Genomic DNA, 288,358 nt, shown 5'->3' with positions numbered 1-288,358 from the left:
CAAAAATTAGCTGGGTGTGGTGGTGGGTGCCTGTAATCTCAGCTACTTGGGAGGCTGAGGGAGAAGAATTGCTCGAACCTGGAGGCAGAGGTTGTAGTGAGCCAAGATAATGCCATTATACTCCAGCCTGGGCAACGAGCAAAGCTCTGTCTCAAAAATAAATAAATAAATAAATAAATTAAGTTTAAAAAATGATTTCCACTATGAGCCTGTCTCACCAATCTCTTTTTTTCCTTCGGAAAGAATATAGACAGCTTTTTGTATATAAATATATTTGAATTCTCCTCTATTATATCCCCCCAAGGCAAGGAATCATATGTTACTCATGCTTGCATTATGAGCACTTAACATATAGGAAGTGATGGGAAGGGCTGGTTGGATAAATTAGCGAATTAATGAAAAGGGTGGCCTACTTTGCCACATACGAAATTGGGGAACATACTTGATCCCAAATATCCCTTAAACATTAGGTTCTTCTGGTCTCTGCTATTCTAAGTCCCGTTCTTTTCTCATTTTGCCCTGTTTCTCCAGATGATCTCAGTTACTGCCATGACTTGAGTTACCATCTGCCATATGTGAGTCCATCCTGAGTCTATATTTTTAGTCCAGATTGTCTCCGGAAAGCTAGACCCATAATTCTAATTACTTATCAGGAAGCACCAGCAGGTGCTTCTGCAGGCACCTCAGACTCAGTTTAGTCTGCCAAATCCACCCACTTCATTCCATCCTCCCTCTCTTCCTTCTTTTTCTCCTTCTTCTCTGATGTTCCCTAAACAATGAATGGCAGCATTACTCTGTCAATTGCACAAACACCGGTGGATGGTTAACACAGAGCACATTGCCTGATGCCTAGTAAACACTCAATTAATATTTATTGAGTAAATAAATGCCACACACTAAAATGGTCAAATCAGTTGAAAATGATAGATTTGATGATTACATTCAGAAATAATCTTAGACTTAATAGTAAGAAGCTAGAATGAGAATAAGCCCTGGGAATTTCCTGTGTTTCACTTTTGCTGCCTTTGAAACATTAAGCAAATCAACATCGCTCATGAGGTCTGACTTGAAGATCAGACCTAGAGGCTTATTATTTGTGATCCTCCATGAAATGTCTGCAATGGTTTCCTTTAGACAAATGGGACTTTGTCATTATGCCCGATCATGGACAGTCTTTATACACACGCCAAGGTAAATTTTTCTGAGGTAAGCTTATAGGGATTGAGGATATACTGTGTATTATTCTATTGGGAATAAGGCTGATAACTAAATGTTCATTCTTCTATCCCAGGCTAATATTTGAGGCATCAGTGGCAGGGGAAACAGCATGAGCTTTGGACGTCACACTGGTTTGAGTCTGAATTCCAGCTCCTCCATTTACCAGCTTTGTGACTTTGAACAAGTTACTTAAGTTTCCTGAATCTCACTTTCATCTATAATATGGAGAAAATATTATGCATAGCATAGGGTTATTTGGAAGTAGATATGTAATAAGTTAAGCATAGTCTCTGAAACAAGGGTGCTCACTAAATGTGAGCTTTCTTCCCTTGCCTTGTTAGATGTGTGGTGATCTCTAATTTGGTTACTCAACTCACCTTGATTGTCAGTTTCCTCGTCAGTGAATGAAATAATTACACTATCCACAGAGTTGATGTGAGGACTGAGTGATAGTGTTTTAAAGTGACTATCACATGATACATAGTGATTAATCACTACTAGATCCCTTTCTTTCTTCCTTCTCAGCAGGGCATGGGAAATGCCTGACCGTATTTTAAGTTTGTTGGAACTTCTAGGTGATCTAGCAAGATATGAACATGGAATATTGTTGCTTTGCTTGTGTGTATAATACAATACTGCTCAACAGAAATGATAAATAGAGGAATCTTGCCATCTTCTGTATGTGACAGTTGCATGCCCCAGCCGACATCATCAGATTTGCCTTGGGGTTTTTCATCAGGGTGCATGTAACCAATGGAAAAGGATGAATGCCTGAGAAGTCTTATTGGTTACTTGGGGGTGCCACGTCCTCTGACTGGTGTAAGCATCAGCCAATCCTCATCCACGTATTAACAGCACTTCCATTATTAATCAGGCAGCTGCTGACTTCAGCTAAATCAAGGTATCTTGCTCGACCCTGTGGACTACTCTCTATTCCTTCCTCCCTTCATTCTGCACAATAACCACCTCCCTACACCCCAACTATACGAATACCATTTTGTCAAGAACTGAGTCCATTCCCTTCAAACCCTTAGGACGTTGAGCTTTCTGCTGCTAGCAACTACAATAGTTACAGAAATGACTTATTTGTTTAGAAACACATGACTCTAGTAATGAGGAAGCCAGTATAACTTCAGTGAGTATGCCTTTATAATGATGTGAGTTGGGGAATAGGCATGTATGGAGGCCGGTTTCTGTAGCAGGTGCCACACATTGAGATGATAACCATCGTAAAAAGCTATTTTCCAGGACGGGTGGGGTAACAGATGAATCTCACCAAATCTCATTGGCTTTACTATTATAGAACCTGTCACTAATCAGCTTACCTTTAACCGGTTGCCTCAGAAGCCTTCCTGTTTGAAATGCTGTGGGTGTGGAAAGCATGGGGGCTGGTAGATGGAGTTTGACTAGTAAGAAGAGGGAGTGGAGCGGAGCCCATGGCAGCGGAGGCCATAGGGGGAGTTGCCATGTAAGAAACTTCTCGTATCTAGGAGCAAACGATTTATTACCCAAACCTCCCACTCGCTTGATAGATTGCTGTTGGCATCTGCGTTATTGGGGGAAAAAAAAAAAAAAAAAAAAAAAAAAAAAAAAGACCTTGCTTCTTAGAAAAAAAAATTGGTGAGACAAATACAGGACATTCAAATACAGCAGTGGGAAGGAAAAGAAAAGGGAAAATGCTTGGCAAGAATTCAGAGAGAGCGAGAGCCAATTGTCTTTATTGGAACGGCATTGAATTGCAAACTCAAAGGAGGTAGTGGCGTCTCTTTTAGTAGAGAAATAAAAAACCATGCCATCCCTACCCAGTAAACTGTGTAGGGAAAACATTAACAACAACCCTAGGCGAGGTCGTTTTGTTTCGTTTTTTTCTTTTCTTATCTCCAAACAAAGAGATCTGTGCTTGCTACCGAAACAGCCTAAATATACTGCCCACTACCCTGGTGGTTAAATCCCCTTCAAGAGGGTGACTGGACCAGGCCAACCCTCTGCCCCCAACCCCCTTCTGTTGCAGGCTCTCAGTCTGATATGTCCCGCCTCCCTGCCCCAGCAGAGCGCGTTCCCCAAAGCTCCGCAGATGCAGCACGTTTCCAGAACGTGCACTTTCGCCATGGGCGGCATCTCTCGCTCTCTGATGAACGGTCAAAAATGAGATTCTGGATGAGAACAATTAGAAACTTTAATTACCCTCCAGGCATCTCACAATTATAAGCCACATTCTTATTTTTATAAGGAATTAGCTACAGATTGGATAGTGCTTGTCATGCTTTGAAACATTTCCTGTGTCTTTCTGGCATCACTCTGTTCTTGTTAGAATGCTGGCGCTTCTCACATCCCCACTACCGCGCGCCCCCCCGCTGCCCACCTCTCTCTGTCTCTCTGTATGTGTATGTATATGTATACGTATACGTATATGTATATGTATATGTATATATGTATATGTATATTTTTGGGGGGCTTGCCAATTCCCGCACCTTCACATACATTACCCGTCCTTTCATCTCCAAGATGACCTGAAATGACCTTTTGCTTGGCACGAGACGTGATTCAACTGATAATAAAAGAGTTTGGGGGGAGGGTAGGGGCGGTGTCTGTCTGCGCCCGGCTGAGGAAGAGCCAGGAGGGGGGCGGAGAAGGGGGGGACCATATCCATTTAAAGACGAATGCTGCTGCTGCCTTTCGCTGTGCTATTTCCTGTAATTAATTTTCCACATATCACCTATTACACGAAAATAAAAGTTTTTTTTATTTTTATTTATTTATTTATTTTTTTTTAGGGCATACCACTCTCTTTGTTTAACCGGAGATCCTGGGCTGTTTAGACGCGGCGGCGGTGGGAGCGGAGGAGGGAGAGTGGGGTGGGGGGCAGGCCGGAGGAGGCTGGGTGTCCCCCCGCAGAGAGGCCCGAGCTCTCCGCCGGAATGTGGGGTCGGAACCCCGTAGCTTGCTTTCTTTCTGCCTGGGTGTTTGCTGCTGGGAGCTTCTTTTCAAAGCGACGGCGCCTGCTAAGGTTCCCGCACACAGTTCCCTTCCATTTTCCATCTGCAGCCTTTGAGGGGTGTGGGCTTTTCCCAAAGCCTTTATTTCTTTGTCGTTTTAGGAAACCTCAATTTTTTGCACTGACTCCAGAACTCCAAATGGATGCCGATAGCAAGTCTCATCGATCGTCCCCCTCCCCCTTCTTACATAGGGAGGAAAAAAAAGAACAAACTATTTATTTGGATACTCAGCGAGGTTGTGGGAGTTGCCACAGCAACAGCTCTGAACCTTGCACAGCAAAAGGCTCTTACTGTAGAGTGTCCTGCCTTCCAAAAGATCTCCTCTTTAAAGAAACACTGCTAGCGATACTATATCAGTTTGGTGTGTGTGTACATAGACAGATCATCGACACCATTTGAAGAGACAAAGGCAAGGGTTTACTTGGGTGGTTCATAAGATAATTTTAGTCAAGCTTGACCAGATGAGATGTGAGAAGAGAAAAATGGACTGTGAATTCACGTGGGGACCTGAGATTAGAGAACTTCCTGCCCAGAGTCTTGTGAAATGGTAGAAAGTATTCTAAAGGTGTCCTGTCCCTTCTGGAGGTCATAGCTTGCGTGTGAACTGGTGGGGGTGATTATGCAGGCTTCCTGTCACCCTCTTCTGCCCTTGTGGAAGGGATCTGAGACATGAGATAGATGCTGTGAGCTCAGAGACGTGAGGAACTCAGCTTCCTGGGTTCCAGGAAGAACTTCTTTTCCCTGAAGTGCCTCATAGGCTGGAAGTTCCATGAAAAGCAAGAGGTTGCTCCACAGTCCCAGTTTCATACCTTCTGGCTTTCCTCGGAAACCATGAAGTCATTAATGCCTCATAGATATTAATATTTGCTAGTCACTACAGACATAAAGGTACAATTAAAGACTGGTCCTTAGCCCCTGCCCTCAAGGAGCTTTCAGTCAAGATGTGGAATAGGCAAACAGATAAATACAGGGGAGAAGGAGTGACTACGGGGCTGCCAGATTCATTAAAGCCACAAGCATGATCCCCATTCATTTCTTAGTTCATGGGATGCCTGACAGAACGCCAATCAACATCCCTTTCCTTTCCTTCTTCGAAAGTGCCTCCTTATAGGAAAAATTGTCATTCTGGGCAGATGGGCGCCAGGAAGTTGGCCTTGAGAGTCCCACTGTGGAAGGGCACTGCTATCATCTTCAGTGAAAACCTCAGCCCAATTTCCAACCTGCTGTAGAAAAGGAAAAATACTAATATTACTGAGTACCTTCCATGTGCCATACATGATGCTATTTATTATACTTATAATAAATAGCACCTATAATAAATGCTATTTATTAAACCTATAGTAGTAAATGCTATTTTACACCTACAATAAACACTATTTATTATCCTGTTGAATCCTCATGCAGTCTTTCACATGTAGTACCTGGTTTTTTTCTGAGCCACAGAACATAGGAAATGGTTTGAGTGACTTGTTTTGTCAATTACCCCAAGGATGGTGCATAACTAATACCATTCTATATGATAGAAGAGAAATTGATTCCCTTTACACAATGAATGCTTGAAGGCATTAATTTTAATTCCCTCTCAGAGTCCCTCTTGAGAAAGTTATGAAGTATCCTAACTTAATAGACAAGAAAACAGAGACTCAGGGAAATTGCTCAAGATCACACAGCCAACAATGCCAACAATAATGGAAATTTCCTTTTTGACTCAAAAATGTATAATCTTTTGAGATAGCATGAATAGATGGCTCTATACTTCCATTTGACTATTTAAAAAAAAATAGAGGCTGGGTGTGGTGGCACTTTGGGAGGTTGAGGCAGGTAGATCATGAGGTCAGGAGTTCGAGACCAGCCAGGCCAACATGTGGAAACCCTGTCTCTACTAAAAATACAAAAATTAGCTGGTCATGGTGGCACATGCCTGTAATCCCAGCTACTTGGGAGGCTGAGGCAGGAAAATCACTTGAACCTGGGAGGTAGAGGTTGCAGTGAGCCAAGATCACACCACTGCACTCCATCATGGGCCACAGAGTGAGACTCTGTCTCAGTAAGTAAATAAATAGAAAGTTAAGGTTAGAATTTTCAGTGACTGACAGTCATACTGACTTAAAGAGTTAGTTTGATTAGAAGCTCTACAAAGACAAGAACTGAGTCTTTTTTTCTTCAATAATATCTTTCTTGGAATTATCTGTCCAATTAGGCAAATATTATCACTAAGAAAGCCATCATTCATAGCAAAGGGAACCCCTTGCTTTTAATAACTCAAACCATTGCCACTCAGCCTGACCACTTACCAGACTTAACCTCACATGACTTTTAAAATCAAACATATCTTCAAAGACTGGAGACATTTGTCACTGAAATCAAAGAACAAGCCTTTAGCTCTAGGGCCATTGCAAAAGAAGAGCTAGTTAACTCTTGCTCGCAATAGTGACCTGTTTGGCAAAGGTGAGCGCTTTTAAAAGCATCAGAGTCATTTGTGAGAGTTTTTCTATGACCTCTTCTTTTGTACAGTAAGTTCTCAGTTCAGACCCTGCATCCTTGGGCAAATTACTCAACCTCTCTATTCCTCTCCCTCCCTTTCTTCCTTCCTTCCTTCCTTCCTTCCTTCCTTCCTTCCTTCCTTCCTTCCTTCCTTCCTTCCTTCCTTCCTTCCTTCCTTCCTTCCTTTCGATAGGGGCTTGCTCTGTCACCCAGGCTGGAGTATAGTGGCACAATCACGGCTCACTTCAACCTTGAACTCTTGGGCTCAAGTGATCCTCCCGCTTCAGCCTCCTGAGTATGTGGAGCTACAGGCATGCACCACCATACCTTGCTAATTTTTAGAAGTTTTTTGTAGAGATGGGTCTCACTGTGTTGCCAAGGCTGGTCCCAAACTCCTAGCCCGAAGCAATCTTCCCATCTCAGCCTCCCAAAGTGTTGAGATTACTGGCATGGGCCACCTCGCCCATCTGACCCCATTATTCCTTAATTTCACATGAAAAGTGGAGGAATAGTAGCATTTATGACATAGGATTGTGGTAAGGATTACCCTGAGATTAAGCATGTACAGCATTTAGCACAGTACCTGGCTCATATGAAATACTATTTATTATGCTATGATTATGCTAATTATTATCATCACTTTTATTTATATTAGAATTGATTGATTAAAATGGATAGTTGACATTTTCTTTCCCATGCCATGGGTGGACCCTAAGCTATATTGTGAAGCTGGTAAGTCTTTTCTTTTTCAACTCTCTGTTTTTCTCTCACCATGTCACTCCTCTTATTTTTAAACATCCATTTATCCTGGCATTCCCTTTCTTCCTTCCCTAGCCTGCTCAAACAAAACAAAAAAATCTTGTTCTGAAAATGGCTCTGTGATTAATCATTTACACTAGGGATCAGCAAGATATTTCTAGAAAGAGGCAGATAGTAAGTATTTCAGGCTTTGCAGGCTGTACAGTCTCTGTTGCAACGGCTCATCTCTGATGTTGCAGTGCAAAACCAGTCATGGCCAATATATACATGAAAGAGGGGGACATGTTCTGATAAAACTTTATCTATGGACACTGAAATTAGTTGAATTTCTTGGAATGTTTACATGTCACAAAATATTATTCTTTTATTTTTTTCAAGCATTTGTAAATATAAAAAACATCCCTGCCTGTATTGATGCATATATTGCCGACCCCCAATGTATACTTGACCATGAGTTCAATCACTATGACATGCTCAGGAATATTGCATTTTATATTTTCAAGTTCCGTAAGAATATACAGGAAACTCTACTTCGGGGGCAGTGGCATGAATAGTGTATGTGCTAATGGCAGCCTCCTCCCTTGGCTCTCTTTGGAAAGGAAACCTGGCAGAGTGTGACCCAGGTTGGCCAACTGAAGATATTCATTTACTGGAAAACATCCAGGCATTTGGGAAGAGGCAGCAAAAAGAGCACTATTTGTGATGTCGAACTTGGCTTCAATCAAATTTGGATTCTAACCCCTTAGTGGTTTTTTGATTTGTGCAAGTCACTTAAAGTCCTTACACTTCAATTTTCCTAACTATAAAAGTAGAAATAATAATGCCTGTCTCGAAGAGTATGAGACTGAATTATATGTAGTCACTCTATGTGACAATGTATATTAAGAGGATGACAATTACAACATGGTGGACATTTCATAAATGCTTGAAGAGAATTAACAGGCACTCAGCTCATGTTTCCTTCAATCATTTATTGGTGGGGGAAGGAGGGTTCAATCTTTGCTGTTGTGAAATACAAGAATAGGAAGGTTGGACATGATGGTACTTCTGGTATTTAAAAAAAGGTTCTCTGACCTTTTGTGGGGGGGGCAGGTGCAGGGACTAGTGAGAAGACAGGACATTTTTGGCACAGAAAAAAATAGACCTTTAACCCAAGTGAAATGCAATCTTGTACTGCAGAAGCAGTGGCTCTGCCATCAGGTTAGGGCTCAGATCAAGATGACACTGATTTATGAAAGGACAATCAAAGTGTCAGTGCTATTTCTGGACTGGTGTCTTCAGGTAGGCGTCCATTATTACTCATGTAGGCACCAAGGGAAGACTTTCTCTTCACCTTCTGAAGGTTCACCGAAAAATCAACCGAAAACATGCAGATTAATACGAGAAAAGACATCCAAATTTATTACTGTGCACATGGAGGAGAACAATGGAGTGATTACTTCAGTAGGGTAGAGAAGCTTATATATGATACCATCTTGAGATTACAGAAAGAATGGGGGCTTGGATCATGGCAAGACAGGTTATGGGAGGGGGAAAAGAGGAGGCCTGGCTAGCAAAGGTGGTCTTGTTATGTAGATGAAATCTCACAGGTAGCAACCCTTAGAGAAAAATAGATGGTGAATGTTTCTTTCAGACCTTTAAAGGTATTAGACTCTCTGTTAACTTTTCTCAGATCAGGCAAGGGAAGACCATCAGAGAAAGACTGCCTGCATCAGTGGAGATTTTCTCTACAAGTGTAAATCTCACTCACAAAAGGCAACTTTGCAGGGCTACTCCTATTTGCAGGCCCTCTGAACAGCCATCTCAAAATATGTTAAAGAAATATATTTTGGGGTGAAATACTTTAATTTTCTTCACTTGGTTCCCACATGAATCAGGGCTTTAGAAAGTGAATCAGGACTCCTTGAGAAGGTCTGTTTGTGTAGATGAGGGAGCTGTTTCCACATGTGCGTGTGTGTGTGTGTGTGTGAGAGAGAGAGAGAAAGAGAGAGAGAGAGGGAAAAGCATACTTTTCTACTCACTGATAAATCTTACGGATGAAGAAAAACAGAAGCAGTGTGGCCTGGAAGTTTAGAAATACAGTGGAGGCAGCCCATTCTAAAGATGGTACTCTTTCACAGTACCAGGTCCTGAACTGAGGAAAAAAGACTCCTTGTGTCTTGAGGGAGCTTACAGGTGCACATTTTAAAATATATGACAATTGAGGTTAATTTGTATTAAAATAATTTATGTAATATTTCTGATAAATAGATGATTTTTAATATAATTAAAGAAATTGACCTTGAGCATACAAAAAACGTTTTTTCTTTCTGATTTTATCGACATGTAAATATGATGTAAGCACAATTTTTATTGAAGATAAGATCTGGGTTTAGTTTCTCATGATTTAAGATTTTCTTAAAGTTAAAAAATTTCTACATAAATTATATGAGTTCAGTAAGTTATTTCTACAAATTGGTTAAGAAGTAAAAGAATAGTGAATAATATTTAACTATATGAACTTGTATGAATGCATATCTTTCAAAAAGGGTTAAGCTTGTGAATTCTTGTAATGCTGCAAATTGTATGGACATAATATATTAGCTTACGTTGTAATTTCCAGATCTTTAGCCAACCTTAGACTAATATTCAATTGAATTAATATATAAACTTTGGATATATGGGCAATTTATAACTGAGACAAATATGCAAATATTAGTTACTAAATATAGTTTTAATTTCCCCTGCTCTTTATTTTATATATGTAAATGACTCTAGCTTAACAGGGTATGCAAATGTCTTTAAGTGATACAATATATATGCTTATTTCTTCACTTTAAAATTTGTTAAAATAATATAAATGCTTGTGGGAAAAATTAACTGGATTGTTTTTGTTTCCTGTCTCAGGTCTAGAAAAACAAAAGCTGCTTACAATTTGAATTGTTGAGACAATATTAGGTACAATAATTTTGGAGAAATATGAATGTGTATACCAGATAATAAATGTGGTTTATTTGCTTTTTAAGAAAATTGTTACAGTTTATTAGTATGGTAAATTCAATTATATATATATTCACACACCCTTACATACATACATGTATCGTTTTTTTTGATATGCTAAGAAAGTTAAAAAGTTTAATGAAATAATCTATTTTCACAGTTAAGTATTTGCATAAGTCTAAATACATACATATAAAGGTGTATTAAGATTAATTCAGAATATTGAAAATTAAAAAAATGTAATTTTAAGGCAAACCCTAAATGTAAAAGGTCTGAGGAAGGCAAAATTTGTTTGCTCAAGTTGGTAATGCTAGCGTGAGTTTGAAGGAAACAATGATTTAAAAAAGAAAATTATATACAAAATTGACTCCATGCTAATGGATTTATTCCAAAAATAAAAAGAAAGGAAAGGCTCATGAATCCTCTACTGCAAGTCGTTGTATGGATGACTGTCTCTGTCTGTTTGGGCTGCTATAGCAAAATATCATAGACAGAGGGACTTTATAGTCCTGGAGTCCTAATTCAGTGTCTGGTGAGGGCCCTCTTCTCTCTGTATTCCCATGTATCAAAAAGAGATCATCCCTCTTATGTCTCTTCTTATAAAGGCACTAATCCAATCATGAGACTTCTACTCTCATGACCTAATTATGTCCCAAAGACCTCCAAATACCATTACCCTGGGAATTAGGGCTTAAACATATGCATCTTAGGGGAACATGAACATCCAGTTCATGGCAATAATAATATATATACAAAGTGTAAAATGAGGATTTGGGCTTTCTTTAGAAAAAATGACCAAATTATTCTGCGTCTAGATAACAGAGGTTTTATAAGTCACAAAAAAGATTCTATTAAATCTTGAAACTTTTGGAATATTTTGAATTGCTTTGACAGAAAGTTCCCTTTTTTGTTGACACAAATTAAGTTTTTAGTAATCATTGTTACTTTTTCTTGTGAGTTAAAAACATTTCTTTATAACTATTTTTTTGTCTTTGAATATCCTGACATATTTCTATTTTGTTGCCTTTGATACCTCTTCTTGACTTTCCATTTCTAAGGTAAAATCACCAAATCAAAGCAATTAAACTGTTGAGATACAGTTTAAACAAAATTTATCTTTGGGTTTCATGGTACGACCACTAAGTAGCACAAAGACTGACTCCTTCACCTTATGAAAGAAAGGGTGTTAGAAAAAGAGCTTGCCTTTATAACCAAGCTTTTTAAGAAATAGAGCATGGGAAAGATTTAGGCAACGATAGTGTATATTTGGAGACCGTTTCCCTTTTTTTCAGACCTTACAAATAAAGGTCACTGCATTCCCTCATGCCTACATTCTTTTGCTCTGCCCTAACCTGATTATCTCTACATTGCAAATTCCTGTACTATTTGATAACCTCATTGGAGTATTTTACTTGAAAACAAGGCATTGGATGACCCCTAACGTCTGTTATTAAATTTGTAGTGTAAAAGTGTATTGGTGACTACCTACAAATTGGACCTAGATTGTTTTCTTCCTAAACTGATGTTTGCATTCAGGATAGCCCCTGATATCATCCAGAGTCTATCTTGAAGCATAACTTTCTCTTCTTAGAAAAAAAGATCTTTAAATAATTTAATTCAAGAAGGAGAAAAACTGGGCCTCATTTAGCATTCAAAGTCTTTAACAGCTCAAGTGGAACTCTCAACTGCCTTCTTTTGTCTTTAAGCCCCTTTATTTCATGTTTTATAGGAGACTCACAAGGTGGGAGAATCATACATGCTATGGTTCAGAAAAGAATAGGAGAGCTAGAAAATATCAACAGGACCATAGGACTTCTTGCCCTAAAGGCTCATGAAATTTGACATACAGTGGTTCATGATCTATATAACACTGGCTCTTCGAGGTAGAATGTGTGCTAGGGGGATTATTGTACTTATGTCTCCTCAGACTTCTCTAGAGTCTTTAATATTACTAACAAGATCTAGGACACACCCACACAATCATGAAATTATGTAAATAGGCTAATCCCTGCATATCTGGTTCTTTAGTGTCTTTGGATTGGGGTTGGGAGCTATTTTCTTGATTTCATTTGTGCATGCTAGGATTCTAGCTTGAAAGTGTACTATAAACACTAATTGTACAATTTCTTCTGTCATAGTCTATTTCTGCTGCTGTAACGGAATACTTGAGATTGGATAATTTACAAAGCAAATAAATTCACTTGGCTCATGCTTCTTGAGACTTGGAAGTCCAAGATCAAGGGGCTGCATCTGGTGCAAGTATTCTTGCTATGTCATCCCATGGTGGAAGGCAGACGGGCAAGAGAGCATGAGATATAAGGGAAGGCTGAACTCTCCTTATAACAACCTACTCTCGTGATAATGAGCCCACTCTCATAACAACAAGATTAATTCATTCATGAGGGAGGAGCCCTCATGGCCTAATTACCTCTTAACACCATCACAATTATAAATTTCAACATGAGTTTTGAAGGGAACATTCAAGCAATAGCATTCCACCCCTAGACCCCCCAAACTTATGTCCTTCTCACTTACAAATACATTCATTTTATCCCAATAGTCCCAAAATCTTAACTTGTTCCAAGTCAACTCAAAAGTTCAAAGCCCAGAGTCTCATCTAAGTCAGATATAGATGAGACTCAAGGTGGGATTCAAACCAAGTGGCAAATTTCTCTCCCTCTATGAGCTTGTGAAATCAAACTGAATTACATCCTTCCAAAACACAATGGTGGGACAGGCTTAGGATAGAGATTCCCATTCCAAAAGAGAAAAATAGGCAAGAAGAAAGGGGTAACTTGTCACGAGTCCAAACCTCAACAGGAAAAACAACATTAAGTCTTAAAGCTCCAAAATAATCTCCTTTGACTCCATGTCCCACCTCCAGGATGCACCAGATCAGGAGTTGGGCCCCCGAAGTCTCAGGCAGCCCACGCTGTGACATTGCTGAGCTCACTCTACCCAGCAGCTCTCACAAGTTGGAGTCTTGTGCTTGCAGCTCACCCCGGCTGATCTTGCAAGCTGGTAGTCTACAGTTATGGGGTCTTGGAAGTGGCCCTACTCCCATGGCTCCACTGGACATTGCCCCAGTGGAGACTGTGCAGTGGCTTTGACCCCATTTCCATTCAGCATTGCCCTAGTAGGGATTCGCTGCCGTGGATTTGCTGATGTAGCAAGTCTCTGCCTGGACCCCCAGGCTGTCTATGACAACCTTTGAAGTCTAGATGGAGGAAGCCATACCCTCACAGCTCTTGCATTCTCTGTGCCTGCAGGATTAGTGCCATGTGGATGCTGCCAAAGTTCACAGTTTATGCCTTTGGAACAGTGGATTGAGCAACTCGTGGGCCTGCCTGAGCCAGGGCTGGGTGGTTGAGGAGCACTGTGCTGAAATGCAGAGAGCAGAGACCTGAGGTGACCCTGAGCAGCAAACCCTGGGCCCATCCCTTGAAACCATTCTGCCCTCCGAGAGGTCTGGGCCTGTAATGGGAGAAGCAGCTTTGAAGATCTCTGAAATGCCTTCAGGGTTATTCTTCCATTGTCTTCAATTCCTTCCAATCTGAACCAACCTCTTTAACAAATTGTCACTTGGCCACAAGTGACCATTTGCTCTCCTAAACATGCCTTTTCTTTCTTTTCATAAACAGGCTAAAAAAATTCTCAAAGTCTTTTTTTTTTTTTCTTCTTTTGAGAACAGGTCTTGCTCTGTTGCCCAGTTTGGAGTGCAGTAGTGTGATCACAGCTCACTGCAGCCTCAACCTCCTGCACTCAATACTCCCTCTTCAGCCCCTGAGTAGCTGAGATTATAGATGTGCACCACCACGCTCGGCTAATTCTTTTTATTTTTTAGTATTTATTTGTTTATTTATTTATTTATTTATTTTGAGGCAGAGTCTTGCTCTATCACCTAGGCTGGAGTGCAGTGGCGCGATCTCGGCTCACTGCAAGTTCCGCCTCCCGGGTTCATGCCATTCTCCTGCCTCAGACTCCCAAGCAGCTGGGACTACAGGCGCCCGCCACCACGCCCGGCTAATTTTTTTTTTTTTTTAGTATTTTTAGTAGAGACGGGGTTTCACCGTGTTAGCCAGGATGGTCTCGATCTCCTGACCTCGTGATCCACCCGCCTTGGCCTCCCAAAGTGCTGGGATTATGGGTGTGAGTCACCACGCCTGGCCTTATTTTTTATAAAGATGGGGCCTCACTCTGTTGCCAAGGCTGGTCTCAAACTCCTGGGCTCAAGTGATTCTCCCACCTTAGCCTCCCAAAATGCTGGGATCACAGGTGTGAGCCACTGTGCCTGGCTCAAAATCTTTTAGTTCTGGTTCTCTTTTAATTATAAATTTCGTCTTTAAGACATTTGTTTCACCTTGCATCTTACTGCATGTGGCTAAAGTAGCTACTCAGTTCCTTAGGTATTTTACTTAGAAATTTCTTCTGCCAGATACCCTCATTCATTGTTCTTAAATTTTGCCTCCCATAAGCACATGGGAGTGCATGAACACAATTCAACCAAGTTCTTTGACAATTTATTACAAGGGTGGCCTTTACTCCAGTTTCCAATGAGATGTTTCTTGCTTGTGTTTAGGTCCTCATCAGAATGGCTGTTAGTGGCCATGTTTCTATGAATATTCTGATCAGAATTACTTAAGTAATCTCCAGCTAGATTCAGATTTTTCCTATAGCTATTCTCTTCTTCTGAGACCTCACCAGGATTGCCCTGAATGCTCAGTTTAGACTTTTTCTAACCTGCTCCTCCAAATTCTTTCAACCTCTATTCATTAACCAGTTCCAAAGCTGCTTCCACATTTTCAGTTATTTGTTATAGCAACAGCCCCACTTAACAATATCCACTTCTCAGTATTTTCTATTAGTCTGTTTCCTGCTAGAATACCTGAGACTGGATACTTTATAAAGAAAAAACTTCGATTTTGCTCACAGTTCTGGAGGCTTGCAAGTCCAAGATGAAGGGGCTGCATCTGGTGAGGACCTTCTTGCTGCGGCATCCCATGGTGAAAGGTAGAAGGGCAAGAGAGCACAAGAGAAGAGGGCCAAGCTTGGTTTTATAGCAATCCACTCTCATGATAGCAAACCCACTCCCACAATAACAACATTAATTCATTTGTAAGGGCTTTGCCCTCATGGCCTAAACACCTCTGAATGGTCCCAACTCTTATACTATCATAAAAGCAATTAAATTTCAATGCGAGTTTTGGAGAGGCATTCAGATCATAGTGCCTTCTCTTAGCATTTGTTCTACTTGCGGTGCTCAGATGTTTGGTTTCTAGAGTCTTAAATGCTACTGTACACTGGTCAAATGATCCAAGACATTAGATTCCCAAACAACAACAACAACAAAAGAAATGCTGAGAGTTGGACTAACTACCATCGAAACTCCATCCAACACCTATGCAGATCTGAGTTCATCATTCCATAAACATGAAGAATGACAAATATGGGGAAATTAGAAATAAAATGAATATACTTTCCTGTTCCTGTGCTAAATAATTCTGTGATTGAGCATATCTTCCCGTTTTTGTGCTAAACAATAGTGGGACCAGGAGAGAAATAACTTAGCTAGGTAATACTTGCCCCTGGGATATAAGACCGTTGACCGACTAAAAGGGTTTATTTATCAGAACTAATAGGTTGCATCGAACACAAAGGGTCACATATTGCATGATTCCATTCATAGGAAATATTCAGAGTACATAAAACCCATAGGAAAACCCCAGAGGATATGGGAATGAGAAGTAGCTGCTGTGGGTAAGGCTTTTCCTATTAGTTTTGGAATTGGACAGAGGTGGTGGTTGTTCAACATTGTGAATGTACTAGTTGCCACTGAGTCGTTTACTTTATTTTTTTAAAATTTTTTGTTTGTTTGAGATGGAGTCTCACTCAGTCACCCAGGCTGGAGTGCAGTGGCATGATATCAGCTCACCACAACCTCCACCTCCCGGGTTCAGGCGATTCTCTTGCCTCAGCCTCCCGAGTAGCTGGGATTGCAGGTGCCCGCCATCACACCCGGCTAATTTTTGTATACTTAATAGAGACAGGGTTTCCCCATTTTGGCCAGGCTGGTCTTGAACTCCTAACCTTGTGATCCACCTGCCTCGGCCTCCCAAAGTGCTGGAATTACAGGCATGAGCCACCGTGCCTGGCCAAGTCATTTACTTTAAAATGGTAAATTCTACGTTATGTGACTTTCACCTAAAAAAAAAAAAATTACAAGATGCTTATCCAGGCTCGTTTTAAGGTCATTGACTTATCGTGCCCACCACTGCAAAGCTACTGTGTCATAAACTTTGCCCAATTTCAACCAGTTTCATGCCTTGTAAGACCTACTTTAAAACCATGCAACCCAGACCCTTTAACCCCATAAGTATGTTCCCTGAATTACTCCGTCTGAGACACATCTTGTCTCTCTTACTACAGTAGTCCCAGTAAACTTAGATTTGCTTTTTCTGTAGATTTTTTGGTGGTCTTTTGGAAGGTCAAAATAATTACTAAAATCCCTTCTGGGGTTAAAAAAAAAATATATATATATATATATATATATTTGATTCTCTTTTCTATCCTCAATATTAGATAGGCATCAGTCTTCTGATTATAGATGGACACATGATTGGCTCAGGTTTTCACATAGTAGCTAGAAGTGGAGATGTCAGCTCTAGTTCTCTAAGAGAGGGGTTAGGCAAAGATTAGGCATAGCCAAGTGGCCAGCAGGTAATGCAAATCTTCAGCTATTTTGGAAGCCAAATAACAAGTCAATAATTCTTGTTTCAGGAATTACACAAAGTCAGCAGTAAGAGAAAAGCCCAGAAAAGCTAGTGTCTGGGGCTCACTCTGGATATGAGACCAGGGTTATAGAGAAATCAGTTTTAGCCTGAAGCAGTGGCTCGCACCTGTAATCCCAGCTCCTCAGGAGGCTGAGGCAGGGGGATTGTTTGAGACTAGAAGTTTGAGACCAGGCTGGGTAATTCCTGTCTCTGTAAAAAATAAAAATATTAGCCAGGTGTGGTGGCAGACCCCTGTAGTCCCAACTACTCAGGAGGCTAAGGTGGGAGGATCAATTGAGCCCAGGAGGTCAAGTCTGCATGAGCTATGATCATGCCACTGCATTCCAGCCTGAACAACAAAGCGAGACTCCCCCACCTGCTGCCCTATCTCTTAAAAAAAAGAGAAAAGGAAAAGAAAAAAAAAACACAATCAGTTTAGATCAATTTCGTTACAAGAGAAGGATGTAAAACTACCAGTATATTATTATTGCCTTGATCTGATCTAATCTTGATCTTAAAAAATAGTCAGTGCTGATCCCATATATGAAGAGTCTTACTACCTATAGATGACTAGGATTGACTGATTTTTAAAAAATGTGTGCAAGTAGAGAGAGAGAGAGAGAGAGAGTTGTCTAGGATGATGTATTTGGTATCTATTCTGGCATTTTTTAATTCCCCTAAAACTTAGTGGTTTAAAATTACACACATGTATTACTGTCTATAATAAGTTTCTGTGGGTTAAGAATCCAGGCACATCTTACCTGGTATTCTACTTTAAGGCCTCTCCAGGCTGCTATCAAGATGTTTGCCGGGCTGTAGTCACCTCCAGGATTAACTTGGGAAGCTCAGCTTCCAAACTCACATGTCTCTTGATAGGATTCAGTTTCTCATGGGCTGTCGGATTGAAGGTCTCAGTTCCTCACTGGATGTTGTTGAGAGACCACCCTCAGTTTCTTGCCATGTGAGTTTCTTCTACATGGCAGGTTGTTTCATTAAAGGATGGAGACTGAGAAGTTGACAGAGTCTAGCAAGACAGAAGTCACTGTCTCTTGTAATCTGACCAAGAAAGCACATTCTATCATTTTTGATGTATTCTATTTAGTAGACATATGTCATTAGCTCTTTCCTACATGTAAGGGGAGGGGATTACACATGGTATGAATACCAGTGGGGGTCTTTAAATTCCATATTTGAAAACTGCTTACCACAAATGATTATCACACCTAAATAAAATAATGCATCCATCCTATTAAGCATAGAAATTTGAAAATTACAGTGAAACTGTTTTTCTTTGGTTTACAGTTATCTCTAAAATATCACAAGTAAAGAGGACTCCTAAAAGTTTTATCTGGAAGTTCTACAAGAGGTCAAATACTAATACATCGGTTTTCAAGATTCCAGACTTGTCTGAAAGTAGTATTGTCTTTTTCTCAGAGAAGTATCAAATAGTTTTAAAACAGAAGTGTCTGAAAAGTTGTGTTACTCAGTATTTACTGTTTCTCTTGAACACTATAAGGTGTGTGCTCTTATCAGCATCCTTCCAATTAATTAACTGGGTTTACAGATCTCTCCTTGAAGCAGCTTTACCGCATGAGTCAAGTGGTTTACAATTAGTGAAGCATCTCAGAACATAGGAAGTCGTCTTGTTTGCTTCATAAACAGGAGGGATTATTATATTTTCTTACCATCTGAACTTATCTAAGTATAGAAATAGACACTCAGCTTGTCCCTATCTGTTAGACTGTTAACAGGTATTAAATTCATTCTCTCTTGGAGATGAGATCTTTGGTGAGTACAATGTGTGTTCTAGTGGATCAACAATTAGATAAGCGATTAAGAGACAAAAGCCCAGGTAGAACAATTGTATAACATATCTGAGAGGGCCCTTAAAATATCCTTCTCATTTTACCTTTGAAGCAATCAAGGCACGTAGAGCTAAAGTTGTTTATCCAAGAAGATAAAGCTAGTTAAAGGCATTTTTTTTTGTTGATATCCAGTCAATTCTTGGTCTATTTCAGCTTCATACTACAAGCACCATAGTGGAAAGTGCACTGGGCTCAGACCAATATTCAAATCCCACACATTTTGTCCATTGTGTTCCTGACTATATCCTGTAACTAAAACTGGGCTGACTGACTTGGCTGGTTACTGTTCAGTAGTACTTGTTGAATATATGAATGAATGAATGAATGAATGAATGAATGAATGAATGAAATCCTAGCTTCGTGATGTACTGATTGAGTAACCATGGACAATTTGTTCCCTTCTCTCAGCTTTAGTTTTCTCATATTTAAAATGAGAGTTTTGATCTGGTTTTTAAAATTCCTTTCAGTTGTAATTTTCTATTATTTAATAATAATAATTATAATCAGAAGAGGAAGAAGAAACATCTGTTAAGCCTTTGTATCATGTACTGTGATTTACATAATAATGCCATTTAATCCTCATAACCACCCTAAGATACAACAAACCTATGAAAAAAATAGTTAATAGCTAATAGTTATTTTGATTTTACTCTGAGCCAGACACTGTTATTAACTCATCTTAATCCTCATCTCCATCCTATGCGATATGGAGAGGTTTAATTTATCCAAGGTTATGTAAGTATTAAAGGGTAGAGCCAGAATTTGAACTCAAATGGTTCAATTTTAGAGTCCACCTTTTTAATCACATTGTTAAACTAAGTAGTAATGTAAGGTAAAGATCAGGGTAGTGGTGGGGGGTGGGAGTGGGTTCTGTTCAGTTAAACCTCATTTCAAGCTTCTTTTTAAAATTTCCTGTTTATAAAAATTATATCTACCCAAATACATTAGTCCTTACATTTCCTTCTATTTTATAGTCTCAAGCAAGCCTTAAATTACTAAATATGTTTCTGATTTGATAAATCTTCTGTAATACTACCCAGTCATTTAAATGGTGGGTGGAAGCTACTATAATCAGCATCAGGTTGTTTTAAAGACTGGGAATGGAAAAAAATAATGTTCTGAAGTCATGTCTGGAGTATGGTGGGTGGATGCTTGGCTTGCTCTGAGAAATTTAGCTGCAAACTCCAGAATTACTCAAATGTTTGGACTGGTAAGCTTTAATGTTCTAGTCAACTGGCACCAGAAAGTCATTAATCAAACCCAGGAAGAAAGAGGAAGATGAGGTTTGGGTGGTGTGGTCCATATCTGTTTTATTTTTTGTTTAAATTTCCTTAGTTTCCAACTCAAGAAATCTGAGTTTTCATTTCTGACTGTGTATTATGACTACGAATACATTAGTGGCATATATGTACAGAAAATCTGAAGTGAAATTAGAGGCAATTTTCTAAATAGTTTAACATTTGTCTTCAAGAAAATTGGGACCCACTCTGCCTGAATCCACTGAGTATCTTATCAGTGCTTGCTTCAGTTCAGCTCGGCTGCGCATTCTTCTCCGTACGGCATTGTGTAGGGTAGTGTTAAAGAGAAATAACGTACTACAAGGCCAAAGATTAAGCGCCTAGTGGAAAAGTTTATTCTCAAGCGGGGAACCCAGTATGATGGAGTCTAGACTCCAGGGAAGAAGATTTGGGAGAGAAGTATGAAACAGGCCTTTTAAAGCTAGAAGGTGTCCATTTTCTCTGTCTCATGTTAAGACAGCCTTGTCTCTGGGTGATGGTTATTGACTGGTGATACTGCACATTTCCCTTTAGGTAAGTCTCAGCTGGCTGGTCGAGGGTGGCCTGCTGTGTGTATGGGGTGCCAGCCTCAGGATTATGGCAGTTGCCTGACTGCCCTGAAAGTGATGCACTGATCTCATACTATGCCATCTGCCAATGTCCACAGGCTATGTGGCCAGTCTGAACTTACCAGGAGTGAGCCTGCAGAACCTCACCTGGGATTAAGGAGTCCTGGGTTCTAGTTTTGGCAATGCCACTGACTTAGCTGTGTGGCTTTGGGCTTACATGAAACTTCTCTAGGCCTTAGTTTCCTAATTTGGAAAATGAGATTGTGGGCATAGATCTGTTGTTTCTTGTACTGCCAGGTATTTCAAGGGTTACTGCAAACTGCCATCCAAAAAGAGCATCTCTGCATTTCACCGATTTTGCAAATGGGGCTTACCCTGTGGAGTTCCTTCAAAGAACAGCTCAGGTTAAAAAAAAAAAAAAAGGATCTTTAAGGTTACATTCTATAAAGGATTTTAGGATACATTATATAAAATCTAGTTTGAAAGCATTTAACCTAATTATTATTATTTTTTTAAATCCAGTATATTCTCACTGGGAACATCATTTATGATGATTCCAAATGGAGGAGGAGATGAATTTCGGTGTCACTTTTTTCTTCCATCTCTTAAAGACTGATTTGCTGATATGCCACTGTTCATAATTGGAAGCCTGAATTTCATGTAAATTCATGTTGTGAAACCTGATTCAAAAGTCTGGGAAATGTGACTGTATGGAAGACGTAGTGTTCACACAAAGTATCCTTGCCCTATGTTTTTCTTTGGTAAATATCTCATACAGAAAGATGCCATCATTTTCTCTAAAAGTTTTCTCTCCTCTTCAGTCCTCAGAGAGCATTTTTAGTGAGTTCTTGGGAAAAATTGTTTTAAAAGTTAAAGAAAACCACAAACTGTATATCCATTCAAAGTACCTAGTGTCCCATCAGAGCTCTTAGGGAAGAGTAAACTCTCCTAGACAGCCCAAGTGATGCTGGGGTAGCCTGTAGCCCCAAGATCTCTTGTAGCCCTGAGACCTCTGCCTGTAGTCCCAAGATCGTTGGTGCTGTTAGCCTATCTGCATTTTATCAAGGCAACTAAATGGAATTTGCTGTGCTTCAGTCTACTAGCGATTTGGCAAGAAATAATATGTATGCTGCAAAACTCATTGAGTATAAGGGTTCATTTTTTAGTTCCCAAGTGCGTCATTCTTGCGTAGGCAAATTCCATTAAGGTGAGTGCTCTCCTTGTGTGTTCTCTTGATGTTTTAATCCTGCCAGAAGTTTCCATGAGGTTTTTTTCAGTGGGATTATTTGTGTCCCTGTGGCTCTTCAGGGAGCTTGCAGAATTCTAGCTAAAGATAAGAAGGGCATCGCTTCAAATGGGAGGTCAATCAATGGAACATTAGGAAGGCTTCATTCAGCTCGGCAACACCTGGGGTAAGTGCAAAATTGAGCTTTCAGCCACTGTCTACTGACAGGCACAACATTTCTTTGGCAATGAAGAGTAAACAGACACCTGTCTGGATTTGACATTCCTGGGGAATATAAAGATGAATTAGTAGCTGCCTCTCCCTTGAGGATCTTATGTGGGTGCTCTTGTTATCTCTTGTTATATAACAAACCATCCCAAAATTCAGTGACTTGAAATAATGACAATCATTTATTTTGCTTATGAATCTACAATTTGGGCAGAATTTGGTGGGATCCTCTAGGTCTAGTCTCTGCTCCCCGTGGTGTTTAAATGTTTCCCCTGGGATGACATACATATCTGGAGGCTGGAATAGCTCAGGGTAAGACAGGAATGTCTTCTTCTCTATGTCATTTTAAGGTATCTTTACCTGGTCCCTCCAGCATGGTGATTTCAAAGCTGTTGAACTTCTTACATGGTAGCTTAGGTTTTCAGAAGCCCAGGTTGAATCTAAAAGGCTTCTTATGACCTGGCCTCAGAGGTCTATCGTTCAGGCAAATCATTAAGGCCAGACCATATTCAGGGGGAGGGAGTTATCCTCCAGGTCTCCATGGGAGTAGCAAAGAATTGGCACAGCACGTTTTTCCTAATGTTCCCAACCACCCTGGGATGAGAATGTTACAAATGAAAAAATTGAGCCATGGTGGCTCAACTAATTTGCCTATGCCACTCACGTCCCAAGTGGCAGAGTCAAGATTCAAACCTAGTACTCTGGTCTTGCTAGAAGAGAAGTTGTGGGTCTTTGGTTCAATTTCCTTAATTTTCAAATAGGAAAAACAGACCAACGAAAAACAACTGAACACAAAGAACGAAAAGAAAAACCTGTTTGGTGTAAAATTTGACTTTAGGTCACTTATTAGTTTCCAAGGAGGAGCTGTGAAATAGTTCAGGCAGCCAGATCTTTCAAGTCTGGGCATGGTTATGTTGAATGTTTTTAGATGAGGTAATGCTGTAGATAGTTAACAGACAGCATGTTACTGTACTCTCCAATGGCTGTCAATTTCAGGAAACTATCGGAATACTAGGAACAGATGCCTGAATGACTTTGACCTCAAGTGCAAGTACTTAGGGTCAAATTATCTCACACTGTGATATAAATTTCCACTATGCTCTGTTTAATTGTATTTTATTTTCAGATTTCATCAGGTTTGACATAAATGTATTTATAATGATTGCATTAAATGGGATTTGAAGCTCAAAATGAATATCTTTTTTTTTTTTTTTTTGAGATAGGGTTTTGCTCTGTCACCCAGGCTGATAATATACCTATAAAAGAAGGAAGTTTTAAAATGTCTTGTGTTGGAGAGGGTTGCTAGGGATGCCATTGTTTTTAGATTCACCAGCACTTAGCCACTGGAAGTCTTAGATGGTTAGGTAAGAAGAAATGAGTCTTCATTGTAAAGGAAATTAAGCTTTTCTGATTGCAAAATATGGACTTGTGTCATACTGTTGATATGGATACACACTATGGATTTATGGTCTCTCTTTTTTTTGCAATTGAATGGTGAAGAAAAGCAATTTCTTTTTTCAAAGAAAGAAGGTAGAAGTGTAGATAGTGTGCTAAGCACTGCAGGGAAAGAGATAAAGAGAGAAAGAGCAAGAGAGAGAGCCAGTCCTGGCTATCAAATTACTTCCTTTTACAGGAATCAAATCTATAATGGAAGAGATATTGCCAGGGTTTTTATGCCTGGTGAAGTTGTTGAAATCCTCAAAAAACAGAGACCATTGAGGAAGTCTAGTCTCAAATTAAGAGATCCAGTTGTAATTACTATATAAGCTTGGAGAATATCTGGCATAGATTAATCAGTGACTGCGATAGCTAAGAATTTGTGTATACAATGTTTCAATGTACAAAGGGGTTGTGTGATGAGTGCTCTATATGTGTGAAAGTGTATTTCAGTGGGTGCATTTCTTTGTATTTGCCTACAAGTGTTGTTAGCAATTAATGATATTAGGGTTTTTGTTCCTGTTTTTCAACAAAATACTCTTTTTTTTTTTTTTTTTGAGACAGAATCTTGCTCTGTCGCCCAGGCCAGAGTGCCATGGTGCGACCTCGGCTCATTGCAACCTCCACCGCCCAGGTTCAAGCGATTCTCATGCCTCAGCCTCCCTAGCAGCTGGGACTACAGGCATGCGCCACCATGCCCAGGTAATTTTTGTATTTTTTAGTAGACATGGGTTTCACCATGTTGGCCAGGTTGGTCTTGAACTCCTGTCCTCAAGTGATCTACCTGCCCCAGCCTCCCAAAGTGCTGGGATTACAGGTGTGAGCCACTGCACCTGGCCAGAATACTCATTTTTTAAAAAGGATAAATGAGGAGGAAAGTAATCTGTTTGCCTCTAATTATAATGGGAAACAGCATAATTTGAACAAGACCAAAGCTCACATTGAGAGCTGTGATCTCTGCTTTTCAAGAAACCCAGAATATCCATCAGAAAGTTTCCATCTAGATTATTATAGGTATATTTGTTTTGGCCCTGAGGACAGCATACTTGTTTTCCATGTCGTACTCATTTGTAATTTTAAAGTTCTAGAATTTGATTCCTTTCTCTTCTGACACCAAGAGCAGTGCCTTGAGCATAGGTGTTATGAAGGGTGTGCTTCAGGGAAGAGGTAATAGGATTTTTGTACATTTCAAACAGTTGCTACTCTTGTGCTAATACAGTTGAAATTGTCTGTTGACCTAAATTGTCTACCGAGAGCCAGTTAAAGAAATGTTTGTGCTCTGGGAGCTAGGAAGAAGGCCCTGTGATGCTCTTCTAAAGGGGGCAAGGAAAAACTTCCCCTTTGCCCTCTGCAGGTTCACTGCAAATAAACTGACAAAAGGCAGATTAATAGAAAAAAAATGCATACAAAATGTATTAAGAGGCACACACGTGCATTGGAGTCACACAAAATATGAAAAGTCAAAGAAAGGACCAGATGGTTGATTCTTTCGTTAAATCAAGTTTAGTTCAAAGCTGCCTTCTTACATATTCGAAGTTTGACCTAAAGATTTCTCTTGTGCCAATCACAGAGGTTTGGCCAATCAAAGGAGGCCAACTCTTCAAACCACGTTTAAATAAGGCAGATGCCAGGCTGTAACCAACTCTGCTGTTTCTGTATCTCACTTTTATTTTTCTGTACATCGCTTCCCTTTTTTTTTTTTTTTTTTTTGAGACAGGGTCTTGCTCTGTCACCTAAGCTGGAGTGCAGTGGAGCAATCTTGGCTCACCACACCCTCTGCTCACCACAACCTCTGCTTCCCAGGTTCAAGAGATTCTCGTGCCTCAGCTTCCCAAGTAGCTGGGATTATCGACATGTACTACCACACCCGGCTAGTTTTTCTACTTTTAGTAGAGATTGGGTTTCACCATGTTGACCAAGCTGGCTTGAACTCCTGGCCTCATGTGATCCACTGGCCTTGGCCTCCCAAAGTGCTGGGATTACAGGCACGAGCCACCATGCCCGCCCCATCACTTTCCTTTTTCTGTCCACAAATCTTCTTCCACTATGTGGTTGTGCTGGAGTCTCCGAGTCTATGCTGCCTCAGGAGGCTGCCTGATTCATGAATCATTCTTTGCTCAATTAAACTCTGTTAAATTTAATTTGGCTAAGGTTTTTCTTTTAACACTTTTATACCATCTTGAGGTTACAGAAAGAATAGATGCATGGAGCATGGCAAGACAGGTACTGGGAGAGAGAGAAGAGGAAAGGCAAGGCTGGCAAAGGTAGGCTTGTTATTGTAGATGATACCTCACAAGTAGCAGCTCTCAAAAAGAATAAGTTACTGTCAAACCCCCAATGGTGTGAGACTTTCAGTAACTTTATCTGGTGAGCCGGTCCTTCCTGGATCTAGACAAGGGGTGAGCACAGAAAGCCTGCCTGCTGATTTCACCGTTGGATAGCTTCTCTAGAGATGCAAATCTCCACAAAAGGCAGCTTTTCAGGGCTATTCTGTCTGCAGGCCCTCTAAATAGCCATCTCAAAATATGTCAAGGAAGTATTTTGGGGTGAATATTTTTGTTTTCCTTTAGTCCTCCATTTGAAACTTTAATTTTTAGAGTGTCACATATTAAAGCCCAAGTTGGTAGGTTTGGGGAGATTTGGGTTAGAGATCATGAGATATGAAGTTGGCAAAAGGGGAAAAGAAATCCCTATTGGAACAAGCATCCCACATCTTCTTGAATCAGTCTCTTAGTCATGAGAATAGGTCAGTTCAGTTAAACAGTTGTGTTCCCTATGATGGCATTGCAGATGGGCTCTTGTAAGGGCCAAGGAAAAAACTCCCCCTTTGTGCTCTGAAGGATCGCTGAAAAATCACTGACTAATGGCAGGTTAATAGAAGAAAAAGCATATACATTTATTGCGTCATAGTTTTAGGTGACACAGGAGCTTTCTGAATGAAGACCCAAAGATGCAGGGAAAGTTGTCCATTTTTATGCTTAGGGTTAACAATGTAGGGACAGCCATGTAGAAATATGATTGAACAAAAAAGGTGTAATATAATGGTAATAGACTGAGTGGGGAAATGCAGCAAGGCCTGTCTGGTTAGATTCTTCTTGGCCTTTCTGTGCAGCATTCCTTCCTTCTGAGTATCGGGCAGGGCCCTCTCTGGAATGGAGGTCTTGGGACCTACAAGCAAACAAGATGGGTCAGGTAATTTCTTTTCGGTCAGTTTTTACACAGAAAGGTGTGTGTTGTGGAGGGTTGGGGGAGTTAGAGTAATAGTTTTACATTTTATGGTTGGCTTTGGGGAAAAGGTATTCTGGTTTCTATGAACCACCTCAGGGAAAAAGGATTCTGGTTTCTATGGCTAACCTTGGGAAAGAAGGAGAGGCCGGAGACAGAAGGGTGGGAGAAGGTCAGAGAGAGCAGGTTTTGGGGCCTTTATTTTGGGGTGTCATTTTCTGAGCTCCTACTTTTTCAAATCTAGGTCTCTATATGTGATGCAGGAAAACAGATCTTTAATAAGAGGCATGTCTATGGAAACAGAAGGAAAACAAAAGTTAATGTCTGGAGCCGTCTGTAAGCTAGTTCTTCTAGAAGCATCTTCAGTTGGAGTAGGCAGGCAGTGGAAGGCTGGCAGATTTTTCTGGATTGCAGTTTGAATCAGATGTTCCAATGAACTGTCTGGATAGTTCATATATCAGCAGGCACAAAAGCCATTTACATGTAAATTGCTATAGTGATTTCTTTCCAAGTTTATATCAAGTAATCTAGCTTTACTAGGTAGGCCTTTTGAAAAAGCACAGTTTTAATTTCTGTCATTTAAAGTGATTGGGTGGGAGAAAAATGGGGATCATCAGTCTGAAGGGTCACAGCCAGATATTTGAAGGAACTAACGTCTTAGAATTTTGTTTGGATAGTAGGTAAATAATGCAACCTCAAACAAACAAACGAACGAACAAATGAGGCGTTGTTATCTAATATTGGGTGTATTATAGGTTTTCTTCCAGAACATATTTTTTTCTCTTTTCAGTCTCCCATTTCTACCAAGAATAAGTAATAGTAAGACCTTTATTAGCCTAATAAGTGTTTGTCTCATTATTATACTTGGCCTGATTGTTTGCATAAAGTGCACCAAGAATAGTGATGTGCCATACAGGATCTTTTGAAGCTGGCTTTGCTGGAACATTGTGATAAAGAATTTGTGATTTGACTTTTGAAAACCTGTTGATGCTTGGGAGCCAAGTCAAAGGTTCTGTAATACCTGTACAAACAGGATGAGTTCCTCTTCTTTGAAGTTCCCTAAATATCCCAAGATTCCTGGACCTGTCAGAAAGTGACATTCTTTACTTGCCACAAGGAACCTTGTTAGAGATCCACATAAACAAGATACCAGGCTTGTGTTTTCCCAAGTCTATTGGTCTTATAAAGTCATCCTCAGTTCCTCAAAGCAATCTGGTCATGTTTGAGAATATTACATTCCAGTCAGAGACGTGGTAAAATAACCAATGTCTCCAATTGTGTTCTGTTACAAAAGAAAACAGATTCTTACTGAATTTATACAAACACTTATGTTGCCATACAAAAAGAATGCTCATGAATAGTTTTCAAATTCTGGAAGGATCAGGTAGAGAGAAAAGTAAATAAGTTTTGCTCACAAACAGATACTTTTTACCCAATTGCTACAAGCTATAGATAACTTTGAAAGAAAAAAAGTTTTCTTGACTCTGGAAAACAAAATATAAAAAGAATCAGTAATGTTTTAAACAAAAAAAGGCAAAAAGGTCATTTTAGTTTTCCGTAAGTTTCATCCCATGTAATTCATTCTTATTCTGGTTGATGTTATGTAAGAAATTTTATAAGTCCATTTTTTTTCCCTTGGAGTTTTTGAAATTGTTACCCAGTTCAATTATATGATCTCAAAGTTGTCAGAAATCTGTATTTAAGAGTACTTGTTGGTCAGGCGTGGTGGCTCACACCTGCAATCCCAGCACTTTGGGAGGCCAAGGCAGGTGGATCACTTGAGGTCAGGAGTTTGAGACCAGCCTGGCCAACATAGTGAAACCCAGTCACTACTAAAAATACAAAAATTAGCCAGGCACGGTGGCGGGTGCCTGTAATCTCAGCTACTCAGGAGGCTGATGCAGAAGAATCACTTAAACCCAGGAGGCAGAGATTGCAGTGAGCTGTGATCATGCCACTACACTCCAGCCTGGGTGACAGAGTGAAACTCCGTCTCAAAAGAGTACTTACTGCAGTCTTTTCCATAAACGTCCTTGAAGGCACAATACTAAGATTTGCAACAAGCTTTTAGAAGAAAAGGCATCAAAATAAAACAATTAACTGTGGATGACAAGACTTAAAATGGCCATGATTAAAGACATAATTGACAAGGAAATTTGGTTATTTTCTACAAAAATTTAACCAAATAGTCATAGTTATGACATAAAATATACCAAGGCATATCAACATTTTAGGAATCATATAATTTTGGAACACCTGTTAATAATATGTATATACAAGATAAAGAAGGTTGAACATCATTTCTTTACTGCTACAGTTTTTGCTTCCTATTAATACCACACAAACATCTTTTTCAAAAGAGAAAACCAAATTTTACACATGTGTTTATGTATTCACACTAAACCTAATTTTAATAAAACCTTATAAACAAATTTATCCAATCTCAATAAGCTTTGACCACACAAGATTTCCACGAATCTTTTATAACCTCTTATATTTTTCTATTCTCTTTTTATATCTGTTGAGTTTTGTCCATATCATTTTTTATTCCTTCAGTTTGAAATAACCTTTAAATTACTTCTAAACTAGGCAAAATCATTTTTCTTTAATAATAAACCACATTTTCCTGCCCTTTTTAATAACTTTCTCACCAAAAACATATCTTGTCCCCCTCTTTTTGGTGCAATTTGCATATAGAATTATTATTCTCACATTAGTGGTCTTAATTACATATGCTAATATAAATTTTAACACTTATTTACCGTAATTTCTAGTGAAAATCTAGGAAGTTTGTGCTTTTGAACTGTTTTATATGAGAATTTGTAGTTAAAAACTATTTCATAATATCTTAGAAAGATATGTTTTCTCAATTTTTTGTTTATTGACAAATCTAAATATATTTAGCTTTTCTATATCATAAAAAACAAGATATCAAAGTATATAAACTTAACTTTTGTTTAGTAATTAATGTTTCAGTGTTTTACTTGGAAATGACTCAGACATTTTTATGATAATCTATTACATAATTTAATATAACATGACCAAGATTTTAAATTCTAAAAATAAATTTGAAATTATGACACAGATACCTATCCTAATTCATTTCCCCAGTGGCCACATGGCACCCAGGATGGCTATGAAGTGCAGGGTCTGTCTGGGTCCTGAATTCCCATACCAGATATACAGCCCAGGATGGAGGACAGAGCTGTGATGATAATGCCTGGAGGATTCGCCCCTTCGCAGCATTGCCAAGAGGCATAGCTGGACCTGGGAGGATGGGGCCAGACTGAGCTTGGTTTTTCCTTGCAGCTAATTGTCAAGGCACTCTGGACACTCATGTCCCCAGTCACTGCCATGGCCACCTGTTCAGACTCCAGAATTCAGAGGCTCAAAATAAAATAAGCTTATAGCAAGATGCGTGCAAAGATTTGGGAAAGCCTAGCAGTCAGAGTTTACAGCTTTAGCTTACAGATAAACCAGGCATGTATATGAAGTATTACAGAAGTAGTTTCATGAACTTAAAGCATGTATCCGAGACAGCATAAACCTATTTGACCAGTAGACCCAGGCAAAAATACCTGAATTATATTTAAACCAACAATTCTGAAAACGTTTCTATTTTATTTTACCAACCATCTTAAAACTAGCTTTATTTACCTAAGATTATTTCAGATCACATGAACTATCACATATACATATAGATCTACAAACAGAAGCAGATCTTAAAGCTTTCATTAAGTTTTTGCATTTGCCAGCTTCTAGTTAGTTTTTGTTTTCCCCCATTCAGATCATTACACCTCTAATTATCTGTTCAATTGCCCTAAGCAATTGTTAACTAGGTGACTCTAAATTCACACTCCCGAAAGGATAACTCTGAGGTGAAACAAGAAGAAAATTTATATCTCAAAGGTGCAAAACTTAGATATAAACATCATTATTTACCAAGACAAAGAATGGTATGGGTAGAGGCCCAGTTAAGTCAAGATAGTCAGGAAAAGGACTTTAAATAAAGGTAAGGTTTTCTATGCAAGCTTTTAAGTAAATAGCTTTCCCATTGTAACAGTTTCTAGTGGTTTATGTAGAGGAAGATGCCCTTACAAATGGAGATTTTATTTATAGATACAAATTCCTTTTACAAAGAGTTTAAAAAATAGCCAGCTAAATGCCAGAAAGTTGTACTTTGGAAACTGATTTAGTTGGATAGGTGGCTTTTTAACTTAGTTTCTGTTTATAACTGGATTACTGAGTTCAGGGCAGAACTCATTAAAAAATAGTGCTGACTCATGACTCTTGGGGCTCCATGAGGAAGACAGGGACCCTAAAAGGTCAGTGGTGCTTTGGCTGTGTTCCTCATAGGAACTTAGAGTCTCTACAAGCCTCTTTCAGATCTCTTTATGCAACAACTAAACCCGTCATGTTTCCTTTCTGTACTTTTTAAAACTACTGACTATCAAATGGAGGAAGTTGGGACTGACAAAGGTGGCAAAAGGACGGGCAAAAGCAAATGGGCAAATTAGTCCAAGGAGAGCCAATTTGGGAAGATCTTAGGCGTCTCACAAAGGCCAATACAATTTTATATTTTTCTTTAAAGAAAAATCTTGTCAACAAGAAAGGAAGCTAACAGAAGGGCTCAAACATAAAATTAAAAAGGGATTTTACTTGACTGAAAAAAATACACATGAGAGAAATAGGATCCAAAAGAGAACAGAGGAGTTTTTTTTTTTTTAATCAGTCTGAATATCAGCTTTTAATTAAGCTGACTTTTGACCATAGCGCTCTTAAAATATATGTATTTAATCTTTCGTTACCAGATTTTAGTCAGGACAAGTAGCCAATATTCCTGGCCTTTGAACTTCTTTCTCTCTCTCTCTCTTTTGTTTTTTAATCAAAGGTCACTATCAAGTGACTCAGAACCAAAACCAGCATGCTTTTTATAGTTTCACCATGGATGCACTAGCCATCTCCGAATAGGAGCGAAAAACCAGTGCCCACAAGATCCAGAGCCACTCCAAAGAAAGCTAGAAGGAAAAAGAGACTTGGAGATGAACAGGAAAACAATAGCCGCCCGCAGAAGGGAAAAGGATCACTAACAAATGAATATCTTAAAACGTTGAGTCACACAAATACAAATTCAAAACAAATAATTCAAACTAATTCTTACAGATGTTTCTTTCTTTCTTTTTTTTTTTTCTCACGAGCTAAAGGATTTGTATTCCGAAGGGACTGACTCTCTAACTGGAAATTAAACTCAGGCCTCAGCAGTGAATGTGTGGAATCCTTGGCACTAGACTGCAGACTGGAGAGCTTTCCTTGAAGATCGTGTGGGGGATCCAAAGCAGGCATTTTGAACGTATGAAGGATTTTAACTTAGTTTTAAATCTGATTTCTGCTTTTTTCAAATCATGCCAAGGAACTTTTTAAGGCTATATTTCTTTTTTATTTCTTTCATAGGTACTGATAAGATAGCTATTTAGGACAAGAGCTCTCTTAAGAGTTCTCTTTTAAATCTAGCCAATTTATTTATTCCATCAGTGACTCAAGCCAGTAAGCCTTTTCCATGGAAAGTCCCATGGGTAATTTTCCAGGTTTACAATACCATGGTCATAAGTGGCATTTTAAAAATGGATGCAAAAGTTGCACTTCCCCAATGATACCCGTCTCGCAAATTTAGTCCCAGAAATAAGCTAAGATAGCAAAAGACTCTTGTTATAGACAGTTATGGCTGCTGTTTATGCCTATAGTGTCTCCAGTATCTCACAAATTTGTGAGGGTCCACCAGTCACAGACCTGTTAATCTGTGACACTGGGTAGGCCCTCCTGGAATTGGACTGTCCTAGTTCTAACCAGGCAACAAGAGTTAAGGCAATAAAAGCTCCTTATAGAAGAAACTCCTTAAGTCAAATTCCCCTAAAAGCTTGGCACACTTAGAACACAGAGTCTGCTGCTTAACATTTCAGGTTCCCAGTCCTTTCAGGCTGGCCACCACATGTGACCCCATGGAGATCAGAGAACGAGAGAGTTACTTGGTTACCAGTCAAGCTCTCAAGGACGTACAATGAGAGGGACTCTTTATGACAAATATCATAGAAAGATAGAGACAAAGGAAAAAAATACATTTGGAAAAGAGAAAAGAAAGAACAGTAATTTTTAGCATCTACTTCACTGGATTTCACAGACACCCAGGAATCTCACTGTAAGAAATTTGTGCCCTTCTGCTGGCTTGTCAGGTTCTGGGTAACATTGACTTCAGCTTTCAGAACAGCAGGACAGTTCTGGTTATCCTGCTCCCAGTACCAAAAACTGTAGGGGCCAAGGAAAACCTTCCCCTTCGCCCTTTGAAAGTTCATTGAGAATAAATGGACAAAAGGCAGATTAATAGAAAAGGCATACAAAATGTATTAACATGCACACATGTGCATGGAAGTCATACAGAATATAAAATCTCAAAGAAAGGCCCAGATAGTTGATTCTTTTATACCATCTTGAGGTTATAGAAAAAGTAGAGGCATAGAACATGGCAAACCAGGTTTTGGGACAGAGAGAAGAGGAAAGGCAAGGCTAGCAAAGGTGGTCTTGTTATGTAGATGAAGCCTCACAGGTAACAGTTCTCAGAAAGAATAGGTTTCTGTCAGACCTCCAAAGGTGGTGTCAGGCTGTCAGTCTCTCTCTCCCATGAGACAACTCTTTCTAGATCCAGATGCGGGACAAGGGGCAGAGAAAGCCTGGCTATTTATTTCACCAATGTGGATTTTCTCTACAGATGCAAATCTCCTCCACAAAAGGCAGCTTTTCTAGGCTATTCCTGTTTGCAGGCCCTCTGAATGGCCATCTCAAAATATGTTAAAGAAGTATATTTTGGGGTAAAATATTTTTGGATTCCTTTATTCCTTTTAGCACATATGCCAGGCAGTTTGTTGTCAGCTGTCTTTTCATTCTGTTCTAAGAAGCCAGGTTTCCTTACACAGTGTCCCCAGAGGATGGCAGGGGAGGAAGACACAGGGAATGTGGATATTTTTTGCCTCTCTTCGGCTTCAACCAGAGAAGACCCCTTGCAATGGTTTGGATGTTTGTTTTCTTGAAACCTTATGTTGAAATTTGATCCCCAGTGTTGGAGATTGGGTCTAATAGAAGGTGTTTGGGTCACGGGGGTGGAGACCTCAAGCATAGGTTAATGCCTTCCCTTGCGGGTGAGTGAGTTGTTGCTCTATTAGTTCTCCTGAGAACTGCTTGTTAAAACGAGCCTGGCACTTCCCTACTCTCTCTCTTGCTCCCCCTCTTGCCATGTTATTTCTGCACAGGCTGGCTCCCCTTTGTCCTATGCCATGAATGAAAGCAGCCTGAGGCCTTCACCAGATGCCTATCTTAAACTTTCCAGCCAGCAGAATCGTATGCCAAATGGACCCCTTTTTTAAATAAATTACCCAACCTCCAGCATTTCTGTATAGCTACACAAAATGGACTAAGACACACCTTTTACCTTTTTATTTATATATTTGTATAAAAGGCCTTTAGGTTTTGTTTTATTTAAAGTTTGAAAATGACTAGAATATGATATAAGTGTGGAACTTACTGCCCATAGCCCAAAGACTGTGAGACAGGCATGTCCTCGTGATGCAAGATGAAGGGAAAGTGATGACCATTTACTGAGGGTCCAGCCCCAGATTCCTCTGCCAGCTTGGCAGGTCCTAGCAGATGGGCAGCTGAGCTAGTGATCGTGGGAGCTCTAAGTGTTGGGTGGTTTGGGTGGGGGTAGTAGTGATTGTTTTGTTCTGAGAGAAACAGCTTATGAGGAAGCTTATGAGTAGCTTATCTGCTACTGATCACATTATTTTTGCTCCTCTTATTCTCTTGTGACCACATGTCTATCTTTGTTGCTTCTGCTTTTCCTCCACTTGTGATGAGCAAATGTGTTGACCAGGCTCTGAGACTTTCTGGAACAGCCAAAAGGTGATTATGATGGATTTTACCAACATAAAGTAATCTCGTAAAAAGAATTCTCCAAAATAGGGTTAAATTCTCCAAATCGGGTTAAATGATGCCCTTCTGCCCTTGGGCCTACAAATCTATTCAATCATTGTTGCTTTAAGAAAACAGTAAGAAGAACCAGTTAATTGAATTACATTTTTTGTAAAACCTTTAATCCCATAATATTATTTAAAGGCATCCAGGATGGAAGAGCACTTTGATCTAATTCCCTTCTTGCTAGACATTCTGGGTCAGGCTGTTCCTGGTTGACTTGACTAGGACACAGTGAGCAGTGCTAGATTCAGAGAAATGGAGCACCTCTATTCACTCTGCTGAGTAGTCGGCCAGCTAGATGACAAAACTTCCATCTCTGAGACTTTTTTCCCTCCAAATGTATAATGCTAAGTGGCAATTTAATGGAAAAAGCTTCTTTAAATTTCACATTTAGACCTCGCCAAGGAATTTAGCATCAAGATGAATGGATTTTCTGAAGATGACATGAATTAAGAATGTCCTTTCTTGCAATATTTTCCCATCTCTAGCCTCCCTAGTCTAATGACATCTTTGGCTCCAGCCTACTTTTTTATTTTTCTAATCCCATTAGGTTTTCTTCCTTTCACCTACACCCCCATCAAGGAACTGGCTAATGATCAGGTGGCAGGTTTCTGTGGTCATGGCAACATTAACCTGCAGGTGATAGGGAAACTCTGAGTACCCTCAGGATGAGCTATGTCCTAGTGCTATTCTTTCCTTGATGGTTTCGGGCCAAACATTTGGCTGTATAAGGATGAAAAATGCTTCTGAATACAAGTGCTGGCTTTTAGATTCCAAAAGAGATTTATGTAGTTTAACCTGAAGCTTTTTTGATGTCTTAACTAAATCCATACTTAGTTTGAAGGAGGCTAAGAGTCTGACTCGAGGTCAAATAAAAAAAAAAAATTATTTCACTCATTGATGATTTGGTATCTTTGCTTTTATACCTGATGTATTTGGTAGTTTTCTTAACAAATGGATATATAGTAGAAACTCTCTCATCCAACCTCCAATTAACTGACTAGACAGATGAAATAAGGTGCCCCATTCTCTCTGTAAAACATAAGTGGGTGCTATAGATGCAAACCTAATGCAGTGCAGTCCGTACACCAGCTTGCCTCTCCATCAGTTGAGTTCCCCAAAGCCACTAATGTTTGTTCCTGTTTCTGCCAGTTTTATTTGCTAAGTAGATATAACTTAATTACATGATACATGAAATGTTGTTTCTACAAAAACTATGCTGAATGCTGGAAAAACAGTCACTAAAAGTTTGTTTTTGAATTAAGTATGGTAAAGACAACTCTGAAGGTAAAGGACATGTTCTAAATATTTAGAATTATTCTAGTTACTTTCAGTAATTACTCCAGGGCAACAGCTTCAAAGTAGGACTGTTCTCAGCAAATTAGTACTTGTCAAAGAGATATGGTTTACCAAACCAGCATATGGAGAATAATGAATATTTCAATAAGGGGAAACTATATGAATAAAGATGTGAAGGAGGGCGTGTGTGTGTGTGTGTGTGTGTGTGTGTGTGTGTGTGTGTGAGAAAATGAACCTTGGTTTGGTAGATCCTGGAAAGCCACGCAAATTATTAATAGGAGGAAAATGCGTATGTTGTTTTAACTTTTTTACTAAAGTATAAGTTATATATGGGAAGAGGCACAAATCCTAAGTGTAGAACCTGATGAATTTTCACCAAGTAATTTTCACCATGCATCCAGCATCAAGATGAAGAAACAGAACATTACCAGAATCTCGAAAGCTATTCTTCTCACCCTGACCAGTCAATATCTCCTGTAAGGGAAATCACTTATCTTGAATCCGTGCATTATAGATTCATTTTGTCTGGTTTAGTCTTTTACATAAATTAAATTTTACAGAATGTATTCTTTGTGTTCCTGGCTACTTTCATTCAGTATTTTTCTGAGATTCATTCATGTTAGGAGATTCAGCACATAGTAATACTTCAGTCACATTTGTTGCTGATTAGTATTTCATGATATAATTACAGCACAATGTATTTATTCACTCTATTTTCATAGACATATGGGTTGCTTTCTGGATTTGGATATCACAAATAAAGTTAAATGAATGGATATTCTTGTATATGTACTTCGTCGAATATGTATACAAATCTCTTTAGATGCATACCTAGGGATAGAAGTCTGGGTATAGGTTATGTATATGAGCGAGGTTAGTTGATATTGGCAAATAGTTTTCCCTAAATGGCTGCACTAATTTACATGCCCATCAGTGGGTTTCGGAGTTCCAGTTACTCCACTTTCACACCATCACTTGGTATTGTCTTTTATATTTAGCCTTTCTGGTGACATGTGCAATAGCAATTTATTGTGGTTTTAATGTTTATTTTCTTAATGAATAATGAAGTTAAATATGTTTTCACAGATTTACTGTTCATTTGGATATTTTCCTTCATAAAACACCTATTTTCTACTGAATAAATTATTTATTGTTTGAGGAATTTGCTATATATTCTGATTATTATTCTGTCATTTTTGTGTGTTATATACATAAGCCAGTCTATGATTGCCTTTTCATTGTTTTATTTTATTTTGAGATGGAGTCTCGCTCTGTCGCCCAGGCTGGAGTACAGTGGCACAATCTCGGCTCACTGCAAGCTCTGCCTCCCAGGTTCACACCATTCTCCTGCCTCAGCCTCCCGAGTAGCTGGGACTACAGGTGCCCACCACATGCCAGGCTAATTTTTTGTATTTTTAGTAGAGACAGGGTTTCACCATGTTAGTCAGTATGGTCTCGATCTCCCGACCTTGTGATCCACCTGCCTCGGCCTCCCAAAGTGCTGGGATTACAGGCGTGAGCCACCAGGCCCGGCCCTTCGTTCTTTTAATGCTTCTTTTGAGGGACAGAAGTTCTTGATTTTAATATAGGTCAATTTATTTATCATTTTTTTCTTTTTGGTCTTTGTCTAAAAATATTTGCCTGTCCCTCAGTCATGAGAATATTCTCTTGTTTCTTATGTTTCCTTTCTTCCGTTTTGGAAGCATATTGAGGAAAAAAACAGTATTTTAAGAAGATAAAGGGGGCATACACACGCAGGATCGATCTGGGGAGAGGTTGGAAACAGGAAAAATAGCCCGGAGGCTGTAGCATTCACCTAAATACCAGGCATAATGTCATCCGAGACTAGGAGATTTGAATGGCAAGAGAAGAAGAATAGATGGTGTAGGGCAAATTTTCCTGCTTGATTGAAGGTGAGAGAAATGGCTGTAAAAAGCCTACAATAACTGAGATTTGCTTGGAAATCAAAGAAGGTTTCCAAGCAAACATTTTTTATTGCAGAATCCAGCCTTTTAATAAATATACTTTGTGAGATAATGTGGCCTCTGTTACTAAAAAGATGACGTTGAGCAAGTATTTGCCATGTGTGAAGGGCAGAAGACGCGGTAATATCTTGATACAGAAAGTATGTTTGGAACAAGAAAAGACTGAAGAAATCTACTGGGAAAGAGCATAGGTCTTTATCTGAGAGATATTTAAAGTGGAACTGACCAGCCATTTATGGTGGGGAGTAGATAGATAGCTGACTGGGGCAGGGAGTTGACTTAAATAACCCTGTGGGCTCTCTGACAGGTTTAGAGGCTTCTCATCTGCCTTGCAACTGCAGGCTGAGTCATGGAGACCATTTACTGCTATGAAGATGGTATCTGTTTAATGCCAAGAAGGGATGGATTTGCCAAGTTTACTTTTTTGAAGTAGTAATTGATAAATTCCACCAAAAGTCCTTCTCCTGTCCCTCTCCCCTAAAATACACATGTCACATTGAAATTGCTTATGCTTCGAGACTGTCTAATTACACAAACTTTAACGTAATAACGTCACGAGGAAAAGATCTGTGTAAACTTTTCAGAGAATAAAGGCTAGAGTTTAGATATTTTTGTTACTACTGCATTTTCACAGTGTTCCAGCAAAATATGTGTTTCTATGATTCAAGTAAACAATTTTCTTCATCAGATTGGAGATTGATGTAAGAGTGCCCCTAACTTTTGCTAGGTCAGGATGTTGTGGCAGACTAAAATTTCTGCTAGTTTCTACTGGCAATTGTGTTTAATTCAGAGGAAGCAAAGGAATTAGCAGAGTATGAGACATGCAGAGTATGAGGCATGCAAAAAAAAATCTAATATCATTTCTGAATTTTAATCCTAACTATTTGTATGTGTTTATTTGCTTTTGTTCGTGATCTGTCCTCATGGGACCGAAGAGGAGTCAGTTTCCTTCTGCAAAAGACTCTAGTCCCATTGAAGATACAACTTTATCTACAGAATCATTTCTCTGTTCAATGTCATATCCCAAACCATCCCATCTGGATTTTAACCTTCTGGACAGCCAAGTCCTTTCTAGTTTTGCCTTTCCTAAATATTCTATAATAGTGTCTGTTATGGTTTGGAAATGGTTTGTTTATCCCATTATCAAATGTCATGTTAAAACTTGATGCCCAATGTAGTGGCATTGGGAGGTGGGGCCTGGTGGGAGGTGTCTGGGACATGGGACTGGATCCCTCATGAATGGCTTGGTGCCATTCTTGCTGTAGTAAGTTCTTGTTCTAAATTAGTGAACTAAATTAATTCCCACAGGAATGGACTAACTCCCACAAGAGTGAGTTGTTTTGAAACCAGCATGTTCTTTGAGTTTTGTCTCTTCACAGGTGTCTGTTTTCCCCTTTGACCTTCTCTACCATGTTATGATGCAGCATAAAAGCCCTCACTAGAAGCCAGGGCCATGCTCTTAAACTTCCCAGCTTGCAGAACCATGAGTTAAATAAACCTCTTTTATTAATAAAATCTCCACTTTTAGGTATTCTGTTATAACAACACAAATGGACTAAGACAGTGCCTTATACGTAGAAAATAATTAATAAATAGTATTGAATAAAAATTGGTTGAGTAAAACAGGGACACGGAAGTGAGAGATCTAGACACTGAATCTTTTGTGATATGGCCCAAGCTTGTGTGTACACCCTTATCTCTGACCACAGCTCCTCATACAGTCTATGCAATAGTCACAATTGCCTCATTATCATTTCTTTAACATTGCTCACTTGTGCATCTGTAATGTACACCTGTAACTATATCAGATAGTAGAGAAATATTGAGGCAGAAAAAATATTTGAAGTAATAATGGCCAAAACTGTTCAAATTTGATGAAAAATTACTTAAACCAAAGCACCAAAAGGGTCAGTGAGCCTCAAGATAAATGAATGGAGAGAAAATCACATTTCTCACTTTGGTGGTGACTTGGACATTTCTGTTCCTTTAGCTTGAATGGCCTTCTTTCTTCAAGGCAAAGCCTCCGTAGGCACTTCACTCAAAAAAATATCCAAATGCTAAGCAGATGAAAATGTCCTCTGCCTCAGTCCTTATTGAGAAATTAAAATTAAAACCACAAGGAGACACCATTACATCTCCATAAAATGGCTAAAAGTGAAAAGACTAACAGTACTAAATGCTGATGAGGATGCAAAGCAAATGGAACTCTACTACAGGACTTGTTAGTAAATTGGCACAACTACTTCAAAAAAACTGTTTGACAGTATCTAATAAAGCTAAACACACATATTCTATGATTAATTAGTGAATATGTTTCCCCAAAACTTGAGTACTTATGTCTATCAACAAACAGTCATAAGAATGTTGGTGCCAGGCGCAGTGGCTCACATCTGTAATCCCAGCACTTTGGGATGCTGAGGCGGGTGGATTATGAGGTCAGGAGTTCGAAACCAGCCTGACTAACATGGTGAAACCCCTGACCAACATGGTGAAAAATTAGCCAGGTGTTGTGGCGCGCACCTGTAGTCCCAGCTACTCAGGAGACTGAGGCAGGAGAATCGCTTGAACCTGGGAGGCAGAGGTTGCAGTGAGTCGAGATTGTTCCATTGCACTCCAGCTTGGGAGACAGAGTGAGACTCTGTCTCTTTATATACCATATATATATATATAGTAGTGAGCACCCAAACCAGTAAACACAAATTTATTATATAAGTGCCATTATAAAATGAAATATAATATAAACAATTAGAAAATATATAGTAAGAACAAATTTATAGCAAGAAGACAGCTTTTTAATCTAGATTATATTGACAATATTTGGAAGCAAGGGTGGGAAGTGGGAAAATGAAAGCAAAATAAATCAGTCGTCTTATATAAAAAGAAAAAAATACTGATTTTAAGGGTAGAAAGTGTGGGCTGTAGAAAATAAATTTAAAAATTAAAAGAACATTTGATTGCCTGATTTGAATTTTCTCTGTCAAAACACAGAATTAAAAAAACTGCCTCTTGGCTGGGCATGGTGGCTTGTGCCTGTAATCCCAGCACTTTGGAAGGCTGAGGCTGGCGGATCACTCGAGGCCAGGAGTTCAAGACTAGCCTGGCCAACACGGTGAAACCTTGTCTCTACTAAAAATACAAAAATTAGCTGGGCCTGGTGGTGGGCACTTGTAATCCCAGCTACTCAGGAGACTGAAACCTGAGAATTGCTTGAGCCCAGGAGGCGGAGGTTGCAGTGAGCCGAGATCATGCCACTGCACTCTAGCCTGGGCAACACAGCAGGACTCTGTCTCAAAAAGCAAAAAACAAATAGTTTCTTTGTTTTATTTTTTGAAGTTTTATATTAGATAGTAACAAATGCTATTTTTTAATTGCAATCTTTGAACTTGGACTCCTCTGTGATTTCTCTCCCTCAGCAATAGGTCTAAGAGATGTAACCATTGTCCAGTGTTTCCCCGCCTGGCCTCTCTGCCTCACTGCAGCATGAAATAATAAACTGGTATTGGGGACAGAGAAAATATGATCCCTGCTGCTGCACTGCTCCCCAGCGAGTTGCATTTTACAAAGGGAGTGGGGTAGCAATTATATTTGATTTATAAAGCCTAAGGTAGAAGTTTTAGAAGGAAATCTCAGGAATCAAGTTTCCTTCAATTCTTTCTCCAACTTATGTCACAAGGGCTTCCTATATTTTTCCCTTCTTTACGCTAACCTAAGTGTGAAGCAGTAGCTTTTGCAATTCTACAGAGTACACGATGCTCTGGCTTCCCATGATCTTAGAGCAGGGGCCACAGGCAGAAAGAAATTCTCTTAATAAAGCTGTTCCTTTCTATTTCAAATCCAGCTAGTTTGGACCAATGCTTGTCTCTAACGTGGCACCACATAAGCAGTGGCAAGCCTCCTAAAACAGCAGCTTTGGAGGAAGCATTGCTTAATTAAGCCTCAAGACACAAAAGGGCACACATGAAGTCAGCAGCTTTGCTGCATAACATGGATTGCTATTATAAAGCTAAAAGCAAAAACTTTTAAAAAAATTTATCTTTTTATTTTCTTCAACTTTAAGTTCCGGGGTATATCTGCAGAATGTGCAGGTTTGTTACATAGCTAAACATGTGCCATGGTGGTTTACTGAACAGATCAACCCATCACGTAGGTATTAAGCCCAGCATCCATTAGCTAGTCTTCCTGATGCTCTCCCTCTCTCTGCCCCATGACAGGCACCAGCGTGTGTTATTCCCCACTGTGTGTCCATGTGATCTCATTGTTTGGCTCCCACTTATAAGTGAGAACATGCCATGTTTGGTTTTCTGTTCCTGAGTTAGTTTGCTGAGAAAAACGACTACAGCTTCATCCATGTCCCTGCAAAGGACGTGATCTTTTTCCTTCTTATGGTTGCATAGTATTCCATGGTGTATATGTATCACATTTTCAAATTGGGGTTCATTCCATGTCTTTGTTATTGTGAATAGTCCTGCAATGAACATACGTGTGCATATAGCTTTATAATAAAATGATTTATATTCCTTAGGTTATATACCGGGTAATGGGATTGCTGGATCGAAGGGTATTTTTGGTTCTAGGTCTTTGAGGAGTCACCACACTGTCTTCCACTGTGGTTGAAATAACTTACACTCCCACCAACAGTGGAAGTGGAAGAACAGCGTTCCTTTTTCTCCACAACCTTGCCGGCATCTGTTGTTACTTGACATTTTAATAATCACCATTCTGACTAGTGTGAGATGGTATCTCATTGTGGTTTTGATTTGCATTTCTCTAATGACCAGTGATGATGAGGTTTTTTTCCGTATGATTGTTGGCCAACATGTCTTCTTTAGAGACATGTTGGACATGAACATTTACAGCCCTACTTTTTAATAGGGCTTTTTTTTTTTTTTTCTTGTGAATTTGTTTAAGTTCCTTATGGACTCTGGATATTAGACCTTTATCAGGTGGATAGTTTGCAAAAATTTTCTCCCATTCTGTAGGTTGTCTGTTCTCTCCTATGATAATTTCTATTGCTGTGCAGAAGCTCTTTAGTTTAATTAGATCCCATTTGTCAATTTTTGCTCTTATTACATTTGCTTTTGGTGTTTTTGTCATGAAGTCTTTGCCAATGCCTATGTCCTGAATGGTATTGCTTAGGATTTTTATGGTTTTAGGTTTTACATTTAAGTCTTCTATGGTTTTTATGGTTTTAGGTTTTACATTTAAGTCTTTAATCCATCTTGAGTTAACTTTTGTATAAGGTGTAAGGAAGGGGTCCAGTTTCTGTTTTCCATATATGGCTAGCCAGTTTTCCCAGCACCATTTATTAAATAGAGAATCCTTTCCCCATTGCTTGTTTCTGTCAGGTTTGTCAAAGATCAGATGGTTGTAGATGTGTGGTGTTATTTCTGAGGTCTCTGCTCTGTTCCATTGGTCTATATATCTGTTTTGGTATGAGTACCATGCTGTTTTGGTTACTGTAACCTTGTAGTATAGTTTGAAGTCGGGTAGCATGATGACTCCAGCTTTGTTCTTTTTGGTTAGGATTGTTTTGGCTGTTTGGGCACTTTTTGGTTCCATATGAATTTTAAAATATATTTTTTAAAATTCTGTGAAGAATGTCAATGGTAGTTTAATGAAAGTAGCATTGAACCTATAAATTACTTTGGGCAGTATGGCCATTTTCACAATATTGATTCTTCCTATCCATGAGCATGGAATGTTTTCCATTTGTTTGTGTACTTTGATTTCTTGGAGCAATGGTTTGTAGTTCTCCTTGAAGAGGTCCTTCACGTCCCATTTTAGCTGTATTTCTAAGTATTTTATTCTCTTCATAGCAATTATAAATGGGAGTTTATTCATAATTTGTCTCTCTGCTTGCCTGTTTTTGGTGTACAGGAATGCTAGCAATTTTTGCACGTTGATTTTGTATCCTGAGACTTTGGTGAAGTTGCTTATCAGCTTAAGAAGCTTTTGGGCTGAGATGATGGGGTTTTCTTAGGATTACATCATCTGCAAACAGAGACAATTTGACTTCTTCTCTTCTTATGTGAATACCCTTTATTTCTTTCTCTTAAGGCAAATTTTAAAAATCAGAAATAGATTATATTGATATTATTTGAAAGTAGAGTTGAAAAGTGAGAAAACAACAAAATACATCAATCCTTTTATATAAAAATATACTGACTACTTAATTTTGACTTAGGCAATTCCACGTTGTAGGGTCTATCACTTGCAGTATCTCATGCTTGTAGCAATTCTCTATGAGGTAGTTTTCCATTGAAAGAACTCAATATTGAGGAAATTTGTCACCAACTTTAGTAGGAACAGATTCATTAGAGATAATCTTTTTCAAGGTGCACAATTTCCTCAACATTGCTAATTCCCCTTAATCCTTCTTCCTTTTTTCATGGAAGATGGGATGTTGCCTTTCCTATGCAATATTGCATCTTCTGCAGAATATTTCAATTCAGTGTCAATGGGAAGATTTTCATATTCATGGCATTCTTCCGATGATAGAGTTTCTTCCTTTCACTTTCCCCCATGCCAACCTCTTGACCTTTGTGATTGGTCTCTGTTTTCTTAAACTCTTTCTATCTGACTCCAGCATTTCAGCATGTCCAGAAATTCTTTAACTGTTTGATAAACAAAGGTAAAGAAAGATGTTCAGCTTTAACAGAAAAAATATACACCATTATTAGTAGCGTAAATAATTGGAGACCCACCTAGGAGGAAGGGTAGTGATAATGAACTCTGCAGTCACTGGCAGAGTGCCCTTGGCTAAATAGAGGCTAAGGCAAAAGCTTCTGAACTACCACTTGATTAAGGTATACAATGTCAAGGAAGAAGGAGTGGTGAGGCAGGTTAAGATGGTGAGTCAATATGAGGATATGTTGCCAAGGTATCTGCTGCTTACAATTAAGTGAACTGAAACTCAGAGTATTTGTTGTTGCAGTGGGAACTGGGGTGGAACAAGTGGTTAGAAGTATCCAAAACTGAAGAGGCTGAGAGGATCTGAGATGGTGCAAAATAAGTGACTAGTAGTGTAACCCTTGCACCATTAAAATCTGTTTGGGGCCTCCTATTATATCTGGCTCACCATTACAATTTAGTTCCTCAATTTTTGTGAAAGCAAAATGTCCTCACTCATGTTCTGATAGGGGAGGGACAAGCCCAACCAATGATAAAGACCCCTTCAGGAGAGTGGCTAGCAGCAATTTGGGAGAGGACTGACAGCAAGAAGGATATGGAAACAAGCTGCATCTGGTCCCAAAGCCATCCTTAATCATCATCATCTCTCCTCTCCTCCATTCATTTTAGATTTTTCTTCCCATCAGCCAACACTTTAGCCACTGAGTTTTCTCTGTGGTGGGGAAATCTAGAGTTCTACTCCTGAGGGGTATGCAGCCTAAATTGCCTTGCCTTTTGAGTTATGGTTGCTACATTGCTCATTTGCTCTCCTTTTTCTTTTTTTTGAGACAGAGTTTCATTCTTGTCACCCAAGCTGGAGTGCAATGATGGTGTGATCTCAGCTCACTGCAACATCTGATTCCCAGGTTCAAGCGATTCTCCTGCCTCAGCCTGCCGGGTAGCTGGGATCACAGGCACGTGCCACCACTCCTGGCTTATTTTTGTATTTTTAGTAGAGACGGGGTTTCATCATGTTGGCCAGGCTAGTCTCCAACTCCTGACCTCAGGTGATCTGCCTGCCTCTGCCTCCCAAACTGCTGGGATTCCAGGCATGAGCCATTGCATCTGGCTGCTCATTTGCTCTTATAATTGGGCATGGAAGCACAGAGAGAAGTCTCAGTGGATCTCTGGATTCTGGGAATTCCTTAGACTTCCTGCCCTTATTGTAGGGTAGCCATTCCTAACTTTTCAGTCATCAGGTTCAATTATCACTAGGAATACAGTAATTCTTCTCTTTGACATTTGTCCACTGGGATGAGGAGTAAAGTGTGGCTTAGCTGGTTGTCTCTGTCTTCAATTCAGTAAAACTCCTGGTGGGAACGTTCCCTCCCAGGAGTCAAGACCTCTAATCTGTCAGAGTCTAATGATGTAGGAAGGAGAAGCACAAATTCTGCAAGTAGGTCACTGGGAGTGACATAGAGAGGTTTCAATCTTACTGCTACCCTTTTCTTTCAAGATTCATGAGTTCCAGTTTTTAGAGACACAGGCAGTTTCATCTTTGTATTTGGCTGGCTGCCTTGGGTGAGGGGTACATGGCAACACCCACAAGTCCCATGGTTATATGTCCATGGTTGTACCTCTTTGGCTATAAAATATTTCCCTTGGCTTGAGGCAATGTTGAGTGTCATACCATGTCCATTGATGAGGCACTTAGACCGTGGTGCTGGTGAAAGCCACATGGTCAGGAGTGGGGGAGGAGAATCCATTTTCGGAATAGATATAGCCTTGGATAAAGAGGAATCACTGCCCCTTTCAGGCTGGAAAGGATCTGATGTATCTGATCTGCCAATAGGTGCTGGATAATTTTCTAGGGCAGTACATTCAAAACATAATCCATGGATCTGGGCCAGTGTGCATGCTGTTAACAATCTGTGATATGCATATAAATTGTAAGTGTATAAATTGTAAATGTTTAGGAACATTTTTAAAGTAATTTGACATTGCTACAGTGTCTAAGCTCTGATAATTTTTCTGATTATTTCCATGATGATTTCATTGAATTATATAAAAGTGTTTTCCATAGTGTTTGGTTATTTATTTATTGATATATATATTTGAGACAGGGTCTTCCCCTGTTGCCCAGCCTGGAGTGCAGTTGCAGAATCACAGCTCACTGCAGCCTCAACCTCCCCAGGCTCAAGCAATTCTCCCACCTCAGTCTCCTGAATAGCTGGGAATACACGTATGTACCACTATGCCTAGCTAATTTTTGTATTATTATTATTTTTTTTTGTAGAGATGGGGCTTTGCCATGTTATCCAGGCTGATCTTGAACTCCTGGGCTCAAGCAATCCCCCGACCTTGGCCTTCCAAAGTGCTGGAAGCAAGCAATTTGCCCACCTCAGCCTCCCAAAGTGTGCCTGGCCAGTATTTGGAAGTTTTTATAAACAGCAAATATAAAACCTGTTTACTCAATAAGGATTAAGATGCTCTGCCCGAGAGGAATGGAACCATGTCAAGTGATTATAATTAGTCTCTGATGCTGGCAGATTGAGCAGTATCAAGAGCCTTGGTGAGAGGGAGCCCAGGGTGTTGCAGCCATGCAATTCTCCATCTTTGCCATCATAGCCACTCACTCAATGGCCCAAGACAGTATTAAACCATGAAGAGAGGCTGGTTGATGTCCGCAGAAGATTATGCCACCTCCTTGGGGACTGAGAACCTTTTCTGAGGTGAATACATCTTGGTGGGCAGCAACACAAGACACAAGGATCCTTGTACTTTGTGCTTCTGTTTCCATAGGTTCAACTACAAATGTCTTCCTAAAATCTACCAGTCCCAGACCATGGTAGGCTGCCCCCAACAAATGTCTTCCTAAAACCTACCTGTCCCAGATCATGGTAGGTTGGTAATGCACCCCAGACCCCAAAGATATCAGATCCTTATCCCTGGAACCTGTAAATACTACCTTATATGAAAAAGTAGTCTTCGCAGATGTGACTAAGTTAAGGATCTTGAAATAGGGAGATTATCCTGAATTATCCAGGAGGGCCTTAAATAAAATCACAAGTGTCCTTAGAAGGAGGAGGCAGTGGGAGGTTCCACACACACCGAGGAGCAGGTGATATGAAGATGGAGACAGAGACTGGAGTGATATGGCCACAAGACCAACAAATGCCAGCCGCCAAGCAGAAGCTGGAAGAGGTGCAGACAACTTATTTCAACCCAGTGATACCGATTTCCAACTTCTGGACTCTAGACTGTGAGACAATAAATTTCTGCTGATTTAAGTCATCAAGCTTTTGGTAGTTTTTGACAGCGGCCACAGGAAACTAATACACAAACATTCCAGTCTTGTTTTCTTGAGCCAAGTAAGTTGTCACTTCTCAGGAGTTATATATACATACACACACGTCTCAAATTTTCTTCCATAGGAAGTGAACAGCCCAGAGTAGTGCTTAAAGCTCTGACCTCTGGGAGAATTTTCCTTCACTAGGATCGCTTAATGTCACTCCTGAGTGATGCTGTAATGTGTCAGCAGTTCATTTTTTACTAGCACCCAATATAGTGTAGTCCCAGTCTTTTAATTGGACTTGAACTATTTTTTACTCTTTATAGATGTGAGTTGAGAGAGAAACAGAGCAAGGGGAGGTAGAAGTCTGGCCATTGCTCATATCATTTACTTGTACCTTCTGGAGTTCTGTAGGCCTGGTGCACGATTTCTATTACACAGGTATTACTTCCTTGACACCCGATCTTATGAATCAGTTGACCAGGCAATCTCCAACTTGATGAGCAGCCCTGGTCACATAGTCACTTGGTATCCTACTCTCATTCAGTTACTTATGAGCTTCTTTCCATATGAGAGTCATTTTCTGCTGCAGAAGGCATGGTTTTCCTCCACAATCATAGATCTGTGCTTTGAGTCTCCAAGTGGGGTTTGCAATTCTACATATCTTCTTTGTCTACCTCCAACACTTCTATACCATTGGATCTAGGCCTGAGTGGCCAGACAGTTTGAACTGCAGCCTGAACTTGCAGCAGAACCTTATTTTAGTCTGGACCCCACTTGAAACTCCACTTAATATCAAGAGGTTCAATTTTATGGTTACATCTCCTGTCAGTCCTGTTCTACAGAAGACAGTCACCACTGAACTCCTCAGAGATGCAAGTGACCCCTGTAACTGTGCATTTCTTTTTGCCTTAATGGAGAGTATGTTCTGGACCCTCCCAGAATTATGGCTTCCAAAATCTTATATTCCAGTACCTTCACTGCTAAGGCAGAAATATTCAGAGGGTATACAGGTGGACCCACTGGGTTTTGCTGAGTCAGGAAAGAAAGTTGGAAAGCCTTTGACCTCCTGCCTGTCATTATTTGGGTCAGGTGATAAATAGCGTATCACATTGGGAAGAAAGTAGAAGGGGTCAGGACCTGAAGTAGGAATCCAGACAGATAATTAAAGCAATGTTATCTGGGTGGACTTGGATGCAATTTTGGCAATCAATAAAAAGTTATAATATTCTCCATGTATTTCTTACCACATCTATTTGGCTGCCATGACAGAGAACTCACAAAAATGGCATTACATCTCTGAAAGCACTCACCCTCCTAACGCTTATGAGGCAATGGTCTCCTTTGCTCTCCCACCATCTTTGAGGACTCAGAGGCACTTTTGGTTACCTGTGGGCTCACTGTGTGGAGAAAGTCACGTGGCCTTGAGTCTGCACAGAGCAGAGAATCTTCTTTGCCTGTATGTCCATTCTGTCTCTTTTGCCTGGGATCACCTTACAGCGTGGTTCTGGCAAGACTGTTTCTCCACAGTCTGCAGAATTCCAGGGGAGTGAGGCCTGAATTCTATTCTAAGAAAGAAAGAAGAAAGACAGGTAGATTACCTTACACATCCTGAGGATTTAATAAATCATTCTACCTTCTGACTGGCTAAGTTAGTTCTGAGAAGGAACGATCTTCTATTGCCTAGCTAGGCATGGGAAACAGTTGTTCCCAGCACCGGTTGTCAGCATTTCGCTCGCAGCTAACTCCGAGGTGGAAAAATTCTCGTGACTTGGAATAATTAGCTTCTGAGACAAGGAATGATGGCCAAATGCAAAATAATTAAGAAGACAAAGTCTATGCATTTCAATAACTTACTTTCCCTTTCCTTTTGCCCCTCCCTGCAATGGGCCAGAGCTGGAATCCTTTCCAACTGGAATGAGAACCTGTCTCTACTCTGAGCCAAGGCAGAATTAAATAAGCCATTGTGCCATGTGCTCATGGGTAATTAGGCATGAAAAGAATCTGCAGTCGGCTCCCTCCATTGTTTCTCTCAAGCTGTCCTTTTGCCATGTGCCCGAGCCCCCAGGTCTCAGTGCTGGCACTTGTACAGGGATATGGGTGCCGTCGTCATGGCAACTCCTCATGCTAAGCAACTTTATAGTCTAATATTATTAAGGGGGCAGGGGTCAAAAGCCAGAGAGGGACTTTGTCTGTGAAGCCCAGGGTAATTGTGTCAGGGTTGGGGTAGGATGGGGAACTCATAGAAGAGGGGACCTTAGGAAGCACAAGGTTGACCCCTCCAATGAACACCTTTGAGGCAGAGAGATGGCCACACTGAGAGGTCAATAAAATGTGTCTCTGAGGGTCCCAGTTTCTACTCTCCCATGTCACTTCCTCGGTGCTTCACTCTCTCCTTTTAGGTGCTTGGTTCCCTGCTACTCCCTCTTGGGAAAGGATCTACTTTCAGTAGTTTCCATCTGAAAGCGAATTTTATTTGCTGCCCAATTCTAATTTGTATTTTTATGTCCAATCCTATTTCCAACTGTGAAACAAAAAGCATTGTCCAGGAAAATGATGGAAAAAATTTAGGGAAGAAAGATCTTTTTCTCCAAAACCCTTAGTTTTTATAGTGAAGAGGTTGCCTTTTCTATTTTAGCATTTCTCATGAAAAATTTCATTCACCAAAGTAGGGAGAATCGTATAACAACCCCTGTGAACCTATCACTTCATCTGCCTTCTTTAGAGATGTTCACCTTGCTTGACAGGTAAATTCAGAGCCGAAAGGAGCACTCTTACCCTTCTGTTCTCCACCTCAGCCTCAGCCAGGGTGAGTTGCTCAACAGCCCAAGGGTGAAGATTTCTCTAAGGGTGACACAGATTAGAGTCCTGGGCACTGCTGAGGCACTTCTAGAGCATTGGATTGCGGACTGTATGTTAGCGCTTTCCTCTCCCCATCCCCGGGCAGTCAGGAGACCTGAGAATGCATAGAGAACCCACCTGCCCAGTCAGTGAGGGGCCCATGGTGGCTATCTTCTTAGCCATTCTGCTGTTACTCCTATTTCCCTGGTTTGAATGGGACTAGCCTCACAGATTACATCACCTAGTAATCTTTTCTGAACCAGCCAACTGACTTCCTGTGTTGACCAAGAGGATGGCTCCAAAAATTGCTCTTGATCTTTGAATAAAGCAATACGTTTCCACATGAAGTAACAAAATGTACCCATGTTCTAATAGTATCCCAAAATGATGCTACTGCTGTAAAAGTTTTCACAGCATCCTAAATCTCCTCTGAATTAGCTCTTGGCCTCCATGGACATGGAATTGGGGTCTATGCGTTCTTGAGACTGTGTTATAACAGTGTTATTCTCATCTGTCTGCTAATGACTTAGATTTTTGATGATCTCAAATTATACTAAATTTGGTATAATGACATGAAAAAATTCTGGTCTAAAATATATGGCCAAAGGGTCAACATAGGACTCTCTGTAAGGTACAAAGATATAAGAGCTAAACTCAATTTCAGATTAATACATATAATTTCCTATAGTGTAGAAAACTATTACTACACCACCAGTACTTACTATTGTCACTACTATGGCCACTACCACAGAACATTTTCTGTTTCTAAAGTGCTCTGTTATAGCTGGAATACTTTTTTTGAAGGTAAACAAACATGTTAGAGCTTTTCCAGGTGAAGTTTGTTCATTATTCAGTTATTGGACATTAGTAAAAAACCAAAGTGAAAGATAGCAATGGCAGAGTAAGCAAAGAGCTTCAAGCACTCATGAAAGAGAGAGAAAGAAGTGGGAGAGGCAGGTGGGTGAGATGGGGTGGGCGCAGCACTGTTCAGTAAATATAAATCATTACTCTTATACCTGATATGACTCAAAATTATTAACATCTCACATTTTCACTTTTCAGTGTGATAACTCATCTTTCAATATAACCATCCATCCTATAAGTAGATAAATGTTTACATTTCCACATTTTAGGGAAGAAAACTAAGACTTACTGAACAAACAATTGTTAGTCAAGCATTACACCTCTTGTCTTGCAAGTCCAGAGCTCTTTAGAAACAAATCAATAAGACAAATAAGCTGGTCAAGTTAGTCAAAGTAGCTCATTAACATTTTCTCCTTTCATTCCATTATATATAGCTCAAATGGGCCTCGTTCTAATATCTGAGCTTTTTCCTTTATTTCATAGGTAAGCTCCCTTTTCAAAAAGTGTGTTTTATTTTAGAAATTGTTATTATTATTTCAACTAACAAAATTGCATATATTTATGGTATACAGCATGAAGTTTTGATATACATCTACAATTTGAAATGGCAACATCAAGCTAATTGACATACACATTACCTGATATACTTATCTTTTTTTTTGTAGTGAGAACATGTAAACTCTACCATCTTAGCAATTTTCAAGTATACAATACATTGTTATTAACTACAGTCACCACAGAGTACAGTGGATCTCCTGAGCTTATTCCTCCTGTCTAGCTGAACGTTTGTGTTCTTTGATAGCATCTCCGCAATCACTATTCTACTCTTTGCTTCTGTTAGTTCAACTTTTTTAGATTCCATTTGTAAGTGAGATCATGGAGTATTTGTCTTTGTGGGCCTGGCTTATTTCACTTAGCAGACTGTCCTCCAGGTTCACAAGTGACAACATTTCCTTCTCTTTTAAAGGCTGAATAGTATACAGTGTGTATATATACCACATTTTCTTTATCTATTTATCTGTTGATGGACACAGGTTGCATCCTCATCTTGGCTATTGTAAGTAATGCTCCAATGAACATAAGGCTGAGATATCTCTTCGACAAACTGATTTTATTTTCTTTGAATGTGTACTCAGAAGTAGAATTGCTAGATCATATGGTAACTGTATTTGTAATTCTTTGAGAAATTAAACACACACTCGCTGACTTTGCTTCTTCCATATGTTTTCCGTAATGTCTGTGCTAGTTTATATTCCCACCAAGAGTGTCTAAGGGTTTCCTTTTCTCCACATCCTCACCAACGCTTGTTATGTCTTGTCTTTTTGATAAAAGCCACCCTAACCGATGTGTGGTGATATCCCACTGTGGTTTGGATTTACCTTTCCCTGATGGTTGTTGATGTTGAGTATTTTTTCATATTCTTGGCTATTTGTATGTCTTCTTCAGAGAAATGCCTTTTCAGGTCTTTTGTCCATTTTAAAATCAAGTTGTGTGTTTTTTTGTTATTGAGTTGAGTTTCTTATATATTTTGGATACTGACCCCTTATCAAATGTCAGACTCATCAATATTTTCTCTCATTCCATAGGTTGCCTTTTCATGTGGTTGAGAATTTTCTATACTATGCATAAGCTTTTTAGTTTTATGGAATCCCACTTGTCTATTTTTGCTTGTTGCTCTGACTAGTTTCCTTTAAAAATAACTTTACTTAGGCTTTTCCAGTGGCAAGGAAGAAACATTCAACTCAAAGTAACTTGAGTGAAAAAAAGCTTAATGTGAAAGCATTTCAAGAGGACACAAAAAGCTCTCTGGAGCTGACGGGGTTATAGAAATTGGTGATTCCTTATGCCTCTTGTACTGCCTCACGTCTCTCTCCTACTGGATTCCTTTTTTTTTTTTTTTCCTTTTTTGAGGTGGAGTCTCACTCCATCTCCCAGGCTGGAGTGCAATGGTACGATCTCAGCTCACTGCAACTTCTACCTCCTGGGTTCAAGCGATTCTCCTGCCTCAGCCTTTCAAGTAGCTGGGATTATAAGTGCCTACCACCATGTGAGGCTAATTTTTGTATTTTTTGTAGAGATGAAGTTTCATCATGTTGGCCAGGCTGGTCTCAAACTCCTGACCTCAAGTGATCTGCCTGCCTCAGTCTCCCAAAGTGCTGGGATTGCAGGAGTGAGCTACCATGCCTGGCCTGGATTCCATTTTCTTTCTAGCAAAGGATTCGCTATTTCAGAGCTCAGTCTTTGCATAACTTTGGCATATGTGTGGCCCATTATGGCTATTCCAGCCTCTAAAAGATAAGCTTTCTTCAGTTTTTTTCTACTGCCAAATATTAATTCTTATGGTATTCTCTTGCTCAAAATCTCAGGAGAGAAAATAGGATTGCCTGCATACTGAGAGTTTAAAATGAACTGTCCTTGGGTCACATGTACATACCTGGGTCAGTCAAATGAGGCCTAAGTTGACGTACATATAAGACAAAATATGGTGGCTTCAAAAACATATGGAACCAAAAAAGACCCCGCATAGCCAAGACAATCCTAAGCAAAAGGAACAACGTTGGAGGCATCATGCTACCTGACTTCAAACTATACTGCAAGGCTACAGTAACCAGAACAGCATGGTACTGATACCAAAACAGATATATAGACCAATGGAACAGAACAGAGGCCTCAGAAATAATACCACACATCTGCAACCATCTGATCTTTGACAAACCTGACAAAAACCAGCAATGGGGAAATAATTCCCTACTTAATAAATGGTGCTGGGAAAACTGGCTAGCCATATGCAGAAAGCTGAAACTGGAAACCTTCCTTATACTGTATACAAAAATTAACTCAAGATGGATTAAAGACTTGAATGTAAGACCTAACACCATAAAAACCCTAGAAGAAAACCTAGGGAATACCATTCAGGACATAGGTATGGACAAAGACTTCATGACTAAAACACCAAAAACAATGGTAACAAAAGCCAAAATAGAAAAATGAGATCTAATTGAACTAAAGAGCTTCTGCACAGCAAAAGAAACTATCATCAGAGTGAACAGGCAACCTAGAGAATGGGAGAAAATCTTTGCAATCTACCCATCTGACAAAGGGCTAATTTCCAGAATCTACAAAGAACTTAAACATACTACAAGAAAAAAACAACCCCATCAAAAAGTGGGCAAAGGATATAAACAGACACTTCTCAAAAGAAGACATTTATGTAGCCAACAGACATATGAAGAAATGCTCGTCATCACTGGTCATCAAAGAAATGCAAATCAAAACCACAATGAGATACCATCTCATGCCCAGTTAGAATGATGATCATTAAAAAGTCAGGAAATAACAGATGCTGGAGAGGATGTGGTGAAATAGGAATGCTTTTACACTGTTGGTGGGAATGTAAATTAGTTCAACCATTGTGAAAGACAGTGTGGCGATTCCTCAAGGATCTAGAACTAGAAATACGATTTGATCCAGCAATCTCATTACTGGGTATATACCCAAAGGATTATAAATCATGTTACTATAAAGACATATGCACACATATATTGTGGCACTGTTCACAATAGCAAAGACTTTGAACTAACCCAAATATCCATCAATGATAGACTGGATTAAGCAAATGTGGCACATAGACACCATGGAATACTATGCAGCCATAAAAAAGGATGAGCTCATGTCCTTTGCAGGGACATGGATGAAGCTGGAAACCATCATTCTCAGCAAACTATCACAAGGACAGAAAACCAAACACTGCATGTTCTCACTTGTAGGTGGGAGCTGAACAATGAGAACACATGGACACAGGGCGGGGATCATCATACATCAGGGCCTGTCGGATGGTGAGGGGCTGAGGAAGGGATAGCACTAGGAGAAATACCAAATGTAAACGACAAGTTGATGGGTGCAGCAAACCAACACGCCACATGAATACCTATCTAACAAACCTGCATGTTGTGCACATGTACCCTAGAACTTAAAGTATAATAATTAAAAAAAAAAAGACAAAATATGGTAGCTTAAGCCTACTTTTTCAGGCTGATTTACAGGAAAAAGGAGTGAAAGGCCTGAGTCAGTGCAGTCAAAGTACACTTGTTAACTTTATTTCTTCCCCTCTCATTTAATCCTCAGCCTGCATGGGACTAGGGTGAGGCCAGTAAGGCACTTTGGGTGCCAGATTTAAGGCTGCCCTCACTCTCAGGTGCTGACCCCACCTTTGCACAACTTTGAGAGTGAGTGCCACCTTAAATTTTCCTCCTTGGGTGCCTCACTTGACTCACTTAGCCCTATCACTTCATTAAATGTATTCTTAGCAAGGTCACAGTGATCTCTATATTGTTAAATTCAATGAACATGTTCAGGCTTTGAAAATCTTCTTGGTCTCTTTATGTGTTTGACATTCCTTCATTGAAACTCTCTTCCTTTATCTTTATGGTCACTCTGTTCTCCTCTTCTGTCTCCCAATACTCTTGGTCTCTTGCGTAGGTTTCGTTTTTCAACCCATCTTCACATTTGGGCATAGCGTATCTTCTTGTCTCTTAACATACTCTCTTAGGACAATTTATCTCTACCCATGGTTTCCACATAACTTTATATGCTAATGTGGTTCTGAAGTTCATACCTTCCAAATAGATCTGTCTCCTGCTTGACTGTCCATATTCCGTTTGCCTTGAAACTTCTCCCTTGGTCTCATGCAACATCTAACTTAATAAAACCCAGCACAGATTTATAACAGTCCCACAATAACTTGGTCAGTAAAAAGAATTCTGTATTATCCATATCAGCAAATCCACTAGAGCATCAAAACAGTTGACTATGCCATCCATGACTCCTCCCCATCATAGCCAATTGGTCATGAAGGCTTTTTCTATTTCCTATACATATCTTGTATCTATTTATTTCTATCCATCTTTACTATTGTTGCCTAACTTAGACTCTCTTTCACCTTCATTTGCATAACACACCTGTCAACAAATTGGTCCTTCTGAGTTCAGTCTTACTCATCTCCCAATCCATTCTCTGTATTACATCTAGAATCCTCTTTCAAAAATAAAATTCTGAACATGTTAGTCCCTTGCTTAAAATTCTAAAATTATCATTGCCTAAAAAGACAAAATCTGAGCTTTCTAGCACGGCATTTGAGATCCTTCATAACCTGATCTCTTACTATCTGTGAATCTCATCTATCATCACACATCCTCTCCAACCCTACGATTTAGCCATATCCCGTTACTAATAGTTTTCCCCAACTCAGGCTGCTTTGTGACCCTATCCTTTTTATATGCCCTTCTTTCTACCATTTCCCATTCATCCAGAAAACTATTCATCCTTTAAGACCCACCTCAAATATTACAGTATGACACCGTCTCATTTAGCCAGCACTACCTAACCAGAGCTGGGTGCTGCCTCTGTACTGTGATGTGTTCATAATTCTATTATCGAGTACTTGTCCTACTTGTTGGCATTGATTTTTCCCTTATTAGATTTTAAGTTCCTTTCAGATTAGAGATTTGTTTTCCTCATCTTTGTAGCCCTGGTACTTAATTCTTTCACAGAGCTACTGTTCAATATGCAATATGTGCTTGGACTTGCTTTTACTTCTCTGGGCTCAGTGAATGTTGAAGAATGGTGTATTCTAGTCTCCAAAGCATTTTTACATGATTCATATTGTGTGACCTCTTCTATTCACTTAGCCTTTTCTGTATTGGATTACCTGGATCATGGATCATGCTTTTACCTAGGACTGATCCTTGTGAAGGGCAATATGGAGTGGCTGGAAGGGAACCAAGTCTTTCCCCAAAACTGTCTTTGGTGATGGTGTCACCCTGACGCCCATTTCATTCCTTTAGTGGAGCTTCCTCTTCTCAGGCATCCAGTATATCCATGCCCTTCTCCTTGATTCTCTTCTTAAGAAATCCTCTTTCTAGTCTCAGGAAGTAATCTGATAAATTAATTCACCCTGAGGTCAAAACCTTCTATATCACAGCAATTAGGCAACCACTAAACAGTACTTTCTGCTTGGATTTCCTACCCTTAAATTTTCTTCCCACAGCATGATGTTACTTAGTTGCCTGAATTGAAAAATATGTAGTAACTTAAAATTTAATATTCAATCATCAATCCATTAACTTTTACTGGAATCTTGGCACAAATTAATTGGCTATATTATCTTTCTTAGCAAATGCCTGAGGGAATAATTGTCTGACCAGGAGGAGGAGAGTATGGAGGCAGAATCTGGGACCAGGAAACAGACACTGCCAATAAAGTCTGGTCAGCAGGAGGCTCATGGATAATTTTGGAGTGGAAGAGTTAGCTGTCATTTTTGGGTAGTGGTAAGGGTTGATGAAAAGGGGAAGGAGGGAGCTGAAGGAAGACAGGATGTGTTTGGTGATTCCTTCAACACTTTTATTGAATTTTATGATGGGCCAGGCACTAGGGATGATAAAAAATAATAATATGATGATTTTGCATTGCAGTAACTCATTATCTTATGGAAAATTCGATACCATAAGTCACAAAGCAATATTATAAGCAACAGCAGAGGTTAAATGTAATGTGATCTTGGAGCATAGAGTGGGAAGCAACAAACTCTATAGAAGAAGTAACTACAGAGAGAAAGAAGAGAAAGCAGAGAAAACAAAGAAAAACAAGAAGCTACAGAGAGAAAGTAATATTTATTTGCATCTGAATGGGTAAACATATTTTGCAGATGGAGAACAGGAGGAATAATATTCTAGGGAGAGAAGATTGTAGAGGAATTCATTCACCAAGTGTGTATTTATTGGACACCTACTATCCATTACGTGCTTTTCTAGTTGCTTGGAATATATCAATGAACAAACAGACAAAAGTCCACACTTAGGGAGTTCACATTCTAGTTAGAGAGACAGAAAATAAATAAGATTGATGATTAAAATATACAGAATGTTACATGTAGGTGGTAATGAGAAGGAATCAAGCAGGCATGAGAGATATGAAATGCTGGGAGGGGAACTACTATTTTTGGTAGAATAACCTGGAAAGCCTCCCTGAGAAGGTGATTTCAGAATAACGATATGAAGAAAGTAAGGGAACTCATCATATGGCCATCAGGGATCAGGATGCTTTGAGCAGAGCAGACAGCAAGTGCAGAGGCCTGAGCCAGGTGAAGATGTGGGGTCTTTGGGAGACAGTAAGGAGGTCAGGATGAGAGAAATGGAAAGACTGAGGGGTGGGGACTAGGAGGAAGTAAGATAAGAAAGGTAAAGAGAGGGGAGAACCTGGGGCCTTGTAGGCCACAGTAAGGACTTTGGCTTTTCTGTGGAGCAGATTGAAGAGCCATTACGGTGTACTGAGCAGAGGAGAAATACGTTCTTTTTTTTTGGATATGGAGTTTTGCTCTTGTTGTCCAGGCTGGAGTGCAGTGGCGTAATCTCAGCTCACTCCAACCTCTGCCTCCCTGGTTCAAGCGATTCTCCTGCCTCAGACTCCCGAGTAGCTGGAGTTACAGGTGTCTGCCACCACTCCTGGCTAACTTTTTGCATTTTTAGTAGAGACAGGGTGTCACCATGTTGGTCAGGCTGGTCTCGAACTCCTGACTTCAGGTAATCCACCCGCCTAGGCCGCCCAAAGTGCTGGGATTACAGCTGTGAGCCACCACACCCGACCGAGAAATATATTCTAAGATTTTAATAGCGTCATTCTGGTGGTTATGTTGAGAAATGACTGCCGGGCGTCAAAGGCAGAAACAGGAGGATCATTTATGAGGCTAGTTTTACAATCCAGGTCAGAAATTATGTTAACTCGAACCAGAGAAATGGGGATGCTGAGAACGGTTCAAACTCTAAATGTATTTTGAAGGTGACTGACATAAATTAATAATATTTTGAACATGAGGTATGAGAGGAAGAAGAGTCAAGAATAGCTCAAAGGTCTTTCAAATTTTAAACTTTTGTGGGTATGTAGTAGGTATATATATTTATGGGGTGCAGGAGATTTTTTTTGATACAAGCATCCATTATATACAGGCATAATAATCACATAATGGAAAATGGGGTATCCATCCCCTCAAGCATTTATTCTTTATGTTAGAAACAATCCAATTATGCTCTTTTAGTTATTTTTAAATGTACAATCAAATTGTTATTGACTATAGTCACCCTGTTGTGCTAGCAAATACTTGGTCTTATTCATTCTTTCTATGTTTTTTTTTTTTTTTTTTTTTTTGAGATGGAGTCTTGCTCTGTTGCCCAGCTGGAGTGCAGTGGCATGATCTCAGATCACTGCAACCTCTGCCTCCCAGGTTCAAGTAATTCTCCTGCTTCAGCCTCCCAAGTAGTTGGGATTACAAGCACTCACCACCACGCCAGGCTAATTTTTGTATTTTTAGTGGAGATGTGGTTTTGCCTTGTTGGCCAGGCTGATCTCAAACTTCTGACCTCAGGGGATCCACCTGCCTCGGCCTCCCAACGTTCTGGAATTACAGGTGTGAGACACCGCGCCCGACCACTTTCTATGTTTTTTGTACCCATTAACCATCTCTACTACCCCTGCCCCCCAAGCCCGTACTACTCTTCCAAGCTTCTGGTGACCATCCTTGTACTCTCTATCTCCATGAGTTTAATTGTTTTGATTTTTAGATATCAGAAATAAGTGAGAACATGCCATATTTGTCTTTCTGTGCCTGGTTTATTTCACTTAACATAATGACCTCTATTTCCATCTGTGTTGTGGCAAATGATAGAATCTCATTCTTTTCATGGCTGAATACTACTCCATTGTGTATAAGTACCATGTTTTTAAAAAATCCACTCTTCTGTTAATGAACACTTAAGTTGCTTCCAAATCTTGGCTATTGGGAACAGTGCTTCTGCAATAGACATAGGAGTGCAGAGATCTCTTTGATATACTGATTTCCTTTCTTTTGGGTATATACCCAGCAGTGGGATTGCTGGATAATATGGTAACTCTATTTTTAGTTTTTTAGGTTTTTGAGGAAGCTCCAAACTGTTCTCCATATGGTTGTAGTAGTTTACTTTCCCAACGACAGTGTGCAAGGGTTCCCTTCTCTCTACATCCTTGCCAGCATTTGTTATTACCTGTCTTTTGCGTAAAAACCATTTTAATTGGGGTGAGATGATATCTCATTGTAGTTTTGATTTACATTTCTCTGGTCATCAGTGATGTTGAGCACCTTTTCATATGCCTATTTGTCATTTGTATGTCTTCTTTGGAGAAATGTTTTTTCAAACCTCTTGCCCAGGCTGGGCATGGTGGCTCATGCTTGTAATACCAGCACTTTGTGGGGCTGAGGCAGGTGGATCAGTTGAGCCCAGTAGTTTGAGATCAGTCTGGGCAACATGGCCGAAACTCGTCTCTACAACATACAAAAATTAGCTGAGTGTGTAGCTCCTGAAGTTCCAGTTACTGGGGAGGCTGATGTGGGAGAACCAGCTGAGCCCAGGAAGTCAAGGTTGCACTGAGTCATGATTGCACCATAGCACTCCAGCCTGGGTGTCAGAGGGAGACCTTGTCACAAAAATAAATAGATAAATAAACAAATCTCTTGCCCATTTAAAAACTGGATTATTAAATTTTTAAAAATAGAGTTGTTTCAGCTCCTTATGTATTCTGGTTATTAATCCCTTGTCAGATGGGTAGTTTGCAACTATTTTCTCCCATTCTGTGGGTTGTCTCTTCACTTTGCTGATTGTTTCCTTTGCTGTGAAGAAGATTTTTAACTTGATCCCATTTGTCCATTTTTGATTTGGTTGCCTAGGCTTGTGGGTGTTACTCAAGAAATCTTTGCTCAGTCCAATGTCCTGGAGAGATTCCTCAATATTTTCTTTCAGTAGTTTCACAGTTTAAGATCTTAGATTTAGGTCTTAAATCCATTTTGATTTGCATTTTGTATATAGTGAGAGATAAGGATCTGGTTTCATTCTTTCGCATGTAGATATCCAGTTTTCCCAGGATTATTTATTGAAGAGACTGTCTTTCCTTCAGTGTATGCTCTTGGCACCTTTTTTGTAAATGAGTTCACTGTAGGTGTGTGGATTTATTTCTGGATTCTCTATTCTGTTTCATTGGTCTATGTGTTTGTTTTTATGCCAGTACAATACTATTTTAATTACTATAGCTCTGTAGTATAATTTGAACTCACGTAAAGTGATTCCTCCTTCCTTCTTTTTTATTTTAAATTTTTTTTGGCTTAGGATATCTTTGGCTATTCTGGGTCTTTTGTAGTTCCATAGAAATTTTAGGATTGTTTTTTCTATTTCTGTGAAGAGTGTCATTGGTATTTTGATAGGGATTGTATTGAATCTGTAGATTGCTTTGGGCAGTATGAGTATTTTAACAATATTGATTCTTCCAATCCATGAACATAGAATATCTTTCCATGTTTTGGTGCCCTCTTCCATTTCTTTTATCAGTGTTTAATAGTTTTGATTGTAGAGATTTTTCACTTGTTTGGTTAAGTTAATTCATAGATATTTAATTTTACTTGTGGCAACTATGAATGGGATTACTTTTTAAATTTGTTGTTCAGATTGTTCACTGTTTGTGTACACAAATGCTATTCATTTTCGTATGTTGACTTGGTATCCTGCAACTTTACTAATTTTTTTATTAGTTCAAATAGTTTTTTGGTGAAGTCTTTAGGTTTTTACAAATGTAAGAGCATGTCCTCCACAAACAAGAATAATTTAATTTCTTCCTTTCCAATTTGGATGCCCTTTATTTCTTTCTCTTGTTTGATTGCTCTAGCTAGGGTTTCCAGTACTATGTTGAATAAACAGTGGTGAAAGTGGGCATCCTTGTCATGTTTCTGATCTTAGAGGAAAGGCTTTCAGTTTTTCCCCATTCAGTATGATACTAGCTGTGGGTCTGTTTCATATGGCTTTTGTTATGTTGAAGTGTGTTCCTTCTATACCCAGTTTTTTTGAGGGCTTTTTATCATGAAGGGATGTTGAATTTCATCAGATGTTTTTTCAGCATCAATTGAAATGATCTCATGATTTTTGTTCTTCATTCAGTTAATATGACATATCAAATTGATTTACTTGAATATGTTGAGCCATCCTTGCATCCCTGGGATACATCTCACTTGGTCATGATGAATGGTCTTTGTAATGTGTTATTGAATTCAATTTGCTAGTATTTTGTTGAGGATTTTTGCATCAATATTTATCAGAAGTATTGGCCTGTAGTTTTCTTTATTTGATGTGTCTTTGTCTGGTTTTGGTATCAGGGTTAATACTGACCTCATAGAATGAGTTTGGAAGTACTCCCTCCTTTCTTTTTCAGAACAGTTTGAGTAGAATTGGTATTAGTGCTTCTTTAAATGTTTGGCAGTGAAGCAGTGAAGGCATTGGGTCCCAGGCTACTCTTTACTGCGAGACCTTTTGTTACAACTTTGACCTCATTACTTGTTATTGGTCTGTTCAGGTTTGGATTATTTTTATAGTTAATCCTGTTATACTATATATGTGTAGGAATTCATCCTTTTCTTCCAGATTTTCCAATGTATTGGTTTATAGTTGCTCATAGTAGCCACTAATGATTCTTTGAATTTCTGTGGTATCAGTCGTAATGTCTCCTTTTTTATTTCTAATTTTATTTATTTGGGTTTTCTCTTTTTTTTTCTTAGTCTGGCTGTTTGTCAATTTTGTATAACTTTTCAAAACAGCAACTTTTTGCTTCACTAATCTTTTTTATTGTTTTCTTTATTTCAATTGTATTTGTTTCTGTTCTGATCTTTGTTTTTTATTTTCTTCTACTAGTTTTGGGTTTGGTTTTATTTTATTTTTTTTAGTTCTTTATGATGAAGCATTAGTTTTGCTTCTTTTTTGATGTAGGCACTTATAGCTATAAACTTCTCTCTTGGTTCCATTTTTGCTGTATCCCATAGGTTTTAATATGTTTTGTTTCATTTATCATCTGTTTCAAAATATTTTTGAATTTCCTTTTTTAATTTCTTCATTGACCCACTGGTCATTCAGGAGCATATTATTTAATTTCCATGTATTTATTTAGTTAACAAAATTCCTCTTGTTATTGATTTCTAGTTTTACTCCATTGTGGTCAGAGAAGATGATTGATATTATTTCCATTTTGAAAAAATGTTTTAAGACTTGTTTCATGACCTCACATATAATCTATCCTTGAAAATGATTCGTGTGCTGAGCAGAAGAATGTGTATTTGGCAGTCACTGGATGAAATTTTCTGTAAATATATATTATTAATAGATCTATTTGGTCTATAGTGTAGATTAAATCCAGTGTTTCTTTGTTGATTTTTCTGTCTGGAAGAGCTGTCCAATGCTGAAAGTGGAGTGTTGAAGTCTCTAGCTATTATTGTATTGCACTCTCTTTTTCTTTAGGTCTAATGATATTTGTTTTATATATCTGGGTGCTCCAGTGTTGGGTGCACATGTATTTATAATTGTTATAAACTCTTGCTGAATTGACCCCTTTATCATTATACAGTGACCTTCTTTGTCTTTTATAGTTTTTGTCTTAAAATCTATTTTGTCTGAGGTAAGTGTCACTACTCTTCCTCTTTACTGGCTTCCATTGGCATGAAATGTCCTTTTCTTTATTGATTTATTTTTAGTATATGAGTGTTTTTATAGGTGAAGTGTGTTTCTTATAGGCAACAGATCATTGGGTCTTGTTTTTAAATCCATTCAGCTGTTCTATGACTTGATTGGAAAGTTTGGTCCGTTTACATTCAATATTATTATTCATAAGTAAAGACTTACTTTTTCCAATTTGTTATTTGTTTTCTGGTTGTTTTGTAGACTTCTCTTACTTCTTTTGTTTCTTTTACTGAAAGTAATTTTCTCTGGTGATATGATTTAGTTTCTTGCTTTTTAATTTTTTTGTGTATCTGTTATATTGTTTTGGTTTGAGATTACCATGAGGCTTGTAAGTACTATATTATAACTCATTATTTTAAGCTGATAACAACTTAACACTTTCTCCATAAACATATAAGCAAAAAGGAAGTTAATAAAAACTCTATGCCTTAACTTTGTTCCCCCAACTTTTAAATTTTTTGTTGTTTCTATTTATACCTTATCGTACTATGTTTTGAAAAGTTGTAGTTACTATTATTTAATCATCTTTGATGTTGCTTTTATATATCTTTATTTTTTATTTTATTTATTTATTTCATTTATATTTTCCATAGGTTATTGGGGTACAAGTGGTGTTTGGTTACATGAGTAAGTTCTTTAGTGGTGATTTGTGAGATTGTTGTGCACCCATCACCTGAGCAGTAAACACTGCACCCTATTTGTAGTCTTTTATTCCTCACCTTTTAACCACACTTACCCCCAAGTCCCCAGAGTTCATTGAGTCATTCTCATGTCTTTGTGTCCTTGTAGCTTAGCTCCCACATATCAGTGAGAACATACGATGTTTGGTTTTCCATTCTTGAGTTATTTCATTTAGAGTAATAGTCTCCAATCTCATCCAGGTAACCGCAAATGCCGTTAATTCATTCCTTTTTATGGCTGAATAGTATTATGTTGTATGTATGTATATACTATGCTTTCTTTACTCGTTGATTTATGGGCATTTGGGTTGGTTCCATGATTTTGCAATTATGAGTTGTGCTGCTATAAACACTTGTGTACAAGTTCTTTTTTTGTGTAATAACTTCTTTTCCTCTGGGTAGATACCTGGTAGTGGGATTGCTGGATCAAATGGTAGTTCTACTTTTAGTTCTTTGAGGAATCTCCACACTGTTTTCCATAGTGGCTGTACTAGTTTACGTTCCCGCCAGCAGTGTAGAAGTGTTGCCTGATCACTGCATCCATGTCAACATCCAATGTTTTTTGATGGTTTGATTATGGTCATTCTTGCAAGAGTGAGGTGGTATCACATTGTGGTTTTGATTTGCATTTCTCTGATCATTAGTGATGCTGATAATTTTTCATATGTTTTTTGGCCATTTGTATATTTTCTTTTGATAATTATCTAGACATTCATGTCCTTAGCCCACTTTTTGAAGGGATTTTTTTTTTTTACTGATTTTTTTGAGTTCATTGTAGATTCTAGATGTTAGTCCTTTGTCAGATGTATAGATAGTGAACATTTTCTCCCACTCTGTGGGTTGTCAGTTTACTCTGCTGACTGTTCCTTTCACTGTGCAAAAGCTCTTTAGTTTAACTAAGTCCCAATTATTTATCTTTGTTTTTATTGCATTTTCTTTTGGGTTCTTGGTCATGAAATCCTTGCCTAAGCCAATGTCTAGAAGGGTTTTTCCAATATTATCTTCTAGAATTTTTATAGTTTCAAGTCTTAGACTTAAGTCCATAATCCATCTTGAGCTGATTTTTGCATAAGGTGAGATATGAAAATACAGTTTCATTCTCCTACATGTGGCTACCCAATTATCCTAGTACTATTTGTGGAAAAGGATGTCCTTTCCCCAATTTATGTTTTTGCTTGCCTTGTCAAAGATCAGTTGGCTGTAAATATTTGGGTTTATTTCCAGATTCTGTATTCTGTTCCATTGGTCTAGGTGCCTATTTTTATACCAGTATCATGCTGTTTTGGTGACTATGGCCTTATAGTATAGTTTGAAATCAGGTAGTGTGATGCCTCCAGATTTGTTCTTTGTGCTTAGTCTTGCTTTGACTATGTGGGCTCTTTTTTGGTTCCATATGAATTTTATAATTCTTTTTTCTAATTCTGTGAAGAATGATGGTGGTATTTTGATGGAGATTGTGTTCCTCCTGTGGCATTTTCCTCCATGCCTCTGGCCACTGTCCTGAAGGGTCCCTGTGGTGCCAGGCAGGAATGGCCTGCTTGGGGACCCAGTGAGCTCCCAGGGCCTTTCTTGCTGCTTCCTCTACCCCTATATTTTGCTTGGCTTTCTAAATTGACTCAGCCCCAGGTAAGGTCAGAAACTTCTTCTGCAAACTAGACCTTCATTTTCCTCAGTGGTGGTGTGTGTTCAGGAGTGGAGGGTCTCTGTTTCCCAGTTCCACAGTTTGGGCACTCATAGTATTTGAGGTGTCTCCCAGGTCTTGCAGGAGCAGTCTGCTTCCTTCAGAGGGTGTGTAGGTTCTCTTGGGATTCCTGGTTTGTTCTTGCAGTTGTTCTAGAGCTAAAATTCATCACATGAGCCTCCGCACTCTGCTCTGTCCATCCAAGTCGGGGTTGCAATCTAATCCTGCCTCCCATCTGCCATGATGATCTGTAATTATTATTTTTGATTGGTTTATTGATTAGTCTTTCTACTTAAGATAAGAATAGTTTACACACCACAGTTACAGTGTTATAATATTCTGTGGGTTTTTTTTTTTTGTATACTTGCTATTACCAGTGAGTTTTATGCCTTCAGATGATGTCTTATTGCTCATTAATGTCTTTTTCTTTCTGATTGAACTACTCCCTTTAGTATTTCTTGCAGGGCAGATCTAGTATTAATTCATCACATTTTGTTCGTCTGGAAGTCTATTTCTCCTTCATGTTTCAAGGATATTTTTTCCAGATATACTATTCTAGCGTAAAAGCATTGTTTTTTCTTTTCTTCTCTCTCTCTCTCTTTTTTTTTTTTCCTTCAGCACTTCAGCACTTTAAAAATGTCATGCACTCTCTCCTGGCCTATAAGGTTCCCACTGAAAAGTCTGCTGCCACATGCTTTGGAGCTCCATTGTATGTTATTTGTTTTTCTCTTGCTGCTCTTAGGATAGTTTCTTTATCCTTTGGGAGTTTGATTATTAAATGCCTTCAGGTAGTCTTTATGTCAATTCTACTTGGTTTTCTATAACCTTCTTTTGCTTGAATGCTGTTATCTTTCTCTAAGTTTGGGAAGTTCCTTGGTATTATCCCTTTGAATAAACTTGCTACCCCTATCTCTTTCTCTAACTTCCCTGTAAGGTCAATATCTCTTATATTTGACCTGTTGAGGTTATTTTTTAGATCCTGTAGGCATGCTTCATTGTTTTTTATTCTTTTTTCTTTTGTCTTCTCTGACTGCCTATTTTCAAGTAGCCTGTTCCAAGCTCACTAATTTTTTTCTTCTGCTTGATCAGTTCTGCTATTAAAAGACTCGGATGTATTCTTCAGGAGGCCAATTGCATTTTTCAGGTCCAGAATTTCTGCTTGGTCCTTTAAAATTATTTCAATATCTTTGTTACATTTATCTGGGAGAATTCTGAAATTTTTCTCTGCATTATCTTGACTTTATTTGAGTTTCCTCAAGACTGCTCTTTTGAATTCTCTTCTGAAAAGTCACATATCTCTGTTTCTCCAGGACTGGTCTCTGGTACCTTATTGAGTTCATCTGATGAGGTCACGTTTTTCTGGATCATCTTAGTACCTGTAGATGTTCATCTGTATCTGTGCATTGAAGAGTTACATGTTTAGTGTAGTCTTGGCAGTCTGAGTTTGTTTGTACCTGTCCTTCTTGGGAAGGCTTTCCAGATATTCAAGTGGAGTCGGTTATCATGATCTAAGCTGTATGTACTTTAGGGAACACCCAAAGCTCAGTAACACTGTGGCTTTTACAGACTCAGAGAGGTACTGCCTTGATGGTCTTGGACAAGTCCGGGTGATTTCTCTAGATTACCTGGTAGAGACTCTTGCTCTCTTCTTTTACCTTCTCCCAAGCAAATGAGTCTCTCTCTCTTTTTTGAGCCACATGGAGCTAGGGGTAGAGTGACACAAGTACCCTGTGGTTACCATCACTAGGACTGTGATGAGTCAGACCCAATGCCAGCACATCACTGGGTCTCGCCCAAGGCCTGCTGTAACCTCTCCCTGGCTACTGGCTATGTCTGCTCAATGCCCTGGTCTCTACGACTAGCAGGTAGCAAAGCCAGCCAGGCCTGTGTTCTTCCCTTCAGGCCAGCGAGGTCTCCCAGGCCCTGAGGTGCCACCTGGAAGCCAGGAACTAGAGTAAAAAATCTTAACAGTCTATCTGGTATTCTATTGCACTGTGGCTGAGCTGGCACTCAAACCACAAGACTCAGTCCTTCTCACTCTTCCCTCATCTTTCCAAAGGCAGAGCAGTCTCACACCATGGCCACCACCACCACAGGCCCATAGGGAGTACTACCAGACTACTGCCGATGTTCCCTTCAGACCCAAGGGCTCTACAGTCAGCTTGTGGTGAATGCTTCCTGGCCTGGGATTCACCCTTCAGGGCAGTGGGGTCCCCTCTGGCCCAGAACAGGTCCGGAAATGCCATCCAAAAACCAAGGCTTGGAACTAGGGACGCCAAGAGCCTACTTGGTGCTCTACCTGCTGTGGCTGAGTTGGTACCTAAGGTGCAAGACAAAGTCCCCTTTACTTTTCCCTCCACTTTTCTCAAGCAGAAGTCTCACCCCACAGTCACTAGATATGGGGATGTGCTGAGTCTCACCTGAAGCCAGCAAAACTGAGTCTCACCCAAGGCCCTCAAAGTAGTACCTCGGTATCACTGCTGGTTATTCAGGGCCCAAGGGCTCTTCAGTTAGCAGGTGATGAATGCTGCCAGGACCGAATCCTTTTCTTCAAGGCAGCAGGTTTCTTTCTGGCCTAGAGTGTGTTTAGAGATGTTGTCTTGGAGCTAAGGACTAGAATGGGGACCTCAAAACTCTGACTGATGCTCTATCCTCCTGTAGCTCAGTTGATATCCAAGATGGAAGACAAAGTCCTCCCCGCTCTTCCATTTTTTCTCCTCATGCAGAAGGAAGGGATTTCTTTTGGAGCCACTAGCTGCGCAGCCTAGGTTTAGGGAAAGGGTGATGCTGACACTTCCTTAGTTGCCCTGGCTGGTGTCTCAGTAGGTCACTGCCCCCGCAGTCCTCTGCCTGTTAGCTCAGCTCAGCACTAGGACTCACCTAGGAGTTGCAATACTTGTGGCCTAGACTGGTTTTCAAGGCTTTTTAGGGCTCCAGAGAACTTTAACCCATGATGACAAGGCTTGCAGGAACTCAAGTTCCAACTGCTGGAATCTGTAATTCCCGTCTTTCTTGGGGAAATGATCCCTCTTTGGGCAAGCATCAGCTGAGCTTGGTCTTGTTTATCTTTCTGCTCTAACAGGGCAGCACTGAGTTCAATGCCTCACAATCACTGACTTCTACCTCTCCCCAGTGCACAGAAACACTGTCCACCTCATGCCACCCTTACCAGGAGATGGAAGACGAGTGGGTAGGCTATTGAAGACTGTTTTTCCTACCTCTTCTGCGCCTTTTTCAGTGATATGAAGTTAAAGCCAGGTACTATGAGTGCTGATGTAATTTTTGAGTCTTATGAAGGTTTTTTTTTTTGTGGGTAGATAGTTGTTAAATTGGTAATCTGTTTGAAGAATGATTGGTTCAGCCATCTATTCTGCGATCTTGCTCTACTTCTGTCTTAGCTTCAAATTTTAAGTTGCCACAAATTGAGAAAGGAAAGGAACTAGTTTGGGAAAAAACAATAGGAGCTCAGTTTGGGGCATGTTTAATTTTGCCTCTTAGACATCCAAGTGATGATGTTAAATAGTTAGTTTTAAATATACGGAGCGATCCAGGTTGAGGATATAATATTGAAAGTCATCATAACCATATAGATGGCACTTAAAGTCATGATTCTAGGAGAGGTTATGTAGATCCTAGATGAGATTGTGTAGGGAATGAGTGTAGATTGTGTAGGGAATGAGTGTAAGAAAGAATATATTCTAGAATTGAGTCTTGGGGAAATCTAACATTTGGAGGTGAGAGAGATGAGAAAACAAACAAACAAACAAACAGGAAAAGGAGCTAAACAGGTGCAACCAGAAGTGAAGGACAAAAACAAAGACAATGTGGTGTTCTGGAAGCCAAGAATACAGTGTTTTATTGAGAGAATTTTTACCCATGTCAGAAACTACTGATAGGTAAAGAAAAATAAGGACTGAGAAATGGTCTTAGAATGCAACAAGGTGGTTATTGGTAGACTTGCAAAGAGTCATTTCAGTGGAGTGATGGAGAAAAAAGCTTAATTGGAGTGTGTTTAAGAAAGAACGGGAGCACATAAAAAGATAAATGTCCAACATAATGGAACACAAAGGAAACATCAAAATCACAATGAACTACCACTGCATATCCACCCAGGATGGCTATGATAAACACCGTAGGTGATAACATGAGTTGAGAAGGACACGGAGACATTGGGACTCTCCTGCCCTGCTTGAAGGAATGTAAAATGGTTCAACAACTTAGAAAATAGTCTGACAGTTCCTTAAAAAGTTAAACACAGAGTTATCATATGACCCCAAAATTTCATTCCTAGTATATACTCAAGAGAAATAAAAACTTGCATCCACACAAAAACTTGTACATGAATGCTCAGGACAGCATTATTTATAAGAGTTAACAAGGAAAGACAGCCTAAATGCCCATCAACTCATGTATAGATAAATAAAATGTGGTATATTCTTATAATGGAATATTATTTGGGAATTTAAATGAATGAAAACCGATACATGCTACATTGGTGAGCCTTGAAAACACGATGCTAAGTGAAAGAAGCCAGTCATAAATGACCACATATTGTATGCTTTTCATTTATATGAAAAGACCAGAATAGGAAAAATCTGTAGAAATAGAAAGTATATTTCTGATTTCCTGGGCCTGGGGGATAGAGGATAGAGATAAATAGGAAATTACTGCTAATTGGCAGGTTTTTTGGGGGTAATAAAAATATTCTAATCTTAGATTGTGCTAATGCTTATACAACTCTGTGCATGTTAAAAGTTTGAATTTTGTATAATTTTATGGTATGAAAATTATATCTCATGAAAACATTTTTTAAAAGAAGAAAGAATGGGAAGACAGATATTAGAAAGATCTAGTATAGAATGCTTTCAAGAGTGCTATAAGAAAGGGATAATAATAAATCATTAGTTGAAGAGGAAATCTGGATTAAAGAAAGGTTATTGTTTTTAAGATGAGAGAAATACCAGTGTATTTTATGATGTTGCAATCGATATAATAAAAAAGGAAAGTCTGATAAAACAAGAAAGAGAGAAGACTTCGTGGAGCAATATTTTCAAGTAGGAAAGAGAAAATGGAGATATAGTGCATAGGTGGAGGGATTTGCTCTGCGGGAGGATGGACAGCTCATCCATAGTAATATAAGGGGAGGTGAAGTATATTCACTCTGATTCTGGCAGGTGTGTAGATTTCACATTGAGATTTTTGAAACTTCTCTTTTAATTGCTTCATTTTTCTCATCATAGTAGAAAGCAAGATTGACTACTGAGAATGGGGGTGAGGAACGAGTGTTGGAAATTAGAGGAGAAAATTTGAAATACTTGTTCTGGAGAGTGAAAGTAAAAATGGATTAGGGAAGAAAAAGATGGTTTCTGGGGTGAACCCTTGTGAAGTTTAGTGAGCATGAGTATAATGTGAAAAGAGTTGACATGCTTGTGTATTTTTCTCCAGCTATCTTCAGCTGCATGAGTTCAGGCATGGAGTAAGTGAAGGGTTGAATTTAGCCAGGGTTTTTATTTTGCTGGATTATATTGGGTTTCCAGACAACATACTGTGAGATCGAGATTTGTATGTAGGAGTTTACCGAGGGGTGTTTTCAGAAGCAACATCTATAAGGGATGGAGGGCAGGAGGAGTGAGCAGAGGAGGGGTTAAACAGAAGTGCAGTTGTAACAGGTCTCAGGCAATCCTACAGGGAGCTGTGGAGCTGGAGCAACCCTCTGATTTGTCCAAAATTGGAGCAAGGAGGCTTGGCATTTTTGCCCCTTTGTAGACATTTAGACATGGGATTCCTGTGGGCACGGAGGCTCCCAAGAAGTGAGGGTAATTCCTCAAGAGGGACTTGGCTGTGAGATGACAGAAATTAACACTACTAGTAGGTGCAGTAGTGAGTTTCTTAGTCCTGAAGGGAAGGTAATAGATGGCATGCCACAGAATCTGCTACACTTCGCCATTTGCACTGCTTGCTTGTATACTAAGCTTACCCCTTCTAAGAAGACCTCCTCCCGCATTCTGATAAGTTTCCTTACCTAGACAGTCTTACATGAGGGAGGTTAGTGGGACTAATCCTGCCTCTGTGACTGCTCTAGAGAGTGCCACTGATACTCCTCATTTGTGCTACCTCAGTGTATTAATCATTCTAGATTCTCCTCTTTCTTGGCTCGCACCTCTGCTTGCCTTGGTAGCTGACCTGGTGGTATGACCCAGATTCTTATATAAGAGGTGTCTGAGCCCCTGGTCTCCTGGCTACCCAACCATTTTCTAGACTTGACTTCTACATTTGTCCATTTACTCAAAATTAGGCATAGTCCACAATGGACCATAAGGCAAAACTGAAGATGGACACCTTGCATTAAGAATGGGAAACCAAAAAGATAGAAGGATTTGGGTCCCTGGTAGTCATGTTTTGAACCTTCAATCTCTGATTTTTTTTTTTTTTAAATGAGAGAAAAATGTACCCTTAGGTGTTTGACTATTATCAGGTCCCTATTAACAGCTAAATAAAATTCCCAACTAAAATAATAGTGTAGGATGAAAATCCCCCTAGCCCTCAAACTCTATATACCATACATCCAGTAAATATTTGGGCTCACCATGTGCCAGACATTGCTTTCCCTAGATTCTCCATTTCTGCTTAAGACACCATCATTCCCCATTCTCACCATCTGCTTAAGAACCCATGCGAGGTTTAGTGAGCAAGAGTGTAATGTGAGAACAGTTGACGTGCTTGTAAATTTTTGTCCAGCTATCTTCAGCTGCATGGGTTCAGGCATGAAGTAAGTGAAGAGATGTCTGAGCCCCTGATCTACTGAGAGCTACTGAGACCAAAAATCTTAGCATTCCCCTTAAATGCCTTCTCATCCTCATCTGCACATCCAGTTGGTTGTCAAAAGCTGTCTTTCTGCCTCAATAATACCTCTCGGCCTGGCGCGGTAACTCACGCCTGTAATCCCAGCACTTTGGAAGGCCGAGGCCAGTGTGTCACCTGAGGTTAGAAGTTTAAGACCAGGCCGGCCAACATGGTGGGACCCTGTCTTTACAAAAAAAGACAAAAATTAGCTGAGCATGGTAGTGGGCACCAGTAATCCCAGCTACTCAGAGGCTGAGGCAGGAGAATTGCTTGAACCTGGGAGGCAGAGGTTGCAGTGAGCCAAGATGGCACCATTGCACTCCAGCCTGGGTGACAGAGTGAGACTCCATCTCAAAAAATAAATAAATAAATTGAAAAATAATAGTAATACCTCTCATTGCTGTCTTCTCCCCTCCATCACTGTTTGCATTTTCCTAGATTAGGTGTTCTCCCCACCTCTGCCAATCTTGGCTCTTCTAAAAGCTTTGTCTTTTCATGCTCATCCCCAGTGTTCCTACAAACTGCTACAAAAAATAGTCATAGTCAAAATAGTAATAATAATTCTTCTCAGAAGCCCTCAATAGCTTCCCATTATACACCATATGAAATCCAAATGCATTAGTGTTGCATTCAAGGCTTTAATCCAGCCACGCCACATATTTTTTTCATTTTAACTTATATTGGATTGGTTACTAATGATTTTCCGAAATATTTATTCCATTTTCCTGATGCTCTGTCCCTCAGCCCCCAACACACATGGCTTGTTTCTTTCTCATCATTTCCCTTTTAGTTCTTTCTTAGACTTATCACAATTTGTAAATGTATACACTATTTACTTATTTACATCTTGAATTTTTTTTTTTTTTTTTTTTTAAACGGAGTTTTGCTCTTGCTGCCCAGGCTGGAGTGCAATGGCATAATCTCAGCTCACTACAACTTCTGTCTCACGGGTTCAAGTGATTCTTCTGTCTCAGCCTCCCGAGTAGCTGGGATTACAGGCATGCACCACCTAGTTTTGTATTTTTAGTAGAGACGGTGTTTCTCTATGTTGGTCAGGCTGGTCGCAAACTCCCGACCTCAGGTGATCCACCTGCCTCGGCCTCCCAAAGTGCTGGGATTACAGGCGTGAGCCACCGCACCCGGCCTACATCTTGAATTTTTAAAATGTTTTCCATTACACATCTAATTGCCAGAATGTAAACTCCCTGAGTGCAGGAACGTTGTCTTAGTCATGTCACAATTTCCAGCGCCCAAATGAGCGTCAGTGTAGGGGCTCGATGAATATTTGCTAATTGAATTAATGAATGTGATGGCACTGTAAAGACTATCTCAGCTTTGCGGAGTGGTTTTAACATTCAAGCTGGAAACAGCATGGTTCTACTCAAGCTCCTGTGTTCCCTGCACGGGCTTCTGTGTCTCCCCTTAGCTCCAGGGGAGAGAGTCAAACTCACGGAAGGAGACAAAAGAAACTGCACCCGGGTAGCAGGGAGGCAAGCTGTCTACAGGGAAGGGTCCCTGTCCTCTGTGCCATGAGACCTGCCTGAGAAACAGCGCACTCCAATGGCAGGGAGGTAAGCTGTCTACAGGGAAGTGTCCCTGTTCTCTGTGTTGGGGGACCTTGTCTCTAGGCAATCCCTTTGAGTCAAATGAATAAATGTCCTTCCTATTTTACACTTACCTTATGTGTGGTCATGAGGGTTACTTAGCCTTTCAAAGCCTGATTTCTCTTGGGCTTCGTCTAACTGCTGAAAACTTAGTTTGCTCTTGTAATATAAGTAAACACACTTGGGGCAGGGGGCTACATTTTATTCTTCCCTTAGGCAAAGCATAAAAGCAAACAAAACAACCACCATGCCTAAAGTCTCGAAAAAACTCATAGTTACCAGGAGGAAAATACGTCTGCAGAGATTTTATTTATTGAATAGTGGGCAAAGACGTATTTTATGCTACAAAGACCTTCCATAGGGAAACCATATCATGGCAGCTCAGCAGTGGGCTGTGTAAAGTGTTACAGGCATGGAGAGGCAACGCATTTACGTATCAGGCTCATGGATGCATCCTTTATTAATCCAAAGAATCAATGCTAGCCAGGCAGGCTTTGTATTAGAAGCTGGGCACACCATATTTCTTGGAGACTTAGAAAATTTCTATTGCCTTTTGATGTTTTGTGACATCATTTTTTTTCAAACCACAAATTGGGGTGTGTGTTTGTGTGTGCACGTGTGTGTGTGTGTGTCTAGGGAAATAAGCATTACAGTTCAAATGAGTATTTAATAATATTTATAATTTGTAATTTGATACATATAAATGGCACCCTAGAAATATCAAATGGACAACAAAAAAGATACTTTATTATTAATTTTAAAATATAAAATGCCCTTCCTTTACTATGCTGTCTATATCAGGCCCTCACCTGCTAAACCTGCTAATTCTCCCCTTCCCCCCTCCCCCCGATTTTTTGGCAGACCAAGAATCTTGCCTTCTCAGACTGTCAGAAAAGTAATCTATTTTTAAATTTCCAGAATTTCAGGTCTCCTGTCATTAAACATGACAGAGAGATTTAGGGAAAGATAAAGCATTGTTTGAAAAAGAAAGTCAGTTTTTAGTGTGACCTAAATGTATACGAGTCCAATGTTTAGACAGCATAGGAGGTTAAAGCTGGATTTTGAACATATTTTCAGAGTGTGCTTTGGCATGCAGCGTTTTTGAGAGAGGTGTTATGTAAGTTATCAAAAAGCATACATTTGGGGTAGGACTTTTATTTTATCCAGAAGCTAAAAATCATCGAATGTTGTGTTTTAATATGCAGATAACCCTTATTCTGATTTCGGTTTGGAAGCTTGATCAGGAAAGGTCTTTACTGTGGTGTTTAGGACGTCATGTTCTTTAGAAAGAAAGCTCTCTGTTTTTCTTTTCTCCAGAGGAACTGCAGTTTAGGACAGGCATAAAGCTGGGAACATAACCAAGGGCAGAAAAAAAATTCACCCCTATGTTCTATTTGTCAAACTGACCTGCAGGTCACAACCTGAAAGTTTATGGATCGGTGAGGCCTTGTCTCCGCATAAGCATGTTTTCTGGACTTTGGCTGAAGCTAAATTCCTGACTTCTGAAAGAGGGGTGGGTGTGGACTTCCAGCAGGAATAGCCAGTGGGAAGGAAGTAATATTCATTAAGAGTGTCTCATGCAAGCAGTGCGGGGCTAAGCATGCTCAGTGTAAATTCTCCTGGAGCCTGTCAAGCTATGTTTGAACTCGTTCCAGAATAGTGGATTTACTTTTTTTTCCCCACCAGGAAGAATACTCGAGTAGACTGTATTTTGCCTTGCTTTTCTTTTTTCCCTTTCTCTCTTTCTTTCTCTTTCTTTCTTTTCTTCTTTCTTTCTTTCTTTCTTTCTTTCTTTCTTTCTTTCTTTCTTTCTTTCTTTCTTTCTTTCTTTCTTTCTTTCTTTCTTTCTCTTTCTTTCTTTCCTTTCTTTTTCTTTCTTTTCTTCCTTTCCTTTTCTCTCTTTCCTTCTTTCTTTTTCTTCTTTCTTCTTTCTTCCCTTCCTTCCTTCTTTCTTTACATTTTTTTTCCTCCAGAAGAATGGAAACAATATTCATTTCTCATCAGTTCAGTAATACAATGCCCTTCAGTGTCCATATGAGCATTTCAGTGGAGAAGAAAAGAAACTTTGCTACCTGGGAACTGAAGACTACTTAGGTCAGTAAATGCTAATAAAGCTCTTAAAGACTTTCGGAGCTAGGAGTTAACTTTTCTTAACTGTTAAGGTAATCTACAGCTAATGTAATTGCCTTTTCAACTGGTGGGTGTACACTGATTTTTTTTTTTTCCACACAAAAACTATGTTTTTCATGTGTTGGAGTGATTTCCCAAACACAGGGAAAATATGTCTTTTGGTTAATTTGCATTTGAAAGAACCTCTTTTTGTATGAAAGATTCTTTCTCTCTACCACAAATTATGTGTTTTTTAAACAAATACTGTGGTGAGCTGATGTAGCCGTAATGGTCTGAACGTGGATGTGTTCTGTGTTATATTAATTCTTGGCTTGGGTAGGTTTGGTGAAAGTTATTGCTTTTGTTGCTGCCAGAGATGAAAGAGAGTTTGTTTTGTTGTGGATGTTGTTTTGGAACTTTTGGTGAGCTCTGAGGCTGCCTTGGGAGCCCCTTATAGAGAGGAGAGCCATCTCTTTCCATATTTAATGTGCATTTTTCGAAATATTCAACTTTAAGACAGGAGTACAGCTTTTTAAGAATCTGTGTAGGAATAGAGTTTTCTTTAAAATGTAGTCTTGGAGGGAAATGGTTTATAGAAAGGTTTGTAATGAAGAATTTAAATCAAGACCGCCATGGTGAATATAAGCAAAAGAATGCAAAAAAATACTGCATGCTATGTACGCACTGATTCAGTTTAGGTTAATAATTTTACTTTTTAATTAAAAAAAAGTATACCAGACCTTAAAGGGTTGTCTTATGATATCAACTGATAACACAGAGGACTCATTAGAGAGATGTTAGGATCTCAGAAAATATCAAGTAAGCAAAGGCGGCCCCTTTAAAACCATCTGAGGACTGAGGTTATGAAACCACATGGTTTCATGTAGGAGCAGTGCATCCTAGGCTAAAGCAGTTTAATTTTATTCAAGAATTTTAAGAGTAAAAGGGGATTTATTTCTTTTCAAAAAAGAACAGCCAGGCGAGGATTATTGATCAGTCAGGGATTAAATATTTGCTGGAATACAAAGCATCACATATTATCAATGTGTAAATCAGACTCGCCAGCTATTCAGGGGATGTAAATGAAACGACCATAGTTTCAGCCGGAATCAAATGCAGCAGCACCCCTGCCCTGCTTTCTTCATCTTTATGTCCCAGAAAGGGATGATAGAGGTGGGGCAGGGTGTGAAATGAGACTTAGCCGATGAGCTGACCTTGCTCTTTTAACTTCTGTCCATCTGTTCTTACCGGGCAGCTGAAGCAGTGAGCAGAGTGGGGTGGGACCTCAGGGGGGACCAGGAAGCAGAGGCCAGACCCAGCCAAGGCTGTGATCTGTTCCCCACCCTGAGAGTTAGATATCAGGAGGAGCTAAGTGGATGCATCTAAATCCACTTCCTTCTGCTCCCAGAGCTTTGATTTAGTACCAAATGCTGCTCTTCTGCACCTGCCTCTGTTTTTCATAAGTAAAAGCTTCTCCCCATGTGTAGACGGTGGTTTATTCGATACAGATCAATCCCTAAGGAGATAGCTGAAGTAATTTAGTCTTGTTTTGTTTTTTCTTTCTTCTCTGACATGTGGCATTGATGAGGTTTAATTGAAACAACAAACCTTTTCTGGGATGCGAGAGCACAGTTTTCCATGGGAGTGTGTGTGTGAACGTGTGTGTGTGTGCGTGTGTGCATGCGCAAGTCACTTGCAGTCTGGGCTCTGGGACGCTGCCTCTTGGAAGGCTTTGCAAGGCTGAGGGCATTTGTCTGGAGCCAGGGATCTTTTCATCACCTTGTCTCTGCGTTGGCAAAGAGGAGGTGCACGTTCTGAGGCATGCTGTAATTCTTTACCCTGAGTCCTCGTTCCTAATACTGCACTCTCCCCACAACACCCCAACTGTTTCCCCTTCATGACCTGTGTCTTGAAGCATAGCACCAAAACCTTTTGAGGCACAAAAGAAAACCAAAGGGCATGTAAAGAAGCAGAGAATGAACAAAGACAGGCTTCTTCATGTTCACATCTGGATAACATTTAGATTGAGACAAGGGAAAATGAGTGGGAGAAAAAAATCTGACACCACATTAAAAAAATGCATATAATTGACTTTCTAGAGTTTTTCTCGTCTCAAGCTTTCTGGATGTTTTTGTCTCCTGCCCACACTCTACCCATAGTACTCCGGAGAAGGCAGGTATCACATCCATGTTTTGTAGTGAAGTGCGGTGATTTGCCCAAAGCAGTGCCTAGGCAGGAGCAAGCATACAGATACCTGGAGCTCCAGTCCAAGCCTCTACTTACACAAGAATAGAAATAATCTGGGTTCCATTTTTGTATCTTGAACTCAGTTTCCCCATTCATTTTAAGGTTTTGGACAAAGACGTTCCGTGCGGTAAGTTCTCAAACTGAATCCATTACTGTAATAATTTGAGAAGTATTTGAAGCTTTTCAGGAGACTTTGACATATTTCCTTTGATCTTATCTTCAACATTACCTATGAAAATAGATTGGGCCAGTGTTGCCATTTTCTTTTGACAAACGATGAAACTGAAAGATTGAATGACTTGCTGCCTAAGGTCAGGATAGAGGCTACATGGGAATTCGGATTGCCCAACTCGGGATTTGAAATTCTAGACTATCCTGAATCCCTGGGTTACTGAGGTAGAGAGGATATAAAAGAGGAGTTCCGTGATTCATGAAGGTGGAAAGTGTGGCAGCACCAGGGGCTTTGGATATTGTCCCGCTATGAAGGTGAAAACTCTGGCTGGAGAAGGTATGTTACTGCACCCACTGTCACACTAAGGAGTTGGACTTGAATTTAAATCCTATCCGTAGAATCCCCAAGTGTGTGTTCCATGGTATTTTGCTAAATTCCTCTGTGTCTCTTTTTCATCATGTGTAGAATGGGGATACCAAGGGGTTGCTATGAGGATTATATGAGACGATGCATGTAAATTACTTAGCACGGTGCCTCACACAGCAGACTAAACCCTAAAATGTTTTGATTGGCATGTGCTCTCATTTGTTGCTTGTGTTGTATCACCCAAAGTAAGCATGAACTATTCTTACTGTGAATCCCAGTCAGCTCTTAGCTCAACCCACAGATCCTCAGGGCACTTGTGTTGGTAAATGAACACCACAAGATGAGTAGTGCTTAAGGCATATTTATTGAAAATACAAAAATGTGCTAAATGGCACAGAGAGTTAACTGAGGCAGAACGCTTATTCTTCTTGCTCTTAGTCCGCGGAGAGACCAGAGGGAGGCTATCCAGGCAGATGTGTCCAAGATAAGCGCACATTTGTTGAGTCAAATCTAGTTATCTTCGGTGACTTTCCAATGCGGCTAAGCAGGCTTCTCGGAAGTGAGGAATCTCTCTGAAGGGAAAGAAGTCAATTACAGGCTCGTAGGTTCAGTGGGAGTCAAAAAAGAAGTAAAGGCACATGTGCAGACAGGCTTTAGAACCGTCAAGATTTCAGGTTTTGCTGGGGGCCTTCTGACCAGTGCTGACCGGGCTCTTGAGGTGCACTAAGTGTCTGGGCCCCGATGTGCCTGGCATTACGTTAGAGAAATCCCTTTACACATAGCATTATGTTAGAGAAATCCCTTTAGAGAGATAAATCTCAAGGACCTGCTTCTGACCAAATCAGTGATCCTTAACGGACTGCTCTCTGTAGAGAACCGGGAACTGTAAGTGCACAGTCACAGGGCTGCGAGACCAGACAGAAGGAGGGGCCACTCCCTCAGAGCACGTGCAGTCTAAATGAATAAATGGTACACAGAAGTGCATGGAGCACTCACATGCAGACCAGTAAAACAAGTCTGTTGGTGCAGAAGTGTGAGGCAGACTTCAGGGACAGCAGTTGATGGTTAAATATTCTAAGTGTCTATTCTTAATGTTTTTTTTTTTTTTTTTTTTGAGAAGATGTCTTGCTCTGTCACCCAGGCTGGAATGCAGTAGTGTGATCTTGGCTCACTGCGACCTCTGCCTCCTGGGTTTGAGCGAGTCTCCTGCCTCAGCCTCCCAAGTAGCTGGGACCACAGGCATGTGCCACCATACCTGGCTAATTTTTGTAATTTTGGTAGAGGCAGGGTTTTGCCATGTTGGCCAGGCTGGTCTCAAACTCCTGACCTCAGGTGATCTGTTTGCGTCAGCCTCCAAAAGTGCTGGGATTACAGGTGTGAGTCAGCTCACTTGGCCTAAAATTCTTAAATTCTTTACCACTCAGTACAGAGTTCCCTTTCAGATGCCTCTTCATGGCCTTCACCCACTTGTCCCTGCTGGGAATGAAAAGCTACTCGGGGGATACGGCAGGGAGATGGCAATGAGTTTTGGTTTATTGGTCTATTACACACCGGATGCTAGGTTTCATGCTTTATCAGCACTGTATTTAAAGTTCACAATACCCCTGGGAAGTTTAAAGAGGAGGAAACCTATCCCCATAGGGGAAGAATATATGGCCCCCAGGCAAAGAGGTGAATCACATGATTCACCAGCTGAGCATAGGATGTCATGTGTCACACAAGGCCTTCAAGAAACATGCTAGGTGGAAAGGACTGCCGCTGTCCTATAGACTACGTTCCTTTCATGGGCGATGCCTATGTCTTGCCTCATTTTGGGTCTATTAACATGTGTTGTCCAGAGTTGAGCAAGTCACGTCCCATGAAGTTAGTGCTTGGTGAAGTCTATGTACTGCCTGCCTTTAGGGAACCGTTCCTCTTCAACAGCAAGCTCAAACCACATTTCTTTTTTGTTTGTTTTTTCACAAATAGGTCCTTAAAAGTTTTGCAGTTTCAGAAGTAAAGAGCTTAGTAATCATTAGGTAGTATTGTATGATGAAAAACACATGGGATTTGCAGTGATATGACTGGGTTTTGGGTCCTGAACCTGGAAAATTTGTTAACTTTGGGTAAATGATTTCACATCACTGTGCCTCAGTTTCCACATCTGAAATTGTCAATGGGAATTTTCTCAGGTGAGATGCTCAGATCTGCTATTCAACATTGTGCCTATAGTCAACAATACTGTATTGTACACAAAAAATTTGTTAAGAGGGTAGACCTCATGTTAAGTGTTCTCACATACAATAAAACAAAATTAATTAAGTAAAAAAATTAAACGATTTTTAATTTTTAAAAATTTGGCCTGCTATATGAGAGCTGTTACTTTTATTCTCCAAGCTGTCTCAGTGTTTTCTAGTAGGTTCTAGTGCTTTCACTTTTTCTGTTCTGAACAGGCTCTCCTGTTCAGGCGCAGTGCCTCACGCCTGTACTCCCAGAACCTTGGGAGGCAAAGGCAAGCGGATCACCTGAGGTCAGGAGTTCGAGACCAGCTTGGCCAACATGGCAAAACTCGTCTCTACTAAAAATACAAAATCCCTTTAGCCAGGTGTGATGGCGTGCACCTGTAATCCCAGCTACTTGGGCGGCTGAGGCAGGAGAAGCGGGAGGCAGAGGTTGCAGTGAGCTGAGATTACACCACTGCACTCCAGCCTGGATCACAGACTGAGACTCCATCTAAAAACAAAAACAAAACAAAACGAAAAGGCTTTCTCCTTCTTTTACTGAGATTGGGGGTAGCATGAGTAACTGGGCTAGGCAAACTGCTTTATATCAGAGTACTGAAAACTCTTGAATTGTTCAACTTAAATTTACATTTCCTGAATTAATGAAAGATAGAAGACTTGGAAAAGACAGAGACATTAGACAGAAACTGTAGCCAGAGCAGAATCTGGTTGACCTTAAGAATTTCCTGTATGCAAGGAGAAATGAACAAGTCAGGCTACCAAACAAATGGTTACTCCTCATATACAGCCCCCATTTTCCCAGAGAAGATACAAACCATGGAAAGACGTTAGAATGATTACTTTCAAAAAAACAGAAAATAACAAGTGCTGACAAGGATGTGGAGAAGTCAGAACCTTTATGCACTGTCGGTGGGAATATAAAATGGTGCAGCTGCTATAGAGAACAGTATGATGGCTCCTCAAAAATTAACAAATAAAATTGCCATTTGATCCAGCACTTCCACTCCCGGGTATATCCCCAAGGAATTGAAAATGGGGTCTTGAAGGGATAGTTGCACACCCATATTCATAACAGCATTGTTCACAATAGTCACGAGGTGGAGACAACCCAAGTGCCCATCAAAGGAGGTATGGATAAACAAAACATGGTATATCCATTCAATGGAAAATTATTCAGTGTTAAAAAGGAAGGAATCTTGACACGTGCTACCACATGGATGAAACTTGAGGTCATTACGGTAAGTGAAATAAGACAGGCCTAAAAAGACAAATATCATTTGATTCCACTTAGAGGAGGTTCCTAGAATAGTAAAATTATAGCAACAGAAAGTAGAACGGTGGGCTCCAGGGGCTGTGAAAAGGGATAAATGGAGAGTTATGATTAGCAGGTACAGCGTTGTGGCTGAGGAAGGTGAAAACGTTCTGGAGATGGATAATGGTGATGGTAACACAACAATTAGAATGTACCTACTGTCACTGAGCATACACTTAAAAATGGTTAAGCTGGTAAACTTTATGCTATCTACATTTACCACAATTAAACGTTTTAGGATTGAGATTATTTAAATGTTTATTTTCTAGATAATTTATAATGGCTTCTCACTGTAAGTATTTGTTTTATTACCGAAATTCAGGTGTGTGTGAGGAAGAAATCGGGCTCAAACCGAGGAGGAAAAGATAAGAAAAATGCAGTTTTCAGAAAAAAAAGCAAGAGCAAGAGAAGACAGGAAAAAAAACAGGTTCTTGGTATATAGCAATGGAAATTTCAGGATTTCTAGATAGGAGGAATCCTGCTCAGGGCAGGATTGTATTTCATCCCTGCATTTGCATGGGATGCTGCTTTAACTTAGGTGGCTTTTTGGAGTGGCATTTGGCAGCTGATCGAGACTGTAGGGCACCGAAAGTCCTGCTGAACAACTGTTTTTGCTAGATATTGCTTTTGCCATCAGAGAACAATTTTACGAGGGCCTGCCTTTGTGAAGGCTCTGTGTGGGAGAAGTTGTAGAACTCCAGAGACATGACGAAGCCACTTATAATCAGGCAGGGGAATGGAAGGGACAGCAACTAGCATTTATTGAGTGCCTATTTTGTACTAGGTGTTTATATGTATTATTCATTTAATCCGCACGATTGCCTCTAAGGTAGACCTCCTATTGCCACTTTATAAATGCAACTTGCCCATTTTTGCTACCTGGTGGTGAAGTCAGGACTGGAACCCAGGTCTGTCAGAGCCTCAAGCCTAGGTGTTTCCAACACATCACCCGAAATGACTTTAGGAATCACACTTCTTCAGTTAACTATCCAGCCAACCCCTCTCTGGCTTTTGCTGTCAGCAGCCCTGGCTGTGGAGGTCTTCATCCAGATATGTGTCTCACACACTCAGCTTAGTGTTCTCCAGGGGTTTCCTGGGGGCTCCAGCTTTAACATCCACGATCTGGACATAATTTTTCATTTTCACCAACGCTGGCCCAGCAACGTTGAGCCTTCCTGAGGAAAAAAGCGCAGGTATCTGCAGCGTGTCTTTTTCTGCGGTGCCGTCTCGGGTTCAGGTGTTAGAATAAATGAAGCCCAGAGCGCGGGCCCCTCCCCGGAAGGCTGTGCTCAGACTCCTTTGTTTGGTTTATGTATAGCCATCAATGCATCATTCCTTCTGCTTCGGCTGTTTGAGAATCCCATCTTCTCTATTGATTTCCCACAGAACGTTTACTGCTCTCCAAGGTGTGACCTGTACCTCTAGCTAATTTATTTCTGTCATGGCTGCAGGATTTAGGAATGAAGGGGAGGTGGGGAGAGGGGACTGGAGGGAGGGAGGAGAGAGAGCGACGACGTGTCCAAGATGTGGGAAATAAATTCGGCATTGAGCCCCCTGACCGGCATGCCTGCAGCTCCGGAGGGCGGTTCTGTGCACACAGCACGGGGACTTTGTTTGGAAATCTGCTCAGTAAGATGGAAGTTGCAGCCACGGGGTTTCAGGAGGCCAGGAATTAGAGCAGGGCCCCATGGGGATGGAAAAGCAAGGAAAGAATATGTTTGAAAATAACATCTTGACTGTTCAGGAGCCAGTCACCCTATTGAGCAGTATGTGGTGGGTTTTTTCTCTTTTAATGAAATGATGGAAGCCCTTCTAGGGGCAAGAAGGAGACTGGTGAAGTCATAGTCTCTTCTTCATTATGGGATTTTCAACAACAGGACATTCATGGGTCAGTCTCTGCGACTGCGTTTGCAATGAGTGACATGTGAGATATTAAATCGAACCACCTGAACATAAACCTCCCTACCCTCTGTGCCTAGAACATACCAAGTTAGCCCTTTCATGGTCTGGTTTTACTTGAATGTTCACTTAATTTTATCCTGTGAAAATGACTAAGAAAATCTGGCAATAAACTCACATGAGGAAGGACGTAGATTATTATCTTCACCTGAATAGTGACTTGCATTTGTTTAGTGGGTAGATAAATCATATTCGAATGATATTTTAAAGCTTTCAAGTTTTTAAAATATACATTATTTTATTTCATTTCCTTAACAGTGCCGAGAAGTAGGTGTATTATTTTCTGTCCACAGTTGAAGGAATGCAGGCTCATTAGCCTGCTTGCTGCCTAGGTAAGGTCACATGACTAATAAATGACAAACGCAAGATTCAAGTCTAGGGCACCTGATTCCGGATTCAGGTTGCATTGCCAGACACCATGGTAGTGCAAGGGCCGTAATGTTTCACCAAGGTCACCCAGTGCTGAGCAGCAGAAGCTAGAGAGTGGGAGATGCGAGAGGTCGAAATTTGCCTAACTACTTAGACAATAATGAAACGAATCAGAGCTCAACCAAACACACAGATGCCTAAGTTTCCACATACCTGATTTATGTCCAAGGTCAGTCCACCTGAGGTCTGATAAGCTTTTAGAAAGAAGGGCAAAACATTCACTAGTGACCATTTTCTCCCTCCTTCCCACACACTGGCCCTCCACTCCACCCCAGCAAACACTCAGATATTATTCTATTTTTTAGAGAGATTTATTAAAGTAAATCATTGCTCCTCATGTATTACCATCAATTATAATTTACCCCGTGCTGAGTGTTAGAATAGCAATTAGTTGTGAGGCCGGCTAATGGAATTTATGCCTATAAATCCCAGATACTGTAAGATCCTCTCCCATTTCCACAGCATGTATACGGAGCTTCCGAGATGTTAGTAACAGGACAAAATGATAGTGATGGTGAGCTGGTGGGCCTTCCACAACTGGGTCCTCTTCTATCTGGACCCCTCTAACTGGGGAAGAGCAGACCATTTCTTCTTAACTGAGGGCCAAGCCGGCACCTCAGAACCCTACAGCCCAATAAAGAGGCCCCAGATTTGAGTCATTCTATTTTTATTTTATTTTATTTTATTTTATTTTATTTTATTTTATTTTATGTATGTATGTATGTATGTCACCCAGGCAGGAGTTCAGTGGTGTGATCTTGGCTCACCGCAACCTCTGCCTCCCGGGTTCTAACAATTCTCATGCCTCAGCCTCCTGAGTAGCAGGGATTACAGGTGTGCACCACCACACCCAGCTACATTTTTGAATTTTTAGTAGAGATGGGGCTCTTACTATGTTGCCCAGACTGGTCTCAAACTCCTGACCTCAAGTGATCTGCTCGCCTCGGCCTCCCACAGTGCTGGGATTACAGGTGTGAGCCATCACACCCAGCCTCATTCTATTTTTAGAAAAATAACATGACAGTGTCATAGAAAGGCTTCTTTCCTGAGTAAATGCTTGTAATTAAAGAAGAAGGGGTAACCTTATAGACAAAATAAAATGCCCAGTGTTTAGGAATAAAATGTAACTGTGCATATCCCCGGGTTAACTGAAGCTATTTTGATTGGAAGAAATCTGAACTTTGGAAAAACCTTAAACTCCTCCTTTAGAGGTGGCAGGCTACATTCCTACTGTCTCAGAGGTAACCTTTAACTCAAGATTTACGATGTTGCGATGGGATGCGTGTAAACTACAAAATTAGAAACGCTCAAGACGAAGTCATATTCTCTTCCCCATCAACAGTGTGAGATGCTGTGTTTTGCTATTTCTCCTGCCTGGAGCAATTTTTATTTTTCAGCTCTTTTCCTTTTTGCAAACTGATTTAGGATAATTGTTTTTCCCTTGAGGTTGGCCTGAGGTGGCGTGGTGTTGCAGAGAGAATTCAAAACTTACAGGCTTAAGAAACTTTCATTTGAGTCCTGGATTCATGACTTCTTAGCTGTGTGGCTACAGGATTTAACTGTCCTTGTCAACTTCTGCATCAAGAAAATGGGTATAACAATATGTATCCTAATGGTCTTGTTATGAGGACCTCAGGAGATAATGGATGTGAAAGTGTTACATAAACTCTAAAGCACTGTGCCTATGGCGAGAACTTATGCTGTATCATTTGAGTTTTTGAAATGCATATACAATTATTGTCATCTCAATTGTCTATGCTGTCATAATGGTCAGCCTTCTGGATTGTCTCTATTTAACACTGGAATTTATGTCAAGCTATGACTTGGACCAACCAACCCACCACTAAACATCAAACAAACCTCATCCCTGCTCCATTCTGTCTCTCTCCTTACTTCTGAAATATTCTGCAGCTTTACTCAGAGTTTTCTCAACCCTCATATCCACTCCTGTCCCTCTTTGGGGGTTTCTCTGGGAATGTATTTAATTCAAGCGCCTCATCTGCAGGACTCCATCTCACTGCTCCTGGAATTTCCTCAATTACTGGAGCAAAGTAGAGTGAGTGGGGCTGGGTAATGTGCAGTGAGTCCCTCAGAGTTTCAGATCTCTTCACTCTGAAAATGAAACATGTTTTGAGCTTGGACCCTGGGCAGTGGATGGAAAGGGAAGGGGTCCAGTCCTAGTCTTGCCATTTACCAGCTGTGACACTGACTGGCTACTTTAGCTCACTACAACAAAGTCTTCTCATCTCCAAAAAAAAAGATAATATATAATGGTACTCATTTCCTTGGGTTGTTGTCGTTAGAAAAGCTCTGTAGAATATAACAGATTTTACAAAGAGAGTCCTTATGTTGACTTAGCGCAATATTAAAACAGCTTTCCGTTTTTTTGAACAATGACTGGTGTCTGAGTGAAGACTCTTAAGGGTATGTTAATTGATGGCAGGGAGTTCAGTGAGTACTGAAAATCAAAAGTTACCACACATAAGTTACATATGGATAAGAAAGAGTTGACTAAATGGTGGTATATACATACAATGGAATATTATTCAGCCATGAAAAGGAATAAAGTACTGATACATGCTACGGCATGAATGAACCTCGAAAACATCAGACTAAGTGAAAGGAACCAGATACAAAACACTGCATATTGTGTGATTCCACCTGTATGAAATCTCCAGAATAGGTGAATCAATAGAAACAAAACAGATTAGTGGTTTCCAGGGGTTATGGAAGAGGAAAATGGGGAGCTTAATGGGTATGGAGTTTTCTTTGGGGATGATAAAAATGTTTTGGAACTAGTTAGAGGTGGTGGTTGCACAATGTTGTAAATTTACTAAATCCTACTAAATTATTTCCTTAAAAATAGCTAATTTTATGTGATGTGCATTTCACCTCAATTAAAAAAATACTATCAAAACAAAACACTGGGCCAGGCGCAGTGGCTCCTACTTGTAATCTCAGCACTTTGGAAGGCTAAGATGAGAGGATTGCTTGAGCCCAGGATCTTGAGACCAGCTTGGGCAACATGGGGAGACCCCGTCTCTACAAAAAAATAAAGAAGAAATTAGCCAGGCCTGGAGGTGCACAACTGTAGTCCTAGATGCTTAGGAGACTGAGGTGGGAGGACTGCTTGAGCTTGGAAGTTCAAGGCTTCAGTGAGCTATGATCGCACCACTGTGCTCCAGCCTATGACAGAGTGACACCCTGTCTCAAAAAATACAAAATAAAATAAACATAAATTTACCAAAACAAAACAAAACAAAACAAAACAAAAAAACACTGAAGAAGTTGACTGTATAGGAAGCCTTCCTGGCTCTTTATATCGTCTTGGTCATTTGTGAGTTTGGTGAAGAAAGTCTCCCATATTTCTTTATGTTTTTTTCCTACCTTCCGTAGCCCCATCTTAACACCTTGGTATTATATACCTCCAAGAGTACTCAAGTTCTGTTTGAGTCATTTCTTTTCTTTCTTTCATTCATTTATCCTCTTGTTCACTCACTGAGTGCTAAGGTGAGTGATAACGTGTGATCCAGGACAGAGGACAGGGAGCCAGCCCTGCTGTGTAGCTTCAGTGGTGCCTTACCCTTCTGGTTTCAGAGGGACATTAACTAGATTATTTCTTGGGATTCTTTCAGTTATAAAGTTCTCAACTAAACAATAAATGAGGAACGCATTATTAGGTTTCCTTTAAATATTCTGCCAGCTAATTTCTCAGATTCTTTTACTTTGAATTCATTTATCAAACCTAGCTAGACAGACAGAAAAAATAAATTACACTTTGAATTAGCCTCCTCTTTTTTTTTATTGGACCTCACTAATGAGGAGAAAATTCATCTCCCTGCCTGTGGTGAAACTTCTTTGACCACAGGAAACCTTTCTTCATGTTTTTCAAGATGAAAAAATATCCAAAGCATGAGACTGATATACTTGTAGTTTGCAAAGCACCAAAAAAGATTTTATCTTTAATTATAATACGTTAAAGAAAATAGACACTGCAATAACTTAATAGTCCATTAAAACACTATATTCAAGGATCATTTAGCATTTCCATGATAAATTACTATTTTTAGAAGCTTATGTAACCAAACAAAGAATGTGTTCTTGGCTATGACCATGAAGACAAGTTATTACCGTGGGAGGGACAAAGGAATCTGAGCGGCTCATGAGAGACGGAGCCAATTGCCGAGGACATTTTATAGAGCGCCCTTTCTCTTTAGTCTCCATTTTCTGCAATCAAGATAATGCAGTTCATTTTAGAGCCATTTTCATTTTTGAAGTGCCCTTTCATCATTAGCTAATAAATACTCATCAATGAATTTCCCTCCCTGTCTTGGAAGTTGGAGGAAAAAGAAAGGTAATTACTTTCTATTTTGTAAGTATCATCCCCCTCTGGGCTTCCCCTCTTATGCTTCTAATAGAAACATATGAAATAAATTATACTTGTCCATTTGAAAGGACCAAAGACTACCATCCTTTCCATAAAGAACACCTGGAAATTTGCATCAGATATTAGTGACCTTCAGTAACTATCCATCCATAGTAGCAGAAGGAGTGTCTGTCTCTCATTACCAAGCTCTGTACTGTTTAGTGTCTCCTGAGGACAGTTAATGGGAGGAGTGGCCTGGTGGGTCTTCACCAGGGAGCTGGATATGAAGGAGTTGAGGTGGGAGAAGGTAGTGTCTCAGTATATGTCTCCAGTAGAGGAGTGCATACGCTATTTTCTAGGATCAAAAATTACGGTTTGGAATTTTCTGTTCTTTTGTAGTTTCCTTGTTTCTTCCTCCTGTTAGTTCCATTTAAATTTGGCTACAAGTTTTATGGTTTCCGCTGTGTGAATTTCACTACATATCCTTAAAGCTGATCCCAGACTGTCTTACCTGCACTTAGATTTTGAGGAAAGCAGTGTGAATCATAGCATAAGCCATGTTTTACTGGGTTTCTGCTGCCATGTCATCTCTAGTAGTATTACCGAATAGAAATAAAATGCAGGCCACATATGTAATTTAAAATTTTATGGTAACTACATCAAAAAAGTAAAAATAAACAATAAAATTAATTTTAATAATATATTTTATTTAAGCCATTATATCTAAAGTATGTCATAAAATTCATATAAAAACTGTTTTTTTTTTTTTTTTTTTGAGACGGAGTCTCGCTCTGTCGCCCAGGCTGGAGTGCAGTGGCGCGATCGCGGCTCACTGCAAGCTCCGCCTCCCGGGTTCACGCCATTCTCCTGCCTCAGCCTCCCGAGTAGCTGGGACTACAGGTGCCCACAACCGCGCCCGGCTAATTTTTTGTATTTTTAGTAGAGACGGGGTTTCACCGTGGTCTCGATCTCCTGACCTTGTGATCCGCCCGCCTCGGCCTCCCAAAGTGCTGGGATTACAGGCGTGAGCCACCGCGCCCGGCATAAAAACTGTTAATGATACATTTTACATGTTTTTACTAAGTCTACGCATTTTCAAGTGTATTTTATACTTCCCATACATCTCCATTTGGACTAGCACATTTCAAGCGTTCAATAGCCATATTTTGTATGACTAGTGGCTAGTGTCTTGGGCAGTGCAGGTGTATAGTTGTCTATAGACAATTTTTTTTGTTGTTATACTTTAAGTTCTAGGGTACATGTGCACAGCGTGCAGGTTTGATACATAGGTATACATGTGCCATGCTGGTTTGCTGCACCCATCAACTCATCATTTACATTAGGTATTTCTCCTAATGCTATCCCTCCCCCAGCCCCCCACCTCCTGACAGGCCCTGGTGTGTGATGTTCCCCGCCCTGTGTCCAGGTGATCTCATTATCAGTTCCCACCGATGAGTGGGAACATGTGGTGTTTTGTTTTCTGTCCTTGTGATAGTTTGCTGAGAATGATGGTTTCCAGCTTCATCCATGTCCCTGCAAAGGACATGAACTCATCCTTTTTTATGGCTGTATAATATTCCATGGTGTATATGTGCCACATTTTCCTTAATCCAGTCTATCATTGATGGACATTTGGGTGGGTTCCAAGTCTTTGCTATTGTGAATAGTGCTGCAATGAATATACGTGTGCATGTGTCTTGATAGTAGCATGATTTATAATCCTTTGGGTATATACCCAGTAATGGGATTGCTGGGTCAAATGGTAATTCTAGTTCTAGATCCTTGAGGAATCGCCACACGGTCTTCCACAATGGTTGAACTAATTTACACTCCAACCAACAGTGTAGAAGCAATCCTATTTCTCCACATCCTTTCCGGCATATGTTGTTTCCTGACTTTTTAATGATCGCCATTCTAACTGGTGTGAGATGGTATCTCACTGTGGTTTTGATTTGCATTTCTCTGATGGCTAGTGATGATGAGCATTTTTTCACGTGTCTGTTGGCTGCATAGATGTCTTCTTTCGAGAATTGTCTCTTCATATCCTTTGCTCACTTTTTGATGGGATTGTTTGTTTTTTTTCTTGTAAATTTGTTTGAGTTCTTTGTAGATTCTGGATATTAGCCCTTTGTCAGACGGGTAGATTGCAAAAATTTTCTCCCATTCTGTAGGTTGCCTGTTGACTCTGATGGTAGTTTGTTTTGCCATACAGAAGCTCTTTAGTTTAATTAGATTCCATTTGTCTTTTTTGGCTTTTGTTGCCATTGGTTTTGGTGTTTCAGTCATGAAGTCCTTGCCCATGCCTATGTCCAGAATGGTATTGCCTAGGTTTTCTTCTAGGGTTTTTAAGGTTTTAGGTCTAATATTTAAGTCTTTAATCCATCTTGAATTAATTTTTTTAAAGGTGTAAGGAAGGGATCCAGTTTCAGCTTTCTACATATGGCTAGCCAGTTTTCTCAGGACCATTTATTAAATAGGGAATCCTTTCCCCATTTCTTGTTTCTGTCAGGTTTGTCAAAGATCAGATGGTTGTAGATGTGTGCTGTTATTTCTGAAGACTCTGTTCTGTTCCACTGGTCTATATATCTGTTTTGGTACCAGTACCATGCTGTTTTGGTTACTGTAGCCTTGTAGTACAGTTTGAAGTCAGATAGCATGATGCCTCCAGCTTTGTTGTTTTTGCTTACTATTGTCTTGGCAATGTGGGCTCTTTTTTGGTTCCATATGAACTTTAAACTAGTTTTTTTTTCAATTCTGTGAAGAAAGTCATTGGTAGCTTGATGGGGATGGCATTGAATCTATAAATTACTTTGGGCAGTATGGCCATTTTCACTTTATTGATTCTTCCTATCCATGAGCATGGTATATTCTTCCATTTGTTTGTGTCCTCTCTTATTTCCTTGAGCAGTGGTTTGTAGTTCTCCTTGAAGACGTCCTTCACATCCCTTGTAAGTTGGATTCTTAGGTATTTTATTCTCTTTGTAGCAATTGTGAATAGGAGTTTACTCATGATTTGGCTTTCTGTTTGGTAAATAGAAAATGATGTAATGAATATTCTTAAATTAAAAGTATTTCTGAATTATTTATCACAAAGTCACCATCTGATATAAATTACCATTCATTTTCTCTTCAAGTCTTTCTTTTTATCAAGAAAATTGTCCCCTACTTTTTTAGGAATGGGGGAATGTTAGAGGATTCTAATGTTTACCAGCAGGAAGGGGTTAATATATGTTTTGTCAAACTTACCATTCACTTTGGTGGTTACCAGTTAGTAATAAAATTAACCATAGCATGAGTGAATTTTAACTTTCATTTTGCTCCATGCTTTGCTGTATCTTGAGCTCATGGTTATCTAAGAACCAAGAAATGACAAGACTGTTGATCTCAGGTAGTGGTTGGAATTTGACCATGTTGATTTGAACCCGATACTTGTAGTCATTGCACTTTACATGGCTTCCACACATTCCTAATTTTTGCTGCCATCATCTTTCATATTAATGTTTTGTGCTTATTTTTACGTGGTTGTGCTTTCATGAAGAAAAAGGATGCCTTTTATACTTGCGGTTTCTCACCTCAGCTCAGCCAAAGGAGGTCTGATGAGCAGGGGCTATGACTAAAAGGGCAGTCAAGTGTCATGAATACCTGCAAAAGTTTGGCATCATGTTCTTGGACTAAAGACCTAATTCTGCCTGGGAACAATATCGCAAATATCTATCTGGGACTTCAGTTATTGGCAGTTACATACCTCTATAGGAGAATGATAATTACTGTTGATAATTATTTATCTTTGAACACCAACCACGAGCAAAGCACTGTGGTAGGTGCTGTGAGAGTTCCAGAAAAAAATGCCACCCTCCTGCCTCCCAAGAAGCTTAGTTTGATGGTAAAGATAAACACAAGACATAGAGTCCTAGCTAAGACACTAAAGTGCTAACACAAAGGTATCAGCAGGTACTCAGATGACCCCATGGTACTGTAAGATGCAGTGAACAAATCCTACCAGGGACTGCTACATGCCAGATTTAGCAGGTAGTAAAGGCAATTATAATGAAGGCATAGTTTATCTTCCTGAGGATCTCGTGACTTACTGTGAGAGGTGGGTAAAAAAAAAACAAAAACAAAAACAAAAAAAACCACAACCAACTGATTACAATGCCATGTGAGATATGATAGAATGGAGACAAAAACTCCAGAAACACAGAGGAAGGCGACACGCCATCCTCTAGTCCAAGTTCAAAACACATCTTCAGAGGCAAAGATGATGGGGCTAGTTTTAAAAATAGGATTCACTTGCAGAAAAATGGGAGGAAGGCAGTTTGGAGAGAAATAGGAGTAGGAGTGAAGGCAAAGGTGGTTCTGGAGCTGGTGAACCCTGAGGAAAACCATCCCTCTGTAAATTGCATTCTTCCAGGATCATCTGCTACTGTCTTAAGACATTTGATTTAAATTATCTGACCATGTTGTTTTTTCTTCAGTTTGTGGACGTTCATGATGAAGAATGGATAATTAAAATCTTCACTATTTTTTTTTTTAAAGTGCCACATCAATGACAATTTTAGTTTAGTCATTATTATAGAGAGGGCCAGCTTGTGGTGGTGAGAAAGTTATTAATTGACAGAGGAAAGAAGGTGAGCTGAGAGCATCTCCCTGGCCTGGGATGCTTAAAATCCTTTTTGAAATAGAATTTTTCAACAGAAATGAAGAAAGAATCGGATTCGTTTTAGCTGTGATGGAGGTGGTATTGCGAGCACACATGTGTGCATTGTGGGGCTCAGAAGGTTGTACAGGAGATGAATTTAGGAAGAGACAAAGTGGCTCAAGATTCCCTTGAACAAGTAATAGGAACCTCTGACTTCTGACTGTGATATAGTCATGAAAGTTTCTCATGACTGGGCAGACGTGAGAAATTGCTGTAGAAGGAAGAGCGTGGCTGCCTCCAGGTCAGTCCAAGGACGGTGCAGCAGGGTCCTGCTTATGGCCGTTCTTTACTGTGTCAGAATGCATCAGACAACTGAGAGTGCTACTGCTTTTATAGCCCAGTTGGAAAGGTGCCTAGTGATGCCTAGTAATTAGAGACAGGAGATTCTGAGGTCTGTCCTCTATCCCTAACACCCTCTCCATTAGTGACATGCTGTCTGATATTCCATCCCTTGGTGAGGAGAAACTGTGTTGGGCCTCCACAAATGTGCCAAGCCTGGATAATATTTGCGAAATAGTTAATATCTCCAAGGAAGCTGCATTTTAAAGAAAGCACGCATACAAAAGTACCCCTACAATTTCTCCCTGAGTTTTTTGCTTTAGATATCTTTTTCCTCCTAATTTAGAAAGAGTTCCTGAAGGCAGTGAGTTCACGAGGAAAAAAGAAGAAAGTGTTGTGTTCAGGAATGTGTGTTTTGAAGACAGCATGTTCTGAACACCGACTGGGGACAAGAAAATGTGGCAAGAAGATTATGGGGGAAGGCTGTGGACTGAGACTTAAAGAGACCCAGTTGCATCCCAGGCTCTTCACTTAGTATCTATTTCAACTGGAGCAAGTCATTAAACTTGCTTGAGACTAGTTTTGTTATCTGTAAAGTGGGCATAATAGTGCCTTTTAATATGATTTTAACAAAGGTAAAATAATAGAGGATACTTTTGAAACTCTCCAGGTTTTGCAGCGCCCCCTTACAGATAGATAGGAAAGGAATATGATTATTGCTGCCATTAGGAAGAGAAAATCTGTCTGAATTCTTTGGAATAACAAATAGTTATGAGAGTGCTGTGTGGATTGGACAACAGTCAGCCAAGGTCTTTGGAACCTAGAATGGAGAATAGTTTGACCATTTATTTGTTTTGTTTCCCAAATAAAGAATGATTGGAATGCTGAAGAATTATTTTAAAATAATGTAACTTAATATCTATCAGTAGAAAGAATAATACTAACCTTCCAGACATTGAGTTAGGCCAAGTGCAGTGGCAATGTTAATGAGAAGAGTTTTGCTTCTCATTAGAAGCAAAATGGTGTTGTAAGGCTTGGTGCAGGGGCTCACACCTGTGATCCCAGCACTTTGGGAGGCCGAGGTGGGTGGATCACTTGAGGTTAGGCGTTCGAGACCAGCCTGGCCAACATAGTGAAACCCCGTATCTACCAAAAAATAGAAAAATTAGCTGGGCGTGGTGGCACGTACCTGTAATCCCAGCTACTTGGGAGGCTGAGAGATGAGAATCACTTGAACCTGGGAGGTGGAGGTTGCAGTGAGCTGAGATCTCACCACTGCACTCCAGCCTGGGAAGACAGAGTGAGACTCTGTCTCAAAAAAAAAAAAAAAAGGTGTTGTAATAATGGAAAATTGGCTTTTTGAATATATTATGAATTGCATAGATTACTGGCTCTTTTCTAAAGTAGAGAGGGCAGTGAACTTGTGGCTACACAGCATATTGATTATTTGCATAGAAATCATGACTCAATTGCTAGTGAGAGAGAGGGGCAGATTAGGCTATTTGACCCTCACACAAGTGGGAGTTGGAAAATGTCAGGAGTTTGTGACAGGAAGATAGATTCCAGAACCAGAGGAGGGTGAAAAAGAATAAATGCAATAATCAGATCTCCTGTGGGGCCTTAAAACTGAACTGGCAACCAATTTTGTTTTTGTTAGCATTTTGTGTACTCAGTCGATGACATATTACATACAATACATGGTGGCTTATATTGATGCCACCTCTCTTCTATGTCCTAGGCATTCCTAGGTGTTTGTTAAGTGAACCAAGCATGTGCTGATGTGCTCAGTTGAGCACTTTTGGAATCTCCAATCTCCATTGAATTACCCTCCATGAAGGTGGAGGGTAAAGGAGTATGGAATATGTAGAGCAATAAAATTCACAAGGAAAAAGGACTGCTTATGAAATCGCATGTAATATTCATTTATTTTAATAGTGTTAACTGTACTATGAAAACTAAATGATAATTTAAAAAATTGAATGTATTGGCTGGGCGCAGTGGCTCATGCCTGTAATCCCAGCACTTTGGGAGGCTGAGATGGGCAGATCACAAGGTCAGGAGTTCGAGACCAGCCTGACCAACATGGTGAAATCCCATCTCTACTAAAAAAATACAAAGATTAGCTGGGCATGGTGGTACATGCCTGTAATCCCAGCTACTCAGGAGGCTGAGGCAGGAGAATTGCTTAAACCTGGGAGGTGGAAGTTGCAGTGAGCCAAGATTGCGCCACTGTACTCCAGCCTGGGAGACAGAGCAAGACTCCATCTCAAAAAAAAAAAAAAAAAAAAATTGAATGTATTATGACTATGTTACATCTCTATGATAAAGAGTACCATTTCTTTTTTTTTTTTGTATTACCTATTTTTTAATCATACATCGTATTAATTGAGTATCTACTATGTGGAGTCCTGGGTATATATATAGGAATAATCTTCATTACAAATGTCAGAGTGAGGTCAAGCAACATCATAACTGAACAGTAACCAGGCGCTTGGTAATTGCTAAAGCATTAGGGGCAAGGGTAGGTTCAAATCAACAGGAAGAATCACCCCAGGAGTTTTTGTTGTGTCTCTTCTCTGGCAGTGTGGTGTCACAGACACCCTCGGACCTTGCAAGGATTCCAAGTTGTAAGTGTTGAGGTTATCTAGAGAATTAGAGATGCGAATGAGTTAGCTGCTCCCTGCCATGTCTCTAGGACTTGGGCACTCTCTTTAGATCTCATTGCTACATGTGTAACAAGTTGTCCTAAAGATGTGTTTAAGACTTGCTTGATAGAATAAAATCTAAATGTGGGCAGGAGTTGGTCTATCCTGGTCACAACTGCATCTCCAGTTTCTCACTTTGTATCTGAAACAGACTGGGAATTTCATAAATTAAAAAAACTGTATTTGTTGGGAAAAGGTCTTCCCTAAAGTGGAAAGATCCTTTGAAGTTTAAATGTACATCACACAACTCTGAGGCCACTAGTTGAAATCGGGAAAGACTTGGCAATGAACACTTTTAGGATCACTGCATTTCTTCCAATAAACAATGCATCCCACGATCGCAGGAGCACTTGTGCATGTGTGTTCCCAAACACATGCGTATCCACATAGACTCATTTCTGTCCACTTTTTGGCCCACTGATCTTTGCTATCTAATTAGAAACAGAAGTTTGGAAAAGTGACATGAACGGAAAGTTGTACTTTGCAGGTTACAGGCCTTAAAAGATAGTGTATCATTAAAGAAAGAAACCCTTTCTCATGAGACTGCCTGCATTTTTCTTTTTTGGCAAGTTTTCCTTCTCTTTTTGCAACTTTCCTTCTTCCTTAGAGGATTCTTTAAGTCCTATCCGTCATCTCATTTACTGAAATGTACCTCATTTGGGAATGAAACATTTTTGGCATAGCTGGGAGCTTTTAATGGAAATATGAAAGAAGGTATCTGACATGTATAATACCTTCAATATGTTTCCATAGATTGAATGATCTCTGATGCGTTACTCGAGATTCATAACAACAGATGGGCTGAGGGGAAGGAGGCACACCCCGTAAGTGGGGATTTCTTTAGAAACCAGCACTCCTTCCAAGGTGATTTGAGCTATTCTTAGCAATTGGGGTTCAGCACATTCACCCCCAACAGAAGTAGATTTCTGCCAAAAGGCTGCCCGTGGGGGCTTTGTTGCCTAGCATTTTGCTCCAAACAAGAGGCAAGCCAGGCAGTGTAGTCTAAGACTTAGAGAAACCTGCATCCCAGACGACTACCTTCCTGTTTTCAGCTGTGTGGCCTTGGTCAAGTTACTTGACTTCTTTGAACCTATGTATCTTCAGTCATGTAATGGGAGTGAGAAATAGTTGGTGTGTACCTTCAAATTCTGAAATAAGTTATGAGCAAATTTTTAGATAATGGTGAAGATGATGAAAGTTTTGGTGTTCTTTGAAACTATCTTTTTAAAACATTTTTAAAAATTTGACTTTTTTTTTTTTTGAGATGGAGTCTCACTCTGTTGCCCAGGCTGCAGTGGCGCGATCTCGGCTCACTGCAAGCTCTGCCTCCGGGGTTCACGCCATTCTCCTGCCTCAGCCTCCCCCGAGTAGCTGGGACCACAGGCGCCCACCACCATGCCCGGCTAAAGTTTTGTATTTTTAGTAGAGACGGGGTTTCACAGTGTTAGTCAGGATGGTCTCAATCTCCTGACCTCGTGATCCTCCTGCCTCGGCCTCCCAAAGTTCTGGGATTACAGGCGTGAGCCATAGCACCTGGCCTTAAATTTTACTTTAAGTTCTGGGATACATGTGCATAACGTGCAGGGTCGTTACATAGGAAGCAACTATCTTCTTTTTAAGAAAAATATCTAGAGTGGAAATAATTAGAAGGGATGTTTCTTTTCCATTTTTGTTTTCCTCACACCTAACCTAACGTTTGAAAAACTCAAAATTTTTTCAAATGCAAATCACACATTTCAGGATAATGCAGAATTTCATTTTGGGGTGAGAGGGGTGAGCAGTGGTATGATTTGACCACAAATTATGGGGTTAAGAAAGTTTAAAAACCACCTAAATGAAAATGTAGGCTTAGTATCAATAACTGAACAGTAATTAGCAATGTTTCACTGTATTGTCACCCTAAAAGCATCTTTTCCCTTCTCTTGTTTTGTTTTTACTACCCTCTCTGACTTGTGATATTCTGAATCAATGGACTATTTTATATGCTGTCTTTCTTAGCTACATTCCAAGAGCTTGAGCTGTTTATCAGAATCTGCCTTTTTCTAATCATGTTTTTGACTCACACACAATCTAGTTGCCTGTCTTCGCCACACCCATGCATTATGCTGACAGAGCCTTGGGTTTTTTCCAGCATAGTTTTCTCATCTGGGGCATGTGGTTGTTGTTGCAGTAAGATAGATAAAATATCTACGTAAAGATGTACTCGAGCCAAACCCAGAATATATTCCAAGATTTATGGCTTGTTAGAGTAGGAGAGAATGGAGAGGTCTTTGGAACTGATGCCTTAATTTTGCAGATGATGCAAGAGGGCCTTGGAGAGGTAAAGTGATTGGGCATCACAGAGCTTGTGGTTCATCAGGGCCACCACTACCTTTGGCAAGAAATACAATGAAAGAAACCCTACAATGTCTTCCTGGATTAATTTAGAATTCTTTGCTGGAAATTACTAGGGCCATTGAAAGTATAGAATCAAACATATGATTTTGTTTCTCTGAACTAACAAGAATATTCATCAAATTGGGAAAATATTATCCGATTGCAGATTACAACTGAAAAGGCATCTATCCATAGCAGTTAGCCTAAATGGATGTTCTAATATCTTTTGAAAACATAGAATAGAATGATTATAAATAGGCCAGGCATGGTAGCTCATGCCTGCAATCCCAGCACTTTGGGAGGCCGAGGCGGGTGGATCACCTGAGGAATTCGAGAGGTGATCTCGAACCTGAGGGTGGATCAGGAGTTCGAGATCAGCCTGACCAACAAGGTGAAACCCTGTCTCTACAAAAAATACAAAAATTAGCTGGGCGTGGTGGCAGGCGACTGTAGTCCCAGCTACTCGGGAGGCTGAGACAGGAGAATTGCTTGAACCCGGGAGGCAGAGGTTTCAGTGAACTGAGATTGTGCCTCTGCACTCCAGCCTGGGCAATGGAGCGAGACTCTGTCTCAAAAAAAAAAAAAAAAAAAAAAGATTATAAATAAAAATTTTCTCTTTTTGTGTCTTTTGCATGCCAATCATGCCAGCTACACTCAGCCAGCCACTGCATATATTCCCCTCCTCTGTCCCCTGATTCTAGCCTAAACACTCACTGCAAACATAGCCTTATTAATTTTTTTCAGTGGCTTTTTTGCTTGTCTAATCTCAGCCCATCTCCAAATGCCTGGCTTGGCAACCTTAAACTCCATTCTGCCTGTGGTTCTTAGATTTAGTGTTTGGCCTTGGTCTCACTGGTGTTTGGCTATTAATCTTTTCAGTAGATGAGGAGATGAGGGCTAAATGAAAACCACGGCAAGTCTGAAACTGCAACTGGAAGCAGGAGCCCTTCCAGTTGGGATTTGATGCAGGGATCACAGAATCACAGTGATGAGATGTGAACACAGATGGAGGTTCCTCTATGTCAGGGACAAATGAGTATGTTCTGGCCAGATTGCCTCCTTTAAGAAATCCTGTTCTCCACCAATACCAGTGAGATGCATGGAACGTTCGTCAAGGGAACATTCTATCTCATGTCCAGAGTTTTCGGATTCGTGACCCCTCTACATTTCCCAGCCATTGTTTAAGTCTTCCTCACTGATTTTACTGGCCATACTCGTGGTACACAACCTTATTCTTCTGAGTGAACACACTATTTACTTTCTATGACCAGGGCTTCCTTTCTGGCTGTACATTTGTTTCTTCTCTTTAGTTTAATTACAAAGTTTTTAGAGAACAGTCTCCTTTTTTGCTTCTAGAAACTTCTTCCACTACACTTTCCATTCAGCCTATACTTCATTCCTTCTGGGTGGACTCGGGAATGTGTGCAAATTGTTCCTTAATCAAGCAAACTGTAGATAGTTGATATAGTTTAGCTCTGCGTCCCCACCCAAATCTCATGTAAAATTGTTAATTCCCAATGTTAAGGAAGGCAGTTGGTGGAAGGTGATTGATTGTAGAGGTGAATTTCCCCCTTGCTGTTCTCCTGGTAATTAATGAGTTCTCACAAGAGCTGATAGTTTAAAAGTGTCTAGCACTTCCTCCTTTACTCTCAGTCTTCTGCTCTGACATGTGAAGACATGCTCTCTTCCCCTTTGCCTTCCGCTATGATGGTAAGTTTCCTGAGACCTCCCAGCCATGCTGCCTGTACAGCCTGTGAAACTGTGAGTTAATTAAACCCCTTTTCTTCATAAATCACCCAGTCTCAGGTAGTTTGTTATAGCATTGTGAGAATGGAGTAATACAGTGCTCTTTAAAGGGGGGTGTGTGTTCACACATGTGCACATGTGCATGCTTTAACACAGCTTCAGAACAGTGAGTTACTCTTGCCTCATGGGAAGGAGGCTTTGAAGACTTGAGATGGGGCAGTTGACAGCCCTGGGCAAGGGTCAGGAGACCTGCATTCTAGACTTGACTCTATGAATAACTTGTTTATGAATAACTTCTATGAATAACCCCCTGTAATGTAACAGGGGACAAGTAATGTTAGCTGCAAAATGACTGAGTTGAATCATTTGACCACCAGAGTCTTTTACACATTATGTCTATATGAGATAGATCAATTTAGCATGGATTTAGGGTACCATGTGGGAATTTACTGTAAAACATATTAGATAAGACTTTTTATCTATCAACTGCGGTGATTTCGGAGTACCTACAGATTGGCTCAATTTGAAGGAATTGTACAGGCTTATAGCCAGTGAGTAAAGGGAGAAAGAGAATCCCCAGAGAAAACATTAATACATTATTAACTATTATTTAAGATATTCTGCTTCCATGTATCTGATATTGTCAATGTGGTTTTCTGAGAAAATAATCTTCCCTAGCATTTGACTGGCATGGGCTATATTTTTGTTTAAGATATATTACTCTTCTCACATAAACCAATTAACTGTCATATTTTATCTTTCCAGGAGTATCCAAATATAAGGCTGGCTGACAGCCAGTTTGCTAAGTCCTAGAGGATAATAGCTTATTGCCTATAAACAGCCTTGTTTTAAAGTCTCTCTATTCAATTCTGGCACCACTTGTGATGTGAAAGATATTAATAAGGCTGTGAAAAAAGGTCATATGTTGGGTATTAGCTTCACTGAGCAGCCCAGGTAATTTTATTTTTCCATTCAACAGCTCTTTGTGGCTTTAGATGACCAAAACATTTAATGTCCTTTCACTATTTGCTGGAAAATGTCTGAAGGTTTTGATAGCTGACTTGCTGAGTAGTTTTGAATGGCCCACTGCAATCTTAGGTACATCTTGAAAATGTAGAAACATAATAGGAACATGTATTTAGTCAAATTTGGTACTTTAAATGGTACAAATTAGGAAGCAACAGTATCTTGGTATATTTCGGTTTCTCTTATGTAAAAAATGACCTCCATATTTAACAGAAAAAGCTGCTTTAAACAACTATGAAAGGGTGATTTTTTTCATCTTTAAAAGCTCATTCAAACCATCATATTAATGATTTATAAACAAATGAAGGAATAACATAAGGGATTACATTTCTTTTGAACTGAGAAAAGTTGTAAAAAGCTTAGAAAAAAAGGACTTGGTTCAAGATAAATATTTGTTGAACTGACTTATTGAACCTTTCTAAATGCTCTCAGATGAAAAATATTCAGATCTAAACAAATTTTTTTTTAGTGTTGCTAAACTTTCTGGAAGATGGCTTTGAAACGTGAATGAGCGCAGCAGGTTTAAGTATAATTTCTAGCACTTGTTAATTCTAGTTGAGAATGTGGATGCTACATCTTCAGCACAAGAAAGAATGACAATCAGTTCAGCATCACAGTACCTTAGGAGAAAAAGGAAGAATCACATGACTGGTCTCCTGGAATCCACTTTTACTTTTTCATGATGCAATGAATATTACTGAATTCCTTTCATGTGTTGGCCCTGGGCTACAGGTCACAGCTACAATGGTAAGGAGGAAGTATATTTTCTACTTTTCAGGAGTTTGTGGTTCAGTGTCAGGGTCTGGACAAGAACACTGAATATTGCAAGGCAGTGTTATGGCCAGAGACAAATAAGGCAGTGTGAGATACATAGAAGTCAGTCAAGAAAGGCAGGGAAGACTTTCTGGGAGAAGGGTTGAGCCCTGAATGAAAAGTATGTGATTTTAAGTGAAGGATGGCAAGAGAAGAAGGTTGCTCAAGGCAGAGGAAATAGTACATGTGAAAGTCTTTAGATGGCAGAGAACAAATGTGTCTACAGCAGACAGTGCAAAGGGTAGGGAGTTTTACCTCTATGGGTCTCCATCATCACAGAAAGAAAACACTCACTCAGGGTCAGCTACGCATGGCTCTGTGTAAGTGATCACAGAATAATTGCTTAGCAATCATAGCCTCCTTGGAAAGGTACCTTCATTTAAAAAATTCTTGCGCACATGTTATCTCACTTAATTCTCACATTAAACCCATGAAATAGATAATATTCCCCAATCTTATAGATGAGGCCCAGAGACATGATGACTTCCCCAAGATTATTTAATGAGTAACTGCTAAAGTTGAGTCTTGAAGGAGTCTCCTTCCTCCTCCTCCACCTCCTCCTTCTCTTCATCATCTTCTTTTTGATCTTCATCTTCATCATAATGACCACCATTTTTTGAGCCCCTACCATGGGTTAGAGCCTACCAGGAGCTTACAAATATGGTGTCATTTAATCCTTACAACAATCAAGGTTATCTGTAGAGGAAGGAACCCATAATCTGTGCACTCCATCTTGTCTCCCTTCTTGTGCAGAATGAAGCTCAGCCCTCTTCTGCCTTTTATCAATTGGAAAGGACTTCTTTGTGGGGAGCTAGAATATCATTTAATAACACTTCCTTTTATATGAACACAAGAGACATATTTTATCTCCCAGACACTGAATAATGTAACTGATTAGGTTTCCTTTTTTGATTGGCTGGCAGCCAGTTTAGAGCTAAATTTTTACCCCCTCAACACCTCCTGCAAATATTTAGGTTTTGATGGCCTGTATTTCTGTATTAGCTCCATTCCTGTTTCCATTCTATAGTGCTAGCCATATTTTTCTCCTTTCTTTTTGCCTTCTACATCTTGTTTATCTTATCGTTTCTGGAATAAAGCAAGATATAAATAATTAAAATGTAATTAAATTGCCTGAGCATAGCATGGAATTTGAGAGTTTTGCCTTGTTCTCTGCTGTTAAGGGGTGTATTTTCATGTCAGCCCACATAGTTTCACTCACTCTTTCCTAGGACCCCAGCTCTTGTTTGTGAGTTGGCAGTCCAGGCTTTGTGAAACTCAGGGAGCAGAGGACACGTTCAGATTCTAGTCCTCACAAATCTTTGCCGATAACCTTAGTTTAATCAGCCTTGTGTTTCTTTTCTCTTGAACTTGTTCTTCAGTCACACTGCAGATTTGCCTTATCTTGCCTTCATAAATTACAACAGCTTTTTTGTTTAAATGCAGAAACTTAAGAATGCTCAAAGTTATGGAATACTGCGTACTTTCTGCCATGAAAGACACACATGCAATTTAGTGTAATTTAGAGCAAAGCGATCAGATTAAACTTAGTAAATCCCTCCAGAAGTGGAACATCAAAAATATGTTCTATCTTCTGGAAAATAAGGTATTCCTTATATTTCTTGGAGATATTTATTTAAATCTGTTGAATATCAATATTGGGCTTGTGGCAAAGGGCAGTTTAGTGTCGAGAGCCTGGGGCCTGAGTCACATCCAACTCTACCACTAGGTTTGTGACATCAGACCAATAACTTCATTGTGCTGTTTCCTTATTTTTATGGGTTAAAAGAGAACACTACCTCCTCCCTAGGGGATTCATGGGATAACACATGGAATTTATGGGTTATTGTGATGATTCATGGCATAACATATGGAATTGCTTGTCCGAGTGCCTGTTGATCAATATATTATCATTAGCCTAATTATCATTAGTCCAATTTCTGCCTATTCTTATATGTCAGCCTAGTTAGTGTATTTTCTGGAAAGATTATTAATATATAATAATAATTACTATTATTATAACCACTATAGGGTGAACATATGCATAGACATTCAGTGTCTTTGTTATGTTTTTCTGTAATCTTGACGTTTACAAGACCTGACTCCCCTCCGTTCTCTTGAAGCTTCTTCCCTACTTTCTTTTTCTCTGAGCACTTCTCGCTATCAGATTTACTATATTATATTTACCTTCTTTGTTTACTGTTTGTCACTCCGATGCTAGAATGTAGACTACAAGAGAGCAGGTGTGTGTTGTGGGGGGTGGGGAAGGGAGTGGGAGATGCTCTGTTTATACTACTAATGCTAATAAGCACCAGCATCTAGAACACTGTCTATCATGTAGTAGTTATGCAAATCTCTATTAAGTCAATGAACGATCTTCAAACATCATCAAAATTTCCATTAATATGAATTTTGATGATACTTGAAAAAGAAAGGGTACTCGTTTGGCTGAGGGCAAAAGCTCTTCCCCATGGAAGTGGGTGCTTGAAAGGCCAAGAGAATGAACATGTGGGTTTCGTGACTCCTTAAAGTGTTGGTTGCTAAGAATTCTATAACAAATTAGTACCAGTCTTTTTGTCACCAGTGAATGGAATCACTATGATCTAGGAAGAAACTTAAATAGGAAACCTCTGACATGCCTTCAGAATACTAACCTTTCTTTCTACTTAGAGATAAGGGTATTTTGACAGAACCAGGAAACATGAATATCTTAGTTGGAATTCACAGATGTCAAGTGTTTTTCTTGTGCAGTCTCTGATCTGCTGACCCATCTGGGGTCATGAAAGTTGACTGTTTTGTATCCAAATACCATATGAGTTAAAAACAATCTGTCTTGATGGACAGAAGAATTTTGAGATAAATTTGGCTCAACAAATATTCGCGTTGCACATACTCCATGTGAGGATTCTGCAAGGCTTGGCAGGGGACGCCAAGATAAGCCCCTGTGCCTGCCCTTTAGGAGACAACAATTAAGTTGGGAGCCAGGGAGGGGGAGTGAAACCAATACCAACAGCCAGGGCTAAAAACAGTCAAGAAACTTGTTTTCTTGTCTCTGTGTTTTATAGATTATTTTAAATTCTTCTGATTATATTAATGGAAAACCTTCAGAAAATGACTTTCTCTTTATAAAAAGTCTTAAGTGAGAATTGTCTGTCTATCATAGGTAAAGATGAATACTTTTGCATTCTCTGGGCTTACAAATATCTACATGAAAGGGAAATACAAAGTATTTACAAATACTTCCTCTGCGGCAGATAACGGGCAAGGCACTATCTCATCCCTTATCTCATGTAGTCATTTAGTTTCATTATGAATTAAGAATAATTATGCCCACTTCATGGGTAAAGAAGCTGAAGCATGGAGAGGTTAGGTAACTTGCCCAAAGCCACATAGTTAATAAATCCAGTTCAGTAAATAGCAATTAGATTCTAAAACCATTTTTGTGACTTACATCCCATACTTTGTTTTCTTCCCTTTTTTCTTGTTTACATCATAATTCGTTAGATGTTGAGGCTCTCGTCTCTGAGAAATAACAGTCATGTTATGGTATCAATTTTCAAGTGAGAATATCACCATATACTACTATATATACAGTGTATTTTGACTTCAAGGTCTCTTTTGAATTAGTCGTATAACCCGAACTGGGTTATGAAGAAGTTTCTTAGTAAACTACAAGTTGGCTATGAAATAGCAAAGAGACAGATATTAAGCAGCACGGATTGCCATTCCATGGCTGTTTTGTTCCATGATCATTAGGCTCCAAAAGGCAGAGACTGCTACAGAAATGAACAAGATGAGAAGAAAGTGCATCATCACCATCATCATCCATTGTTTGGTTTGCTGTTCTGTTTGTGCTCAGAGCAGCATTGAAGATAAATATATTCCTTTGGTCAACATATGTTTCAGATTGTAGCCTGAAAGATGTGTGTTGTGCAACAAAATATTGTTCATTTGAATTAATTTATGGGTGGATCAGTTTAAACTTATGAAGAAATTTGAACTAAAGAGATCTAAAAGAAAAACAGTTGGTATTTACATGAAAGTTGTAACAGAGACCCAAAAGCTGGAGGGCTCAAGAAGCCCTCTGGTTCTGGAGTGACGTATTACTAAACTAACTGTCCTTTTACAGAGAAACCACGGAGACCCAGGGAGATCACGTGGTTTTCCCCAAGCTCCCACAGCTAGAAAATGGCCTGGAAAATGCGGAAATCAGGTCTTTCCAGGGAAGACTTGGCTGCTCCCTTCTGTGCTGTGTTCAGAATTAACAAAGTATTGCCATTTAGAAGTTTCATGTAACTTTTCATGTATGCATAAAAAATTATAATATTATATTTATTTGTATGTAAGTTGATGTTTGTAAAGTGCTAAGACATTTTTGTGTCTTTTCCTGTTGGCACTGAGTGTTTAAAGAGAATTGGCAGTAACTTACAAAAGTAAGTTTAGCTGTCTGGTTTGAATTATCCTGAATTCTGAAATAGTGTGGCTCAAATTAATGAGATTTTGTGTTGATTCTTTTTAAAGAGAGATTCGTATCACCATGAAGGAGATATTCTGTTGAATATTACAATAAATTTAAGAAAGCTTTCAAATAATGCTTTGACAATCAATTTCCCATGCCATTATTCTGTTTCTTAAAACATTTTTCTCTTCTTTATTACTTACATGTCCCATGACCTTCTAAAGAACATTCCCTTAGTATTTTCTTATAGAATTAGGGATTCATTTACAGCAAATGTGTTTTCATTTTTATTTTATTTTATCTTTTAAAGCCATTCTGTTTGGGTACCCGCTTGCCCTGTTCTGTTTGATATCAAGAAAAAAGATTTAATAGCCATAAATGGAACTTTGTAACAAGGCTGGTTCTGTGGTTTGAACAATCCGAATTGTGTGAACTTTTCCAAGCAATGCTTATCTAAGAAAAGATACACACTGTGCCTAAGAGTACAGCAAAGAAAGTGACTTTCTCTTACCTTCACCCTGCAAAAGACTGTTATGATTAGACCAATACTCATCTCTTGGGCAACACTTAGACCCTATTTTTGCAAATGCTGGTGCTGACCTGAGTCATTTCTTAAAGACTGTACCAGTTCTAGAATTCTGTTTCTATGATTTTTTTGCTCCTTGGTTTCAAGGATTCTACCATTTCAGCTGGCAAAGTTGTTTGTACTTTAAACCGTCTGTTGTAGGGATGTCATTTTTGGGATTTGGACTGATGGAGACCCTGTGCCAATGAAAGCACACTAAATTACCATCATTTTGAATGTGAGGAGTGCCTAAAACTCTCAGGTGTTCCTATCTGAGTTGGTAGCCAAATCGTGGCTTGAGAAAATCTGATTAACTTTCCCTGGACCCTTCTAAGGCAGATGTCAATATACAGTCTGGGTCCCTGGGACTCTGTGAACACACACTTCCCCCTGATATGGAGTACAGTGATGAAAAGCAGTCCTCTGGAGGTGATCATTTTCTCCGTCTGTGTTTTCCTTGGCATGGGAACGGAACATGGAGGTCCCTGAGCCCTTGGAAGATGAGCCCTTTGCACGTACTGCTCGGCTCCCAGGCCTGCGTTTATGGAAAAAAGTTCCTAAAGAAACAAATGGAAATTGAGCAAGATCAAGTACTCACTTGTGGGTTTCTGCAAAAGTTGCTTTTTAAAAAATTTTCTCCATCACTAGCTTGTGGAAATGTTTTAGGGCTGCCTCATCTGGAGAGATTTGTGCATTAAGTATAAACAGTTTTATAATTTATATCTTTTTCTGTTCTCCTGGGGCTTCAACACACAGGCCATCTTATTTGCATTCTCTAGCAAATTCATCTCTGTTTTTTTGCATGTTTCAGGCTGTCTCGGGGAATACAGTTCTCCTTCTCTCCAGCTTTGCAGCCTGCGTCTTTTGTAAGTTAATGGTATTTGATTGTGGTCAGAGTGTGAGGAAACTGCCCTGCTTCACAAGGAAGTTTTTCTGTGCACCCACCAGCCTCTTCCCCCGCATTTCCAATTCTGAACTTGACAGCTAGAAGCAGTGGTAGGAGGCTGAAGGATTCAATGGCAAAGCCTTAATCAAGGACCAAGTGCCATCCTCTTTGTTTTCTTCTCTGGGAGTTTTAATGAGCTTGATGATTTGCCATAAACATTGGCCCAAGTATGGGGACAGATTCCCCCATTGTTAAAGTTGTTCTTCTAGAGAAAGTTAGCTTCCTTTAGAAGCAATGCTATTTTTTCAGACTAAAGAGAGTACTTAACCATTCTTAAACTTCATAACTTATAAGTGGAAACCTGTTACTCTGAATACTTTTGAAGCATTTAGAGATATTTGCAGGAATAATTTATGTCTTAGGACAGTCTAGATAATTAAATGTTTTGATCAGAACTGTTCCCCTTTGCCTCTTTGTCTCCAAGTCAGCAAAGAGCCAAACATGAAGCCCTCCTCTGCTGTTGCCTGTAACAAGTCTCTTACTAAGTCTGACCAGGAAAATCAGACCCAATGTCATTTAGTTTAGACTTCAGGGGCAGAAGGAAAGAGGCCAACACAGTCAGTGCACTGGCCCTTCTGCCTCCAGGTTCCTGCTATATTCCAGAGGAAGTATGGTATAGTACAATCCTGAATTTCATTCATTAATTCACTCACACAAAATGTCTAGGTGCCCACACACAGTGTGTTGTGTTGGGTGTTGATCTAAGTCTTAATGTTCAGGAGCTAGTAGTTTAGCTGTTCAAGATAAACAGATATATAAATAAATGGATTGAAGTGTTGTGCATATTATAATAGATATATAGAGAGACAATGGGGAGAAATAAAGGATCTCCGGCTTGATGAGGGATGCTGGAGACAGGAGGGTACTTAGCACTTCCTATGGTTGGTCCTACCAATGGATTAGGATAGACATGGAAAGTCTGCACTTTTTCAGACATTCGTTTCCTACTTCTTAGTAACTGTTATGAAAAGTCCCACCTAACTGACTTCTCCGTGCTGGGAAGGAGCACCTGGCGCTGGTGAGGCCCTCTGGTACAGAACTCTGGCATGCACGAAGTCTGGCTCCCCGTAAGCATCTGTAATGAATTTTACAGTGCTGAACTCAATATGAATAAATGAATGAATGGATAAACAAATGAGTGGCATGGCTCCTTTTCCTGGCTTTGTTACTAACTCACTGTGTAACCTCCTTTTCAGTAATTTTAGAAATGGCTGCTCTGCTTCATTTCGTGGGGGCTGGTGTGAAGGATCAAGTGAGAAGACAAAGGAAATAGTTGAAATGGATAAAGGACAGTACTTGAAAAAACTATACAAATGTAAGGAAATGCTATTAATCATTGTCCTTTCAGGCAAGACATGACTGTTATGGCAGGCAGGTGGGAAAAACAGAAGGAAGAAAGGAGGAAAGGGAGAGAAGGAGGGAGAAAGGAAGGTAGGAAGGAAGGAAAGGAGGGAGGGAGAAAGAAAGAAATGAAAAAAGTGAAAAACTGAGAGAGAGTGAGGTGGGAAAGGAAAGAGAAGGGAAAGAAACAGAACAGAAGAGAAGAAAAGAATAAAATGAAACACATCACATGGACACTCCACTCGAATCACACTACCTTCTCTGCATAGTGCAGAAGGGCGCAGGTGACACTGGGAATAATGAGGAATCTGGTAAAGAAGGATTGCGTTAGCCTAGAAGACTGTAAATTACTGCATTGGGCTGGACATACTGTTCAATGATCAGAACTTGCTTTTGATGGTTCTACTGAATTTGTAGCAGCTGAGGGGAACTTTTTGGCTACACAAATGACATGGAACCAGCCTCACCTGCTTTTAAGATTGTTGTCTATGCCTCTTTTATAGCTTTAGACCCGAGGCAGTGTATTGTTTAATAGAACACTGCTAGCCAGAACACAGGGAAAATAAAATGCTGCACTCAGGAATACGTCCACTGTTTTCATCACAGACACAAATATGACATTAGACATATTCACACATATATAAAGATTCCTTATGATAAGACTTCAAAGGACAAATGTTAAAATGTTAAAGAAGGTCATTTTCATACTTGAGCACATCCTGTGCACTGAGAACTGTAGCAGGTCTTTGGCAGGTATGTGCGAGAGGATTTAGTATATGAACAGGGACACAGAAGCACTTCAAAGGTAAAGAAGACATACATGCATCCAACAAGCATATGAAGAAAAGCTCAATATCACTGATCATTAGAGAAATACAAATCAAAACCACAATGAGATGCCATCTCACATCAGTCAGAATGGATGTCATTAAAAAGTCAAAAAATAATAGATGCTGGCAAGGTTGCAGAGAAAAGGGCATGCATACACACTGTTGGTGGTAGTGCAAATTAGTTCAACCATTGTAGAAAGCAGTATGGAGATTCCTCAAAGACCTAAAAGCAGAACTGCCATTCAACCCAGCAATCCCATTACTGGATGTCTATACCCAGAGGAATATAAATTATTTTACCGTAAAGACACATGCATACAAATGTTCATTGCAGCACTATTCATAATAGCAAAGACATGGAATCAACCTAAATGCCTGTCAATGACAGACTGAATACAGAAAATGTGGTATATATACACCATGGAATACTATGCAGCTATAAAAAGAACAAGGTCATGTCTTTTGTGGGAACATGGATAGAGCTGGAGGGTATTATCCTTAGCAAACTCACACAGGAACAGAAAACCAAAGACTGCATGTTCTCACTTATAAGTGGGAGCTAAATGATAAGAACTTAAGAACATAAGGAAGGAAATAACAGGCCAGGCATGGTGGCTCATGCCTATAATGCCAGCACTTTGGGAGGCCGAGGCAGTGGATCACCTGAGGTCAGGAGTTCAAGACTAGCCTGACCAACATGGAAAACCCAGTCTCTACTAAACATACAAAAATTAGCTGGGCGTGGTGGTGCGTGCCTATAACCCCAGCTACTAGGGAGGCTGAGGCACAAGAATCTCTTGAACCCAGGAGGTGGAGGCTGCAGTATGCTGAGATGGTGCACTTGAGTCTGGGTGACAGAGTAAGTGAGACTCCATCTCAAAAACAAAAATACACAAAAAAGGAAAGAACAGACGCTGGGGTCTACTTGAACGGGGAGGGTGGGAGGAGGGAGAGGAGCAGAAAAGATAACTATCGGGTACTGGGCTTAATACCTGGGTGACAAAATAATATGTACAACAAACCCTCGTAACACATGTATATCTATGTATTAAACCTTTACATGTACCCCAAACTTACAATAAAAGTTACAAGTAAAGAAAGAAAGAGTTCTAGTTTGTGTGCACTGTGCTCTTTAGAAGGGTTTGCACAGTACACAGAGGAGAACAAAGACAAACTGTGCCATGCCATGAGATGTGGTGGGAAGAAGGTCTGGGAGTCAGCAGGACTGAGTTCTAGTTCTACTCACCATATGGAAGTGCAGCCTTGCCAAGTCATGTCAACTTTCTATTAGACAGGTCCCTGTGCAAATGAAGAGATCGAAGTCAACAGCCTCTGAGGTTTCTGACAGTCTGGGCATTTTAGAAAATCAATACAAGTTCATTTAGTATGTGGACAGTATCGAGTTATAATAACAATAATTGTAATAATTAATGCAATTTATTGATTGCTCTATGCTAAAATCTTTGACATGATCTCATTTCATCTTAATGTAAACTCATAAAATATGTATTTTCCATCCATATTTTAAATAAAGAAACTGAAATTCAGAGAGGTCCAACACCCTGCTCTTAACCACTGCACTATAGCAGTAATAATACTAGAAACGTTTATAGCCAGTCGTGTGCCTGGCACTTTTCCAGGCACTTTGCATATGTTAACTCATTCAATTTTCACAACAAATCAATGAGGTGGATACTCTACTATTATGATCTACATTATACAGATGAGGAAACTGAATCACAGCAATTGTAAATAACTCACTCAATGAAGGGCAGATCTAGGATTATAACCCAGGCCATCTGACTCCAGATGTCAAGCTTTTAACCATTAAGTGATCCTGTTCTTTATTCTCTGCATAACTATGAAAGAGGTGTGGCTTTGATAATGCAACAGCATTACATTACACTTTGTGTGTGTGTGTGTGTGTGTGTGTGTGTTGACTGGGGATGTCATAGAAGAAAGTCTTTCCCAGAAAAATAAATCTTGAATATTAGCTTGGAAATAGGGGAAGGATGTGATATTACAGACAGGAAGCTGGAGGGAAAATTCTAGCTGAGGTTAGCTAGCCCCATAGTAGGCCATGATCACGTGTGGTAAGCACAAAGAGACCAGAGGCTACTAGCAATATGATCAGGCCGCAAGGAGATAGAGGGCTTTCATGGTCAGACCATTGTCAGTGTGGAGCAGGACAGAGGGCACAGGGCACGGACTGTGATCACAGTTATTCTCATAGACTTAGGAAGAAAGGAAGGATTCAGGGTGAACGGCTGGGGAGACATCTGACTGGTTAGCAGCAGCTGTAATCTTCCAAGAAAGCTGTGACAAAGAAGAATAAGGCTCTGAAGGAAAGACTCAGTAGATGAGAATTATTCCTTATGGAAAAGAGGTCTGAGGGAAGAAGAGTTTTCAGAGACTAAGCTTTTCTTTTAACAATCAGGATTGTGAGGCCCTGCAATGCTTTTTATGATAAAACATGTGTTTCTCGTATAGAGGTCCTTAAAAGAAATCTGAATTGTGTTAATGTATCTTGTTTTAGGTTAATCTTGCTCCAAAGGAGAGTGGCTTGGCAGTCACTCTGTCAATCACCACTCCTCCCTGACACGCCCATGGCAAATGGTGTTAGTCAATGGCCATGGCCCCCTCTGAGGCCAGGTCTGGCTGCAGATAGTCAAGGCGATATTTTAGGAAATTCCAAGAAACTTCAGATGATTGAAGTGGGCAGACAAGTTAAAAGGTGTTTGTCTTCCGTGGTTAGCAGATTTTGCAATGTTCCTTAAGGAGTGTATGATTCTTCCTCCTAAATATCACTCTCAGTCACTGCTTCTTCTACAGCCCTACCTTCTCATTTGCTCTTATCTGGATGACTGATAAATTTCCCCTAATCAACTCCCTGCCTCCGGCCTTGATCTCCTGTTTTCCATTCTTCACTCTCCTATTGGAATTATCTTTCTGAGACATTTCTCTGAGCATGCTATTGTCCTGCTAAAGATCCTAAAATGGCCTCGCTTCCTTTCCCAAAACAAGTCCCAACATTTCAGTGTTGACAATATGGCCCCTTCTCGCTATCCTACCGGGCGTCTTCTCATTTCTTCAAATCCACCTCAGGAAACATCAGTTGAATGAATGTTGAATCATTTCAGTCCTACCAAGTTACTTGGAATTCTTAAAATGCACTATGCCATTTTGTTTTAACATCTTTCCATATTATCTCTTTTTCCCTGCATACCTCCACCCTCTTCCCTCTTTGCAAAGTACACTAACTCCTTATATTCTGCCTCAGAAACTTCCTACTTGTAGTGTCAGCTTGGGCTTCCATAACAAACACCATAGACTGGGCAGCTTAAACAACAGGAATTTATTTCTCACAGTTCTGAGGGCTAGAAAGTCCAAGATCAAGAACTGCCAGGGTTGGTTTCTGGTTGAGACCTCTCTTTCTGGTTTGTAGACTTCTGCCTTTTTGCTATGACTTCACATGGCCTTTCCTTGGTGTGTGTGTTTGGCGATCTCTCTCCTCCCACCCCTATTCTCTTCCTCTTCTTATAAGGCCTAATAATCCTATTGAATTAGGGCCCCACCTTTATGGCTTTATTTAACCTTAATCATTCTCCTAAAAGCCCTATCTCCAAGGACAGTCACATTAGCAGTTAGGATTTCAAAATATTATAGTGATTTTTGGGGGGACACAATTTTATCCATAGCACTACTCATGCTTCATGAATCAGTTCAAGCATCTATCCTTCTATGAAGACTTCCCTGACTCTCCCAGGACATCTGATTACTCTTTCTTTCTCATTCTCATGGTCCTTTCAAAGGTAAGGACTGATCTTCACCTTGGTATCTTGGTGCTTAATATAGTATCTGGCATGTAGTGAATTCTAATATTTGATTAGTTAAAATATGCATCGAAAAGTGGGTCAGCATTCATTTTCCACTGTCCATTTGGAAATGGAGAAGGTAGAAGAGAATTGAAACCAGGTTTTCTGACATCAACTCCCTTCTATTTTTCTTCATTTCCATCACTAAGTCAGGATCTTGTTACTTAGACGCCTGAAATGGCCTCATAACAAGTTTTCTTTGATTCAGAATAGTATCTCTCCACCAAACCACACTGCATCCAATGTATTAGCAGATTAATCTTTCTAAAATTAACATTTGTACCACTTTTCTATGTAAAAATTTAATCTCTTTTTTCTCTATCCAATAAAGTCCAACCTCCTTAGCTTGATATGTAAGGCTTCCCAGTCTCTCCATGACATTATTTTACTGCTTTGTCTAACACCACTTCCCAAGTCAAACTTTGTGCTGTAGTTATCTGATTGCTGACTATCCCGAGAGGCACCTGGTGATTGCCTACCTCTACACTTTGCCTGGGACAGTCCCCTTGCGTAGAAATGTCTACCTTCTTCCTTTCTATCCTCCCCGCTACCACTCTTTCTCCACATTCTTTTGCCTGGCCTTGCTCTTTTTTTCACACCCACTTTGTAATTCCTTTTTGTACCACACCATTAAAAAATAATCCTACCATTTCTAATCTACACTTAGGTGATTTATCCTACTCATTTCAAACTTGTCATCTACTGCCTTATATCGAAGAAGACATAGCATTAGTTATGAGGTAGCTCTAGTGTCACCATTTTTGGAGCGATTTCTCCATTTTTGAAATGAGGGTGTGGATGCCTAGCTAACCCTTGTTAGAGTAGGATAAAGATCAAGTGTAAAAATGATATTTATGTGAAAGTGTTATACACTGCAAAGAGGCTCTTGTTATATTTTACCTTTTCTATTAGTTTGCAAGTCTTAGGAACTCCAGGGCTGCATTTTGCACACCAACACTTTTCCTTTGTGTCCTGAATAGTTTGAAGCATGATGCCTTGCCTATAACAAGAGCTCAGGAAACATCAGTTGAATGAATGTTGAATCATCTCCACAGGAAGGAGAGTGGGCTAGCAAATTGTTCTTGTAGGGTCGTGTTTGTTTACAAATGAGACAAGGTATCCTTTAGAAATGTGAGATCATAGGAGTTCTCTGATACCCTCCCTTTAAACTTTTCCTCCCACTAGCCTCCCCGACATACTGATTCTCACACTTACTTACTCCCTGTTCGTGCCTGTTTTCATCATGTTTTAGGAAGTAAAGAGAAGAACCATGAACTTCTGCCATTCATTTAATTTCAGTACTCGTGTTTAGGTAAGCCACTGACCAAGCCACTGACTAGGTCCAAGTCAAAGACCTAGAATATATTATGAATCTGAGTACAAGTGTCTTGGTTATAAGAAAATTAAGAGGGCCAATAAACTATTCCACAGTATTATGGGAGGAGAGTAAGAGCTGGAGTTAGAAATTGGAGACAGTTAGTTTCATGGCTTTTGGGTTTTAGCGTTTTATTAAAATCACCCTCTGAAACATGTCTTCTAATGGACAACACTGAAAAGTTAAAGAATAATTCTGGACCTTATTAGGAAGTGTCTGGTCTTCAAAAGAAAGTGCCAGTAATTCGTCTAGTACCACCAACGCACCTGAATAAGAGCTATTTAATCTTTACCTTAGTGAAATATCTGAGGCAGGTGCCTTGGTGCCGTTTTAGTGCTGGACCAAGCCATGTTGAAAACTAAGTCAAAGGGAAATAATTAGTTATTTTGGTTCTGTATTAAAAAAATATATTGTATTCATCATGAATTTTTTGCACAAATCATGTTTTTTATAATACATATCACATTAAATGTAATAATGTATTTTTACATGTTTTTATAAAGTAATAAAAATGTTTTAATGTAATACATTGTTTATCTGGATTTACTGAGATTTTTGGTTACACCTTTATTTGTACTTGATGCAAGTACCTCGCTCATCTCACTAATCCTAGCCCTAATTCTTTTATATGTGTGTGGTGTGTCTAGGTGTGTACCAGTGACAAGCGAATTCATTTAAAACTATTATCTTAATTATTTTAAAAAGACATGCTTCCTGAAGAAGCTTAGATTAAGAAGATAGTGCATGTATACAATCTAGCCTGCAAAATTATGACAGAATCATTATCCTCATAATATGAACATTTCGTGACTGATTGTTTTTAGAATTCTGCTAGGTGTTTTCTAGAATGCTCTGGTCATATGTGATGCCTTCCTTCTTGGAATTTACAATCCAACAGGCTATATAGAGGGAACATTTAGATTCAGTCGACATTTAGTGAGCACACACAATGTTCTAGATGCTCTGTGAGCAAGTTTACGTGTATTTTGTAAAAAATAGACTATTTTTTAGAGTACTTTTAAATTCACAGAAAAATTAAGTGGAAAGTACAGAGAGCTCTCACATACCCACTCTCCCCACATATACACAGACTCCCCTCATCAACAACCCCCTCTAAAATGGTACATTTGTTACAACCAATAAATCTACATTGACACATCGTTATCACCCAAAGTTCATAGTTTACATGAGAGTTCACTCCTGGTGTTGTACATTCTATGGGTTTTGACAAATGTATAATGACAGGTACCCACCATTATAGTTTCATAAAGAATAGATTCACTGCCTTAAAAATCTTCCATGCTCTGCCTATTCATCCCTCCCTCCCCCGAACCCCTGGCAACCACTGATCTTTTACTGTCTCTATAGTTTTGTCTATTCCAGAATGTCACATAGCTGGACTCATACAGTATGTAGCCTTTTCAGATTGACTTCTTTCACTTAGCATTATGCATTTACGATTGCATGCCTTTTTCTGGCTTGATAGATCATTTCTTTTTAGAGCTGAATATATTCCATTACATGGATGTTATTATATACATTTTCACATCAGGATGATGAAGCTCAGTGAGATAAAGCACCTCCACCAAAGTTAAAGTGAGCAGAGAGCGAGGTTTGAACTTCAAATCTCCTGATGCCAATTTGAGTGCTGGTTTCACAAATCTACAGCTGCTTCAGATAGGAAGTAGTAGGCATTGTCTAAATATGTATGGTTACAAAAGGAAACTGCATTGATGGGGCCTTGAATCAATGGAGTAGTCTTTAGAACTTCATTATTAAATTAGGCATCATTGGAACAGATTGCCATCTTTCCCTGGTGATTCCAGGAATGTTTCATAGAGTCGAGGAGTCGGTGTCATTAGGTCATATTTTAAAGGCTTCATAATAGATGAAGGTAGACTAGGATTAGATGATGGAATTCGAGAAACGTGGAAGAACATCTGAACAAGGGTACCTTCTTGAGAAATTCCTCATACAAAGCACTCTATAGTATTTTATACCAACTAACAAATTGGCAGAACTAAAGGATAACAAAAACAGAGCTATTTCAATAAAATTAGGTTTATATTTCTTTTATTTTAATGTTTTCTTTCCCCACTTAACAATGCATCTAAAGTAAGTATTGACAACAGCTTGCATTTATTAAGCTCTTGCAACGTGTCAGGGCTTGTGCTAATTCCTTCACATCCATTAATTTAATTCTCCTCCTGTCTATAAAGTAGGTTCTATTATTCTGCCCATTCTACAGATAAGAAAATTCCACAACTAAATAGAAATAACTTGCCCAAGACCAGACAGCTAGTATATACTGGAGTGAAATTTGAACCCACGTTGGTTTGATTTCAGAGCCCAGACTCTTATTCACTACCTGCAGTAGGATATGGCACGAAAGTATATTAAACTGGTGTTAATTTTTCTTCACCACATTTGATCATTCTTTTTAGACTTCTGAGAGTCACGCAGGAGAACTTAGCATCACTAAACCACACACTAAATCTATCATTCAATAAGGATGTTCTTGGCACTCATGTTGGCTGAATGTAGACTTGATATTTGTGACAAGAAAAAGGAGAAACATATTTAATGCCTTTGAGGTGTCTACATTTATATGTAGTTATACCAGACAAACACTGTCACTTCCTAAAAGTAAAAAAATGAAATTATACTGTGGCTTTACAAATTGGCCAAGGCTCATGGATTGTATCAACACACCTTAATGAATAGAAGAGAAGCCAAAACATACTGAACACAATGGCAAATATTTTATTCCCTCAATAAAGGGGTGTCATTTTGTTCATTTTAGAGGTGAGAAAGTCAAAGTTCAGAAAAGTGGTTTGCTCAATTACCAAACAGCCAGTAAGTGGTAGAGTTAGGATTTCCACCCACATCTCTTGGTTCAAAAGTCTTTACTTTTTCTGTTACATCCTAATGCTTTTCATTAAACTCAATTTCCTGGATACATGTCGTTTCTGTTTTTTATATGTTGGGGCTGTTGGATGTGGTACTAGTTGGATGCCTGGTAAGGACAGATGTGTTCATTCACAACGTCTGGGAGGAGAGACGTCAGGAGCATGTATTGAGCTCAATGTTGGCTCTGAAATACTCGGGCGCTCTCTCACTTGGACACTCAGCTCTATCAGTCCCACTCTCTGAACCTCATATTCTATTTCTACTGGGACAAATAGTGTGGTTTTTGACTAAGGAGTCCTGGGTTTCTACAGATGAGCTGTGTGGCTTCTGGGTGTGGCTTTTTCTCCATTGCAAAATGAGAAGGGTTTGGACACATTGAGTTCCCACGCCTATGTTTTGACAATATATCTCTGATTTGGGGGTTCATTTCAGCTGAGCCTTCTGAATTCAGGTGTGCAAGATGATGGATCTTAATATCTTTTTAACATCTTTATATCTTTTTATTTTTAGACAGGGTCTCGCTCTGTCTCAAATCTTTATTTATTTTTAGACAAGGTCTAAGAAAAAGTTTCTCTCTCTTTCTTTCTTTCTTTCTTTCTTTCTTTCTTTCTTTCTTTCTTTCTTTCTTTCTTTCTTTCTTTCTTTCTTCCTTTCTTCCTTTCTTTCTTTCTTTCTTTCTTTTTTTGTTTTTAAGACAAGGTGTTGCTCTGTCACCCTGGCTGGAGTGCGGTGATGTCATCTCAGCTCACTGCAGCCTCAACCTCCCAGGCTCAAGCAATCCTTCCACCTCAGCCTCCCAGGTAGCTGGGACTACAGGTGCAGGCCACCACACCCAGCTAATTTGTGTATGCTTTGTAGAGATGGAATTTTGCCATGTTGCCTAGGCTGGTCTTGAACTCTTAGGGTCAAGTGATGTGCCCCTCTCAGTCTCCCAAAGTGCTGGAATCACAAGCATGAGCCACTGTGCCTGGCTTCAATCTTTACATCTTATTTTTCACTGTAATCACAAAACTTCAATCACACTTGGACAATCTTCGTTGCTTTCTATAATTATGGTGACTTACGTTTCTGTAGATCTCTATAGCTTACAGAGCTGTGTTACACACCAAGTCTCATTTGATCTCTCTGTAACCCAGATTAAGGGAGATGGCATCAAACATGAGTTTGAGTTACTTAAATTCATCATCTGTAAAATGTGCATGATATTAACATCTGTTGCCTCAGGTAGCTGTGAGGAAAAAAGATCATGCATGTCGCATGCTTAGCAGGGAATCTGTCACATAATCAATGTTGAACATATGTTGGCTGTTTATTTGGTGCTTTGCTCCAGATCTCACACATTCCTGATGACAAACCTGGCCTAGAACCTAGGTGTTCTAACTCAGGGTAGTGCTCAAAGTCATACACTGTACTGTTTTCCAAGATCTGGGTGGGAGACCAGAAAGAGAATTTCTTCGAGGGGAGAATGGAACATTGGCTTTAACCCTGGGTCTATATATGAGAAGTATTTTCATTTACTATGTTCTTATAGGCACCTACTCTGGGCTAAGCACTCTGTTAGACATGAGGGAAACTGGAATATGAGTGGTATAGTGTTTACACTTGGAGAGCTCACATGTAGTGGCTAAGTCAGATGTATAAAAAATAAACAATGTACAGGCATTTAATAATTTTGTTTTCTGGTGAATAATGAAAGCAAGGTGCTTTGGTGTGCACAAGGAAGGAAGCACTCAAGTGCCAGGGGAGTTTGGCAAAGTCATCCTTGAACTGGGCTCTGACTGATGAGCTGGCATTGCTTAGACAAAAGGCCAGAGGACGGAAGGACAGGACGAAAAGAGGGAATGGTGCACAGAGTATAAAGAATTGTCAGAGAACATCCAGGGAATGAAAGTGTCTCCACATAGCTAAAGCACAGTGAGAATCTAAGGCTTTGGCAGAGGTTGAGTTGAAGGAAGTGAGCTGGAGTCAGATTGTGAAGAAATCTGTATGCCACGCCAAAGGGATGAACATTTATTTGTCTTGAAAGCAACATAGTAACATTGCATGATTTCAAACATAAAATGACATGTTCTTTTTTTTTTTTTTTTTTTAAAGAGAGCACTTTGTTGTTTATGTAGAAAAGGGTTGGAGAGTGTGATTACTGGAAGCTGGTTTTAGGTGCTACCATCATCTAGGCAAGAGAAACTGAAGACACACATTAAGACTACAGCAAAGGCACTGGAAAAGTGACTCAGATTGGTGAGATCTTTTGGATATATTTGGGAGGACTGGTTATTGGGAGGGGAGAGCCATTTAGAAGGAAGGAGTTGGGGTGACTCCCAGGTTTCTGGCTTTGGTGACTGGGTGAATGGTCGGCTATCATCAACACCAGCCATATAGAGTTAAGTACTGATGAGGAGTTCTGTTTAGCTATGTTGAATTTTAGTTTCCTGGGCGCCACTGGCAAAAGTCTAGCAGGGCTTTGGAAGTATTTGGTATTCTGGAGAGAGACTTGGGATGGCAAAGAGAATATAAATGAGCAATATTGGTAAAGTGGAGAGTTGAACCTTCAGCTGTGGAAAAGATGTCCCAGGGAGAATGGGCAGTGAGAAATTGCTTAGTTTTGTCTGTGTCTGAAGAGACCAGAGGATTTTACTGCACAATGGTAATTGTTGGATAACGTTCCTCTAAGAACCACAGTTTCGGGCATTTCACTGGGGCTGCACATTTCTCTTCCTGGCAACTCCAGAGTGTGTAGAGAGGGATGGGGCCGCCGGTAGGTAGTTGAGTTTCTTTCTCCTACTGCGTATTTTCTGCGATGCCATTGCTCATCTGAGGCTGATGGAATGGAGGTGAGGAGAGGGAAACCAACAGGGCCCACTCAGCTTCCTGTGAGAGACCCCTAGTCTATTAGGCTTGGAGATAGTCCCATTCAACTGTTGGCTGTCACGATGTTTTAGTTCTTTTGAATTTTTGTTGCCATTCCCAGATGCTGTTATGGATTGTAATAAACTGGTGATCTCAATGATAATCAATATTCTCCTTTGTGTGAAACATTTTTATTTTATTTTATTTTTTAACATTTTTATGAATACCCTCCCCACCTCAGGTCTTTTCTCAAGAAGTTGCTCCAGAGTGAGCAGCTCTGTAATATTTTTTCTTAGAAGAACTTTTCTTTTCAGTTCAGAATTTTATCAGCAATTCTTATGCTAAAAGAGGTCAGGAGATGAGGCATTTCTCACGTTACCCTTGAAGCTACTCATGAATAATGGCCTATATCACCTCTATTGTCTGCCCCAAAACATAAGCAACCAGACATAAAGGCAGAGGAGAAATTAAAGATCACTGAATGAGCCAGCAGAGCAGGCTAAGGCTGGGATAGTGTGAAGAGGTAAAAAATTCAAGGTAGAACAGATGGTGATGTAGGGGGAAATGTCTGAGTAGATTACTCCACAGATAGAGAATAAGCCATAGTCCTGGGTATAAAGGCAAGAAGAACAACTGAAAAATATTCTGAAATCTTCAGACTGAGATTAGGGGATCCCTCCCAAAGAGCAACGTAGCTAAAATAAATTAGAGGTCATTATTCCAGGCTGAATGCATAATGGACTAAGCTCACTGGGTTTTCGCTGCCCCTTCCTATAGTTTCCTGTGATTTATGCTGCCAGTGACTGCTGCGTGGGGGAACTCTGTGTCTCTAAACACTTTCTTCCTTCATCGGTGAATTGATTTCACTGAACTCCAGTGGGGTTTTAGAGTTGAGGGGACCAGACAGACTGGAGAAGGTGCCAAGTGAGACTAGAAAAGCCAAAGTGAGCAAAATGATTCCAAGCAGTTCTACAGGTAGACAATACTTATGAAAACAATGCCTGCTTGTAGCTTTAAAGCATGGCACCTGCCTAGCAGCAAACTCACCCAAGGCTTTCAAGAGAGGGGCAACTTTTAAATTAAAAACTTGGCTGGGCTTCAATCCTATGCCAGCTGAGTCATTTTGAAATGAGAGCAGGAAACAAAGACCACACCAACCGAGGAGGTCATAGAGTGTGACAAGGGGTCTGTAAGAGGGCATACCGTGCTCCCTAATGGGAGAAAACCGAGTCCTTTGTGCTGGGGTGAGTCCAGGGAGTGATGGATGCTTTAATGCGTGGAGCCTCAGACCTTCCTGTCCGGCGGTCTTGCTGCTGCTGGGCTGTGTGAGATGCCTGGCTTGGCAGAGACTGGCCTTTTGTTTCAGTGTCTTCTGAGCCAGTGACATCAGATTTGATGGGCTATTGGCGCCTTTAGAGAGGCAAGTTTTATGTTCCTATGTTTTATATTAAAGCTTGTTAGAAGTAAATAGAAAGGAGCCCTTTAATCCCAGCTGGGAATAAAAGAGCCGAGTCTTCTAAATGAGAATAATAATAAAAGTACAATAAAATTACTCCAACCCGTTAAGACTTTCTTAAAAGATTACCTCATGCAGTACCTCCATTAAAACAGGAAGAAAGTAAAGCAGCACTGCGCTCTGGGCTGAATCTTCCTTGTTTCATTTTTAGACAAATAGTTTAATGCAACAATCCTCTTTCTTCCCCACTCTTTCATAGAAGCCCAGCGTTAATGAGGCTAAACCAATGGCTGCACTCTGGTGGTCCTTGGAATATGCTTTGATTTAGTGGGGGCTGGGGTGTATCTTCCATTCCAGAGCTCAGAGAGGGGTCTGGAGTTTCCAGAGCATCTTTGCCAGAGATGGTTCAGGGACTGTTGTAAGGACTGGCTCACATTCACACCATGTACTCTCTGGACTGAGATGGTAACACATCCGAATCTACAGAATCAGAATTAGAAATGGAAAGGGCTTTGAAAGGTCTTCCTAGACCATCACTTATTGCCAGGCAGAGGTGCCCTTCAATTACCCTAGACAGATGAAAATCTCCAGATATAGGACCCTAAGCCCTCTGTTTAAATAAGAACCAATATACAGTATTAAACGCTCTCCTAGAGATAACTATCCAGCCCCAGCCAGGGATGGCTCAATCTTGTTATATTCAGAGCCACTTCTTTTTATTTTCCCCACCTACTGAAATCTTACAGATATATGGATTAATTAAACCATTCATTTACCCAACAGGCATTGATATGTTAAGTGCCTAGAGTGGGGCACAATAGTAAGCACAGCACTGTGGGGAATACAAAAGAAGTAAGGGAATAGTCCTAGTCCTTGAGGAGTATATCATCTTATTGAGTGGGCAAGAAAATAATTCACTGAGTGACTCGACAACAATGCAGCACAGTGCGGTGGAAGGATGATACTGTGGGGGCAGACGACATGCTCTGGGATGTAGGGAAGTTTCATGGAATGAGGCCAGTCTTGAATTGGCTTCTGAGGAATGTGCTGTATTTAAACTGGTAGAAAATAGAGGGTTTGGGAGAAACATCTTCATGTCTGTGTAGCTTATATAGGAATTGAGATTTCATTCCTTTCTCCCCCTGGAGACTGCTCCTATGCAAGTTGTAGGGACCATCCTGCCCACCTTATAACCCATATCCTCCATCTTCAGCAACCATTGAAACTTCTGTGATTTATATTGACAAAGCTTTGTGCTAGTCATTCTCCAAAAAGCACCCTTTTTATGAGATACACATATCAGGTGCTGAAGGAGGAACAGGCTCACGGAAAAGGATTCATGACTACACACTGTGCCTTCCTTCCTCATGGTAGGCAGGACTAAACTGGTATTTGTCTTCACCTTTGCCTCCTTCAATGAAGAACTGGGAAGCTCAGATACCCAGGGGTCTCTGGTTGGCTGGCGTGGGGCTCACCAGTGGCGGGGTAACTTCCGGTGTGCAGTATCGGTAATTTCTTCAACCTGGTGGTAGCTTTCTCCAAGCCAATGTTTGTGAAGATTTTATACTCAAAGCTGGTGGTGCTTCTTATATCTCATGCTTCATATTTGTTTGTTTATTTATTTATTTGTTTGAGACCAGAGTATTGCTCTATTGCCCAGGCTGGAGTGCAATGGTGAGATGTGGGCTCACTGCAACCTCCACCTCCTGGGTTCAAGCGAGTCTCATGCCTCAGCCTCCCAAGTACCAGGGACTACAGGCGCCTGCCACCACACCTGGCTAATTTTTGTATTTTTGGTGGAGACAGGTTTTGCTATGTTGGCCAGGCTGGTCTTGAACTCTTGGCCTCAGATGATCCTCCTGCCTTGGTCCCCCAACATGCTGGAATTACAAGGCGTGAGTCACCACAGTTGGCTTCATGCTTCATATAAGCTTAAATGCCCCTTCTTCAGGGAAGTCTTCACCTACAGATAGACCTAATCAATCCCCTTCTTTTCAGTTGCAGTACTTATATCACGATTTGCAATTATATGTTAACCTGTGTGCTTACCTGATTCATGTTTGACTCTCCCACTGGAATGTAAGTTCTATGAGTCAGGGACCTCATTTGTTTTTTGTTTTGTTTTGCTTTTTGAGACAGAATCTCACTCTGTCGCCCAGGCCGGACTACAGTGGTGTGATCTTGGCTCACTGAAATCTCCGCCTCCTGGGTTCAAGTGATTCTCATGCCTCTGCCTTCCTAGTAGCTGGGATTACTGGCATTCCCCCACCACACCTGGCTAATTTTTGTATTTTTAGTAGAGATAGGGTTTTGACATGTTGCCCAGGTTGGTCTCAAACTCCTAGCCTCAAGTAATCTGCCCACCTCGGCCTCCCAAAGTGCTGGGATTACAAGCATGAGCCACCACACCCGGCCCCTAATTTGTTTTGTTCACCACTCTACACTTAGCCCCTAGCCTAGATACTAAAAAATAAATGCTTGATGGATGGATGAAAGGATTTAAAAGTAAAATCTTGAGTGGGTAGAGATGCATGGCCCTAGGAATCAGGACACCTAAGGTCTCCTTGGGATTCTTATCATAGCCAGAGATGTTTCCTGGCTGCTAGCTCTGAAATCACCCACAGGATTCCCAAGAAAGCATTGAGAGAGAATGCCTGCTGTCACAGTCTGGAGAAAAGACATCCTGTGCCCTCTGAATGAACTCAGCAGAGCCTTGCAAGTGTCATCCCAGCTGTTTTAAAGGTGCTGCCTTGTCTGTGATTACATGCTGGATGCCTCTAGCATTGCCACAGGAATCTATTTTATTGCAATGTGGATTTTCCATTAGAGAGGGGAAAACCAACTCAGAAAATCAGCTTTAGTTATAGTAGATTTCCAAAGGAAAAGAAATTTTCCCTTATTTCATGTTTTCAGTTTCTTACTGACTTTTGACCTGAGGATTTTTAGCTTTACATTCTGGATACTAAAATGATAGCAATAACTGTAGCCAGTCTTTACAGAGATAGGCACTATCAAGTGCCTGTGCATATTATTTCACTTAATCTTCACAACAGTCTTATGGAATAGTTGTCACTATATTAATATGGACATTTTCTAGAGGAGGCATAGAGGGATGAAGCCATAGAGTAAACAAGTAGTAGAACTGGTGTTTGAGTCCAGGTTTAGTTCTACTGCTTGCATTCACTATACTGCCTCTGAACACAGTCTAATATTTAATTGAGTTCCACATATGAATCAGGCCTATATATAGTGCATACACATTTTCTTATTTAGTTGTTGCAACAACCTTATGAAGTGAATACAATTATTATGCCCATGTTACAGGTGATGACACTGAAGCTCAGAGAGTTTAGGGAAACCACTCAAGATCACACAGATAGCTAGTTATTGGCATTGCTAGACTCAAGCTTTGATCAGCTTACACCAAAGACTGCATTTCCAGCCACTACCCATTACTCCCTATCACTCCCAGAAATGCTCTTGCGTGGACAGTGCAGCGTGGTGGCCTTGTGGGACTAGTTGTGTGCCATGCCAGTGACTCATCAAAACCGCAGCAGGAAGTAGACACTGGCAAGTTTCTCTGTCATTGTGTTACAGCCCCTTCCTCACTGTACTTTGGATAGGGGAAGTGATCTTCTTTTGACAAGACTGTTTAGTTAAATTGACTTGTTTTTCAGAATTGGAAACTCTCTTATTTTCAATAACTAGCACACTCCTGGTAAATGAGCTGCTTCAGTTTTTATTCTTTCCATTTGAATCAGTTTCTGGCACTGCCAAAGAAGGTGAACTGAGACAGATATCCTCCTCTGTTTATTTCAGTCAAAACTCTGTCTTTGTATCAACCAAAGAAAGGGGCGGAGGGGCATTTAAATTATCCAGGTCCGCTTTCTGTAATAAATTCACCGTATCTTGAGGAATTATAAACTGGTGTTAAGTTTCTGCAAACAAGATGCCCAAATAAATTGGTGCTCCTTGCCCTGGACCCATTCTCTCCATCCATGCATTGTCCCTATGCTAGCCTAGAAGATGAGCCTGAATCCCTGCTCCTCCCCACCCCATATTCTATCTTCTGCTCTTTGAGATGCCTTGGCTCCTGTTGTCACCTGGTTGTGTGAAGATGAGCTCAGGTTTGGTCTGATCTCTTCAAACTTTAATTTATAAGTGTTCTTGTCAGTACCTGGGCCTTGGCTTTCTTCTGCAGATTTTTATTTGATTGACCCCTTTGACTTCTAGCTCCTCTGGTTGCTTTAAGGTGGAATCTCCCATCCTAATCTCAACTCTTCTGAATTAAATTTCAGCCGCTTGGCCACCAAGGCCATTTCTGAGACCCAGCAAGTTTTTGCAGTTGTCTTATCACATCCATAATCAGCAATACAACTTGGCCCAATCCTTAAACAATAGGATACTTTTTGTCTCTCACACTGGTAGTCCTAGTGTTGACAAAACAGAAATAAGTTTTGACAGTTTCATTTACTAGAAAGAATTTAAATATGAACATCTGAATGGAATAGGTGGTGGCCCCAAGACAGTTTTGAATATATAAACAATTTTGTCACACTTAAAATATCAATATAAGTAGGACTGGATCCTAGGAAAATTACCTGTTGAAGGGGAAACAAAACCCTCAAGTTATATTCTCACCTCATAGAAAGCACCAAAATTAATTTCAGGTAGATTACATGCAAAAATCGTACACATAAATAACTTGAAGACAATATAAGTGAGTATTTGATTTTGAGTAAAAAATACTTCAAGATATAAAAGCATGTGATGGTGTCCTCAAAGGAAACATCAATACATCTGCGTATATAGAACGTAAAAGTTCTGTAAACTGAAAAAAAGTAGAAAACACATTTGCAATAATTGAAAAAGAGTTCAAATACATGTATACATAGAGGTATGTCTGTGCATGTGTGTGTATATATACACAAGCACACATATACACAAACATGTGTGTGTCTTACAAATCAATCAGAAAAATAACAGCAGCAGCACTGAGAAAATGACAAAGAACACAAACAGGTAATTAACAAAATTTTAAAAAAGAGACGTGATCAATGAACTCTTGAAATATCAATCCAGTCTCACTAGAATTCAATAAAAAAAATTAAAAACACTGCTAAATAAAACTCAAACCTACTGAAATTTCAACTCCCTTCAAATTGGCAAAACTTTCTAGAAAGCTATTTAGCAATACTTAAAAAAAAAAAGACAGAAAGCACTTTCATCCGATAATGTCACTCCTAATCTCTACTAAGGATAGCAGTCAAATATTCATGTAAAAAGCTGTCTCTTAAAACCTTATGCATAGTGCAAAAAAATGAAAGTATCCTAAATGTTCAATATTGGAGGAATGGTCAAGAACTTATATCTATAAAATGGAATATTATATTGTCCTTTAAACTGTTTTTGAAAGATTCTTAAACATCAAAAATGTTCCTGATACAATGTTAAACTAAGAGAATAGGAAGAATAAATATTTATATTATGATCCAAACATTGTAAAAAATACATAAATAAGAATAAACATTCACATATATAAAAGACTAGAAATAAGTTTATTAAAATACCAAGGAAAATATCAGGAAAATCAGAAAATATCAGGAAAAATAATAATATTATTAAAATGTGTGTACCTGCATTCCTTGAATTATTACAGAGCTTTCTTTTTAAATTTCTGTAAAGCATCAGGGGTGAGAGGTAAAAACGCAGGTGTCTTTCTTCCCTTTGTAGTGACTGGGCTAGAGTAAGTTGTTTCAGAAGCAGAGAACACGCATCTCCAGGGAACTCAAAAGGGCAGCCTGGTTGAGTTGCACATGCCACACAGTGCCAAAAAAAATCCCCTCCCCAGACACTTTCCAAAGCCCCAGATTAGAAGGAATGATTGTGGTTAGCAATGAAACCAAATGAAAATACTACAGATAACTGTTCCTGTCTGGGAAATCTGGATCCAGCCAGTTTTGATCTCCTGAACCTGCTCTCTTAACAGTTATCCCATATGGAAAAATACTACTCTGAGTTTTCAGCTCTGGTTTTTCTACTACAGCACTTGCTCCCTGTATCGTGATTGCTTGTGGGCTTTTATTTGTTAGTTTTTCTAACAGTGCACTTACTCCCTATATTGGGATTACTTGTGGGTTTTTGTTTGTTTGTTTGTTTTTGAGACAGGGTCTTTCTCTGTCATCCAGCCTGGAGCGCAGTGGCAGGATCGTAGCTCATTGCAGCCTCAAAATCCTGAGCTTAAGCGCTCCTCCCACCTCAGCCTCCTGAATGCTAGGACCACAGGTGCACCCTACCATGCCCAGCTAAGTTGTGTAGAGACAGGGTCTCGCTATGTGCCCAGGGTGGTCTGGAATTCCCAGGCTCAAGCAATCCTCCGGCCTCGTCTCCCAGAATGCTGGTATTACAGTTGTGAGTCACCACACCTGGCCCAATTGCTTCTTTTAGTGGCAGTCTCATATACTAGCCTGTGAGCTTTGATGGGGTGGAGATCTGCTCAGTATAGTAGAGTCATGCTCAGTAATATTTGTTGAATGAATGAATGCATTCAAGGAATGAATAAATTTACACTGCTATATTTTGCTTCTGACCATAAGTTATACTTGACCGAGTGCGTTCTCTCTCTCTTTTTCTTAGAGTTTACCCACAGTAAACTTAGCTTATTGGCCATTTGGTCCCACTTTTACTGAAAATCAGATTAATGAGGTTCTAAGGAGGAAAAAATGATGAGAGTGGTCAAGAGCATGGGCTCAGGCATCAAATTGCTTGGGTGGGAAATTGACTCTATTATGTGCTAGCTCTGTGATCTTGAGCAAGTCACTTGCCCTCTTTGTGCTTTGGTTTCTTGATCTGTAAAGCTGTGATGATAACAGTAGTACACATCTCTTAGGGATATTTTGAAGATTAAGTGCGTTGTTAGACATAAAACACTTAGCACGTTTGTCTGGCATCGTATAAGTAGTCTGTAAGTGGTAGATATTGTTATTATTATTTTCCCCTAAAAGCAGCAGACATCCTCTTCAGTTAATTATACCTATTGAATGGGTTTTCTAGTTTCTGCAAGCCTTCCAATATTTTCTATCCAGACCATGCATAGGTAATGAACTTGATGTCTTAATAAAGCTTGATATTTTGCAGCAATTATTTTAAGCTCTCGTCTATTGTCTGATTTCATTAGTTAATGATTGTCATGACAAAGTAATAAAAGAGGGCCTTTTAAAATACTTCTGATATTGCAGATGTCAAACATCAATTACCACCAAACTTTATTCCAAGACTACTAGTAGTTTTCTCACTTCAGGTTTTGTAATTATTTTCATTTTATGACGTAAATATTTTTACTTTAGACTTAAAGCTCTTTGAGGGCAATTTATCTTCCTTACAGCTCCCACCTATACTGTTTTATGAATATTCTACTGATAGACAAAAACTTATTAAATGAATAATCAGATCTTTTCCTCTTTCATTGCAAACACAGGGAACACTTAGCCGTGCTATTCTTACTTCTCAGCAAAGGTGTTTCCGCCAACTCACTGCTAGATTTCTTCTTGTAGTTTCAACTTGGAATTTTAAGTACTTTTTTTTTTTTTTTTTTTACCTTCAAAAGATGGTGCTACCATTGGCAACTGAGATTGGCGTGCACTGAAAGACTGGTTGCTGTTGGCCAACTCACTTGATACAGCTCTTCCAGTAGCAATATTTCCCCTTGGATTTAAACACATAATTGCAAAAAAGGGAGGTTCCAGACCATACTACTTTTTTATGTCTTACATGAAATAACATATTCAATTTTTAAGGCATTATTGTTATTTTTGTCAACAATAATACCTTCAGTTGTGCATTGCTGAACAGTTTATTGAGAGTTCTATATACATTATGCCATTTAATTCGTACAAGAAGGTTGCATTTTTTCCTTTTTTATTTATTTATTTTTTTGAGACAGGATTTTACTCTGTTGCCCAGGCTGCAGTGCAGTAGTGTGATCATAGCTTACTGCAGCCTCAACCTCCTTGGGCTCAAGCTATCTTCCCACCTTGGCCTCCTAAGTAGCTAGAACTACAGGCACATCCACCACATCTGGCTAACTTAAAAAAAATTTATTTTGTAGAGGCAGAGCCTCACTATGTGGCCTAGGCTGGTCTTGTACTCCTGGGCTCAAGCGATCCACCCACCTGGGCCTCTCAAAGTGCTGGAATTACAGGCCTGAGCCGCTGTGCCCAGCCAAGATTGTATTTTTACTGCTAGTTTATATTTGGAAACACAAGGATTGGGAGGGGAAAGGGTTAGCTGTCATGTGCCACATAGTTTACATATGTTATCTCACTCAACTCTTATAGTAGCCCTTCAAGTAAGCAATAATATTTCTATTTCACTAATAAAAATTTGAGGTTCAGAGGTGCTAACTAGTATTTGATAGAATTGAAATTCAAACTCTGGTTTGTCTGGCAACAAAACCTATGTTCTTTCTGCTACACTAGTGGTTGATTGAACTACATTATAACCCTAATTTAGTAGAAAGAGTCTACTTTTATGACTAAAGTTACTGTTTATGAACCTCCAGTGACATTAAAATCTAGACACACACATGATAATACAGGACATCTCAGGCCAGCCTTTCTTTGCCTCATCCTTCCCACGGAGAGCTCATCCTGTGTGTTCCTGGTTCTCTGTCTCTGGTGATAAATATGGAGTATCCAGACATCGTGTTGCATTGTTATGTCTGTCGCTGTTTGCATAGACCCAAACCAATGCAATAATTTGGAATGGGGCTGAGCTCAATTAGCATTCCCACGATTCCTTCCCTGCCTCACCCTTTCTAAACCCAATTCCTCAGTGCAGAACATCACAGAAAACCAAGATCAGAAATATGGTAGTTCAGGGTGGCCTAGGAAGTGAAGAACAATGCCTTTCCTTTCAGATACTCTAACCTGCACTCCAAAGATGTTTGTTCCAAAATTCTAAAAAATGGCCAATTTGACTAGACCTCTTGTGGTGTGAGTGTATTGCAGAGAATCTTGTGAAAAAAGAATAAGCTCACTCTTGACAAGGCAATCTGATCTTTAGATCTTAATAACCATGGTTGGAAGATAGAAACTCTAGTGTTCATATTTGGGTCAGGGAATCATTGCTCAATATGCTAAGAGAATTCATTTTCCTTGAGTGTTTTTCCTTTCAGGTCACGTTTTACTGCTGGAGTTACTCAGCGAATTAATAGGTATAGAAATGCAAAGCTCTTTTCTTATTACATTCTATCGATCTGATTGCAGTGTCATTAATTGAAAGACTAGGGAAATGTGATGGATAGTTCAGCTCAAGATTCTACATTTGTTTTGGCCCAGATCTGTTGGAAGAAAGCTGCATGAAACTGACTGAAAGAAGCCTTTTGGTCTGACATGAATTATTCTTTCTTTGTCAATCCATGTGAGAGCATTATTCAGTCCTAGTGAGATTTACAATGTGAAATTGTAAACTGTTTCAATCGTTAAAGGAAAATCAAAACTCAGAATGCTTATTTGTAGAGTTAGAAATAATCCATCCTGTAACTCTCTTTTATAGATTACTTACATATGATATTTTTTAAAAAACTAATTCTGACACAAACAAATTCTGACTCAAAAATATGGAAGGTGGGCTGTTTGTTCTTCATTTTAAGTAATTTTGTTTTGCAATATAGTGGTTGTGAAAAATTAGTTTCATTCATTTCCATTCAGTCCATTTGTATTCCAGAAGTGCATGAAACTTCTAATTGGTAGGTGGTTAAAAATTGCTTTTATGGTTATTTTTCTTTTCTGATGGTTTGACCTACTATTCCTTGGATTTCTCTCATAAGTTTAAGTTAACTTGAGAATTTTTTCTGTGTATAAATATGTCCACATACATATTTGATTACTACTTTAATATGAAAAATTTTAAAGAGTCTTTAAAAATTTTTAAATCCTCCACAAGAAGGGAAAATTCCCCAGATCAGATAAGAATATACCAGACTATGGTTAATTTGCTTGCAAAGGCTGAGTTGTTCCTTTCTAGTTTATCACATTTTAAAGAGCTGAGCTATTTTTTGTGTGTGTTTATTATTTTAAATATTTGAAGCTTGAAGTGAATGCGAGGAATATCCAATTCTAAAGCACATTTAAATCTGACATAAAACATTATCCATCTCTTGCTTTTAACAGACATGTTAAAAAGTTTAGTACATGTTATTAATAATAGATATCCTGTCAAATATTTTTATCCTTCGTCTACAGTGTTTGAATTGTCTTTGTCAAGGTGTGATTTCTTTTTCTGGTTATGCTTTTGGGTGATAGAATAAGTCATTTGTGGAAACATAGGAAGTGAACGAATTGCCACGCGGCATGACCTCATACTGGAACACATCTTGACAATGTATTTAATGCTTTCTGAGCACAGAGACAATGGATTGTGGTTTGGGGTCCTCCTTCCTGACCTTTGGCTTGGTGAGAAATGTGGATTGCTTCCTCTGCTCATCAGCTACTCTCAGAGTGAAAAAGAGGCTGCACCCACGTTAGGAAGCAAATGCTGTTGATGAGTGCACAGGCTGCCTTCCCCATGATATTATGTCTAAAAATACATCCACAGAGAGGCAGGCATATGCTCGCGTCTTGGTGTGAAGGAGCTCTCGCCTGTGTTTCTTGCTATACCCATCTAAATTCTGGAGTGAGGAATTAAATTATTCCAGAAACCCTGCCAGTTTTTGATTTGCCATTGTCTCTGGTTCTTCGTTGCCTTTGAATGGGACCCTTGATCCGAGGCTTTCATAGACCAGCCGGTGCTGATGGGGTCCGGGACTTGACGATGGCGCCTGCTCGTTCCTGTTGTGTTCTATCTGAGGCATGATTTTCTTTCCTTTTTGGGAGGTAGAGAGCACGGGGCAGAGGTTGCACCTGACACATTAGAACTCCGTTGTCACTGCTGTGGCTGTTATTCCCCTCGGCAAGAGCCAAGGAGCAAACAGGACGGTGGGTCACCTCGCCAGCTATTTAGCACCATTTCCTTTCTCTTCCTCAACCTTGTTAGAATTTTCTCTTTCTTAAGTGACAGGGTTTGATGGGGGTTCCTGTGCCCCCCTGTCTATCCTTGCTTTATCTTGATAAGGACTTGCTTTATCCTGATTTCTAACACCTCTCCTCATTATAAAAGCTTGCTAGACTCTCATTCCCGGTCCCTGCAACTCAGTTTTTCTGCTCTATTGTTTGGGTTTTCTCTTTGAGTGTTAGTTCCAAATTTCTCAGCTTGTGTGGTTACCTCACAAGTTAACAGGGGTAAAATTATTGTCTGAGCTATTTTCTTTAGGAAGAAAACAATTTGCTCTTTGGAGTGATAGTCCCAAGAAAAGGAATGAATAGCAGAGGGAAATGAGGTGATATTGTTTTGCAGCTTCTGCTACGGCTTGGCTGTGAATACCTGTGCTCAGGTGAGACTTTCTGTCGTGTTTATGGAGTTAGAGAAAAATGTTAACCTTCATGATATTTTCCATATCTTGCTTGAAAATTATTTCAATTCTAACAAGAAGTGCAGAGGAAAGAAGCATTGCTTTTCATGCACCAGAAAAGAGGGACAAAATCACAGATAGCATCAGATGCAAAGGACATCATTCCATTTGAAATGATTTATATTTAAAAGTGAGTGAGATCAGCTGTTACTTATACCACCCTCTTTCTTCTTGTGTTTTCAAGTTAGCAATATTTTAATGTCCTTGAAAACTGAAAGGCAGAGCATTGTTTTTCAGAAGAGTTGATTTTTTTTGAGGTTTCTGTAAAATAAGATAAAAGAAGTCTTTATTTGTTTCAGGTGGTTAGCCCAGAATCTATTCAATACAAGTTAACACAGACATATCCAATGTAAGCCGGTACTCACAACACGTGCAACTAAACACACACAGCCCCCAACACAAACCCACTCAACATTAACCAAAATCCAGGCTTGCGTTTAAACCAAAATGATTTCATTTATGGAGGAAAATTAATCTTATTATATGCTTTTCTACAGCTAAATATTTAGCTTTCCTTTTTTAATCACTATTTTCTTAGCTTCTTTTCATAAAAACCACTGAAATGAACAAAGAACTGTACCGTATAGTTAATTTCAGTTCTAGTGGGTGTTGATTAAAATGGAATGTAGATTACATATATGATAAACTCTTTTTTGTCAGCAGGCACTTCCTTTTAGTTCACCTTAATGCATTTTATTCCCAATAATGCCAAAGAAACATATATGTCTTAGAACGCTCCATACCTAATTATGTGGCTGGATACATTAATAACCCATAGCATTACATAGATTTGAGGACTAAACACAGATAAAAGCCGGAGAAGGTGCCGTTATTTGTAGCCAGCAAGTTGCATGATCCAGATGCTGGAGTATTTGCATGTCTTTCCACCTTTGTTCCTTCAGAAGCATTGAAGGTCTCAGCTATTGCTGACTAATTGATAGTTGTAGAAACTGCTATAGGCTTCTTAGATTAGAAATGCATGCAGACGTGTGTCTTGATTCAAACATTAAGGAATGCACACTCACTTACTTACACAGGCAGAAAGTCTTCATAGTAACAGAGGCATGATGGAGATAGCAGGACATAAAACAGAAAGAGAGAGAGAGAGATAGCTGGTAGCAAGTTGACTTCTGCAAATAGTTCTAAAATTCGTTTGCAAATTCAGAAGCCTTCAGAACCATCCAACAACTCAAACACTCTTTTTATTTCTTCTCTGCGGGAAGACTCCATCCAGGCTTTTTTTTTTTTTTTTTTTTTTGGCAAAAAAAAAAAAAAAAAAAAAAAAAAAACCAAAACCAAGAAACAAAAAAATCCCCCAAAATGGAAAAGGTGAGAGCCCTGCCATCTTAGCTCAGAATTCATCTGATTTCCTTTTTTCCCCCCTGCCTTGTATTCCTCATTCCATTGTCCATGCATCGGATGGCAGACGTCCTTGCTCTTGAATGCGAGTGTCACAGCAGGAGCAGAAAGGGGGTTGAGGGACGGCATTGTCAAAGCCACGGTTGTCTATTGTTTCTTCGCTTTCACTGCTCTTTTTTTTGAGGCTTTCCCTTCCTAGTGGCCTCTGTCCAGGAGGAGGGAGAAAATTGCAAGTTAGTAGAACGGTGGAGGCTTTTTTATTGCACACTGTTTTGATAAAGAGCTCAGCAATAGAGTCTACGAAATTAGGAAACACAGCAAAAGTGGAGGATTCTGATGCAAGATCGAGGGCAGGCTTTGGAGTCTTTGCTCCAGCCTACATACCAAAGGCAGTTTCTTCGGAAGAACTTCGGTGGTGATATTTGCTTTCCTGTTGCATTTTCATTTTTTAAAAATCATGAGAAAAGTCTTATTCATCTGTCAAGCTTTCCATTTGTTTATTTTTGTTCAGTGAAACAACTAGATGGAAATTGTGAGGAAGGCCAGGTCTGCTGTTTGTAATTTGCTCAAATGTTGAAATCAGTTCAGCCTAAATTGGTGATTGTCTTTTTCAGATCATTTATGCTTGCATGTGAAATTTCTGTGGTAACTCTCTGCTCTGTAGGAAAAAAAAAAGGGTTGACTATCATTTGTGTGGCTGTTAAGTCTTGGTACTATGTTATTTTGTACCTTAAACATAGCTGTTCTTTTGAATGACATTTATGCATGAGTGATTGTCTTCTATGAACAGGCCAACTCCTGACAACTCCCAAAGTTTTCAAAGGTTACAGAGTTACACCCTCAAAACAGATTTTTAGGAAAGTATTTCAAATGGGAATTTGACATAACATGAAAATGTGAAGATCTCTTCCAGCAACTTTAACTTTATGCTATTTATATTTCTTCAAATCAATACAAGTGATTAAAACTGATTCTACCTAGAAAAAACAGAGAAGCAGACTAAATTTGAACTCCACCTTTAAACGATTTTGCTAAAAAACAAATTTACACATTTTACAAACTTAGTTTTAGCCTAGAAATATCGCATACCTATAAATGGTCCTCCATAGTTTTCTTCCTTCTAAATATTGTACTATCTATAAGTATCTAGACAAAATTATTCTAAATTGATCACTTTTCCCTTAAGCCATGTAACATTTGGCTTCAGTCCAGAACTCTTCACTATTTTCAGAATTTGCTAAGCATTCAGCTTTTCAATTCTAAAATATATTTTTAAGTCAGGGGGGATATGTCTGCACGCAGAGGAGGAAATATTTTCTTTCAAGGAGCCATTCCATTTTATAACACATGCTGGTGGGTTGATGTTCGATGAGAACTCATGATTTCTTTCTTTTTCAAATAATAATTGTGGTCTGTCTGTGAAGGTGTGGATAGAATTACCTTTGGGTTCCAGAAGAAAACACCCTAAATTAGAAGCCTGAGATCTTCCTGTATATGAACATCTAGTTTGGCATGCTGCAAATACATCTCTGCCTCTTCGTTCTCATTGCCTTGATTTAGGGGACTTGGGTCCAGCCACCCTGCCTCTTTCTTTTGTGAAGAGACGTTCTGAAATGTCTTTAGAAAGCAAACTTCTCCAAGAAATGCAGAGCGGGCCATGGTTTGAATGCAAGTCTGAATTTAATTGCGGCCACCCTGGTAGTACACTGTTTAATTTCCAGCATGTGTCTAGATGATCCTTACAGCAACTCCAGGCCAGGAATTGTGAGCAAGGAAAATTTATCTGTGATAAAATTACATATTTTGTTGCCAAGGAACAGTCACTTGGGGCTGATTCAAAAGTCAAATTTAAACAAATGATTCCAAAGCTTTTGTGAAAGGAGAAGTTGGCACTGCTAACTTCTTCAGTGTATTTTGGATGGAGAAAAATGGATGGTCCCATCTTCTGATCAGTTATATTTTAATAAGGTGTGAAATGAAGGGGGAAGGAAGGAAATGGCTGAAATATTACAAGGCTGGGTAGTATTTCCACCTAAAATGCTAGAAGAGACAAAGAGGTTAATGAAAAGCTGAGTCTCTACGGTTGAAGCAGTCGAAACAAGTTCTTTTTGCACTCACAAATAGCGTAGTTCTCCAAGGAGCTGGAAGGAATGCTGAAACCCTCGGGAGAACAGATTTGGAGGGAACCCCATCTCTTAGCCTGTGTCCTCTGCAGATATTTAACTTCTGGAACAACTTGAAAGGAACAACTCATCTTGTGGCCAAGGTCCATCCCAAGACGTTTTGAAAGCATACGTTCAAGTTCAACCATTAATCCAGATATTTCAACAAGTGTCTGTAATTGCTCCAATAGATAGAAAACTTGTAAATCAGACTGAAGACTTAAATTTGGCATTTCTTAAAAATGACCACCTCCAATATTTAACATACCGAACATAATACAGTCAAAATATTGTTTGTAATGTATATCTTCTGAGCCCTAAAAATACAAATGTCTTTTAAAAAGAAAGGGAAATATAGCACACATTCTGAAATTTTGGAAGAACATGAAGCAGAAGATCACACATATAGGTAGACAGAAGATGAAATAGGACGAAACCATTCTCCTTCTCTTTACCCATAATGCTCTCAGTCTGATTTAAAATAATCACTAAGATGGCAGCACATGACCAAAAATACTAAATTTATTTTCAATGGCCCCATTAATTGAAAAAGTTTTCTTTTTCAAAAGCATGTCACTGAGACTCTACAGTGAAGTAGCAGACACAGCTTTCAGAGCTCCCACTTTTTAAACTTTGTTGGATTTCTTTTTTTCACTCTGAATTGGGAGGACAAAGTTGAGCTTCCCCTTTCTGAATGCCTTCCACTTCCTAACTGTACCAGGCCGTCAGAGATAACATGCTCATTTCATTTACTTTGAGGCCGGTTTCCTGGTAGTACTCATACAACACGTGAAAAGTATCAGCAAAACAAAGACTTTCTACCGTGCTAATCAACCGACTTAACAAACAATACTTGTGATATTTGGGCAAAGAAACAGAAACCTTCTCATGGTTTGTTAAAGTGAGCAAATGGGGAGCATTTGGATATCATATTTGATATTCAAGGAGTTGGGGTTAAAAATAAGCAAATACGCAAAATGAAGACCCTGGTATAGAGAATGCTCTGATAAAGTTCTGTTTTCCTCCCTGGTATTTTTTTAGTGTGTGGCAGGGATAGGTATTATTTCATTCATATAGACTGACATTTGGAATTTCCTTGAAAAATAACTCTATTATTTTTACAGGTGGTGTGTTAAGTAGATTATAAAACTTCCAAGCATATTCTAAGAGAAGTTATGTTGTAATGCACGGCTGGTATTTATTTTATTGATATGTATTTTTAAATATTCATATTCATTTATATCTATTCATTCCTATTAAGTGAATATATATTCATTTAATGTGAAAGTCTATGTAAAAGAAACAGTGATGACTTGGAGAAAATGCCCCCTCTACTCTTCTCTGAGTGTAAATCTGGAAGAATGAGAAGAATATATGCAAAATACCTACTCCACAAGTGCTAAAAAGAAAGTTTGTGGGCAGGTATTAAGAGGAATATCTCAGATTAGCAATTCTTTAAAAAGCTAGCAATGCTTCTCTAGCCTTCTTCAATCCCTTTTATTATCCCCCATTCCTTTGGGTCCTCTCGTTCTACCCTTGCCCCAACCACTGGCAAGGTAGAGCGAAAATAAAAGCTGGCAAGGAACACCAGTGCCCTTACCCAGTAAGATCAGAGTATCTAACTATAAATCAAGAACTGGCAGAGTAAATGTGATATATTCATATTATTCAGTTTTTTGAAGAAAACAGGTTATTGTTATTGTACAAAGCCTTTTTTCCCCAAGAAATTAAAGTTATTTGACTCTCAATATGTATTTCATCATCGTACTCTTGGAAGGATGATTTTTTTTTTCCCTGCCATGCATAAGAGGAAACTAAAGATCGAAGACAGTTTTGGGCCAGGCACAGTGGCTCACGCCTATAATCCCAGCACTTTGGGAGGCCGAGGCAGGTGGATCACCTGAGGTCAGGAGTTTGAGACCAGCTTGGTTAACATGGTGAAACCCCGTCTCTACTGAAAATACAAAAATCAGCCGGGTGTGGTGGCATGCGCCTGTGATCCCATCTACTTGCTTGGGAGACTGAGGCAGGAGAATTGCTTGAACCTGGGAGGTGGAGGTTACAGTGAGCCGAGACTGCACCACTGTACTCCAGCCTAGGCGACGAGTGAGACTCCATCACAACAACAACAACAACAACAACAACAACAAAACAAAGACCGTTTTGGCTTACCTAAGATTAAGAAACATGTGGTGCTGGAGCATGTACTCAGACTAAGACCTATGCTCCCTGGTCCAGATCCCTATTCTAGCGTGCATTACTTTTCAAGGTTGTATTTGAGATTTTATAGGAATTCAGTTGCTGCTCTGGGCTGGTTAATAGGACCTGAGACCTGGACTGCCCTTTAAGAAACTCACAACCAAATAAGAAAGTTATTTCAATATGATGCCCTTTGCTGGTTTCAGGCACCTATTTCCTGGTAGAGAAAATCAACATTTTTGCACATTTGAGACATTTTAAATATTTGTGAATTTTTATTTCTTTTATGTAAAACTGACAGAAGTCAAACGTAGGGATATTAGAATGAATAATATGAGAAGTGCCAAAACTCCTTAAAATGTTTTGTTTTGTTTTTTTTCCCCGCTATTTACTAACCTGAGAAATGACTTGAAATGGCAACTCAGGCCTACGGGGTGTTGACCTTTACTGGGGCCTGCCCTTCTCTGACTAGGACTAGTGATTTTGGATATTCCATATCATCCTATTTTATATCAGTGAATTTTGGTTGTATAGGTAGTCAGTTGGGACCATTCAAGTCCAAAGCAACTTTTTTTTTTTTTTTTTTTCTCATCTAGTATCAGATTTTATAAGACTAATCTGGACGAGTGCCTTAGTTCTTGACTTTATTCCGTTCCTCTCAATGGAGTCTTAAAATACTGCATTGCAGCTAATCACATCAATGACCTCACTGCAGAGAGAAAATCATCAATCCTAGATCACAGAATTTTGAAGTAATCAGGACTCTGGGGACTTTTAAATAAAATCATAAGATGTGAGTTAAAGTTCACTGATATCCCATGAGTTTTACTTTAAGTAAGAAGTGCAGCGTCATTATTTTTTGCCTCCAAGTAATTTCATACTAGACCTATCTGGAAAAACCCTTAAAATTTTTTGACATCTCTGCAATTGTGATATATTATCATGGCAACCGTGCTTCCATTCCTCCTCCCAGCTGATATGCTGTGATCAATGTTGAGCTTGTTCTTTTTATTTACATCAAGTTAATGTGATTTTCCAACTTCCAGAAAAACTACCTTCTCATTGGTTGCTCAGTAGCTAGCTTAATGTTTGGATATGGTGTCAGCTAAGTTATGCCCAGGCATTTAACAATGGTTGATTAATTTATAAACTTGTAAAAGGAGATTTATGTTATTTTATTTAAACAATGGAGAAAAAGGGAGCTTCTTTTCATGTTTATGCTTTTAAAAAACATAATAGTAAAACATGCTTTATTTTATGCTTAAAATAAAACGTATCACACAGTAGCATTGTAACTTTTATTTTAATAATGATGATGTGAGATTGGGTTTATTTCCACAAATATCCTGATATTTTCATTCACATAAAAAATTCCAAAACATTTCAGTTTTAGATAATGTTGTAAGTTTTCATCACCCAGCAGGTCTATGTATCATGAATGCATTGAGCAATGACCCAACCCTCAGTTTTGCTGGAACGGCACTCGTCTCATGAGTAGGCATTATTTTGAATTTTCCCGAAAATTTTATTTCCATGTCCCTTTTAATTTTTTTCTTTTTTCTTTTTCCTTTTTTTGAGATGCAGTATCTCTCTGTCACCCAGGCTAGAGTGCAATGGCGTGATCTCAGCTCACTGCAACCTCCGCCTCCCGGGTTCAAGCGATTCTCCTGCCTCAGCCTCCTGAGTAGCTGGGATTTACAGGTGTGCGCCACCACAACAGGCTAATTTTTGTATTTTTAGTAGAGATAGGGTTTCACCACATTGGTCAGGCTGGTCTCGAACTCCTGACCTCGTGATCTGCCCGCTTTGGCCTCCCAAAGTGCTGGGATTACAGGTGTGAGCCACTGTGCCCGGCCTTTAATTTAAAAATATTCCTAGACAAGGTTAATATGCCAATCTGGTGTATATATTGGAACCACAGGAGAGGAGGAAAGTGGCTAGTATGGAACCAGGTCAATAAGCTGAGATTGAATCAGTGACAGATCAATCTACTAGAGACTTGACTAATCATTGCTGAAATATCAGGATATATATACATGACAACAAACAGAATTGGGGTATGGCCATTAAAAGACTAAATCCTTCCTTTCCTGGGAACACATCTAAGTGGGACACTCCATCCTCTCACATGCAGGCCTAAATTTATTCAGGAACATTTAATAATAATTTGTCAATTGACAAATATTGTTTGAATGTTTGCTCTCAATTCAGGGTTGGAGGAAGATGCTGTCAAAAATTTGAGAGTGGTAAAAGATGCCATAAGTGCACTCAGAGTGTTTATCATCTGCAAGGAAATGACAGTAAATTCAGCGTAGTTGTTCCAGAACACTGAAGAGTACAACCGTCTGCCAGGCGGTGTGCAATGTGCCATGGTAGGAGAGAGAGAAAAATACTGTTGCTGCCCAGAAGGAACTTGCAGTCTAGTGAATGATATAGACTCATAAGGAGGTAATTTCAATAGAATGTGCCACATGTAGGGTGCTGATGTGACAGATGCTGCTCACTACCACTTGTTAGGACTTGGAAAGGCTTCCTGAGAAGATGATGTCTAATCTGAATCTTGCCTAAAGAATTATTTATTTAGTGTCCATTAAAACAGTAGAATCTTTGCTTCATGCTGGGAAGCTAAAGGAGAAGGCAGTGTCTATCTTTGAGGGGGATTTTTGTCTAATTTAAGAGACAAACAGGTTATAAAACACACCACGTACACACAGAGTGGAATAGGGTATAGACTATAACAGAGGTCTAAAATTTGTTTTAGGAGACCAAAGGGGGAACCCAGCTCCTTTTGGAGGGAGTTAAGAAAGGTGACCTACCCAAGCTGCTATTCAGTGTACTAGCACCGTGAATAGAGTGATATGAAGATACATAGAGGAAGGAGTGACTAATTTTGCCTGGAAGAGGGTAGAAATTTCTTAAGACTTCGTGGAGGAGGTGGCATTTGATCTGAGCACTGAAAATTAAGTGGAATGCTCCCAGGTAGGAAGAGTGAAATGAGAAAAGAAGAAAATCCCAAGAAGATGAGACAGCATGAACCAATGCTTGGGGTTGTGAACAGCTCTGGTGTATTTAGAGAAACAAGGCCTACTTTCGTTTGGCTGGAACTTGAGGGGCACTTATAATGGTTTGGATGTGTGTCCCCTCCAAACCTCACATTAAAATGTGATCCCCAGTTTTGGAGGTTGGGCCTAGTGGGGGATATTGGGTCATGGCGGCAGATCCCTCATGAATGGCTTATCACCATCTCCTTGGTGATGAATGCACTCTTGTTCAGTTATTTCACATGTGCTCTGGCTGTTTAAAAGAGTCTGAGACATCCCCCTTCTTGCTCTTGCCATATGAGGCACCCGTTCTTCCTTTACTCTCCACCATGATTGGAAGCTTCCTGAGGCCCTCACTAGAAGCAGATGCTAGCACCATGTTTGTATAGCCTGCAGAACGCTGAGCCAATTAAATCTCTTTTCTTTATAAATTACCCAGACTCAGATATTTCTTAATGACAACACAAATGGACTGACATAGAAAATCGGTACTGGGAGCAGGATATTACTATAAAGATACCTGCAGATGCGGAAGTGACTTTGGAAGTGGGTAGTGAGCAGAGTTTGGAGAGCTCAGAAGAAAACAGGAAGATGTGGGAAAGTTTGGAATATATTAGACACTAGTTAAATGATTGTGACCAAGGTGCTAATAGAAATATAACTAGTGAAGGCTAGGCTGACAAGGTCTCAGATGGAAATGGGGAAGTTACTGGGAATTAGAGTAAAGGTCACCTGTGTTATGCTCTAGCAAAGAACTTGGCTGCATTGTGTTTATGCCCGAGAGATCTGAGGAAGCTTGAACTTAAGAGTGATGACCTAGAATATCTGGTGAGCAGCAAAGCATTCAAGATATGACCTGGCTGCTTCTAACAGCTATGATCATATACAGGATCACATACAGGAGCATATAAATGACTTAAATTTGGAACTTTAAGTTTAAAAATTTGGAAAATTTGCAGCTTAGTCATGTGGTAAAGAAGGAAAAAACCATTTTCAGGAGAGAAATACAAGTGGTCTGTGGAACAATCCCTTGCAAGAGAGACTTGCATGACTAAAGTGGAGCCAGGTGCTAATATCCAAGACAATGGGGAAAAAGGCCTTGAAGGCGTTTCAGAGATTTTCTAGGCAACCCCTTCCATCACAGGCCCAGAGGCCTACCCTGCCACTCTGGGAAGTTGTTGCTCCTTGCATCCTAATCACACTGGCTCCAGCCTCAGCCCAAAGGGCCACAGGTACAGTTCAGGTCAAAGCTCCAGCAGGTGCAAGCCTCTGTAAGCCTTGGCAGCTTCCATGTGGTGTTAGGCCTGCAGGTGCACAGAATGCAAGAGTGAAGGCTAGGCAGCTTCCATCTAGATTTCAAAGGATGTATGAGAAAGCCTGGGTACCCAGGCAGACGCCTGCTACAGAGGCAGAGCCCCCATAGAGAACATCTGCTAGGAAAGTACAGAGGAAAAATGTGGGGTTGGAGCATCTACATAGAATTTCCATTGAGGCACTGCCTAGTGGAGCTGTGGGAACAAGGCTGCTACCCTCCAGACCCAAGAAAGGCAGCTTACATTCTGAGCCTGGAAAACCTGCAGGCACTCAACTCCATACCATGAGAGCAGCCATGAGGGCTGCACCCTGCAAAGCCACAGAAGCAGAGCTGCCTAAGGCTTTGGGAGCCCACCCCTTGCACCAGTGTGCCCTGGATGCAGGACATGGAGTCAAAGTAGATTATTTTAGAACTTTAAGATTCAATGACTGCCCTGCTGGGTTTCAAATTTGCAGAGGGCCGATTGCCCCTTTCTTTTGGCCAACTTCTCCCTCTTGCAATGGGAATGTCCACAAAATGCCTCTACCATTATTGTATCTGGGAAATAAATAATTTGTTTTTGATCACAAAGGCTCATAGGTTGAAGGATCTCATCTTCAGATGAGATTTTGGACTTGGGACATTTGAGTTGGCACTAGAAGATGTTAAGACTTTGAAGGACTATTGAAAAGTGATGATTGAATTTTGCAGTATGAGAAGGACATGAGATTTCAGGGGTCAGGGGAAAATGATATGGTTTGGATGTTTGTCCTTTCCAAATCTCATGTTGAAAGGTCATCCCCAATATTGGAGATGGGGCTTAGTAGGGGATATTGGGTCATGGGGATGGATTCCTATTGAATGGCTTAGTGCAATCCCTTTGATGATGGGTGAGTTCATGCTCAGTTAGTTTACACGAGATCTGGGTGTTTAAAAGAATCTGAGACCTCTCCCTTCTCTCTTTGAGTCCTATTCTAGCCATGTGATATGCCTGTACCCCCTCCACCTTCTGACATGATTGGAGACTTCCTGAGGTCTTTACCAGAAGCAAATGCCAGTGCCATGCTTCTTGTACAGCCTGCGGAACCAAGAGACAAAGAAATCTCTTTTCTTTAATAATTACCCAGCCTCAGGTATTTCTTTATGGCAATACAAATGAACTAATATAGGCATGGAAGAAATTGAAGAAAACAAGGTCAAGAGAGTGGCCTGGGGCAGAATGTGAAAGCCAACCTGAAGAAAGGCAATGAGGAGCCTTTACTGATTCACTGGAAGTTTTGAAAAGTAACTTTGGCAGGAGGGGTAGGAAGGATTGGAAGGAGAAAGATTAAGACAGTGATTCTCAACAGGAATGGGAAATCTATAAGAATAACCTGAAAAGCTTTTGCAAAATACATAAGGCTGTTTTATCCTCCACTCTTCTGTCTCCTTCAACCACACTTCTGATGCGATATGGAGTTGTGGGAAGGTAAGCATTTTGAAAAATGCTTGCTAGGTGATACTGATAAATCCTTCCCTCTACTACTGCTTTAATTTAGCCAAGAGTTACTTAAGTAAGGCTGTGACAACAGAAATGATAAAGAATGGATTTGAGAGGCACATGAGTTGGAATTATATAGGATGGATTGGATGAGGGTGTAATGGAGAGGAAACATGACAAACAGGTGTTTAGTTTGAGTGACTGAGATACTATAAACTGAAATGAGCCCAAGAAGAGGAGTAGGCTTTCTGAACATAATTGTGGATTCTACTTGATACAGGTAGAATTTGAAGTCACTATAGGCAGTTGATAATATAAAGAACTGGAATTCAGGAGAGCTTAAAACCACAGATACCCAAGTCAATTGTGAAGCAATAGACAGTACCGTAGAAGTATTAAACAATGGCAACAGAAAACCAGAGGCAAGGGAGATCTGTATTGTCTGGAGCAGACAGATAAGTCTTCTTGAATAAGTGAAACTTGAGTTGCATCTGAAAGTATTAATAGCTTATTCAACTTTGAGAGATTAAAATTGGAGATCATTTGCCAAAAGGTATGGGCGAGAAAGAAAAATGCTGTTTCAAGAGGGCAGGATAGTAATATGAACGACTTAATAATAAAAACTAATATACTTCCCTTTATTCTTCACTCTCAGCGGGAGCTATTATTATTCACAATTTATAGATGAAGAAATAGGTTCAGAGAGGTTAGATAAATGGTCTGAGTCATTCCAAGTAGAGCAGTGTCCTTGAATCTATAACCTTTAACTCCGGACTCTTGTTGTAATCCATAGATTGTAGGTCATTAAAGGCAGGGTTTATTTCTTAATTATTTTAATATCCCTCGTGGCTAGTAGATAGCCTGAAAATAGACTCTAAGTCTCTAAGTACATATTTTTTGACGTAAACTGAAAATTATCAGTTCTTTTGTGCATCAATTTAAGTATTTATCATTTACACTTAAGACTAAACACAGAAGTGAAACATTGTAGGACTAGAAATTACCTTAAAGATCTTCAGATCCAACTGACTCACTTTATAGAGGAGGAAATTAAGGCCCAGATAAAGGAAGAGACTTACCTAAAATCTCACATGCAGTTATCAGCAAATCTGGAGAAAAACCTATGCCTCAACTTCTCAACCAGGACTTTTTTTGCATACCATTCAATCTAAGAGCACCACATTTACAAAGTGTGAGACTGTCCTCCCTCTTCTGAGCTCTCCAAAGTTAGATGGACACAAAAAACATAGAGAGGCATAAGAGGCAATTTGATAGATAAGAACTCTTGGACTATTTTTTTCAATCAGCAGTCTAATCATTGGATTGAATAAGAGAAGGCTGATATAAGAATCAGACACAGGAATTCTCGAGCAAGTCATCTGAGAAAAGAACAACAACAATGGTTTGAAGGGAGGTAGTATATTTTTCAATGGATTCTAACGGCATACTATGGAGTTACCTTTGTTTGTCTTGCTATCTTTTAAACGTAAAACACAGTCTCAGCTACCTAAGGCAGATGAGAAGAAATACCATCCCTGGTCCCTGGTCCAGGGCCAACATACAGAACCCTGAAGGGCACTCACAAGCTGTGCAATTTGGAGGACTCCCACTACTCTGCTCTCCTAGGCTCCTCATCTGTAAATGAGAGAATTAGATTAGATTTATCTAGCTTTTGTTTCTCACTTCCTCTCTCAAATAAACCCCTGCCCAAAGATAATGAGCCTATTCCTACCAGCGAGTGAGGTGAAGAATTAACTTGAGGCTGTCTACACTGTCATGGATGATGGCTCCTAGAATTAACTTGATTCTTTTCTACACCAGCATAGTTGCTGGCTCCTAGGGTGGGCAGATTCTGGTCCTGCACCAACCCTGACTGGTGATCTTCTTGCTCTATCACCACCATGTGGATCTAGGTGGCTTCTTTGGTCCCTTCAGCTCAAGATGCTGGTTGATACTCAGTGAAACACCACTGTTCACAACAACAAATTGAGTGTGAGGAACCTGATCTTCTCACCAATTTCCTGCTAACTTGTCCTCCAAGTCTCAACTCAACTCTGTCTTTTATAATTTACCATTCAATCTAAGAGCACCACATTTACAAAGTGTGAGACTGTCCTCCCTCTTCTGAGCTCTCCAAAGTTAGATGGACACAAAAAACATAGAGAGGCATAAGAGGCAATCTGCTTATCCTGTTCTGCCCTCGGTCTCCATCTTTTTTTAATGTCTTTTTTCTTCTTTTAAAAATTTTTAAAATGTAGCATACCATTAATGAAACAATTTTACATTAAGTTGAAACACTGACATTCATTTTTGGTGTACAGTTTCTATAAATTTAACGCATGTATAGATTGATGTAATCATCACCACTAACAAAATACAGAACATATCCAAAACTCCAAAGAATTCTTTCATGCTATTTTTTTTTATAGTTATACCTTCTATTCAGCCCCAATCTCTGGCAACTGGTGATCTGTTGAGAATGTCATCTAAATGGAATCATATGCGTGTAACTTTTGTTTTAAGAATGGCTTCCACCACTCAACATAATGCCTTTGAGTTCATCCCTGTTACTGTATGTATTCATAATTTCTTCTTTTTTACCCCTGAGTAGTATTCCATTGTATGGATATACCATACTTGGTTTCTTCATTCACTGATTAAAAGACATCTGGATCGTTCCCAGTTTGGGGTGATTATAAATAGAACTGTTATTAATATTCACATACAGGTATTCAAAAAGTTTTTCTAGGGTGAATACCTAGAAATGGCTGACCCCTTAGTTTTGATTCCTTCTCACTTTTGAATCTAGGTTTGCCTCACCCCGGGACTAGTGATACTGAACCTATGCTGCTGCCTTGCCTTTTCCTCTGATGAGCAGTCCCTGTCTACCAGTTTTGGTTCCATCTCTTTCATACCATCACCCTCTTCTTTCTGGCTGGGAGCTCCAAGCACATAGTAAAACCAAAGCCCATTTTAATTAGTCTAAATCTTTTTCAGCTGTAAATTTGCTATGATTTGGATTATTGCACCGGTATTGTAGTACCCTCTGCTGGCCGATTCGCAAAGATGGCTTTATGCCTGTGCTAGAGGAGAAACTGTAGGTACAATAGAAAAAAGAAAAATATGATGGGAGTGAGGAGGAAGAGCGGTGGCGAACTACCATTGTAGTGACAGCCTGACTGGGACACTCCATGTATTTGGTGCTACACATATAGATAAATGCTGCAATATTTTTGTGGAACCCTACAATATTGTGCTTGTCTTCTCAATTGTAGGCAAAGATGGGCTGTCTGGAAAGCTGGACTCAGCCTGGAGCATGTTCCCCAGATTGCTATTTTGTGAAGGCTTCCGCATACAAATGACTCAGATCCAAACATTCAAAAATGATCTTGGAGGGCCATCTGGTTCTTGCTGGTTCTAAAAGCTTCATTCAGCCTGGAATATGGATCCAGTACAAAAGATAGTGAGAGCTGTTCATTGAGGTTTAACATGTTCCACTGACCGAGGCTAGAAGCTGGCTTTTAAAAATAGCCAACACCGACGCTCCAAGGGCCAATTGCTGATGCTTGTCACAGGTCAGAGGAACTCTGATAAATATTTAATTGATGATGATGTGGTTGTATGGAGGTTTACACACACGCACGCACACACACACACACACAGAGCAACACAATTTTATATCATTAGAAAACACGTTAATTTGTTTGGGTGTCTGAAACAGTCTGGGAATTAGGCTGAACCAGCATGTCAGGCAGTGGGAAACCATGTAATTGTTGTGATGTGTCATTTTTAATTCGTGACGACAATACTGCCAACCTTACCGTTTGGATCATGGTGCTGATGGATTTGCCATTTGCACTAGCTGGCTGCTGGCTTTTCTGATCAAATGGCTGCCTGTTCTGTGGCCAAGGGACAGGGAGTGTTTTCTATTTGGGAGGCTCATGAGCTGCATGCGGATGGGAGACTACAATCTCAGTCTTAGTTTCTGGCTCCAACCAAGTTCAGACAGAGATGGGACATCTCATGAGGGCAAGTTCAGACAGAGATGGGACATCTCATGAGGGGGACACCGGGCATCAAGAGAATATGGATTGAAGACAGTCACCTCATTGGACAAAATGCATGAAGTGGCATTACTTGATTCACTTTTTGTTGCTATGGGCTTTGGCTGTCTCGCTGGAAAGTGGTGTGAGAAGAGGTGTGTGTGCTTTCTTCAGCTTATGCAGACGAAACCAAAATATATCCTGTATAATGACATTGTCATTCATTCTTTATGCTTTGTCATACTCTAGGATGTAAGATTATCAAATACAGGGATTGTATCTTGTTTATACACACCCCTAACCTCGCACAGTATCCAGCAAAGAGAAGACATAAAAGGAGAGCTTGTTAAATGCTCTGAGTAAAGGTGTGGCTTTTTAAAGGCACTGATAGATTGGATGACATCTATGAATGTTGGGGTCATGGGAAATTATTTTACCTGCATCTTAGATAATTGATCTTTCTGTATTCACTCCCAGTGAAGATCCTGGTGTTACACATCCAATTGTTCACCTCCTTCCAAGACTGTGACATTCCAGGAAACCTTCAGTGCTAAGAGGAACTGATATCTACAGTATCTCCTCGAGGAAGTATAACCGGTAAGTCCTTACCAGTGAGTTTAACGTTTGTTTCTAAAATGTACCAAATAACAACAAAGATCCCCCATGCCTGGCAAAGAGTACCCATGCCCCTGCCACATACCATGAAGAACAGCCTCTCAATGGTCAATGGCAAAAACTAATGTTTGTCTGTCCTAATGTGTATATTCTATAGAGATGGAAATGGCATTTAAAATGATTTTTGTTAATGGAAACATTTAGCACTATTGGTTTTATAAAGTTCTAGTGAGCTTTATGGTCTCCAAAAAAGACTAGCTAGGGCTCTGCAGTTTACCAGCTTCTTTCGACAAAGCTTCTTCTCTTCTTCTCTCAGTATATCATATTATACTTTCAATGGAATCTGAAGATTTCTTTTTGAGTAGATTTCTATAGGGGTTCCACCTAATATCGTCCCTGGAGACCTATGCTGGCATCTGGTGAGTTTAATAATGGTGATTGTAGTACTTGTATATTTTTAAAATTTTGGTAAAAAAATACATAACATAAAAATTACCATCTTAACCATTTTTAAGTGTATGTACAGTAGTTGTAAACTAATTCACACTGTTGTGCTAGCATCACCACTATCCATCCACAAAACTCTTTTCATCTTGCAAAACTGAAATTCTGTACCTTTTAAAAATGTTTATCCATTACTCCATCATCTCAGCTCCTGGAAACCACCGTTCTATTTTCTATCTCTACGAATTTGAACTCTAGATACTTCATATAAGTGGATTCATACAATATTTGTTGTTTTGTGATTGGCTTATATAACTTAGCATAATGTCCTTTATGTTCATCCATGTTATAGCTTGTGTCCAAACTTCCTTCTTGTTTAAGGTTGAATAATATTCCATTGTATATGTATACCACATTTTATTTATCCATTCATCCATCCATGGATACTTGGTTTGCTTCCATTTTTTAACTATTAAGAATAATACTGCTACAGATCTTTCTTTGAGTCCCTGCTTTCGATTCCTTTGGGTACAAACTCAGAATTGGAATTGAGAGATCAAATGGTAAATATATTTTCAGTTTTTTGAAGTACCACTACACTAGTTTTCACAGCAGTGGCACATTTTACATTCCAGTAAGAATTTTAATTTTTCCATATCCTCACCAATATGTATTAGTTTCTGTGTTTTTTTTTTTTTTAATGGTAGCCATCCTAGTAGGGGTTATAATAGGGGTAAAGTGATAACTCATTATGGTTTTGATTTGCACTTCTTTAATAGTTATGCTGTTTTTTTTTCTGTGCTTATTGGTTACTTGTGTATCTTTGGAGAAGTATCTATTCAAGTCTTTACTCATTTTTGAATCAGGTTGTCTGGTTTTTTGTTGTTGAGTTTTGGTAGTGTTTTATATATTCTGGCTCCTTTATCAGATCTATGATTTGCAAATGTTCTCTTTCATCCAGTGAGTTGTCTTTTCACTCTGTTAATTTTGCCCTTTAGTCCACAAAAGCTTTGAACTTCGATGTAGTTTATCTACTTTTTCTTTTATTGCATGTGCTATTGATGTTATATCCAAGAAATCATTGCAAAATCCAGTGTCATGAAATTTTTCTCCTGTGTTTTCTTCTAAGAGTTTTATAGTTTTAGATCTTACATTTAGGTCTTGATCTGTTTTGTTTTACCCCACCCTAGACTGTGAATTTCTTGAGCAGAGAGACTGTGGCTTTTCATCATTGTATTCTAAGCACTTAGCATCTACCTGGCAGATAGTAAGTGCTCAGTTAATTTTAGTTGTATGAAACAACTTCATCAGATATAATGGAAATAAACCAAAGATTATATTTTTAGTGATTCACTAGCTTATTAATAATTAATTATAGCAGTTTCAAAATTTTAAGTGCTTTGACAATCCACAAAGAAAGGTCTGAATTAAAAAGGCAATGCTGCTTTCAAAGCTTTGAAGAATTTTTTGGCATTTTATTTATTTACTTTTTCCTGAGGATGTTTAATGAAATATTTGGATATTTGTCATAATAATTGTGCTTTTTTGGACTTAAGTGCCTTTATCATGGGCTCTGTGCACAGTTAGCTCTGTGGGGAAAATAAAGATTTTTGCCAAAGAAGATTGTTTCTTTTATCCACACGTGGGTCCCTGAAACTCTGGGCAAAGCATGAGGTGAAGAGCCGGCCATATTTGTTTCCTGTCTTTGGGTGAGTTATTCCACATCTCTGAGTCTCCCTTAATTTCTTCATTTAGAAAGCAAGAGGGGAAAATTAGAACCTGTGCATGATTCCTTCTAGTTCTAAAATTATGAAATTTTAGCTGTTGGTGACAAGACAATTCTAACAGGAGTAGAAATTCAACTATTTCTGGGAACAAACAAAGACAAGGTTTACCGCAATCTGATCTCTCACAGAGAAACTTCCTACCACAAAAATAATCGGGATAGGTAGAGGGAAGGCTGTGGATCAGTCCTCAGAGTTTTATTCCTGCTTTTGCCATAAGTGCTCGTGAAGAAGGGGGTTTTGAAAATAAAATAAAATTACTATTATTGTTGTTGTTGTTCTTGAATCAGGGACAGCTCCACATTTTCAACCTCTCCCGAGTGAATTGTCTTATACATATATACACACACACATACATATATATATACACACACACATATATACACATATATATACACACATATATACATATATATACACACACATATATATATATACACACACACACATATATACATAGATATACACACACATATATATACACACACACATATATACATATATATACACACACATACACACACACACACACACACACACACACACACACACACACATATGTGGCACGACCAGTTTAAAAAATAAAAGAGCTCTTGGTATCATTACTCGTTAAAACTATTGAGGCCGGGCACGGTGGTTCATGCCTGTAATCCCAGCATTTTGAGAGGACGAAGCAGGTGGATCACTTGAGGTCAGGAGTTCGAGTCAGCCTGGCCACCATGGCCAAATCTCATCTATACTAAAAATACAAAAAAATTAGTTGGGTGTGGTGGTGTGTCCCTGTAATCCCGCTACTCGGGAGGCTGAGGCAGGAGAATCGCTTGAGCCTGGGAGGCAGGGGTTGTGGTGAGCTGAGATCGCACCACTGCACTCCAGTCTGGGCAACAGAGTGAGACCCTGTCTCAAAACAAACAACAACAACAAAAATGAGTACCACCCCCTACCAGTCCCACCCATACTCCATATGCCCCACATGTTTTGTGAGCCAGTTTCAACCATGTTTGAGAGACAGTTACAACTACCATCTCCCTGACGGACACCTCTGCAAGGAGCGGCCTGTGGGATACTGGTATCTGATTCTGGGGTCTCTCTTCTACTATGGCCATTATTGGATCATTCTGAGACTGGGGATTAGGCCATCTTTACGGTGCCAATTAAACAGCAAGTTTTAGCAGGGGCATCAGGGAGATCTGTGTTCTGACCTCTGCTCTTTCTGTCTATGTGAAGTTTGGGTACGTGACTTATCCTGCTGAGAATGGGTTTCTACAAGTCCAAAATTGCAAGAATTTTATCTCTTGTTTTATATGACAGAGCTATATAAAATATTATAGATATATATTATATATATAATATATAAAAATTATATATAATTATATATAAAATATAGTATATATGTAAAATATATGTATTATATATATCTATAATATATAATTGATATCTATGACATATGATATATAGGATATGTAATTGATACCTGTGATTTATGATATAAATGATATTAATTGATATGTATCAATTATATATCATACAATACATCTCTTATATATCATATAATATAATTATATATCATATATAACTTTCAATCTGTTTCATCATTGAATGTAATAGCAACACTGATATATATCAGTTATATATCATATAATATATATCAATTATATATATAGTAGATATATAAAATATGTAATACATCATTTTATGTAATATATAGTAGATATATAATATCTGTCTGTATTGATTATATATATGGTTGGATTGCTGAAAGAAGGGGAAAAGCAGAAGGTACTAATTTTTCTTTAGCGTCTTCTATGTGCTAGTTACTATGCCAGGTGTTTACATAAGTTATCCTGTTAATGCTCAAACTGCTCTGTGAAGGAGCCATTGCTGGGCTCATCTTAGGGTGGGATGATTGATGCTCAGAGAGGTTAAGTGACTGATTTAAAGTAACACAGCAGATACATAGAAGAATCAGAATTTCAATGCATATTTGATTGGCCGGATGTAACACCACTGATCTTTCTTGCACATCCATATACTTTGACACAGTACAAAGCTGATATATTCTACACTCATGGGGACCTACTTCCCCCTCCTCCCACGGCTGAAATTGCTAATTTGCTTTCTTCTTTTGGAGTTTCTGAGAAAGAGAGCTCTCAACCTTCGAGTCTTCTGGTTTTTACCTTTGCTGAAGAACAAATAACACCTATTTTTCCCAGAAGTTATGTTTTCTAGAGAAAAATGCAGCTTTTGGTCTAATATGGGAGGCAGACAATTGCTCCAAAGACAAATATTCAAGCATAAGGAAAGCTTCATTTGTGATCTTGCCTTGAAGTCATTTTTCTCCCTCTTTTCCTTTTTTAAAATTTACTCTCTAAAAACTTATTCTCTTTGGGGCCCTGGTAAGTATGATAGTGTCCAGATTCCCAGTCTGGGGCCCTGGATTCACAAAAGGCCAAGTTGACGTTCGTTCTGCATCTGGCTGATTTGATGCCAGAGGAGCACCGAGGTCTCCTGAGAGAACCAGGAGAGATTTGCCTCCTGCAGAGGTTCGGATAAGCCCCAGCTAATCTCCGTGGCTTCTTAAGGGCACACCTGCTTGTCTGCCAGCCAGCAGCCTCCTCGTTCATTTCCCGTGGGATGGCTGGGGTCAGAGGGCCTCCAGAAAGCCTTTTATCTTCCCCCACCCTACCAGGCCCCCCTCAGCAGCACCTGGGTCCACACTTAAGACTTCCTTTGAGGAGAGGTCGAGACGTTGTCCCTCCCAGAATGGGGGCCGGTGCCCTTTTCCTTCCCTTTGAGGCGGCTCGCTTGTTCCTTCTTTCTAAATCAGAGTTTGATTCAAACTTTATCATGCATGGCTCAAACTTCATCCCGTGGGGGCTAAGCTGATCTGAATTAGTTTCTGGGCTGCTGAGCTTGGGACATGTAGTAGGTGTTCAGTAAATAAACATGACGTCTGATTATGATCTGCTTGAGAGTTCAGGAACAATACACTGTCAACTTTCAATCTGTTTCATCACTGGAATGTAATAGTAACACTGATAATATTGAAATGTCAGAGAATTGAAAAGTCACTTTTGTTTAGCTGTGGGAGGCAGCAGTTCTCCCTCCCTCTTTTCCCAAATCATATCTTCCTTCTAAATTATCTCTAGAAGTGGTTAGTAATTAATTGTAATTATTAGTAGTAATAATACTAGTTCTACTAGTATTTAGTAGTATTGCTACTAAACTAGTGGTAATACTAATATTACTACTGCTAGTTATCTTTACTAATAAAGAGAATTAATAGTAAATCAGAGTTTGATTCAAACTTTATCATGCTTGCAACAAACAGTAGTAAAGTAGTCATTTGGCTTTACAATATCTTTACTAATAAAGGTAATTACTAGTAATTATCCTTAGAAGTGATTGGTTTGTTTTCTGTGAGCATTCTGGTTAATATGGGTGGTCAGAGACTGCTATTTGGCATAGGAAATTTCTAAGGATTGTCTTCTTTCTCTGTTTCTCTTTCTCTCTGTCTCTCCTTCCTTCCTTCCTTCCTTCCTTCCTTCCTTCCTTCCTTCCTTCCTTTCTTTCTTTTTCTTTCTTTCTTTCTTTCTTTCTTTCTATCTTTCTTTCTCTCTCTCTCTCTCTCTCATTTTCTGTACATAAAATAGAGAAGGAATATTTTTTGAAAGGGGTACTACTAATGATAATTTGTATGAGAATGAGGCTAAAAAATCAAATTAAGAAAACTATAATCTTCTCTTCCCTTGAACTCATCAGTTGTTGTACAGGTTTATCATCCCAGTCTCTCCTAAATCCACTAATATTTGTTGAGCTTTTAGTCTAAGTCCCTGGGCTGAGTAAAATGCAATGATTCCAGACCCATGGAAACTTCATTTTAGCTGGTAAGATAGGCCATTGGAGTTATGTGAGAATTAATTGCTTGTAGATTGATGGCGTGATGATGAATTTGAGTGTTAAACAAGGAAGGGGGATGAGTAAAGAGATATCAGTTGCTCTGATTATGGATCAGACATGAAATCAGAACTCATATATATTTCATTTATCTTTCCTAAAACCATGCAAGATAGACAGTATTATTCCCACTTTATAGAGGAGGAAATGAAGGCTCAATGACATTGAGTAATCTGGCAGACTCATTGCAGAACTAAGACTATAATCCAGATGACACAATTAATACCTGAAACTCAAGCTGTAATTTGAACCTGGCACTGGATCCGAACAACTCTTGAATTCCATCCTGTTCAATCTATACGCAAACATGGCTGTAACTGAGGCAGAGAACTTGCGTAGGCGGTCATTCTTGATATTAATACTCCAAAGTGATTTTTTAAAAAGGAGAACGAATGTAAAAATAATTTACCAGCTAATTGCTAACTTTCCCTTCTGTCTGGATTGTTTATGTATCAGGATGTGTGGTGACTTTAAACTATGGGTTTTAATTCTTTTAGCTGGCGTGCTCTACCTCTCCCTCTGCCTGCAGCGTCACCAGTAGCATGCTCCTGCTCCCCGGAACGCTTTGGCGTTGTCTCTCCTCTGATAATGTATATACAAATGGAGCCTCCGCACCACCCTTTTCCCCAGCGAAGTACGCAAACAGTGCGCAGACAGACACTATCTAGGAGGCTGCAACTCAGGACCATAATATTGTAGCAGAAAGTAGAAAATAAAACAGCCAGTGCTGGGTACAGGATAATAGCATAATAGGGTAAGTGCGAGAGAGTCAGGAGGCGGTAATGGCCCTGGAAATGGAGAAATTCTGGGAAAGTAGGACAGCATAAAAGCGGAGACACCATCTGTGGGATCCAGGCAGTTGTGAGTGACTCTGAATGACACAATATGGAGATCTGTTCTACAACACAACAAATAGGAGTAAAGTAATCATCTGGCCCTACAATTGTTAGACATTCTTTGTTTGAAATGCCACCTTCCCAGCCATGAATACCAGTGTAGCCATGGTTATAAACGGCAAGGCTATAAATGGCCTCTTCCTCCAACCAATTCAGTTTGCAGAAAGTGAGAATAAGAAACAATTTCCTCCCTAGATGGACTCTCCCCCGGACTACAGTGGACACTGCACATGCCCTCAATCCATCTTATCCAAGTATAATAAACAGATACACAGTTTACTAAATCTCTCTGTCCTCCTTCCCCTACCCGTCTTAGCCTCTAGTAACCTCTGTTCTACTCTGCTTCTATGAGAGCAACTTCTTCAGTTTCCGCATATGAGTGAGAACATGTGGTGTTTAACTTTCCGTTCCTGGCTTATTTAACTTAACATATTGTTCTCTAGGCTCTCATCCATGTTGCCGCAAATGACAGGATTTTATTCTTTTTTTATGGCTGAATAGTATTCCATTGGGCATATAGACCACATTTGCTTTATCCGTTCATTTGCTGTTGGACACTTGGGTTGATTCCATATCTTGGCCATTGTGAATAGTGATGCAATGAACATCAAGGTGTAGACACCTCTTTGACATATCAATTTCCTTTTCTTTGGATAAATACCCAGTAGTGTGCCAGGTATGGTGGCTCACGCCTGTAATCCCAGCACATTGGGAGGCTGAGGCAGGTGGATCACTTGAGGTCAGGAGTTTGAGACCAGCCTGGCCAACATGGTGAAACCCCGTCTCTACGAAAAATACAAAAACTACCTGGGCATGGTGGCGGGCGCCTGTAGTCTCAGCTACTTGGGAGGCTGAGGCAGGAGAATTGCTTGAACCTGGGAGGCGGAGGTCACAGTGAGCTGAGACTGTACCACTGCACTTCAGCAGTGCAACAGACAGAAACTCCATCTCAAAAAGAAAGAAAGAAAAAAAAACAACAAAAACCCAGTAGTGGGATTGCTGGATATGTTTTTGAAGAAACTGCCATACTGTTCTTCATAGTGACTGTACCAACCAGATGGGAGAGATAACTTCTAGTGCTTTAGAACACTGTAAGATGACTGTAGTTAACAATAATATATATTTTCAAATAGCTAGAAGAGAGGATAGTGAATTTCTCAATACATAGAAATGGCAAACATTTGAGATGATGGATATGCTAATTCATCTGATCTGATCACTATACATGACATGTATCAAAATACCATGATGGAACCCCCCAAAATGTACAAATATTTTAAAAATCTCAAAAATTTAAAAATAAATTTAAAAAATCTATATTAATGAAAAGCTATATCAGAAGAGATTAGGAAAGAAACTAAGCTTTACTGAAGGTGTCTATGTGCCAGGCAGAATGCTTGGCATTTTGTATATATCATCTCATTTGGCCCTCATAACAACACTCTAAGGTTGGTGGCACCATTGAGATTATAAAGATGAAGAGAAGGAGGCTCAGAGAAATAAAATAACTTGCTCCACTTCACCCAGTGGTGGATCCAGCATTCTCATTTGGGACTGGATGACTTTCAGGTCAAGCTCTTTCCTCTACATCCATGGTTCTCCGAGGTTGGAGATGCATTATATCTCCTCCTCTCACATTCTTTGCCAATTATTCATTATCCAATAGAGGGTTTATTTTTTTTTAATTTTATTTTTTATTTTTTTGACGTGAGATGCTTATCTTTAAGTCTCTGGAAATCTGGAATCAGCTAAACCAAACTTTCAAGTAATTAAAATGATTTTTCTATATTCCAACTTTAGTTGAAAGAGATAAAGAGAGATAAACCAATTAGCTTAAGAGTTTAGACAAAGCATTAACTTCAAGAATATACATTTATTTCAGTATACTTTTTCAGCTTTATCTTCTATAAGCTTGTGTAACCCATGATCCATGGGGCACATGTGACCCAGGATGGCTTTGAAAGTGGCCCAACACAAATTTGTAAACTTTCTTAAAGCATTATGAGATTTTTGTTTTGCAATTAAAAATAATCTCATCAGCTATTGTTAGTGTTAGTGTGTTTTATGTGTGGCCTTAGACAATTATTCTTCTTCCACTGTGGCCCAGGGAAGCCAAAAGATTGGACACCTCTGATCTATACCTTCTTCTATGTTGAACTATGACTGTTGAAATTTAAAATGATAACCCAAGAGGTGTGACAAGGACCTAAATCATTAAAGAGGACCAAGGAAGAAAGTAGAAGAAAGAGTACTGACTGGAAAGTCCCAAGAACATGGACTCGAATTCATATGCAGCCACATAGATTGTTGCTCCAGGCAAATTGATCACTCTAACTCCAGTTCCATCAGCTAGAAGGTAGGTATATGTAGTATCTCAAAAGACAGTTGTGAGAAGTCAGTGAGATAATTTGTGTATAAATCACCCAGAATAAGAAATGTTATTGTACCTGCTCAATAAATCTTAGTTTCCTTCATAAAGCAGAAAAATAATTTTCAACCACAAGTAAAACAAAATGGATGTTGGTCATTTAGAGTTTTTCCTTTATTATCGCTAGGGTAGCATCTGTGAAGTGAGTCAAGAGGGTTGGGAATACTGAGGCCACTTTGCCTATAGAAAAGGCAGAAGTGCACTCCCAATATGGAATTCTTTTCTTGGCAAGCAGTTCTCTGTCTCCTATACTATTCTTGCTTCCATCAGTGAAGGTTCATATATTGAACAACAACAATAAAAACACACAAGATTAATGACCAACAGTAGAATTCACCAGTTTATTGCTTTAATTCAACAGCACAATTTTCTCTGAACAGATTCAGCCAAGGAAAGCAAATGGTATAGTACTAGGCTTAAATCTCTATGCTGACTGTATTTCCCTACAATCCATTGTTTTATGGCTCTATGCTATACCCAGATAGCACAATCACCTTTAGAGACACTTTTCTCCTTATTTCATCAGGGGCTATGAATCCAGATAGATCACGTGCACACTAATGACCTCTACCTGTTGAAGACCACGAGAACAAGAAATGCTTTGAGAAAGATATTTAATTATATTTACAAATGAACCTTGAGAGAGGTAACATTGGGGTTAAGACCACTATCTGGCTTTTTAGTGAAGCAGACCTTGGTCTTGGATCTACCATTTATAATCTTATGATATTGGGAAGGTGATTTAATTTCTCTGAGCTTCCTTCCTTCCTTCCTTCCTTCCTTCCTTCCTTCCTTCCTTCCTTCCTTCCTTCCTTCCTTCCTTCCTTCCTTCCTTCTTTCTTTTCTCTTTTCTTTTCTTTTCTTTTCTTTTCTTTTATTTTCTCTTTTCTTTTCTTTTCTTTCCCTCCCTCCCTCTCTCTCTCTCTTTCTTTTTTTTTTTTTCCGAGACAGAGTCTTACTCTGTCGCCAGGCTGGAGTGCAGTGGCGCACTCTGCTCACTGCAAGCTCCGCCTCCCAGGTTCACGCCATTCTCCTGCCTCAGCCTCCCCAGTAGCTGGGACTACAGGCGCCTGCCACCACACCCGACTAATTTTTTTGTATTTTTGGTAGAGACGGGGTTTCACCGTGTTAGCCAGAATGGTCTTGATCTCCTGACCTCGTGATCTGCCTGTCTCGGCCTCCCAAAGTGCTGGGATTACAGGTGTGAGCCACTGCGCTTGGCCTTTTAAAAAAATTAATTAATTAATTAAGTTTTTGGAGACTGAGTCTCAATCTGTTGTTGTCCAGGCTGGAGTGCAGTGGCATAATCTCGGCTCACTGCAACCTCCGCCTCCTAGGTTCAAGAGATTCTCGTGCCTCAACCTCCCAAGTAGCTGGGACTACAGGTATAAGCCACCACACCTGCCTAATTTTTTGGAGTTTTAGTAGAGACGGGGTTTCACCATGTTGGCCAGGCTGGTCTTAATCTCCTGATCTCAGGTGATCCACCTGCCTTGGCCTCCCAAAGTTCTGGGATTACAGGCGTGCGCCACTGAGCCCAGCCTATATTTCTTATTAGTAAAATGCATGGTTTATGTTATGAGCACTTAAAAAATATAAGTCATTAAATACAATTAGCTTTCTGTTCATCCTTCTGTTGACTTCACTAAGCTACCTTATGACCTCTGGAAACTGATGTATAGTTTATCCCCAGTGATTCTAAAAATAGTTTACAACCTCAATGATTTCTCCTTGAATTGGCCAGATGGACACAGCTATTTGGGGCTTCTCAGTTGAAGACAACACAATCCTGTGATATCACCCCTGGCTCCTGCTATTTATTTTCCTATCTCTCTTGCTTATTCCCCTCTCCTATGGAGGGGGTGTCACTAGGCTAACGTCAAATGGCAGATGTGGGGCTTTCATCAGGCGCCCTGAGCACAGAGACCATTTTATCTATTTGCAATGATTTGTTTCTTACTGCAGACACTACTCTTTAGCATTATTGATCTCCTCTGCCTTTGACCCTGGTTTGCAGCAGGAGCAGTCAAGGGGGTGGGGGCGCTGGAGACTGTCTGGTATTATACTGAATTTAATTCCTCTTTACGTTTGCATATGCCTTCCTGTTTTACATTAAAATGCTTCATACTGTTGCAGTGGAGCTGAGGGTCTGCATCCTTTGTGTCTTACTTCTCAATATAGTAACGACTTCTTCCAGGGTCAGAATCTCTTCCCTGCATGGCTCCTGCTGTCCCAGTTAGGGAAGGGGCTCTCAAAGCTTGGGTTTCTTCTCCAAGAAGTTGGGTCAACACAGTTTCCGAAGGAAGCAAGAAGGGGGCTGGAGAAGCAATTACTTAATCAGCACATGTAAACAGAAATGACACAATGAGATGGGGAGAAAAGGGGGACTCTGGGCTAAAAGTGGAGATGTCATGTTTCTTCCCCTGCCACCTGCCAAGAGTTGAAGGTTTTCCTGAATTACTTTCTAGGGCTTCAGTGAGAAAAGAAATCTGAAAATAAAATTTTTTTTCTTATTTTATTTTACTCATTCAAAGAACGGTTAGGAATATTAGTTACCCCAAATCACCCTTACTTGCCAAACTATGCTACTCTAGCTGACCACATGCTTATTCTGGCTCCTGCATGATAATCCAAGTCACCTGTCTTTTTTGTTGTCTCAAGACAAGTGTCAGTGCCTAGAGGCTGACACTTTGAAGCCTAGGGTCGCTTGGAGAGGAGAATAATATCTCTGGGGGAAGGTAGGATAGCACTGCTTGAATTGTTTAATTTTCTGTAAGGTAACGATGATCATTTGAATGAGTAGCAAATATGTGGCAGAAAAATAGGCTTCTGGTCCACAGAGAAGGGATCAATAAAGACCCTGTCTGTGTGGTAAAGTAAATCAGAGAGTTGGGGTAATTATTTTAAAAATTTGCTCCCAAACCCCTCATGAATAGATATATAAATGGATATGAGAGAGAATCATGCATCATAATAGTCATGCTTTACTTAACAATGAAGATATAGTCTGAGAACCGCATCATAAAGTGAATTCATTGTTGTGTGATCATCATAGAGTGTGCTTACACCAATCTAGATGGTATAGCCTACTAAACACCTGAGCTATTTGGTATAGCCTATTGTTCCTAGGCCACAAACCTGTACAGCATGTTACTGTACTGACCACTGTAAACAATTGCAAAACAAGTACTTGTGCCTCTAAACATATCTAAATATGGAAAAGGTGATGTGTTATGCCATGATGCTACGATGGCTATGACGTCACTAGGAGACAGGAATTTATCAGCTCCATTAAAACCTTATGGGACCACCATTGTATATGTGGTATGTTGTTGACTGAAATGTTGTTATGCAGTGGATGATTTTGTGTGTGTGTGTGTGTGTGTGTGTCTGTGTGTGTATTTTTTCCCCTCAGGCAGGTGGGGATATGGTGGTTAGAATGATGATCTTTATTCTAAAATTAATTTCATTACAGAACTAGCAATATTGTCAAAATTGTTAACCAATTGATATCTTAAATTATAATAAATAGAAGGTGAAAGACAAATAGTTGACTATCACACCATAGCCCTTAGTCTAGTTTTCCGTATGATACAATCATTTTATTTTTTTTGCTGGCATGGCTAGCACCGAGCATCTTAGTATATCACATACACTCTATTGCTTTAACTTGTTGCTATGGCAACCTCAGCATTCTCCCACAGTAAAAAAAAAAAAAAAAAAAAAAAAATTAAATTTGTATCTATGAATTTGAAAAAAAACTATAAGATTAAATAAAACCCTAGTCACATTAGTCTGTTTCATATAGCATTCTGGGAAGATTCCATAATAGCAATTATTGCATATAATTTCATGAGCTGCAATCCATAAATAATTTTTCTTGGGAAAGTATGAAATATTCAGGCTCTTCCATGGGCAAATGGACAAGTGCCTTATTCAGTTATTCACCATCTCTTGAAAACCTATATATGCCACTGTATTAAATTCATGTATTAAATAGAGTATACTTCAGTTAAAAAAAAAAGACCAAAAATATATAAATACTTTTAAAGATAGAAGTCTATTTTCTGCTCTTGTAATTGTCCAATACATGGTTTCTGGTCAGTAGTAGCTAATACAGTGATTCAGGAGTCCAAGTTCTTTCCATCACAGGGGTCGGCCAGCTCCTAACTGTTTATCAACCTGTGCATCCACTTACCTGACAGCAGGCCAAAGACCATGGCATGTTATAAAATATGGCTGGGTACGGTGGCTCATGCCTATAATCCCAGCACTTTGGGAGACCGTGGTGGGGTGGATCACCTGAGGTCGGGAGTTTGAGACCAGCCTGGCCAACATGGTGAAACCCCGTCTCTACTAAATATACAAAAAATTGGCCAGGTGTGGTGGCAAGTGTCCAGCTACTTGGGAGACTGAGGCAGGAGAATCACTTGAATCCAGGAGGCGGAGGTTGCAGTGAGCCAAGATCATGCCACTGCACTCCAACCTGGGTGACAGAGCAAGACTCCATCTCAAAAAAAAAAAAAAAAAAAAAAAGAAATTATTCCCAGCACTTTGGGAGGCTGAGGCAGGGGGATCACGAGGTCAGGAGATCGAGACCATTCTGGCTAACACAGTGAAACCTTGTCTCTACTAAAAATACAAAAAAATTAGCCAGGCGTGGTGGCGGGCGCCTGTAGTCCCAGTTACTCGGGAGGCTGAGGCAGGAGAATGGTGTGAACTCAGAAGGTGGAGCTTGCAGTGAGCCAAGATTGCACCACTGCACTCCAGCCTGGGTGACAGACTGAGACTCCATCTTAAAAAAAAAAATTATATATATAATTTTTTATAAACTATATAATCATAAATATATATAAATATAACACATCATATATATGTTATTATATATGTATATATTATATACATATATGACATGTATGTGTGTATTATATATAATATATATTATACACATATATATGATGTGTTGTATTTATATATATATATGATGTGTTGTATTTATATATATATGATGTGTTATAAAAGCCTCCAAGTGAAATACATCACATCTGTTCATTTTCCGTTGGCTAATTATTATCCCATGGCCACATCTGGATGGAAATCGAGCTGAAGAATGTAGTCCCTGGCTTGGTAGCAGCTTCCCAGCAGCAACTCAGTGCTAGGGGAGAATTCTGAATTTAATAGATAGCTGGCTAGCTCTGTCGCCATGCAGGTAGGTAGAAAGATGAGTAAGACATGCTTGTAACACATGAAGGGTTCGCAGTTTTGGAGGGAGAAAGTCATGTAAACATGTACGTGCAATAGTAAAAGGATGAGCTGAGTGCCCTGGGGAGCAGCTACCTCTACTTGGCAGGGTTGGGACTGCTGGTGGCACTGCCTTTAAAGGCAGCTGTACCTTGAACTGATAAGGAGAACTATCGTAAAGTAATTTTAAAATAATGGACTGGCTTAAAAGCACGTGTATAGGAGTGGGAGACTAGAGGAGGTGGAAATGAAGAGGAATAATTAGATAATGTAGTTGTCCCTGCTGGTTCTTAAGTGATAAGCCTATATTTCTCCCTCACTCTTCACTTGCCTTATCACGAGTGGGTGACCTTGATGAGACTTTTTCAACACTGTATCTTTGGTTCCTTTTAATCTCCTGTCAGTTGCTATCACTGTCAGCATGACCTACCTCCAGTGAAAAATTCAGCTTTCCTTTCAGCCTTACCAGGAATGCTAAATTATGAGGAAATGTCAGGATGGGAGGATGCTATAAACACTAAGGGCACATTACTGGAGGAGGGGGTCATGGAAGGACAATGAGGTCTCTTCCCTCAACACTACAAGGACTAAGAAGGTCTGTATTTTTGCCTTCTGGATCTTTACAGTCTGAGTTGATATACTTTGTCAATTGAACACTGTCTGTCTCCAGTGCTGACTGTTGTTACATTCTAACCCGGTGAATTGTGAATCGAGATTTCCATGCCTGGAGTAGGAATAACCAATTACCAGTTCACCAAAACACACCAAGACCCAGGATATAATCTTTTTTGGCAGGTAGGGCAATTGGTGGATTTGTAGTTCTAATGTTCTGAGGTCCACTCATGAAACAAATATTCAAGTGAAATAGTAGCCATAAAATATGCTTTGAAACATTACAATCACTACAATACAAATGAAAGAAGGTACAGAGTAATTATTATCAATATCTCAAATGGAGAATTTTGGTAGTGATATTTGCAGTGGGTCAAGACTGTTGCACTTCAATAAATCCCTCTTACCTAAGGAAAAACCAAAGTTAGACTTGTGGTAAGCATTTTCAGTGATTCTATGGGACACTATCAATCATAGTGAGCATGGTAAAAAATTGATATTGATAAAAGAAAAAGACATTACCCTCAAGTATTTGGGAGTTTAGTTTGGGAGACAGAACCAAGAAACATAAAGTAATTGACAAAGCATGGATGTAAATGCAGAGTCCACAAGCAGAAGAAATTGAGGCAGTTAGATTATTAGATTAGAAAACCCTTATCTATGAGTTATGGTATATACTTATGCATTTTGCCATAGAAGAGATTAATTTTTTCTCTCTTTGAATGCTTTTTAAGAAAAACGAAGAGAATTTCATACTTTTCCTTGGTTTTCAGATCTTGGCTTTTAAATTCTGGTTGTGGCTTTGCTTCTCTTGGACTCTAAAACAGCTCATTAGTCACTTGAGAGCCTTGAGCCATAGTTTCTATAAATCTATAAATGGACAGTTGAAGTGATGACTTACATCCTACTTTTTTCTACAAGTGTTAGATTCTAAGTGTATGCAGTGTTTGTACTTTTCATTATGGTTGCCTTTTATATCCCGCATTTGATTGATTGCATGATGGAAGCTTTAATCATGATATAGCCCCTCTTCTCTCCCCGCTTCTTCTAAGCTGCTCATCTTCCTTTCACCCTACTCTTTCTTATCTAGACTTTAATCTTTCCAAATTCAGTACTTGAATTATTTTTTTAAGGAATTGAGATACTGAGGAGAGAGATTTGAAGACCTAGACCTCAAAAAACACAATATCTTTCTAACTCTTCTAATTTGTGTCTGTTACATTGATGACATACTGGTTTATTCTTTTGAATGAAGTTTCTTTTATTTATGTTTTTGTTGTTGATGGAATAATGACCCACAATTTCTAAAGTATGTTGGGCTCCAAAATTATTTACCTTGACTTTACCCAAAAAAGATCACAAACTAAGATTCCACTAAAGACAGACATTTCTGAGTGATGAACTAGGGCCAAAGAAAGTTAATCAAGGCACATAGAGTCGGGTCGTCTGGGCCCAAGCAGCATAGAGGATCCCTGGAGATGTTTTGGTCAGCGAGGGTAGGACTGACTATTGTTTTGGCGATTTCTCCCACATAATGAACAAGTAGCCTTTCCGGCAGGGATGGAGCGTTCCAATGAAGGCTGCATCACAGAACAGTCTTGCCATTTTCACACAAGGTCGTTCAATCATACTTCAGAGTTATAAGTGATCTAACTTTCCAGCAATTGAAAGACTTCTATATATGGAATCTTTGAGTAAAGTCCATGCAGGCTCTGTGCAGACCCTTAAGTTATATCAATAATAAGAAACTTTGTCATTTTATTTCTCTTCCAACTAATTATAAGTTTCAAAAGAACTCTGCGTGGCTAACATTAATATCAAGCAGCTAATGTAAATACTAACCAGAGTTGTAATTATAGCTGTAGCAAACTTTCTACATTTAATGTTGATGCATAACTGCAGGCTCTGGTGATAAGAAAGCAGCCTGCAGTTTCAGAAAATAAAAGCTCCTTTAGGATAATGTATGTAGCTCTTTAAGGTCCTTCTCAAATCTGAACTGCCCTACTCTGGAGGTGTTTATATATTGAATATGTATTGACAATCAGTATGGGAAAGAATTGAGACCACGAACTGACACTCTTTTCTAGTAATAAAGATTGTTATCCTTTTTTTTTTTTTTTTTTTTTTTTGAGACAGATTCTCACTGTGTCTCCCAGGCTGGAGTGCAGTAGTGCAATCTCGGCTCACTGCAACCTCTGCCTTCCTGGTTCAAGCCTCCCAAGTAGGTGGGACTACAGGCATGCGCCACCATACCTGGCTAATTTTTGTATTTTTAGTAGAGACAGGGTTTCACAATATTGGCCAGGCTGGTCTCGAACTCCCAACATTGTGATCCGCCCACCTCGACCTCCCAAAGTGCTAGGATTACAGGTGCGAGCCACCATACCTCGCCTATCCTCCTTTTTTTGTTTTATATTTTTTTCTTCTCTTGTAGTCCCAATTCTTTTTTTTTCTTCTACTACTCTTTCCAACTGTAGTCTGTTCTCCTGTATATAGTCACCTTTTGATTAACTATGACAATTAAAAATCCCAGGCTATCTTTACCAATCGTTATCACACTTATTGCTAAACCTAGAGTATGTGTATTGGGGGGCAAACTAATTAAAATATTTCTTCAGCAAAATACAATTTTAGAGGCAGGTGTCTGTGCACACGCGTGCACACGTGTGTGTGTTTGTGTGTCTGTGTGTATTTGTGTGTGTAGAGGGGAATTATGAATCAAACAATGTTTTAGAATTATCATTTTTCTTATTTTATTCATAGCAATGCTACTGTAAATTAGAACAGGCAATCTAGAATGGATTATGCCTTAGATGTCCACAGTCTTAGAAATATGTATAAAATGTCTTACTCATCTATTTGTTGTTTTTTTAAAGATCCAGAATGTATGCATCTATTAACAGATCTTATTGTTCAGCATCTTACTCTTTTTGTGGCTCTTCTGGGATAAATTGTATCACATCTTGTGCAAATGGGCTAGTGGTTGCTTTCAAGGCTTACCCAGGTAGCTATTTATCTTGCTAACACTTGGTAAATGGCAGTGATAAATGATCATGTACTTCCCAGGAACACAAGTGTATTTCCAAAGGTCAAGCACATTTGAGTGATCTGTTGATGATCTGTAAGAGTGGAAACTAGGAGCCAAGACAAAACAGAACAACAGGAAAAGCTGAAAGTTCCGCAGAGAGCACAGTGGTCCTGAGCTGGGAGGTGCTGAGCAGCAGGACTCTGGTGCTTTCTAACCACTATTCCCTCACAACAGTTCATGAACTTGGTGAACACATAATCTTGGAATCTCGTGGTGCCAAGGCCTTTGAGAGGGCCCTGGACCCTCTGTAACTGCTTGTATCAGAGTGAAATGTGGTAGAAATCCTGAAAGGATGGTCTTTCATTGTCTCTGAGACATGTCTTAGTCATCCTTCCTCCTCAAGGGCCTTTTCTGTAATTATCTGCTTTGCCACTTAAAAAGCCCTTTACAGGCATTCATGCTGAAACTCACAGCTCCATGAATTGTTGTCTCCATTTTTCAGAGCCTGGGTTATTAGATGCAGCGAGGTTAGGGTAATTGCCCAAGAGCAGACTGTTTTGCTCTGAAATGAAACTAGACATTTAGGATGCCAGTTCTAAAGTGTTATTCCTTAATCTTTCTGGATCTGAATTGCAATTCTTTTATGTATGGCTTATGGAGTAATTTATTTATGCATTCAACACACATTTCCTGAATATCATTTTGTACCAGATTAGAGATGGAGAAATTAAGATGAGTAAAATATGATCTCCACCCTCAAGGATTTCAGGCAAGAGGAAAAGAGAGACAGAAATGACAAGAATTACAATATGATGTGACTAATAAGATAATAGAAAAACAAACAAGTGCAGGGAACAGAGCTCCCAACTCTGTCTGAGAACTTGGGAGGTTACAGGAGATGGTGTTTGATCTGAGTCCTGGAGGATTATTGGGGTTTGCCAAGCAGGCAGAAATGGGGAATGGTGTTTTCCACAGTGGCTCATCTAGGCATTCTTCAGCAACATTCTCACTTCCTTTCCTAAAACTCTCAACAGATGAACTCTCCTTGCTGAGAAGGTTGGGACCATCTGACATGAGTTGCCTCAACTTCCCTCCATATCAAAATTCTCTGTATCTTCATCTGTGTTCTCCTTCTTCTACTTGAATCAGAGAATAGAGTGTCTTCCTTCTTGTTGAGACTAGAGCTCCCAGCCGGAACCACTGCATACAAGCTCTCCATGTTCTCTCCTCTTTCATAAATTGTCCCCAACTCTCTCTTGCATCTTTACTTTTTCTCTACTGATAAGTTCCATTCTGGTAGCAAACAAGATACTCCTTGTCTGGGAGGAGAAAAAAATTGCTTTGAATGATGCACAATCTCACCCTCCTTCCACCTTCAAGTCAGACCTGGCCACCCTAGCCTTGCTATCCCCCCCAGAGTGGTCTGCACACATCTCCCTAAGATGACATAGCACACGGGTCTTCTCCTACTACAGGTCAGGGACCGAGTAAGCTCTTCTTACATTCTTTGTACCTATGACACATAAAAGGTTTTTAATAAATACTACTCCAATGAATAAATAAATGAGGCTTTTGAATAAGCTCTCTGGGTCTCCTTAAGAATTTGCAGATGGCAGTAGCACTTGATTACTTGGGGGGGGTGGTCTTCAGATAGGAGTGAGGAAAGATTGAGTTCCTCTGTGAATGTGTTTTCTGAATATGAATGGGATCAGCATGTGGTTAGGTGTTATTTAGTTGGCTAATCAGAATGCACCTGTCATCTGGACATACTCTCTCTCCCTGTCTAATTCTCAGACATTGTCTACATCTATACCACCACCCAGCTAAGGCAGCAATGATACCAGTGTCTCCAGACCTTTTGGTCATACTCTTGTTTGGGTAACCTCTAGAAATGAGCTGCCATTCCCACCCCTAAGTGCCGTTTCCTTACTGCCTTTCCTTTTGCCATTTTTACCAGCAAATTCTGTAAGTGTGATTATGTCCATGGAACTTTTGGATCACCACCTCTTTGAGCCAGCTCCAGTTATCCTCATTGTATTTCATGTGCATGCTTTGATAAAGCTCTTTCACTTATTGAAGTACTCTCACATGCTTTACTTCAATTGGCCAAAGCAAGAGAGGTAGTCTAATAATCATGTCAGCAATGTAAAATTGATGGATAATATTGCTAAGTGTCTGGTACCAGAATCGATACTTTAAACATTATTCCATTTCATTCCTAAGCAATGGCTAATAGTGCAGGTGCCAGAGTTTGGACTGACTAGATTTGAATTCTGGCCTCCCTTACCAGCTGTGTGATTCTGGATAACTTGAACTCTCTGTGCCTGTTTTCTGATAAGAAAGTGGGGGCATTGTACTGGTATCTGTTCCGAAGAGTTATTGTGAGTAGGAAATAAGATAATGCATGCCAAGTACCGTGCACAGTGCCTGACACAGAGTATGCAGTAAGCCTTATTATTATTATTAATCCTCACAGTAAGCCTGTTACTAACTGCATTTTAACAGATGAGCAAAGAGAGGCTTAAAGTCTCGATTCAAGGTTGATGTGGCTAACCACCATTTTGTACCACCTCTTGCTCACTGGCAATCTAATACATTATTATTAGATTGGATTTAAAGGCTTGGGCCAATTGGTCTTTAAAAGTAGTGAAGTCTTCTGGCATATTATTTGATCGTTTCTGAGTTCTCATTTTCCCAGGTGGTATGTGCCAGGCCCTCTGATCTTTCTCCCTCATCCCTACCCACCCCCCCACCAGACCATAGAAATAAACTTCTCAGTTTGCAAGTGCAGAGCAGTTCCCTGCTATGGTTGAGTGGTCACATCCCAGCCGCCGACCTTCCCACCAGCTGTCACACCCTCTACCTGCTGCCAAGTGGCCCTGGAAGATCATCCAAGTGATTTCCTGCCCCTGGAAACATCAAAGCCATCCTCTCCTCCGCCTCATTCTTCCCACTGAATGCGCCACTGGTTGGTATAAATGGAGACAAGTGCTGAGTAGTCTCGACCACTTGGGAAGAATTCAGGTCCATGGGTTGGTGGTGGGGGGGCCTCTGTGGCTAGGGCAGGGAGGTGAAGCCCCCTGTAACATCCAGGGGTGTGGCCAGACACTCAGGCCCTGAAAGCACCCATGAGAAGACTAGTAGGTCAGGTGTGTAATCATGTACCTGGCACCCTGCATTGGTCTCAGAGAGGGGCCAGTCGCCGTGAGTTATTATTTCCATATCGTATAATAATCAGGCAACTGTTTTGAGATCATGTCAAAGATAACAAAGCATCAGAAACCTCTTCTGTTGCTGAAGAACCAATCAACCTAAACTAATACTTTAATGACCACTTTTCCCAAAGAGAAAACAAATTCAGGCAAAAAAAAAAAAAAATGAAGCAGGGAGCTGAGAAGAAACTTGTCTGGTCGATGAAAAGAAAAAAGAGACGTCTGGAGCCATGGCAATGGAGCAGGGATTACTTTGATCTGGAAAATAGATTTCTTTTTTTTTTTTTTCTCCAGTGCTTTTTCTCAGGCAGCCAAGAGATGCTATTAAGCTTGATGAGGGAGGCCCTTTCAGAATGAAGGGGCACCTCAGAGGAGAATTGAATGACTGCTTTCAGGGACAGCTACTTTAATAGTCTCATGTTTGAAAAATATGCAATTAAAGGAAATACTATTACAAATAGCCTCTATTTGTTGCTTTAAAAATACTATCGATTAACTGAAAAATGAGAGAGGTGTGCAAGATTATTATGTTAAGTGTAAACTACAGATTGAAGGAGGGAAACACCCACACACACACGCACACACCCACACACGACCTACATACAAACACCCAAAGAGGTGAAACACATCGTATGAATCTTAAGCTCTCTCTTCCTCTACACATACAAATGACTTTCAGGGGAAGTCCTGCCCACCAGAGTTTTCAGTCACTTTCTTCATGTCACTGCTGTTAATAAAAATAAAAGTGTTATTGGTTTAGGATTCCATTTCGTGTAAGCTTAATCTGCAGCAGTTGGGGGCCTTCATGCGTGAGAATGATGCTTTTTAATGAATGTTCTTTGGGCATTTTAAATGAAACAATAGAGATTCTGGGCAGTTTGATCTTGCATTTTCCACTGATATTTGCCTTCACCTCTCAGCCCCCTGCCAAGTCCCTTTCCATGCCATCTCCTGCCTGCTCATGACATCCCTGCTCCTTTCAGATCTTGCCCTGTGTTAATTGGGAGATATTCAGCAGACAAGTGGATGCGTGTCTTTGGTGCAGGATAAAAGAAGACTTTGTCCTTCCCAAAATAGACAGAAGCATCTCTGGCTATTCTTTTAAGAGATTTCCAAAATCTTTGTCCAGGTAATGTGCCTCATTGCCATGGCAACAGCGGGATGATTCCTGTCTTTTTCTTTTTCCTTTTTTCCTGGCCTTCACAGATCTATTTAACACTTTTATAACTGATTTATACCTGCCATTTAAAAGTGAATGTTCTATTAGTCTGCATACTTGTAGAAAATAAGAAGACCGAAAGTGTAATTACTACTTTTAGGCATTTGATCTTTTTTGCTCTCCCTGGAAAAATTGACCAGAGGTTTATTTGTTAGTCCCTAAACTGTATGCACATTAGCCCAAGATAAGATGGAATTATACCTTTTCTTTTCTTTTATAAGCTAAAATTTGATAGGCATTTATGGTGAGCTAGGCAACTGGGCTAAGCCTTTTATCTATTTTTAATCCTCAAAACAAATTCATGTATAAGCCCAATTATTGTTCCCATTTTACAGATGAGAAATGGAATCAACTGAGAGGTTGAGTAATCTGCCTAACATCTCAGCTCACAAGTGGTCAAGCCAGGAGGCCCAAGGTGACTGCAAGCCCAAGGCATGCCTGTGTCACAGGCATTTGAGGTGGTCTCCTCCAAGGAGACGACCTACTATTCTGCCACTCATGAAAGGAGAGCTGAGAATTGGGGCTAGATTTTTAGCATGAAGGGTTTACATCAGATCTAAGTAAGACTGTCTTCATGGAAAGGATAATTTGACATTAAAATGAGATGTTAAGGGAGTTCTGGAATCTTCTTTGGAATCTGATGGTGTGGAAACCTGGCAACAGAGGAACAGGCCATTCTAGTTCTGTTCTCTTCTAGAATCAGAGGATCTTTGAGGCCAGGAAAGCACAGTCTCTGTTGATCCAAGTACAATCAAGGCCTCTCTGCAGCAGAAGCACAAACCTCCCCGCAGGGACAGGTGGTCTACCACAGGTCTCAGTTGCTTTCCTACACCCTCATTGGAAAATGGCTAACTGTCCATCTCAGGTGCCCAGTGACTCACCTGGAGTTGTCAGGGCCCTGTATTAAATTCCATTAGTTTCTCTACATATCCTGCTTGAATTCTCCTCATGACCTTTGCAAACCCTGGGCCATCTCCCAGGAACAATCTTTCTCTCTCGCTTCAGTGGGTTATCCACTTGAGAGGAAGGATAGCATACCAGTTAAAGGCGTGGTCTCTGGGAACCAACCTGCCTGGGTTTGAATTTTATTTCTACCATGTACTAGTAACCTTGGGCAAATTATTCTGCATTAGCCTGAGTTTTCTTATCGGTAAAATAGGGAGATATAATAGCATCTGCTTTGTAGAGTTATTGAGAGGATTAGATGAGGTGATATATATAAAGTTCTAAGAAGAGAGGACACATTCAATCATTTGTTGTTATTATCATTATACAATCCTTAAAATTTCAGCCTAAATACCAGGCTCATTAAATAACCTTCTCATGGTTCTATAGTCTGGGGTGGCTGTGGCTACTTTGTGCCTCTGTCATAATCTGCACTTCCTTTAGCCTAACAGGATTGCTTGTTTTCTGTCTTCCCTGATAAACTGAACAGGTTACTGGAGGAAGGGACCCTGTCTTGCTCACCTGCACACAGTGTATTGTCCTGTGTGATATTTGCCTCCAGACAATATCAGGAATGGGAAAGCCAGCCTGGACTTGAGTAGGACAAGGAAAAGTTTTGTTAATATCTCCAAGAAATTATTTAAGAAGTTTTCTCTTAACCTAGTCTTAGGCATTTATTAGGCAGGGGATGGGGGGGAGAGAGAGAGAAGGCATGTATTATGAAATGTATGCCTTCATGAAAGACCCAAGCAACAGGAGACATCTAAGACATAATTAACCAATCAGGGCAACACAGAGAGTGATCAGTAGGAAATGGAATTTTGTTAGGAAGGCATGTGCCAGTGACAAGGCTTCTGGAGAGCCTTTGAGGATGCAAAGAACGCAGTGAATCGGAGGAGACTATTTGGGAATGGAGAGCATAAGGAAGATTGCAGAGCTGGAGACAACCACTGGGCTGAGGCTGAGTGATGAGTGGAGTGTGAGGCTAGACTGAATGGAGCTGGGTTCTGAATTGACAACTCCACAGGAGGTAATCAGCCCTGTGGTTAAGGGTGTGGATTCTATAATCAGATAGCCCTGGTTTGAGTGCTGACTCAGCTACATACTGGGGAAGTGGCCATGGGCAAAAATACTGAATCTGCCAAGTTTTAGTCATCTTCTCTGCTAAATGAGAGGAAAGGAAGAGTCTCTCCCTCATAGCCTTCCTGTGAGGATTAAATTATGTGATGCACGAAAAAGTTGAAGCCTGGCAACTAGTGAGTGCTCTGCCATTATTTGCTTCATTATCAAATTTACCTCTCTGAATTTTTGATTTTTCATTTTTCTGACTCTGAAGGTTGATGAGAGACATTTTATTTCCATGTCAACTATGGAAGAGTTGTGCCTGTTTCCTCTTGTTAAAACAATCCCAATTATATAACTGATTGATCAAGCATTTAACTACATGAATTGTGGCATTACAATTTGCAAAAGGATTATGCCTTTCGGTAATCTGACAGTCTGGTGAGGTAGGCTGGGGATGTGTGATTATTCCCATTTTGCGGCTGAGGCAACTGAGCAATGGAAGTTTAGAGAATTTTTCCAGAGTTAAGCAGTTAGTGAATAGAGCACCATTAACATGCTCAGGATTTCTGACACCGGGGTAATCCTCTCCTCTACCCCCATCACACAGGTGCGTTTCTTTCTGATGACACCAAAGTCTTCTTTCCTGATCTCTGCCAAACCGTTTTGGAATTTGTATCCCATCATAATTTGAAAATTTGCTAAAGTGAGAATGTAAAAAGGCATTTCAAGGCCAGTGATTTTGCATTCATTTTCCCTAAAGGTAGGTAACTGGAAGAAAATTACTAGAAAAAAAAGTCAATTTACCAGATAATCTGCCTCAAAAACATCACAGATCTGTTGTACTAGGTAGACAGAGCTGAAGCACAAGACAGCCCTTGTCCTTGCTTCCTCTGCACAGACCACAGATATTACATATGCCAGGAATACTATGGTTCACTGTAGAGATTTTTTGTTATTTTGAGCTCACAGAGCTTATGCTATTACAAATTGGATTTTTAGTTTGGAGTATTTGACTCCATTACATGATTCTGGCAGAAGACCTTGTCACCCTTGCCTATTTAAGCAGAACATCTTCCAGCAACCTGAAGGGAATCTTTTCAGGAGTGAGGTAAGAAGCTGCTGGTACTGTAAATCCCTTCCCTGGTACTACAAGAGCAATTGAACACTGCTTCCAACCTAGAAACTCAGTAGATCCTGTGTTTGAAATTACTTCTTTTGAGCCTGCTGGAGAGTTTTTTTAAGCCTCATTTCTGGAATTCATGTGATAATAGACTACTTTCATTTTATCTTGAAGCAAATACAGTAAGAGATCTGAAGTCCAAGCATGCACAACTTCTGATGGTCTCTGCAACACAAATGCATTTAACCATTGTACTTGTCATGGCTCTTGCTTTATCAGGGATCAAGACATTTGACAATTCATTACACTGATGAGATTATTGAAGGTACTTTAAAAAATCCAACAATCATCAGTCATAGTTCAGAGACAAATTTCACAAATGAAATCCACAGTCTAGAGGAGATATTGCCACTTATATTGTATAACCATGCCATCTCTCTCAAACCACAGCTTTGAGAATTTCTATTTCATTTTGTTGTGGGGTAAAAGGGTTGGTTTATTTTCTATTTCTTGTGTATCTCTTCAGAAAACATAGTACAAGGTGACAGAATGATAGAACGTTAGCATGGGAAAGGACCACACATAATAAATAGCCCTGAAGCCCTGATGATTTCCTACTAAAGAATGTATACACACAGAATCACTATCCAGATTGGCAGGGAACCTGTGCTCTTATTGAAGGATTTAGGAAATTCCACATGCACTGTGGCTGCAATGTCTATACAATTTTTATTAGTTTATAATTTTCTTCGGTAATCCCATTCAATGATGTTTTCATTTTACACGTATGTGATCAACTTCACATTTGAAGACTTTGGTTAGGGAACATGTCTATACACTGGGCCACATGTCTAGCAGAACTTTATCTAATGCTGATGCCCAGAGTCATCATTCAGTTCCAGTCTTGGGTTTTGCTGGATTATCTGCTACCATCAGACTTTCCTGACTCACCTTTCACATTGATAAAATTGTGTAATACATTTTAATGGTTATAAAATTGGTTTATAATTTAAACTGAAAAAGAGAGTGGGGGCTAGGCCAGAGAATAATTCTGTGAAAAACTGAAGTTATAAGTGGTAATAATGATTTTTCTGTACATAAAGTGTGGCAAAGAAACTGTATTGTCATATCAGAAGGCAATCTCTACATTGGCTGAGCCATACACACAGTTGAATGAATTCAAATAAAAGCATTAATAGAGGTCACATCTGCTGATTAATTGATTATAACATTGAAAATATTGTCAACGAACAAAACATATTGCAGGCTACTTAGCTAATTTTACCCAAGATTCTTTTTCCGTAAGTGTAGTCAGAGAATCCTTTGTCAACAGCTCATATTCATTTGTGGAATTTTAAAAATACGTTCATAGTAGGCAATAAACTTTGATAGAGTCTCTCAAAACAGTTTAAAATGTGTTTAATTCCATTGCAAAATCCTTCTGAAAAGTCACAGTGTTGAGCTAGTATGTTGGTTTTCTGTTGTTGCACTGGGAAACTTTTATTTAGGGGAAAGAATAATTTTTAGAGCAAAGTATTTACTATGTCCAAGCAAGAAGTTACTGTTAAAATTAACTTCATTTAAATTAGGGAGTTGGATACTTGTTCTATTTTAAAGGAATCCCCTACCACCATGAAAAGTTCCAACATCTATGTATGAATAACTATGTCAGTGCTATCTAGTCCTAAATTAATATGAAATTCTTACTTACGTCTTACTGAAATCCTTTTTGTGTGTTATAGTTTAAATTGATGTTCTCTTGATATGGACAAGGGCTGCAGGCATCCATCATTTTTCTGTATGAGAATGTTAATCAACTCTACCTTTGAAACCTGTCTTTAATCCTTATATTTCTCTCCATCTCCACTGCTACCAGCCTAGTCCAAGTCATCACTGTTTGTCATCTGAACTACCATGTGAGCACTAGGTAAGCCCTGGTCTATTAGGTTTTCTCCCAACTTGTTACCTCGCATCTTCTCTTACCACTCTAAGAGCTATTCTTCACATCATAGCCAGAGTTGTATTTTTAAAAGGCACCTTATATTATGTCACTCTTCTGCATAAAAGTACTTATACTTAGAATCAAATAAAATTTTTTTACTTTGGTCTACAAGGCTTTACAGACATTCATGTGTTTGATTTTGTATGATACTTGCATCTTGGATCTGCAATGATCAGCTTAAAATTGGACAGCTTGCTTAGAATCTCAGTTATCAGCTGGCTGGGAGAGCTTAGACCAGAGCTAGGAGGATAAACACAGCTGTCGAAATGTTGTCAAATCACAATATCAAGGGGGCATGGCAGATTGGGTCCACTGTAGGCTGGCCTCAATGTCCTTAGGGGGTCAATATGGGAGAAGGGTATTATAATAAGGCTCCTGAAGCAGTGAGAATACGTCCCAGGCTGGTGCCTCCAGATGTGCTAAGCACTGCCTGGCAGGGTCCAGCTTCCCTGTGAATGCAAGCAAATCACCTGGGTTCAGAATAGGACTCTAGTCCAGGAGAGAACTGACTGTATTCTGAAAACCAGTGGTTGGGTAACAGGGAGGAAGAAGGAAAGCTTCAGCTGGATGGACTAAAGTATACCTCAGGCAGAATGACCTTTTGTGGCCTCATCCACTGGGGTTTCAGGGCAGTGGGGTTCCTTAGAGCTTACATTCATTCAGGCGTAGGCACAGAAAAGCCCTGTGCTTGATGGTTTTCAGCACCTGCAGCTGGCTGGTACTGGGCAGCTGGGGGCCTTAGGATCCAGTATTGGTTTGGAGGCTCAGGTCATCATCTTTCCCTCTGAATGGGAACTCATTCACCTCTCATGTCTCTTTCACTGCAGACCGTGCTGCCACAGTGTTTAACCAATACTTGACATTCAGGGGAAAATGTCCTCACCCCCAAAATTGTTTTTAAATTAAAGGCTGTGTTAAATTACAACAGTCCTTTCATTCAGTCATTGTACTGGCCTTCACAAAACAACCTTTATTTATTTTATTTTGTTCTATTTGTTGTATTTAGTTTTATGTTTTGGTTAAGGCTGCAGTGCTTCCTTAAAGCTCCGTGTCTGGTGAAGGTTTTTTGATAAGACTTCGGTGGTAACAACTGAGTCTGTACTTGCCTTTGAACTTAATGTGGTCTTTCCCATAGCTTCAGGTTGGCCTGCAGAATCACCTCTTCACATTTCTATTACTTCTTTTCTCATAAACAACATTAATCATTTTATTTTATTTGAGATGGGGTCTCGCTTTGTCTCTCAGGTTGGAGTGCAGTGAAGTCCGTATGACTCACTGCAGCATTAAAATCCCTGGCTCAAGTGATCCTCCCACTTCAGCCTCTCAAACAACTGGGGCCACAGGCACACACCACCATGCTCAGCTAATTTTTTTCTTTTTAAATTATTCATAAGGACCAGGTCTCACTATGTTGCCCAGGCTGGTCTTGAACTTCTGGGCACAAGCCATCCTGCCACCTCAGCCTCCTAAAGTGCTGGGATTACAGGCGTGAATCATCGTGCCTCACCATTCATTCTTTTAAAATCCTTGAGTTATCTTTAGGGTTTGTCCCCAACACCCTTATTAGATCACATCCACTCTAGTTTCTTTATCATTTTCTTTTTCTTGCATGGATATGGAAATGCTTCCTCTGCATTTTGAGTCTATATTTTCTGCTTAAAAAGAAATTAAACTTTCAGAGTAACTCTAAGGCATCAAAGACTATTCCTTTTCAATATCTAATTTCCTGGTTGAGAGAAAACATGAGCATTCCTGGAGAAGTTACATTAGCTATTCTTCAAGAGAAAGATTTTGTTGTTATGGGGGCTGGCATCATAGGTGGGCATAGCAGAAGGTGAAAGATTGAGTAGCTCCTCTGTGAGAAATGACAGTTTTGTTGCCTTGAGGGGTCTTTGGAAGAATTCTCCAACCTTGGCTCTGTCATCTGAAAAAGGGAAGTAAAGGCAAAGAAGGGAAAGGGGGTTGGATTATTTTCATAGTTGTCAACAACACAGACAGAATTTTGAAGCAAGCAATGGTACCTCAGAGTAGGTTAGTAATTGTGGATGTGGAGTTCTTAGAAATCATTGAGAAAAGAAGAGAGACAGTCACCTGCTTAACTGGCTCAGGCAGTGTAGGTGAATGAGATGTGCTGAAGATAGGACAACACATAACTAACAGGAGAAGGGAAGTTGCAGGATATCCTTCCACAGGTAGGTGTGGAGCAGTGGCTGGGCTGAGCATCTTCTAGACTAGAACAAGTGTATGTTCTCGTCCTCCCTCATCTCTCTTGCCCCTGTATCCCATATAGAGACTTGGAAGTATAAGTAAACATGAGGTAGAAGGATAGTACTTTTCCAAAGTCAGAGGTAGTAAATCTTAAGGAGATGTAAATCAGCTTGGCATCCTTTGGCAAGTCTTGGTGACTCTCGTTGTCAATGGATGATAATATGCAGTAGTGTTCAATATAATTTTCTGCAGTGATGGAAATATTCTGTATCTGTACTCTAATAAGGTAACCTTTAGCCACAAGTGGTTTTGGAGTACTTAAAATGTGTCTAGTATGATTGAATAACTGAATTTAAAATCTCATTTAGTTTTAATTAATTTCAATAGCCGCACGTGGCTTGGGGCTACCATATTGGACAGTCCAGGATAATAGTGTAGCATAGTGCCCAGAATGGGGAGGATGTCGACAAATACTTATTGACTGACAGAATAAATGAGAAGGCACATGAAAAAAAAAATGAACAAACAATGAATAAATAAATGAATATCTACGTGCCTCACAGGGTTGCTATGAAGATCAGTGGGTTGAACACATGTCTGAGAAACTGTACAAGCCACCATTGTAGAGTAAAGTACTATTTGGAAATTCACACATAAGTGAATATTATTAAATTATTCATTGATGGAAATCTATCAAAAATGTAGCATAGACATTATTATCTTCTTAAAACTCAATTTCTCTTGGATTTCAGCTATTTGTTTAGTCAAGCAAGACGGTATGAGCAGGATGAACACCAAGTATCATTATGAACATTAACTCCTCAGAACAGCTGTGTGCCTAATGCCAGTTCTTCTTCTTCCCACGTTATCAACGTGCACTTCTCTTATCATGCTTAATGTACAAGCTTCTTACCCCCTGTTACCTTCTATTTTGTTATTTATAATATGATACATTCCAAATCACTAAGTAAATAAGCTATGAAGAATTACATGCCAGTGAGTATTGGGAAGGCTTCCATTGGCCAAAACAGAAGAAGATGTATGAACTCATATTCAGTGGGAATAGATGAGGACTGGGGAAAAGAAGACGCTGTCATGACAGCTAATTCAGAATTCAGATGTTTTTTTGCCCTCATTGCCTGGTTCAGATGTTATCCAGAAAGCAAGAATTGGCCTTTTATATGGTTGTGTTTTATTACGGTTTTATTTGCTTGTTTGTTTTATTTCTAGGCATAATCTAAGTTAAAATTTTTTTCTAGCCATGGGACTCTTACACTTTTCATAGGCTTTCTCTTTCAAAGGGATGAAGTGATGATTAGCGAGAAAGCCAGATTAGACATCAGGCAACTTGAAATCTGTTCCTGGGTTAGACAGGAACTTCTATTTGACTTCATTTATTCTGCCACTTTATTTTGCAGTTACACAGTTAAATAATTAAATTAAGCATTGCTGACATCTTGTTTTATTAGCAAGAATCGCATCCTGTAAGTTTTTTTCAGGAAAGGTTCCAACTGATGCATGAGAAAATACAGTCATGGTTGTTATTGGCCACTAGCCTGCAGGCTTTGCGTTGGCTGGGACAGTGTGTGCCCAGCACCTAGGACAGAGATGGGTGCAGATTAGAGCTGGATGAATAATTGTTGAATGGCTAGTGAATGAGTGATGGGTGAATGAATAAACATGTACAAAAAAAAATATCAACAGTGAGCATAGCTTGCCACTAGGTTTTCATGGGATTAGGTGATTACCAATTCTTAGTTAGTCTGGGGAATTTTTGCTGACCTTACTTGATTGTCTGGGAAGGCTTTCCCTGGAACACTCAGATACAGCTGTCTGTTCAAATAGGATCCAACAGGAGCTTGGTTTGTCAAACACCAGAAGCTGGTAGACTGGTCTTTTTCACATCTTTAAGCAACATGAAATGAATATTACAAAGAGTTGCTCTGAACCACCTGCTGGCAGTCACTACTTCCCTAGAGACAGTGAGTTAGAGATATCCACTAGATCCAATTTGGTTTATCTGATTTAATTGGGAATTTTACTGGGCAGCTGGAGGGGGGGATTCACCTTCATCTCTGTGGCAGAATCTGGCTAAGTCTTACATGACAAAGGATTTGAAGGTAGCCGCTCTAGGGCACACGGACTTAACTGTGAAGGTTGCTAAGTTATCATTTCCTTAGGGTCTCATAGAGGATCAATGAGTGGACAGGCTGGAGCTGTAGTCTTGATAGCTAGCCCTAGGAATGGGACGACTAGAAGGGGGATAGTCACTGCACTCTCCTTGCCCAGGACTCCTGGTTGTTGGAGAGCAAAGAGCTTTGGTCTTAAATGTGGCCATATTCACATTGTTGTCTGATGCAGTCACAGAGAACTAGTGGCAAGTGTTTTATTTTTTGTTCTTTGAAGGACAGAATTTCATGAAAGTCACTGAAAAATCAAATCAAATGAAATATTATTCACACCAGGGACACAATTAAAGGCCTTAAAAGAATAGTGCCATTTTGTTTGCACTTCATGAAGCCATAAAAATGCTAGAGAAGGAAGTGCCCTTCTTCTACCTCTTTTCTTTCTTTTCCATCCTAATCTTGTACCTTGAAAATTTTGATGTAGTCCAGACCCTATAAGGACCAATGTAACTGCAGCTAAGGGGACTTATAAGAGAGAACAGGCCAACAATAGTGGTGATTAGCAAATGACATCCATGAGTTCCAGGGCAACCAGAATTTAGGTCATGAAACAGAGGAAAGACATGATTAGCAGCATCAGAGGGGAGGCTCAGCCCTTTAGGAGAAAAATGTGAACTGCCAGGGGCCCAGAGATGGGCCTAGAGAAGCTGAGGTCCCCACATATTTGCCACGGGACACTCAGTGTGTATCTCTCACCCTCTTCCATTCTAGTATTCTGGCCCTCTGAGGTCTGAGAAACTGACTAATACTTAATTACTTATTCATGTGGCTGCATTGTCACCTGTGTAGAAGTAAGCATCTTGTCTCAGATTTTTCCTGATGCCTTTGAGAGAGACAGAAGGTGAGATGAAAGGAGAAAAAGACATGCCATCACTTACTGCCCTTGAGGAGTTTCAGTCATGTCACAGAAGCTGTAGGCACAATGTTGACAGAAGTGCAAGAATTGTCAATTCTAAGAGAACAGGTTGGATGGAAAACTTCACTGAAGGCTTGCATGAGACATTGGTTCATATCAACTGTTATTAGAGAAGGGCTCCTTCACAAAGCTATGCCATGGCGCCCCTGAGGAGCATATTTTTCAGGAATGTGGACCTGAATATTCATTAGAATGTACTTTCATGTGTTTTCTCATGATTGAATAAAAAAAATCCACAAGTGCCCTCAGAGAACCTTTTCTATAAGATGTAGCCAAAGCAGGCAGAGGTCTCATAGAAGTGTTCTGAGAAGAAGATGAGGGCATAATATGCCAAGAGTTGATTGAAGGAGTATACATAACCCACACTATTAAGAAGTCACACTTGACTAGTTGCAAGCTAATGAATGAATTGGATAAAGTAAAACAAAAGAAAACCAAAGCATTTAAACACATGCTAACATGTATGCAAGCACACAAACACACACATACACACACACACACACACGCGCATACTATTGACTCAAAAGTCTGTTAATTTCCTTATTGGAAAAACTTAACCGATCAATTCATATTAATTAGAAGGCAAAACAGATACAGGAGAAACTGATTTCATGCATCTGATATCAGAGATGGATTCATCACCAAATAGTCATCCACAAATTGGCATTGTTGATAGTGTTTTAGAATATCAAAAATATAGGTCCTCAAACTACATATGAATAGTAAGTGTTTGGAATAAGAATTCCTCATATTTTAGAATCATCATGTGCTTCATCTTGACTGAAGAGTTCCATTAAAGCCAAGAATGATGCTTTTGAGACAACAAAGCAAAGCAGAGGTTCTCTTACCAAAATGCAACCAAGAACTGCCTTGGAGTTTGTTTAAATGGCAGATCCCTGGGCCTCATAAAGAGAGATTAGGATTCAGAAAGCCTCAAGTAGGGCCTCAGAATCTCATCTTTTCACAAGTGCTCAGATGATTCTGGATCATTGCTCGATGGTCACCATCACACTAATGGAAAATATTAATCTAGCCATTTTCCAATTTATTTATTCTGTGAAAACTAATTGGAACTTCACAAGTGCCAAACACTGTGTCCAGGAGACAGAGATAAATAATTACACTGTTTCTGTAATCAAGAAGTTCAGGGTTGAGTGGAGCTTAAAAGTCTTTAGAGGGCAATTTACTTGTTGCTACCTCTCATTGTATTAGTCCGTTCTAACACTGTTATAAAGAAATACCCAAGACTGGATAATTTATAAAGGAAGGAGGTTTAATTGACTCACAGTTCTAAATGACTGGGGAAGCCTCAGAAAACTTACAGCCATGGTGGAAGGTGAAGGAGAAGCAAAGGCACATCTTGCATGGCGGCAGGCAAGAGAGAGAATGAGTGCAAGAAAAATGACTATTTATAAAACCATCAGATCTCGTGAGCATTCATTCACTATCATAAGAACAGCATGGAGGAAATCACTTCCATAATCCAATCACTTTCCTGCCCTGACACGTGGTGATTATAATTTGAGATGAGGTTTGGGTGGGGACACAGAGCCAAACCATATCACTTATCCTATATTGAATAATATTAATGCCATAACAAACTAAACTGAGGGCAGACATATGTCTCATTTGTGCCCACGGGGTTTTAATTTATGGAGATTACTGAGTGGTGACATGGAGAAGCTCATGCCATGGAAAGAACATTTTTCTCACTTGCACTCCTCAGAGAAGGGCCATGTCATGCTACACAAGTGCACATGGGGAGCATGAGTATTGGTCGCAGAAAGTGGAGAGGGGAGAATCTAAGCCAAAGTCTTTCTTTATGGGGTTTCCAAAGGAAAGGAAAGGCAGGGCAGAGTAAGCAGTTTTGGACTGGCTAGTTTAAATAATACTATAGGGCTTCGAACTATAGGGGTAGTCTTTAGATACCTGGTACCTGGCTGTCTTTGTCATTTTAAAGTTGCTATAACAATACCGGAGGCTGGGTAATTTATAATTTATAAAGAAAAGAGATCTATTTGGCTCATGATTCTGGTGGCTGGAAATTTCAAGGTTGGGCAGCTGCATCTCATGAGAGCCTCATGCTTCTTCAACTCATGGTGGAAAGTGGAAGGAGGGAGGGTATGTGCAGAGATTGCATGGCAGGAGAAGAAGCTAGACCCTTTTTAGCAACCTGTTCTCATGAGAACTAGCTGATTAGCAAGAGTGAGAACTCCCTCACCTTCTCGGAAGGGCATTGATCTGTTCATGAGGGATCCACCCCACTGACCCAAACACCTCCCACCAGGCCCGACCTCTCAACACTGCCACACTGGGAACCAAATTTCAACATGAGTTTTGGCAGGGACAAACCACACCCAAATCATAGCATTGGTCCTGGGATGATTTAGGGCAGAAGAAATACTGGCTTTGTATGTGAGAGATAAAGGGGGTGGTTGGCTTGCGTATGAGAGACATGCACTCAAGTCACTAGTTAACTACCTTTAGGAATTAGCTACCCTGGAAGGGAAAGTCTCTTCTTGGGTATGTAAGACCGTCAAATGCCAAAACATCAAGAATATAGAAAATTTTAAAAATGTAGCAAATATAATTGGCCGTGTGCTGATTGGATGCCAAACAGACAAATACAGAGTCTGGGAAAATGCAGAATAACACATCATTCTCTAATCATGTTTATCATATGCAAATACCATAAGAAATGGTAAAAGCAGTGTTACTTGGCATAAAGCAATTAAATGTGAACATTTTATGATATAACCTGCAATCTACATCTACCATTTAATAAAGCATTTTTCTAAAATAAATTTGGTAGCTCATATTTGATTACTTAATACCACAATCCAGTTCTGTCCTGCCTGGGTCTTATCTCATCTCTTTGAATTATTTTCCAAGTGGAAAACTAAAATTGTTGCATAGAATGGAGAATTGAGACCACTGGCTTACCACCCACTGGAAAAAATTAGTGCCTAAATCCTATAAAACAAGTCTTGGCTAACCAAGACAGAATGTGATAATCCAGGTCATTTATGAAATATGTTAAACTATTTGTGTGAGCAGGCTTAAAGCTTTATCTTGGTACCATAGGAAGTATATTGTTCTCCATTTTGGGACTATGGAATCCATGGTACAAATTATTTCAAATAATCTGTTGTTTTTTTTTTTGAGTCGGAATCTCGCTCTGTCACCCAGGCTGGAGTGCAGTGGTGTGATCTTGGCTCACTGCAAGCTCTGCCTCCCAGATTCACGCCATCCTCCTGCCTCAGCCTCCTGAGTAGCTGGGCCTACAGGCGCCCACCAACACGCCCAACTAATTTTTTGTATTTTTAGTAGATGCAGGGTTTCACCATGTTAGCCAGGATGGTCTTGATCTCCTGACCTCATGATCCGCCTGCCTCAGCCTCCCAAAGTGTTGGGATTACAGGCGTGAGCCACCGCACCTGGCCTTAAGTCATCTTTTAAGGTTATACTTAAAGTTAGTTGCAAAGCAGGGTATATTTCTACTCATGTGAACTCTCCATTAAGAATTTGCAATGAAATGTCCTTTATGTTTTCTCTTGACCAAGTTTCCTGGGGGAGGTGGGAATGACTAAGATATATGTCTATGAAAGAATGAATATTGATGATATATTATATAAGGCTCAATGAAAGTTGTGAATTCACCAGATGCTTGGAAAGTCAGCAGCTTCTCTATTATGCATTTCCTTGGCTTAAGCTTGGAGGTTTTCCAAAAAAACAATTGCAGAAGCAAGAAGGAGGACCTGGTATGAGGAAGTGTGTGTGTGTGTGTGTCTGTGTGCATGTGCTTGCATGTACATGTGTGTCTGTGTGTGTGTAAACTCGAACTTGTTTAAATGAGAAATGTGTGAGCAACTTTCAGATCTTCCTTCAACTGAATGATGAGCTTGAATTTTACAGGAAATCGAATTAGAAGCTGAAAAAAACCTGAATTCTTACTTCTAAGCAAGCTGCCCTCTAGGCAGTCATTTACACGGGAACCAGGTCCTTACTGCTAAGTTTGCTTAGCAACACATTTTCTTGATGACGGTTCTCAAAGCAGAGGGAAGTGAATGGAGGTTTGATTAACCACAGGCCATAATGGCTATATCAGTTTCTTTTGTAAGTGAAAGATTGTCTTTGCATATTCATAAGGGGGGTGTCTAAGCAGCACCGCTGGAGCTGTCAAGGCCTCTAAGCTGTGTTGGATTAGTAAGTGTATGGGAGGCCTCCCAATGGGTGGCCCTGGGGACATTTTTTCACAATCAAGGAATTCAGATTGTACAGAATTTACTCACTGTAAAAGTTGTTAGGCGTAGAAGGAGGTTATAGAATTTATTTTTCCCATAGATCTTTAAGGACAGGACAGAAACTCACTGAATAGATTGCATTCAATACAATCCTAAAGCCTTTGAAATTAAGTATTACTAGGATGGAAGAGCTAAAGGAAACGTAGAAACTGAGAAGCATGAAAGTCAATCCAATTATCTCAGCAGCTGAGGGTGGGGGTTAGTATATAAATTGAACATTGTGTGGGATTAAGGATACATTTTGTATTTTAGGATAATACAGATTTCCCTAATAATATACTACCATAATGAACTTGGCCATTACAGACCTACCCTGTTAAATATATTAATACCAGACTCATCTGAATTAGGAAAATAAATATGAGGTTTATGTCACAGATTGAGTATCCCTTATCCGAAATGGTTGGGACCAGAAGTGTTTCAAATTTGAAATCTTTTTCAGATTTTTGGAATATATACATATGTAATGAGATATTTTGGGATGGTACCCAAATCTAAACATGAAAATTCATTTATTTCACATATACCTTATACACATAGCCTAAAGGTAATTTTATACAATATTTTAAATAATTGTGTCCATGAAAAAAAGTTTTGACTGTGATTCATTACATGAAGTCAGGTGTGGAATTCTCCACTTGTGGCATCTTGTTGGCACTCAAAAAATTTCAGAATTTGGAATATTTCAGATTTTGGATTCTCAACCTGTATTTATACCAAAGTCAACCAATTGTTAAATAAATTTATACTAAGTCAACCAATTGTTGAGATAAAGTTTTATTTCATTTTTATCATTTTTTTCTTTTAGAATTATTTTTAAATGCATTATCTCATTTTACCCTCCAGACAGGTTTAACTGAATGATAAGGATCCAGGATAGATTATTTATATCCTGTTTTAGAATTATTGGCAAGGCTAAGATTAGAATCCGATGCTCTTCCCACTAACTTCACACTGCTTCCTTCCAAACACTTCTAATTTTGGCATTGCCTAATTCTCCAGCTTTGCGAAAGCATTATTATGTCAAAAACTATTGCATTCTAGAGACTTGGCTCCAGAGATGCCATCACAGCTACCTGTCTAAGAGTAAATCAGAAATGGATTTCAATGCTACAAGTTCTACTCTAGCCCACATTTCACAAAATCTAAGAGCAAGGAACATGTTCACAAACATTTGCGAGAGATAAAATGTGAAGGAAAGATTTAGACTCTTACAGCAGCTTTGAAACAATTCCTACTCAGGGTGGAGACTTAACTTAGTGAATACACATGCTCAGTATTAAAGGTTTTTCAGAGTTGGTTTTGCCTGTGAGCTCCTAAAGACCATTTTTTGATCCTGAAATTCAGCTTACAGGAACCTTTAAACAAATGTATGCTGCATTATTCTCATTATTCAATTATGACAGTCTTTCCCCCAGCATTTTAATTAGCACTCATTTACTGAGAATTAAACTGTCATTTTAGTTGAACTCAAAGGAGTACCCCCAGGGACATGCATTCCACAAGATAATGAAAGCACCATATAATTCTGATGCTTCGACAATTTAGACTGAAGCCACGACAGGGCTTCTGTCAGCCATTTCAGATGGAACTTAATCATTGCTGTTTAGGCAGGGGAACACCATCATTCTATATCTGAAATTTTGATACCTGATCACGCTGGATCAGGAAAACCTGCTCTTTGATTCCTACTGATGCTATTAAACAGAAAAGTCAAAAGAAAAGCTTGGCATGCGAGTGTCAGACACTTGGCTTCCAGCCCTGGTTTTCCACATGACCGTGTTGTTTTCTAGGTGGTATGGGTCCCGTTCTGCCACAGGTGCAATGAGTACTGTAATACGTGGTCATCACAGTGGGCTGTGATTGTGGCTTCCACTGCTTTCTAGGCCTGCCCTTACTTCTTTGGGTCCATTGCTTTCTCTTGTCATCTATAATATAAAATATTTCATGTTTGATTATAACAGAAAACTCTACCAAGACTATGAGATAGAGAAGGACTGTGGAATTTCTCATTGTTCTTTTTGAAGAAAATGCCAATTCCTTCCATTTCTGTGGGTTCAAGATAGAACCAATGGTTTTCAGCCCACTTGAGATGTGCGAAACCTTGGTTCATCTTTGCAGACTTTCATGGTTTCTGTTCTGTCAGCCAAGGGATTGGCCTGTTTTGAAAAGCTGGATGTCCATAGTTGATTAAAACAAGCATAAAATCACAGGACTTCATGATTGTAGACGAGTCACGACCTGAGCGATCCAACAGTGTCTACTCTCCCACTGTTCCTATTTTATTTTATTTTGAGACAGAGTCTCGCTCTGTCCCCCAGGCTGGAGTGCAGTGGCACGATCTCGGGTCACTGCAAGCTCCGCCTACCAGGTTCAAGCTATCCTCCTGCCTCAGCCTCCCAAGTAGCTGGGATTACAGGCATGTGCCACCACACCTAGCTAATTTTTGTATTTTTAGTAGAGATGGGGTTTCACCATGTTGGCCAGGCTGGTCTCAAACTCCTGACCTCAAGTGATCCGTCTGCCTCAGTCTCCCAAAATGCTGGGATTACAGGCATGAGCCACCATGCCCAGCCACTCTCCCCATTTTTAATTGAGAAGACTGAGAGTCAGAGGAATTAGATGACTTTCCCAAGGACCAAATAACTAAATTTGTGGGAAATGCAAACTAGAATCCAAGTACCCTGTTTCTCTCTCTATGTATATATATTTGATATATCTATGAAACAGTATATTATTAGTAGGAAGAGAAGGCACCCTGGATGTGAGTGCCTTCATATCCAAATGTCTGGATATGAATTCCAGTTTCACCACTTCCTGCTGAGCAACTTCAAGAAAATGTCTTAAATTTTATGATTGTACTGCTTTCAAACAGTGTCTTAACACAAAGCAAGAGCTCAAAAATATTGTTTGTGTTATTACTGTACACCAGTTTCCCGTGTGGTCCTCACAGCCACAGCAGAGTAGCAAGTAGGCATTTGCGTCTGTCTCCTAACCCGTATATTCTGCCATGTCGAGTACCAACTCTTTGTGCTTTGTATCTAAACCTCACAAAAACTATACAAGGTAAGCGATATCAATCCATTTGTAAAATGAAGAAAAGGATATAGAGAAATAATTTGTCCGAGGTTTCACAGCCAGCAAATCAGGATTAGAAACCAATTCCTTTTGATTGTGAAGTCTGGACAGCTTCCATATATGCCATGTTAATATCCTTTGTAGTTCCACTTCTAGGCCTTTTAGATGTTGGCTATTCTCATGGAGTTTTATTATTTTTGATGTGAGGAGGGTGGTGTGCATCCTCTCAAAATGTGTTTTGAAAGTACATTCTACTATTGTCTGCTGAGATGGTTTAACCTCTAAACCTTCTCACCTTTTGCAATAAAGATTAATCTTTTTTTTTTTTTTTTTTTTTTTTTTGCCTCAGATTTCCTGAAAGGCAGTTAGGTGAAGAAGAAAGTTTAGAAGTCCTGTGAGGAGGAAGGGTGGATTTCTAACATAAGCGAGAAGATCTGTTAATTTTTTTTTTTTTTCTTGAGGCTGTATTTGGCTTTAGCAGGAGAAAAGAAAATCTTCTTTGAAAAATAGGCAAGAACAACTTGATAGAGGAAAAAGTAAGAAAATTTATTTTTTTTCCTCTCGCAAAGTTCTCCAGTAGCATTTGCTCTGCTCTGATTGATGGCCTGCCTTATTGATGTTCCCTGCAGAGAAATGTGCTGAAGTCCAGATCTCTTACAAGAGTTTCAGTTAAACCCTCGTTTCCTTTTAGTTCAAGTGAGTTCTCCTACTCTTGTGTGTGATTTTGAATTTTCTTGGCAAAGCTAAAGGGGGAAAAAAAACCCATCCTGAACAGATGAGCATCTATTCTGTTCCTATCGATTGGAAAGAAGGAGATTCTGCTGCATGCTTTCCTCAGGACTAAAGAGTTCTGATGTGTGCCTTGCAAGTGTGAAGCTGCAGGAAGCAGCAAGAATGGTCTATCAGAAGCCAACCTGAAGCAGGCATTGGAGAGTAATTCTCTTAGTAATGGTCAAAACAACCATCGACCCATCAAACATTTACTTGTTCTAGGTGCTAGAGAACAAAATGAGTGAATGAAGTGGCATCTTTGCCTTTGTGTGGTTGCCCCTTAGTAAGAGGAAAAGCAGTAAACACATACAAAAACCAAAGATGAGATAGTAAAGTAATCCTTTTACCACAATATAATCCTTTTATATTGTATAATAAGTTGTAGTTCACTAGATGCTTTCCTTTGCATTATTTCATTTAATCTTCACAGGGCCCCATTGTGGTTTCCTTGGCAGGTACTAGGCTCTGGGGTGGGACTACCTTCTCTTTGGCTGTTTCTCTCTTTTTGGGTCCATTCACCTTGGGTTAGGTGAATCACCCTTTCTTCCTGTCATGAAGGCGAGTCTCCTCCTGTATCTGACCTTGGGGTTATCCTCTTGGCTCTGTCTCCACTGTCTCCCTGGGTGAGCTCATCTAACCCAGTGACGTACATGCCATCACTATGATGATGCCCCAACATTCATGTCTTCACCCTTGCCCTCTCATTTGACTTCCGGATTCATGTACTTAACTATGTAAGTAATGATAGATGATGCCTTTAATTAGATGCCTCATAAGAATCCCAGTATTTAGATGTCCAACATGGAACTCTTGATTTTCTCCTGCTCCTAAACTCTTTCTCCTTGCACCCAACCTTCATCCTTCCTGGTGCTACCCCCAAAGAAAAGGGGCCCCTTAACCCACCTGTGGGCGCAGGTCAGAAACTTGGGAGTTGTCCTTAATTTCTGCCTTTCCTTCATTCCCATTATTCAGTCTATGAGCAAGTCCTGTTGATTCTACATCTAAAATGCACCTTAAACTGTTTTCTTCTCCTGATCTCCTCTTGCTACCATCCCAACCCAAGCCATCTTATCTACTGCCCGTGTTATTGCAGTGGCTGCCTCGCTGATCTCCCTGCTGCAACCTCATCCCAAAAAGCTGTTCATCAGAGAATAGCTAGAGTGATCTTTAAACACAAAACAAAACCAGTTCATGTCTTTTCCCTGCTTAAACCTTTTAATGACTTCCAATTCTACATAGAAAATATTTAAACTCCTCACTCTGCCTTAAACACTACATGGGATCTGGCTTCTGCCCACCTGTTTAGCTCTCCAACCTCATTCCATGTTCCTGTGCCCCTTGTCACTGTTACCCAGCCCTCCCTGGCTTTGTGACAGTTTCTACGACACTCCACGCTCTTTCCCACCCCGGGAGCTTTGCACCTGTTGTTTTCCTTCCCTGTCTGGCTCTGCGCCTGGCTGCTCCTCATTTTTCATGCTTCAGTTTAAATTTAACCTTCTCAGAGAGGCCACTCCTACCTCTTATTTCTCCTCTATCACCACATCTGCTTGATTTTCTTCTTACAGCTAATTTTTGCCTAAAACGACTTAAACCTGGAAGTGGGGATAGTCCATGAAGTTCAGGCTTGTTTCTCAAATATCTCTGCTCTGGGGTTAGATACTAAGCCATTTACTTGCTTGTTTGCATCCATAGCTTCCATAATAGCATCTCCTAGAATCCAGTCTTACCTCGGTTTGAAACAAGGCTAATTATGTATCCAAACCGCATAGAAGCAAGCTTCCTGTTTGCCAATCAAAATTCTTTTCACCTGTCTGGGCATGGTAGCTCACGCCTGTAACGCCACCACTTTGAGAGGCCACCTGAGGTCAGGAGTTCAAGGCCAGCCTGGCCAACATAGTGAAAGCCCTCTTCTACTAAAAATACAAAAATCAGCTGGGTGTGGTGATGCGCACCTGTAATCCCACCTACTTGGGAGGCTGAGGCAGGAGAATCGCTTGAACCCAGGAGACGGAGGCTACAATGAACAGAGATCGTGCCACTGTACTCCGGCTTGGGTGACAGAGTGAGACCGTCTAAAAAAAGAAAAAAAAAATCTTTACACTTTACTTTGGGCCCGGTGACAGTGAGGGTTAGGGGTGGGTGGGTTTCAGGTTAAGTGACAAATAGCATGTCTGCTGACTGCCTATGATGAAGGCTTTTTGCCTAAGTAAATTCCAAAGCTCGCTCTCTGATTTTGAGTTAGCTACTATTTGTGACTGTCTTCTTTCTCTTTAGTACAATGGGAAAAAAAAAAAAAAAAACTGCTCACCCTCATGTAGACACAATAGAAGGACTAAAGAAGTATTTGAGCCTGAAAGGCACACTTGGTACTGCTCGGAGCAATTCATTCTGGTTTTATTCCACAATGATTTTAAACCCATCAGAGGCGGCTTCTCAGGACAAATATTTCATATTTCTACTTGCTTTCTTTTCTTGCTCACAACATTGTTATCCTTGTTAGATGCCCACTTTAGAATAACCTTAACTGGAGAGAAAATGAATAAGACAAAGGAAGAAATATATGACACCAAAAGAGGCTGGTTGGGTCGGAGTGCAGGAGAGGTCTGTATGAACAATCTCTGCTCCTGCCTGTTTTAATTATCTCCCAGCTTAGTTCAAGGCTAGCTTCCTGCGGTTGTCATGAGCTGTGACTTCAGCTCATGGTATTTAAGTATATTGAAATTTAACACCACCGACATGGTAATGATGCTCAGTACCCCAGACTAATTAAAGCCAGCCAATGGCAGCCATATGAGCCCTAAGAGAAGAAGACGATGTCTGAGAGGGAAAGGAAGAGTGGCAAGAGCAGAATAAGGGAGAGCAAGAAATCTGAACTCTGCACAAGGTACAGAATGTCCACATTGTGGCCAGGGTCTATTCTCCCATCCTTGTAGCTCTTAGGAGATGCTTCTGCTCTGGTTTTGCCTTTTTATAGTGAGGGTACACGATGTGGCTCATTGGGAAGTGTCTTAAAAAATAAACACTCAAGAAAACCTCATTCCTTAGCCAAGAAAACCAAAGCCTAGAATAGGAGTCCAGTGAAAAACTTAAGATTCACCCAGATCATTTTTCACACAACTGTTTAAAGTGTGATTCTCAGCAATGAGTAATGAGTCAATAACTAATCTGAAATGTTGATGACCAATCACCAGTGATTTTTCTCATGGGACAGGCTTCTGCTGGCTATGCCAAGAAGGTTGCTGCATCAACTCAACGGAGAGAGACAAAGTTAGGGCTTATGTCGTCTCTGTTGATTCTCTCTACCTCCCCCAACCCACAAAGGATCACAACAGACGGCACCATCCCACCAAGTTCCTTAAGCTGAGACCCCAAAAGTCATCCCTGGCCCTCTCATTCTTTTTCTCCTCACATCCAATCCATCAAGGGACTGTCCACTTGCTGCCACAGCAACTGAATTCATCCACTGTCCATCTCTACACCACCTTGGTCCAAGCTGATGCTCTCTCTCCTAGGCTACTTGGCAGGACTCCTGAACAGCTTTCTGCTTCCACTCATGCCTCTCTACCACCCATCTTCATAGCAGCAGAACATTGTTTTTAATATAAATCACATCATGGTACTCCCCTCCTTCAACCCTACAATTATTCCCATTGCATTTATAAAAAATCCAAACCCATTGCCCTGGCCTGTAAGTCCTCACATGATTTGGCTCCAGCTGATGTTTTGGACCTCATCTTGTACCTCTCTCCTCTTTGCTCACAACACTGCAGCCACACGGCCTTCTTTTGCTCCCTGAATATGTTAAAGTCATTCCCTGCTTAGGACTTCTGCACCAGCTGTACTCTCTAGAATGCTCTTCCCCAGACACCTTCTAGGCTGACTGACTTCTCATGTGAGACTCAGCCTCACCTGTCATCTTCTCCAAGAGACTTCTTGCCTCTGCTCCCTTACACAGACACTGTCACCCACGGTCATTATCCCATTACTCTGCTTTATTTTCTTTGTGACAATTATCATCTTCTGAAATTATTTTATTGTTTCTTGTTATTTTTGACTCCACCTTCTTGAATGTAAGGTGCACATGAGCTGAGAGACTGTCTTCTTACCTATTTTTTATCCTCAATGTCAGGAACAATGCTAGGGGCATAGAAGGGGTTCAATAGATAGTTGGTGAATGAATAAATGAATGAAAAGAGGAAGCTTGCCACCATTTGCCTCAACACTATAGCAGCTATCACTTTATATGTGCAGGCACATTACCCCAATTAATCGTTGCAATAACTAATGATGAAAACATTACCATTGCCAATTTATAGATGAGAAACCAAGGCCCAGAAAGATAAGGAAATGTCCACAAGGTCCTAGGGACTAAAGGGACTAAGGATAAAACCAGTGTGTCAGATGCCAAAGGCCCAGTTTTCCCAATCTCACACTGTGGTTACATTGTATGGATAATACAGCTTATGGGGGATAATTCATTCATTAATCTTTTGCTAGCTATTTACTCAGTACCAATTATGTGCTAGGCACTGTCTTACATGTTGTGAATATTGCAGTGAACAAGATAGAATTCTTGCTTTCGTTCATGTGGCACTCTAATCATTATTTGGCTAATGCTTATAAAAGTTACTCTCATTATATTAGCCTGCTAGAGTTGCCATAACAGAGTACCACAGATGGATGGCATAAACAACAGAAATTAAGTTTTTCACAGTTCTGGGGGCTGGAAGTCCATGACCAAGGTGCTGGCAGGGTTGGATTCCTACACGACCTCTCTCCTTGGCTTGCAGGTGACCATTGTCTTACTGTGTCCGCACGTGCTTGTCCTTCTATCCACACATCCTTGTTGTCATTTCCCTTCTTATAAGGACGCAGTTTTATCAGATTAGCACCATATCATTATGACTTCATTTAAGCTTCATTGCCTTTTAAAAAGGCCCTGCCTCCAAAGGTAATCACATTGCGGGTAGGACTTCAACGTATAAATTGCTGGAGTTGGGGGGACACCATTCAGTCTGATCATCTGAAAATATAAATCTTTTATTTAAAGGCATAAATAAAAGTTGAATTTCCAAGTGGATTAATATTATCATTGTAAAAGTCCTAAGCTAGACTGGATTCATTTATATTAGTATGTGATGCCTATTATTACAAAGTCCAAGACCATATTTTATAAACAGGTATAAAATCAATTATTCCTGAGAAAGATCTGAAGAAAATACTGTTTTAAATAAGAAAGGCACAAGCACATATAGAGTTCATGCAGCACGGGATGGCTAGAGAGGAACAAGTTTATCTTTCTTTTTTGAAACAGGATCTCTCCATTGCCAAGGATAGAGTGCCCTGTCCTGGTCATAGCTCACTGAAGACTCGAACTCCTGGGCTCAAGTGATCTTCCCACTTTAGCCTCTCGAGTAATTGAAACTACAAGTATGGACCACCATGTCCTAATTTTTTTTGTTTCCAATTTTTGTAGAGACAGAGTCTCGCTATGTTGACTAGGTTGGTATCTAACCTAGTGGTAACCAGGAGTTCCTAATCTTTGGAACTCCTGGCCTCAAGCAATCCTCCCGCTTTGGCCTCTCAAAGTGCTGGGATTAGAAGCATGAGCCACCAGGCCCAGCCCAAAAATGAATGAAAAGATGAAGGTTGCCCTCCTTTGCATATACCTTGAATATAGCCAATGCTGTTTTACTGTTCAGCTCTTCATGAGTCAGTGAAAGACTTATGTATATGTCAGATTTTCATATCATGTCTTCTACTGGAAAAAGTATATAAAGAAAGTTCTGGATGGATAGTGACTGAAGGTATGAGGGATGTTCCAGCTGGATTTAAATGGAAAGTGGAATAAACTTCCACAACGGATTCTGTAGAACTGAATGATCTAACAATTGGCTAAAGCCTCACTGTATTTTTCACTCTTTGCCTGGAATGCCAGCATGGATTATTAACACTGATGGAAGAAAACAATGGCCTAATTAATTTTAAATAGTTCATTAAAAAGCATATCTTTATATTTGGACGTGAAAAAATTATTCTTTGGCCCTTTTCCAGTGTTAAAACTTTTCTTAATTTTTATTTTCTTTAGCATTTAAACTGATTAAAACTATAAAAGCGCTAAAGGTCAGGGAGATCATGTTACTTCTTTTTGTCTGTGCACAACATTTAGCATAGAGGCCTGAACAGGGTTATGCAAAACAAATGTCAGGTTTTCAGAAAGATTTTGGAAAGCCTAGTTAATATGACAACAAGTTGAAAAATTGTGCATTTACTGAAGAAGCAGCATAGGCAGTGGAAACAAAATGGGTAGAAATCAAGCTGACTTCTGGTCCATACGCTGCCCCTCACTAGCTGTGAGACTTAAGTACAAGCAGACCTTCCACCCCTATCAAAAAGAAAGCTCCAGGTCTCTATTTCCTCGTATGTAAAATGAGATGGTAGGACTGGCTCCGAGTTCTCTCTGTCTGATGGTGATGGGTGATGATTATCCATTGGATATCAAATAGGGTTGCCAGATTTTTCAAATAAAAATAAAGATGTCCTGCATTTTATGTCAACCTCAATGTAAAAGGTTGCACTGAGAGGCTCCTGGGGAACACAGAGCCATCATGAATTATCTGGAGTGTGCATAGTTTACTTATGTTTAATAGAGACTTGATTGCTTATGTTAATTTTGCGAACTTGCAGTATTTCTGATCAGTTTTAGATTGGTGGAAAATGCTCTCTTTCTAACTGATATAGGCTGGGACACAGAACTTGGAGGAAATGAGGTGACTAAGCAGAACAGACACAATTGCAACCAGATGGTTCCCTGGCCCTGCGATAGTTCTTCGCTACTAGGGTAGGAACCTGCTGGTCACACTCCCTTTACAAGGTTCTGCTGGAGTTGACAAGGCAGCTAAATTTTTGCTATGCCCCTCCCTTTCATACCCAACTTTATATTATCATTCTGGAAGAATTTATCTACATTAACAACAATGCACTTTTACTGAAGATAATACATCCATCAGGTTCTCCTGGATCTTAACCAAACTCAACCCCAGCCAGGCCGCATTCTCACAGGACAGGGGAGAAGGAAGTCAGTGCTCAGGTGTTCCTGGGTCAGGGAAAATCATCACTTGGAAAATCTTGAGACATATTCTATATAACAAGAAATCTTTATAGAAACCAGCAATTTATTTGTTTCCTGTACCAGGACAGCACTGCCGTTCCAGCATTTTCAGAACTGACTTCTCATGGTTCAGGTCAGACATGCTAAGTAAATTAGCAGGCCAAATTGTCCAACACCATAGCAAAGACAATGTGAGAAGAGCATAGCAAAATGAGGCTTATGGGTTCTGGGTTTTGGGGTCATAAATACAGGTTAGGAGCTTCATACCAATTGCTTCTATCCCTTGACACATTTCCATTTTAAGGTTAAGTAGGTTTAATTACATTGCTCCTTTTCCCATCCTTGCTTCTTTTTGACATTACATAAGATATTTTAGGAACAGAGAAAGGTTAATGGGCCTATGATGGGGCCTAGAATTAACTTTCTTAATTAAGCCTCCAGAAGACATCTTTTCATTTCTTTTAATGACCTGTCTTGGTTAAAAAGGACCCAAAGCTCCTGCAGTTCCATGTGGGTCTTGCTTGTGTAAGACCTGCACATTCCATCACATAAGAGCTTTGTCTCGGACGATGTCTTCGATTCAGGCAACCACTGTCACCAACACTGGGACAGAAGTTGACAGGAAATGGGAGGAAAATCTGACCAATGTTGTGACTTCTGAAAATTCACCTTCATGGGCTTGGAAACTTCTTGTCCAGAGATCAGCTTATTTTTATAGAGTAGATAGTGGAACATGTTCTTCTTCAAATTATGTTTATCAAATATTTGTAAGTTATACATTACCATTTCAATGTACCAGATAGTCAATGAACTACAACGAAAAATCCCGCCAGGAATCTTCTCTCAAACCCATCTTCATTCTCCTAATTTCTACCTAATCTCTTATTAGTTAGGAATTTTTAATACATGTTTCTCTAAGGTAGGGGTCAGCTAAACATTCACTTCTCCCCTCTGTTTTCAAATTAAGTATCTCTGAGGGGCAGTGATCATTTATGAGATTTTGAAGAACCCATTTCAACATGATCAGAATTCTTTGGTATTTAAGGACACTCCCTTGTTCCTAATTCTTTTGGTTTAGTTTATTAGCACCTCATTTACATTTCCTGATATTATTAGAGCAGAATATATACACTATTAATGTTCTTGCTCTTCCGAGATGATAATTCTTTCATACTTCACCTTATATTATCATTCTGGAAGAATTTATTTACATTCACAACAATGTGCAGTATCTCTTGGTCAGTGAGATGTATTCTAGCTATATATAGAGAGAGCTATATATATCCATATATAAATATAAAGATGGATACCCAGGTCACACTTGGGAAATTCTGATTTACAGGGATGGAGTAGGATAATGGAATCTAATCTATGTTTCTCAAAGTTCTCCAGAGGACACTGCTGTGCACTCCTTTCTTAAAATTACCATATGTGTGTCTGGAAGTGCAATCTGCTTTAGAACGCCAAGCACAGCACAGTACATGGTTTCAATTCCCACTTCTCCAAGTTGTCTGTTCTACCTGATCCCAGAACTGACTGCAAAGGGGAATCGTTGCTAAAACAGCTTTTTCTGACATTGACCTCAGCACTGAGAATGAAATAGAGAGCTGTTATTATCTGAACTATGCAAATGTGAGAGTAAGTGAGTGTGAAGTTCATTGAAAAGGCTCTTTAGGGGCAAATAAAATCCTGAGTCTGGTGTTTCCATGGATTCTCTCTCCCAGGTAATGGAGCAGTGATGGTTTGTTCCTTGTTCTATGTAGATACTTCAGTTTGTTAATGGACACCCTGTGTTTTATTATAAGGAGAGTTTATGGAGTCTGCATGTCTAAGAGAATACTACAAAATGACACAGTCTTTCAAATAGTGCCTTGTCTTTCCTCTACTTTAATTCAGATATTATAGACCGTGGATGTCTGTCACCACTAGGCCTTTTACTCATATTACATACCCTGCGTTTAATTCTTCTATCAGCATCAATTAAGCACCTATATTAATAGAGTAGAGAATAAATGAGCTTTAGTCTATCTTTTCCTTTCCTGTTCAGGACAGGGTTGGGATGAGCAGGTAGATCTGTAATAGCTGGTAGCAGGGGACAGGAGGTGGCAGGGGAAAGGGGGAAGGGGACATGGGTGTGCAGGTCTAGCCACAAGTGTTCAGGGCATAATATCTAAAGAGTAAGACAATCCACAGCAGTCAGCATCATGGAGTCTGCAGTAATTAGGCACAACATAATGATGAGAAACCAAAAAGTAGACAACTTACAAAGCTTTTGTGTGCCTTTGTCTTCCTCCTCTGTAAAATGTGGATAATTCGGTACCTAGTAAGGCAATATGTTGTGGTGATTAAACTTGTAAATACATGTACAGCACCCAGAATGGTACCTGGCACATAGTAAGGTTGCATTAATGTGAAATCACATTATTATTATTATTATTATTGCTTTCATCAACAGAAACTGGAGTGTAAGGTGAGTTCTGGGCCTCAAGAACAGGGAAGGGGAATACGAGGTGGGAGGTAGGTTGCAAGTGTAGCTTGACCTCTGAGAAAGAATGCTGGGCTGGGGCTCTTGAATTCTTTCCTGATCAAGGCCCCAGTCATTTGTGGAGACCCTCTGAACTGAGCTTGAATCAGAGGATTCAGTGAACCTCACTGTGGGGATATGGAGGAGGAGAGGCCAAGACCCAATTTTTAGATCTGTTTTCTCCACCTGATCTGGCCTCTTGTCTTTTTCCCCTCTTGACAACATCAGGCCCCAAGACAAAGAGTTCTAGGACCATCTGGCAGAGTGGCTGGTGTTCACGTTAACTGTCCAAGTCTCTGGAAGGTAGGGTACAACATGGTTGTGCCTTAGGCTATAATCCTGCTCTTCACTAGATGTCACAGGTGATCTGGTGTTTGATACAGGATTTGAGATAGAATTGTTTTCCTTTGTGGTAGTGGCAGAGCTCATGTAGGCAATTTTTACTGTTAATGTCAATCCAATTCCTTAATATCCATTATTGGAGAAATTCAAAGATTAATCCTTTGAAAATAGTTCCTAGATGTGTGGTGGCTGCATAGTTTTCACAGTTCCCAGGGGCAATGGGATAGGTATTTTGCACAATGACTATATTCATTTAGTTATTTAATTCATCAATATTTATTGAGAGTCTACTATATGTTAGCAATGGTACTTGATACTCAAGATACAAAAAAAAAAAAAAAAAAAAAAGGTATGACATGGTTCCTGGCCCGAAGTTCTTCTAAACTAGTGCAACAATAGACACATTTCCCAACACTTCAGTTCAGTGAAAGCACTGCTTATAGAGCAAGTATGATGTGCAATCAGGCTCTGAGGATGGTCAACTCTACCTTAATGGTAGAGAGTCATGGTCAAGAAGAGCTTCACATAAAAAGCATGACGTGATCTTAGAAGAAGAGGTTTATCTGGAAGACAGAGAAAAAGGAGAATTCCCAGCAGAGAGGCTGCCTGGGCAAAGGGGAAGGCATGGAGTGTATGTTGGGAGTTTGGAATAAAAGTAGGAAAGTAGAAGAAATGGGATTGGGCAGTTAGAAAAAAACATGACCAAAGACTTTGCATAACATACTTGTAGGTGTTGACTTTATCAGATACCATTGGAGGACTTTAATATGATCAAATCTGCCTTTGAGAATATTCTGACAACAGATTGGAGGACGCACTAGATGAGAGGAAAACATGACATAGGGAGGCCTGTCATGCAGTTGAAAGACTGTTTTAATATCCACTTTATAGGTGATAAGGATGTCACCTAAAGTACGGCAGTGGGAACAAAAGGGAGAACTCAGTTTAGAAAATAATTTAGGAGGCAAAATCAAAAGGCCTTGGCGGCCAACTGAAGGTCCAGAAATGAAGGAGACTCTTTTTTTTTTTTTCGAAACAGAGTCTCACTCTGTCACCCAGGCTAGAGTGCAGTGGTGCCATCTCAGCTTACTGCAACCTCCACCTCCTGGGTTCAAGTGATTCTTGTGCCTCAAACCTCCTGAGTAGCTGGGACTACAGGCATGCACCACTACACCTGGCTACTTTTTGTATTTTTAGTAGATGTTGGCCAGGCTGGTCTAGAACTCTTGACCTCATGTGATCGATCTGCCTCAGCCTCCCAAAGTGCTGGAATTCCAGGCATGAGTCACTGTGCCCAGCCAAAGAGACTCTTAATTTAAAGCCAACATATATACTAGCAGCTATAACAATCCACGATGTATAACCTCCTTCAAGTCCTCATTGGTGATTCAATAAAGATTTTTCTCTATATTAGTTCATTTTCATGCTGCTATAAAGAATTGCCCGTGACTAAGTAATTTATAAGGAAAAGAGGTTTAATTGATTCACAGTTCCACGTGGCTGGGGAGGCCTCAGGAAACTTACAATCATAGCACAAGGCACCTCTTCATAGGGCAGCAGGAGAGAGAATGAGTGCTGAGTGAAGGGGGAAGCCCCTTATAAAACAATCAGATCTCGCGAGAACTCACTCACTATCATGAGAACAGCATGGGTGGAAAAGACCTCCATGATTCAATTACCTCCCACTGGGTCCCTCACATGACACATGGGGATTATGGGATTACAGTTCAAGGTGAGATTTGAGTGGCGGTACAACGTCAAACATTATCATTCTCCAACAGCTCTTAAAGGAAAAGATGAAAGTGATAAACCTGCTGGGGCAAAAAGATAATTCACTTTAAGGAAGCTTTGGATTTGTTTTCCTTCTCTATTTAACTGTCCAAAGCCAACGTGGTCCACTAACTGAAATTCTATAGATGGAGCTAATGGTGAAGCCAGAGGATCATGGTCTTTATCTCTAGATCAGTGCTTCTCAAATTTAATGTGCTTACAGATCAACTGGGCATCTTGTTAAAACGCAGATTCTGATTGAGTGAGTCTGATTCTATGAAGCTTGGGAGTCTACCATTCTAACCAATTCCCAGGTGATGCTAATGTACTTGACCACAATTTGAATGGCGAGGCTCTAGCTTGTTTCACAAAGTGGGAAATACAACATGTTAGTCAAACAACATAACTGCAACCAGATTTCAGCAACGGAGGAAAACAGCACATCTCTCAGATTATGCTGCTGCTGCTGCAGATCTTTCAGATCTTGTTTCATATATTGTCTGAGTGTGGCCACTCAAAATGGTGTCTATCCCAAGAAGAGGGCCAGTAAAATTATATACATTTGCAGCAAATAAGATTATTTTGGTGACCTGAAAAGAGCCACAAAGAGTTTTCTCACCATGCTGGGCCTGGCATATCCCACTGAGTAATCAAACCCTGATTCAATTCGGAAAGTAACTCCAACCTACTGTCCCTCAAAAAGTCCTACTCAGTCAAAATGGGCTAGAATACATTGTGTTAAACTTGCTATGGGGTTGAGAAATATTTGAGGGTAAGAATTACAAAAAGCTATCTGCGGAAAGCAATTTGGAGATTTCTCAAAGAACTTAAAACAGAACTTTATTCAACCCAGCAATCCCATTATTATGTATATTCTCACAGGAATATAAATTGTTCTACCATAAAGCCATGTGCACATGTGTGCTCATTGTAGCACTATTCACAATAGCAAAGGTTAAATAGAATTAACCTAGATGTCCAGTAACAGTGGACTGGATAAAGAAAATGTGATACATATGTACCATGGAATAGTATGCAGCCATAAAAAAAAAAAAGAACGAAATCATGTCCTTTGCAGCAACATGGAAGGAGCTGTAGGCCATTATCCTAAGCAAACTCATGCTAGAACAGAAAACCAAATACCACATATTCTCACTTGTAAGAGAGAGCTAAACTTTAAATACACATGGACACACAAAAGGGAACAATAGACATGGAGCCTACTTGAGCGTGGAGGGTGGGAGGATGGTGAGGATCAAAAAACTATCTATTGGGTTCTAGGCTTGGCACCAGAGAGTTTGGCGAGAGTTTTAACCATAAAGGGATGCTGGATTTTATCAAATGCTTTTTCTGCATCTATTGAGATGATCACGTGATTTTTGTTTTTAATTCTGTTTATGTGGGATATCACATTATATTAGGGTTCTCTAGAGGTACAGACTTACAGGATATATATGTATAAAATAGGAGATATATATATATATATATATATATATATTTATGATGAAACAACCTGTACACTAAACCCCCACAATACACAATTAACACATGTAACAAACCTGCACATGTACCCCTGAACCTAAACATTGGAAAGAAAAAATAATAATAAAATGAAAATAAAAATAAATATAAAGCACAAAAAAAGCTGTCTGTGGCAATTGCAATATTTATATACCTGTCACCAGAGAAAAACAAGACTAGAAATGTGTAAACTGACTCCTTCTTAACTTATGAGTCAGCACTCATCCACGTTTGGGCTCTACTCACTGACCATGTTGTGCTTAAGTTATGGTTTGTTTACATATGTCAGCTCTTTAATCACGACAGCATAAGTGCTAGGAACCAGGACCAGATGCTGGGGTTAGCATTGCCCAGTGGGAGACTGGCACTGACAAATGGCTTTGAGTGGCTCAGTCCCAACCTGGCCTGCTCTGGTTGCCTGAAATAGAGAGGAAAGGTTGCTGGAGGGAAGCTGCAGTAAACTCTGAAATTGAGATGAGTCTGGGATGAGGAAAACTACTGTCTTGGGAAATAGGAAACTAATTTCAGCTCAATAACAGTTGGTTATATATTTTGGAGAAGCCATTTTGCCTTTCTTGGTCTCAGTTTCTCTTTTTGAGAAATGAGAAGGTAGGCTATATCTGTGGTCTTCAAACTGTTCTCTGCAGAGCTCTGCAGATTTCATGGAGGTACCAAGAGAAGCAAGCCAGGCCTGCCCAGTTCCTTTTCCCTCTGAATCATGTGAGTTGGTAGGTCCCCAATGTATTATAGATGCCCTTGGTCTCTGGTGTCATGGTTACCTTTTTCTAGTCCAGGAGGTATTCCTATTAGTGAGATCATCTATTTCTGTTTTGAACTTTGTACAAGAGTCCTTTCTATACTCAGCACTGATAAAACATTGGAGGATAAGAAGCTACTCCTCTTTGAAAGGGTAACTGTAATGCTGCCCTCAGGAATCTTATGATCACAGATCACACTCATGAAAAATACTTAGAAGAAAGCTTGTTAACTATGAATGTGACAGCATCTGACTATCATATCTCAATGGTATAACTCATCTTAAAGGAAATTCATCTTAAAGGAAAAATCATCTCCAAGATTAATTTTAATAAACCAATCCAGAATTAACAAACCTTTAAAAAAATGCACTTACTTAAATTCCTGGACCATACGCTGGGGTTGCTTAGCTTGTGCAACCACTGGGCTTGTCTTTGTCTGAAAATATTTGTTCTAAGTAGACTATAATATTAGCGATTCATTTAAAAGAGGTTTACTTTCTTCATTAGTCGTGGCTGTGTTTTATATGTGTTAAACTTATTTCTGCAGAACATACTAAAAGGATGTGTTACTATACCATTGCTTCTCTAACCCTGATTGTCCCAGGGTGAGTTTTCTGCAGCAGAATGTGCAGGTATCCAAGTGCTGAAGTATCTAGCAGCAACATTCAATCAAAGTGCCTCTTTATATATAACTTGTAGATACAATGAAGAACTTTAAAAGGATTTCTCTTCCTAACACTGAGAGCAGTGACTTGAAAACAGCAGGTGTACTCGTTGAATGACTGAATGACCATTCATTCATTTATTCAACCCATGAAGTTGACCCCATGGCAGAGCTTTGTATGAATTTCTGTTTTCTTTAGAGAAGTGAAATGAAGCCATGCATCTCCTACTAGCTATGCTTGTATACTGATTCACTTGGCCAGCTGGGGCTTCATATTTATGTGACCTAGAAGATCAGCCTTCTTGTGGCAGAGGCTACACAATGTCACTCCATTGTTTTGATTCCTCTATAGGATTCTCCCCTCCTTGGCTCTTCCCTGGACCAAGGACAGAAAAATCATTCAACACAGAGGCTACTGACAAAAGGGGCATATTTGGTGCAAATAGGGGTAAATCATGATTAGTTCATAGAAACTAAATTCTCCAAAAATGTTACGAAATCTAGGAGATTCTCCACCACATAGGAGGTTGTTCTTTATTGGATCATGTCAGAATATACAAGTGCATGTGCACAGTTTTGAATTTGTTTAGTTTCTTATTCATATTAAAAGCAAACACCTGATTGGAATTTGATATCAGAAAATTAGTAAATTGAGTTCAGCTCCCCATGGGCTTGAGAGCATCTTCAGAAAGTCGGCTTATGTTCTGGCAGATGGGGAATTGGCATTGTAAAGCATGGTGTATGAAAAAGGTGACCTGCAAACTGATCGATTCTAGGAAATCTGTTCTGGAACTCGTAGGGTAAATAGGTCCAATGCACTCACTTAGCTAAGAAAAATATGGGTAAAGTAGCACGAGACACTAGTGGAAACATACTGGGAGAGGGGAACAGAGGACTGAGCTTTTCTTCTTACTTGATCATCCCCATTCACAGACCAAGGACAGCAGTATCAGCTTCTCACTTGTCAGTGATCCTTAGAGTTCGTTGAGATAATGGTGATGATAGCATAATAAAGAGAAAAGTATAACAGTCAAAAATGACTCACCATGATATGGCTATTGCAAAAGCACAAACATTGAAGCCACACAGACCATTGTTTAAATCTCAAACTCTGTTACTTACCATAGCAAGTACTATACTTTGATTAAGGCATCACATTTTCTGAGGCACAAAACTGTGGCTTCACCTTTAGAATGGAGATAAAGTTGTTGGAAACATATGTAATTTAAATACACAAAATGCCATACCTTACCTAGGAATATTCAATTTATGGTTATCATTATCATCATCATAGGTAATTAATAAGAAGTCCAGTGGCTCACACCTGCGATCCCAGCATTTTGGGAGGCTGAGATGGGCAGATGGTTTGAGCCCAGGAATTCAAGACCAACCTGGGCAACATGGCAAATCCCCATCTCTACAAAAATACAAAGTTAACCAGGTGTGATGCTTCATGCTTGTAGTCTCAGCTACTCTGGAGGCTGAGGTGGGAGGATCGCTTGAGCCCAGGAAGTCAAGGCTGCAGTGAGCCATGATTGCTCCACTGCAATCTAGCTTTGATGATAGAGTAAGAACCTGTCTAAAAAAAAAAAAAAAAAAAAAAAAAAAGGTCCTTTTCTAAGCATTTGTTGATTCAATACATATTTTGAATGCCCACTATGTACACTGACAATTAGACATAATTTAATTTCAGCTTATGCTATGAGTGGAGACAAAATGAAATCATTTTAATGCATATTAAGGAAATATAGTGCCCTTAAATAAAAAGTTGAAGTTCATAAGGGACCATCATTAAGATTTAACTTGGTCACTAATATTTTGTTTTTGTTTGTTTTGTTTAGTTTTAGATTTGCATAATAAAACATTCATATTGTTGCCCAGTCTTCCTTGTGATGAATAACATATCTGGAAGACGGCCACACTGTGGAGCAAAGCCGGAACCCAGCTAATACAGTGTGGGCTCCAGTTAGTGTCTAAGTGTAGTGTATAGACTTTGAATTTTATTCTAGAAGAGATGAAACCCACTTGAAAACTTTGAGCAAAGGAGTGTAATGAACTAAATTTACTTGAAGAGACTTATTCAGCCAACGTGCGGAGAAAAGATTGTAAAAGGGGCCGGGCTGACAGCAGGGAAACCTTTGGATCATCTTTGCACTAATAAAGCAGACACATGATAATGGTTTGGACTTAATGGCTGTGGTGGGAGGTGGTGATAAATCGTTTAGATTCTGGGTCTGATTTGAGGGTAGAGCTTCGGAATTTGCTGGTAGATTATAGTTTGGTGTGAGAGAAAAGAGAGGAGTCAAGGCTGACTCCAAGGATTTTGGCCTCAGCAATAGGAAAAATGATGTTGTCACTGTCTAAGGTGAAGACCAGGGGCAAAAAGAAGAAATTTTGAGGGGAATAGCAAGGGCGCAGTTCTACACAATTTAAATTTGAGATGTATATTATATGTTTAAGTGAAGGTGCAGAGTGACAATTGGATGTATGAGTGTAGAAATGTTGGTGCGGGAAATAGAAATTTGACTATCATTGGTGTATAGATGGTATTCAGTGTCAAGGGACTAGAAGAGATTACCCAAAGAGTGAATGCAGAGGGAAAGACAGATGAAATTCCAGAGACTGAGCCCTAGAGTGCTTCAGCCTTAGGGGCCAGGATGGTGAGACGGAACCAGAAAAGGAGAGCAAAAGGCAGACCGATGGGAAGAAGGAACGCCAGGAGAAAGTGGTATCTCAGAGACAAGGAAAGAAAGTAACAAAATATAGATGTTTTAAGAAAAAGGAATTGGTCAGCTGTGTCAAATGATAACTAGTAAGCCAAAAAAAAAAAAAAGATGAGGACTGAGGCCTGATCTTTGGATTTGGCAAAGTGGAGATTTCCTTGATAACCTTGAGAAAAGTGATGCTGGAGAGAGATTGGAAAGATAATCTGGTTGAAATGGGTTCAAAAAAGAAAAAAAGATAAATGGAGATAGGATAGACAACTCTTTCAGGGATTTTACTCTAAAGGAGAGGAAAGTAGTGGCAAGGGGAAAAGGGAATGACTCGAAGAAAATGTCGTGTCTAACAAGATATTAGAATAACTATGGCATGGGCTCTGAGGAGTCAGAAGGGATGCTGCTATAGGTCTGGAGCAGGGTCTTGGAGGGCTTTGCTGGTCCTGGCATTAACCTTTTGGTTTCTGGATTATAGGCTGCACAGGAGGTCCCAGGGAAGAGGCTAGGTTGGAAAAGGTCAGAGGCAGATACTTGGGAGGCTCAGGGTAGAAGTGCTCACCAACCCATCCAGAAGTCTTTCAGTATTTGAGCAATCACCATAACAGTGCTCATGGGCGCCAGCTGAACATCAGCCTTAGATCTATACAGAGTTATGTTTTTTTCTTTATTATCTTTATTTTTAAAGATGAGGGATATTGCAGCATTTTTAAATGATGATGAGAATGACCAGAAGAGAGGGGAAGTTTGAACATTTGATGATGTAAGAGAACAAGGTGAGAATGACAGGAGATGCTTGAGTGGGCGAATGGGGATGGGACTTGTACAAAAGCCAAAGGGTTGATTTTGATAGAAACACGCCTCGTTGTTTGTTCCAACAGGAAGGAGCACAGAGGGCAGGGGTGCAGGTACAGCTTAGCTGCTTAGTGGTGGGAGGTGGAGGGCATGTGGAATTTCTTTCCTGGTTTTCTCTGTGAAAGATGGGAAATGTATTCACATCCATTTTTTTTTTTTTTTTTTCTCTTCCTCAGGATCACTACCTATCCACGTTTTAACTGAGATTCATGTAGAATTCTAGGCAAACTCCAGTTACTAGGCCAGTTTTTCATTCAGAATCTGTGTCTACTCAGGAGGCTTTCATCTGTGGGACTTCGGTTCCATCCCGTTCCATGGATGATGATCAGAGCCCCCCTCTCTTTTCTTTAAGAGCCAGGTAATTTACAATGTGGTGAACCCCGGCCCTTTAGCACCCTGAAAGACCTAGCAGGGAAACATTGCTTGCCTGGCACAGTGATATATCCGGGGCCATCGAAGAACCTGACTCAGAATAGGTGTGCAATAAATAATTGCTGAATGAATATAGGAAGGAGGGAAGGAAGGAAGGAAGGAAGGAAGGAAGGAAGGAAGGAAGGAAGGAAGGAAGGAAGTTAGTTTTTGTCTAGAAGGGCCACCACTAATCTAGCCTAGTTAAATATGTCTCTGCTCAGGAGGTTTGCATCTGTTTATGACCAATTTCTCTGTTGCACCCTCGGTACTCCAAGATTTTTGCCAAGACTCAGAAATACATCCAAAATGGCTGAAGGATGACAGTGTTTGATTGCTTGTCATTCTCTCTCTATCCCCGAAGTTAATATGATGCTTATCTGAGTGCAAAGGCACAGACAGGGAGAAATTTAATGCAAATTTAGCCAAGAGTCTAGTGCCACTTCACAAAATATTGATTAGGTGTTTGATTTGCTCTCCCCTGACAATGGCCATAGGAATAAGCCAATGAGGTGGGCTTCGCTCCAGCTCGTCATGGTCATTCGATAAAGCCAGGCAGCCAATGAGGAGCAGCTACCTTTCGATTGGGCGAGAGGCCAGTGAAGGGGGAACCCGTCTTAGCAACAGCAGAAAATATCGCACATGCCCTTGCACACAGGCACAAACACAGACACGGCGCCACCGCCCTGCTGCAGTGAACGGTTGCTGATTACGTCTCCTAAGGCTTTTGTTTCTGGCTTTTGATTACGTTCTCCAAAGGACAAGTTTCTGTTCACAGATCACGCTGCTTACCTGGTCAGACAGCCCATAATCCCTTTTTAATGGAATGCAGGGGCAACGGTCCTCTCTCTGCCCTCTGCAACACACATGTTATTAACAGCAAACTTTGATCTGCAGGTAAACGGCACAGGCTTTGTTCTTAGAATCCCTTTCATGGAGCTGGCCACACCACTGCCCTTCCTGACCCAACTTGCGGACTGGGGAGGGGGTGTGGCGTCGGGGGCGAGCCCGCGGGTCAGACTGTTGTTTGTTTTGCTTCCTGTAAGAACTGCAGAAGGGATTTCACCAGGCTAGAGCAGGCTTCCGTGTCATTGTTATTCTTCTTACAGGTTTCCCCTTTCATTGTTCGGTGGCCTCCACACCCAGGGCCCAGGAAAGCTTTCCTGTTTTCAGTGTGACACTTGGCAACGTCTTTCTTAGCCACTGGGTTCCAAACATTTAACATTCTCATTTGAAAGGCTCCCCTCCTCTAGTCTCCAACTGTGTTTTTATGTTTCCTGTACAGCTGCCCTTGTTCCCCAGATGCCAGGGGATGGGGGCTGCCTGCCCATCCTTGGTTTCCCCAAATTACTCTCTGCCATGGCCTACTTGCCTGATTTCTATATTCTCCCACCCCCTATCCTGGCTCCAAGGCTATTTTGAGGCCAGTGGTAATGGCAGGTAACTGGGGTGCACTGTGCTTCCCAGCCTCGTTTGTTTTCATCCATGAACTTGGCTTCTTTGCTCTGATGGCTGGTTTCAGCATGAATCTTTGATCCAAGAGCGTCTGACCATGGATTAGCTCATCCTGCCAGTAGCTCTCACTCATTTTCCCTGCTGACAGCTATAATTCTGCCTGGGTAGGAAAGCCTATCAGTTAGGACAACCCACACTCTAAAAGGTGTGTGGCTGTATTTTAGATGACACAAAATAAAGTTGAGCTGCTACCGTAGGAATATTTTAGATCAAGAAGGAGTGGTGCCTAGGAAATGGTAGCCAGATGTTTTCCATCTGCTTGACTACAAAACAAAGGGAAATGGCATGAAATGGAAGCAGGAGAGAATTAAGTCAGACACGAAGAACAACTTTTTGAATATTAGGGTTAATGGAACTTAGAATGTGTTACCAAGCGACCACCTTTGTCATTTCTTTCTGGGCTAGCTGTGATCCCCGTCCCCTGGGGTTTTGTGTAGGTGAACTCGTTCACAGACGCAGTGATGATCCACGTGGGCTTTGGAGTCAGACTGGTCTACATTTAAGTCATAGCTCTGCCACAATCTAATAATGTGTCAGCAAATTTCCTTTTTTTTTTTTTTTGAGACAGAGTCTTGCACTATCGCCAAGGCTGGAGTGCAGTGGCATGTTCTTGGCTCACTGCAACCTCCACCTCCCAGGTTCAAGCGATTTTCCTGCCTCAGCCTTCTGAGTAGCTGGGTTTACAGGTGCGCACCATCACACCCAGCTAATTTTTTTGTATTTTCAGTAGAGACGGGGTTTCACCATGTTGGGCAGGCTGGTCTCAAACTCTTGACCTCATGATTTGCCCACCTTGGCCTCCCAAAGTGCTGGGATTACAGGCGTGAGCTACCATACCCAGCCCTGTTTTAGCAAATTTCTTAACCTCTCTGGACCTTTTAAAAAGTCTGTAAAATGGAAGTCACAGTATCAGCCATATAGGTTTAAATAAAATCATTGTATAAAATGCCTAACTTAGGGCTTAGCGTGTAGTAAGCCTTCAAAAATGTTGAAACTTCCTCCCAGTTCTAGAATACTCAGAGCTTCAGTCCATCAATAGACCTACAGTATCAGTATTATTCATTAATTAAAAAATTTTTGAGTGTCTACTTAGAACTTAGCATTATGAGTTCTACATGTGGTTTCTGCCCTTGACAATTTGCGCGTTAGGTCAGAAAATAAGCCAAACAAGTTATGAAACAGGGTACAACTGAGGCAACACCAAATTAATGCCAACTGTACAGAGGCGGTATGTGTAATATGAGTGGGATATCTACCTGGGTTAGAATCATCTGAGAAAACATTACAGGAAAGGTGAGACTTTCCTACTAGAGCCTTAAAGCGTGGCTAGAACTTGGATAGGATTAAGGGATGGAGGTGGGGAGAGGTTCCAAGTTAAGATAGTAGCATTTGGCAAGCTCTTAAAAGAAATGGACCTGGTGCAGTGGCTGTTGCCTGTAATCACAGCATTGTGGGAGGCTGAGGCAGATGGATTGCTTGAGCCCAGGAGTTTGAGACCAGCCTGGGCAATATGGCAAGATCCCCATCTCTACTAAAAAGAAAAGAAAAAAAGCCGGGCATGGTGGCATGCACCTGTAGTTCCAGCTACTTGGGAGGCTGAGGTGGGACAATCACCTGAGCCCAGGAAGTCGAGGCTGCAGTGAGCCATGATCATGCCACTGCACTCCAGCCTGGGTAATGGGAGTGAGACCCTGTCTCAGAAAAAAAAAAAAAAAAAAAAAAAAATGGGGGAGAAGAAGAAATGAGTGTGGTTGTTGAAGTAAGAGGAAGGGAGAGTTGGTCAGCAGGGAAATGAGACTTAAAATAAATTGGCGAAGAGCTTGGCTCTTGGAATTAGGCTTATTTTGGTTTTAATTCAAGAACTTCCACTTATGTCCTTGTGACTCAGTTCTCCTAGCTGTAAAATGGGCATAATAATAGTGAGGATTAAATGGTATTAAAATGCAGATAAAATGCTTCATGTGTCTCACCGCAAAAACCATGCTTTGATACACACACACGACCTTCATAACAGGGCAGCCAGGCAAATATTTTTAATGTGAGAGATAAATATTCAGAGGGCACAGCTATGAATGATGGCTGGATGGAATGAACCCTGTGCTGCTTAGGACCTCCAGGCCAATGACTTTTGGTGTCCTGTCTTCCAGACAGCTGCTTATGCCCCTACTTCTCTCTCTCCCTAGATTGTGATTCAGCACATAAAATTTTCCCTTTCATCTCCCAATTTGCATGCTCATATTAGCCATGGATTTGGTTAGACCTGCATCTGTTGAGATGGCTCGCCAATAATAGAAGCCCCACAGGGACTAGTGCGGTCTGGTTTCAGGAGTGGGTCTAGCAAGTGAGGTCTAGGTCAGGAAGTTATTAGCTGCAGAGTCAGGGAATATATTTAGCTGTCATCACTTTTTAATGAAAAATAGCCTGGTGGCATGTACATTCCAGCACTCTGATGTAGACAGTTGAGCACCACGCTTCCTCTATGCACTGGCTCCTCCCACAGAAAAAGGTAAGTATCTTCTCCACGGTCCAAAGTCTCTGGGGTATGTCCAGAGACAATGAGAAATTTGATCTTTAGGAGGGAACAGGCGCTATGGTATCCTGGAGCTGGCTCTCAGCAGCTCGTGCAAGCCAGTTATGTATGTGATCTCTTCCTAACTCCACCTTTAGTAATGGAAGGTTGGTGAGAGTGTTTGCAACACAGAAATCTGCAAATGCTACGAATCAGGACCTTTTCTTCCCTGGAGAGCGGCATGGTAAACATTGACCATCACACCACTAAAAGGGACGTAGGGTGATTTTCCAGTTAGTGATTCCTATAGATAACCATTGTGGGGTAGGATCTTCCATACTCTTGATTTTGTTCTTCATTTTCTGTCACATGACATTCATTTATTTAATTGCTCACCTAGAATGGAAACTTAAGAAATAATGGGCTCGTTTTAAGAGCCCACTCTGCTCGACCTAAGTTAAATTCTTACTCCTTAATTACTTATCACATGGCCTTGACTATGTTTACTTAACTGAAGCCTCAGTTTTCTCATCTGTAAAATGGAGCTAATAGCATCAACTATTTAAGGTCTGCGTGAACATTCAATGAAATCTTCCATGTAAGGCACTTAGTACCTGGCATGAAATAATAGGCACTAAATGTAGGTGATTATACTTGATAGTATGTATCGTTCTGGTTGAGGGACACAATAAAAGTTGATCAGATATAGGCTAACCATGTTCTATCATGCTTGTAGTAAATGCAGATATGTAATAAGGACATTATTTGACACACAGTTATCAGAGCCATGTAACAGTGAATTCTACTAGCAGTATGCCACAACACTTAATTAAAATGTTTAATTTATTGCTCTGGTGTTTTTGCATTTAAAAAATGTCGTGCAAAACAAAACACAGCACAGTCCCCACTCTCTTAAATTGGCATAATACACAAATTATACATTCAGCATCTATGGCAATATGCAAATAAAGCTTCAACATATTTGCAGATTCATCATCACAAAGCATTTATTTTGCACTTATTTTCTGTATGCACACCAGAATAACATGATTTTTGATGCAAAGAGTTTCTACCCTTTTGGAGTTTGTGGTATAAAAGAGACAATACTGAGCTCTGTCTCATAGGTGGACAGACAGAGAGATGAAAGAGAGAGAGAGGGAGAAAGAGAGAGAAGATACTCTTAAGGCAGAATAATATTTTTGTACTGAGTTGGTTCATAGAAATGTTATTTATCTATGTGGTGACATACAAATTCATTTTAGATGAGTATGAGATACCCTATTTGGAATCTTATACACGGGCAGAGAGATTTCTATTAAATTTGGTTGCCTTTGTTGATTAATTTGAATTTGTTTTCCTTTGAATTACAATTTTCTTTTTCAAAGTTATCTGAACCAGAGTGAGGGGCTAATTTAGCAAAGACCAGCGGCAAAGTTCACCTAACATTTGGCAGTCTCTTTACTCCTCGAAGTCTCCTGATTTCCCTGGTTCCAGTGGTAGCTGGAGATTCAGTGGTTTTGTATTGTGAGCTTACAAACTTCAGGTCAGCATCCTCAGTCAAGATGCGTTAGAATCACCTGGAATGCTTATGAAAATGAAGATTCCTAGGCCAAAGTCCAGACCTATAAATCATGCCTATGGGACCTGAAAGTTTGCCTCTCATGATGAGCCTGAGATCATGGTAATCCACCCCAAATAACTTCTCTAGATCCTACGCCTTAACATCGCTCATATCCTGCGCCTCCTCGTTACTTCTACTGCTGCTGCCTTAGTTCAGACTCTAGCCTGGCTGCTGTAACAGTCTCCTAATTGGTCTCTGAGTTATCCTCTTTACTGCATTCAAAATAAACTGAGCAAAATTCAAATCTTATGTCAGATCTAGCCTAAAATAGCTCCCTATTTTCTGTAAAATAACTTACTCTCTTTGCTAAGACAAATAAGGCCCTCACCAGCCTTTCTCTTCTGCCTCATCCACTCAGTTTGTCCCTTGGGCACTCCAGACATGCTGCAGGATTTTGCACTTCTCTAAACACTCCCTGCTGTTCCACAGCTCCAGGCCTTTGCTCTTGCTAGAGCATCTAACTAGAATGACCACCCCTTCACCCCATGGCTGACTCTCTGGCAAACATCTACTTGTCTTTAATGTAGCCATTCAATAATTACCTCTTGCATGATCTTATGTCAAAATTATATTTATACATATATATTATATTATATTACATTATATTGTATTTCCTAACCTATTCTTTTGTGTGTGTCTGGTTTTGTTCCCCAATTTGTATTTATTTTCATGATAGAACTTATAATATTTTACTGCAGTATTCGTTGACATGCTTGTTTCTCCTTTGAAGCCACAACCCATGACTTAGGAGTCTTGGTATCTCAAGAAACATATTAATGTTTTCCAGAGTAAATGAATGAACTAATGAACTGTGAAATAGAGAGCCTACATTTTTTCCTCAACTAAATTTGCATCTTAGGATTCGGCTGCATCATCTTGGTGATGCAGGAGTTTTGTCTGAAGATCTCAAACAAAATAAAACAATTTATAGCTTCTCATGTGGAAGTGGGCTCAATCCAGCTTTACTAGTAAATACTAAAACTGGATGAAACTCATAAAATGTTTCTTCTTTCCAAGATGTGGAGCTAAAGGAAGGGAGAATGAAATACATGAAACCAGTGTCTGTTACATAACTCTCAAAGTGCATTTTGGTAAATGAACAATCTAGGTGGCAAATCTAACTGATCTTTATGGAGAGTTATTTTATTTAATTGGTTGATTTAATTTCCTAGCAAATGAAAGCTGAAAATACTATCCCTGAGAACACTTGCTTGTTACAAATCCCTTCTGTTATCTAAACCTCATTTATTTCAATTAATTTCCCATCATTCTTTCTCTTTAAGAGTACATAGTATGATTTGGGTATTTCACAGTTTTCTTTCAAGGTTGCAGTTCAAAGACCAAATGTAACTGAAGCTGAAGACTTTCAATTCCACTATGGAGAGCAATTTCAAAAATCAATGGTTGCCTTCATCTGTTGCTGGTGGGAATGTAAAATGAAACAACCACTTTGGAAAACAGTTTAGCAGTGTCTTAAAAATTAAATGGAAACTTAGCATAAGACTTATCAATTCTCCTCTCAGGAATCTACCCAATATTTTGAAATGAAAGTACACATCTACATAAAGACTTGTACATGAATGTTCATAGCAGCATTGTTCACAATAGCCAAGAAATGGAAACAACTCAAACGTTGATCAACTGACGAGTGATGAAACAAAATGGGATGCTTTTATTTTATGCTATTCCACAAGAAAAAGATATAGAATACTGACACGTGGTGTGACATAGCTGAACCTAAAAACATGCTAAGGGAAAGAACCCAGGCATGGCTGGGCATGGTGGTTCACGTCTGTAATCCCAGCATTTTGGGAGGCCTAGGTGGGCCGTTCGCTTGAGGTCAGAAGTTCGAGACCAGCCTGGCCAACATGGTGAAACCCCGTCTCTACTAAAAATACAAAAATTAGCTGGGCGTGGTGGTGCATGCCTTTAATCCCAGCTACTTGGGAGACTGAGGCAGGAAAATCGCTTGAACCCGAGAGGCAGAGGTTGCAGTGAGTCAAGTTAGCGCCACTGCCCTCCAGCCTGGGTGACAGAGCAAGACTTCGTCTAAAAATAAAAGAAAGAAGGAAGGAAGGAAGGAAAGAAGGAAAGAAACAACCCCAGGCACAAGGGAATACATATTTTATGATTCCACTTATATAAAATGCCCAGAAAAGACAAACTTTAGACAAAGCAGATCCTTGCTCACCTGGGATTGTCAGAGGTTGGGGAGGGGTGGGACAGGAGCAGGAATTGGTGACAAACAGGCTTGAGGAAATTTTGAGGAGTGATAGGAATGTTCTAAGACTGGATGGCGGTGATAATTGCTAAGCTCTATAAATTTACAAATAATCATTGAATTGTACACTTAACCATGGGTGAATGCTAAGGGATGTAAATTATACTGCAATAAAGTTGTAAAAAATAGTCGAAATTACCCCTTGTTTACCTTCATATTTTTATTTCCAGTGATATTGCAGTTTCATAAACCTTTCCCAGGTTATATGAAAAAAAAAAAAAACTTTAATCACAGAATCCAGATTTTAAGTTGGTTTCTCCTCCACAAACCCCTGAGGCCATACCAGTGGAGACATATTCAGACTGTAAAAAAAGTTTTTTCTCCTTCAAACTAATTAAGTAAGCACTGATGACATCAGCTGTATTTGCGGTGCTCCTGATAAAGGCCATGATACTAATTAAATTGTGGAGTGATTAGAAATGTAAATTACCAGACTTGGTTCAGCATGGAGCATTGCTTCCCAGCTCCAGGACAGTGGAGGAAATAAACAGCCTCATCTCAGTTAATGGATGTGTCTCTGGTTGAACATGAGTCTAATGAGAAAATAATATTAACTATGAATGGCTAAAACTTATCTATTCATATGGGGCAGCATTTCATTTACAGAGGAGCACGTTTCTAGGTGTGAGTGCATTGAGAAATGCTGTGACAGGGCAGAATGACCCCTGAACTTTGATGTTAGATAGAACTGAGTTCAAATCTGCCATTCTCACTTAGCGGTTGTATGATCTTTGGCTAATTTAATTTAATTTCTCTGAACTTGCATATCTTCATCTAGAATATGAGATACTATTCTCCACCTCAAAGGATTTGGGGGCTGATTAAGTGAGATCACTTATGCATCACTGGGCCCAGCATGTGGGAGATGCGTGACAAATGGAATCTATTCACAGGATGGCTTACATAAGGCAAAGTGTCTTGACTCTTCATTCATTCACCAAATATTAACTACCATTAAGTGTCTCCCATTCATTTATTCCTTCCATTCAGCAAATATTTTGTAAACACCTGCTCTTTTTCTGGTAGAATTCTTAGTGTTCAGGATGCATCAGAACATTTAAAAAGAGAAAAATCCAACTGGTCGCGGTGGCTCACGCCTATAATACCAGCACTTTGGGAGGACGAGGCGGTGGATCACCAGTTCAAGATATCCAGATCATCCTGGCCAACATGGTGAAACTCCGTCTCTACTAAAAATATAAAAATTAGCTGGGCGTGATGGCATGTGCCTGTAGTCCCAGCTACTGGGGAGGCTGAGGCAGGAGAATGGCATGAACCTGGGAGGCGGAGGTTTCAGTGGGCTGAGATTGCACCACTGAACTCCAGCCTGGTGACAGAGCAAGACTCCGTCTCAAAAAAAAAAAAAAAAAAAAAAAAAAAAAAAGACGAAAATCCATACTATAGCAAAGCCCACTTAGAAAATAATCATAAACATAATAAATGACTAAATTTTATATGTGAGACATAGTAATAAGTTTTATGGAAAAACAACAAAGTAGAGCAAGAGGGATCTAGAGTGAGGGAGGCAGGGGAAATGAGGGGTTGCAATTTAGGGTGGGGAGACAAGGGCTGATTGAGTAAAATGCAAACCCTCAGAGGAGGTGAGGGGGTTAGCCATCATCTAGCGAATAGCTAAGGAAGAGCGGAAGAGCATTAAAGGCCAAGCACACGTCCAGTACAAAGGCCTTCAAGTAGAACATGCAGCACCTCTTCAAGAATCACCAGAGAGGCCCGTTACCTTGCCCGACACTAGGCACTCAGCAGTAAACTGAACATTAAGAATTGAGTTCAACAATGAGATCACTTGGACTCGGGAAGGGGAACATCACACACTGGGGCCTATCATGGGGAGGGGGGAAGGGGGAGGGATTGCATTGGGAGTTATACCTGATGTAAATGAAGAGTTGATGGGTGCTGACGAGTTGATGGCTGCAGCACACCAACATGGCACAAGTATACATATGTAACAAACCTGCACGTTATGCACATGTACCCTAGAACTCAAAGTATAAAAAAAAAAAAAAAAAAAAAGAATTGAGTTCAAATTCAGCCTCTGTCACTTGTCTGTTGTATGAACTTTGACTGGTTATTTAACTCCTCTGAGCATATAGCCCTTCACTTATAAAATGAGATTTGCATATCTGTTTCAAGGGGTTATCTGTCTCAAAGGATTAAAGCATTTATTTACCCCACTTATCTCTGAAGCTAGAATTTATAGGTTGTGTTTCAGCAGAATAGGGACTGTTATTTTATTTCTGTCTGGCTGTGATTCGTTTATCTGTGTGTGGCTTCCTTTTAGGCTGAGCCTGCTCCAAAACTGCAGCAGGGTTGGTAGGGGCAGCTAGGATATGGGGCAGGCTGAAATAGAAGAATGGTTCTGAGATGTAAAAGAAGATGTAGCCATGAGAGAGATACACATTAATGTGTTCATTCAGCAAATAGTTATTGAACTAGGTTATAGGCACATACTGCATTGAGAAGAACAACGTGGAACATGATAGAGAGTTTTCAATACTGGGATGATAGTACATTTTATACAGATATCAATGTGTGTGTGTGTGTGTGCGCGCACATATGTGTGTAGTGTTTTTCAGAATCAACTGTGCACCAAAGGCGACTCAGACATTTATGAAACTTGCCAGAGATTTCTGGTGAATTGTTTTGGAGGTTGAGAGAAGAAGAGAGAGACATGCTGGCTCCTTCAATGTTAGTTTTCTCAAATATTTTTCTTATTGCTTCTGGCTGGATATGGTGTAGTGGAAAGAATACTGGATTCAGAGTCACAAGATCTTGGTCCAACAACCGCCTCTTCAAGATTCAGTGGTGTGATGTGGGCTCATCATTTAACTCCTCAGAGCTTTATTTTACTCATGTATATAATGGAAAGGAAACATCTACATTGTCTGCCTCCCAAATGCCAAAGGTCAAGTGAGGAGATACATGTGAAATCATCTGGTAAAGTATAAAAGCAAACACAAGGTGCAGTGAGGCGCAGGTCATTGTTGAAGGGAGTCTGATGGGAACTGGGGGACGGTCAGTTATCTGTTGTAGGAAAGAATGGCTTTGGCATTTCTCCACAGAGGAGACATTTGGTGCTAATTTATGCACATTAGTTAATTTTGTTTTGCAGGGGGCTCAGATGGGACTCCCTGATGGATGTGCCATCCATGACAGAGTCAACAAAACCACATGGCTCAATACTGTGATCCTTCTAGTGCTGGAACTAAAGGAGACAGGCTCTTGAGAGGCACAGGTTTGGCTGACAATTTCAAAGTCATCTGCTCAAGGAAACCCTGCTGAGGCCTAGAAAATGGGATGCGTAGAGAAAACTCTTTTTCCTTAAACACTGTTGGGTTCATTGTCAACCCAGCTCTCCACCCATCTGAGTTTAACATTCGAGGCATGTAGGAATACAGCCACAAAATGGTAACCGGTGGTGCCGTGCTCTTCTTCCCAAGCTCTGAAACCATCTGGGCTAGCTGAGAGTGAGAGAGAGAACAGTGGCAGACTCTTCAGTAGGAGAAAAACATTCTTAAGAGGCAAGCTTAAAGCAAGCTATTGGGGGGAAAGAGAATTATTCAGGAGAAAGACAGCACGATGCTAAAATCATGTGTGTCTGGTTGAAGCATACATTGAGGGTGAGCAGAGAAGAATCCTTGAATTCGAAGAATCATTGAATCTTATCACGGGCGTGATGATGATAAACCATAGATTCTTTTGGATCTCTGTTTATGTATATTAGTCTCACTCCCCACATTGTGCGCTGATCCTAAATAGGACCAGGGTGTTTTCATATTTTCTCTCTCCAGTGCCTACCCCGGTGCCTGGCATCTCACAGCTAGTCGCGTGTGGGACCGAACAGAATGGTTTCACCTGCGCTTTCCATACGCCAGGGCTGGCTAGGGAAGGGAGGCTATCCCTGCATTTTCCCACGACAATCTTTAATAGGGGAAGATTTTCATTTAGTTAAAAGATTAAAATATTTCTCTTCTTTGGTATTCATTCATTTAAAATGTGCCAGGACGTAAGCACACTGTGACCTCTTTCTATAAGGCAGAGCTTCCCACGGGTGCTGTGTGGTCTTGGGGGCACCTGGAATGGCCTACAGGTGTACCCTGAGTTATTCATGATTATATGCTTTTTGTAGTGGTAAAGTATGAAAATCAGTTGGATAAGCATTTAGAAATTTTGAAGCGTATTTGAACATACATTGCTTTGTCTATAAACTCGCTAGCTTCTGTGATGACTGTTTAGGCGTATGCACCTCTCTGAACGGACCCTGCCACCAGAGAGTGTTGTGCGACAGCTGAAGTACATTTCATTCCCTGGTTCTTCCTGTTAAAATGTCCTAGTATGAGTTCAATTTTTTCTTAGTCATGATTTATTTATTCACAGGGAAGTTCTTCGCTTTGCCTGCAGTATAAAAATATTATTTTCTGATTTAATTTGCTCTTATATTTTGTATTGTTCTAATAAGGTAGAAGGCATATGTGACTTTTACCTTTACCTTTTAAAATCAGATGTTAGGCATTTCTAAGTAGAAAACCATTAACTGGGAGATTTTATACAAATTTCACATTTAATATATTGTATATAGCATTTTATATTTTAAAATAATGAACAAACAAAATAATTTTTATTAATTTTAATTCATATTGAATTTATTACTAAGCCTCATACTGAATCTCCCAGATTCTTCCCAATTGATCCCAGTCATTCAGCTATTATAATTATCTGTGCCTGTCATGAAGTGAAAAAAGGTAGGGCAACATTGTTACAAATTATCCTTTTTGCCATTTTTCACCCTGGGAAGTGAGATGTTAATGGAAAAATTGTTGGTCTTGGTAGAAGAGACTTGTTAGAGGAATCCAATATGTTTCTATTTTCGTTTTTAAAGCTCCATTTGCCAAGGTAGTGAAATAAAGTGGGCAACTCTAACTTTAAGTTGTTTCCCGGTGGTGGCCACTCTGATAGGATTGGATGTGTTTCTGCAGATTTCTACCTTCCCCGCTAGATCTCCCTTGTTTTCTGCAGGAGAGAAGTGGTAGAAAGAGACAGCAGGAACGGAAAAGGTAAATGTCACAACACCCAGCCAGCCATACTTTGAAATTAAACATGGATTTAACAGATTGCAAAGTGTCATAGTCATACAATTCAAGTAATTCATTAAACCGCATTTAAATGAAAAGTAAGTGATACTCTCCTACTTAACAATTAATTGAACAAGTGGTATTATATTGAATTGAAACACTTAAACTTGACTTCTATTGAATAAATACAGCCAATACAGGACAGAAAAAAAAAAAAAAAGAAACCTCAAAATGGATCTGAAACTGACCTTAGATGACTATTCCAGGCTGCTAACAGTGTGTGCAAGGAGTGTCCCCTTTCTTCTGGAAGGCTGAGGAGAGAGGCTAATGCCAAGAAAGTGCACCTGCCGCTTTGAACGGTTGCCCTAGGGCTGGAAGGGGGCACAAGGCATGAACTCAGTGATCTCAGGAGTAAGACTGCCATAGCTAACAAATGAAAATACGATAAATGAAGTATCTGAGACATACTACACTAAAAAACTATTTGTTGTTCAAAATTCAAATTGAACTGGGCAGTTCTGTTTTTATCTGGCAACTCTACCTAGTGAGGAGCTGTAGGGAGAGGTATCAGGGAAACCATTAAGAAGTAGAAAAAGGCCGGACGCGGTGATCACGCCTGTAATCCCAGTACTTTGGGAGGCCGAGGCAGGTGGATCACGAGGTCAGGAGTTCAAGACCAGCCTGACCAAAATGGCAAAACCCTGTCTCTACTAAAAATGCAAAAATTAGCTGGATGTGGTGGCATATGCCCCAATCCCAGCTACTCAGGAGGCTGAGGCACGATAATCGCTTGAACCCAGGAGGCAGAGGTTGCAGTGAGCCAGGATCGCACCATTGCACTCCAGACTGGGTGACAAAGCAAGACTCCATCTCAAAAAAAAAAAAAAAAAAAAAAAAAAGTAGAAAAAAGGAGTCTCCCAGCTGGTGAGTGAATATTATAATAAAGACAACAAAGACGTGAACATCATTCCTGTGCCGTATATTTGGAATGAGATTTGTATAGGACTTCTAAGGGGCAAAGTGATGGTCGGTGGAGGGTGCTCTAGATAACATCAGAACTTATTTTTGAAGGAAACTGGAAATTCCCCCAAAAGGATGATGGTGGGAGTTGAGGAATGGCATTTCAGGCAAAAAAACCCAACGTGTCCAAAGGCACGGAGTAGTCAAACAACTGCAGTGTCCTTCTCCATGAAGCCTTTCTCGTCACATCCAGAGGGAATTCACCTTGCCTTTCTGTGTTCTGTCATCACCCTTTGTTGGAGCCTAAATCACATAGCCCTTATACTTTCTGCTACTGGGACAACTGTAATGTGAGCCCCATAGAGCTGGCAAGTGGCAGGTGGCTCATGGAAAAGACTTGAGACTTGTCTACTGTCCTAGTTGAGCAACGAACCCAGATGCTTTTCGCAGAATATTGATTGAGAGCAAACACATCAAATGTTTCAACGATTTTTCAAGCAAAGCAACATTTTGCTATAGTGTATGTATATGTACTTAAGTAAACACTGAAAATTGATTTCTATACATCAGAGCTTAGGCATCTACTTCCCACGAGAGAAGTAACAACATGAAAGTAAACCGAATGGAAAAATAAGTAATATTCTTTGCATTCCCTGAGATTTATCCCAAAGCCAACCCTTACTGCTTAAGTGGATGAGGGAAAATTCTCCATTGCATATCTCAGCAGTCTACTGCTTGTGCACATTCTTTTTCGGAAGAGGGACGTTGTCTCATATCTCGTGTGTAACGCTTTTATTCTAGCTTTTAGAATCAGCTGCTTAAAATTCCTCGACTTATGGTGTTGTGTAAATAGATAAGTAGGACTATGCTTTTTTGTTCCTTTTGGGAACAGAAACTGAAGAACCTTGGGTATTTACTGGAGGGGAACTTTTTCCCTTCTTCCCCCAGTGATATGCTTTGGAGGAGAACTTATGCAGAGATTGGAGCAACAAGAAGGGGCCTTCTACTACCTTTAAGATGGAGATAACATTTCCATTTTTGTTTAAAAATGTTGATTTTCAAAGCTTTACTAACTGTAATAGGTGAGGTTTTTGTTGTGAATATTCTGTTTGCGTTTTGCTGCTGGGAGCAAGGAGAGGCTATTTGGAGCTACCTGGCTCATCAGCTACCCTAAGGGTTCAAAGTAGCTTGAGTCTTTCAGCTCCAGGAGCTCTTATATTGCTCCTGAAGTTAATGTTATGTGTTGTCTTTCTCCTTCATTTTCTTTGCGCATTTCCTAAAGTTCTGAAGTCGTTGACCATGCAAGGATTTTACCTAGATCTCTGACGACCTACCTTGGCTTTTCTTTACCTGAGAATTGCCCATCTAAGGTCCTATGCTCCATCTGTGCAATTTGTCTTTTTCAAGACTGTGACGACAACATGGTCGCCTTTGCCTTGCTTGGCTGTGGTTTGGGGTGGCATTAACACCATGATTTCTTTCAGGGCCCACTGAGGGTTGGTTTCTGCGCTCCTGCGCCACCTGCTGTCACCAGCTCCAAATGCAGGCTCCCCAGTCGCCAGCCCTGGGCTCCCAGCCCCAGCCAGAGTCCAAACCTCAGACCAACCAGATGTTATTTAGGCTGCCAGATTTCTGTCTGGGCCTTATCTGTACCGCCTTCATTGGCTCACTAGATCAGAATCCCAAATGTCCCCGGATGACTTGCCTCAAGTCACGCAGACCCTGAGCTCTTTGGCCAGAAAGAGGGAGCCTGTTTGATTGGGGGTTGCTGACTGGTGGCTCCTGCCAGCTTTCTGAATGTGTGACCAGTGGAGGCTGGCCTCTCCTTAGCAGTGAAAATGCAATTGGATTTCTTTAGAAATGTCAACATACACATGACACTTATCCTTTAAGGGACTCCCCAACGTGTCCCCTGACTGGGCCACTTAGTTTCTCCCAAGTTGCTCAGAAATGGGAATCTTTGCTTTTTACTTTTTAGCACTCTGGGCTTTTCTGCAAACTCACAAAAGTTGGTGATTCTAACCAAGGGACCACAAGAAAGTGGAGTGCTACTTTTTATTGGTTAAATTAAGTACCCCCATTATTCTTTGTTTTAGGTTGAAGATCTCTTGATGTCAGGGACTTACGCATTTGCTCCTTCTCCATCACACACAGCCTGGCACATAGTAGGTGCTTCCCACAATCTTGTTAAAAGGAGCAGACTCTATCAGGTCAAAATCTTTCTTGGAAGTTCTTTTCTATTTGTTTGTTAAGAGGAAAAAATGCCAGAGTTGAGACTGTGAAAGTTCATTCCTGATTTAAGACCGAAAAAATAAAGCTGAACCTGAGAGGAAAACAATGATGAGTGTGAGCTGTGATTTCTGTGATCACTCTGATAAGAATGAGGATGGTGACTGACTGTGGTCTTCCGAGGTTTGAAAAAAAAGAAATATAAGCACGCAGGAGAGAACTGAGTTAGATATGACATAGAACTTCCTAAGAGCAGAGGTTATGGGATATCCTTATAAAATACAGATGGGGGTTTATGCTAGCAAATACTTTAGAGAGAGATACACATCCATTTAGTTCAATAAACACTTATTAAATTCCTGCATTATGTCAGCACTGTATTAGATACTGGAGTAAAAAATTGTAAGTATAGTACCTGGTCACCAAGAAGACAGAGACAAACAAGCAGACAATTTCAATATAATTTCCCGGTTGCTAAGAGAGAAGTGTGCCCAGGGTGTTGTGGGAGAATATGAAAGTGCACTAATTCAAGCTGTGTAGTCAGGGAAGGCTTCCTGAAGGAGGAGGTGCTTCTACTGAGTCTTACTATTGGGTGAGATATCTAGAGGAATAAATGCAGTCAGCATATTCCGGCAAAGATGGAAAGCTAGATTAGCTGGTGTACAAACATCTTCAGATCATAGAAACTCCTTTTAGTCCTTCTGAATCGAGTCATCTGGGAAATGCTGTTGTCCCACAGGAAATGTCTTACAATTCTGGCAGCCTAAAGGGGCTCAGTTTTCAATGCCATGTTCAGCTTGTCACCTTGTTGGGACAGCCTCTTGTAGACTTAGGAGGGAAAGAGTAAAAGAGGGAATCTTATTTTCTTTTGCATCCAAGGGTCATGGTCCATTAAGCAGCCTCTGTGCTCTAACATTCAGGGAGCTGCGGAACTGGCGTATCCTTGATGCATCAGATCTGATATATTTGTGTTCAAAGGGAATAAACCAACTGCTACTGATAAATTCTCTCACAGCAGCTACTTTTTGAGTTCCAACAGGTTGTTGTACCTAGCCCCATTGTACAGGTGGGAAAACTGAGGCTGAAGGGTACAGAGTCACTTTCTAGGCCCTGGGGAATAACTATTGGCTACTGCGTAGTAATTTAGCTTCTTATTTCTCACTGTACCTTCCCAGGGTGGGAACCTCTGAGAGTCAATTTTCCCAGAAAGAGGCACTTTCGAAATGGCAGGCCTGTTAGTAATGGCCTGTTTCCACTGGGTATCCTGCCCATTGGGCTGGCACCACGGGAGTGGGGGTTCTCAGCCACCCCAGGGAGGTCATTCAATCCCAGCCATGGCAGCTGGTGTCCTTGGTGCCCTGGACCACCATCAGAGAACGGAATCTGCGGGAAAACAAAGAGTGCAGGCGTGGCGGCAGACCTGAGCCCTCCACGTCCGCTTGCCCAGGGCAGGTCCCAGCAGGGTTAGTGCCAGGCGCTGTGCTGATTCTCCACCCCCTTCCCGGCCCCTCGGCTCATCTGCTGGCTTTCAGAACTCCAGCCATCCTGAATGGGTCTTTGTGCGTGCCCCAGGAGCTGGCTCGGAAGAGCCTGATGGAAATGCTGGACAGAGACGTCTCCTTTGGATCCAGGCACAGCCCATCGTGGTGCCATCTTGCGGGAGCCAGGCTTTTATTGTTCCACCAAGCTGCTCTATCTGGGAGTGGGTTGGGACCTGGTGAATGGGGGAAATGTTCTGCACCCCCGACAGTGGGGTCATGGGCAGGGCCAAGGGGATGGCAGCACCTCTGTCACTTTCCCACAGCTCTCTTTCCCACGGTCAGTCTTTGCTACTTTGCCCCCCTGAGATGACTGTGATAATATTAAAAACAAGAGGCACCATTAATGGTCACTCGCAAGGTGCCAGGCATTGTGCTAAAGGTATCTTTCCATTGAATAAGTGTTCTCAAAGATGCCGTGGGATGTGTTGTCTTCTTATTCTCGTTTTACAGGTGAGGAAACCAAGGTTAGGAGATGTTAAACTACCTGCCCAGGTAATTCTGAACAGGAAAGTGAGCACAGATTGGATTCAACTCTGCCCTTACCTCCTCCTTCAGTCTTCAAGGTGTCTCTTTCCAATCATTGAGGTCCTAACACCACTTGCACTCTCGTTCCTAAGAAACCCGTGAGTTCCAGGGCACCAGCAGAGACAAAAGCCTGGTTCTGTCAAAATGTGAAAAGCCTCGTGGCCTCTGAGGTTCCTGTTTTTAATGCTGTCATACCCTTGTGCTTTTTTTTTTTTTTTTCTGAAATCAAGAGTATATTTTATTTTATAAGATAGAAGAAATCGTAGATGTGTAAGGAACACGTTGGAGTACAATTATAGATTGAAAATTTTGTTAAAGAACCTCATCTCCATCCTCAAAAAACAAAATGGTTTTATGAGACAAACAAGTACCACATAAGGGCTGGAGTGCAGGATGCATTTCGGATGTCGGCGATCCCAGCTCTGTCACCACTGCCACCGCTCTGGCCAGGCGTCTTCTGTGGGTGCAGGGATGAGGGTTCATTCCAGGTGTCTGACCCTGAGGCTCTCTTTGGTTGGGTTGGAGAGTAGGCAGAACTCTTGCTTTTATTTTTTTAATAGATAGAAACAGTGGTGATAACGGCATCTGCTCACCTGCCTGGCTTCTTTATGTATGACAAGACTGTCACTTAGGAAGGGTGATTGATGTAGCTCTCTTTTGGAGCAAACTGGATGACCCTTTTAGGGGAAAGAAGTGTTAACCGTGACTTTTAGAGCAGCTCTGTTAGCTGAGCCAAACAGCCAGCTGGGAAAGGCTGTATCTCTCTGTTTGGAAAAAGGCTATAAATAATCTATGGTAAACAAATAAACAAAAACATCAGAAGAAACACAGGTTAGATCTTCAGAAGAACTTCCTAGCTGTGCAGTGTGGTGAGATATCAGGCAAAATTGTAAGTTGTGCTCCAGAATTTGCTGAGCTCTCCTCCCCTCCCCTCCCCTCCCCTCCCCTCCCCTCCCCTCCCCTCCCCTCCCCTCCCCTCCCCTCCCCTTCCCTTCCCTTCCCTTCCCTTCTTCTCTTCATCTTTTTTTGAAAGAAAAGTTAGCTTCTCACCTCTCTAGGCTGTTATCTGTATAGCCTATACCATTCCCAAGATAGGGGAATGACCATTGACTATCATAGGCCTCATATAGAGAACCTTTATATCCATCTTTAACACACGACAAAAAGACGCTCTCTAGAATCTGAATCCCCAACATTGTGCCTGGTATAGTGTGTTATCCCCTCAGTGTGAAAAGTTAATGTGCACATTCCTAGCCACTACTGCCTTCAACCCCAGAAATGTCAATGCCGTAATGATGGGTAAAGAGTCTGAGTTGTTTTTCTATGAATTATTCTCCAAGTTGCTTTCTACAATCTTTTTTTTTTTTTTTTTTTTTTTTTTTGAGATGGAATCTCTGTTGCCCAGTCTGGTGTGGTGCAATCTTGGCTCACTGCAACCTCCGCCTCCTGGGTTCAGGTGATTCTCCTGCCTCAGCCTCCTGAGTAGCTGGGCACCCGCCACCACACCCGGCCAATTTTTTGCATTTTTAGTAGAGATAGGGTTTCACCATGTTGGTCAGGCTGGTCTCGAACTCCTGACCTCAGGTGATCCGCCCGCCTTGACCTCCCAAAGTGCTGGGATTACAGGCGTGAGCCACCGCACCCGTCCTCTACAATCTTTACACTTCTCTCTGATATCCAAGGATTTTCACCAGAGCATGTTTCGTCATTAGACTATTGCTATCATCATGGATTATTGTTACAACTTGATTGTGGTGATATATAATAAATGCTTATGATGTGAGGAACGGAAGTATAAGTGCAGCAGATAAATACCCATCACAATCAAGATAGTCTGTAGAGGATTAATGTCCTAAGATGTAGGGTGTTGAACAAACAAAAATCATAAACAGCCATTAGCCCACTTCCAATTTCAGCCCCTTTCAACTCACTATGGTGTCATGCTCTGGTGTTTTTCTTGGGAGTCACTTGTTTCTTTTTTACTTTGCTATTCTCATTTCTGAGAATGGAACTTGCTATTAAAACAAATAATAGTTAAAGATAGTAGAGTTCAAGAGCTTAAGGGATAATTCAAGGCAGACACTGGAAAGAACTTTTTGATTGTGACAAGGAGGATATATTGAAGAAAACCTTGTTTAAATAGAGCAAGTGAAATTTACCTCTGGGGCATGGGCTACTTGAAGTTTGAGTAATTTTCTGGGTCTCAGTCCTTTAATTATGGGGTAACATGTGAGTCATAGGACAATGTCATCTTTGTGAAGAAAGCTGTCAATGTGTTTGTTGGACTTTGGTCAGTAGGCGATGCAGAATCACTTGTGACCAGCAGGCAACAAAGAATCACCATGAGGTTTGGAACATAAGAGTGACATAATCAGAGGCATGTATTAGGGAGACTAAACGAAAAGTCACATGTAAAATGGATTACGGCGGACAGATCCTAGCAGTAAGAAACCAAGTAAGAAGATATAGCAATAATCCAATCGAGAAAAAATGAAAACTTCACCGAGGGTAACTGCAGTAGGAATAAAAGAAAGGGACTAATTCAAGAAATACAATGGAGAAAGAATGGACAGAGCTTGGCAACTAAGCAGCTATAAAGGAGGGGCATGGGTGAGGGAGGAATTAACTATGACACAGTCACAATCAGATTTCCCCAGAGAGCAACTGGGCATTTGTCCAATGGCCAATGGGAGCAACTGAACTTTCTGCACTTTTCTTGCCGACAAACAAGCAGGGAGTAACAGTGGCCTGTTAGCTGTGCGAACTCCCCCATAACCTCTCATGATGAGGGGAGTATGACCCTGTCATAGGATGAGTCGAGATCAGAAATAGGGCAGTGGGTGCAGGTTTGTACTTCCCTGAGGGGTGATGCCATTTTATGGGTCCCATTGTCTTAACTCTTCATGGTGATCATATCTAATACTCAGGTTGCTTTTAGTTAGTGGGGCTCTCTCCACACACGAGTGAGGAGAATTCTGCAAAGAATTGGGAGGAAGAAATTTAACAGAAAGTGCCATGGCAATATCCTGCACCACCCACTGGCAGTGTTGAGTGACTTTTCGTGTTTTAAATTAGTTTCCACCCTCACTTTTTTTTTTTGTATCATTTTCCTACTTATAAATTCAAGGCTATGGTACCATATTTCCTTGGCTTTAGCAGTGAAATGGAAGTGACTTTTAATTAAGTCCTGTGTTTATTGCTGTGATGCCACCCAAAGGCAGTAGGCATTTGGAAATGTAGTGAAGATGTGGCACCTTAATGGCCTTCAAGATTAAAGAGTTTGGCATGGGACTCTCAGGCTTGTCTTCTTGGAGTCTCCCTGTGGGCCTCTCAGATTACCTGGCAGCGTGTTTGCTGACTCTAGGACAAGAAAAAAATATTCTTTTGCTAAACAAAGCCCAGGCAACCAAAGCTTTTTCTTTAGAGATCTACCTGGGCCCAGGGGGGTTTCCTCGTTTTATGACCCAGATTGGTCCCTAGCCAAAGACCTATGAAATTCCCCGAAGATGAGCAGCTCTTGAGTCCAGTTATATTCTAAATGAAAGACAAGAAACCTGACCCTCCCACCATCCCATTCGGTTTCCCACACTGAAGACTGCTGTGAGTTTAGGATGCTCTTTCCCTTCTTGGCATGGAAATATGAATCTCTACTGTTCATTAGTTGATATAGAAAAACCAAGCGCCCTTGTCATTAAGCCAGGCACATATCAGTTTGTAAAATTTCCTCAAAAGCATAGACATGTGGTTACTTCTGATTGTCAAGTACCCAGTGGGGGCTGAAAGTCTCTGGTTTGAGTGGCACTGGGGGCTCTCGGGAGAGCCCCCTCCCAGGAGAATGACCACCAGCGACCCTCTTGTCCAACATGCCAGGCTTTTTGATAAGGATGTTAGAACCGGATTAGGTTCCTAGAATTTATTTATCCATCTGCAAATGAGATTTGCCCTGATTTTGTGTCTTTTAAGTTAAAAATGGCAGTTTTTTACCTTGCGACCCTTTAGTTTCTGTCTGAGTAAGAAAGTTCTGCTCTGAATGATGGCTCCCATATCTCTGGACACATGGAGGTCATCTCATCTATGAGAATGAGTTCAAATTTCCCTTTTCAAGCGATCCTGTTTCCCCATCTGAAGAATGCCTTCAGACTCGGAGCGCAGTCCTGCAACGCCGTGGCCTTACTAGCCATGAGTTAATGCCAAGAATCAAGGGCACACTTCTTTCTCTGATACATTTTTGTTGCGGGAAAGACACTGGTTTTCTGGCAAGTATCTCTCAGAATTGCTCAGTTCTCAATGATCTGCACTAGATTAGATGCTTTGTTTATTATTTGTGGATAATTTCAAATTCCAAACTGGCTATACCACCGCTTGACCTGTTCTCATTAAGATATGTCTCAACGCCTTCCTCTAAGCTAGAAATAGCTAGGGAATGTTATGTATTCTGATGTAAGCATAATAGAAAATAAACAAAGAGGTGAATTTGTTGAAAAGTCATGGTGTAACAATTTCAAAATCAGGAAAAAAAACCAACTGTAGACTACTCTAAATAATTCTTTGGAACTGAATTATTTCTACCCAAATATCATGATTATAAAAAAAAATCAAAGTTATGCATTACTGACTCCGTCTTCCTCCCAAAGCCAGAATTTACGAGAATGTGATTGCAATACTGAACCCTGAAGCTAGTTGAAGTTCAGGAATGAGAGGGTACTGACACATGTAAATACTTCTTTCAACTTGTGATCCCGTGGGGCTTGTGCTAAAAGCCTCTCTAGCCCTTTCTCAAGACAGTCTTCAAGGGAGCCGGCCCTGAGCCATCCTGTCCGTCCTCTGAAATGGGATGAAGCCCAATCAGGCGAAGTAAAATCGGAGTGAAAATAGGTTGCATCTCATTCTGTCTTTGGGAAAACCGTCCTGTGCCTACTCCACCTTAAAAGTGAAACGTGCACTTTTTGTGTGCAGAGACTGCACGAAGTGGGCCCCCTGCTCTTTTCAGGGAGGGAATGTAAGCAGATCTCTGAAGAAAACACTTGGCTCAGCAATTTTAGGGCTTGTTGTAATTGGCCTGGCCTAAAAGAATTCAGCAAGCTGTACCTGTGCCAAGGAAAATGCAAACGCTTCCCTGAAACAGAGGCGTTTAGAATGGAGGAGAGGAGCTGGGCTCATCTGTGAGTCTGAGTAGAACAGCAAGGGGCACAGGAGAGCTGCAACATTGGAGAAGCTCCAAAGAGGCTGTTTCCTTGCTTAGCCACGGGTGGAAGTCACATCCACTGAACTGTCCCCTGGCAGGGTGAGTGGGGTCTGCCGGAGAAGGATCTAGAGTGGGAGGCTTCCTCCTTCCATTCTCAGCCTCCTCCTTGCCCTAAGGAGTACGCCCCCAGTGTGGCCAGCTGCTCAGTGGTCCTCTTCTGGGATCAGCCTCCACTGCTCTTATCTGGACACCGGGGACTAGGAATATTCTCTCTGACATTCCCAGGCCAGGACGACACTACCTATAGACTGACTGCTCCTGATTCTTTGTGGTGTCTGACGTGTCTTTTCTGTTAAAAACATAAAACCTAGCAATGATTCTTTGGATATTCTGTTATTTTCCCTCACAGCACCCTATAATCCTTTGCAGGAGTTTTGTACTTGGCTGTGCTTCTCCCCTTCACCTGTTACTCTGTGACCCCTGGAGGGTTGGTCTCGTCATCCCAGTCGGGTTCCTGATGCTTACCATGGTCTTTGGCCAAGAGTAGTTACCAAGCAAATGATTGTTAACTGACTAATAGTAATTCAGGTTACTGTGGAACTTGATTTCTACTTCTATCCTGTATCTTGAGCATATAGGAGGTGTCTAGTCAATACTTGAAGCATTCAGATTTTTCCTGTTAATTAACAATCTTTTGCAGCCAGGAAGGTGCCCTTTGATTCTCTCTCCTGAGAAGTGAGCTAGTTGGGAAATGGAGACACCAAGTCTTATGATGAGTCTAGCTTTCTTTCTGTTTCTTTCTACTCAGAAGATCTTTCAGTGCCTGGCCTCCTTCTTCCTCCTCAACATTTACCCTTATTCCTGCCTCTCATCACCCCTTGAGACCCTGAGATGGTCTTGGAAACGTCCCAGATATCTTAGACCTCTCATGCAGTTTCTCCCTTCACATCTCCCTACCTCTCAATTTTTCTCCCTTTTTCTTCATCCCCAAACTCTGTTTTTCTCCTCTGCCTGAGCTCAGGGTTCCCTCTGCTCAATCAGAGGTCAATTCTTGAATGCTGCATTTCTCTTATCTGACACCCTCATCAGCTTTGCACCCGTCTTTGCAACCCTGTCCAGGATAATATCATGAAAGCAACTCCAAACACATACCACATACTGGCCCCACCCAAAGCCCCGTAGTATTTAGTCTTTCCTTTTTAGCAATCTGCACCCTTTCTACTGCGCTGCCCCTATTCTTGTACCTTCCCAGCCTGCAATGTAAGGCTCACACACAGATGCAAAAGATTGCAGAATAGGCAAGAACGTCACCTACAGTTTTTACTGGCACTGTGTGTCCCAAGTGTGTCTCCTCAAACTGTAGGTAGGACTTTTAAAATTTACTGTAATTCTGACTTCAAGAAATTCTAATTAGCTTTAGGTTCTGCCTTGTAGCCTGGTACTATACCAAAGTGCCTTTTCCCTCGCGTCCATGTCTTGCTAACTGCATTTTCTATGCGTGTGTTTTGCTTATTCTTGAGCCCCATCAGAATGGCCTCCAATCAAATTGACTGCAGAGACTGAGTTCAAACAGAGATCAGACAACCACTCAATCAGGGAAGATATGGATGGAATTCAGACATCGGGGGAGGTATTTGATAAGATGGCTTCTAAACATCATCTCTTTTGAGAACTGCGATTCTCCTTAAACTGGTCATTCAATGTAGGAGTTTTGTCTTTTCTTTTGTGTTTTCCACTATACTAAAGGCCATTTGCCCCACCGAGGAGGTGCCTAACTCTTGGACTTACCTGTGATAGTTAAAGAAATAGTGCTGCTCAAGGGAAAGAGAGGAAAAGGCCGCAAGCACACTTTGGATTTATCTGATCAGCTAATGTGTTAGACCAGGAGATCCTGCAGCAGGAGTTAAAATGCTCTGTGTGAGGATGTCACATGCTTCTTTTGTCTAGTTTCTCCTTTTGGATCCCAGGTTGTTCATAGACTCAAATAGTCCAAGAGCTACAAGGATCCCAAAGGTTATTTCAGTGCAGGCAGCCTCCATGACTGGCCCTCCATTTGACCAAAGAACGTCCAGTGACAGAGCCCTCACAGCTTTCTCCAGACACAAAGTGACCTTTCCAAATCTGGGCTAAACTACCTGAATATTTTTCTTATAGTGGATCAAAAATATTTCTCTTTGACGTGTCTCTCCGTTAGTTCCATTCTATTTCCTGAAACTGGGTGGAGCAAATCCCACCATTTTCTAATCGAGAGCCCTTTAAATATTCGAAGACAGCAATTACAGAGTTGTATCTTTATCTGCCTAAATATTTCCAGTTCTTCAAATTCCTCATGACATGGTTGCTTCTATATCTTGGTTGTCCTATTGTCTGGGTCCTGCATTTTTCCTGGTGTGGGGTGCAGAGCAGAATGGAATGGTCTGCCAGTCCGAAGGGGAACAAGACTCTTCTTCCCTCACACTCATTTTCCTGTTTCTCCACTCATGACCCCGTGTCCCTCACATGCTCCAGACCCTCTGATACTTCCTCCTGTAGAAGTAATTCTGGATTTTGATCCCGTCTTTCCCAGCGGGCTTGTCACTAAAGGTTCTCAGTTTTAGATCTATTTGTGTGAAAGGGAATATTTTTGTTTTTGTTTTTGCAGCTTTTCTTGATTTCTCTAAATTCTTGTTGCTGGTTTTTTTTGTTTTTTTTTTTTTTTTTACTTGACCTGAGTTTGTAACAGGGTTTAATTATCTTCAGGGCAGTTTAACCCTTTCATATTCAGCCCTAGGCCCAACATAGGTCTGAGAAATATTTATTGAGTTTATGGTTCATAGCAATATCATCAATTGACATACCTTCTTCTGCTTTGTCATCATCCTCATCATCATCATTATCATTTAAGTGGCACACAACTTCTTTTGCTTAATGTTATTGCTGTCTTTTGCCTTTATTCCTGTAATACCAATGTTCATCATGGAGAAGGAACTCATAAAGTAGCTGCAACAGAACCAGAGACTCGTGCAACCTCCTGTATCATTTCCAGTGCACTAGCAAGTGGAGCTAAGATCAGAAGCCAGGGTTCCTGACCTTCTCCTGCCCCGTATGTCTAGACTATGTTCTGTCTCTGGAGAAAAGTGGGAGAGACACTCACTGATCATCCTCAATACAGGACAATGAGCCACACCATTTAGGAGCACTGATTGGCTCCCCCGCTGTGAGAACAGTATGCTGGATGTGACACAGACAGAGAGACCCAGACCGAGTCTGCGGGAGAAAACTGGTCATGATGTCAAATGTGGAGGAAACAACCAATAGTCCTGGTGGGATGCTCTCTATTTACCAGTATAGTTAGTGGAATCCAAACAAGGAAACTTTCCAGAATGACAACTGTGCTCTGCCACTGAACTGTAGGTTAGCATGTGGTTTGTGACATATTATTTCATTTTGCCATGATACCAGTTGTGAGATCTTGCTTGTGAAACTAAGTTAACTCCATTTTATGGACAAAGAAACTGAGGTGAGAGTGGTTAATTGAGCATAAAATAAGTAGCAGAGCTAGGTATCAAGTCTAGATCTGTTGAAGCCTAGAGCTTGTTTTGCCACATCACATTGTCTCATTGACTCTTTCAGCAGTCCTGGCAAGGGAGCTCACAATTTCAGCAAAACAAATATCAGACCCATTTCCACTGGCCTCTGTTAAATTCGACTACCTTTCTGATGTTGGTGGCAGCTCTGTACTGAACCATATGTGATACTGAACTTGGAATAAAATAATAAAGCTCCGTTTATTAAAAACCACAGCTACTTCATGAGCTGTTTCTCCATAAGCAACATAGACACTACAGTAATAAAGATTAAAAAATAATAATAACCATAAGCAAAAGAAGCTGTGTGACACTAAAATGAGGAGGAGGAAGAGGAGGAGGAGGATGACAACGATACCTGCCAGAGTGGGTTATATAAATGAGACCGTGTTTCTCTGGAGAAAGATACTATTTGGACATACAGTCTGTTTTCACTAAGGTGGGAGCAGTATGTGTCCAGAGCTCTAGAGAGACTGAAAGGCCAAGTGTCCACGGTGGCAAGAGAATCCAGGAGATTGGACCATCATGTCTTTTACTCAGAGACTGGAGACCACGTCTTGTCTCTCAGAACAGCCCTGTGTGAACATCCGACTTTATGATACATTGTGATTGTGAGACAGGACTTCCCATGCAGAGCGTAAGCCATGCAGGCTTACGCTCACACCACACTCACCTGGACCCAGAGACCTCCAGGCCCTGAGGACTCCGTCTCCCCAAAGTATTTTCCTGAGAAATTATAGAGGACCTCAACCGTGCAACTCACACAGAGGCCGTTCTTCAAGGCCGGAGCTGGACTCCACGCCCTCTGGGGCACATCCCTGAGTGTGAGCATCTTCTCTCGCCCTCCTCCCACCCAGGCACCGTCCCAACTGGGCACTGCCTTGCCATGCCCCACATCTCCCACAAGGGGGAGCCCCCGGAGGGCAGCTGGGGCTGCGGAATTTTGGAAGCGCAGAAGTTTTCTCCTCCTGTCCTGTAACTGGTTTTCACTCACTCAACTGAGAGATTTCTTTGTTGCAATGATGGGGTCTAAGATAACACTTCTGGAGGCTGCAGGCGAGAAACACAGCTGATACCATCTTTTATTGTGTGTTGTTATTTGCCTAGCATTATAAATTAAGGAGGAAAAGTAACAAAGAGCTTGAAGACATGCACAGCTCACAGGCCCCGGGTGGAGGCTGGCGGCATCAGACACACAGAACCAAGACATCTGAGGGGCAACCAGGAGGCGCGTGTGGCTGCAGAGCACACAGGTAGGAACCCGCAAGAGGACAGTCGTGACGGGGGGAGGAGTGGATGGAGCATTCACAAAAGGTGGTCAGCAGAGATTAAAGGGGAAAGGCAGTGCAGAGGAGTTGGGAGACGGAGGGAGAGAGGAGGAAGGAGTTCCAAAGGAGTGCAAAAGAAAAAAATGTTTGCAGGGTGTGATGCGAAAGGCTGACCACGGAGTGGGAGAGGGAGGGTTTGGAAAGTGAATCAGAGACATAAGAGGATTTGAAGTTGGTTCCAACTCGGCCACCCCGGAAACTTCACAAGACATGAGAGGATGGGAGATTGACACTAAAGGCTCAGTTGCACAAGAAAATTCAAAGTGAGTAGGTGTGCCAGAAAGTCAATCTAATCATTCTGGTTGTGTCATATAGCCACACCCACTCCGGACTTTAACCCAAACTAGAAGGAATTCTGGTCTGAGGGTGTTTTCAGGTCCTCTCCGCTCAGAACTCATGTTTCACACTTTCCCTTTCTTCCTTCGGCTCTTCCACAGTCGTTCTAGGTAATGGATTAGGAGTCAGAAATTCCGTGTTCTAGTCCAGGCTTTGCCACTTTCTGGTGAGATTGGCTTAAGAAAAGAAATATCTGAGTTTCCTTTTCCTTTGTCTATAAAAGGAAGATAATAATATATTACTTATGAGCCCTACAGGGTTTTTCTGAGGGATGAATAAGTCAGATAGTGTGAATGAATGCTTTTAATAGACTACAATTGCTAGTTAAATAAAATATGGCATTAATAATAATTAATCAGTTATTATATTCTTCCTATCCTCAACAACGGATTTGCCTACTGAGCTGTGGAGAAATATATATATGAAGAATAAGATAATATATAACATATACATTATATAGGTATATTAGCCTTAACCTACTATCTGTGGGAAAATTTAGAATATATGACTCTGTTTCCACAGCACATGTTAGAGTAACCTTTTTGGCAGATAAATAGGAATCTTTGTGTTCTTACCTTTTAGCCACCATCAAATGTTCTTTTCCCCGACCTCGGCTACAGTTTTGTGTTTCTCAAACATGCAGATAATGATTGATGGTGTCTGCCTGGCTACCTAGATGAGTGATTTGTCTGTGTCCTGGACACTGCTGCCGGAGCAAATGTCACACCGTGTCTCAGGCACATGATCAGACTAAATATGCTTGGAAGAAGCAAATAAGAGACTCTGTTAATCAGTTAATCATCCCATCACTATATTCCTTGCCTGAAATGTGTTTTTTTTTTTGTTTGTTTGTTTTTGTTTTTTTTTTTTTGGTCTGGGTCATTTGTTTCTTAGTTCATTGAAATTTCTTGGATGGAAAATTGGGTTCTGCACACTGGGTGTGGCTGGTTGAGTCTGGCTGTGAAGACTGAAGTTGGCTTTGATGCCTATAGATGCACTCACCCTTCGCTTGGGTTCCAGAGGCCATGTGGTGTATGGGGAAGGCAGTGTAGATGGTGGGAAAATCACTTGACTTCTCTTGTTCATCTGTCAAATGAAACTGTTACCATCCTTCCTTTGTGCTCCAAATGTAGATGTAAGGGGCACATGAGATTATACTGCACACGCCAACAGTTCGTAACTCTCCAAGTGCTGTATAATTGTAAGGTTTTATTGTCATTATTCTGTTGCATGTTTCTTACTAGTGATTTACCCATATTTCACAATTTAAATTATTTGAAAAGCTGTCTTTCCCCAGCTGTTAATATATTCTCTTACTTTTTTTCATTTCCACCAATCAACTGATAAATCAAATATTTATAGAGATGCTAAATTTGTCATATACTTACTCACCGTCAAAAACTTAGTATCCTATCTAAATCACATGAATAGATGCACAATGTGTACATAGACTATTTGTATTCTTCTACAAATACTAAATACATATATACATCCTTTTTTCGTGCATGTGCCCATTCCCCTTTTAATAAAAATATATGTAAATATGTATTTGAGCAAGAAACGTATACCTACATCCACACACAAAGCGTCTTCACTTAGATAGCAGATTTAATGGGGAAGAGGAACAAACACATCACTCTATCAGTATTGCAACTATTTTAGAGTCCAGAAGTGACCACAATACACAATTCATGTGGTTAAAAAAAATCATGGATCAATTTCTGCCCTGTTCCTAGTAATGAATATCAATATCTTGCCTCTTCTAGACAGACTGTCAGCAGCTTCAGACATTTTTAAATGAGTTTTTAAAAATAAATATGCGAAGTCAATTATTTTGAATCTCATCTGAAGCAATTAAAAAACATCCTGACATTTAAGGTGATATTTTTTCCCAAGTAAAATAATTATAAATAATACTAATTATGAGCAAATCATTCAGTTACTCTCAGTCTAGTTCAACCTTTAGGTTAATAAACCAATCCATTAAAATTCATCTTGCTCAAAGGACCAATTTGTTAAAAAATGTAAAGACCTTTCGCCAGAAGTATGATTGATATTTTCTTTAACAATAATCAGAGCTGTCTTTCCCAGAACAGAGTATGGTCAAGTGACAGGTATAGAAAACTGGTGTTCTTTTATACCTCTCTTGGTACTACTTCTCAGATAGGTACAAAATGATATTGATGACGATGAAGATGGTAGTGATAATGTACAAAATTAAAACTCTAATGTTAAAGAGAGTACCTTAAAAAGATGTTTGAAAGCCTCAAGACAACTGATCACAAAACCCAACTATATTACTCTTCATGCCACAAACAGAATTTAGATATTCCCCTCTGCTTCTGGTGTTTCATTCTCACCAAAGGTGTAGGGTGGAGATTTGCAAATGTGTCCCATGGGCCAAATCTGGTCCACTACCTGTTATAAATAAAGTTTTATTGGAACAAAGCCCATCCATTTATTTAGATACTGTCTTTGGCTGCTTTTCTACTATAGAGGCAGAATGGAGTTGTTACGACAGAGACCACATGGTCCACAAATGTTAAAATGCTATTATCATTCTCTCACCAATAAAAAAAAAAAAAAGTTTGCCAACCTCTGTGTTACGTAATGGGGAAAAAAATACTCATCTTTGAATTTATAACAGTAGCTAATATTTGAACAGCACTTTAGAGTTTATAAAGTCTGACCATGTTATGTATTATTATCTTCACTTAACTGATGAAGAAATTGCTGACTTTTCTTTTTTTTTTTTTTAATTATACTTTAAGTTCTACAGTACATGTGCACAACATGCAGGTTTGTTACATATGTATACATGTGCCATGTTGGTGTGCTGCACCCGTTAACTCGTCATTTACATTAGGTATATATCCTAATGCTATCCCTCCCAACTCCCCCCACCCCACGACAGGCCCCAGTGTGTGATGTTCCCCACCCTGTGTCCAAGTGTTCTCATTGTTCAGTTCCCACCTATGAGTGAGAACATGTGATGTTTGCTTTTCTGTCCTTGCAATAGTTTGCTCAGAATGATGGTTTCCAGCTTCAACCATGTCACTACAAAGGACACGAACTCATCCTTTTTTATGGCTGCATAGTACTCCATGGTGTATATGTGACACATTTTCTTAATCCAGTCTATCACTGATGAATATTGGGTTGGTTCCAAATCTTTGCTATTGTGAATAGTGTTGCAATAAACATACGTGTGCATGTGTCTTTATAGTAGCATGATTTATAATCCTTTGGGTATATACCCAGTAATGGGATTGCTGGGTCAAATGGTATTACTAGTTCTAGATCATTGAGGAATCGCCGCACTGTCTTCCACAATGGTTGAACTAGTTTACACTCCCAGTTACACTCCCACCAACAGTGTGAAAGCGTTCCTATTTCTCCACATCCTCTCCAGCATCTATTATTTCCTGACTTTTTAATGATTGCCATTCTAACTGGTGTGAGATGGCGTCTCATTGTGGTTTTGATTTGCATTTCTCTGATGACCAGTTGCCGACTTTTCTATAGTCATTCAGTCATAAAGTGGTGTAGGGAGGACTTGACCTCTAAAGAAGGAAGAATGCTGCCCCAGCGGCAGCTTTCTAGAAACAGGAAAGGAGATGGCTCTCAAACTGCAATAATGGCTACCTGTCTTTTTTATCCACCTAGATGTGACCATTGCCCAAAGACAGTAGAGAAAATAAAACTTTTGACATTCTTTTCTCTCATTATCTGACCTTGGCCAGGGTGCTTTTAGCCTTGTCTGCTTCTATGTCCTTGTTCTCATAACCAGAGTTATACTAATAAACAGAAAGGAAAGCAAAGTGGTTTGTAGTCAAAGCTAAACTTTACTGCATCAACTCTCACTTATCCATACTGAAAGGAATGTGTCCACGCTGAAACTGGCACTGTGGCATGAATATTCCCAAACAGCAGATAACAGAAAAGTCTTTTTTTTTTTTTTTTGGAATACACTATCTTTTTACAAATTTGCATTTTGAAACAGTAAATCCTCGCTTCGTTATGTTTCATTTTTATTCAAGTTAATATCAAAATTATATTTTCCCCTCTGAGCTTAGGACATCTGTTAGCAAAGTGGGCCCCGAAGTGCTAGATATCAGGCGGAAGGATGCCTGGAATGAAAACCTTGCCTTTGATATTCATAGATATAAAACAACAATTGTTTGCTGGGACCAAAGCTTTTCTTAATCTCGTGTTTTCTTGGAAAGGGGTGAGGGATAAAATGAGATACATAAGAGTAAGACTTTTTTACATTGAATCTTTCCTGAATATTCCAAGCCAAAGATAAGGATTTAAACAATTGAACGAATTCAATTTTTTCTTCAACCAACTTTTACTTTGAGTGTCCACTGTGGCAGGCACTGGTAAGAGTTGGAGTATCACATTGACTAAGAAAATTGATTAGAGAAACAAACATGTGCCTACATGTTATTAGAAATAAGCAATGGGATGGGAGTACAGATAAAATCTTAAGTATGTTCAATGGAGAAGTCATTCTTCCTTAGACAATCACAGAGGACATGATGGAGGAAGTGGCATTTTGTGAGACTTGAAGAATACACAAGTGTTGGGCATCTGAAAATGGGAGGAGTGGCATTCTAGGAGGGAACGAAAGCATAAGAGCGAAGTGTAGGGTTTGGATGTGTTCAGAAAATTGTTCCGTTTTGTGGAACATATGGTTATATGGAGATAGAAGAAGACAAGGGAGGTAAAACGGGATGGAACCAGATTCTGGAGAGCCTTGGATTATAAGTTAGGAAGTTTGGTCTTTATTCTGTAGATAGTGAGAACCACTGATTCTTTGTGTGCAGGAGAATTACATGATCATGCCTGTGATTGGGAGTAGAGTGTGACCTGTATTGGAAAAGAGCTTGGAGGCAGGTCACCAGAAAGATGCCAGGTGAAAAAGTACCTCCTCTACCTTGTTCTCTAATTGCAAGGCTGCTTCTCTGTCACAACCCTGACTATTGTAGGTTATAGCACTGGCTGAGGACTTTCTGAGGGCATTTATTTAATGACATGCCAGTGGCATTTACTCATAAAACCAAAAAGCCATTGAGGCCAGAAATAGGGGTTTTGGTTACTTCCCCAGACAGGATGCAGTTTGGGTGATTACACATGTGATTCATCGAGGTCGGGAAGCAAATCCTCTACAAACAAACACCCCTCCCCTCCAAGCCCGGTGACTCATGGCTTCATCAGTTTGATCCATGGAAAGCCCTTGAGTTCAGGCAAAATTTGAGGTATAAGGTTAAATCACAAATCTTTAGCATTTATCATGATAAGAGAAATATTTTTATTCACTCTTTCAACCATTCAAGCAATAAGCATTTATTGAACTCCTATTGTTTTAGGAACAAAACATATGGCATTATAAAGCATAGTTCCTCCCATAAAAGATTCCCCAGCTTAATTGGGAAAACAGATATAAACAATAAAGAGAGTATCCTGTAAGTATTACTATAGAGAAATGCAAACAGTACTAAAGGATCAGAGGAGAGACACATAGCTGCTTTGGGAGGGACAGGTGGCATTGGAATTGGGTCTCAAAGAATAACTATCCATCATTATTCATTCATTATTTCAACAAATAATTATCAAGCACCTACTATGTGCTAGGCACTGTTCTAGGCATGAGATTTCATGCTTTTGTGGAACTTAAATTCTAATGAGAGAACCCAGATATTAAGCATAGCTGGGAATCAGCCAACCAAATATGTACCCTCAGGGTCTTTACACTCTTGTAAAGGTACGTTTCAGAGAGCAGCAACTAGCACCTCGTTTCAAGCAAGAACAATGAATGCAAAAAGAAGCATGGATCTAGCTCCCTGGGAGAGATTGGAGAAAGAAACCTCAGGTTTGGGATGCCCAATTTGAAAAGAAGGCTTATTAATAGCCCTGAATTAAGATGGACAATTGCCCTGACCCTCTTTGGCTATAGTGGATAGGCATAAGTTGGAGACCATTCTTACGTGGAAATTCGTAGCATTCAGTCCCCTGACATTCTGATTTTGTAGTATCTATCAGGCACATGGAGTCACTGATTAGGGACTCTGGGTACAGTTGTTTGGATTCACTAATAGATTCTTGGTACCTTCAATCTAATAGTTTTACAGTGGTTCAGTGCCATGAAAATGAAAACCTAAGACACTGGCCACCTCCTTGCTTAAGTAATATTCAGGTCAAATTCTGTAACAGCCCACTTCGGTTTGGAGGTCATACTTGATTCTCATTTCATCAGGTTTTCTAAAATAACCAGGCCATGAGGTGGTTATTGTTATGGTACTCATTGGAATGGGATTTGACCTATATAAGGCAAAGAACTAGGACAGAAATAGCTCTTCAGCCCATCACAGGGTTGGAGAAATCCAGTATAAGCAATCGTAGAATCACAGAGCTGGAAGGGTATCAAGGTGACTTAAGGCGATCCTGGCATCTGCCTCTAGGCCTGTCTGGAAATTTAATATAAATTCTAGAACTCATCATTTTAACAAATGCATACAAACATACTCATCTTGAATAGTATAGGTCCTTTCAGGGCAGTGATGCTGCCTAGCCTTAGGCAAAACATCTTTGAACCTCCCGTTTCATGGCAGACCTAAGAATCTACAGCATATTCTTTCAGTATACTTAGTGGAAGAAATTCGTTGTCTTTGGAGGTTATTTTGTGTTTTCAAAAAAAACCCAAGTGCCATATTCAATTGGTCCAGCTGGATGATACCATTGTTGATTAAAAATGAATTTAAGGCCGGGCACGGTGGCTCACACCTGTAATCCCAGCACTTTGGGAGGCCAAGGCAGGGAGATCACGAGGTCAGGAGTTCGAGACCAGCCTGGCCAACATGGTGAAACCCCGTCTCAACTAAAAATACAAAAATTAGCTGGGCGTAGTGGCACACGCCTGTAGTCCCAGCTACTGGGGTAGCTGAGGCAGGAGAATTGCTTGAACTCAGGAGGCAGAGGTTGCAGTGAACCGAGATCATGCCACTGTATTCCAGCCTGGGTGACAGAGCAAGACTCCATCTAAAAAAAATAAAAAAAATAAAAAAGAATTTAAATGCACTTATAAAATTGTAAGCTGACATTTTTGTTTGCCTCATAACTGGTTCAAAGGGACTTACCAGCAATTGAAAAAATAATAAGTAGATATTCTCCCAGATTGCCGATTTGAGGGTATATGAAGCTCTGGTAAGTTGTACAGTTCCTCCCTCCACTTAGTGACCTTACTTGAGGTCAAGGAGCATGTCCTGTTTGCCCCAGAATACCCGCCTACGACAGAGGCAGATGCATGTGGGGGCTATTTGTTAAATGAATAAAAAACAATAATTTCAGTACTTTATAGTCAGATCATGATTTTTGTTCATTTTTATTTTTTCCGTCAAATATGAATCCCATGATCACCTCTTACCTTAAGGTTTATTAGCTAGCAAAAAGCAAAGGAAGCAGTGTTGGGTGGATAGAACACTGTTCTGAAAAGAAAGGTCAGGCTCTAGGATAAAATCTGTTATGAGTAGAATGGGTGGCTTTGGAAAAGGTACTTAAGTCTGTGTCTCCATCTTTAAATGAAAGGATTGAACAGATGGTGGGAAAAGGTCGATTTGAGGAACAAACTCTTGAGTAGCTACTTTGTGCCTATCTCTATATGCATGCTGTAGGGGAGATTCATTGTTATTATTCTTATTTAGAGACAGGGTCTCACACTGTCACCCAGGCTGGAGTACAGTGGTGTGATCATAGCTCACTGCAGCCTCAAACTTCTGGGCTCAAGTGATCCTCCCAGCTCAGCCTCCCGAGTAGCTTGGACTACAGGTGTGTGCCATCACACACAGCTAATAGTTTTATTTTGTGTAGAGACAGGGTCTCACTATGTTGCCTAGGCTGGTCTTGAACTCCTGGGCTCAAGTGATCCTCCTGCCTTGGCCTCCCAAAGTGCTGGGATTACAGGCATGTGTCACCATGCCCAGCCCACAGGAGATGTTATTAAGGTGGGTTTTTTTTTGACTGAGGCTTGCTCTGTTGCCGAGGCTAGAGTGCAGTGGCATGATCTCAGCTTGCTGCAACCTCTGCCATCTGGGTTTAAGTGATTCTCATGCCTCAGCCTCCTGAGTAGCTGGGGATACAGGTACATGCCGCCACACCCAGCTAATTTTTGTATTTTTAGTAGAGACAGGGTTTCCCCATGTTGGCCAGGCTGGTCTCGAACTCCTGACCTCAAGTGATCCACCTGTCTCGGCCTCTCAAAGTGCTGGGATTACAAGTGTGAGCCACTGCACCCAGCCATTTTTAAGGCTTTAGTGTTGGTCAGTACTCTTGTGTTTGCAAGTGAAAGAAACCCAGCTTAGTTTAGTTAGTTAACAAACCAAACTCTAGAAAGGGCTGGGGTATACTGGGCTCCAGAAATTACTAGAATCAGGGACCCAGGCACTTCCTCCCACTTTGCCTTAAGCTTCTCTCTCTGGGTCAGCTTTATTCTCTTAGACCTTCCTCCATGAGGCTGGAAAAATGTGCAAAACCTCTGGGAAGTCCTCTGAGCCAGGAAAACAAGATAACATGACTGGCAGCTGCTATAGAACCCTAAGGTTGGATGCAGAGAAGGTCAGCTCCCCCAGAGAAAAGGTTGTTACACAGCCAAGATAAAATAGAGCCTTGCTAAAGCCTGCCTTCTCTTCCTGCCGCCTACTCTGACCCTACTTCTCTCAGCTCCACAACCACTGGTGACTTTCTGCTCGCCTTTCAAGACACTGTTCAACTTTGCTTTCTCTGAGGCCTGACTGGCAGGGCAGCACTGTCCCTTCTTGTGTATGCCCCTAAGGCACCTGAACCCATCTGTACTGGGGAAGTACACCTTGCTGTGTTGCTGGTCCTGGTCTCTTTACAGATTCTTCTTCCCATGAGTCTGAGAACTCCTTAAAGGCACTAACTAACTGCCTTCATTGGTTTTGTGCTACTTTTTTATTCAATTATTTATTTATCAGTTATTAACAGTTTACTATGTGGTAGGTTCTGAGGATTCAAAGAGAAGTAACATAGGATTCCTGTTCTCAAGGTGGTGAAGGTCATGTGGGAAATGCGTGATAAATAGACACTGGCAGTACAAGACAGTGGGATGAATCCATTACAGATGTCAGCACTGGATGCTATAGGAGCACACAGGAGGGTCTCCTTGCTGGAGCAAGGATGGCGGTTGAGAATGCCAGCAAGACCTTCCAGGAAGGGAAACGCACCGCCCCTGGCCTGAGTCCTGTTGAATACTCTTGAGCCTTGTTGTGTGGGGCCTGAAAGAGAGCATTCTCTGTAGTAAGAAAAGCACATGAGGAAGTCAGGGGATGCCCCAAAGAGCAACATAATAACAGGCTTATGTTTGGGTGTGATAGATAAGACAGAGACACATGAAGTAATTGGACAATAAGACAGTTTCCAATCAAGTACTAATTTTGCAGTACAATGAACTACGAGTATAGAAGGGATCACCATGGACTTATTCTGGAAATCTCTCAGAAAGTGTGGGTTCTGACTCACTTCATGAGAAATGACAGGGCTAAATCTGAGACAAAAAAAAAGTCCGGGTTTCAATCTCACTCTACCTTGTATTAGCCTGGTGATATTTTCTCAATCGTTAATTCGTACATCATGAAACGAAGACACTAAGATTCAACTCTCAGAGTTGTACTGAGGATAAAATAAGACTTGTAAAATGTAAAGCACTATACAAATATAAGTTGTTCATTAAAACTGTTTATCTGTAGGCCGGGCGCGGTGGCTCAAGCCTGTAATCCCAGCACTTTGGGAGGCCGAGACGGGCGGATCACGAGGTCAGGAGATCGAGACCATCCTGGCTAACACGGTGAAACCCTGTCTCTACTAAAAAAATACAAAAAACTAGCCGGGCGAGGTGGCGGGCGCCTGTAGTCCCAGCTACTCGGGAGGCTGAGGCAGGAGAATGGCGTAAACCCGGGAGGCGGAGCTTGCAGTGAGCCGAGATCCGGCCACTGCACTCCAGCCTGGGGGACAGAGCAAGACTCCATCTCAAAAAAAAAAAAAAAAAAAAAAAACTGTTTATCTGTAAAATAGAGAATTCTTCATTGACAAAGATATTTGGATGATAGAAAGAGATGTATAAGTATACTTACATTTACATTAAGAAATATTTTAATTTTACTTACCGGATAAAAATCTTGGTTAATGCTATTGCAAAATGCAAATGTGTTAATGAGTTGACTGTGTCTTTTTATACATTTCTGACTCTTAGGATAGGGCAGAAAATCAGCCCTTCAGGGTAGGCTGTCTGATTCGGTGGTACGTGTGATGTGCTAGGAATTAAGTAGTTTTCAGGTGTGCTAATTTTGAGGTAATCTCTCTCCTAAGCAAACTGCATTCTTATCGACAGAAGTTTTGCTTGAGGATTTCTGTCTTAAAATAGAACTCTAAGTGGTGCAACTTTCTTTTCACTGTCTCCATTTCCTCCTCTTTAAATGACCATAAGCAATGGCAGCATTTTAAAGTCACACTCATACAAGTGATGTTTAGAGAAGTTTGATTTCATTAATCTTATACTCTGGTCAGATGTAGGCAAGGGCAAGGAACATCCAACAGATACAGAATGACCCACTAAAGGAATCTGAACTCTTTTGAGTGCTTTTCAAAGACTATGGGTGAAATACTAAAAGGTAATTGACACAGTGTGTTCAGGCATGCAGTGTAAATGATCCTTTACTCCATGTGCTCCATCAGTTCTAGACAGCCCTTGGCTATCTTGTGGGAAGAAACCCCTGCTTTGTCTCCCTCATTCCCACTGCTACCAACACTGAGCTGATCATTATAGAGGAGAGTGACTCCAGTGCTTTTCCATGTGACTGTGAATGTGGCCCTGAAAAGCATCAACAGAAACATTAGAGATTTGTTGTTCACTCTTGCTTAATGATGAATTCAAGGAAGCTAAAAGTGGAGGCCCATCACTCCCAGCTATGGGCTCGAAGTTATGTCCAGTTGGTAGTCCTCTTTCTCCACCCATTACTCCATCCACCTGGACCTAAGAGCTGCCTTCTAAAATTTATGTAAGGAAAGAGAGCATGACTCTTTTCTTGGAATATGAAGTCTATGAGATATCAATACAAATTCTCCAAAATAAGGAGGTATTCTAAAGGTCAAACAAGTTTAAGAAATCCTGAATATGTCTCCACTGGACATCCAAAATGCACATGAGCAAAGCTAAGGTTGTAAAATAAAAATAATACAATAAAGTGAAATAAAATGAAACATTTGAACTCAGCTTTTCTTTTCTTTTTTTTTTTTTTTTTTGAGATGGAGTCTCGCTCTGCCGCCCAGGCTGGAGTGCAGTGGCCGGATCTCAGCTCACTGCAAGCTCCACCTCCTGGGTTTACGCCATTCTCCTGCCTCAGCCTTCCGAGTAGCTGGGACTACAGGCGCCCGCCACGTCGCCCAGCTAGTTTTTTGTATTTTTTAGTAGAGACGGGGTTTCACCGTGTTAGCCAGGCTGGTCTCGATCTCCTGACCTCGTGATCCGCCCGTCTCGGCCTCCCAAAGTGCTGGGATTACAGGCTTGAGCCACCGCGCCCGGCCTGAACTCAGCTTTTCTAAAGTTATTGGACTTTAGAACTGTTTTTTTAGTAATGCTCATTAGCACCTTGAATACTTCTTGCTTCTAGTTAATAAGAAGATAATGTTCTTAGAGAAGTCTCAGTAAATAGTCCTCTTGAAGGCTGAAGTCCATGCCTCAGACTGAAAAAAAGTTGAACGTAGCTTGGATAAATCTTATAATTGAGGAACACATGCTTACCATCCAAGGGTTCTTTTTAATAGCCCATTCTTTATTAAATTGCGGGTTTGCCAGGGAGGTAGGAGGTGAAATAAGCAATCAGCATTCGAGCCCATTCCTTATTCAGAAAAAAAATTCCTTCTTTTCTATTACTGGCTAGATCTCATGGAAAATCCCTTGAAAATGCTGAAATTGACTTTTCCTCTCCCTCTCCTCTAGCCATTTGCCTTTTTTCCATCAAGAATGAGTATAGATTTGATTTGTAACTATTATAGTTTATATTTGATGGGACCCTATGGGAAACTATTAGCCAAGAAAAAGAGTAATCGCTAGTAGTTTTAACTGTAATCACAGAGAAATCCTTCCCTCTCCTTCAACCTTTCTATGGCTCTGTAATTGTGAGCCATATCTTTCATAGGACCTTTCCCATAGGTGCTAAGTTCATATTTTCTCTCCATAGGTTCTCCAAGGTATCTTTTTTTTCTACCCACAAAATAGACAGGGTGTCAGGCAATGGGATCAACTCTATTCATCATACATATCATTTTATACCTCTTCAAGGAAGCTTTTCTTGATCAATTTTTTTCTCTAATCACTGCTTCTCCCAGTATTTCTTCTGAATCTATTGAATGCATAGGATGTTATTTTACCTATCGTGTCACAATACTTTGCAACTGATCTTAGTTTATTCATCTGTGTATTTTCTTTGTCAACTAGAGTTTAAAGTTCATCGGAGGCAAGTAAAATATATTTAATTCTTTCATACTATCTTCAAAGCCTTATGTGCAGTAAGACTTACACAGAGTTTTGTACAGAGTGGGCATTTGCTTGTTTGAATTAAAAATACTTTACATGGAATGAATGTGAGGATATCTACTCATCTCCCAGGTTTTCTATCGATATGACTGGAAAGTGAACATTGAAGTCTCCTGACCTGAGCTCAAATCCCAGGCCAAAAACATCAGTAATCTTTGTGCTCTTAATCAAGTTACTTACCTTCTCTGAGTTTACATTTTCTCATACCCACGATGGGGATCTTCTATCTACCTTTTCCTAAAAGACTACATGAGGAATAGTTAGAAGTTTAAGTTCTGATGTCAGACAGTTCTGATTTGAATACCCTCTCTGCTACTTGCCATCTCACATTGAACAAATTGGTTAACCTCTGATGAACCTCATTTTCGTCATCTGTGAGTTAGGATCCATAATAAGATTTATCTCACGAACTTGTTTGGATTAAATGAAATAATGCAAGGAAAACTTAGAATGGTACCTGACATCTAGCAAGCATTCAATTAATGTTAACTACTACTATTGAAGAGTACCTAGAATACCTGATGCTGGTGGGCTCAAATAAACCATAGTTCTTTCTCCTACTAATTCCCATCTTTAAATCCATTGCCATGGCAGATGCACTTTGCAGATCTGTTGGCTAAATGTGTAACTTTCATTGCAGGAAAGGCATTCTGCCTGTTTTGCCTATCTTAAATGGCACAAAATTCTTCTGAAGGAAAAGACTTTCTCAGGAAGATAACATATCTGGATTGAAAAGAGCTTACGTTTTTAAAGTGTGGGTTGGAGACATTTTTTAATTGAACACAGCCATTTTTTATCATGTTGATTTCCTCAGGATATGAATCAGAGAGAAAGAACTGAAGTCTTGTCTCAGGAAGAAAGAGGGCAGGCAGAGGATTTTTCACTGGTAAGGCAACTTGCACACTTGTCCTTTTCATAGTGAGTCATGATCTATGATACATTTCATAGCAATGTCTATGAGTTTCCAATTCTGGAATTAGACATGCCAGCCAAATAAGGGAGGGAGAAGAGAATAGACTTTTAAGCTACCTCATTGCCATTCAGAGTTCTAGAAGTGGAGCTTCAAGAAAAGGAGTATTCTAGCACCCACTTTTAGTCATATCTTTAAACACATTGAGAAAGAGAATTAGCTAATTACTTTCCAAATGTTTTCAGCAGAGCAATTCGACAAGGTTTTTTTTTCCCCCAATAACTAGCTCTAGTGTTCCAGAAAAATCAAAGTCTCCCTAATCTCTTTCCAAATCTTTTTTCTTTTTCTATGACTTGAGACTAACTTTTTCTTTGCTTTCATACTGGCTGACCTAAGCTCTTCTTAAAATGATACTGTAATTTTTTTTAAGTTATAAAAGCCTACCTTCACTAGTTTTTTTTTTCTAATCCTTGATTAGAAAAACCTGGATTAGAAACTTAACTCTCTCGAAAAGCTCTCTTATATCCAATTGTTTTACACTTCAAGTCACTTTGGGCTGATGTTCTAAGGATGTTTCCCAGCTATTCTAGTAATAAATTAAAAACACCAATGCTTTGTTACTATTGGTCCTTCATATCCATGGGTTTCACATCTGGGGATTCAACTAACTCTGGATCAAAAACATTTGGAAAAAAGAAAGGATTGTTGTGTCTGTACTGCACACCTACAGATTATTTTCTGGTAATTCCCTAAACAATAAAATATAACAATTATTCACATAGTATTTACATTGTATTAGATATCATAGGTAATCTAGAGATGATTTAAAGCATACAGGAGGATGTGCATAGGTTACATGAAAATACTGCACATTTTATATAAAGGACTTGAGCATCTGCAGATTTTGGTATTGGCAGGGGATCCTGGAACCAATTCTCCATGGATGCCAAGTGATGACAGTATATACACTTGGGTATCCCCAGGACTTGGTGCCACTCAGAGGATATTACAGGTGCTTAAAATGGTGACTGAATAAATATGACCTTATATTTCTATAACTTTTAATGCTTTATGGAAAACTTAAATTTCCTTAAAAAATCCTGTCTGCAGTTGTCTTATTTTCACCTTTTCCACCACCCAAAATAATCTTACCTTTGGTTATAAAGTCAGTAAGTGTTAGACTGGAGACCAGAACTTAGTCTCCAGTTCCCAGCCACACAAGTTTATTGCCTTAACCTGAACATTTGCAAAAGTGGTGGCGCTAGTGCTTTGAAAAATGTAGATCTCTCAAACTCAACCTGGTACTCATACAATGAAGAGAATAACAAGAGTGAAGACCAGTTCTAATATGCCTTTTTTTTGGGAATATATCTGAACATCATGTTATTTTTAAATTATAAAATGTAACTTGTTCATACTAAGCTTTTATTCTTCTCTGACCTTGAGCTCCAATTCTCACTGCCTTTTCTACAAGCTCATCATTTTTTCACATGGTATCTCTACATTGTGTTCTGGTATGAAATATTAATGGCCCACAATAGGGTACTTTTAATCTCTTCATCACCAAGATGTAGGACATCTTGGTGCCTTGATTAAATAGTGTGTGGTCCTCATAGGTGGGAATTGAACAATGAGATCACTTGGACACAGGAAGGGGAACATCACACACCGGGTCCTATTGTGGGGAGGGGGGAAGGGGGAGGGAGGAGGGATAGCATTAGGAGATATACCTAATGTAAATGATGAGTTAATGGGCGCAGCACACCAACATGGCACATGTATACATATGTAACAAACCTGCATGTTGTGCACATGTACCCTAGAACTTAAAGTATATAAAAAAACAAAACCTCATAACTCAAAAAAAAGGAAAAAATGTTTAAATGGGTAAAATATTTGTGTAGACACTTCACTGAAAAAAATCCATACGGGTAAAATTAAAAAGATTGACAATACCAAGTATTGACAAGGATGTAGAGCAGCTGGAACTCTTCTATATTACTGAAGAAATATAAAATAATACATCCACTTTGGGAAACATTTTCATACTTTCTTTTATTTCCCAGCTTTGTTGAGGTATAACTCACAAATAAAATATTGTAAGTTAAAAAAAAAATAGTGTGTGGTCAGTGTGAGGACCTTGATTCTCCTCCTGGTGAAATTCTTTCTGTCACAAGATTTCTTCAATGTAAGAATCAACAATGAACCGTCATTATTATTCCTTTCATTACTTCACTGGAGTTCGAAGTCAGCCAAAGGAAGATGTTAAATAATCAGGGAGACAGAGTCTCTTGCATTGAACTCCTTAAAGGCAGGGGCTATGTCAGAAATTTATACCAAGCGCTGTGGCTCACGCCTGTAATCCCAGCACTTTGGGTGGCCAAGGCGGGTAGATTGCTTGAGGTCAGGAGTTCAAGACCAGCCCGACCAACATGGTGAAACCCTGTCTCTACTAAAAAAAAAAAAAAAAAAAAAAAAGTTAGTACAGCATGGTGATGCACACCTGTAGTCCCAGCTACTTAGGAGGCTGAGGCAGGAGAATCACTTGAACCCGGGAGGCAGAGTTGCAGTGAGCTGAGATTACGCCACTGCACTCCAGCCTGGGTGACAGAGCGAGACTCTGTCTCAAAAAAAAAAAAAAAAAAAAAGAAAAAAGAAAAAAAAAAGAAAAGAAACTTATATAGCCCCATCCCCTAATCCAGGGGCTGGCACAGAGCAGGTACTTAATACATATTAATTACATTGAATTGACATCTATAAGAAAATTCAAGAAATCTGAGCCTTAGTTGCGACTTTGTCCGTAATGATGTGGCCTTAGCTAAGACTCTGAGCTTCTGTTTTGTCATCGGTTAAATGGGATCTCTGTCTACCTTTAGTGGGAATGTGAGAGTCCTAGGAAATTTGACCTTAAGGAATATTTGTTTTAGACTTCACAGACTAGATGGAGTTCTAGTTTTTAAGTGAATAATTTATAGACTAATGGGTTTTACATGAATAATCAAAGCAAAGGGGCTCTTGGTAACCTACTTGTGGATTAATATTTTTAATTAGTAAGTCATTTTTGACAAATTCACACAACCCTTGATATGTAGTTTTTTTTTTTTCTTTAATTCACTTTTCATTATGGTCAACTTTACTATTGAAAGGAAATCATCAACTTGAAGATATGTTGAGAAATGGTGTTACAGTCTGGATTCATAAATCTTAACTGGAAGAACCTGGAGCTAAGCAGCTCAGAGCATTATGAAATCAGTTAAGTCAGGCTTCTGGAATATGTGAGCAGTCTACCACTTTCTCATTAATCTGAGGCAGAATGCCCAGAAAGAGTATTTCGCAAAGGTTAGTGCAAAAGAGAAGTCCGTTGAGTCATTGTTGGGTGCTGAATACCGGAGCAAATGTATTGCATTAATCAATGGAAGAAGTCTGTATTCTAAGATTGCCTTGCTAAGAAAGTCATTGTAAAGTTGTAAATGAACAATGCTACTTCCTCAATGGCTCTCAAACCTGAATGGGCATCAGAGTCATCTGGAGGACTTAAATCACAGATGGCTGGGTACTACTCTTAAAATTTCTGATTTTGTAAATTCTAATTTGGGGGTGGGGTGGATCCCAGGAATTTGCAATTGTCACAAGTTTCTAGGTGGTGCTAATGCCACAGGATGGGGACTACACATTGAGAACACTGTGCTACTTGATTTTTCTTAAGATTGCTGAGGCTGGTGAAAATAAACATTCCTTGGGACTGCTACTCTTTTCTGAGACTAATTTAATGAAATAGGACTTAGATAAGCCATCAATAGCACAAGCCACAGGCAGACATCTATGGGTCATAGTGTCTGTCTAGAACTACAATGAATCCTAGATATAGAGAAACAGATTTTTTTTTTTTTTTTAAGGTTAAGCTTTCAGCTCAGCTCCTTCATGACTTTGTAGGACACATTATTGTGGTCTGTTCCAAGCTCCTTCTGGAGTCATCTGAAAATATATTGCCAGATTCTTTAAAAGAAAGGGAGAGGAGATATGTTTCCATTTTTTTTCAGGTGGTCATTCCAGGTTGTCATCTCTTTTCCAACAAACAGGCCATGTATTCATGTATTCTACCCTCCTGCTTTGTGATTTAATCAGACACTAGACAGTAATTCTCTATCAAGTTCTTTTAAGTCAAGTTCTTATTTCATATAGGTACAATGTTATCAATTCTGGTTCTTTTCCTGGAAGCCTATTTTATTCAATTCAGTTCAACACCCACTGTGTGACTTCCTATGCTAAGCACTATTCTAGGGACTTAAAAAAAGACATGACCAAGACAGACACCAATCCCTACCCTTGCAGAATCTACATTCTAGCACAAAAGACAGACAATAAATAGTACATAAGCCAATATATTATATTCTTCATAGTAAATGCTATGGAAAAGATGAAAATAAAGGAGAGTAATTAGGTTTAAGACTGGGGTAGTGCACTGGCAGAGAAGGACCATATGCACAGTTGCAATTTTAAATAGGAGTGTCAATTGAGCAAAGATCTGAGGCAGTTGAGACTATAAGTATATATCCAGGGGAGAGTATCACAGGCAGAGAGAACAGCCTGTGCAAAGGCCCAATGGAAGGAGACTGCCTGACGCATTTAATGAACAGCAAAGAAGCCAAAATGGATGATTCAAAGAGATGGAAGGAAATGTATTATAGGTCAGAGAGATAACAGAGAGGCAAGGGTGGGGCCCCGTAAGGCTTTGTAGGTTACTGATAGAAGACTTTGGCTTTAATCTGAGTGAAATGGGTGTTACTTCAATGTGCTGAGGAAGAGTTGACTTTTTAACTAGGGTCTTTCAGGATATTAAGTAGAGACTAGATGAGCAGGGCAAGGATAGAAGCAAACAGACTAATTAGGAGGCTGTGCCAGCAACCCAAGAAAAAGATGATGTGGCTCAGGCCGTGGGTTGGTCAGTAGATGTTATGAGAAGTAGTCTTCATATGAATATATTTTGAAATCAAAATTCAACAGGATTTTGTGATAGATTGGATATGGAGTGTGAGTTGAAAAGAAAGCAAAGTTTTGGCTTGAGCAACTAGAAATATAAAATTGCTATGGATTGAGATACTATTGATTGAGATGGCTATAGGAAGAGCCAATTTGTGAAGAATATTGGGTTTTAGGTTTTGGACATACTGATATTGAAATGACTATTAGACACCTAATTATAGATGTCAAGTTGGTTGTTGATCATGCATATTTGGAGCTAATCAGAATGTCAACGTTACACCGGCTAAAGATGAAGACCTGAGAGTCACAAACATGCTGGGATTGCAAACTGTGAGGCTGAGTGATATTATCAAGTGAGTGTGTATAAATAAAGTAGAGAAGACTAGGACTCAGCTCCAGGGGTCCTCAGAATTATAAGGGGAGACTGAGGTGTGACTATCAAGGTAGAAGAAAAACTAGGAGGTTGTGGTGTCCTAAAAACCAAGAGAATGAAGTGCATCAAGTAGAGGGGAGTCAAAAGTCATGCCAAATGCTGCTGATAGATCCAGTATGATAAATACTGAAAGTCACTCATTGAATTTTCCAACTGAGCATCACTGGTGACCTGAACAAGAACATAATTTGGTAGCGTTGTGATAGTTAAAGCCTGTTTTGAGTAGCTTAATGGGGAATGATAGGAGAGGAATTGGAAACACTGAGGAAATCCAACTCTTGAGGTTCCTGCAAAGGGAAGCAAAGAAATTGGATGAAAACACCTGGGGAAAGTGAGGTCAGCCTAAGGGGTTTGTTATTGCTGCTGTTTTTGATTAAGAGAGATTACAATATGGTTATGTGCTGATGGAAATGGTCCAGTAGAGAGAGAGTTTCATGTTTTAGGAAAGATAGCAAGTATTCCTTAAGCAATTTTGTTGAGTTGGCAAATAGTGGTAGTATCTAATGTCCAGGTGGAAGATTTGGCTTCAAAGATAATATAAATTATTTTCATCCATAGTAACAGGCATATTTAGGGTAGTAATGCTGCTTGGGGAGGGAGTAGATATAGCAGTGAGGGCCTCTGTAAAATTCCATTTTATCACTTAGTTTCTCCATGAAGTAGGAAACATTATGTCATAAAATCTCCAAAATTGTTCAAAAGAAAATGAAGCCCAGGTATATGCCTCTATAAATATTTATCCAAAAAATAAAACACGGTCACACATAATACAAAAAGTATGCCATAAATGTTCTATTTTAGGAGTTTTTCTGCATGAAACACTTGAGATTTTAGAATAGGGATCTAATGTCTTTTCAACTAGGGACACTTCTTTTCCTGGTGAATGTCTCTGTATTAAGCACAGGCATTCTTCATTGCTTCATTAACCTTCAGAGTTATTCAAAAATAGGGATATTTTATATAAATTTTTCCATTTGCCAATTAAATGTGCATAAATGTAACTTTTTAAGATGTTATATGTGGGTGGAGTAGTTTCTATGCAAAAATCTTTAGCCATCTCTTGCTCTTCATTTCAACAAGATGACTGGCCCCCATCATCTGGTCAGTGTTGTCAATTTGGTACTCTAGATATTGGCTGCAATTCTTAAACAAATATAAACAGGAGCTTCCACTATTCTTGTTTATAATAAGTACACAAACTTAAATCAGAGATAGGAAGCACCTATATGATTTTTTAAAAAGACATAGTGAACCCTTTAATCTAAATTCTGTTTCTTCTCTGGTATTAAAAAAAGTCACTTTTTGGAGGTTAGAAACTATATTTTAGTGCTTTGCTTGAACAAAATTGACAAAACACAACTCAGTAAGGTATTGCATTAATGTTTTGCAATTGTAATGATCTTAGTTTGGGCTGCTATAACAAAGTAGTATAAACTGGGTGATTTATCAACAACAGGAACTTATTTCTGACATTTCTGGAGTCTATAGGTTCAGCATGTAGGTCCAGAGTACCCGCATGGTTGTGCAGGTTCCTCTCCTGAGTTATACACTGCCAAGTTTTTGTTGTATCCTCACATGGTGGAAAGAGAGTTCTCTGGGGTCTCTTTTATGAGGACACTAATGCCATTCATGAGGGCTCCACCCTCGTGACCTAATTTTTTCCCAAAAGCCCCACCTCCTAATACCATCACATTGGGGGTTAGGATTTCAACATATAAATATTGGAGGGGCACGTATATTCAGTCCATTGTAATAATAAAACATATAAGATAGATATTTTAAAAATACTTTTTAAGATTCTTTCATATTAGTGATCAAGTGAATTTGAAGCAAAAGGGGAATAACAATAGTATTGAGCTCATAGGGTTGTAGGGGAAATGAAGTGATATTGTCCATGTAAAGTAATTTAGTGCAATGCATGGCCCATGGTAAGTGACTAATACATTACTGTAGTAGGTATAAGATGGTGATGGAGTTCCTTAAGAAAGATTCCAAAAAATTGACAAAATTAGGGGACTGTTCTTAGTTAGCTGCTGTGTGTGTGTGGTTTGTATGTGTGTGTTGTGGGCGGGGGGGTGACAGATTACTATAGCCAGCATCAGTTTATCAAGCACGAATTTAAAGAATGAATTGAAAGCAACAATTCATCCAGCTTTTATGTGCCAGGTACTGTAGTAAGTATGTTAGACACATATCCTATTTAGTCTTTATGATAGCCCTGTACAGTAAGTTGTATTAACCCAATTGCATGAATGAGGAAATTGAGTTGGGGGGAAATGATTAAATGATACAATGGGAGAGCTCTCTGCAATTTGTTAAGTAAATTAAAAGACTGAGCTTATCTACTAAGCTGTCCATAAAAGAGCAAAATCCTCACCAAGGTCACTATGGGATTTGATTCCTAAGTCCTCAGTCTTCTTTTCACTATACTAAGTTACTGACTTGATCATCTAAATCCACCCTAAATTCAAATGCATGTTGCTGGTGTGATCAGAATCAAGGAGTTTGCTTACTCTGCAATTAGTCATGGAATTTGCCTCTGAACATATATGTAGAGATGGTTCACTCTTTTGTACTGGTAAAGGGTGAAGACAAAAGGAAAATCTCACCTTTTGTCCCATGGAAGAAAAAGGTCTTCCCATTCCAGAAGACCATAGTATAGTTTCCTTAAAAACAAGCTGTTTCAAACTGAAACGACTCTTGCTGTGGTTGATGAAAAGCACAATATTCCTTCTCACTTCCTGTAGGAATGCAGAAATAGGAAAAGAGAAAGAAAAGAAAAGAAAGAGTAAAAGAAAAGAAAGAAAGAAGGAAGGAAGAAAGAGAAAGAAAGAAAGGAAAGAAAGAAAAAGAAAGAAAGAAAGAAAGAAAAAGAAAGGAAGGGAGGAAGGGAGGGAGGAAGGGAAGGCGGAAGGAAGGAAGGAAGGAAGGAAGGAAGGAGGGATCTAATTTACTTTTTTCTATTCAGAACAGAAAAAAATCAATTAGAACAATAACTTTTTTTTTTCTCCCAAAGGGAAAACCAAGTTGTAGCAGCTCTTTGGAGGCTTGGAAGGACCCCATTCATTTATGGCAATCAGTTGTTGAACACTGAGCAACTTCATTTATAAATGGAGGAGAACAGTTTGGCTGGCAGAACAACTTACAACTATTATATTTTGTACCTTAGTTTATTCTAGAACAAATATATATCAATATAAGCATTTAGAACACTTATTATGGAAATGTCAAACCTCCAGTTTTTAACCCTTTGAGTGTTTTTTTTTTTTAAGTCGTGAACATGTAAACTCTTCACTGAGTCTATAGCTGACCCCATGAAAATAGGAAAAAATGATGCCAGAGCCTCAAAATATTTCTTTCTTTCTGTAACTTGGATAGAGAGGTGGAAAATTCTCATTCTGGAAGGGAGAGGATAACTGCCTGGGTTTCCATTCTGAGTTTAGTATAAGAATAACTCTGTGCAAATATATGAAGGTTTTATATTTTTCAATAGTGAGAAAACAATTTGCTCACCCACAACCACCAAGGCCAGTTTAGAACAGGAGCAATTTAAGGTAGTTTTAGCATGGGGCTTAATGGCTAGAAAGAGTAACTAAAGATATAAATTAGTTACTAGGAGGAATTGTGATCTCCTTTTTCCCAGAGAATGTGAAAAATCTGCTCAGCATCCATTTTGGATGACGTAGGTGCTCTTCCGTCTAGAAACAGGCACCTGCACTCATGACTCTCGTGGGCCCAGAAGATGTGGCAGAAGTTCTTTCCCCCTCTCCATCTCAGGAGTTATTTATACAGTGTATGTATTTTGTAATTTATGCTACAAGTGAATCACAATTTCTCATCGTTCAGTGGCCAGCTCACTTGTTTCATTTGGCTAATTGTAGAGGAACTGAACTCCCCGGAGAGAGGGAGAGAAACAGGCAAGAGGGCAGAGACCCAGTGGTGCTCCCACCAAGGAGCCTGTGACTCAGCCCTGAGTTCCCCCACCCCCAACCAACTTCATCAAACCACAGCCCCCCTAATGCATCGTTTAACATTTTCTTTAGTGGTGCAACCTTGTTCTGAGATTACAGGGAATGCCGAATTTTATTAGCGTTCTTTCAACAAACTCATTTAATTGTTGCTGCCCCTTAGCTAGTGCTGAGTCACTCTCAAACTTCATAGCATTCCACGACAGCTCATCCTTCTTGACGTTCCTTTTTTTTTCTTTTCCTTTTTCCTTTTTAAAGTTCTCTTAATATTTTTTATTCCCAGCAGACTTGTCTTGGGACAAAATTGAGAAGAACTCATAAACTTGGCTTACTCGCTTCTGCTCCTCAGGTGAGTTTAATTCCTATTTCTATTATGCAATGTTATTGAAAAATACTTTCCCAGGTTTCTGTTGAAGAACTGCCTTTTTTGATCTTTTCGATGCTGGCACTCTTTTAGAATTAACCGTGGAAAAACTTGATGACACTTCCATCCTTCTTGTAAAATTCATCTTTGGAGTAATTTTACAGTGTGTGTTTTCCCCTTGGACATTTTAAAGAGCTGGATTTCTGTCTCTTTGCAGAGCATCATAGCAGCTGTGTCTCATTTGCTTTGCAAGGGCATTTGAAGAAATTGCTATTTTGTAAGCTGCTTAACATATGAAATAATTGTTTTAAAGCACTTTACAGTTTGCTTAGTGCTTTTTAAAATGACAGTTGTTTCACCCTGTCATTTCTTATAGAAGCACAGGATGTATTATTTACATTTTTCAGAGAAGGAAATAGATGTACCGAAGACATAACAGCGGCTTGGCAGGGCAATTAATCTCCTAAATTAATCAACAGATTAAAATCTCTCCCTTCAGATCCTTTAATACCTATGACCAGAAAGCCTCATACCTTTTGACCTAAACAGGTAGACAGACATACCCGCTTTGCTTCACAGCAATTTGCAGTCTAGCTAGTTTTAGATATACCCTAATAAGCTGCCTCAGTGATTGGAAGTCAGAACACTGTTTGGACAGATTAAACATTGTTTGGCTGTTTTTATTAAAAGTGATGTACTGGGTGGCTAAAAGCACTTGTTTTGGAGTCAGATTGCTTGGGGTTAAATCCAAATTCCAACCTGTATCAGCTGTTTGGACTTTGGTGAATTAACCTCTCTCAGCCTCATTTTTCTTACGTGTAAAATGGGAACAATAATTGCAAATTCATGGAATTATTGTTGTGAGGCTTAATTGAATTAATCCCTATAAAGCTCTAAGCACACCACCCAGCACACAGTAAGCCTTCAGTAAATGTTAGCTGTTAGCATATAGTGATTCAAAAGGTGGTTACCTGGCCATTTTTCCTGAGGTTCGTTTAGATTGATTTGTTTCATGAAATTATACATCTGGCCCAGTCAAGACCAGATATCTTAGTGGTCTTGATAGATAGTTGGTGGGTAGACCGAACTTGTACTAGTGCTTTCTCTGCTTTAGAGTGCTGTGATAATTACAACGTCTCATTCCTCTCTCTAAAACACAAAGTGGCAATGTTGTTCCTCCTGAGTAATTTGCAACATAGACAAAGGACCCCATTCAGTACAGCCCATGGTATTCAACCTAGCACTTTTGGAAGGGTAGCACACAAAAAGGCAAAAGACAACATGGGTTTTCTTAAAGTTCAAGGAGAAAGTAAAGTGCAGAAGTAGTACCGACCTGTGTAGTTGTGAACTGACTGTCGTTAGAACGCATAGGACTCAGTCCCACATCTGCTTCTCACTTCCTGGGTAAACTGGGCAAAGCATTTTGCTTCTCTGTACCTTTGTTTTTCCTATTATAAATGGGAATGATAATACCTGCAGGATGACCAACTTGTCCCTTGGCCATTCCCATGGCAAGTGCTATGTCCCAAAAGCCTCTCAGTCCTGGGGAAAACTAGGATGGTTGGTCACCCTAAATACCTACCTCTCTTCTCTTACTGTGGTCACCATACGAGCAACAGAATAAAAGTGCTTTGACATTTCATGAAATGAAGAATATAATAATCAACTCAATTCTGAACACCCAAGTTCCAGAAATAGTGCTTTGGGGTATTGGAAGAAAAACAGCAATACAGTACATTGTAGTACCTTTGTTCTTAAGTAAGAATAATGCACCTTAATTCTTGGTGCATCATTCTTGGTGCTGAGAAATATGTAACTGGAACGATGTTTTATATCATCCTTATGTGTTTACATACATGTAATTGAAAGTACACAAGAGTATTTATATAGAACATTTAAGACAAGTACTTTCAGGTTGTCATGAAGATAATTTGCATTGGAAAAAGCTCGTATGGATCATCCTTACTTCTTGAAAAGTTCTGTTTTGTACCCAAGGCATATTTTGGATGTGACTGCCATTTACAACAAATTGATTGATTGGTTTTAGAAAACCTCAAAGGAAAACAAAAAAGTCTGAGGAAGGCGTCATAATTGATCATCTACTTGGTATCAAAAAATAAGTACCCATCAAAGAATAATAGTACGTTGCCAGTAATTAGTGTGAAGCAGCAATGGAGTTCCAGAGATATGCAAAAATATCAACCAATGTGCATACTCAAGAATTAGAGTAGTTTTCACAAAATGATTCATTTGGTTTGCTTTCATGTCATACAGAGATTACACTTGAGTGGAACTTCAAAATGTATAAGCATGTATTTGCTTGAAAAGTCAAAAGTTTGTTGATTGACTTTTATTTGTGTTTCACCCAGAGGCATCTGACTAGAATCAAGCCAATGCAAACCCTATAAATGCCAAAGTGAGGTTTCTCATAGATATACACAGCAAAGATACAAAACACATATGCAGTATGTATTAGTAAGAGCATCAAAATTAGCAAATTTCATTAAACTCAGTTGCTTATGTAAATACAGAGAAGTAAGATGTATTTAAACAATTAGCCTCATTTTTGCTCATTTTGTGCTTGGCTTTTGAAGTGGGACATGCAAACCTCCGTTAAGGGAGATAAAGGGAACTGAAGACCCTGAACATGTCACACACTCTTTCTTCATCTACCCTAGAGGACCAACTGCAGGCCTGGATACATGGTACTCAGTAAAGCCTTGTTAACTTACATTGAATGTTCTTTGTATTAATAATCATTCGCAATAACATAATGAAACCAAAGTGAGAAGGGCATGGCCTAGCATTCCACATTCAACTTTTCCCCAAGGAATGAACTACTTTACCTCTCAGGCAGAAGCAAAGAACTCATTCAAAAGCAGAGCTGAAGGCTGTTGGAGTTATTGTTGTTTATATTTCTCTGGACAGAGGAGTAATTATATTGGCTTCAAAGGCCTTTTCTTCTACCTTCCATCCTGGCATGCCAGTGCTGGAAGAAGCCTCCATTCTGTTCCTACATTTTACAAATGGAAACCCAGAGAAGGAAACTAGTTGCCCAAGGTCACAGATGCAGACCTTCTCAGATCTTTGTTAATCCTAATTTAATTTCCCCACATTTCACTGAATAGAGCTGCAGGTGATTTTCTTGGCCTTGGCCCTTTTTTAGTTTAGGAAATACCCTCCTTCCTAGATCCTTCCCACCATCCAGTGTTGTCCCAATCCCACCACTTCTTAGACAACTCTCCTTCCTTCCAGTGCTTTCAAATGGCATTTTCTTTGCGCTCATCTAGAACACCTGTACATTCATTCCAAGGTTTCAAGACAAGGGAATCTTCTCGTTGACCCAAAGTGCTTTCTTTGATATAGTGATGCATCACTCCAGGCTTCTACCAATTTCTCTGAGGCTTCAGGTGTGAGTCAAGGTTTTGCTTTATGGTTAATTTAGCTGGTGATGAGAGCAAGCTGAAACTTGTGAGAAGAGACATAAGTTGCTACAAACCGAGGTCAGAGCTGGAACAGAACCTCCAAGAAGACAGATTGCCTGTGGCTCTGAGAGCATCATTCCCTCGACAATAGTGATGCAGACAGAAAGTAGAAAAATGACAGTCTCCTTTGAGGGGCAGATGAGGGCACAAAGGTTTTTCAAAACTCAGTCCCACAGAGAGGAAATCTGCTTGAATTTATTCAGGCCCCTTCCTTTTAAATCCTGATTACCCTTGGCTCTGCTAGGTGCTGAAATTTATGCATCAGCGACAGGTGATTCTTATGTAAGAATGGACTCTCGGGCGTGATAAATTTGGTCTTGAGAAATCTCAGCTCAGTGGCTACAGATGGCAGTGTCATGATGGCAGAGTTAGAGAGCGGCAACCTGCTGGGCTGTGGGCTGTCTGTGAAATGGCTACTCAGTTCAGAACTGTCTGAGCCAATTCTTTGAGCCCCAAGGTCATGACCAAGGGGCACAGCCCAACTGTAAAGTTGACATTCATTCTAGCAAAATTCTTCCTTCTCCCTTGCACACTGCATCTGGCTCACTCAAGGGTCCCTCAAGAATTGGGTTGTAACCTGTGTTCTTTGTGAATACCTTTATCATTTGGGGTCTCTGTCTATCATGACTAGTCCTGTTAAAGGTCAATTCTATGCTTGTAAAGAATTGCTTACACTAGAGGTTTTGCACCAACTGGGTTGGGTTGGCCAAGGAGGCATTTCTGTGCACTCATCCCAGTCAGGTTCTATCTGTGATCTAGGTCCCTTTTTAGTGACAACTTTTAGTTTGCAGTTTCTTAACTTTAGTTTTGAAGAGTTTTGAAATCCCTCAAAAGTACACATGCACACAACTGTGAACATATATGCCTCTCTCTAAGGAAAGGGTCTACCACTTTTATAAAATTATTATAGGAGTCTGAGACCCAACAAATAATGAGTCACTATTGTAGATGGAGAAAATATTCTGAAGCAACCCTTGTTTCCTTTCAACTAGATTTCCCACTTTGAATTTTGGATTGAACCTGATCAGAGGTAAGCAATACAAGGCAAACTTGGGTCCTGGCTTAGACTCTGCCTCTACATTTCCTGAGTATGTGAGCTTAGACATGCCACTTCTGTATGTCTCACATCCTTAGAAAATTGATAAAATGGGGAAAATATTACCGGCCTCATTATGCCATTGAGAATTAAATGAGAATATGTGTAAATCGTGCAATGCACCTGGCATTTGAGAAGTATTCAAAAACCAGTAGCTAATAGTGGTGGGAGCCCCATGGAACTCATGTCCCCAGACTATGTGGGCTGATGGCCAATGCCGTGTGTCTTCTTTCCTTCTGCATTTTTAACTTTTTCCTGCCTTTGTCTATTCACTGAGTCATTAGCTGCCATTTTATATTCCTCATAAGTATCAACATATTTTAACCACAACTCTTTTAAAGTGTTTTTATAGATTTAGGGGGTATAAGTGCAAATTTCTTACATGCATCTATTGCATAGTGGTAAAGTTTGGGCTTTTAGTGAACCCATCGTCCAAACAGTGAACATTTTACCCAATGGGGAATTTTTCAAGCGTCACTCTCCTCCTAATCTCCCACCTTTTGGAGTCTCCAATGTCTGTGATTACACTCTGTATGTCTGTGGGTGCCCATTGTTTAGCTCAAACTTATAAATGAGAATATGCGGAATTTTGACTTTCTAGTTCAAGGTTATTTCCCTTAGGACAATGGCCTTCAGTTCCATCCATGTTGCCGCAAAAGACATGATTTCGTTTTTTTTTTTTTTAAGACTGAGCAGTAGTCTATGATTTAATCACCACTTTGAGAGTATGTCATCTCATATTCTGAGATGCTATATCCTCATCTTTAAGCCCACTTCTTATGGGCAAATAATAATTGTCATTAGACTCCCAGAACCCCATTAACAAACGTTACTTTTCTTTGAAATGAACCTGTTTTAATAATTTTTAAAATTTATTAATAATATGTAATGTATATTTTAGCTACAGACATTTTCTCTGCCTTACTTGTCTTTCTCTTCTCCATTATTATTCCTCATTCTTCTCTCCAAAGACCTCTGCAAACATGACTTACCTTGGAAACTATAAGAAAGGATGGCCTCATGTGAGGATACTCATCATCCTGACATTAATGTGCTTCTCTTCTATTTGGCATTTGAGTCCAACAGTATCTGATCTCAGTCCTTCTTTTTAGAATCAATATTTTCATAGCAAGTGTAACATCATCCTAAATAGGGAATCCCATTTTTTTTAAAGCTAGAGATGGCAGTTTGGTGAGATTGGCCAAAAATAATTTGAAGAAAGAATGCACTAAGGGTGAAAATGTTATGTTTATGAAAATATTATGAAAGCTAAATGTGATGCACTTGAAAAATATGGCAGGATATTTCATGGTATATTCATGAAATCTGTATCCAAACTATATCAATAAATAACATGTTCAAGGGAATATAAAAATTTCTTCCATGTATGCATTTCTGTTCATCTAACTCATTGCTTAACCACAGAAGGTAGTAAATAAATGTTAGATGGATATTTATATTTATATTACAGTGTAAATAACTTATTACTTATATTTTGTTTATATTATGCAGATAAGGAAAATACAATAGTCCCCTATGTAATGTGTTGATCAACATAATATTTTGGAAGCTCAGTTAACTGATAAACCACTAAAAGAAAGTGCCTTCTATGTTTGTTTTCTATGACAAATAGAAATTTTACAGACTATGGATGTAAGGCTTTTGAGTGAACCTTTGTGAGTGTGTGAATTACCATTTAGTTTGTTAGCTGTTTTGTCATTACATTCGTTCAGATAGAATAATTCTTTAGAAGGTCACAGCAGTCTTGTGGACATGCACCATTCCCTCTTTATCTCAATTTTGGATTTCATAAAAGAAATAACAAGCAAAATTCGAGTGGTATTGGCCTGCCTGATTCGGGGGTGTCCAACCAAGTAAGGGCAGAAGCATGTGCTGTAAGAAGTTTCAAGATCCTGTTGTCCCAGTGGGAGGACTCGCCTGAGAAGTCAGGGCGGAAGGATAGCAGCTTGGCTGGGATATAGCTGCCTGCATCAACCAACGTCTTCATTAGGTGTCGCTGAGCCTGGGGCATTGGTGCATTCAGAAGCAAGTGGGCATGTGCAAGGGTCATAGAAACAGGAAGGTCACAAGAGCAAAAGAGAATGAAACAAAGAATTTATCTCCCAAAGGAACAGTGTCATTTTTCTTTCCTTTATTACTCTGAGAGTCCTGTATTCACCTTTGGTTACTCAATACTGTATTTCAGGTGTGTTCCCCATATCCTTGCTTATACTGCTCATTAACCCTCCTTGTTGTACAAAAACATTTAAGCAAACACAACCTTGGTTCTTACCTGGTATTTCTGTTAGGGAATGAGAAAAAGTAATCCATATTTGTTGGACATCTATAGGTGCCAAGCGACTTTATGTACTCTCCAACTCAACATGCTTTAGATGGAAAAAACTGAATATGAGGAAGTTAAGCAACTTATCCAGAGTTTCTGCCTAGGTGGTAGGACTGTGTTTGCGACCCTTGGCTGTCTGCCTCTGTATTTCTACATGGTAACTCCTTAGGACAAAAAGAAAATTCTGAGAACCTGGATAAAAGGACATGCTTGGTGATAAGAAAGATTCTGTTTGAAGATTTGTTTTCTTGTTTCCATGCACTCCTTTTGTATGCAGGTCAATACAGGGGAACACTCATTTTTTCTCCACATATGTAAGCTTGAGTTTTCCCCCATCTTTCCTGCTAATGCAACTACAAAGGTTCCATGTTAGAGATCAGGGTCCATGACTTCCCTTCTGGTATAGGGCAGGCCAGTAAGGTTATGGGAGGTAAAAATGTGGAACAGAGACGGATTTGTCAGAGCCAGATCAAAGGGTTGTGTATGGCCAAATACTGGAACTCCTTGGTTTTCCTTTTATTCATCTTGATGTTTAAAGTAGTTGCACTTGAGCTTGAATTTATTCTAAAACAATGTTGTAACTCACTTCTGGGTTCCTTTTTCAAGTAGTTTATTTAGTGTTTAAATTCCTGTGCCTTGAAAGTTTCTACCTTGAAAGTTTCCCAGATGCCTTTCCTCCTCATCCTCTATCCCTGCTGCTCTTTCCCACTGAGCTTGAATCCCTGGTGCAAAATATTACACTGAATGCCAAGTGCAAGGCAACAGATATCTCTGTGAAAACTAAGTTAAACAAAATCTGACCACTTCTAAGAACTTGCTGAAACATACTGAAACACCTCTTGTGTTAGTGCCAAGGTCAGGGAGCCCAGACTACACTTGAGCACAGGCATTTGAGTCTGTCAAATGAGTCAATCAAATGGGAATGTTGGGTTTTTTGGTCTGATGCATGTCAATATTGCTATGTGTAAAATATATCTGTTTGCTATATTGCAATTTGCCATCACACTAAACCATAAGTTGAAGGAGTGACTGATGTACTGAGTACATTTGTCTTTATAAGAAGTTCCTTGTTGCAGAGGCAGATGAATTTTGTTGAAGAGTTTTTAGTCTCCTCTTTCTTCCTTTCCTTATCTCTCCCTGCTCACCTGCCTCCTTTGTGCTTCCTTAACACTTCTACAAGAGAAGTAATTTCTCTTTTTTTTTTTTTTTTGAGACGGGGTCTTGTTCTGTTGTCAGGCTGGAGTGCAGTGGCACTATCTCATCTCACTGCAACCTCTACCTTTCTGGTTCAAGCGATTTCCTTGCCTCAGCCTCCCAAGTAGCTGGGACTATAGGCACAGGTCCCCACGTGCAGCTAATTTTTAAAATATTTTAGTAGAGATGGGGTTTCACCGTGTTGGCCAGGATGGTCTTGATCTCCTGACCTCGTGATCCACCTGCCTCAGCCTCCCAAAGTGCTGGGATTACAGGCATGAGCCACCGTGCCTAGCTGAGATGTGCTTTCTCATTACTCATGGACGATGCTAGCACACATCCAATTATTTGTGTATCATCCACCTTCCTCGCTAAAGTGGAAATTCCATGCAGACCTCTCATATGACCTCTCAGTCATATATAATTCATCTGCAAGTCACTGGTGCCAAGCACAATGGTTGGCACAAACTAGGCATTCAATAGATACTTGTTGAATGAATGCAGGATACAATGAATGGAAGAAGCACACTAGTTTATTTTGCTTCATGTTTGGCTTTGCTGAAACATTCCAATTTTTTTAGTATTATTCACTCATACTGCTTCTCTCTCTTCCTCAGTCAATATTTAGTGAGTATCAGGCACTGGACTAAGTGCCAGGATGAGTGAGATGTGGTCCCTTCTCCCATGGAAGGTCCAGAGTGGGCTGCAAGTATCATGTTAGTTCTGAGTCAGTCAGCCATACTTGGTGAATCACCAACCACTGTGGGTGGAGCCTTGAAGTGGCTCTTTGTGGGAAGATGCAGAGGAGGAACATATTTTCCTCATTCGCGAGGCTCTCACAGCTCATAGGATAGTGAATAAATAAGTACATGAAATACATAATATATGTATTTTGCTAAGCACATAAAATATGCCTAGCAAAAAGAAACAGCGGAGTATAGTACACATGACTGGGGATACCTTTAGAGGTAAAACAATGAGATTTTCTACCTTATGTGAAATCTCCCTGACTTGTTCAGCTAATATGTAATTTATTTAACAACTATTTTTTCTGTACTTCTGTGTGCCTGACAGCATGCCAGAGATGGGCACATGACAGTGAACAAGAAATGTGTGAGACCTGCGTCTAAGGAAGGTGCAGGCCAAGATGTCTGACTCAGAGGTGAAAATGAGAATAGTATGAGTGAAAGACATGAGAGTGGGAGAGTAACAAGGGAGGAGAGAGACAGTAAGAATGTCAGAAACCACGTCTAAGGGCTCTTAGTGCTCCATTTTTAGGCCCAAAGAATTCTGAAGATGGCGGCTGTCACTTAAAGAATTTTAACTCTCTCCCTTAGAAACTTTTTCAAGAAAAAGCTGGGTATTGTTGAGGTGACAGAACCTGAGTATCTTACCTTCTTTGTGCTGCTATGACAGAATACCACAGACTGGGTAGTTTTTAAGAAATTGAAATTTATTTTTCATATTTCTGGAGACTGGGAGGCCCAAGATCAAGGTGCTGGTGGGTTCTGTTGCCTGGTGAAGGTTACATCCTCCAGAGGGGTACAGCCTCCTCTGTGTCCCCACATGGCAGAATGATGTGTGAAGCCTCTTTTGTAAGGGCCTTAATCCCATTCATGAGAGAGGACCCTTCATGGTCTAACCACCTCTTAAAGGCCCCACCTCTTAATACTACCGTATTGGCAACACCTGAACTTTGGAGGGGCCACATTCAAACCGTAGCAGTGAGTTTAGTAGAATTACGACAAATGTTTAAATAGCATCAGCAATCTAGGTTATTGGTAGGCTAGCTTATTTCCAGATGTCTTGTTTAACTGTGACCTAAGATTTCCAGTTAATTTTAGAGTTTAGCCCCACCATCTCTACTATTCATACTCTATTGACCTTTTTTTTTTTTTAAAAAAAAAGTCTGTTCCCATTTTAAAAATAGCTAGACGCGTCCAATCTTGTGTTCGTTTAGTACGTATTTGGTACTTGCTATGTGTTAGACGGGGTTCTATACCCTAGTAATTCATTAGCCCAAAATCACTACCCTGTGTTAGCATCAGTAATCTTGGCCTTCCCTTCTAAGATACATTTCAATGTGTCTCTGAGTCTTTAGACTCCAGCTTTTGATAAGAGGACTTATAATAAGATTTGTGATTTGCTTTTAATTTCTAAAGGAATATGGAGCACAGCTGAATAACATAAACTCTAAAATTAAAACAATTTGAGATTTTCAAAAGCGTGGCCCTTTTAAATCGTCCTAAATCACCACTTTATTTTGTCAGGCTCACTGGCAAAGGCAAAACAGGGCTCAAGGGGCAATTACCTTCTATACCATGGCTAAATGAAGTGTGTTTTCTTTTCAATATTGACTGAAATCTCGATACATTTTGGGCACATGGCTAGGCACTTTAACATGCATTATTTCTTTGCATTGTTCCAATAGCCTTGTGAAATATATCTCATCATTATTCCAATTTTATAGATAAGAAAATTGGGGCTCTAAGTGGCTAAGGTAGGCATCCAACACCATACACCTAATAAATAGGATAGAGAGGACTGAAATCCAGATTTATTGACTCCAAAGTCCTTTCTTAGGTAGAAATCTCTTTCAGAACATTCTTATTAAGACTTAGAGCATTTTCTTGGTGACTCTAAGAAATGCTTCTGTATCTGAAGACAAAGGAAAAATTAATTTGGTTTTGGATTTTGCCTTCTAAAACTGTTGGGGTTTATTGGGTGTTACTATCACTTGCCATTTTTTGTCCTCTACACTTAAAATATGCTATACAGCTCCCTTCAACTCAGCCATCTGTGCTCTTGGCTTTTAATTTTCATAAAAATGGCTGGACACTTTCTTCTTATTTCATAAATACCCAAGGCCAAAGAGAGATATTTTACTGGCATTTTTCAGTCATCTTTCCCTAACATTGTTTTTCATATCTGTTCCAAAGTCTTTATATTACTCTGCCTTTCTTATGTGTGTGTGTTGTGTGTGTGTGAGAGACGGAGAGAGAATATATTTGTTATATTATTTGTTATAGTTATTATGCTAATATATTGATTATAATTATGATACAAATGTATTAGAAATGAAAATGATATGTTTTAATCATTTAGAACCAATGCTCAGAGAATGTCCTTACTGGTTGGTTTTAATAATTAAAGACTACAAGGAGGAAGGGTGAAGAGAAAGCAGCTTCTGAATTTGAAAGGTGTCCAAATGATAGCCCAAGGACCAAAGACAGCTCAAACCGGTTTGAATAGTTCATTTTATATGGCTTATATACAGACCTACCAAAAGTCAGGGAATTGGATTAGTCATGGGTATAGAATTTTACAACTTCAAGGTGCATTTAAGATCCAACCACTACACTGTAGAGAAGAAACTGTGTTCTGGAAAGGTTAGTGTTTTTCCCAAAGTCAAACAGGAAGTCAGAACATGATCTAAACGAGCAATTCTCAAACTTTTATCTGTAAATAGACTGAGATTAACCCCTCATCAGAAATATGACTTACAAATATTTTCTCCCATTCAGTAGGTTGCCTTTTCACTCTGTTGATTGTTTCCTTTGCTGTGTGGAAGCTTTTTATTTTATGTGATCCTACTTGTCTATTTCTGCTTTTATTGCTTGTGTCTTTGATGTCATATCCAAAGTGGCACTGCCAAGGACCAATGTCAAGAAACGTTTTTCCAATTTTTTTTTCGAGTAGTTTTACAGGTTCAGATCTTACTTTTAAGTCTCTAAGTTGTTTTGAGTTGATTTTTGCATATGATGTGAGACAAGGGTCTAATTTCATTCTCTGCATATGGATATGCAGTTTTTCTAACACCACTTATTGAAGAAACTATTTTTCCTCATTATGTGTTCTTTGCATTCTTGTCAAAGATGAATTGACCATAAATATGTGGGGTTATTTATGAGCTCTCTAGAGTGTCCCATTGGTCTATATGTCTATAGGTTTTTATGGTACTACCATGCTGCTTTGATTACTGTAGCTTTTCAGTGTATTTTGAAATGAGAATAAATGCCTCCAGATTTATTCCTTTTATTCAAAATTGCCTTGGCTGTATGGGGCCTTTTGTGATTCTTCATGAATTCTAGAATTGTTTTGTTTTTTTTTTTTCTATTTCTGTGAAGGGTGCCATTAGGATTTTGATTAAAATGGCATTGAATCTGTAGATCACTTTGGGTAGTATGGACATTTTTAAACAAGATTAAGTCTTCCAATCAATGAATATCATATGTCTTTCCATTTATCTGTGTTTTCTTTCATTTGCTAAGCAGGTAAATTTTAAGTGTTCTCACCATGAAAAAAAGAAAGAAAGGAAGAAAGAGAGAGAAAGAGAAAGAACTATGTGAAGTAATGGATGTGTTAATTAGCTTGATTGTGGTGATCATTTCACAATGTACACATATATCAAAATATATACATTTCATAAAGTATACATATATCAAAACATTAAGTTGTATACCTTAAATATGTACAATTTCTGTGTGTCAGTTATACCTCAAAAAAGCTGAAAAAAAAGAAAAATTGTTTACAACACAAATCCCAGGATCTCAATTTCAAAGAATCTGATTCCAATCAGGGGTGGGCCCCAGGAATCTTTAATGATTAATAAGCCTCCTGGGTGATTTGGCTGCAGGTGGTCCTGAGACCACACTTTAAGAAACGCTAATCAAGAATCAAGGCCTTATGACTCTTAGTCCTGTTTCTTCCCAAAGGACTATGTTGCCTCCCTACATTCAAAAACATTCCAAACAATACATAAGAGTCTTTGTAATTCACATTAGTGCTCTTATTTACTGACTTAACAATTAATTCCTGATTGAGTCATTCACTGAGTAATTTTCTTTTACTCAGTCAGCCTCTGTGGTTTGCCAGGAGCTACAAATAAAAGATTAAAACACAGTCACACCCCCAAGGAACTCATATAATAGTAACAGAAGTAACTATCATTTCTTGAGCACTTTATTTATACATACGTCATATAATTTATCTCATTCACCTATCTCATTCCCTGCCTTTCAGTAAGCCTGTATACTATTATATTATAACTACATAGTTTGGGAATTTTTCATGTGTGTCTGTCTATCTATCTATCTATCTATCTATCTATAATCACATATATTCCCTTCAACTTGTTCTTCACACTTAATATGTCTTAGAAGTATTTCCTTGTCAGTTCTTGCTTTATATATGTCTAGTATTTCTTTATAAGGGCTACAGAGTATCCTCAGCATTGACATATATCAATACTGGGGATGTATCTGATAATTCCCATATTGATGAATAGTAAATTGTTTACATTTTCACCTGTTACAAATAGCATCCTGAAGGATTCTGAAGTAGATATTATTGTATCATTTTATAGATAAGGAAATAGAGAAAAGTTAGTTACCTTGTCCCCCAATGGTAGACCTTGCATTCAAATGGAGTCCTGTCTATCTCAAAGACTACAAAGTTCCTTTCTGTTTACTATGATGCCTTTTAATAATTCCAGTGGGGTGAGAACTGGGTGAGGTGGGTACTACAGAATCATCAAAAACCTGGCTGTTGATGGAACCTCAGAGTCACTTGAGAAAGCAACATTTGAGCAGAATCTAGGAGCCTTCTGGGAAAAGATGGAGAAAACTACTCTAGAAAGATGTTAGGTTTATTGCAAACCAGTCAATCATACTTACTGATCACCTACTAGAGGGAACCTGTGATAACACTTGTGGGGAGATTTATGGAAAGACGACATATTTGCACATCAGGATTTTACATCACGACGTGTGCCTGTGTGTGTCTGAAAAATACTAGTGTAACAAGCTGGTGAGTACAATATGAAACAAAACAAAACAAAACAAACAAAACACCGACTTCATTTGGCAGAGCACCAGAAATGAGGGGGTGATGAGGTCCTGTCTTTGTGGCATGGTGAAAAAAAAATGCCCTCCCAATTCAGTTTCTTCCTCTGAAATGAAGAAAGTAAGATCTAGCCCCTGCATACTTGACAGGATGTTGCAAGGCTTGGTTAATTTCTGTAAATGTTTTGAGCTCCTCTGAGGTGTGTGTTCTGTAAATAGGAGGTATTAATAGCAGCCGTCAGAACTGAAACAAAACTGAATTGAGCGGCAGTCATTTTCCGGGAAAGAAACACAAACACCCGTAAAGCATAGAGCCCATACTGGATCTGTCACATTGGTCCTTCTTTAAAAGGCAGCCTGGGTCTCATATAGGACATGGTGACAGCTCAGGCCCTAATCTCAAGTGGGAAAATTCAGGAGACTAGCTGGATTTTCTAACATTTAATTTCCCAGCTGATTACTATGATTAAGAGTCCATCTGGCACAGCCCATTTGTGAGGTATGTGTGTGCGGGGAAGTGGGAATCTAGTAAAGGCAGAGATCTAACAGGAAAAAAAAAAAAGAAAAAAAAGAAAATGCACAGTAGAGACAGTGCCATTTTAGAGCCCTCCGCTAAGATGTTTAAATAGGAATTTCGTCGTATTAGCATTAGTGAGGCCAGTTGGCCATATGTTATAAGAAAGGCAGTTAGAGAGAGAGGGTTTCTGTTTCTCAGGGCTTTTATGTTAGCTTAGTGAGGATTTGGTGATGCCTTTGTCTGCCATGGGTCTAGAGGGGCTGTGAACTGCTAAGAAGAAAATCTAGCTCTGGGTTTCAGCAGTAAAATGCCAGCATCTCTACCTGCAAACTGGCATCGACTCGGCAGTTGCTGGGGAAACACACAGTTATACTTCTGTACATGGATGGGGGGTGATAATTTAGGATGGGGGTACCCTGGAGCTCACAATCCACTTGCTCATATCCCCCGGAAAGGAAGCTCTGAGGAGAGGTTTGAGGCAGCCGTGTGTTAGCTCTCATATTGTCATGGCCCCTTCAGGGTAACTGCATTTCCCAAATCTATCCGGGGCAAGTCAATCTTATAAGCACTAATAGGACTTACAGATGTGCAGACACGAAGGTTCTGATGCTCAGCTCAACTCCTGGATGGAATTTCTCATAATTTTTTGTTACCCAGGGGATTCTATGTAAACCTGTTCCAGACAGAGTTTTTATTGTATTTTATTTCTAATCTCCAACCAGGCTTCCCCTTTGGAGGTCAAGCCTCTAAGTCTCCTTGAAAATTTCTACCTCAGAGGAATGGGCTTCTGTCTCCTGTGGCCGTCGCTTTTGCTGGGGACTCCAGGTCCACCAGGAAAACTCATCAGCGACTTGATCTTAATCCCTGGCTGCATACACACAGGTCACTGAAAACATCTGGCGGCCCTGACCCTTCCTGTTCATTTACCGAATGTACTGCAAGTGGGGAAGGACTGGAGAACACATTTGTCTTCCTCCCTGGTGACAGAAGGATGAACTGGGTGATGGTCCAATGTCATGAGGACCTGTGAGCCCTATCTATTTTGCTCACGAAAAGGACCGATGACCTCTGTTCAATGGCTGGAAAGTCTCTATCTCTGTAGGCCATTATGGTAGCTCCCGAGGGCTAAGGGGAGGAACGCGTCCTCTGCCTCATCTTGGAAATGTGAAAATAGAGTGGGTTTCCCCGCAGGTTGGAATCAATACCCAACTGCCTTGTCTCTGGGGAAGGTGGATTTCATGGCCCACCATATGAGTTCAGCAGAGAAATCTAGATCAATAGGAGTGAGAGAGTATGTAATGTGGTGCCTTTAGGCATCTGTATCTGAAAAGGGACTTTTATTTGAATTACTTGGACCTTAGACTGAAGCTTCACCTCCATGTAGGAACAGCAGTCCATTAGTGATCCTTTGAATTTATAGCGAGACCTCGTTTACAGTGATAAAGCTTCCTTGGGGCCTAAGGTCTTCTGGTGCCTCTGTCTGTGGCTGAGTGCCTTAAATAAAGGGCAAGTCTGTTACTTTTATGTCCTGTTCAGCCATAGCTGTCTAACCTTGTAGCGGGAGGGAGCCTGGCAAAGTCAGTAAGGTAAGATGGAAAGTATCCACAGCTCATTACAATGGCTTCTCCTCGCCCTTGCTTGCCCTCACTCATCATCAAGAGTTTGTTTCCAGTCTTCCCAGAAGAAATAGCCATGCCGGTCTTTTCATGTTGCATTGGCCTGAGAGAGGTTTGTGTTGTAAAATGTATTGTCTTACTTAGATTCTAAAGAGAATTAGACTTAGGATGAATGGATTTGAGAGTCCTGGCTGCACTGAACTTTCTCTTTTTCTTGATTTTTTTTTTTTTTTTTTTTTTTTTTTTTTTTTTTTTTTGCTTTTAACAGAGGCTTAGCTATCAGCAGGTTTACATCTTCCAGTGATGGGTAAAAGGGGATGGGAATTATTTTGGTTTTTTACTACCTTGCTCTAGTAACTTAGATTGTGCCCTAAAGATTGTGTGAATAAAATGCGTCAGACCTGATTAATGCAAGAGAAAAAGCAACCTGAACTCCTTCTTTATTAGCAAGAATGTCCAGAAATGATATAATAATAAAAATATTCTTCTCGGGAATCCAAATATTGATCACAGAGAAGCTGCTGAATAGCTTTCTCCCATTGTCATGAGAAAGATAAAGACATGCCAATACAAAAAAAGTTTGGGGTCAGCCAGGAATGGCAAATATTTGATCTATATTTTGTCATCAACCTTCTTCCCCCAGGGCAGTGATAACTTACTAAGTGCTTATAAAACTCTTTCCTACCAAGATCAGACATGATTTCAGAATACTTCTCAGTTTCCAAAAAGCCCCAATCAGTCAGTTAAAGTTGGAGTAAGTGGCTTAATTTTTAAAAATCAAAGGAAAAAATGGCGGCTTCTCAGCTTCTTCGTGGTATGATTAAAATGTCTCCAGAAGGAGTTTTGGACTGCATCTGTGATTTTTCCCAGCCTTTTCTGTTTACAAATCATTTAGATGCGAGTCAAGATTTGACTTTCCACTTACCCCACCCATTCTTGTCTACCACCCCAAAAATACCACACCAAAAGAAATGGGAAATATGACCCTGCTTCCATGAGCCATCCATGAGGTGATGTCTGGTTCACATTAAATGTCAGAAATAAATTATTTATGTGAGATGAAAATACAGATGTAATTATATTATGGATTAATTTTACCCAAGAATAGCATCTTAACCATTTGAATGACCCCCGAGAGACACTAGCAATTTTCAAGTATACATTAATAACCACCTGACTTGTGGATATATAGAAAACATACATATTTTACGTAGAATACTTTGTACTTGATACCCTCTCTTCAAATCTTGAATTTGTCCTCTCCTCAACCTTGTCCCATGTATAAAAACAATACAAATTTGGAGAGCACGGACAGTTAACTCAGGTGATGGAAAGCTGGGCTTTAGTTTTAGTCTGGATAGTATAAACCATTTTGCAGAATTGTGAGCTAGGCCTGTCATCTGTTGCTCAGAATGATAGAAACATGGCAGTGGATTGGCTTGATTAGAATACGGCTCTGGAGACCGTTCTCAACCTGAATTGATCTCTGATGCCAGTCCCCAAGATGAGCCATTGGTTACTTATTCTTTGGGGTTACCCAAGATGGCAGCACTGGAGGCCACATGATTGGGGTTTTCTATACCTTGGGATTACATGTGATACAAAACAGCTGACTGACAATGGAGAATGAGGGAAGGGACACCTTCAAATTCCTTCAGCCAGACCTAGGGCTCTCTCACCAGTTTGAAAAGGGGAGAAAAATCTGAATTCTAATGCTGTCATTACAGTAATATACAAGCTTAGGAAAGACACTTAACTTTTCCTCTATGTCAACTCTCTATGCAATGTGGAGTGATAATACCAACTGGACTTGGGAGACAATTGCTGAAGGATGTGTAAAGCATTTCACAATCTGGAGCATTAGCTCATAAACGATGGAGGCAGAACATTCTGTTCCTTAACCTGTATGTAGAGTATAAAATGGAATTTTAGGATGGAGTAAAGGAAGGTTACTTTACACAATGTGAAAAAGATGTGTTCTTTCACTTCAAGGCTAGAAGTGAGAGATTTGGATGACAAGTACTTGAGTCTGTTTACAAATCTAGACATATATACAAACGTCCCAATACCCCTGTTGGAAATAGAAGTTGTGTTACTTTATTCTTTGAGATGTGTCTGGGTAGCATTTTAATTTTCCAGCCACTGTTAATTTGGTTATTTTTCCTTTTGCATCTCAAAAACAAACAAACAAGCAAACAAACAAACAAACAGGCTTCTTAAGAATTTTCCAGTATGTTTTTTAAAACTATATTTTTTCTATCTGAAAGTTATCCAAATGCACTTATGTGTCCGGTACATTCTCCCTTCCAGGCTGGCCTAGTCATGTTGCTTGTTTCTTTCCTAATAGCTTTCATTTTTCCACGAAGAATTGGTAAGGCTGGAGGGAGGGGAGGTGGTGGTATAATGAAAGGTGTCTCATGTGTTTTCTGTTCTTTAGGGAATTTGAGAAAGCAGTAAGTCAACTTATAATAGAAAGCATTTTCTTTGGCAATCTATGTGGGAAAGAATCCTCTATTTTAGGACCATTTTTTGCATTGATCCTGTAAATTAGTTCTTCCTCTCTTTGATCATATAGAATCACGCAGTATCCTAACAAATATGTCTTCACATTAGGGTGAGACAATTCTTTCAACCCCAGCAGGCAGGAAAAATAGGCCAACAGGTGCCTGGGCAGGATTTCCTGGGGTTCAGGCTACTGCAGCTTCATGGACAAATGAAAAAATGCAGGTGTCACTGCCCTGCCCCCAGGCCAACCAGGTCACATGGTAATTGCCCAGTTGCCTGCTGAGATATGCCCACCCTGAGCTTCTCCCTCCAGGTTCATTTTTCATTTTGATTGAGTCATGATGGCTTAGTGCCATAAAACATCTGAGGATATGCTTTGTAGGGAAAAGGTCATAAAAAACTCCAATGATCTCCCCTTCCCTAAAATCTAGGGCTCCTATGTGTAAAGGGTAGGCAAGCAGGGCTAGTTACAGGACAGTGCGTTTCTGTGCAAATGGCAGGAGCCAAATCTCCATCTTGCTAGCTTAAGAGTTGGTTGGCGGCCTTATTTCAACTGAGGCAGCACAGCTTGCTTTAGCCTTGAAGTGTGAAAACCAAATAGAGGTTGGCAGAGGGAAGAGATGAAAGATGCATAGCCTTCTTGGAGCATGAAGAGACACACCCAGCCCTTTGCGGAATGCAAAGACTTTTCCCATCCCTTCACCAGGATCTTGTCCCATGGCCACCCCTCCAAGGATTGCAGCTAAATCAGCAGGCTCGATTGGGTGCTCGCCACTGGAGCTTTTCTGTTGTGGCTGGTGGGCAAATGTTGTGAACTTCCCTAATTTGGGAGGGGACTGAGCAGATGACTCACCTTCCAACTGTCTTGGTGTACGTCTCACTAATCCCACTATCATAGCGAGGCAGGGAAATACACACACACATGTACACACACATGTGAGCAAGCACACACAAACACACATATAAACACACATGTGTACACATACACACAAACACCTGCAAAAACACAAACACACATAAGCATACACACTTGCACACACACAAACATACATCTTCAAATATACATGCATGCACATAGAGGAAACACACATACAAAGGAACACACACATTAACACACACATGGACACATGCAAACAAATGTAAACACACACACATGCACACATGCAAAGTCACACATGTAAATCTACACACAGATTCGATTTGGGGGCATATAGTTTCCTCCAGTGCTCTGAGCAATTATTTAGGACATTTGTCGTCTGCCCTCTCTCTGTTCTGGGGAAGATTTTAGAAATTCTAATATGAGAGGCTGAGAAAGGAAAATATTGGCTTCTACAGTACAAACATCCCTCTCCTGAAAGAAAATGTTAATTTTCTTCTAAATCAAATGTTGACATGTATCAGCTGCTGCTGAAGATGTATCACTGTGGGACAAGCTCTCAGCTCCAGCGGATGGACATCAGACTGAAATCCCTCCTCCAAAATGCTAGCTGGTTTCTAACCTAAACAGGTTTGGTTTAGGTATTTTTTGAATTGACCTAGTTTGTTTTCAAAAAGCTGGTCTCTCTGGGACACCTTGAGGAGGGGAGCAGGATTCGACTTTTGTCGAATGCGCTGTTTTCTGCGGAAGCCTAGGCCCCTATACCTGTCCTCTGCAATGATGCAGGCTCTGCTTGCATCTGCCGGGGGCACAGGATTTTAACCAGAGATGTGGGAGGGGGAAAAAGTCTAGGGGTATGGAGAAATGAAGGAATCTACAGACTAAAGGAAATTTCCAGTGCTAGATGTTTTACCTACCCCTTTCCCCATTGCTCCCAAAATATGCACTGTAAATATTCTTTGTTCAACACCTATGTTTTTAAAATCCACATCAAGATTTCTCTACTTTTCCCCCCCATTAATCACTCACACACACACACACACACACGCACGCAAACACACACACCCTTTTAACTTGTTAAGTTTGAAAGATGATGATATCTACAACCCGTGTGCTTTGCCAGAATGCACGGTTAAGGCCAAGATGAATGCAGAAGGGTTGGTGCAACGTTGCCGCAGAGCAGCGTGATCAGAATACAAGATGGAACGTAGGGGGAAAGGCCAAGAAATATGTCTGTGCTTGGAGTTTACACAAGTCTCCTTAGCAACTTGTCTGCATTTATTTTTCCCTTAATGTGTGTGGGTTTCTTCCAAACCCTGAGTGAAATGGGAGTTGAGTTTCTGACAGTCCCCTATTTCCCTTCTTCGGGGGCAAAATTGTTTCATTTGGTGAGTGAGGCTTTCTCTTTTTTACCAGCTCCTTCTCCTCCCTTCCAACCCCCACCCCTCCCATTGAGGGAGCTCTGATCCTTTGCATTGTGACTTTGTGGTCTGTTGGTAGCTTTCCAGAAATCCACCTCTCCGTGGGGGAATGAGAGAGCCTGTTTCTGATGGCTACAGCTGTGCAGATTTCTGCCACAGCCTTGCTGCTTCAAGTGCACGCTCCTGTGTGTGGCACAAGTGTAAATGTGCCTGTTATATGCCTGGGTTATAAAATCTGGGAGGAACAACGGCGCTCCTTTCCTCTCTGCTATTTTTCTTTTTCTGTCTTACTCTCCTCCCTTTCTATCTCTCACCACCCCTCCCCCAACACAAAAGACCCTGTAATTCTAATTAGAAGATGAATATAAAGCTATTAGGAAAAAACCCTGACTTTTAGGGATTTGATATGTTGGATTTTATGTGGTTGGGCTTGCTGCAGGGGAGACGACTGTAAATTCTGCAGTGGTTTTACCTAAAATTGTTTTTACCTTGAAATAGCTCTAGGGGAGTATAGATGCTGCCTCATTGGAGCCGATGCTGAATATAAATCTTCATATTTCTCTTTCTGCCCCATCCCATTTTAGAGTCTGGGGAAAAAGGAAAAAGGAAACCTAGCCAAAAAAACGTTAAGGTTTGACTTTGGCTCTTTTACAAACAGATGTTGCTTGTCATTCTCTTGTTGTTAAGCAGGCACCAGATTGAACCAAGCAGCAGTTGTAGGTGTGTGTGTGTGTGTGTGTGAGAGAGAGAGAGAGAGAGAAAGAGTTAGGAGGTTGATGAAGGGCTAGAAAGCAAAATAACCAGATCAATATTTGGGACAAGTTGAGAGCTGGAAGTAAGGAAAATAGTCTAATACTTTTTTTCTTTCCCAACTTCTATTTGGTGAAGAGTACATAAAATCGTCTTCTAGTTGGTTGGTTGTTGTTCCAAACAAAGAGAGAAATGTGGGAATCAATAGACATGGAGAGCCCTAGGTGGAGACACACCGACCTGCTGGGTGAAATGCAGAGAGACAGGGTGTGTGGCTTTTCCTCCGAGTGGATCTACACCCCGGAGGAAGGCAAAGGTCTTTCTGTTTCAGCTGAACGTCGTTTCTTGGGTTTGAAGGTTGCTTCTTTCTATAAGTATCATTGTGGAGGTTCCAGGCCTCTCTATAACTTTCCCAGAACAAGACTCCATTGTCATGCAGTCAAAACCCTCAAGAAATCCTCTTCACATATTATGTATCTCTTTTCTTGCAGGATTCGATCTTCAAATCTTCCCAAGCCATCCTATCCACCCACTTTCTAATCTAATTGTGAGATACTTTCTCAAGAGCAAAATGTAGCTTTGAATAGAAAGTGTTAAAGTTGGCTGGTGTCTAGGAAGCATTTATATAGCATATAGTTCACTTCTATTAAAGAGATGACAGTCATCTGATTTTTAAAAATACGTGTCTGATGTTTCTATGTCAGAATCAAGGTCTTATTCTTTTTTCAAATTTCAATTCTCCTCCCCTGCTTTATTAGCAAAATAGCTAGAAAGGAAGTTGTAGGCTGGCATCATTGTTTGCATTTTCAAAAGGAAGAAAACTTGTCATCCTGAGCAAACTTATTCCTTTTAAAAGTGAAAGTAGTATCCCTTAGCCAGCGCACACGATACAACTTGTTACTGGCAAAGTCTCTCTTTTGTTTCATCTGGTGTGTCAAAAGTGAATTTGCCTTCAATTTCTCACTCTCAAATAGTTGATTTCTGTTATATGTCTGTTTTAAGTGAACATTAAGTGGGTTTAAGATTTTTTTAATTACGGAAAAGTAAGCTCACTATTCAAATAATCTGAGAGTGTCTTTTGTTTTCATCCGATCTATCTTCTATTATACTCTTTTCCATGTCTTTTCTCTTTGGTTGATCTGCACACACTTGCATTTATCATTTTCATAAAATATTGTTTAGTGTGGGAAAAGTGTGGTGGGATGAAGATTATAAATATCCATCAATCTTCACTGTTCCCTTTGCTTGAAAGAAACATGAAAACCATGGCATTGCTTTGCCATTCTCCTCTCTCCCTACTCCCTTCCGCTCAGTTTTTCCTGGTAAAAAAGAATGAGTTCTACCTAAGCTAACTGGCTTTGGTGCCAAAAGCCTCTGCATCATATCCTTGAGCGCTGCTCCCACTCTGTGGCCTGATATCCTTGTGGCAATGTCACAGGTGGATAAAACATGGCACGATGATTGGCACCAATGAATTACTCCTGGAGTAGCAATTGCTGGATGTGCCTCTTTTGTTGAGGTGATTGGATCTTTTGGCAAAAACCAATGACTGCAAAGGATGAGAGAAAAGATCAGAAAAACTGAAAAGCTATAGGAGACCAAACACTAGTGTCTCCCTGCTTCAGGAGACACCCCCTGTCAGAGTGAACAACAAAGGTTAGATTTGAGCAAGCGTGCTTGCCCGCTCTTTCTTTCTTTCTTTCTTTCTTTCTTTCTTTCTTTCTTTCTTTCTTTCTTTCTTTCTTTCTTTCTTTCTTTCTTTCTTTCTTTCTTTCTTTCTTTCTTTCTCTTTCTTTCTTTCTTTCTTTCTCTCTCTCTCTCTCTTTCCTTCTTTCTCTCTCTCTCTTTCTTTCTTTCTTTCTCTCTCTCTCTCTTTCTTTCCTTCCTTCTCTTATTCTTTCCTTCTATTTTTTCTTCATTCTCTATCTTACTCTTTATTTCCTTTCTCTGTCTCTGGCTCTTTTTCTTTTTCTCTCTTTTTTCTTTTCTCTCTCTCTGCCTTTCCCTTTTGTCTCCTTTATCTCCCCTCCCCTCCCTCCCTCCCTCCCTCCCTCCCTCCCTCCCTCCCTCCCTCCCTTCCTTCCTTCCTTCCTTCCTTCCTTCCTTCCTTCCTTCCTTCCTTCCTTCCTTCCTTCATTCCTTCCTTCATTCCTTCCTTCCTCCTATCCTTCCCAGATAAAAAAAATTGTCTGGTCAAATTGTCCCATCTGTTTGGGACAA

This window comes from Macaca nemestrina, chromosome 12, assembly GCF_043159975.1.
Source record: "Macaca nemestrina isolate mMacNem1 chromosome 12, mMacNem.hap1, whole genome shotgun sequence".
NCBI lineage: Eukaryota > Metazoa > Chordata > Mammalia > Primates > Cercopithecidae > Macaca > Macaca nemestrina.
Note: the sequence above shows the minus strand (reverse complement) of the source record.